The 288,358-nt window shown below is 42.8% G+C and overlaps 3 protein-coding genes across 16 annotated transcripts; all 3 read right to left on the bottom strand.

Annotated features, from left to right (window-relative positions):
• Positions 1-27,952: 27,952 nt before the first annotated feature.
• LOC308515353 (solute carrier family 12 member 8-like) lies at positions 27,953-65,227 on the bottom strand (the record flags this gene model as incomplete). The annotated part of the gene is made up of 4 exons (XM_081085978.1): positions 27,953-28,126; positions 36,581-36,772; positions 41,146-41,292; positions 65,177-65,227. 4 exons carry the CDS (start codon positions 65,225-65,227, stop codon positions 27,953-27,955), a joined length of 564 nt encoding a protein of 187 aa, XP_080942104.1.
• An 18,208-nt stretch (positions 65,228-83,435) lies between these two features.
• On the bottom strand, positions 83,436-236,341 carry ZNF148 (zinc finger protein 148). 13 transcript variants are annotated; one of them, XM_081085404.1, is made up of 11 exons: positions 236,085-236,295; positions 181,910-181,990; positions 175,966-176,101; positions 163,820-163,955; positions 157,892-158,065; positions 156,627-156,975; positions 119,460-119,585; positions 107,987-108,110; positions 106,783-106,866; positions 87,000-87,118; positions 83,436-86,369 (listed from the first exon to the last, which is right to left on the bottom strand). In XM_081085404.1, exons 6-11 carry the CDS (start codon positions 156,957-156,959, stop codon positions 84,777-84,779), a joined length of 2,379 nt encoding a protein of 792 aa, XP_080941530.1. In that variant the 5' UTR covers positions 156,960-156,975; positions 157,892-158,065; positions 163,820-163,955; positions 175,966-176,101; positions 181,910-181,990; positions 236,085-236,295; the 3' UTR covers positions 83,436-84,776. The 13 variants fall into 13 exon arrangements, with proteins under 13 accessions (XP_080941530.1, XP_080941524.1, XP_080941529.1 ...); XM_081085398.1 differs by lacking the exon at positions 175,966-176,101 and adding an exon at positions 235,055-235,269 and having other exon boundaries at positions 236,085-236,292; XM_081085403.1 differs by lacking the exon at positions 175,966-176,101 and adding an exon at positions 165,617-165,699 and having other exon boundaries at positions 181,910-181,985; positions 236,085-236,280.
• Positions 236,342-246,686: 10,345 nt separating this feature from the next.
• On the bottom strand, positions 246,687-247,964 carry LOC308516444 (polyribonucleotide 5'-hydroxyl-kinase Clp1-like; the record flags this gene model as incomplete). 2 transcript variants are annotated; one of them, XM_081087401.1, is made up of 2 exons in its annotated part: positions 246,687-247,358; positions 247,551-247,964. In XM_081087401.1, the coding sequence occupies 2 exons, from the start codon at positions 247,962-247,964 to the stop codon at positions 246,687-246,689; spliced, it is 1,086 nt and encodes a 361-aa protein (XP_080943527.1). The 2 variants fall into 2 exon arrangements, with proteins under 2 accessions (XP_080943527.1, XP_080943526.1); XM_081087400.1 differs by having other exon boundaries at positions 246,687-247,964.
• Between the last annotated feature and the right edge of the window lie 40,394 nt (positions 247,965-288,358).

Raw genomic sequence — 288,358 nt, 5'->3', positions numbered from 1 at the left:
CTGGTGGGTGGACATGGACAGAAGACGGAAAGGGAGGCTGGAAGACGGGGGGTGGGGGTGGGGTTGCAGTGTGGCCGGCCCCCAGCAGTGCTCTTTCCACCCACGGGTCAGCCCACTTCTTTGGAGACTGTGCCCCGACAATCTGTTTCATGGGCCTCGCTGTCCTGCAGCTCAGGTCACATTTCCAGGGCTGCTCTGACGTGTGTCTGCTCGGACTGGGTCCACCTGCCTACAGCAGCCTCATCTCTCGGACGCCTGCCTCGGCCAGCCACTCAGCACAGTGCACCTGCGGGCGGCCGTTTGCCAGGTTCTTGCCAGGATGCCGGATGGAAAGGCAGTAACATGCGATCCTGTCCTTCAGGCACCCACAGCCTAAAGCAGTGATGGCGAACCTATGACACGCGTGTCAGGGGTGACACGCGAACTCATTTTTTTGGGTTGATTTTTCTTTGTTAAATGGCATTTAAATATATAAAATAAATATCAAAAAATATAAGTCTTTGTGTTACTATGGTTGCAAAAATCAAAAAATTTCTATATGTGACACGGCACCAGAGTTAAGTTAGGGTTTTTCAAAATGCTGACACGCCGAGCTCAAAAGGTTCGCCATCCCTGGCCTAAACAATGACCTCCACTATTTCCTACTCAGCGCCATGCGCCTCTGACAACGCAGAGGGCTTTCTGACGCTCCTACCAAACTCTTTCTTAGCTCCCACCAGCCCTTCTGCTGCGTCTGCTGCTTTGCTTTGTTATTTTCAGACACGAAAGGATGGCGTGAACTGAGATGCTCCTCTCTACCAGCTGTTAGCGCGGCCCGTGCTTTTTCACGCGGGGCCTGATTTGAGCGCCGGCCGGCCGGACAGAAGCCCGACAGGAGCCTGAGCCGGGCAGGTGGCGTCTCACAGTGTCCTGTCCTGAGCCATCAGATGGCTGCGTCTCGGGGAAACAGCCGGGAGCTGGACGAAGCCTCTGGCCTTACGGGTGGGGAAACAGAAGGTCAGCGTGCCCCCACCCCGTCCGTCCCTGGCAGAGTCAGCTGCTCTTGGCCAGTGTCCCTCCACGACACCGGTGGATGAGGGGTGAGTGAAGAAGGGACCACAGCACATCGACTTCTAACAGATGATGAATCTAAGGTCACATTTTACTAGGGAGGCTTCAGAGACCCACAGATGTTAGCGTCCTGACCCCGAGTCCCACACACAGTGGCTGAGAGGACCCCGGCCTTGCGCCTCCCCATGCAAGACACTGACTACGGCTCCTTTCACTTTACTGTTTAGCAACTTCTCAAAAAGGCATTGAAAACATCACACCCTACGTGCCCTGCTTGCTTCCTAACTCAGCACCAGGAGCAGCCTGGCCTTGATGAGGGAGAGGGACACGGCCCCTGACGTAGACACCAGGGCTCCAATTCCGGCTCCATCACTTGCCAACTGTGTGGCCTTGGGCAAGATAAGCCCTCTGAACCTCGGTTTCTCATCATTACGGTGGGGACATAACACACATGGACCCCCCAGGTACTGTGGGGAAAAGTGACATGTACTCCCCATGCCGGGCACGTGGAGGAAATTAGCTATTTTTATCTCCCTCGGGCACTATGCCGCCTTCACATCTTTTTTTTTTTTTTTAATATTTTTATTGATTTCAGAGAGGAAGGGAGAGGGAGGGAGAGATAGAAACATCAGTGATGCTGGGCTGCCTTCATATCTTAAGTTCAAATAAATCTGTAGCATCTGAAATATAAATTGACCCACAAGGTTTTTTCCTCTTCTTTATAAATTATTTTCTTTTCTTCTCTGCTTACTAGCAGAAATATATTTAGTGTTTTAAAAGTCTTAACCATACCTGGGCCATCTGATAAAGCATGTCTGACAAGGGCACTTTGAGATTTCTAATGCACCCAGACCCATATACACCTGACATAAAAATCTGATGCGTTAGAAATAAGTTTGAAAGTATTGAGAGCCAGGTAACGGTTTATGAACCACTTTCTTAATACTAGGCTTCCTGGTGAGGGGAAAACCCTTCGTAAGCCAATATTTTTAATTTTTCAGAAAAGTGACACAAATTGTTAGAGAAGCCGGGGAGATTTTCCCCCTCATCTCTCTCTAGACCCTGCATCCTGGAATGAAAGAGACTGTTGTTGGGCCTCTGGCCTGGGAGGCAGACATTATTTTCACATGCAAATGATTGGCACCCAGTGATAATCCAGGCCAGGCTGGCAGAGACCGAAGTCCTGTGATTGGGGAGCCGCCACCCAATGGGAGTGGGTATGTGTGAAAAAGGCTGAAAACACAAAGCCTGCGAGAAACCATGCAAATGAGTTTCGGTCAGAGCAAGAAGGCCTCACTCACTGAATCATGACAGGGGCTGGCCCAGATTTATGGGAGGAAGCAATGTGTGTGGGTTCCCTGCCAGGCACTGGTGCCTGGGTACAGTACCTCAGGTGGCCGGGCCAGCCACGCGTGGGACCCTGTGTGGGTGCGTGTGGTGTGGAATAAGACAAATGTTTACTACAGGATCGTTGTGTAGTATTTTGGATCATAAACTAACAAAAGAAAAATCAATCAAGGGTTTCATTGGTTAAAATGAATCCCATTTGTTTGCATTTAAGAAGTGTGTATGTCCCGATGGTGGTGGAGTTCGGATGGGGTGGGAGTTGGCATGGGGAAGTGGGGGGTGGGGAAATAAAGCGCTATTGAGAAACAGGTTAAGAGAATGAGATCAGAAGATGGTTTCCCATATTGCATATGGTCTTCATCTCCACCCCACCGCTCCCCTGTCAGTCCAGCGAGGGGCGGGGTAGAGATGTCAGTCCAGGCTGTCTCACCCGGGCAACTGCAGCCACCGCTGCGTGGCTCCCCTGCGTCCCTCTGCATCTGCACCCACACGGACCGACCCCAGGCAGAGTTTCCAAAGACTGAATCTGATTCTGCCACTTCCCTACGTAAAAGGAAAGTCTATCGACTTGGCTCAGCTTTTTTTTTTTTTTTTCTGCGTCTTTAAAACTCATGTTGAGTTTTGAAATTATTTCTGGTTATTTTGTGTATCTGTTTGCTTTTCTAACTAGAAAGACTAAGAAAAGCCTCAAGGGAAGACTTGTTATCATACCTGTTTTTATTCCATCCCATCTGGGACTCCTGAATGTGGCTACATTCGTTTTACCTTTAAAAATACTATACATTGCCCTGAGAAAGTGCCTTGGTTGGTTGCAGTGTTGTCCTGTACATCAAAAGAAAAAAGAAAAAAAGGTCGCAGGTTCAATTCCCAGTCAGGCCACATACCTAGTTTGCAGGTTCGATTCCCAGTAGAGGCACATACAGGAGGCAACTGATCAATGTTTCTCTCTCTCTCTCTCTTTTCCTCTCTCTCTCAAATCAATAAACATATCCTCAGGTGAGGATTAATAAAAAAAGACTATACACTGTGTGAGCCTCCAGATCAGTGAGAAAATAAATTTCTGTTTAAGCGATAGTTTTCAAATTGGCTGGCTCCTCCTAGCATGGCCTGTACTGGCCTGGATGAAACCTGGCTTCTCTGGACTGGACAATCCAGGAAGCCATTCATGTCCTCCATGCTTACATCTTTTGAAAATATGGGCCATACAGTTTATTTCTGCCCTAAGATCTCCCTGTACCCCATGACCCTGATTTCCTGGATACAATCTCTGGATCGGAGATGGGTGCCTGAGCCTCAGATGACCACACAGAGGTTAGGCTGGCCAACCCAGCTGTCCAAGGGATTTCCCAAGAGACCTTGTCCAACCAAGTCTCTCTCTCGGTGAGAATGAAGGCAGCAGGGACACCAGGGGTGGGCTACAGCTATCATCTTAAGAGACAAGCTAATGATCCACTGCTCTCTATGTAGACTGTTTCTCATCAAGACCTGTGGTAGATGCTGATCCTGGAAGCGTCGGGATCCTCACAGCAGCTGAGAGTTTCCTGCACTCCTCTGTCTCCTCACGTTAGACTGGACTCTTCTCTGACCCGACAGAGCCTACCTCCTACTACCCTCCCTCCCAGCCCTGCCCAGCACGCTAAGCCCCAGCACACCTAACTCCTGCACGTCCTCAAATTACCCATGTGCTTTGTCACCGCTGCATCTTCCCACTTACTGTGCCATTTAGCACCAGGTGAACTCCTGTGTCCCCTCCAACATCCACTCAAATGTCACCTTCGTCTTGAAGACCTCTCTAACACCCCGAGGGCCTTCCACTCTCATTTACTAGCAACTTATATATTCCCCTTTCTAACATTTAACCAAATATGGTGATTATTTGGTAAGGGGACAGGCTGCATCTTATTCTTGTGTGCATTTAAACTTCCAGCATCGGGTCTGCACATAGTGGTACTTGGGGAAACGTTTTTGGTAATTGATTAGAGTGGGGGAGAGGGAAATAGAGGGGTGGGGACAATGAGAGCCAGAGATAGGGGCAAAGGGGCAAAGGAAGGACAGGTGGAAATGAAGCAGTCAGGGAAAGAATGTCAGCAAGACAAAACTTTCAAGTGCACAGTAGAGAAATAAAAGAGACAGGGGAGGAAACAAACAAACAAACAAAAAGAAATAAAGAGAAAAGAAACAAAATTTAAGACAAGTGAAATGCACAGTGAATAGTCTTTTCAGGGATACATGCATTTTCTCATTTCAACCTAAGGTTTCATTTCTATGTAGACTGTTTCTCTGCTTATACGTATTCGGCCATCATGATCCCTGGTGCCCATTATAGAATCCTCTTTAGATAACTTAAGCTTTTTCCTTAAATACTGTTCCTACATATTTCGAGCATGAGTCACTGTTTTCTCTCTTATTTGTTTCTCTATGGCCTGCGAGCTCCCAGAGTGGGGGAGGAAAGCTCTTAAGGTCACCCGAGAGGGCTTTCAGATGCTAATTCACAGTTTCTGACCTGGGTGATGAAGTCTGAACCCATAAGGTCACACCTACTGGAGATAAGTATTCTCAGTATTTACTGTGACGCTGGGTCACACATCATGTTCCGGCCTCCACCGAGAGAACATGCCTTCTCCATATCTCCTCTGCAACACCATCCCAAGCAACTGCAAAACCATACAGAAACCTCTATTTAAGAAAGCCTCATTCAGGTGCTCACAAGTGGTCCCCAAAATCAGAGGTAGAATCCCCGTAGTGATTACCGTCCTGAATACAGGACAGGGGAGGTTACCAGAGCAAGAGGGCCAATAATATCTCACACTAATATATGCTAATGTTCCCTTATAGATGAAAATGCTAACTTTTAGTGAGGGGTGGGGGGAATAAATAAAATTCTCTCATTAAAAAAAACAAAAAAAAACATGGTTAGTTTGTCATTTAAAAATATTACACCAAACCTCTGGGGTAAGATGACAGACTGAAAACATGTACCTAATTTTTTCTCTCCCCAAGGCCCACTAATATACATTAAAGAGGTTTTCTTTAAGGCTATAAATTCATAAAAATGGGGGAAACAGCCATAAAATTTAGAAGCTAAAAAGTAGAGGTCAGACCTGAGAAAATGAAATCTCAAGTCAAAAGAGGGAAAAGCCGAGAACCAACCCCACATAATTCTCCAAGGTCTCAGGACTGGCAGCCCCAGATATCTGGATATGCGTGTGAGGGATAGTGGGTTAAAGCAAGGCAGACCAAGATAGAAACTCTGAGAAGTTACTCAGGCTACCAGGCACCTGGTGCTCCCCAACCAGCAAAGTCTGGAGGTTTCACCTCTGGAGAGAATAAGCCAAGGGCTTTGACTGAGGCTGCCAGGCCCAGCTGAGGGAAATCAAGTCAATGTTTATTGAATACTAAAAGCTGATACACCTCCTCCCCCCATCCTTTTCTCCAACTCAGCTGCCACAGCAAGCGTGGCCAGGCTCATCCTTCAAGCAGATTGGAAGACTCCTTTTTGGAGAAAGTGACACAATTCAAGAAGCACACAAAGGTATGAACCTAGGAGAATATCCCCAACAAGTAGTCACCCCAATTATGTCACCCACCTCAAGCCTGACAAGACCCAAGTGTGTGCTCAGTGGTCCAATCATCTTTTTATTCCTTACTCTTAATCATGAGCTAAGAGCCAAGAATTACCAGATAGCTGATAAATTCCTGTAACATGAATGATAAAGACCCAAAGAGGAAAAGGCAGGTTCTAGAAAGCAGAAACTATGCAGAAATAAGAAAACTTTAAAAAATATATCAATAAATTCTCTGAGAGCTAAGAGAAGGTATTGCATTCATGGAAGAAAAAAGAAAATGCTATTAAAACAATAAAATGTAACATTCACAAAACTAAAAAAAAGGTCTTAATCAAAAGCAAGATAAGGAAGCTGATTGAAGGAATGGTAGGTTGAGCTGAGGGAATCTCTCAAAACGTGAAAATAAAAATAGGTTAAAAGAATAATTAGAAAATTAATTATCTAAATAAGAGAAGCACCAGAATGAGAAAACAGAAAGTAGAGGGGGAAAAAACATCAATTGAAATAATTCAAGATTTGCTAGAACTGAAAGATATGTTACTAGACCAGAACAAACAGACCAGACCAGAATATAAACAACCCTCATGATAACCTATCATTTTAAAATTTAAGAAAATTGGGGACAAAAGTAACTTCCTACTAGTTTACAATTACATATAAACATTTTGAATGAGAATGGCTTTAACTGCTCAATAATAATTCTAGAAGCAAGAAAACAAACAAGCAAAAGTCTAAGAGAAAATAGTTTCCAACCTAGAATTTGTTACCCAGCTAAACTATCAATCAAGTGTGAGCATTTTAAAAAAAGAATTTTCAGACATAAAAAGTCTCAAACAATTTATCTCCCATGTGCTCTTTCTCCACAAGTTAGTAGAAGATGACTTCCATTTTAAAAAAGAGCAGATCAGGATGACATCAGATTCAGAAAAACGAGATCCAACAGAGAAGAGAGATAAAGGAGGGTGAATGGACATCCTGGGATGACAGCTGTGCACAGGAGTAGAGGCTGACCACGCAAAGTGAAGCAGTGTAACAAAATGCACGATGAAGGCGATTATCAAAATCCCAGCAGTCACTGCATCTAGTTTTTAACCTGAGGTCAGAGGAGTTGGGTGGCCCTATCTCAGAGTGTTATCTGTACTTGGCTCATCTTGACCATGAACTTGAATATGAAGTTGCTGCTCTCCTCTCTAGCCTGATGCTTCACCCCATGCAAGAATTCTGTTTTGACCTACTTCTGAGGACTAGAGCTAGGCAATAATGAACTTAGAGGTAGAAATACAGAGCGGCTCACTCTTCCAGCGCATTCCTCCAGACATCTAGTACCTGATGCACATTACAACCCTGAGAAAGGCAGAGACCTTTCAGATGATTACTCCTGAGGAGGAAGGAGAGAGATGCACTTGGGGAGGAGCAACAAGGAGCTGCTATGGGACTAGCAACATCTATTTCTTGACTTGGGTACCTAGATGACATTTTGCTATTCTTGAACCAGTAGATATGTTCTATATACTCTTCTACATGTGAGATATGTTTTACAATAAAATAATATAAGAAATTAATTCTAATATAAATGTTGAAAGCACTATTTTTTCCTTCCTTATTTAGGGGTAAACACCCCACCCATGTTCCTTCTCTGCAAAGTGTTATATTTCATTTTGCAAAGAAAAACATAATTGTTTATCTTTTTGATGTAATATCTCCATTTTGTAAAGATTTGTGTATACTTTATATAAAGACTTTGAGAATCTTCTTTGTATTTCACAACTTCAGGCACAAATTATGTCATGTCTTAAAAATAGATATGGAAACCAAATTAGGTTAAGTCAAGTATCAGAAGTTCTCCATTTCAGGCTTAGGCCTAAGTCTAAGATCATAAGATTCTCCAAAGGCATATAATGTAATGGTTAAGAGATTGGAACCACACTATCTGGGTTTGATCCTCAAGTCTACTAACAGTGCAACCTTAGGCAAGGTACTTATCTCTCACTACCTCAGTTCCCTCATTTGTAACATGGGCATAATCATAGTACCTACCTCTTATTTTAAAGAGTAAGTAAATTAATACATGTAAAAAGCACATAAAACAATGCCTGACATATACTAAGTGCTCAAAAAAGGTTAGTTATTATTATCCTATATAATAAAAGACTAATATGCTAAGTGTCTGGTTGACTGGTCAGCCATTCAACCAATCAAAGCATAATATGCTAATGATATGCTAAAGCTGCTCAACCACTTGCTGTGACATGCATTGACCACTGGGGTGCAGACACTCCAACTGGTAGGTCAGCTTGCTGCTGGGGTCCGGCTGATTGGGACTGAGTGAGACAGGCCAGACATGCCCTGGAGCCCTCCCGTAGTCCCTCCCCAGCTGGCCAACCTTTTGCATCTCTTCCCAGCCCCGATCATGCACCGGTGGGGTCCTTCAGCCTGATCTGTGCCCTCTCACAATCTGGGACCTCTTGGAGGATGTTGGAGAGCTGATTTCTGTCCAATCCTGCAGGCCAGGCCGAGGGACCCCATTGGTGCATGAATTTGTGCACCGGGCCTCTAGTTACTATAAATAAGCAACTGTCTTACTATGCATGGCAACTATCCTATATAATAAAAGGGCAATATGCAAATTGACCCTAATGGTGGAACAACCAGAATGACTGCTCGATCAGTCACTATGAGGCACACTGATCACCTTTTGATCCCCGATGGCAAAAGGGGAACTGGGGTGGGTGGCGGCGGGGGATGGGGCCTGTGAGCAGGCGGAACAGTCAACCTCTCGGTTCCTCCCCCCAGCCAGCAGGCTCTGATCACCTGATGGTGAATGGGGAATTGGGGGGGGGGGCGGGGGGGGGGGGCGCTGGCTGCAGGCAGCTGGGGAAAATGGCCCTGATCGCAGGCCAGGCCTAGGGACCGTACCCACGCATGAATTTCATGCACCAGGCATCTAGTCTTTCTATAAAACAATTTATTCCCATCAAAAGGTCCATGAGTGTCAGGCCTTGCTGTGGTCGGCCCTTCTGCTGCTGGTGTTCCACAACTGTTATCATCCTTCAATCAAACACTGCATTCAGGTGTGAGTTTGGATGAAGCAAGTAGTGTTTGTAACAACTTGTCTAAGACTTTCACACCCAGTCTTGGAACATGGCTCCCTAAGTGTGGCTAACTGAGCTCGCAGGTGGGCTGTCAAACAGGAAAGCTACCTCCATTGCCAACCAGCTCCACAAGAGGCCCCCTCAAAGTAGAGCCAACACACTGGTGTGAGCAATGACTCACTGTAAACATATCACTCAGGACTCCACACCACACTGGGGTACAGGGCCAACAGCACTGGATTGGGAGTTGGGGGACTAGGTTCCAATCGTGGCTCTGTGTGACCCAGCAAAGGCCACTCAACCTCTCTGTGCCTAAGTTTCCTCACCTACAGGATCAGGCACATCAGCCAGATTCAACTCTCCTAAGCTCTGGGATTCTACTGCATGTTGGTTTGCCCTTAAATACCACATAATGAGTGCAGGGGGGAGGAGGGGAGGTCAGTCAGGGGGCAGTGAGTCCTCTGAAAACACAACCTACGATCCAACACTGACTTCAGTGCTAGCACTGACCTGCTCAGGCTCCCATCCCATGTCCAGGCAGGGCCTGTAACAATGTTATCACTTTTTAAAACATATGCCTAAACTAGTTCCTACTGCAGACAATTGGCAGGTGCCCAGTCAATAGATTATTCCACCAGACAGTTTAAGGCATTGGCCATTGGTCAAAAATGAGGTCACCGCAATCCTATGAGCTATAACTGGAAAGGCCGCGTGAGAAACAATCGTCTGTTTTAGCAAATAGGGATCCACATTCCCATACCCCTCGATTTGCCTTGCTTGGCGTAGGGTACAGAAGCAAAGGGAGGTTTTGTTCCAGGTCAAGTTGGTTTTGCTCTTTGACTCATCTGCTGTGTGTGTCTGTCCATGCATGTTTCACATCAGCAAACCCCTGACCAGCTTCCAGCTGACCTGCAGGGATTTCTGGCCGACATCACCAGATCCCTGCTCTTCCTTGCAAACCTGCTGTTGGAAAGAACGGGTCGGGGGACTCCTGTCCCAGCCATCTGGACACACATGCTCAGTGGAGAAGTGGAGCTGTGTAATACAAAGCACATGTGCTTTTCCAAAAAAAAAAAAAAAGAAGGAAAGAAAAAGGTTGTAAGGGACACAGCTGTTATTTCAAGAGACTGTGGCATCATTCCCAGACAAAACTACCCTTGCTGACCTGCTGCAGGTAAGGCCTGACTGATTTTACCAGTGATTCGTCCCCACTCTTTCGTCCACTGTCTAATGCCTCCCTACACATCTCCACGCCTTGCAGACAGAAAATCCAGGAGGAAACCTTTCAAAGCCACATTTTCTTCTCGGCTGCAACCCTTCCTTCCTTCCTTCTTCCCAAGACAGTCTGAACTTGCAACCTGCCCCCACCCTGGGCCCGGCCCTCCACACAGGCATTGTGGTTTCCCTGCCAGCTGCAGCCTGTGCAGACAGAATACCTGAGCCCCACGCCAAAACAGGAAGGTTGGCGCCTCTCTGAAGGGCAGCCTGGGTGGTATCCATCTCCCCGGCGACGGAGATAAGAAATGAAGGGGCTGGGGCTTTCCACCCCTCCGGTTACGTTCCAGAGCCTTTCCCTTGTACTTCCTGCAACCTGTTCGATTCATTCTTCACTCATTCACTCAACAAACATCTCCAGCACTTACAGATAGAAAGCCCTGGGCTGGAGCTGGAGACACACCGGGGACTGAGATATGTCCCTGTCTCTAGGACCCTTGTGTTGTGCTGACAGGCCCCTTGGAGGCCCACCCTGGCACCTTGGGCTCCCCCAGATCCCCCAGTGGAACCACCTCTCTGCAATGCCAGCCCCTGATCCACCAGCCAGGTCCCTGAGATCATGTCATGACAAAGCCAGTGGCGGGCCTGAGCCCCACGCCAAAACTGCTGCAGCTAAGACCCACGGGTTCTTCCCTTGATCCGCAGGAGCAGAGCAGTGAGGCTGCTCGGTGGAGGAGGACTCCACCGCCGTCCCCCAAGGGCCTGCTGGGACCAGATGTGCCTGAAGCACAAGGGAATAGCGCTCTGGACTCACATCTGGCTGGGCCACTTCCTGCGCAATCCCAGGAAAGTCGCATAAGCTTCCACTTCCACTTCCTTGTCTGTAAAATGGGAACAATCTCCCCACCTGCACCCCAGGGTAAGATAGACTAACACCCACCTGTACCCCAGGGTAAGATAGACTAGCACCCACCTGTACCCCAGGGTAAGATAGACTAACACCCACCTGTACCCCAGGGTAAGATAGACTAGCACCCACCTGTACCCCAGGGTAAGATAGACTAACACCCACCTGTACCCCAGGGTAAGATAGACTAACACCCACCTGTACCCCAGGGTAAGATAGACTAGCACCCACCTGTACCCCAGGGTAAGATAGACTAGCACCCACCTGTATCCCAGGGTAAGATAGACTAGCACCCACCTGTACCCCAGGGTAAGATAGACTAGCACCTGTCAAGTGCTGGACACGGAGTTGGGATCGTCACTGCTTCTCCGCTTGCGTCCATGCGCCGGAAGAAGCAGGTTTTGTGGCACGTGGCCTCAGCTGGGACTGGCTGAGTGGAAAAGCAGGGGAGGAGGAGCCAGTCCTGACCTTGGGGAGTCACTGGAGAGCCCCAGCCCCTGCCCTGAGCCGCCTGGCGCTGCCGGCCTGCACGGGAGGCGCTTGGCATCACCACGCCTGGTTCCGACTCTGCTGAGCCTGTCGGCGTGGAGCAGAGGCCTAAGTGAGCGGGGCCTGCAAAGGATCTCACCCGCTGCCTGAGGACAGACCAGCAGGCCCGCCCAGGGGCTGACTGCCGTGGGCGGGGAGGGACCCGGGATTCCGGTGCCTCTAGGGTGCAGGCAGGGTGAGAGCCCCGACGACAGGCTGGGAGGAGAGGCTGGGGCTCCCAGTAAAGTGCTCACCAGCTGCTCCGAGAAGACACTGCTCCCCTCTGCTGGACCAGGAGGGGCTGGGTACCGAGGCCTGGGCGCCCAGAAGTTACTCCACCTCTGGCCTCCATTCCTGCATCTGTGAGATGGAGAAAACGACCTGTCCCCTCCCTGACAGGGCCATGTAACAGGGTCACTTGAGAGGGGGTGTGTGGAAGCCCTGCTATCTGGTACCACCTGCTCCACACTCATACGTAAAAGGCAAATGCTGGGACGCCACAAACCTGTCCACACAGGAGCCGTGTTTCCTCCGAGCACCTCCTCGGGCAGAGAGGAGAGGCTGAGCAAACTGCCCTGGGCCAAGGCTGGGTTCTGAGCTGCCAGAAAACAAACAGCCAGAATCAGGACTCCACACAGAGGCCGTCCCGGGCACTGCAGGCCTCCGGGCAGACCTGGCCCACCTCGGCCTGGGAGTCCCTCCCTCCACCATAGGGGAGAGGGAGTGCGCAAGGAAGGTTCCGGAAGAGGCCTGGCTGGGAAGGTGGTGCTCCTTCGAGGCAGTGGCAGCTGGGTGCCATCTTCACCTCGGGAGGAGAATGGGGCCCCAGGGAAGGGGGACCAACAGACAGATGTTCCAGAGTCGGGGTGTCTGCAGTCGAGCCGTCTTCACCTGCTGTGCAGAGAGGCTGTGGTGGGACCCCATCTCTCACTCAGTGTGTCCCCCCACTGCACAGACATTCCCACAGCCCCTGCATTTCAGGTGCTGTGTGGGCCAGGAAGACCCCAGCCCTGCCCTCAGCATCCACAGGGGCAGCCACCTTCACGTCCCAGACGGAGCATTTGTCCGGATGGAACGGGGCACAGATCGCTGGGGAGGTCCGGGGGTGCCTTCTTGGGTTAGAATATTCCTCCTGAGCTCACCCACTTTGTATATTTGGGATTTTGTCAGAGTGGCTGTCTCGTTTTCGTTTTTCTAAAATACAGAACAGTGAAAAATGCCCCTCCCGGTGAATTAAATCCCATCTTAGTAAACGCGGCTCTGTCGGCCATTAAATCGGCACACTCTCCAGGAACACTTTCAGCCCCTCCCGGCCTCTTCCCCACCCCACACTGCGCACGGCCTCACCTCCAGCCCTGACCGCGCCTCGGAGCTCTGGGCCAGCACGTCCAGCTGCCTACTGGTCATCTCCACTTGGGCTCTGCTCACACTCTCCTATTCCTCCCGGGTCCCAGTGCATGACGCCACCGGCCAGCAGCCTCCTGTGGGCCCTGCCTCTTCCCTCCACCTCATCCCTGATCGCCCGTCCTGCCCATCCCCAGAGACACTGCATCAACACTGCTTTCCTGGATTTCCACAACAGCCTCTCAAATACGCCTCCTGCCCCCAGGCTTCACCCCTGTCTCAAGCCATTGATTTCCCATGCTGTGGGCAGAGCAAGTTTTCTAAAATATAAAACTGATGTCACACCTCCCACTGCCCCGAAGGCAGAGCCCAAGCCCCTCCGTGTGGCAGACAAGGCCTCCCGTGAGCTGGCTCTGCCTGCTCCCCCCACGCAGGCGCCCTCGGTGGCCCCAGCACAGCATGCACTGCCCTCGCTGCAGGACAGGCTTCCTTCTCCCCTGGCTAAGTCCCGTGTTCCCTTAACACCCGCTCGGAGGCAGCCTCCGGGGGAGGCTCAGGCTGGGTTCAGAGCCCCCCTGGGAGCCCTTAGGTGCCCTGTATAAACCCCTATCACCGTCCTAGTCACCACTTAGCAACTGTCTACTTGCCTGGGTCTCCCACGACACGGCGCCATTAAAATGAATGAAATGGCACGGCATGTCATAACATAGATAAACCTCAAAAACACGTTGGGTGAGAAAAGCAAATTGTAAATTAACTCATCCATCCACCATCCCAGTGTTTCTCAAAGGGCCCCGTTTAACCTGCTCTCGGACCATGCAGCATAATGCAATGTATGTAAAAATTTCAAACCCTATACAATAGTAGAGCCCAACGGTGGCCATCTATATCTGCTACAAAAATAAGAGTACAGCAGCCACAGGACAGTAGCCGCCTGGGGGAGAAGAGAAGGTGGGTGAAAGTGTAGCTTAAATTGCGTCAGTAATGCCATATTTGTTTTATTTTTTAAAGTGATCTGAGGCAAAACTGGCAAAATATTACCCATTAAAATTGGAGGGAGGGATAGATGAGTACCTGTTATATTATTTCCTGTGTATTTGAAATATTTCATCAGTACCTTTTTAAAACTTTTAATGAGGAGCCAGAGAATCACCTGCCCTCAGTAATGTCCCTGGGGCTGGAGCACCTCCACGGGCCTGGCTGCCGCACGGAGGTAGGCAGGGATGCAAACTGGAGATGTAGATATTTTTATCCTCATTTTCACTGATGAGAAAACTGAGACCCAGAACATCTAACCTGGCTCAAGGCCACAGAGGAGCCTGGGTTTCAGTCCATGTCTGCATGTGAAATTCCCACTCACCATTTCTTCTACGAGTGAGAACAGGGTAGATGGGGTGTGGGGACAAGAATTCCAGAAATAGAAGCCGAGCTGCATTTATAGGCATTTATAGACCAGCGAGTACAAACGAGAAGAAGAAGAGGGTTCAGAAAGGTGTGAAACTGGAAATATAACCAAATGAGTAATGTAGGGATCAACCATGAAGCTTACCGAATGAAAACCTATTGCATTTGGATTTTGTCTTACACACACTACTTTAAGAGAAGTAATCTGGCTTTGGTGTATAGGAGGGGTTGGTTGTCCATAGGAGAATGGTGGAGTCAACCGAAGGGAAGACCCTGGAAGGATACATTTAGTTTGGGACGCCATCTAGGCGGCCCACATAAGAAATGACATCTGGCCTAGCTGGCATGGCTCAGTGGTTGAGCGTCAACCTACGAACCAGGAGGTCACAGTTCAATCCCCAGTCAGAGCACATGCCTGGTTTGTGGCCTTGATCCCCTGTAGGGCATGCAGGAGGCAGTTGATCAATGATTCTCTCTCATCATTGATGTTCTATTTCTCTCTCCCTCTCCCTTCCTCTCTGAAATCAATCCTATATAATAAAAGCCTAATATGCTAAGTGCCCGACAGTTTGACCGTTCAACCAGTCGCTATGATGCACACTGACCACCAGGGGGCAGGTGCTCCAACCAGTAGGTTAGCTTGCTGCTAGGGTCCGGCCAATCAGGACTGAGTGAGAAGGGCCGGACAGGCCCTGGATCCCTCCCGTGGTCCCGCCCTGGCCAGCCAACTTCCTGCGGTCCCTTCCCAGCCAGCCCCAATCAGGACTAAGCAAGACAGGACTGAGCAAGATGGGCCAGACACGCCCTGGAGCCCTCTCACCATCCCTCCCCAGCCCCAATCATGCACTGGTGGGGTTCCTCGGCCTGGCCTGCGCCCTCTTGCAATGCAGGACCCCTCAAGGGATATCGGAGAGCCGGTTTTGGCCCAATCCCCACAGGCCAGGCCGAGGAACCCCACCAGAGAAGAGCACGAGGCCTCTAGTAAAAATATATTTTAAAAAAGGCAATGACATCTGCTGATCTAAGGTGAGAGCTGCGGGATTAAAAGAATAGGAGGATTTAACTAGACAAAGAAATAAAAGTTAACTCCAAGCTCTCCAGGCTTGCCAAAATGCTATGGACATTCAGAAGATAAGTTAATTATTTGCTTATCCGTGTGTGTTTTTTTAGGGGGAGGGCAGGGTGTTAGGAACAGTGAGGAGGAGAAGGTAAATAAAAGGAAGGAGGAAGAAATTGATTTCAGCTTTGCTTGGCTTTAATTCAAGGTGATGCTCAGACATCCAATAGGAGCTGGTAGCATGGGAGTTCAGTTCAAGAAAGCTGGTCAGCTCTAGCTGGTTTGCCTTAATGGATAGAGCATCAGCCTGGGGACTGAAGGATCCTGGGTTTGATTCCAGTCAAGGGCACATGCCCCGGTTGCAGGCTTGATACACAGTAGGGGGCATGCAGGAGGCAGCCAATCAATGATTCTCATCATTGATGTTTCTATCTCTCTCTCCCTCTCCCTTCCTCTCTGAAATCAATAAAAATAGATTTTAAAAAAAGAAAAGAAAAAAAAAAAGAAAGAAAGCTGGTGAGGCCCTAGCTGGTTTGGGTCAGTGGATAGAGTGTTGGACTGTGGACTGGAAGGTCCCAGGCTCGATTCTGGTCAAGGGCACATGGTCAGGTTGTGGACTTGATCCTCAGTAGGGGGCATGCAGGAGGCAACTGATCAATGATACTCTCTCATCATTGACATTTCTATCTCTCTCTCTCTCTCCCTTCCTCTCTGAAATCAGTAAATATGTTTCTTTGTGTTTTTTAAAAAAAGAAAGCTGGTGAGGCTGAGGAGAGCACCCAGCAGCCATGTGGGGGAGCAGCAATGTGGGGGAGCAGCCGTGTGGGGGAGCAGCCGTGTGGGGGAGCAGCCGTGTGGGGGAGCAGCCGTGTGGGGGAGCAGCCGTGTGCGGGAAGGCAGCTCTGAGGAAGGAGCCAGAGAAGAGCATGGGCAGCAGATGGCTGAGCCTGCGGTCCCCCTGCACACATGAGGGGACAGGAGGACTAAGAAGAGAGCCAAGACAGTGCTGGGTCCTAGAAGAAACAGGAAGAGACTGCTTCAAGTCCGCATAGGGGATTGCTATGGAATGAGTATTTGTGTCTCCCTAACATTCACACATTGAAACCTAATCCAATGCAATGGTATTAGGAGGTGGGCCTTTGGGAGGTGGATGAGGTCATGAGGGTGGAGTCTTCTTGAAGTGGGTGAGTGCCTTAAACATGAGGCCCCAAAGAGATGCCCCCCCTTCTGCCTCCCCCTTCTGCCCTAGGAGGACAGCTGCCTGGGAAGGAAGAAGGGGACCTCACGAGACACCAAACCCCCCAGTGCCTTGGTCTTGTACTTCCAGCCTTCAGAACGGTGAGAAATACATCTGTCATTTATCAGCCACGCAGCCTGTAGTACTTCGTTAGAGCAGCCTGAATGGACTGCAAAATGGGCAACTGTGCCAAAGGGGTCAGGAATATAAATGAGCAAAGGTTCTAGATTTGGAGAGCAAGGGGTCAGTGGGACCTTGGATAGAGCAACCTCAGCAGGGAGCGGTCAGGCATGCGTGACCCACTCCTTAGGGAGCTCTAAGCAATGGCCTTGGCCTTCTTACAGCCCATCACAAGACCCCTCTTAGAATATATTTTTTTTAAAAAGAAAATAAAGTGAACAAGCTAGTTTTCACTGAGCAGAACCAGCTGCTACCGGCTGAACTCAGCATGAGTGAAGCTGGGTCTGGCCCTGCCGCTCACGGTCCACTGAGCTCCGGGCTGCGGCCGAGCAGCCAGGCACAGCGGAGGGTGCAGTGCGGGCTCTGGAGTGGAGGGTGCGGCAGAGCCATGCTCGGCAACAGCCTTCCTACATAACCAGGAAGTTAAGCTCGGAGATACACAATTCCATTCTGAAACGCAGCACATAGGATTAAAATGTGCCACATGCCACCTTATGTTCTAAAATATATTTTCTCTATATTTGCCTGACTTCTATGGCAATAAAATCATTTTGGCATGACACTCGGCTTACATAAATGAAAATATAATCTCCCCAAAATGACATTTTAGAAGCTTGGAGCCGAACAAATGCTGGAGAGCGCCTTGTTTAAGTTAAGCTGTCATGCTATTTAGCTTTCCACGGTGATGGAGCGCCGTGTCTCCGCAGAGCCTCGCACAATGACGCTTATTTTGGAAGAGGCCAGACAGGAGGTGGGGAAAGGAGGAGGGCCGAGCTGCCTGCCTGCAGGCTAACGGGGAGTGAGGAAATGGAGGCGGGCAGTAAGACCCACTGTGATGGGAAGTTTGGAGGTGAAATGAGAGATATGACGTAGTGACTTGAGCAAGGGAAGGAGGTCGCAGGTGAAAAACATAAGACTACACGAAAGTCCGCACCCTGGCTGTGCAACCCTCAGCCCCTCTCCCCACCTCCACCTGCCCCCAGAACTGTGGCAGCCGGGCAAGTCCCTGGCAGGGGACTGGGGAATCCTCTGCAGAACACACACTGCATCAGAGGATGGACCCGCACAAAACAGCCCAGTTTGCCACAGGATCACCCCCAGCGACGCCCTCCCGCCACAGCGGCCACCCCTCTGCACAGAACATCCCATCAGCCATTCGGTGCCTCCTCACTGACAATGAATGAATGACCAGGGACTGTCAGACACATGGAGAAGGTTTGCAGGAATTAACACAGAAAACAAAACCAGATAACAGAAACAAAGGAACCTGGGGAAAAAACAGACCATATAAAGAGCAGAGGGAAATGATAAAAGAAAATAACCCCCTATAATGTATAGCCCGAAAGAGTCAAAAGAAGCTATTATACCCATGTAGCGAAATCAGGATGTGATTTTAAAATTAATACTCGGACAGCAATAAAGAGCTCTTGGAAATTATTGATCGCCAAAACAAAAACATTCACCAAAAAGGCTAGACGTTGAGGAACTCGCCCATAAAATAGGGAAGGGGGAAAAGAGATAAACTATAGGAGTGAGAAGATTAGAACAAATAATAACAGGAAGTTTAGATCAGGAGCTCCAACATCCAATTAGTCAGAATTCAAGAAAATAATACAAAATTTAAAACCCTAGAAAACAAAGGAGAAGCAATTGTCAAAGGAGTAATTGAAAATTCAAGATTAAAAGTGCCCAGGCCAGTGAATAAAAATTTCCATTATGAAATTTTAGAACCTCAAGGGTAAAGGAAAGATTGTAAGCACTTTGAGAAGAAAGAGCTACCCATCAAAAGCAGAAATCAGAATAGGGCCAAACCGCTGGGTGCCAGTGAACGCTGAAAGGTAGAGCAACAATGACTTCAAAATTCTAAGGGAAACCTATTTTCAGCCTAGACTTTTATCTCCGACCATTCACATGCGAAAATGGAAAAGTGACATTTTCCATGACAGACAGAAGAGGATGGTTTGGCATCCAGGCGATTGGGACCAACAGCTGGGAGCAGAGAAGGCACATCCCCACACGGGAGCTGTGATCCAGGCTGGAGAGGGTCCATCCAGGAGGAATGTGAACAGGAGTCTCCAAGAGAAGGCATAACATAAGGAGCACTGGAAAAAATGCCTATAAGTTGAAAGCTCAATAAAGAATTTCTTTAAAATAATGGCAAAAACCTAGAAAATAAAGCCCAGCCAGCATGGCTCAGTGGTTGAATGCCAACTGAATGAACCAGGAGGTCGGTTTGATTCCTGGTCAGAGCATATGCCCAGGTTGCAGGCTCGATCCCCAGTGTGGGATGTACAAGAGGCAGCCGATCGATGATTCTCTCTCATCATTGATGTTTCTATCTCTCTTTCCCTCTCCCTTCCTCTCCGAAATCAATAAAAATATTAAAAAAAAAAAAGAAAGCAAACACCAACAAAAAAATAGGCCGTAGTGAGTTGAATAGTGGCCCCAAGAGGTATGTCTGCATCCTAACCATGAGAAGCGGTGGATATGACCTCATTTGCAGATGTAATTAAGTTAAGGATTTTGAGATGAGGTCGCCCTGGATCATCCTAGTTGCACCTATTCCCAAATGTAAGTTGTCCTTAGAAGATACACAGGAGGAGAGACAAGAGGAGGAGAAGGCCATGTGAAGACAGGGGCAGGGATTGCAGGGATGCGGCCACAAGCCAAGGGATGTCTGGAGCCACCAGACGCCGGAAGAGGCTAGGAAGGGTCCTCCGCTCGAGCCCCTGGAGGGAATGAAGCCCTGCCTACACCTTGATCGCAGAATTCTGGGCTCTGAGACTGTGAGGGAATATATTTCTGTTGCTTGAAGCCACCAAGTTTGTGGTTATTTGTTAAGGCAGCCCTGGGAAACTAACATATGGAGTAAGCTTAATTTCAGGAAAAGCTAACATTAATACCTTTTGAAAGGTATACAAAAGAAAGCAATCAGAGTACACAATTTAGCTCAAAACTGAACATTTTTATGCATGTGTATTATTTTTTTTAAATATATTTTATTGATTTTTTACAGAGAGGAAGGGAGAGAGATAGCAAGTTAGACACATCGATGAGAGAGAAACATCGATCAGCTGCCTCCTGCACATCTCTTACTGGGGATGTGCCCGCAACCCAGGTACATGCCCTTGACAGGAATCGAACCCGGGACCTTTCAGTCCACAGGCCGACGCTCTATCCACTGAGCCAAACCGGTTTCGGCATGTGTATTATTTTAATTACATATAAAAATTAACTTTAAAAGAATAAATGACAGGAAAAATTTTTCAACATATATGACAAACATTTTCTAGTGTTAATAAAAACTGAATCAGTATTTGTTTTATGTTAAATCAAATCATTAAAAAGTAAGACAACACAAAAGAAAAATTATAGCCTGGCTGGCGTGGCTCAGTGGTTGAGCATCAGCCTATGAACCAGGAGGTTATGCTTTGATTCTGGGTCAGGGCACATACCCAGGTTTCAGGCTTGATCCCCAGTAAAGGGGGTGGGGGGAGTGCAGGAGGCAGCCCATCAGTGATTCTCATCATTGATGTTTCTATCTCTGTGGTACAGCTATATAATGGAATATGGCTATGGCTTGTCTCTACAGGGTGGTGCAAGGCCAGGAGTACTAATCAATTGAAGGAAAAATAGAAGTAAAATATATTAGCCACCCATAATCTCAGCAGAAAGACAATCGCTGTTAACACATAGGCATAGTTCCTTCCAGTCTTTCTTCCAGTCTTTTTTCAAATGTCTATGTATACTGGTATATCTTTTTTTTTTTTTTTAAGGAGTTGAAGTCATTCTGCTAAATCCATTCAGAAGGTTTATGATCTAGTTTTAGTTTGGATTTTTTTACCCGCAAAAAAATATCCCCATATAAAACATCGGTGATACCAAAAACAGATTATAGAGGGGCCAGTTGCTATGGAAATGATCGAAAATAAATTTCATTTCACACTGCACCCTGCTAATGTACTGACCAGAAGGAAGAAGAAATATTTGGAGTAACTTAGACGAGCAGCCAAGAAAAGTTCTAATCAAGAAGAAGGAAAATACATCAGTCTAGTGAGGTTTCAAAGAGGCCAGAGCATCTCCCTGCAATTTAACTAAAGACCTCCTTCCAGCAACCATACAGATGGAGGGGGAAGCACCCAGGAATCAGATAAGATTCTCGCTCTTTCATGGACAGTTTGATGGCCAAGCGGCAGCAGGTCTCCCTCAGGATGTGGCTTGTCTCTACAGGAGTGCAAGGCCAGGAAAAACAACCGCCCCTTCCCTCCCCTGGCGATGCTCTAAATACTGAGCAAGCTGCCAGGCCAGCCTCCGTTTGGACACTGCATTGGCCCTCGGCCTTGGAGTGGGTCTTGGGGCCCCTCTGTACGTGCTGGGTCATGGGGACTCTGGAGGCCCTGGGGGAGGGACTGGGATGCCAGGTAGGGGAACTCAGGGAGCTCAAGGCAGTGACTATTTTCCAAAAGAAGAATTGTAATGTATGAAGAAATGATACAGCCAGATCAGTGTGTCGCACCAACTAAATTCTGACCTTTATTCAACCAGCATTTTTATGAAAGACAAGTCTGTAAAGAATACATGTCAGGAGCAGCCTGAGGGGGGAAAGCAGAGCTGCTATCATAAAAAGACAGCCAGTAGTATGAAGACAGGCCCTGCTTCCCACTCAGGGAACGGCTCAGCTTTAGAACCCCATAGATCTGGTTCATTCCCAGCTCTGCCATGCAGTACCATCTTATCTAATAAAGATGGAATATGCAAATTGACCGTCATGCCATAAAGGTCAAGATGGTTGTGCCCCCAGCAGAGGCAGGGATTCTGTAACACAAGATGGCTGCGCCCATACTGGAGGCTGAGTTCCGTAATGAGCCTTAACAAGCAATCAGCAGGGACCTGAGTCTGCGTGGGGCTGGACCAGGGCAGGGGACCTGAGGCTGCATGCCCCTGCCTGGTGGGGCTTGACAGGGGACCTCAGGCCACGCCTCCTGCCCTGACGCTGGGCCAGAGGACCTGAGGCTATGCCCCTCACCCCGGCGCCAGGCCAGGGGACCTGAGGCCGCACCCCCCACCCGGCATGGTTTGACAGGAGTGGGGCTGGCCAGGTCTGGATCTAGCCTAGGCATGGCCGGCCGGGTCTAGGTCTCGCGTGATTTCGAGGCACACATGGGTGGGCGGGGACTTGCCTCTGGTTCCCATGGCGTGCCCCAGACTCTGACAGGAGGAAGATTTTCATATACATTTTACTAATTTTCTTTCATCTCTGACACTTCTATTATAGAGAAAGGGCAAATAGCAACATTAAAATATTTCCTCTAATTAATTCCCTTTTAATGTGCACAAATTTCGTGCACCAGGTCACTAGTGAATTTTATGATCTCTGAGCTCTGACTTCCTCATCTGTAAAATGGGTGTAACTGTTCCCTCATGAGGTTGTGGGAAGAATTACATTTGAGATGCTAACAAAAGGCCTGGCACATAACTGCTCAGTCAATTGCAGCTGCCATCACCACCACCATTGGAGGCAATTGCGCTGCGGACCAGTTTTCCTTTTTCTCTTTCTTTTCCTTTTCCTTTTTTAACACAGCTGGTGGCCCTATCTCCCTTTCCTGTTCATACTCCAATGCAGGTACCTAGTCACTACTACCATATACAGACAGAGTCCCCGGAGTGTGAACTATCAGACAGTTAACCCTCTCTGCTGCATCCTGGGAAGAGCTTTGCACTCTGGACAAAAAGACTTTTGCTGCCAAACCAACTCAAATCACAACATTACAAAGTTATGGACACTCGGGATAAGACCTTCTCACTCAAAGCATAAGGGTTGAGGATTAGAGTTGCCAACCTGAGGAAACCCAGGTTAGAGCAGTGATCCATTGATTTTCAGTACCTGACACCATTTCAGAGTATTCCCGCCTGTTTATTTTCTGTCTTTAAACTTAGTTAATAGATTTATATATTTACTTTGAAAAAAAATTTAATAAACAAAATTGTAGATAATCAAACCTATATCTGCCTCCATCTCCCAAAAATGACAATTAACATTTTTTATGTTTGCATCAAGTCCTTTTAAATAATTTTTTAAATATGACAGATAAAAAAAGTTAGTCCATTTTCTTCCTATGTCCAGCTCTATTTCTTGCCCACTCCCTTAATCACCATTATGAATTTGATGTTTACCTATCCAGCTCAATGTTATCGTCTTACCTAAATTTTCTGGGTTCTTCTAATAGAAAGAAAATAAAAAGAAACATGGAAAATGTTCTAAGTGAAAACATCTATGTGAGGAGGGCCTTTCTGAAGCTACACTAAGTGTAGCCTCTGCACCAAGACATACCTACTCACCTGCCCGGAACAGCACACACTGGTAGGTAGAGCATATGGGGGGTGAACTTCAAGAAAGCGGTGCAGACGCTGTAAGGCCAGCGTCTGACCTCCCAAGCTTACCTGGGTCCAGGTGTGTGAAAGAGCCCACCACGAAGTCCAGGGTGGACACGGCCAGCAGCAGCAGCAGCAGCAGCTGCAGGCGGATGATCCATTTGACACCTGCTAGGTTAATGCCCAGCAAGGCCAGAAGCACCAAAACTGAAATGCCTCGCACGGCCCAGATGTTCCTGAGGCTCAGCAAATCTGAGATGGATTCAGCAAAGCCGGTGATGTACATGGCACCTGCAACACACTGACAGGCAGTTCTAGGTAGGAAGAGTCAGCCAGAGAGAGAAGCACCCAGACACACGGGCCAGTGCTGCCAGGCCCTAAGGACCCCGCTCACCCCCGTCAGCATGGGACCTGGGATCCAGCACGGAGCTGAACGAGCCCTCCCACCCAGGAACCCTGCCTCAGCCCCATTTCTTCCCATCACCTCTCTACCATCATCCAGAGGGGAGGATGAATACCCACCCAAGCCTAGAGCTAGCGGATGGTCAGTGCTAACTCACATGAACAGATCAGGGGAAGAGGGGGGGATTCTGGGCCCAGAGTCTTTGGGTTTCTCTGTCTGAGTTATTCAGGAACTAATCAGAGACCAAAAACACACAGGGGGTGCCATCTCAGAGCCTGGGAGGGCACAGAAGCAAACCCCAGTTTTTCTCCATTTTTTTGTAGTCACTATTATTTTTAAAAAGTATCTAAAACTTGGAAATAAGAAAAAACGTAAGCCACACATCTTTTCAATGTCACATAGAACAAAGGCCACCCAAGGAGCACCTCAGTGAATGTATTTAGAGTTCTACTCACTGTTTGCTATTGACTAAATATATTAAATGTCCCAGAATTAGTGGTTACATGTTAACGTATAGATTTTTTCCCCCAGCAGAGATGCAAATAACTTCTTCCTAGTGGGACAAATAACCCAAAAGATTAGGGTTTGCTGTTCTGTAAGACACTAATTCAGCGGTTCTCAACCTGTGGGTTGCGACCCCTTTGGGGGTGGAATGACCCTTTCACAGGGGTCGCCTAAGACCATCAGAAAACACATACATAATTACATATTGTTTTTGTGATTAATCACTATGCTTTAATTATGTTCAATTTGTAACAATGAAAATACATCCTGCATATCAGATATTTACATTACAATTCATAACAGCAGCAAAATTACAGTTATGAAGTAGCAACAAAAATAATTTTATGGTTGGGGGTCACCACAACATGAGGAACTGTATTAAAGGGTCGCGACATTAGGAAGGTGGAGAACCACTGCACTAATCCGTCTTGTGTCTAGCCCAGCAATCTTACCCTTACATTTATTTATGAAGTTGCCCAACTGTTAATTTATGGACTTGGTCTGTATCCATCTAGGACCCATACCTAGCATCTCAACTGCTCCTTAGCAACTTACTGGCTCCTCCATTAACTGAGTTAGATAAAATCTTTCATACATGTTTACTTTATATTTTCCTAAGAGTCATGATTTTACCTTTTAAAAAAGATTTGAAAAACGATCTTAAGTAAATATTTGAAAATAACACCAGCCTCACTTTCCGTAATTCCTCAGCCTCCTTTTCTCGTCAGCTTCATCCCTCACCAGCCCCCAGGAGGCGGGTCACCACAGCTCGGCTCGGCTGTTCTCAGAGGGAACGCGTTCTACTCGGGCCTCCATCGGGTTCCTCCTCTTCCACGAAGCTTTACGGACCCCCTTTTTCTGGATAAATATGATGCTGACTACCGGTGCCATGCAGTTAATTCTCTGTTAATTCTCTCCCATATTCTGTTATTTAGTGCATATAAGTTTTCTCCTCTGCCACCACCAAGAATGCAAACATCTTAAAAAACAAATATGCTGATTGCACCTCTTAAAACCCCCTGCATCTGCTAAGTACGTTGCAAGCATTCAATAAACACTTTGTAATATGTTTACTTTATGAAAAGTACCTTGGAAAGCAGGAGCTGTTAAGTTCCAGCCTTTTATATAAAGGCCAGAAGGTCATACCATTTCTGCATTTGAGGGGAGCTCACAAAGAGGCCCTGCTGTTCACTGAGATTGGTTCACTAGACGTACCAACGTTGTCAATCTTCCCCAAATTTAAATTAGGCATTTCCTCTATATTTGGGTAAAGGGGGAGGGAGCCCAGTAAATGTGGGGGAAATGCAATCAGCTCTGAGAGGGAGACAGATGAAATGTGATGATAGAAAGATAGATAGATAGATAGAGATAGATCTTTGTTTCCTGCATTCACCTCAGAACTCAAACTTACTCTTGACTAAATACCAAGAGTGTGATGGGGATAATGGTGCTAGTTCATCAGTATTTGGGCAGGTCAAGAGGACTCTTCATGGTCAATTGTGTCAGAGATTAAAAAACAATTGATAACCATGTGGTCATGATGATCATCTGTGTGGGCATCTCCTTCCCGGGCATCCATTGTCTCTGACATACAGAGGGGGACGCCCCAACTTGAAGGTGACCATCTGCATCTGGAGCTTCCAAACCGAGTGCTTCCTGTTCCAGCTGGAGAACAACGTGTGCTCACAGGAAGCGGGCCACGCAGTAAACACTGCCCTCTCGCAGGTTCGCACCTGGAAGCACTGTGTAGCCCCCAGGAGGCCCGTAACAGGAAAAAGAAAAGGCCCTTGAGGATGCGTGAGAGAGCATGGTGGTTAGGAGCACAGACCACGGAGCCAGACTATCTAAAGCCAAATCCTGGGACTTCATAAAAGGAAATATGAAATTAATGAAACAGAGGGGAAATAACAAACAAAAAAAAAAGGACACAGTGAACAAACACTGATCTTTTAAAAGATCAATAAAATCAAGAATGAGAAAAGGAATAAACCTACTCTTACAGAAGAGAGTTAAAAAATGAAGGCAAGGTGCCCTGGCCAGGGTGGCTCAGTTGGTTGGAGCACCATCACCGTGCATGGAAAGGTTGCCGGTTCAGTTCCCAGTCAGAGCACATACCCAGGTTGTGGGTTGGGTCCCCAGTTCTTACAAGAGGCAACCAATCAATGTTTCTCACATCAGTGTTTCACTCTCTCTTTCCTTCTCCCTTTCTCTTTCTCTAAAATCAATTTAAAAGATTTTAAAATATATTTTGTTTTGTTTTTTTTTACAGAGAGGAAGGGAGAGGGAAAGTTAGAAACATCGATCAGCTGCCTCCTGCACACCCCCTACTGGGGATGTGCCCGCAACCAAGATACATGCCCTTGACCGAAATCGAACCTGGGACCCTTCAGTCTGCAGGCTGATGCTCTATCCACTGAGCCAAACTGGTCAGGGCTAAAATATTTTTTTAAAAAGAACAAAGACAATATGAACATGCTAGACATGATAGTACATTCACATTATGCAAATCTAAGTCACTAGTTTAAACGCACAGACTCAACATGGCCTGGTGGGATGTCCATGACTTAGTAAGTAAGAAATACAGGCAGGGAATAGGGCATGAAATCTGTCCACCTTTCCATAACAGCAAGCAGCACTTCAAAAGTCCATCCACATGTGTAGATGAGCGGGGAAAGCTGCCCTGAAAGGGCACGAGGCGGTCACATGGCTACCTTGGGAGTGTGAGGGGAAACTCGCGTGTTCTTTACTTTATCTCCACTGTGTTAACTGGTTACAAGGAATATAATTCTGTAATTTTTAAAATAATTTCACAAAGGAAAAATAAAAACAAACCTATTAAGAGCACTGTTCTGTTTATGCAACAACTGCATTTGGGTACATACAACACAGTGCATCCACGTGGAGAAAAGCAGCCCAGGACCCAGGTTCCCTGCACCCAGCTCCTGCCAGCAAACCCAGGCTGGCCGGAGCTCCGCCTCCCCCAGGAGGGGAGTGGACAGTGACCACTAGCCCGTCCCCAGAGCAATCCAGCCACCCCGAGGCAGTGCACCTTCAGAACCATGACGACTCCTCTTGGTTGGAAAACATCCTGTTTGTTTAATGGATAAACACCCCCCGAGTTTATCATATTTTTTTAATTTCTTTATTGGTTAAGGTATTACAAATGTGTCCTCATTTCCTATTAACCCCCAACTTCCCTGCCCACCCCCCCCCCCACTCATGCTCTCATCCCCCTGTTGTCCCTGTCCATTGGTTTGGCTTATATGCATGCATACAAGTCCTTTGCCAGAGGGCTAGAAGTTTCTCTGTGGAGAATGAACAGCGAAAAGGAATGCCTGTGATGATAAACTTTAAGAGGAGATAAAAATACTTTATTTTCCCTGTTCATTCTCCACAGAGAAACTTCTAGCCCTCTGGCACAGGAATCAGGGGGTGCCACCTCCCATTTTAAAGGGAGAGAGTGATCTATTTTCAGGGTGTAAAACTCCCTTCCAATGTATTTTGTTTAGAAAAACTGTACCTCCACAATCACAGACATTTTCTTGTCTTTGAGAACCGACCTAGAAGACCAGGGCTGCCCCTCCACAGGCCTCCCCTTCTGACACAAAATCCCTGGTTCAAGCTTCGAGTTGGCTGACCCTATGTCCCCACAGTGAAAACCTCAGGCTTTTGTCAGGCCTTCTCTTGTACTGCCCTGCTTTTGCACAGGGTCCAGCACAGAGCATGGGAGCCACTAACAGGAGCTTTTAGTCATAACGGTACAGGCTGAAGCTGGGCATTTTGGTGTGCGGGGTAAGCAGCCCCAAAGAAGCCCCCAGGTCCACAAAGGTGAGTGGGGTAGGGAGTGAGGAGGGGCTTCTGTTCACCATCTCTTCCATGGCCAAGGGGTCTGGTCCACACAGCAGGCCTGCCATCCACATCTCAGAGGGACGAGGGGGAAGGGCTTGGGAGGTGCAGCCCTTTTGCAACTTTTAAAAATAATTATTTGAAGTATTTATATCTCCTACATTTTGATGTTCTAGGGCAAGCATGTCAAACTCGTAGCCCGCAGGTCACATGCAGCCCACAACGAATATTTTTGTGGCCCAGCCAATATAACGGTTTGTAAGAAACGTTTTAATAAAAATTTTGTAACTTAATTTTTACAATATCCTGTTATACATAACTAGAGACCCAATGCATGAAATTCATGCAAGCGGCTCAGCCCCCGCCGCCACAGTGGCTGCCTCTGCCTCAGTCCCCAACCACCATGGTAGCCACCTCCTCACTCCCCACCACGGCAGCCGCCTCAGCCCTTGCAGCCCCGGCTTTGTCTGGGAAGTCGTCCGGAAGGATGCCCAAAAGGACATCCAGTCTAATTAGTATATTACTACTACTAGTAATAATAATTCACTTTTATTATTATAGACTAGTGGCCCGGTGCATGAAATTCATGCATGGGTGGGGAGGCGGGGGTTGTCCCTCAACCCAGCCTGCACCATCTCCAATCTGGGACCCCTCAGAGGATGTCCGACTGCCAGTTTGGGCCCGATCCCTTTGGACATCCTTCTCGCAATCCGGACCCACTGGCTCCTAACCACTCACCTGCCTGCCTGCTTGATCACACCTAACCACTCTGCCTGACAGCCTGCTTGCCCCCAACTGCCCCCCTGCTGGCCTGATTGCCCCCAAATACCCCCCTGCCAGCCTGATCACCCCCAACTGCCCCCCCCCCCAATCTCTGGCCTGATCACCCCCAACTGCCCTCCCCTCCTGGCCTAATCGCCCCTAATGGCCTCTGCCTTGGCCCTGCCACCATGGCTCTGTCCAGAAAGACATCCAAAAGGTCTCCCAGAAGGTCTCCCGGTCTAACTAACATATTACCCTTTTATTAGTATAGATTATTAATAACGAACTACAATGTTCACTAATGACTGATTACTATAATCGTGTTGCATTCATTTCCCTTCTGCGCCTTATGTGCAGGCACACCATTTCTCCCCACTAATACTAGCAGCAAATATTTTAGCAGCCGATTGCCACGTCATTAGTCTTGTGCTGACTTGTTTGGTGTGCGCAACAGGAAATATTTCACTTTCGGAGAACAAGAAAAATAGGTTTATTTGCGTTATGCTTATTAATCTGTGTAGGTAGTCAGTGTGTGGTAAGTTAATGTTCAAGAAAATATATTAATTTTAATTAAAATGTTCTATTATTTTATGTTAACAATTACTCATTTATTTCAGCCCTTTGTATTCAGCATGTCTCTATCGAAATAAACCTATGTTTATATGACAATTGAAGCTTTTGGTTTTTTGCGGCCCACATAAACTTAAACCTTGTTTATTTGCCCTGTGTTAGCCTTTGAGTCTGACATGCTTGTTCTAGGGCAAAGGTTTGCAAACTTCGTCCCACTGGCCAAATCCTGCTCCTCCTGCTTTAGGAATAAAGTTTTATTGGAACAGAGCTATGCCCATTTCTTCAGATTGTGGCTGCGTTTGTACTACCACAGCAGACTTGAGTAGCTGTGACAGAGACATATGAGTTACAAACACTGAAATTTGTACTGGCTGGCCCTTTACAGAAGAAGCTCGCTGACCCCTGTTCTAAGGCAAACAGGCCATCTGCTCTGGCGATCATTAAAAATCAATGATTCCTTGAGCAGACATGCCCCGAAATGAGGGCATGAGGGGTTCCCAAGAATTATTATTACTTCTTCTTTCAAACTCTGGAGGAAGAAAGATCTCAAATCAATGACCTAATCATCTGTCTTAAGGAACTAGAAAAGAAGAGCAAACTAAACTCAAAGCAAATAGAAGAAAACAATAAAGATTGAAGCAGAAATAAATGAAGAAGAGGCGAGAAAACCAATGGAGAAAATCATCAAGACCCAATCTTGCTTCTTTGCAGACAAACCTTTAATGGACTGACCAAGCAAAACAGAGAGAAGACTTAGATCATTAAAATCAGGCATGAAAGGGAAAACATTACTACCAATCTTACAAAAACAAAAGGATTATAAGGGAATCTGTGACATGCATGCCAATAAATAAAATAAACTAGATTAAATGGGTAAATTCCTAGAAAGACACAGACTACCAAAACTGACTCAAGGAGAAAAAGAAAATCGGGATATGCATATAGGAGAGAAAGAATTTGTAATAAAAAAACTTCCTGCAAAGAAAAGCCCCGGACCAGACAGTTTTACTGCTAAATTCTTCTAAACATCTAAAGGACTAACACCAATCCTTCACGAACACCTCCCAGTTTCATTCCATGCGGCCAGCATTGTCCTGATACCAAAACTAAACAGGTATCATGAGAAGATTACAGACCAATATCCTTCATGAATATATTTGCAAAAATCCTCAACAAAATACTAGCAAATGGACCCCAGCAGCATAGTCACAGGATTATGCAGCAGCCACGCCCTGCTCCAGAGCCCAGCCCCGGGCAGCAGCAGATGAAGCAGAGGCACAGGAGGCACCAACCAAGGGGGCAAAGGTATTTCTGACCGAGGTCTGAACGAAAAGCAAGCAAAGCAAGCAGGGAAGCGATGTGATAGCTGCTCACAGTAGCTGCCAGTGATCAGAAAACATCTTGTGAACATCTTTTCCTCCAAGTCAGCCCACGTACAGGAGAATCAACATCCTACTGCTCTCTCTCTCTCTCTCTCTCTCTCTCTCTCTCTCTCTCTCTCTGTGATGGGGCCTTCCCACCCGTTCGGCACTGGTCCCTCATCTGTAGTATCTGCTTCAAGAGGCAAAGTTGTTGTCTACTCAGGGAGCGAGAAAAGTGTCCATCTTGCAGCCTGCTTGGCTTTGAATAGCAGAAAAGTAAAAAATCAGTGTATAAATCCCCAGGGTAATAAAATAAACTGGCTAGTTGTTACTCACCTTCCAAGCCACTATGCTTAAAGATCTCTCTCCACACTTCCGGTCAAGATGGCAGCATAGGTAAATGCTGCACTTGCCTCCTCCCAGGACCACATCAAATTTGCAACTAAACTACAGAACAACCATCACTGAGAAGTGCCTGAAGTCTAGGTGAACATAGTCCTCTATCTAAGGATATAGAGAGGCCACATAGAGACTGGTAGGAGGAGCAGAGGCCTGGAACAGGCTCGTCCCACAACCAGGTGTGACGGTTAAAAATCAGGATTTCTCAGCTGGCGAGGAGCCAGGGGTCCCAGCCCCAGACCAGACTCCTCAGCCCAAGGTGCCAGTGCCAGGAAGAGAAGTCCCCATAACTTCTGGCTGTGAAAACCAGCAGGGATTGTGGCTGAGACCGAGGCTGCTAGAGTCCCAGGTGTTCCTCTTAAAGAGCCTGGCATGCACTTACTCGGACTCACCCACTCTGAGCCCCAGCTCTGGGGCAGCAGTTCAAAATGTGCCAGGAACATAGAGGGAAGAAAAAAATTACCTGGCATCACGGTGAGGGCTGGAGGGGCAGCTTTGTCCCAGACAGAAGTACTGGCAGAGGCCGTTGTTCCCTTGATGAGCCCTCACCCTGCAAGCACAGGGGGGCTCCATATCTGAGTCTCCATCAACCTGGCTAACACTGTTCACTCACCCTAGTGATTCCCTGAGACCCCGCCCCACCCAAGAGTTTACAGCGGCTTTTCCTGTCTTGGTTCAAACTGCCAACTTTCCTAAAATCTCTCAAAGGTTCACAAACCCCAAACAAGCAGCATTGGCCTGAGCATGCCCCATGTCTCTGGCACCAGTGGCAGCCAGCCTCGGTTTGTAGCTTAGCCTCTCTTAGACTCTTCTAAGTCCAGCACAAGTACCATCTGCGGATCACTTTGTGGCTCATACCAGGTGGCCCCAGGCAGAGCAAAGGCAGTAGCTGACCTTGGCCTGCACCAGATTCCCTCCCAAAAAGCCTGAGAACCAACACACCCGGTGGCCAGCTTCAGACCATAACCGAGCATCACTTGACGACCTCCACAAATGACACACCCAGAGGGTGGGCTCGGCAGGCACCAGAGCTCCGCTAAAGTGATTCCTGCCCCATGGGTCAGCCCCTGCAGAGGCTGCTTTGTCACAGTCACAGCCAGTTCTCACAGCCAATCAGCTGAAGGGTCAATCCCTCCCACTGGCATGCCAACAACAACCAAGACTCAACTACAACAGGAAGGCACATATCACCCACACAAGGGACTCACCTGGAGCACCCGGCTCGAGTGACTAGGGGCTGCACCACAGGACCCCACAGGACACCTACTACATAAGGCCACTCTACCAAGACTGGGAGGTGAAGAGGCTCTACTTAATACAAAGAAACAGACACAAGGAGGCAGCCAAAATGAGGAGACAAAGAAACATGTCCCAAATGAAAGAATAGGACAAAACTCCAGAAAAAGAACTGAACAAAATGGAGACAAGCAATCTACCAGACACAGAGTTCAAAACATTGGTTATAAAGAAAAACAAAACAAAACGCACATTAGTTATAAGGATGCTCAATGAACTCAGTGAGAACTTTAGCGAAGAGATAAGAAACAAAAAAAGGAGATAAAAAATGTAAAAAAGAACCAGTCAGAAATTAAGAATACAATAACTGAAATGAAGAATACATTAGAGGGAATCGGCAGTAGATTATATGAAGCAGAGGATCAAATCAGCTATTTGGAAAAGAAGGTAGCAGAAAACACCCAATCAGAACAGGAAAAAGAAAGAGGAATCCAAAAATTTGAGGATAGTTTAAGGGGCCTCTGGGATAACATCAGCATACCAATGTTCACACCATGGGAATACCAGAAGGCAATGAGAGAGAACAAGGAATTAAAAACCTATTTGAAGAAATAATGGCAGCCAATCAATGTTTCTCTCACTAACCTGCTATAAAATAGACACAAGTCCAGAAAGAGCAGAGAGTCCCCAAAAAGATGAACCCAAAGAGACCCACACCAAGACATATCATAATTAAAATGGCAATTGTTAAAGACAAAGAATAATAAAAGCAGCAAGAGAAAAGCAGTCAGTTACCTACAGGGAAGCTCCCATAAGATTGTCAGCTGATTTTTCAACAGAAATTTTGTAGGCCAGAAGGGAGTAACACAAAATATTCAAAGTGTTGGAAAACAAGGACCTACAGCTAAGATCACTCTATCCAGCAAGGCTATCACTCGGAATTAAATGACAGATAAAGAGCTTCCCAGGCAAGAAAAAGAAAAAGCTTAAGGAGTTCATCACCACCAAATCTGTATTATAAAAAATGTTAAAGGGACTTCTATAAGAAGACAAAAAAAAAAAAAAAGATAAAAGCCCTAGCTGGTTTGGCTCAGTGGATAGAGCATCAGCCTGCAGACTGAAGGATCCCAGGTTCAATTCTGATCAAGGACACATGCCTGGGTTTCGGGCATGATCCCCAGTAGGGGGTGTGCAAGAAGTAGCTGATCAATGATTCTCTCTCATCTGATGTTTCTATTTCTCTGTCCCTTCCTCTCTGAAATCAATAAAAATATATTTTTTAGAAAAGATAAAAAACATGGATAATAACATGGCAATAACTACATATCTATCAATAATTCTTTAAATGTAGATGGATTAAATGCTCCAATCAAAAGACATACAGTGGCTGAATGGATAAGAAAACAAGACACATACATGTGCTGTCTACAAGAGACTCACTTCAGATCAAAATATACACAGACTGAAAGTAAAAGGATGAAAAAAGATATCTCATGCACATGGAAACCAAAGGAAAGCTGGAGTAGCAATACTTACATAAGACGAAATGGACTTTAAAACAAAAGGTATAACAAAAGAGAAAGAAAGAACCCAGCAATTCCACTTCTGGGTATTTATCTGAAGAAACCCAAACACTAACTTAAAAAGTCGTATGCACTCTGGCCAATGTGGCTCAGTTGGTTGGAGTGTCGTCCTGTACACCAAAAGGTAGTGGGTTTGTTTCCTGGTCAGGGCACATACCCAGGTTAGGGGTTCAATCCCAAGTTAGGGCGTGTGAGGGGGGCAGCCAATTGATATTTTGCTCTCTCTTTCCCTCCCTCTCTTTAAGATCAATTTTTTCAGGAAAGACATATGCATTCCTATATTCATTGCAGCATTGTTTATAATAGCCAAGATATGAAAGTAACCTAAATGTCCATCAATAGACAAATGGATAAAGAAGTGGTACATGTATACAATGGAAAATTACTCAGCCAAAAAAGAGTGAAATCTTGACATTTGCAACAACATGAATGGACCTAGACCAGTGATGGCGAACCTATGACACACGTGTCAGAGGTGGCATGTGAACTCATTTTTTTGGTTGATTTTTCTTTGTTAAATGGCATTTAAATATATATATAAAAGGCTAATATGCAAAGTCTCTTCATGGGAGTTCAACCAGGAGACCGGGAGTTCAACCAGGAGGCCAGGAGTTCTATCGTTCACTATGACATGCACTGACCACCAGGGGGCGAAGCGGAACAAAGGAAGGCCCCAGCTGGCAGCCGGAAGGCCCTGATCAGCCCTGATAGCCAGTCAGGCCTAGTTACTCTACCCATGCACAAATTTCATGCACCAGGCCTCTAGTATAGTCAATAATCTATAATAATAAAAATGTAATATGCAAATTGACCAAACGCCTGAACAGGAGAATGACCATCTGGACAACCACACTATGACACACACTGGCGCCAGGCCAGCCAAGGCGGGTGCGATGTGATTGGTCAGGAGGCACTGCCATTGTCCCATGATCGCCCTGCAGAGGGAGTCCAGGCCACTGGCCAGCAGGGTGATCAACTGGGGGGAGGATGGGGGGCTCCACGATCACCCCAAAGAGGGAGGCCCAGGCCACCGACCAGTGGGCTGCGGCGGGTAGGCGGGGCCTCTCTCTACAGGGTGATGGATTGTGGGGCTCCCAGACTGCAAGAAAGCACAGGCCGGGCTAGGGACCCCACACACACAAGTGCACGAATTTTGTGCACCGGGCCTCTAGTATTGTAATAGCTACGTATGGTGTCAGATGGGTACTAGACTTATCCAGGTGATCACTTTGTAAGTTTTATAAATGTCCACTCACTATGTTGTATACCTAAAACTAATAATATTGTATGTACCAGTAAAATGTAATTTAAAAATAAAAAATTATTTAAAAATAAATAAAAATGACAATGGCAACAAAAAAAGATCTTTCTCTAGTAAAGGCAAGTGGTTTTTAGGAGTTCAGTGACATTCTGTGTGCCTCCCATGCATTGGTCCTACACACACACACACACACACACACACACACACACACACAGCTTTGTGCTGTTGGAGAATCAGATGTATTTATGCTAAAATACTCTGCCCCTGCTGCTTAAAAATAAAAGAAACAAACCGATGCTTTCTTTGAAGAGACTCTTGTAGTATTACTAAGTTCTAAGTAATACTACAAATTCTTCTCATTAAGCTATTTTTTCAACCACCCACCACCCTTTGCACAATCATAAAAGCCTTTTCCACGCTAAGAAGTGCTGACAAAGAGCTGCTTCTTAACGTCTGCATTTGTTTCCTCTGCATTAGGTCGCCATCCCTGCATTCCAGCTAAAGAAGCCTCGTGTTTCTCCCACCTCGCTGGTTTTCTGAGAGCCTCTGGCCACCCTGGCAATGAGGCCTCCTCATTAGTATTCTCCTTCTCAGACAGGCGTTCACACAGGGACTTCCAGCCTCCCGGGAAGGCCGTCAAGTTATCCATGCACGAGAGCTCCAGCTCATTTGAGAAGTGCCTGCTGCAGGGGAAGTCCTCTGGCATAGGCAAGATATCCCCTCTTCAGCACAAGAGTGCCCCAGGAACCAGGCCACTCGGCTGCCACCTGGGCTCCGGCCACTGTCGTGCACTCACCTCCCTAGAATGGGCAGCAGGAAAGCCCAGGCCCTGCCTTCCTGTTCCAATCAGGACTCCATGAGGCAGGCCTGGTGGAGAGCAAGGACCACTGACTAAGGGTCAGGGCCTGGATGGTGGGTTGGGCTCTGCCGCTGAGTTCCCTTTCAGAGCCCCAGTTTTACCATCTATAAAATGGGGGCAGTTGTCCCACCCTCGTCTCTCCCAAGGCCAAGTTAGAATGTGGATGAGCCGAAACCGGTTTGGCTCAGTGGATAGAGCGTTGGCCTGCGGACTGAAAGGTCCCAGGTTCGATTCCGGTCAAGGGCATGTACCTTGGTTGCGGGCACATCCCCAGTGGGGAGTGTGCAGGAGGCAGCTGGTCGATGTTTCTCTCTCATCGATGTTTCTAACTCTCTATCTCTCTCCTTTCCCCTCTGTAAAAACTCAATAAAATATATTAAAAAAAAAAAAAAGAATGTGGATGAGAAGATGGTGGCAAACAGTAGGCAAGGGAAGAAATGCCACTCATGCTGGAGGCCTCGGGACACAGTTCCCCTGCCCCAGCAGCCCAGGCTCACCTGTCCAAACACATAGAGTAGCCCGATGGTGCCTCCGGTCTGCCCGCCCAGGACTGAGGAGATCATGGAGTAGACGCCACCGCTGCCAAGGCCACAGTGCACCCCGACTCCGATGCCAGACAGCACAGTGACGAGGGCCACCAGGATGACGAAGGACACCAGAAACATGCCCATGAGCACTCCTGTGTTTCCCTGCAGAACAAGGAGCAAGGTCAGGGGTTAGGATAAGGAGGCCCCACCAGATGCAGCCCCTCGAAGGAGCATTGACCACCTCTGCCCCCGACCCCCAGAGGTGGGGCAAGTGCAGTACCACCAGAAGTAAGGCCAGATGAAGGGAAATGTCCTTGTTTCAAATTCTTCAATGACTTCCCATCATCCCCCATAGAGTAAAGTCAAAGCTACGTAATACACTGATGAGGCCCCTCCTACTCTGTCCCCTCTCGCCCTCCCCAGTCCCTCTCATCCCTTTGCCAACAACACCCCCCATTCACTCTGTGCCCCAGCCTGAAGTCACATGTTCTCTTCCCAGCACCCCTCACCATGCTGATCCCCTGCCTCGAATGCCTTTCCTGCTCAATTCCTTGCCAGGTTCCCTCCAGCACATCCTTTAAGACTCGGTGCTTCGGGGGTTCCTCCTTCAGGAAGCTGTCCTGTACCCCTTGCTCTGGGCCCCCACAGCACCCACGACTTAGTGCTATCACAGTACTTATCTCACCGAGTCTACCTCCAGATTGGTCTTCACCTCTGGGCTGTGAGCTCCGAGGGAGCAGGATTATGTTTTATGCAGTTTCTCATTTTGCTGATTTTATATTTTTAATGAAATTATATCATTACTTTTTCCTTGTGTGCTTTTAAATTGTCTTCACATGATAATAAAATATCCTACACCAATCTTTAAGTTTCCATGACAAAACTACCACTTTCACACTTTCCAAATTATAAATATGCTGCGAGATTATTTAGTTAATATTGTCTATTTAAAAAATCAGTTGGGCATGACCTCTACCTGCTTTAATTGTGTGCCAGCTCCTAGAAGCGCTACCTGATTTTTGGCATCCCACATTTGCCTTTTTTTCCACGATCAAATATAATTTTTCAGGTGAAACTAATGTCAGAACTGGAAAACAGATCACTTTAGGGCAAAAGGATGTATTTTTGTGGCAGAAGCCTCAAAGACGGCCCCAGCGATCCCCACCTACTGGCACTCCAGTCCTTGAGTAATCGCCTCACCTTGAGTGCCGGCTAGACCCAGTGACTCACTTTTAATGAACAGAGTATTTCAGAAGTAATGGGATGTCACTTCTGAGATGAGGATATAAAAAGACTGTGGCTTTGCGTGGCTAGTGTGGCTCAGTGATTAGGACATCGGCCCTCACACCAAAGGGTGGTGGGTTTGATTCCTGGTCAAGGGCAAGTACCTGGGTTGCAGGTTCAATCCCCCACCTCAGTAGGGGCGTGTGAAGGAGGCATCAATTGATGTGTCTCTCTCACATCTCTCTCTCTCTCTCTCTCTCTCTTTCTCTCTCTCCCTCTCTCTCCCACTTCCTCCCTTTCTCTCTCTCTAAAATTAATGGGAGAAATATCTTCGGGTGAGGATTAACAAAAAAAAACACACACACACACACAAAAAAAATATATTCGAAATTAAAAAATAAAAAAATTAAAAAAAAAGACTGTGGCTTTCTTCTCACACTCCCTTCTCAGATTTCAGCCCTGGGGGAAGTAGGCTGCATGGAATGAGCAACCCTGTGAAGAGGCCCACAGGACAAGGCCTGTCAACGATACAAGTGATCTTGAAAACGGTCCTGCCCCAGTAACGCCTTCAGATGAGACTGCAGCCCTGACTGACAGCTCAACTATGACTCCATGACAGACTGAGCAGGAGGCACCCAGCTCCTGAACACAGAAACTATAACATAATATGAATGACAGGATGACATATTCATTGCTCTAAGCGGCTAAGTGCTGGGGTAGTTAGTGATGCAGCAATAGACGATTAATACAACTTGTGCTTTCACTTTGGGGATAGAACTGACACCTCTTGATAGCCAGTTCTCAAACAAATAACCCACTGAGAGGGTTCAGAGGAGGCCCATGGACAACAGAACAGAGAGAGGTTACCCTTCCCTCCTTCCACCATTCCAGAACCACCCCCTGCAGGAGCAGAGCCCAGGCTGTCACTGGCCGGGCCTTACTCGGCCACAGTGGTCAGCTGATGGGCCTCCCTGGGACACAGGCTGCAGAGATGCTGGGCAGTGAGGTGGCCCACAGGAAGGGGCACAAACAGAGGTCAACCCCAGACACCTGAGACTGTCGCCAGGATGACAAGTCTGACCGGGAGACTGTGTTTTTGTAAGTGGGAGCCCCTGTAAGTTTGGAACAGGGGTGAAGGGCATGAATTCTTAGCATCCACACCAGGCAGGTTGCTGACTCTGCCCCAAGCTTTCCACCATTAATAAAGAAAAAATCCAACCCACACTAAATGTGGTTCAGGCTGAACCCTGGGCCAAGGACTTTTTTTTTTTTTAATATATTTTATTGATTTTTTACAGAGAGGAAGGGAGAGGGACAGAGAGTCAGAAACATCGATGAGAGAGAAACATCGATCAGCTGCCTCCTGCACATCTCCCACTGGGGATGTGCCCGCAACCCAGGTATATGCCCCTGACCGGAATCAAACCTGGGACCCTTCAGTCCACAGGCCGACGCTCTATCCACTGAGCCAAACTGGTTTCGGCTGGGCCAAGGACTTTTTAAAAGGACGCTTCTACTTTATTTTCAATTCTCACCATTACTAGTATTGGATTCTGCAAGACCATAGTTAAAACCCTTTAGTGTGGCATATCAATTTAAATACATATAAGGGCCAGATTTTAAAAAATCAATTTTGGGCTCTCTGATATTAAATTAAAATTTATCTGAACGTATGAAGTATGAAACTTAATAAACCTAAATGATAAGAAGTTCATAGTTAAATATTCATTGATACGTCTGTTGCCTTTATCATAAACAATAAATATATCATTAAGAATGCAACTATTTTTGAGTCTGCAAGTCAGATATTATCAAGCAAACTGCCATATATGAACCATAATCCTTTTTTTTTAATATATTTTATTGATTTTTTACAGAGAGGAAGGGTGAGGGATACAGAATTAGAAATGATGAGAGAGAAACATCGATCAGTTGCCTCTTGCACACCCTCTACTGGGGATGTGCCCGAAACCAAGGTACATGCCCTTGACCAGAATCGAACCTGGGACCCTTGAGTCCACAGGCCAACGCTCTATCCACTGAGCCAAACCAGTCAGGGCGACTCATAATCCTTTTAAATATTTAACTCAAAGACAAATTAGAAAATTCAATAAACTTTAATTTTCCAAATGTTCTCAGAAAGAATTATCAGAAGCATCCTCCTGTTATAAAACACAGTTGGATAATCCATTTACCTCAAATGAACCTCCTGTGTATGCTGTGAGCTGGCAATGAAAGACTCTGATCTTTTATGGACTCGAAGCTCAGGGAGTCAGACAAGGGCTTAGGAAGGTCTGGCCTCACCCAGGCCTTCTGAAGGGGCTAAGAACCCCACACACCCCACTACAGTGAAGCTTTAATCCCCTGGAATCTGCCTATGTGGTGGCTAGTTTTATATATCAACTTGGCCAAACCATGGTGGCTGGTTTGTCAAATGCTAGTCTAGAAGTTGCTATAAACTATTTTTAAGATGTAATTAACATTTGTAATCAGCTGACTTTAAGGAGATTTCCCTCCATAATATGGGTGGGCCTCATCCAATCAGTTGAAGGCCTTAAGCGCAAAGACTAGGGTTTCCCAAAGAAGGAATGCTGTCTCCAAACAGCAACGTACAAATTCTGCCTGAGTTTCCAGCCTTGGCACTCAAGCCTGCAACTTCCGTTCTCACTTGAATCTTGCTTGTCCTACAATCAAAGTCCAAGGGAGACGGCACTGTGTGAAGGGCTGATATCTGCTCAGGACACACATCTACCTGGAAAGTCCCAGGATGCTTTCACGTGAGACATAAAAAAGAGGCCCTTGTTCATTCTACAGAGGAAGACAAACTAACCCCCATGGTCTCATGCAAAAGGTGTGCCTCCGGTAATCTGGCCCTGAGTGTGGTCAGTATGCACCTCTGACCAAGGCTCCCTGTGCACTGGGTGCAGTGGGGGAGGCAACCACCTAGGTGAGGAGCTGGTACCACCAGGAGGGCACCAGACGAGTGGAAGAATACCAGGGAAGCTGGAGAGGGTCACACACTGCAGGCCAACTTACCTCTCTCTGACCCATCTCTAGTCCCACCTACGATGTGCCCCGAGTTCTGCGCTCATATTCAGTAGGTACGTCCATGGTGAGGCTGGCACTGAAGCCTCTGTGGGAGGCCTATTTTAAAAGCAAGGTAACTCTTCCGTGCACGTGCTTCTTGCTTCATGTTTCTGGAGCATCTGTGCTTCAGGAATCTGTTGCCGGCACCGGGGGTGCCCAAGAGTAACAGACTCCCCATGTCACCGGCCCACAAGAGACTCCTGGGCCACCAAGCCATCACTCACCACCAGCCAGCCGGTCCTCAAGAAAAGGACGACCCCAAAAATGTTGATCATGCAGGACGTGAACACGCCATCCCAGGTCCCAAACAGCACTGGCTCCCACACGAACAGCTGGACCTTCCACCAGGGCTGGGGCTGGGCCAGGACCCCCTGGAACAGAGCACAGAGTCAGCTCAGCACCAGGGAGGGGCAGGGAGGGGAAGGGCAGGACGGGAAGTAGATCAGGAGGAGGTAGGAGAACTCAGCTTTAACCCTTTGAGTGCCAACCAATATCCTAGGAACTATGCTAAAATTGCCAAGGCATTTTTGCTGATTTTACAGCAGTTTAGGAAAAAAATTATGAACTGCAAGTAAATGAAGTTACATATTCAAAAACTTAAGGAAACCTTTACTACATTTGTTTTCATCTTTGACATATATTGTTTGCTGATCCTATATAATAATAGACAAACATGGTAATTGACTGTACCTTTGCTACGCCTCCCATTGGCTAATCAGCACGATATGCAAATTAACTGCCAAGAAAGATGGCGGCTAATTTACATACTGCAGGCAGGGCAGGCCAGCGTGAGCCGCCATCCGGGCCCCTGTGTGCCGCCTAAGCCCTGCCCCCAGCCGGGACCCCCGTGTGCGGCCCTAGGCGGGCGGGACCCCCATCTGCGGCCTTGGGCGGCGGGGCTTGGCGGTGTGATTGGCCAGAGGAAGCCCTATTCTTGCAGGAATCCTCCTGCAATGGGCTTCTAGCTGTATTATAAAATACTAGTAGAAAAAAAAATTTGAACAAAACATATCATGTTAAAATAGAGGGACACCTTTCTCCAATATCTTCCACAAAATCATCTTCACAGCAAGAATTGACATATTTAGCAATATCATCACTAATAAAAGCGGACTTAGAACTGGATGCCATTTCGAAGCTTTAGGGCTACAAAATCTAAGTAAACTTCATAAAATCGTAGTACCTATAAAAAATTAGGCAGATAAATGCCAGTGGTCAATTTTAGAACTACAAACATTTGGCATCATAAGTAATCTGCACTTAGGTGCCATCTGTCAATAAAGAGTAAACTACTAGCATCTAATAGTGACACTGCAGGAGGAGTACGATGGCACTCCCCGGCATTCTAGGGGTTAAAATACTCCCATCTTATTCCCGCAGAGCAGGTTGCATGCACACAGGCCGAATCTTGAAGGTTTCGTCTGCAAGGGTCCCTGTTCTCTCCTCACGGCAGTGATTCCTGTACCATGCGTAGCAGAGACTAGTGGTTCAGCAAACACGGTCCCTTTCCTCCTGGCCACTCCGCAGCAGACATTTCCCAGTCTCCTTGCAGGTGGGTGTGGCCCTGTGACTGAGTTTGGCCCCGGGGATACAGGTCACAGAGCTGTTGCCACTTCTAGGTGAGAGTGGGACTCTGGTTCCCACGCAGGCAGTGGTCATGAGCTCTGGGTAATGCCATGGTCCCTCACAGCTCTCCATTTCCAGGGGACAGCAGCCTCCGGCACCTCCTAATCTTTAGGTAGCCTCCTTACTTTACATCTTTTGCTCCTCTGGTCCTTCTAGCACCTCCATAATGAATTCTGTGTGTTAAATTCCCTGTTTAAAATACCTAGAGTGCTTTCTGTTTTCCTGACTGAACAGGTTTCTGAGGCATCCTCTGGCGGTTGTCTAGAATCAGAGGCTGGTGAGTAGTTGAACAGACACCTTCCTCATTTCTCCAATTCAAAAATAATGAAGGCACTCACGGACCACTCAAATGGAAACTCTACTAAAAAGACTAAACCTTGTGGAAATACTAAAACGATCTTAAAACCAGTAGCAACTCATGCTGCGAACAGCTCTCACAGCGGCTTTGTAATTAAGTCAGACGTGAGCGGAGTCCTCCAACACCCTCGACGACAGTGACTGTCACCGGGAAAGCACCTAGAACCACTGTGAACCGCGTGCAGTGCATCTAACTGCTGTATGCATGTGACCTAGCAACACAGCAAAAGGGCAGGGACATCTAAGGTCGGAGTCACGGGCACGGGGTGGCTGAGCACAATGGATGTGTGTGATCCAGGCCAGAGGCGGGGGCAGCTGTACTCGGTCAAAACCAAAGGAGGGGCTCCCAGCTCCTCTTTCTTTGTTATATCCACACGCTCCCAGGCCAAGGAATCCTCAAGATGTCACTGAAGCCACAAGGGCCAGAGGGGCCAGAGGGCTCCTGGGCAGCCCCGTCCGCCCCTGACTCCACTAGAACTCCTTTCATCTGTGAGCATTTCTGCTCCTCATTCTGTTTTTCACAAACCACAGAAGAGGAATCTCCTGAAAGCCCATCAATGTGAGCACAGCGATCGTGACTCAAAGCTAGGACCCTGCCAACCCGGGCTTGTCCTTGGACGAACGGTACCAAGGGACCTGTGTGCTGAATGCAGGATTGTTTCCCAGGATCCTAATCTCAAAATTCAGGACACGGTCCAACTTCCTGTCTCTGCGTGTGCTCAGCTTCCCACCCGTGGCTTCTTACAGGCCTGCTCTTTATTAGACACAGTAAGAACAACGGCAACTCTCAGCCACAGAGCATCGTCATTTAGCCAGAGCTTTCAGCTTCCACATCAATCCCTCCTTTGATCCCAACCGCACCCCTGGGAGAAAGGCGGAGGGGGAACGGCCGTTCATGTAACCAAGGAAAGAGCGTCTGCGAGATGAGACACACTGCCCAGTCCACAGCAGGCTTTGGAACCTGCTGTCCACACTGTAAAATCTGGGTTTGGCCCACAGATCACTTGCCCCTTCGCTCCTAAATTTTGATCTTTCAGATTTCAATGTCTAATTATCCTAGAATTGGCTTGTGAATACATTTGCCTTATCCCTAAATCTCCCATTGTGATTTTTCAAAACGTTATTCTTCTTTTATGCCAGCCTTTGCATTTCCACTCTGAAGGCTGTTTTGCTTACATGTTTGTATACCTAAAGTCATATGAAAAGCCCTGGCCAGCATTGTTCAGTGGTTAGAGCTTCAGCTGTTCAATTCCTGGTCAAGGGCATGTACCTGGGTTGCAGATTCGATCCCCAACCCGGGTCAGGGTATATGTGGGAGGCAACCAATCGATGTGTCTCTCTCACTCTCTCCCCCTCCCTGCTCCCTTCCATTCTCTCTAGAAATCAATGGAAAAAAATATCCTCACTCCTTGGGTGAGGGTTTTAAAAAAAATGTTGTGCGAAAAGCCTTTCAGCTCCTGGATCTCACTGGACTAAATCAGCCTTAAAGGTGTTTCACGGATGAGTAAAGTAGAAGCTGTAGGAGACGCTTTACCCTGAGGAGGAAAGTGCAAATGGTGTGAATTGGGTTTGGCGGCTCAGCTAGGACAGCTTGCTGCGAGATGTGCCGGGAGTGTGCCTGCCCTTTCGAACCAGTGACAGAACAATATAATCAAGTATTCCCAGAGCCTGCTCATCAGACGCACAGGAGCCTGAGTTTGACACCAAGATTGCAATCCTGATATTCTTAGAGAGAGATACTGGTACAAGCCCATGGAGAGAGGGACGGTGTGTATTTGGGGGGGAGGGGGGAGAGAAGAAACAAAAGTACAGAAAAAGGGACAGGGGCTGAGACAGAAAACCCTAGATTAAAATGCCAAATAGGTGCCTGGCTGGTGTGGCCCAGTGGGTGAATGTCGACCTATGAACCAGGAGGTCACGGTTGGATTCCCAGTTAGGACACACGCCCAGGTTTCAGGCTCGATCCCCAGTGGGGGGTGTGCAGGAGGCAACAGGTCAATGATTCTCTCTCATCACTGATGTTTCTCTTTCTCCCTCTCCATTCCTCTCTGAAATCAAAGAAAAAAAAATATATATATATATATTTTTTTAAATATGCCAAATAGGTAACACAGAGATATTTCCCAGCCTCCCCCCATGGGCACAGTGCCTCCAGACGTCAACGTGGAAGCCCCAGCTTGGATGCCCATTTGTCTCACCTCTCCCTTCTCCACCATGTCCCCCAGCCTCACCCCCTGCGGGATGCCCCCAAGCTGACCTGTCAGGGGAGCACTATCTAACCAACTCACACCAGCTACCTTGCATAGCGCCCACTGGGCCATGTCAGGTATGACCCTGACACCAATTCCAATGTGTGGGGCTGCGACTGGTGTCAGAATCACACCACAGCAAGCAGTTCTCCAGCACCGGTCAGAGGTCCTACAATTCAACTCAATCCTGACTCTCTACTCAGCAATGGTGTCAGATCCCGCAGGTTAAGGGCTCAGTCCTCCAGGACGGCGTCCCCACCTCCTCCCAGCTGCCAGTTGCACGTCCAGTTGTCACCCGGGTGTCTGACCCACAGACTAATGATTAGCGGAACCCACGACCCCTTCTTTGGATTCAACTACTTTTCGAGAGGGATTCACAGAAACAATTTATTTACTAGATCGCCAGTTGATGATAAAAGGATGTAACTCAGAAACCACCAGATGGAAGAGAGGCCCAGGGCAGGGCATGGGAAAAGGGTGTGGGGCTCCCACGCCCTCTGAGCCGCCACTCTGCCCCATCTCCACGTTCACCAACCCCGAAGCTCCCGGAATCCTCTCCTTTTGAGTTTTCATGGAGGCTTCATTACATACACGAGATTGATTAAATCGTTGGCCATCGGTGATTGGTTCAACATCAGCCCTTCACCCTCCCCTAAAAGTTCCAACCGTCTCATGACTGGTTGGTTCCCTGGCAACCAGCCTCCACCCGCAGGTGTTTTCCGAAAGTCACCTCATTAACATCAACTGAGTTTGTTATAAATATCAAGGGGTTTGTTATAAATATCAAGACACCTTTGTCATTCTCAACTCTTAGAAAATTCCAAGGGTTTTAGGAGCTCTGTGCCAGGAATGGGGATGCAAATCCAGTATGTAGTTCTTGTTAAAAAATCACAATATCACAACTAGCTGCTTCACAGATCACTCCTGCTCTGCCGGGCCAGCTCTCTCCCGTTCCCGCTAGCTCCGGCTCAGACAGGCTGAGGGCAGACCCGAGGGCTGCAGCAGAAGCCAAGCCGACACCCTACAGCGGAGTATCAGCTCTCCCCCACAGGCAGGACTCCCAGCCCACTCCCTCCTCTGCCCCAGGGTGAGGAGCCCCTCTCACCTGAGCATGCCCTCCCACAGAGCCAAGGCTCAGGGACCCTCCCTCTGCATCTCTTCCCAGTAATTTCTATCCCCCGGGGCAGGAGGGCAGAAGGGCAGGGGGGCGGGGCAGAGGGATGGCGGTAGGTGACAGCCGGCCAGTTCTAGGCTGTCTTGGTAAGACCTAGGGGAGAGGTCCGGTCCCAGTGTGGCTAACAAGAGTCCCATTCGACATTCTCTGACATAGACATCGCAGGTTTCGGGGAAAGAGGCGGGAACAGGATGTGTGCTGTGCCTGGCATGGCCTCTGCTGGCGCGCAGGGGTGGGGACGAAGATGAAGGAGAGCGGGGAGCAAGGAGCCCCTCAGATTGCACACCACACATGTGCTCAAGCGTCAGGCTCCTCTCTTCCCTGCAGGGACAAGCTCGGCAGGTCCCAGGGCACAGGGACTCGGAGCCAGACCGGATCACATCTCCATGCTGCTCTGCTGGCACGTCCCTTCCCGAGCTCCCAGCCAAGAAGCCAGGCCTCCCCTCGGCGCCTGGGGCCTGCCCCCCACACTGGACACTGCACGGCTGTCCCGGGGTGTTCTAGCTCCGAGGTGGAAGTCTTTCCTGTGAACAGGGAGTCTCTGCACTGAGTAGGGCGTCTAGGAAGGGGGAACCTGCACCTGAGAGGCGCGGGGCGGAGGAAACCCTCCTGCAGCCGCGAGCTGGGCTGAGTGGGAGGAAGGCTCCGCCATGGGCAGTGGGGCGCACACCGCCTCCCGCCGCCACCTGCCCGGCGCAGTGAGCACATCTGCAATGTGAGATGACACCTTCCTCTATTGTGGCATCAATATGTGGGTCAAAGCAAGACCCGGCCTGCCCCTCCGCCCCAGGCACAGCTGCAGGACGGCTCTGCCAGAGCACAGGGAGCCGGAGCACAGTGAGCCGGGGCGCCCTCTGAAAGCCGCGGTTTCATTATTAATGACGCCCCGAGAACACCCAGGCCGTGCTGAGCGGGCCCAGCGGCAGGGCGGGCACCGCAGTCCCCCCCTCGGGCTCTGGCCGAATGTGGTGAGACAGCCACGCACCGCGCCAGGGAGGCTTGCACGGTGCAGGTGAGAAGACAACCGAGAAAGCTCTTGGAAGCATCCAGCACAAGAGACGATTTTCAGTGTGAGGGCGGGGTCTTCAGAGGAGTTGGGAGGAAGAGATAGAAAAGAGGTCTTGTTGGGGATGCATTTTCTATTTCCCCCGGCGACCTGTCCTCAAGGTCGAGGTGAGTCCCTGCTCTCCAGCCCAGCCCTGAGAGCTGCCTCTCCAGCTCCTGCCAGTCCCCGCCTCTCTGGGTTGTCCTAGGGGCTCAGCTGAAGTGACCTAGGGGTTCCAGAACAATGTCCAGGGAGTGCCCTGTACCTGTCCTCCCCCCCCCCCCCCGCCCCCCGCGGGTGGAGACCACACAGCTCTGCGGAGGAGTGGGGACCCACAGGGAGTGTCAAAGTCTGACTCCCCTGGATTCTGATCTGGGCGGCACCCTCGGTCAATATTGATTTAGTCCTTCCCAGAAGCGGGAGCTGTCCGTGCAGCGTGGGTGGCTCCCGCCACAGAACAGGTCCGAAAGCCAGAGCCTACAGACAGTGGTCCTGCAGGGCTGACCTGGGGTGTTCCAGGCCTGTTCATCCTAATCCCCGTCCAATGCCGGGGGTCTCCCACACAACCTGGTCCTACCCCACACAGCCCCAGGAGGGGTAAGACCCTCAGACGCCATGAAAACATTGCTGCTGATGGGAAACCCCTGCTTGAGTCCTGCCTCCCGGGACCACACCCCCCTCCTCCCTCACTCTGCCCTTCAGAACGCAGAGCTGTGATCTGGACATCTGATACCATCCCCAAAATGACAAAATCCAGCAGCAGCGATGCCACGGCCACCTGAACAAGAGCTTCCCCACCCCTCCCAGCCGCTTTGGCAAAAGGACAGAGCCTTTCCTGCGGACACGGGCTGCCACCAGGAAGTCCACCTGGGTTTAACATTGGAGGAGAGACATGGACCCTAACACCCTCTCCCAACAACAGGCAAACCAGCTAACACTCAACTGCAGGAGGTTTACTCTCCTGGGTGCTTCAGCGGATCAGCCTGTATTATATCTGTTCAAGAATTCTTATGGCCTGGGCGGGAGCGGCCAGGGAGAGGTCAGTGGGAGAAAAAGGAGACTCATGTAATATTTTAAACAATAAAGAATTTAAATTTAAAAAAAACAACAAAGAATTCTTATGGCCTTTCGGTCAGAACACCACCTTCCAGTAATTCGCCAAAATGACTAACACAAAGAGAAAGAGAGGCACCCACTATGTTTTCTAGGATTTTTAGAAAACATGGAGTTGTTCCTCTAGCCACATACGTGTGAATCTACAAGAAAGGTGATATTGTGGACATCAAAGGAATGGGCACTGTTAAAAAAGGAATGCCCCACGAATGTTACCATGACAAAACTGGAGGAGTCTACAATGTCACCCAGCATGCAGTGGGCACTGCTGTGAACAAACAAGTTAAGGCAAGATTCTTGCCAAGAGAAATAATGTGCGCATTGAGCGTATTAAGCACCCTAAGAGCTGTGATAGCTTCCTAAAACGTGTGAAAGAAAATGATCAGAAAAAGAAGGAAGCCAAAGAGAAAGGTACCTGGGTTCAGCTGAAGCGTCAGCCTGCTCCACCCAGAGCAGCTCACTGTGTGAGCCAGTGGGAGGAGCCTGAGCTGTGGCCCGTCCCCTGTGACTTCATGGCGTGACAAGTGTAAAAAAATACAAGACCTCTGAACTGAGGAAAAAAAGAGTCCTTATATACGGAGTAGTTTTGACTTTTGGAATCACATTAATGTTTTACGTACTCAAAATAAAACAGAATCAATCTGTATGTGTCTTTCTATCTGAAGTGGGTCTCTTGTAGGCAGCATATGTATGAGTCTTTTTGTCATTAAAAAATAAAACAAGCCGAAACCGGTTTGGCTCAGTGGATAGAGCGTCAGCCTGGGGACTGAAGGGTCCCAGGTTCGATTCCGGTCAAGGGCATGTACCTTGGTTGGGGCACGTCCCCAGTGGGAGATGTGCAGGAGGCAGCTGATCAATGTTTCTAACTCTCTATCTCCCTTCCTCTCTGTAAAATATCAATAAAATATATTTAAAAAAATAAAAAATAAATAAAAATAAAACAAAATAAAATCAAATTAACAGGATGAGGGGAAAAATTAAAATGGAATGAGAAGAGAAACAAGTGAGCCGAACAAGTTGAAATGAGTAACACAACCACACTGAAGGTGGGAAAAGAGGTGATCGATCAGAGGAACTTTCGAACATAGTACTTTGACCGTGTGCTCCCAGTCTAAAAGCAAAATTACCTACAAACTAATACAAATTCTAGATAGAAATTTTGGTTTTTTGCAGGGGTGGAAGTTACCAATTCAGAACCTATGATCTGTGAATTACAGGATTGAGCAAATAAGAAAATACAGGCTGAACAAAAGTAGGTTTACAATTGTTCCTATGGGAAGTAATCCTAATATATAAAAAAACCAGGGGCCATCATGACTGAAACAACTGGACGGACAACCAAACACAGGCTGCGTGGGGCGACCAGGCCAGCAGGGGGGTTAGTGAGGGACGACCAAACAACTGAACAGCAGGCTGCATGGGGTGACCAAGCCGGCAGGGGGGATAGTTGGGAGCGACCAGACCGGCGGGGGTGGGGGGGGGGGGCGTTGGGGGAGACCAGGCCAGCAGGGGGCGGGCAGTGAGGGGCAACCAGGCCGGTGGTGGGGGGCACTTAGGGGTGACCAGGCCAGCAGGGAGGGGGCAGTTGGGGGCGACCAGGTCAGCGGGGGTGGGGGTGGGGGAGTTGGGGGCGACCAGGCCAGCCAGGGGGCAGTTAGGGGCGATCGGGCAGGCAGGCAGATGAGCAGTTAGGAGCCAGCGGTCCTGGATTGTGAGAGGGATGTCCGACTGCCGGTTTAGGCCTGATCCTCAGGATCAGGCCTAAACCAGCAATTGGACATCCCCTGAAGAGTTCTCAGATTGGAGAAGGTGGAGGCTGGGCTGAGGGGACCCTCTCCATCACGAATTTCGTGCACCGGGCCTTTAGTACAATAATACGAATAAACCATTTTGCATACTCACACAACTGTAGACCTAGTTTTGCCCACTCCTTTATACTGAACAGGATTCGAGTTTCTCTCTGGCGGAGGAGAAGGGGGTTACAATTAAGGGAAGAGAAAAGAATACAAGGATAAACCCTGGGGTGATGAACTGGAATTAGAGATAGTTTGCATTTGCAGCTTTTAATACATATAGAAAGATATAGAGCTAAATATGTATGTGTGTATTTACATTCCTTCCATGTCCACTTAAAGCAAGCATATCAAACTCACAGCCGGCGGGCCGCATGCCTCGATCCGCCAGCTGCAAGTTTGACATGCTTGGCTTAAAGGGTCTGTCTATAAGACACTCCAGTAGTAATAAGCATACCTAGCACTTTCCTAGCTTCCAAATTACCATGAAAATGATAGAAAATATGTTTTTAAAGTGCGGAGCTATAATTATAACTAGAAAGGAGGAAAAACAGGTGCTACCAGCAGATCAGACATTTGGACAAATTCATGCAAATGGGTTAGAAGGCGGGCAGGCGGGGGGGGGGGGGCGGCGGGGGGGGAGCAAAGGAGAGAATACAACTGTACAAGAATAAACTGGGTTCTGGGGCAGCTAAGAGAAGAGCTGTCTCCCAGGGCACCAGAGAATCTCCCAGTTCAGAGCCAGCGGATCCCAGAGGCGGTCATGGGTCACGGTGCCACCACTGGGTGTGACATTATTTGGAAGGCTGATCATGCATATACGGTACCTACAGCATAACAGATGGGGAAGGGGGGTTGACAAAAGGGCCTGTGTGATTGCCAAGTTCCTACATTTTACACTGAAGTGGTAAAATATGAGCTCTCATAAACTGTTGAAAGTTTAAAATGTATATTTAATCCCTAGAGCAGCCATTCTCAAACTTTTTGACCTCAAGACCCCTTTACTGTCTTAAAAATTATTGAGGAACCCAAAGCTTTTGCTTATGTGTGTTATACTTATCAATATTTGCCATTCTAGAAGTTTAAAGGGAGATATTTAAAAATATATGTTAATCATTTAAGCATATCAAGAAGCCCATTATCAATTAAAATAAATGACATAGTTCCATGAAAAATAACTACTTTCCAAAACAAAAATGTTTAGTGAAAACAGAGACCTTATTATACATTTTGCAAATCTTTTTAATGTCTGGCCTGATAGAAGACAACTGGATTCTCATATCTACTTCTGTATTCAGTCTACTGTAAAATATTGTTTTTTAAGTACGGGGGTGGGGGGCGGGGGGGGGGGACGGGTGGGACTGGCCTCCCACACTTCTATAGTAAGAAAAGGAGAGAGTAATTTACTATCATGGAGCCATATATGAAAAAATTACTATCACCCAAAAGATAACAGAATCACCAAAAAGGCAACATGGGGTATAAGAAACAGTAGCAGCTGCATCAGGACTATAAGAAGTAAAGGAAACCTGGTCAGTGTGGCTCAGTGGCTGAGCATCAATCTATGAACCAGAAGGTCACGGTTCGATTCCTGGGCAGAGCACATGCCTGGGTTGCGGGCTTCCTCCTGAATGTGGGGCGTACAGGAGGCAGCCAATCCATGATTCTCTCTCGTCACTGATGTTTCTTTCTCTCTCTCCCTCTCCCTTCCTTTCTGAAATCAATAAAAATATATTTTTAATTAAAAAAAAGAATTAAAATAAAATTGAAAGACATGAAGACCCTGTTGCTCAGAAGCAGCAAAGCTTTAATGACGTAAGATTATGTTTTCTTCTCCACGCGTCCAGTGATGCCACCTGGTTATTCACTAACACACACACACACACACTATTTATAGATTTAAAATTTTATAACCAACTATAACCAATGTGGAAATGTTCGTTATAATTCAGAAAAATATATGAATTTTATAAACCTTGACAATGTAAAAATGATAATCCAACTCACAGAACATTAGAAGTGAAGTGAGGAAAATGGAAGAAAGAGTAAATGTGCCAAAAGTCCTCTTTCTTCATATCAGGAAACAGTAAATAAACTGATAATAAGTTGGTGATTTGGTCAAGAAATTGAGGTATAAATACATTATTTAAAGTTATAACGATAACCACAAAGGAAAACAAAAAACGAAACCATTAGCAGGGACTGTCTCTGGGGAATGGAGGTAAAGAGAGAGGAAGAAAGCTTTTCACTTTATGTCATTCTCTATGTTTGAGTTTTTTCCTTGACTGCATGCATGTGGCACTTTTTTTTTTAATCCTCACCCAGGGAGTGAGGATGTTTTTGTTGTTGTTAATTCTCACCCAAGGATTTTTTCCCATTGATTTTTAGAGAGAGTGAAGAGAGGGGAGAAAGAGAGAAACATCAATGTGAGAGAGACACACCCGGAATGGGGCAGGAATCAGACCTGCAACCAAGGTAAGAGCCCTTGACCAGAAATCAAATCCGTGACCCTCTGGTATGCAGGCCAATGCTCTAACCACTGAACATACTGACCAGGACACATGGTAGTTCTATAATTAAAATACTAACTTTTTTATTTTAAGAAAATTTTTAAATCATCACATTATTAGAAAAAAAAAATTTTTTAATATATTTTATTGATTTTTTACAGAGAGAAAGGGAGAGAGATAGAAAGCTAGAAACATCGATGAGAGAGAAACATCGATCAGCTGCCTCCTGCACATCTCCTACTGGGGATGTGCTCGCAACCCAAGTACATGCCCCTGACCGGAATCGAACCCGGGACCCTTCAGTCCGCAGGCCGATGCTCTATCCACTAAGCCAAACCGGTTTCGGCTAGAAACATTTTTAAAACAGAATGCTGACCTAGAGTTAACAATCTTGTTCATAACTTCATTTGAGCAGTGGCTGAATTCACCAAAAGATATCTGTGACTTAAATCACATTTAAATGCATTAGATAAACAAGAAACTTAAAGGTAGCAAAGACTTTTATAAAATTAATGTCTGTCCTTAACATTTGTGTCTTTTTTTTTTAAATTAGAATTTGTTTTGGCTTTGTGTGGTTCTTTACTGATAATTGCCTAAAATAAAAAGGAAAAGTTACTCAAAATGAGTCATGGCTTTGTGTTTTAAGTTAAATTCCTGTGAGAGCGAATTTACCATCCGGATCAGGCATGATATTTTTGGCGCAGTGAGGGCGGCGAGGCCGCCGCCTCGGTTCACCAGGGAGCACCTGAGTTCCGTAAGTGCTGGCAGGAAGTGTGAGTGTGACTTACAAGCTCTCTGCTCATCAGGGAAAAAACACTGCAGAATGTTTTACGCAGACCAGTGGATTTTACTCCACTTTTTCTCTTTTTTTCACACCTGTCCATGTGAAGAAGCAAACACTCAAACACCAAAACACAAACAATGGAAGTGTCAACAGGACCCTCCTCCTGAGACTGGTGACTGCCAAGCAGGACCCTATTAGAAACGCACCAAAGCCTGACTAGTGCTGCCTCTGAGGACGTTCCAGGCCACGTGACTCTAAAGCACACCAGTCTTTTGATTCAGGTTTTGAAACTCAGAAGGAAAAAGAACATTTTAAAGAATCAGATTATATTATACTTGGTAATGACTTAAGAGCAAAAAGAGCCACTGAATTGAATTATACTCAGGAATGTGTGCTTCTTTAAAACTGATTCCAATTATTTAACATTGTTCTATGAATACTGAACTACCTAGTATTTAAATTGTTACCCTTGCCCTGGCCAGGCAGCTCAATTGGTGAGAGCGTTATCCAATATGCCAAGGTTGAGGGTTTGATCCCCGGTCAGGGGACATATCAAAATCAATCAATGAATGCATAAAGAAGTGGAACAATAAACCAATGTTTCTCTCTTTCTCTCTCTCTTTCTCTCTCTCTCTCTCTCTCTCTCTCTCTCTCTCTCTCTCAAATTAATAAATAAGAAAAAGGTCGGGGGAGATGGAGGAGGGTATGGGGGGATAAATGATGATGGAAGGAGACTTGACTTGGGGTGGTGAACACATAGTACATTGTACAGATGATGTGCTGTGGAATTGTGCACCTGAAACCTGTATAATTTTGTTAAGCAGTATCACCCCAATAAATTCAATTATACATACATACATACATAAAAATTAGACTTTTACCCTGAAGATATATATTTGGGTCAGAGAAAATATAAAATGAATGAAAAAAATAAGCTAAAACTCAGTTGTCCACCCCTATTGAAAGTCAGGGTGTTCAATCAGGCCCAACCAAAGTCTAAGCACCCCCTAGTGGCACCACACTCAAATTACAAGAATAGTACTTCAGAGTCATTAAGATTCTCCTTACAAACAAACCCCAGCTATTAAATGATGGCAAGGACTGTATTTTTTCTATATCTGGTCATGGATGAAATGTACCCTATGGCTGTAAAAAGTTTTAAAGTCACCTAATCCATTCACTTACCGCTAGGTAAAATGTATTAATCATTTTTATTTTATTTTTTAAATCTTATGCTGGTGTAACATATTAAAAATCTTGCTAGCTAAGGAGATTGACCCTCTCAGAGTTAACCAATTCTTAGAGACAGTAAAGGACTAACCAAGAGCATGTCTGTTATATACAAACTAACCAATTCCAAATCTATACCCCAAACCACCCCCTTTTATGTAACTCTCACACACTAAGGCAATATTTACCCTGCCCAAAATCATCTCAGGGCCATACACTAGGCAACTAGAAACCACCCCTTTAGCCCAACGCCTGCCAGAACTATTCAGACTAGCCAATCCTAGTCTGCCCTGCCCTGCCCTGCCCTGCCTTTCCCGGTACAGGCTCCAGCCCAGGCTCTGCCCTCACTCCCACTTCTGCCCCAGACCAGACCTGATGCTTCCCCACTGGTCCTGTGTGGCAAGGCATTCCCCCTTCTCTTGGGAAACGTAAGCAGGAAATCCCTTCAATGGCATTGACCTCTCCACGCCATCACTCAGTCACCTCCATAAACGAAGATGCTGTGGGCACAAATGAGACGGGGTCCCACCTAACTCATTTCAGTGAAGAATCCCTTTCATCCCAGGCTCTGGGACACCTTCAACCAGAGAAAAGGTCTCCATTCCATTTTTTACAAATATGCAGCCTTTTCAGGGCTGCCCTCCCTGGCGAGGTCACAAGCAGGGCTGCAACGTGGAAAGGGGGAAAGAGAGAGGGTGACAGTGCCCACAGGAAAGCCTCGCACTCAACTGAATCCTGAGAACAATTTCTGTCCTCTCTTCTCCCCCAGGCTCCGGGGCCAGGGTCTTTCCTCCGGCCGCCTCCTAAGTCACCACTGGTGGTTTTTACAGTGAAGCGAACAGCTTGAGCTGTGAGGCCTTGCACTTGCATCGGGTCCCTTCTGAAGATTATACCTAATATTGTATTTGTCATTTGTAATGTTTTTACTAAAGACAGTCCCTAAAAATCGTATAAGCTTCATGTACAACCAAAAAAATGGGATGGGGAGAGGGGCCCTGGCTCCAGAAACCCCAGATGTGAGCCCCTCTCTTCCTCCCAACCACCCTGGGCCCCGGTTTCTTTATCTGTAAAAGGAGGGGCTAACAAGACAATCTTAAGCTCCCTTTTCTTTTCTCCTCAGGTGCACTCACTTCCCTACACACTCTAACAAAGCAATATGCTATTTCCTCGCCTGTGGCTGCTAAGGCTCACTTTGCATATTGGTTTTTTAAAGACGCTAAAACAGTCCTGAAAAATGCACAGCACGAACAAGTCAATTTTTAGCTGTACACTGGCCAATAAGGACGTAGAAAATAACAGCAAAGGTTTTACAATGAAGCCTGACACCAATGCTCAAATTTACATTATAACCTAAAGACTGGATGCATTAAGATCAACCCAGAGCTATATTATGGGGTCATGGGTCATGGGCTTGATTTCAGTCATGGGCTCTGTCACTGTTTACATATGTCTTTGGGCAACTCATTCAACATCTCTGGGCTTGTTTCTTGACACGCTGAGCAAGGGGGCTGGGCCAGAGGAGCTGTAAGGACCCCTCTGTCTCTAAACACGTTCACTCCTATCTACCTCTCTTGCCCATGCTACTTTCCTATTCACCAGTGCCCCACAACTCGACCAGACTCTCTTCCTTACTCTCACCACACCAAGGGAACCTAGGTAAGCCATTGAATTAAGGAGGAGACAACAGGGAAAGAGCAAAGGAGGAGAAGACAGAAGGGGAAGGGAAGGCAGGAAGTCAGGCAATGCTGGGGACAGGCTCAGAGATGTTCACACCTCGGAAGCCAATCTGGACACACCTTCTCCCACACGTGGCCCAGATGCCATGGGTCTGATGGAGAACCCACACCCTGGGTCTGCGTCCAGCTTTTTTCTAGGATTAGCTCATCCCAGCCAGACATTAGCCTACGGGCTTCCTAGAAAAGAGTCCTCATGGACCGACTGCTGCTGGAGCTCATCTCTGGAGGAAAGCTGGATGAAGAAGAAAGAATACAATGAGTCACTCATACTAACTAGTCTGCAGTTTTGGGTGACTTGTTCTCATGCCATATCATGACACAGTTTCTCTGAAGAGCATCCAAGATAAAAGCAGGAAGACAAAACCCTCAGATTAGTTGGTGGTGTTCCTTGTTCCATAGTAATTAAGAGATTTCAATTTTAATATCTCCAGCAGTAGCTAGAGATCCTGGCAAAAATAGGCACTCAGGAAATAAGCTGAGCTGAATTTTCTCACTATTACTAAAGCTCCAAGCATCTGATCCTGCTGGACTTCAGATCTCACACAGTATGTCTACCTGCCCTCTCCCTGTCTCAGGCGACCTGCTTTCTCCTGCCAGCTGACTCTTCCTGACATGCCATGCCCACCACAGTCCTCTCTGTCCAGTGACTGGCAGAGACAAGCACAGAATCTAAAGCCGTTAGCCTTCTAGTCACTCCCTCAGGTGCCAGCTGCTCCTTAGCTTCCCAGGCCCAAGTTCGCAAATAGCCTGCTCTATTGGGTTTCATTGTAATATCTGCTTCATCCAGTTACTGAACATGCATTGTATTTAGTGCTCACCATGTGACAGGCACGGGGCCAGGTCCTCCTGCTTACGGCATAAACACCCTGACAATCAGGTACACTCATCCCATCTCACAGTTGTGAAAACAGACTGGGAGCCCTTGAGTAGCTTGTCCAAGGCCCAATACATCTAGTGGCATAGTCAAAATCTTGAGCCCAGATTTCCAGGTTCAAGTTCACCACCAAACCACACCACACATCAGTGATATGCCTGAGGAGAGAGGCACCTGGAACAAGATTCATACCTACCACAAGTCCAGTAGGTCCTCACACACACACACACACACACACACACACACACACACACATTCCTAAACTACTCTAGACCCATCTAGGCCTAGAAAGTATTCCATCCTCTTCAGTGGACTACCCATCCAGCAGGCTGACCTAGACAATGTCCCACATTCGGGTTTTGACCACTAGAATCTTTCTGGATTTGGGGCTCCTGCCACAGGTCTTCTGCTTGACCTTGCTGCCCTGAGTCATGCATTTATTTACCAAATGAATCTTCTGATCATTTATATCACTATATCATGGACCAAATAATGCTCCCTACCTTCGTTTTATTATTGGCCAACATTTACTGAATGTTTACTGTTAAATAAGCTCTATACTAAATATTTACATAAATTATCTCTTTTAATCTTTGTAATTCTCTAGAGTAGGTTCTATTACGATAGCCCTTTTATAGGCAAGGAGGCTTAGGGAGTAACTAGCCCAAGGTCACAAAGGGTTCGAACTATACTTGAACTCAGGCAGCACATGTACTCTAGATCATCAGCCATGAACCATCAGACCTACAGCCTCTTCCCAGCTGGTCCATGTGTTACTGACCAACACACACACAGCTACCCCTGAGACTATCCATTCATTCACCGCTCCACCTAACTCATAAGTGTTCTCACTGTGGACAATTTTCCTGAGAGCTACTTTCCTGTGACCAAGAAAAGAGCAGATATGAACTGACGGGGTTGGCATGACACTCACTAGCTCTCTTCCCACTGGGCACCAACTTCTTAATTCCGTGTTCTTCAGGCCCCAAAGCTTTTAGCAGAATTACTGACTCCTAAGACTGGAGTAAAACTGGAAAAAGGTTCTTGGGAAACTCCTGGAGGGCCAACCACTCCCAAAGTTCAGCTTCAAACATGTCAGCCACCCAACCTGCTCTGTCTTCCACACCCGGGCCTTGGATTTTTCATCTGGGTGGCGTTGCTCAGGCCTTTGGGGCAGTAGGCATATAGAAGAAAGGATTAAAGCTTAGACCTGCCGAGAATTAAAAATGGTGGCAGAGTAAGTGGACGCTGCACGGACATGCTCCCAGGAACAAACTGGAATTACAACTAAAATACAGAAAAATGTCCTGAATAATCAATGGAAAACTCACAGGAGAGAACCCTGATACCCAAGGACTGAAAGTGGAGATGGCATAGAGACTGGTAGGGGGGCAGAGGCGTAAAAGGGCTGGCTGAGCACTCACAGACAGCAATTAAAGTCCTGGAGCAAGCATGTCAAACTCACGGCCTGCGGGCTGCATGCGACCCATAACAAATATTTTTGCGGCCCAGCCAATATAACAGTATGTAAGAAACATTTTAATAAAAATTTCATAACTTAATTTTTATAATATCCTGTTATACATAATTATTAATAATGAACTACAACATTCACTAAGGACTGATTACTATAGTCGTGTTGCATTCATTTCCCTTATGCGTCTTACACACAGGCGCACCATTTCTCTCCACTAATACTAGCAGCGAATATTTTAGCAGCCAACAGCCACTTCATTAGTCTTCGACTGACTTGTGTGGTGTGCGCAACAGGAAATATTTTGCTTTTGGAGAACAAGAAAAATAGCTTTACTTGCATTATGCTTATTAATCTGTGAAGTTATTTAGTGTCTGGTAAGTTAAAGTTCAAGAAAAAAATATTAATTTTTATTAAAATGTTCTATTATTTTATGTAATGATTATTCATTTATTTCAGCCCTTTGTATTCAGCATGTCTCTATCGAAATAAACCTATGTTTCTATGAAAATTGAGCTTTCGTGTGTTTTTTGCGGCCCACATAAACTTAAACTTTGTTTATTTGGCCTGTGTTAGCCTTTGAGTTTGACCTGCTTGTCCTGGAGAGATCTCTCAGCTGTGGGGAGTTGCCACTGAGAACTCTGGGATCTAATCCCCAGCTGGGCCCCCTAACAGAGAGCACCAAAACTGAGGAGGAAACCCACATAACATCTGGTTGTATAATAACATCAGACAGCAGGGTAGCTGTCTGCCAGAGAGTAACAGCTGAAAGTTCAGGTACCCTTTTAAAAGACCAATGCACAAAATTCCCTGTGGATCCATCCACCTTGTGCTGGGGAGAGGGAGGGTGAAGTGAACTAGAGCTGAGAGAGCAGAAGCCAGGACTGGGAACTTGGAGGACAGAGCTCAGAAGGCAGACATCCCAAGTTTCCTGGGCTGAGTCATTCCCTCCTGCAGTGGAGGACATCTTTCCCACACAGACATTTGCCTTGCCTGGGGGAAGACAGTTGACACACCCTATTGGAAAACACCTTGCCCTGAGGCCACTTAAGAGATTAAAAGTAACAATTAGCCTTCAGGCAGAAGCAACTGCCCCACCCTGTTAAAAAGACAAAAAACTCTCTCACCACACCTGAGAATGATTGCCTAGGGCCGTCGTCGGCAAACTCATGAGCCACATGCGGCTCTTTGGCCCTTTGAGTGTGGCTCTTATACAAAGTACCATGTGTGGGCCCGCACTTACAGTACGATTGAAACTTTGTGGCCCATGCGCAGAAGTCAGTATTTTGTGGAAGAGCCACACTGAAGGGGCCAAAGAGCCGCATGTGGCTCATGAGCAGTGGTTTGCTGAGCCACAGTTTGCCGACCACTGGCCTAGGGGGCTATTCAAGTCGGAATCCTATCAGTCTGTAGACAGAGGCAGTCTCTGGAGGCTTTGCGTCTTTACTGATCTAATTAGTCAGAAATAGCCTTTAACTCTGTCCTGCACTAGAGATTGAGAAGTATAGAGCAGTGGTTCTCAACCTTGGCTGCGCATTAGAATCACCTGGGAATCTTTTTAAAATCCTGATTTCTGGACCTCATCCTCCGGAAATGCTGTTTCTTTGTTACTAATGTTGTGGCCCCACCCCATAACAAAGAAACAGAATTTCCGGAGGATGAGGCCCAGAAATCAGGATTTTAAAAAGATTCCCAGGTGATTCTAATGTGCAGCCAAGGTTGAGAACCACTGGTATAGAGCAGTGGTCAGCAAACTCATTAGTCAACAGAGCCAAATATCAACAGTACAACGATTGAAATTTCTTTTGAGAGCCAAATTTTTTAAACTTACACTATATAGGTAGATACATTGTTATAAACTTAATTAGGGTACTCCTAAGGCTTAGGAAGAGCCACACTCAAGGGGCCAAAGAGCCACATGTGGCTTGCGAGCCCCCGTTTGTCGACCACGGCTATAGAGGATCTACCTAGTATATAGTCACAAACCCAAACAGAAAGCTATAATGAGGAGACAAAGAACCCCCAAATGAAAGAACTAGAGCATTCTCCAGAAGAAGAGATAAATGAAGCAGAGATAAGAAATTTATCTGAATCAGAGTTCAGAGTAATGATATTAAATTGCTCAACAGTATGAAAAAAGATGTAGTAATTATGAAACAAGAATAGTCTGAGATAAAGAATGACATAACACAAATAAAGAACACATTGGAAGAAATACACAGCAGATTAGGGGAAGCTGAGGATTGAATCAGTGAATTAGAAGACAGAGTTGAAAATATCACTCAATCAGAGAAGCAAAAAGAAAAAACAATTAGAAAAATCAGGCTGGAGGAGAAACCAAGATGGTGGCATAGGTAAATACCTGGAATTGCTGCCTCGCACAGCCACTTCATAACTACAACTAAAAGACAAAACAGACATCATCCAGAACCACAGGAATGCTGGCTGAGTGGAAATTCTACAACTAGAAGGAAAGAGAAGAGCACACTGAGACTCAGAGGAGATACGGAAGTAAAGTGCAGAGGTACGGAGGCGCACATGGCAAGGACTGGCAACTGAGGACACGGTTGTCTTTTTCAATCAGGAGGGAAACACAAACTCCCAACTGCTCTGAACTCCAGTTCCAGGCGAGTCTCTGGGGACTCAAACTCATACGGGGAGAAACTATACTGTCTGGCATCAGGCGGAACTCGAGGGCAGCTTTCTCTCAGAGGTGCTTGCAGCAATTACCATGGGACACTGAGACCCGGGGCCCCTTAGAGCAGGGCCGAGGATCAGCCATAGCTGTTTGCTCTGCTCTGTTGATTCCCTGAGACCCTGCCCCACCCAAGCTGTGTGCAGAGCCTTTTGTATATGAATGGCCTGGCCCTTTGCAATCTGAAAATTACCTAACAAACTGCAGTTGGGCCAGACAGACCCAGCACATCCTAAAGAAGGTCCAAGGCCCCACAGCAGCTGGCATTGCTTCACAGTTGGGCCTCATCTGGGCACCTCCAAACCCCAAACAAAGAAGAGGAATCTGCAGATCTCTCCATAGCTCCTGCTGGGTAGCCTCAGGCACAGGCTAGATTAGCACCTTCTTAGAGATCCAAGAGCTAGTGTACCCAGTGGTCAGAGTGGGACCATCCAGATTACAACTCCTCAGATCCATAAGGGACACACTCAGGGGGCAGACTCAGTGAGCACCAAAGCCCCACTGAAGCAAGTCTTGCCCCAGAAGGGTGTCTCCAGCACAGAAGTTCTCCCACTGCAGACACAGCTGATTCTCACAGCCAATTGGCCTGGAGGTCCATTCCTCCCAGTGATACCTACATCAAGGCTTAACTACAACAAGACTGTGTGCAAAGCCCACAAAGGGGTGCACCAAGAGTGTCCACCTCAGGTAATTGGGGAGGCTGGGCCACTGGGCCCTATAGGACACCTAGCACAGAAAGCCATTCTATCAACACAGGGAAGCAGCCAAAATGTGGAGACAAAGAAACAGGTCACAAATGACAGAAATGGAGGAAAGCAAACTACTGGATATAGAGTTCAAAAGCACGGTTATAAGGTTTTTCAAAAATTTTCTAGAAACTGCCGATAAATTTAGAGAGACCCTTGATAAATCTAGTGAGACCCTCGAGGATATGAAAAAGGACCAATTAGAAATTAAGCATACACTGACTGAAATAAAGAATATTATACAGGGATCCAACAACAGAAAGAGGATCGCAAGAATCAAGTCAAAGATTTGTAATATGAAGAAGCAAAAAACACCCAACTGGAAAAGCAAAAAGAAAAAATAATCCAAAAATATGAAGATAGTGTAAGGAGCCTCTGGGACAACTTCAGGCGTACCAACATCCGAATTATGGGGGTGCCAGAAGAAGAGAGAGAGAGAGCAAGATATTGAAAACCTATTTGAAGAAATAATGACAGAAAACTTCCCCTACCTGGTGAAAGAAATAGACTTACAAATCCAGGAAGTGCAGAGAACCCTAAACAAAAGGAATCCAAAGAGGAACATACCAAGACACATCATAATTAAAATGCCAAGAGCAAAAGACAAAGAGAGAATCTTAAAAGCAGCAAGAGAAAGAAACTCAGTTACCTACAAGGGAGTACCCATATGACTGTCAGCTGATTTCTCAACAGAAACTATGCAGGCCAGAAGGGAGTGGCAAGAAATATTCAAAGTGATGAATAGCAAGAATTTACAACCAAGATTACTTTACCCAGCAAAGCTATCATTCAGAATAGAAGGTCAGATAAAGAGCTTCACAGATAAGAAAAAGCTAAAGAAGTTCATCACCACCAAACCAGTATTATATGAAATGCTGAAAGTTATTCTTTAAGTAGAGGAAGAAGAAGAAAAAGGTAAAGATAAAAATTATGAACAACAAATACACATCTATCAACAAGTGAATCTAAAAATCAAGTGAATAAAAAATCTGATGAACAGAATAAACTGTTGAATATAATAAAATCAGGGGCATAGAAAGGGAATGGACTGACAAATCTCAGAGGGAAAGGGGTGTGGGGGGTGCAGGAAGAGACTGGACAAAAAATCATACACCTATGGATAAGGACAGTGTAGAGGGTGGTGGTAAGGGCAGAGGGTGGGGTGGGAACCGGGTGGAGGGGAACTATGGGGGGAAAAAGAGGAACAACTGTAATAATCTGAACAATGAAGATTTAATTAAAAAAAGAAAAGAAAAAACAATTAAAAAACAGGAGGACAGCTTAAGGGAGTTGTGGGACAATGTGTAACAATATTAGAATAGCAGGTGTGCCAGAAGAGGCAGAAAGGTAGACAGGAATAGAGAAGGTATTTGAAGAAATAATGGCAGAAAACTTCCCTAACCTGGTAAAGGAAGAAGTCACACAAGTTCAGGAGGCACAGAGAACCCCAGGCAAGAAGAAAGTGCTGGGGACTCAGGCTGGGTCAGACAGTGCAGGGCCCAGGCTAAGGAGTTTGAACGCTGGGTGGTGGACACAGGGAGTCATAAAGGCTTTAAACAGGGGAGAGAGCATTACAGCTGAGTCTTAACAGCCCTATCTCGGGGATGAACCAAGAATGTCTTATTTGTTTCCCTTTATGGAATCTCTGGGGATCAGGGCCTCACATTTTCCATCCAAGTATCTTTTTCATACTTAACACAGAACCCTGCACAGTCTTACACACCCAAAGAGAATGCATGGGAAGTACGGTGGGAGCCTGGGCAAGCTAAATAAAATATAAGACCTCTGACAAGTCAAGGTCTCTCTAAGGGGCCTCAACCCCGCTAAGAATGAGGCCACGGGCCTTTCACCCAGGAGTGAACAGCTCTGGACAAGAGTTCTGAAATATCTCTGAGGAGCCTTTCTGAGTCTCCAATCACCCATTTCTAAGCAGCGAGTACTTCCAGGGCGGGGTATGAGCAGCAGGTTACAGCCAGCCCTGGGGAAGGGGAGACTCACCACCTGCCCACCATCATGCTGCATTCCTCACACGTGCTCATGTGCATGAGGAGAGGGTACCCAGCAGTCTGGATTCTCCCAACAACCTTGAGCCCCATTTACCTCACCAGCCTCTGCCCCTGGTCTCAGGACCCCCCAATCTAGAACCTGCTCTTACTACTGTGTGAGGCCTTGAATTGATTCTCTCCCCTCTTGCGGGGGGAGAGAGGGGGCTCATTCCCCATTATAATCCCAGAAGCCCTCCTGCCCTGCTCTACAAAGCATGAGAGAAACCCAAGGGACAGTGAAAACATCTAGGCTGAGTGATCAGTCACCGGAAAAGACGCTGGAAACAAGCAGTTTCCCGATAAACACTTACGTAGGTTTTCTTTTTAAGGGATTAACTACTTCCGGGGAGAGCCACTTCAACCCCATAGCCACATCGAACATTTATTATCAACAGGAAGAGGATAAAGAAAAAGTACCCTACAGACATCATGGAATCCAGAAATCCATTTGGCTTTAGCATATATGTTTTTCAGAAGTAAATTTTCCTTCTTACATTGGTTTGATTCAATATGAAAAAAAGTTCATATTATCTGAGTCCTCACTCTGTTCACAGATCATCTCCATGGCAGGGAACATGAGAGTCCAGGATTCAAAATAATAGCAAAGAAGATTTTCTGCATATGGATGGTTAAGAGTTAGCTATAATATGTTCTCAGTTAAGCTGGAACACCAAAATAAACTTCTGAGATAATTACTTCTAAAATGGTGCACTGTAATGTTTCCATTCAGCTGCCCGTCTGGTGACCCTTTGCTTACAGGCCTCGGGGGTTCCCTGACAGGCCCCCCACACCACCCAGGCCTACCTGCTGGGCTGCCTCGTGGAAGAGTTCCTGCACCTGAGACATCTGGGCCATTCTCGTGGAAACGGGGGCCCTGGTGGTCTGGGTGGGGAGCCCCTCTGGAAGGTAAACACCATCTTTAGTCAGGCTGGCTCCTCCTTCCCTCTCTCCTGACCGCCCATCCTTCCTCTGCACCAGGTTGCGCTCCAGGCTGAAGCAGCAACCGTGTTCTACCTCATCTAGAAACTCACGCCCCTCCCTCTTTAGGACCCCCCTCGATCCCGCTCATCCTCCAGAGGCCCCTGTGCTCACATTGTGCTGCACTAAAGCCCCAGCTGCCCCAGCTCCCTCTTTCTTCCCTGAGCCACTTCCCTGGGGTGGGGAGGGGGGAGCCAGCCGCCCAGCCCTTGAGGACAGTTTCGCACTCCTCTCCCACCCTCTGAACCCCTTTGTCCAGGGCGAGGGCACCATCACTCACTAGACCTGGTTCCAGTGAATGTAAGACCAGACGGTGAGCAGAGAGGGAGAGGGGTGGTGAGGAGGCTGTCCTGGGGGTCCCTCTGGAGCAGGGCGGAAAGGGGTGCGGAGTGGAGCGGGCGGGCAAGAAAGGCTGACTGAGCATCATGGCCGGGCTGGGTTCTCGTCAGGGAAGCAGAGGCCTCCTTGCTCCCTGGACCAGCTGTCCCTGCGGCAGGGACCCTGTGCGGGCTCTGTGCCCCCCTCTCCCCAGCAGAGGGCCGGGCTGAGACAGGGCTCCTGACCCCTTGGAAGCAGGAGGAAACGGGAGACTGAGAGAAGGGATGTGGGGTAGAGGTCGTGGTCATGTGGGAAGAGCATGGCCCGTGACAGTGACCAGCGAAGGCAAGAAAGGGAGGACGCTCACTGGGGAGTATTCAAAGCAAGAGTTGGGGGTTGGGGGGCCACTGTGTGCCCAGAGAAGAAGCTGGGGAGACTGAAGGATTTGGTGGGCTGCGGGGGGACCCCAGAAAGTTCCCCTGCCCAGCTCCGCCCAGCTGCCCACGTGCAGATGGAGCGCTGGTCCTCGCACAGCCCCTCTGCTCAGGCCCTTGGCCCTCCTGAAAGGACCCCAAGATTTACTGAGACCTGCTCGGGAGCCAGAGCCCACCCGCCTCGCACCTCGGTCAGTGCACCCCCACTTACACTAACCTGGTACAGCGCAGAACGCAGCCCACGCTCGCCCGCCGCCTCCCCCCACCCCCCCACCCCACCCCCCCCGCCCGCCCTCGGCCCGCGCCAAGCTCCGGGTGCCCTTGTGCGGACGCAGGTGACTGGGAGGCGGGGGTGGGTCTACGGGGGGGGGGGGCAAACGTGACCCAGGCCTGGCCCCCTTCCGACGGGACAGAGCTCCTCCGGCCAGAGGAGCCGCCCCAGACCACCTGTGCGCCCCGCCGCCTCTTCCACCCTCACCTGCTCCGGGTCAGCGCGCTCCTGCACTGCGCCCGCCCCGTCCCCGCCCCGCGGCCACGTGGCTGGCCAGGTGTCGCTGTGCGGGTCCCAGCTGTCCCGCTGGCCAGGCGGGTCCCGCCCGGGCTTGGGCACCCCAGCCACGTCTGCACCCACAAGTCTGGGTCCAGGGGAGAAGGAGGGGGCCGGGCTGCAGAGCAGAGCCTTCCCCGCCTCCAGAGCCGTCAGTCCGCGCACCTGCCGCCCCGGAGGGCTCCGCGCGCCCAGACAGACCCCAGGCCCACCAGCAGGGGACGCAATCCTGGCCCGGGTGGGAGGGGCGGGGGGCAGTGGTAAGCACCGGAGGGTCTGCCAGCCTTCAGGCTGCTCGCAACCAGCCAGGGCCGCTACTGCCCTGACGGCTAGTTCCATGCCACCAGCTGAGGTGCCCGGCCTGCGGTGGGGGCAGGACACCAGCTGCTCACTGCAGCCGGGTCTGAGGAACGGCAGTCTGTCCGGCCCTCTGCAGTGAGAGGCTGGGAGGCAGAGACTGCGCTCCAGGGGTCCCAGAGTGCGGCGGGCTACCCAACTTTCCAGTTTCTCAGGAGGTGGGGTTCCTTTGCCAGGACAGTGCCCTCAGGCCTGCTGAGGGGTAGGGAGGAAATGATCCGACCGCCTTCAGTGCCACTTAGAACCGCCTGTGGGGACTGCCAGGGAAGCAGCGGTTCCAGGGCCCCAGCTTGCAAAAGAAGAAGAAAAAAAAAAAACCCACTAAATTAACACAGGGAGAGTTTAATATTTTCATTTCCAATCTGGCATGTTTCCTAAACTTAAATAACTTGCTAGGCTTCCATGAAATAGGAGGGCAGCTGGGAATACTTCCCACGCCCACATGAGCCTTTGTGTGAAAATCCCTAAAAATAGAGGGTTTTATTTTAAAAATAAAAGGGAAACCAAAGCCATGGGAACACTGACAGAACCCCAACCTCTCCTCCAGCAAAAAAGGGTGTGTGTGCGTGTGTGTGTGTGTGTGTGTGTGTGTGTGTAAAGACATAAAACACAAAATGTGCCATATTGGCCACTGCAAGTTTACGATTCAGTGGCATTAATTACATTCACCATGTTGGGCAATCATCACGGCCGTCTCTTTCCAAAACCTTCCATCACCCCAAACAGAAACTCTGTACCCACTAGGCAGTAACTCTCCAACCCCCCGACCCCCAGCCCAGGGTAACCTCCAATCTACATTCTCTCTATGAATTTGCTTCCTCGAGAAATTTAATGTAAGTGAAATCATGCAATATCTGTCCTGTCTGGCTTATTTCACTTCGCACAATGCCCTCACAGTTCATCCATGTGTGAGAACTTCCTTTCTAGCAAAGAGGTTTTTAATAACCCATCTCTGCGAGGGGAAAGAGCACTCAAATAAATTACAGGTTAGCCATCTGTGAACAAAGGATGACACTACTGTAATAGTGGAATCCACTACATACCCAGATAATATGTCTATATGGCCAATAATAATCCTTATTGTTCACTTTGGGGTCTCATAGGACACTTGGTGTTTTGTTTTGTTGCTTTGAGCTGGTTTCCTCTTTGCTCTCACCTTCTGATGAGCCTCCAAGTGAGAACCTTAAGGAATCCACACTCAATTCCATATCCGCCCGACTTACAAGCATTAGAAAAGGAAATTCGCCCCCCTGTTCATAGCCACCTACTTTCTGTTATTCATCATTTTCTAAATGAGAAGTTCCCCTCAAGCTTATAGGCATCTTCTAAACCTAAGAACAAATGTTTGTTTCTGTTCTTCATTTGGAGGCTAGAGAAACCTGTCCATCTTCAAAGAAAAAAGTGTACTTGCTTAATGCAGATTTATCTTACAATAATGATACTAATTCATACTGAAAAACAGTATCCTGCATATCCTTTGAACAGAACAATCTGTTTTTAAGATACAGCCCTACATGATCTAGTATAAGAATGTTCCTTGTATCATTAATTTTTAATAATTCTTAAATATTAGAACCTAAATGTCCATTAATAGAAACCATTAAGTAAATTATGGTGTAACCATACTATGACAGCCAGCCTTAGAAAGGTGTTTTTGTAGATACTTTCTTGGCACTCTGTTCATCACATAGTAAGTAAAAACAGCAAGTTGCAGAATAATGTGTGTAGCTTATTTATTAAAAAGCAGTGTATGTATGTATATAGTTTGTGTGGGCAAATGAACATCACTCTAATGGTGGTTATCTCTAGGTAGCAGGATTTACATAGTGAGTAAAGTCAGAGAGGAGATGTGCTTTGGTGTACAAATTCTGGATTTTTATTGAAATGTTTTTTTTTACAAGGAACACATGTGACTTTTGGCATCTGATTTTAAAAGTAAAAAAATTAAAAGACAATGTGAGGCAGATTGTACTTTCCAAAGATGGCTGCACTAACCCATCCCATCCCAATAGCTCTTCTTGCTTTATGACCTTGCCATTCCTCTAAAAAAAGATCGCATCTATGTCCCTCCCCTGGAGCCTGAGCGAACCTTGGTAAATGCCTCAACCAGGAGGCATTTGACTCCCAGGGTTAGGTCCTAAAGGCAGTGGGGAATTGTCTGGCATCCTTGCTCTCAGAGCAGTTACCCCTGGAACCAGCCACCATGCTGGAAGGACGCCCAGGCCACACGGACAGGTCACTTAGGGGTGTCCCCACCAACAGCCAGTGTCAACCACCTCACATGTGAGTGCAACAAGCCGTCAGATGATTCCAGTCCCTAGTGTTAGGTTCTTTCAGCTGAGGTCCCAGACACTGAGCAAAGACAAGCTCCTTACCCAGCCAGTTTAGCTCTGTGGATAGACTGTCGGCCTGCAGACTGAAGGATCCTGGGTTCGATTCCAGGCAGGTTACAGGCTCAGTCTCCACCCGGTCCGGGTGTGTGTGGGAGGCAACCAATTGATCTGTCTCTCTCACATCGATATCTCTCCCTCTCTGTCTCTCCCCCCTCCCTTTCACTCTCTCTAAGAATCAATGGAAAAAATATCCTCAGGTGAGGATTAACAAAACAAAAAGACAAACTTCTTGCTGGGCTCTGCCTGAATTTCTGACCACAGAAACCACGAGAGATAATAAATTATTGTTCTTTTAAGCCTGTGATCTTCAACCCACGTGCTGCAAGAATTTTTAAAACATGCAATACTGGAGAAAACAAGATGGCGGCATCGGTAAACACCTGAAATTGCTCCTTGCAAAACCACTTCAAAAATACAACTAAAAGACAAAACGGACATCATCCAGAACCACAGGAAGGCTGGCTGAGTGGAAATTCTACAGCTAGAAGGAAAGAGAAGAGCACACTGAGACTCAGAGGAGGTGCGGAAGTAAAGTGCAGAGGTACGGAGGCTAATGTGGAAAGGGCTGGCAACTGAGGACGCGGTTGTCTTTTTCAATCGAGAGGGAGTCTCAGGCTCCAGACTGCTCTGAACTCCAGTTCCGGGCGAGTCTCTGGGGACCCAGACTCACATGGGGAGAAACTGGACTGTCTGGCAGCAGGCGGAACTCGAGGGCGGCTTTCTCTCAGCAGTGCTTGCAGCGATTACCGGGACACTGAGACCCAGGACTTCTCCTGGCAGGGCTAAGGGTCAGCCATAGCTATTTGCTCCACCCTGCTGATTCCCTGAGACCCCGCCCCACCCAAGCTGTGTGCAGAGGCTTTTGCATAAGAAAGGGCCTGGCCCTTTGCAATCTGAAAATTACCTAACAAACTGCAGCTGGGTCAGACAGATCCAGAACTTCCAAGAGAAGGCCTAAAGCCCCACAGCAGCTGGCATTGCTTCACAGCTGGGCCTCATCTGGGCACCTCCAAACCCCAAACAAAGAAGAGGAATCTGCAGATCTCTCCATAGCTCCTGCTGGGTAGCCTCAGGCACAGGCTAGATTAGCACCTTCTTAGAGATCCAAGGGCCAGTGTATCCAGTGGTCAGAGTGGGACCATCCAGATTACAACTCCTCAGATCCATAAGGGACACACTCAGGGGGCAGACTCAGTGAGCACCAAAGCCCCACTGAAGCAAGTCTTGCCCCAGAAGGGTGTCTCCAGCACAGAAGTTCTCCCACTGCAGACACAGCTGATTCTCACAGCCAATTGGCCTGGAGGTCCATTCCTCCCAGTGATACCTACAACAATCAAGGCTTAACTACAACAAGACTGTGCGCAAAGCCCACAAAGGGGTGCACCAAGAGTGTCCACCTCAGGTAATTGGGGAGGCTGGGCCACTGGGCCCTATAGGATACCTAGCACAGAAAGCCATTCTATCAACACAGGGAAGCAGCCAAAATGTGGAGACAAAGAAACAGGTCACAAATGACAGAAATGGAGGAAAGCAAACTACTGGATATAGAGTTCAAAACCACGGTTATAAGGTTTTTCAAGAATTTTCTAGAAACCACTGATAAATTTAGTGAGATCCTCAATAAATCTAGTGAGACCCTCGAGGATATGAAAAAGGACCAATTAGAAATTAAGCATACACTGACTGAAATAAAGAATATTATACAGGATCCAACAACAGAAAAAGGATCGCAAGAATCAAGTCAAAGATTTGAAATACGAAGAAGCAAAAAACACCCAACCGGAAAAGCAAAAAGAAAAAATAATCCAAAAATATGAAGATAGTGTAAGGATCCTCTGGGACAACTTCAAGCGTACCAACATCCGAATTATGGGGGTGCCAGAAGAAGAGAGAGAGAGCAAGATATTGAAAACCTATTTGAAGAAATAATGACAGAAAACTTCCCCTACCTGGTGAAAGAAATAGACTTCCAAGTCCAGGAAGCGCAGAGAACCCCAAACAAAAGGAATCCAAAGAGAACCACACCAAGACACATCATAATTAAAATGCCAAGAGCAAAAGACAAAGAAAGAATCTTAAAAGCAGCAAGAGAAAGAAACTCAGTTACCTACAAGGGAGTACCCATACAAATGTCTGCTGATTTCTCAACAGAAACTATGCAGGCCAGAAGGGAGTGGCAAGAAATATTCAAAGTGATGAATAGCAAGAATTTACAACCAAGATTACTTTACCCAGCAAAGCTATCATTCAGAATAGAAGGTCAGATAAAGAGCTTCACAGATAAGAAAAAGCTAAATGAGTTCATCACCATCAAACCAGTATTATATGAACTGCTGAAAGTTATTCTTTAAGTAGAGGAAGAAGAAGAAAAAGGTAAAGATACAAATTATGAACAACAAATACACATCTATCAAGAAGTGAATCTAAAAATCAAGTGAATAAAAAATCTGATGAACAGAATAAACTGTTGAATATAATAGAATCAGGGGCACAGAAAGGGAGTGGACTGACAATTCTTGGGGGGGAAATGGGTGTGGGGAGTGCAGGAAGAGACTAGACAAAAATCATACACCTATGGATGAGGACAGTGGGGGGTTAAGGGCAGAGTGTGGGGTGGGAACTGGGTGGAGGGGAGCTATGGGAGGAAAACAGAAGAACAAATGTAATAATCTGAACAATAAAGATTTAATTTAAAAAAAACAAAAAAACATGCAATACCTGACTATTTAGTCAGGGGCACTGACCTCTTTCTCTTAGATTGTCAAAAGAGTGACAACAGCCAACTCAGTAATAGCCATCCAGTGTGAATGAATCAAAATCATACCTTTTTTTTGTCAGACTGGCAAAAAGTATTTTTTTGGTGTGCCACAGAATTTTAGCATTTAGTTTATGTGTGTCACGAGATGAAAAAGGTTGAAAATCATGGTTTTAAGCCAATGAGTTTTCAGCAATAGATAGCAAATACATGGTTCATCCAGCCAAGTGTTCTTGTTTATTTCATTGTTTGAATTCACTGTTCCTGCAGCCCCATTACATAAAAAAATCAAAATGTGGTTTTAAGCTCACCTTTTTTCTATTCATGCACAACTCCGGTTCCAGGTGAAGGCCACAATAGTGAGGTTGTTGCTCAGCTACAGACAGATCCTTCAGCCCTTTCCCTGCTAGTGGCTGGTGCTGGGACCTGCCTCCTGTGTGAAGGCTGGAGAAATCCTGTCTTTAAAAAAATGACCTCATTTGTCAAAAAGTCTGCACCCTGAGGAGGGATCAGAGCTTGCACAAAGTTAACCAAAACTGAAATGTGCAAACAGGTTGAAAACATTAATTCATGATGTAAATAATGTACATCTACAAAAACCTCTCTCCCAGCCTCCTCCCTAATGCCAGGCTCAGAAAGGCTGCGGAGGGGAGCCATTGAGCCTGGTCCTCTGCCCAGGCTGTGCTCTATGGTCACCTGGGGTGGTTTCAGAAAGCAAAGATACCTGGGCCTGGGCACCAGAATTTTCTTTAAATTCCTCAGGTCATTCTAAGGTCAACCTTGGTTGAAAAGCATGGACTTGCTAACTCAATAGTTTGCTTTTTTAAAAAAATATATTTTATTGATTTTTTACAGAGAGGAAGGGAGAGGGATAGAGAGTTAGAAACATTGATGAGAGAGAAACATCGATCAGCTGCTGCCTGCACACCTCCTACTGGGGATGTGCCCGAAACCAAGGTACATGCCCTTGACCGGAATTGAACCTGGGACCTTTCAGTCTGCAGGCCGACACTCCATCCGTTGAGCCAAACCGGTTAGGGCTCAATAGTTTGCTTTTTTTGTCTGCTGCTTGGTCCTTCTGTAAAATACCTGAGAGATAGAATATACCCTGCCCACCATGGTTACTCCAGTTATAATCTTCCATGATGAGGAGGTGAAATATGTCACTCAGAGAGCACAGGTAATTTAATACATAATGGGTGGGGCAAAAGTAGGTTTACAGTTGTTCATATGAAAAATAATACAATCATTAATAAATAATCCAAGAATAAACTGTTTTGTATACTCACAACTACAGAACTACTTTTGCCCCATCCTGTACACATTTTAAAATATATATTATTTTAAAAGTGTAATATATAAATAAATATATATTTAAAAAAATTTTTTTTAGTTGATCATTGTGCTGTGCCTCCCTGGGGCATGTCTGCCCATTTTTAAAAAATCACAGGAATTCTGCACACATTCAGAAAAGTTGGCTGGCCCTGAGTGTGGAGTCAGGACTTGAACCTGGGTCTAGTTACAATACTAAATTCTCTCCTCTACACAACGCTGCCTCTCTAATCCAGGGGAAGGAATAAGATAGAGACAGGCTTTCTGTCTTTCTGGACTGTGAAATGGTTGCAAGAGCCCCAGGTGCAAAAAGGAAGTGTCAGAGGGGCTGCCAGCCTGGAATTGATAGGTGGCAGCTCCCAGAGAGGTGGGGCAGACCCCCTGGAAGCCCTGCTCTGGCTTCCGGGGTGCGGCTGAGAGGGAGGGGCTGCGCTGTCCTGCCGCCAGGTGTTCCCAGCACCTGTTGAGCAGGTTTCTCCTCCAGGATCTAAGCTATTTGTTGACTCTGGGAGTTTGCTTCCTGACGAGAGAAAGGCCTTCTCCCTCCATCAGCCAGCTGGCAGTTGGCATGAGGACCTGGTGGGACTAGAAAACATGATGCAGCCGAAACCGGTTTGGCTCAGTGGATGGAGCGTCGGCCTGCGGACTGAAGGGTCCCAGGTTCGATTCCGGTCAAGGGCATGTGCCTGTGTTGCGGGCACATCCCCAGTGGGGGCTGATCGATGTTTCTGACTCTCTATCTCTCTCCCTTCCTCTCTGTAAAGAATCAATAAAATATATTAAAAAAAAAAAAAAAAAAAAGAAAACATGATGCAGAGAAGCTGATGAGCAAGGTCCAGTGCTTTAAGGATGACTGTGGCAGTCTTACTGGACTGTGACAACGGTGCAATTCGCACCCAGCGTGTGCTTAAATATCATAGCAAAGACCGGACGAGAGACCTTCAAGAGTCTCGATGAGAGAAGTTAGGTTTGGATTTGAGTCCTGTTCTTCCTCTCCACTCTGTGACCTTGTCCACGGTTCTTAGTGTGCCTGAGCCTGTCTCCTCATTCGTAGCATGGAGTTAGTGATAAGACCTGCCAAGCCCACCTGGCAGAGTTGCTAGGAACATTCTAAAATTTTGCTGGGGGTTGAAATCCCGCTCAGCTCTGTTGTTTTCATAATCCACCACCTTTCCCCGAATTTGAAACACACATGGCAGTTTTCTGGTCCCACTGCTGCTGTCGCAGAGCCTCAAACTCCCTGGCAGTGCTTCTCTACGGCACCGGCATGCTCTCTTTGCGGCCCTGGTTTAACTGAGAGGGCCTGGATGCTCCCTTTAAACCAGTGGCTCTCAACCGTGGCTGCACAGTAGAATCACCTGGGAATCTTTTTAAAATCCTGATTTCCGGGCCTCATCCTCCGGAAATTCTATTTCTTTGTTACTAATGTTGTGGCCCCACCCCATCACAAAGAAACAGAATTTCCGGAGGATGAGGCCCAGAAATCAGGATTTTAAAAAGATTCCCAGGTGATTCTAATGTGCAGCCAAGGTTGAGAACCACTGCACCATAGTCACCAATGATTTCATCTCTAAGCACTGTGCCCAACACTGACACACCATGGGCAGCAAGACAGCTCTGGATGGCGGGAAATCAAATTTTCACACAAATAAGCAGATTATTACGAACAGACGTCTGTGCTGGGAAGGAGCTGTAAGGGTGGTCCAAGACTTTGAAAGGGTGGTGTAGGGATGAGGGGAGTGCAGAGGGGAGGAAGTGATGCTGGGGCTGAAATCTGGGGTGGGGAGATTAATAGGTAAGGAGTAGAGAAGAAATAGTCTTTGTGGCCGAAGGGAGTGAAAGCAGTTCAGTAACGAGAGCAGAGAGGATGATAGGTTCACTGTGGGCAGCAGACAACTGTGCAGGGCCAAGTAAGGAGTGGAGTGTTTATCCAAATAGCGACTGAGAAACCTCGAAGGGTTTTTGCATAGCTATTACCTAGAAAAAGGACTGGAGGCATCCAGAGCTGATGTTCAGAAGAAACTTGCAGCAAGAAGCCCAGAGGAGACATGAGGGTGACTTGGTCTGTGGTAGTAACAGGAGGGAGAGTTTGAAAGAATTTGAGAGACAGTCACAAGCGCTGACCCTCCATGAGTTGCCAATCTGATTGGTGGGATCACAGAACACTTACTGGGCCACATCCGGCAGTGAGCAAGGTCATTTGCCATTAATAGGCCACACATGTGGACGTGGCTGTTTGCTTTTCCTTTTCTTTGTTCTGTGCACCTGGGGTGGGAAGGGGCTCACTGCCTTGACTCACTCCTCTCCAGATATTGAGATGCGCTCATTTCTCTGCAGCCCGGGACAGGGAAGGTGCCCGTGGCAGGAGCTGGCGCTAGAAGCCTGTAGTCCTGGCACATGCTCTGGCCCACTGCCACACTAAGGTTTGGGAAACAGGTCCAGCACATAGTAACACCGGTTTCCCACTAGCCATTGGTCATTGTGTTTCTTGGGAATTGTGTTTAGAAATCTGAGGTTGAAAGCAGAAACCCAGTATTTCCAGGTTGCCCGATTATAGCACCATTTTAATCCCAACAAACCTCCAGCCCCATTTCTAATACCTGCACTGTTGAGGCCTTTACCCCATCCCCCCGCCCCCCCCCCCCCATGACATTGCTCATTCATTCATACCTGCTTATGTGTGATTCTGTTAAAAAAAAAAAAATGCCCTCCAGCAACTTACACACAAATTCAGGAGTTTTCCAATCTTCTCCCCATGAACAGCCAGTTTAAAATTTTCCTGAACTACCGATACTAAAAAACCCCCGAACATTTAAGATAAACAAACCCAACCTGCATGAGACTGGGCATCACATACCATTAGTCATTTCCCTTTGGAGTCTACCTGCTACAGACCACACAATCATTCAGGGAAAATAAAACGGTGAGAGCAAGTAACAGAGAAATGGAAAAAGAAAAACACAGGAGAAAAAGGTGAGTAGGCCCACCACACCCCTTCCTCCTGCCTGGGGAGCTGGCTGCTGCCCCCCAACCTCCCGGCTCAGGCCTGTGCTTCCGCCTTGTGGGCAGCCAAGTTCCTGCTCACGACTAACCCATAGCTTGGGGTTAAGTTCAATATATTCTTATTTGTGTGGGATGGTTCTTCTGCCTCTTTGTTCTGACAAGTCTACAACATTTTTTCCTCATTCACTGTATCATTTTCCAGAATGTTCCAACCCTTCCATGGCCTCTGATAATGGAATCATAAATTTATAAAGTTCCTGTCACTGCCACTTCACTAACAGTTACTCCTTGCTGGTCATTTAAATCCAGACACACAAACCCCTCTCCTATCTTGCTCAGTCTTTTGAATGATGTCAGCAAGTTAGGTTTAAATCTTATCCTAAGTTTGGTATTTTAACTGGGAATGATTTTTAACAATGTTCTCTATTTCCACTGTTTTGGTCTACATATTTTTTCTCTTTTGTTATGTTTTCTAGAAAACTATCCTAAAATAAGTACTACTACTACTTACCCATTGGTTGACGAATGAGATATAAATTACTCAGCACAGCACCCAACCTCTTAGCACTCAATATTTGCTTTAATAATCCCAAGTACAATAATGCATCCTGCAATTGCCATAATTATAAACACCTTTCAGATCAAGATGCTCGTAGCCTCAACCATCTATTTGCATATATTACAATGCTCGTTACTAAGTGATCAATGCTGAACTAATACTATGCCCCAGCAAGTAAGGATTCAAATCAATAGAAAACACAACTACTGTCACAGGTAATCCATTTCATTGGTCCCCTTCGCCACCTTGACACAGTCATCACCTTCAAAAAATTTTTTTTTTTACTCGGCACCCGAGGATCTTTTTTTCCATTGATTTTTCACATCGATTGGTGGCCTCCCGAAGGCGTCATGACCAGGGTCAGGGACTGAGCCTGAAACCGAGGTTTGTTCCCTTGACCATAATCAAACCTGTGACCCAGTCTGTGGGCTGACACTCTAACCACCGAGCCAAACTCTCACAATCTTATTAAGAATGGGAGAAGCTAAGAAAAATTAGAAAAGTTTCAACTTTAAAAAGTTCACTCTTTTGTGTAAATGGATAAATAAGGGTGAAACGTTTTCTATTTATAATTCAAGTCCATTTTTAAACTCATTTTCCTAGTAGTTCGAGAACCACTTTGAAAATGTCCTTCGCATTTACAGTAGCACATTTTACATTCCGACTCTTACACAAATGCATACATATCTGCTTAAGCGTACGTGTAAAATGTTTTACTATAAATGTCCTTTTAAGGACATTTGAAAGTGACAAAGAACTGAAATTATGATCCAAATTTTACCTTTCGTTCACTTAAACTTTTCCACTTCATTGATTCACTATCCATCAAGTAGGTATGATTTACCCTAACACCTTATCAAGTTTGGGGGTGGGGGGACGACGAGGAGGAAGAACAGCCAGTACTCTAAAAAAAATTTAAAGTCCTATCCAAACATATAGACACACACACACACACACATAAACATATAGGCATAAAAATCTTTATACTTCTTTTGAGTAAGACTGACAACACACTAATTCAAGTGACTTCATTTTTTTCTTGTAACCTTCAGAAGGTGGGAGAAATACCAGGTAGAGTATCTCCTGACCTGCCTCCCTGTTCCTAACCATTCAAGAAAAACTGGCATGGAGGGAATGGATTAGTAGACTGTCAGTGGTGTTATTCTGCATAATTGGCCAAAGCACCATGTAGATAAAACCCGGGTCATAGGATTAATCTTTGCAAAGGCCAATTAGTTTATATTTGTCCCAAGAACTGTACTCCTAACTGCAGACAACTTTCTAACAATGCGTTCTGCTGGTCACATGATAGGGGACTCGATAAAAATAAAACTACCTTCACCAATGTGAATAATAATCCCATATATGATATGGTAATAGAATCATATCTGTGAAGAAAAAATCACATTGGTTCTTAGCTATATGTTAAACATTTCAAGTCTAAAATATTGAATAAAAATCTTATCTGTAAAGAAAAAAAGATCACATATATTATTGTGTCAAACACACTTCAGCTTAAAATATTGGACGACGGTACAGCTGACTCCTGCATTTGAACTACCCAATAGCATCTACACAAAGCTACTGTAAAGGCTCTGCTAATTGTTAGCCAATTTGTGTAACAAACTGTTAATTCTATAAACATCTTTTCTCTTCATATTAATCTATATACTAGAATTTTTAAATATTTACCATTAGTTATTTGGTTCAGAATGTTCAGAATGTTATGAAATTATTCATAAAACTGTATTCTGTATTTTTTTATTTTTCAAACAGCCAGTGTCCACATTTAAAATGCAGAATTTGAAAATATAAATTAGTCTAATAATTCAATTAAAAATAAAACAAAACAATTTCCTTTAGCATCACAATACATAAAAGGGTATTATAAACTCTAAATGGCAAGGTTAACTATATGACAATGCCAGAAGCTGTGAAACTCATTAAACCTCTTAATGAATAGGTCAGTTTAAAGAACATTTCTATGTTCCCAAGATTATGCATGAAAAAAGATTTCATGTAGTATAGAGGCTCAGCAATTCATTCATGGCATAATGTGAGGTCAAGCAAGATTTTATTTTTACAATAACAATAAAAAATACATTTAAACAAAAAAGCCCTCCCAATTGTTTAAAAACAATTCTATTTGGAGGGTAAAATATATTTTAAAATATATTGACTTACCGAATTTCAATTGTCAGGCTGCTGACTACTGATATGAAAGTTTGTATTTAAAAATATCACAAATATCTTTTTAACAGTGAAAATTTCAATGTGATAAGATTCATTGCAAAGCAATTTTCACCTGAGTAGATTTTGAAATTTAGTGCGCTCATGTATTTGGGGGAAGGAAAGATCCATTTGTATCAGATAATAAGTTTATAGTTGATTCTTTCACATTTATTTCACAGAGTGTCAAAAGAAACATTTGCTGTGACTTTCCCAGGACACGATACCTCCCTTTTCCCTGTAAATTTGTTCTGGCATTTTACGAATTCTCAGTATCCATATTTCCATTTAGTTACCCATTCGAGCATAGCAACTCAGTTCATTCAACTCAGTTCATTTTTATACAACAATGTCTATATTATGTACATGTTTAATTATCAACAGGAAATAGAAAATAAAAATTTACAGTGATTGAGAAAGGGTCAGAAAACGAGATAGGAATAGTAATACTGTATAATCAGAATATCCTATTATCCTACCAGTTTCAATGACAGGGTTTTTCCTTTATTAGTTGAAATACAAAGAAGGCATAGGGGATCCCAGGAAAATAACACTATATCAGAAAATTCAACGTGCTTCACCATCAGGATTTCCATCACACATTTAATTTCTTCTGTACAATTGTTATAAACTTGTTTTTCTCTTTAAAATCATTAGATTTCCAGGTTAAATTCAGCACTACACAGTATGCCCTTTAAGTAAAATGAGGTTACCTGCTTTATTTGGATACCAAGTTCCCTTCCAGACAGCATTAAAATGAAGACAAGACTACACAGATAAAATCCAGTATAATTCAAATCCAACAATGAAAAATTTCCCCCATATTGTTGCAAAATTCTTTCTACTGAAATGCTCTGCTACAATAAAAAGCATACATTACATATAAAAGATACCAGTGTACTAAAAAGTGACAGAAGTGAACTAGCAAATCCTTCAAAGCACATTTATATAAATGACTAGCATTTAAAAACATTTCTCCTATAAAATGTAGGTCATATACATTTAAAAATTGGCGGTTTTATTTCTAAAGCAGTGATGTGTGTGTTCAAATAGTTAGCTGTTCTGTACAGTATAATATCTACTGAATTCAAACTACAATAGGTTTGTCTTCCTTTGTTATTTAAGTTGAATAAGTTCATCTGATCAGCTGAGAAATCAAGCTTGAAAAATAAGTATCTAAAAATCAAAGTAGAAAGTTTAGAATTATTGAAATGTAGATATGAAATATGAAGAGAACTATTTCACAATGGAGCTGAAGTCACCTCAAAACTTATGGGCTTGAATCTAAAACAGAAAAACAAATATTAAAATTCAAAGCAAACCACGTTAGGTAGCAGTACAGAAGCAGGAAAAGAAAATACAACACACCCCCTTCCTTCAGTGTGATGGGCACTAAGTTTTGCGGTCTTCCTCCATCTTGCAGAAGAGTGGTAAGGCCATTCAATGCTTAGTGAAAGTGAGTACAGATGAAGTCAGATTTAGCCTGTCTCCCCTGCAACTTCAATTATGCTGTGTAAACAGTGTTACGTTCCAATAGGAGGAACAATGGAATTTGTTTATAAAAACTGATTAAAGATAATCATTATTAAATGAAATAAGGATAATCAATAACTCTGAAATGTTTTTTAGAACTTTCCTGATGCTACTTGTAAAGTTAGCACTGCTATGTATTATTGCTTACATACAGTACAACATCATATGCCTTCTAACATAAAGAGTACTGTGATTTGTTTGTACATATTTACAGATTCTTAAAAACAAGCTGTAAAAACATTACATACTTTCAGACGATACAAATTAGCACATTGGTACTCACTTCAAAACAAATGGAATGCATAACATTAATAAACATCATAAAGGAAGACACATAAAAGTCCTTGATTGTCAAGACACGTTTATATATAAACTCTAACTGTGCAGAATTAAAGATTCAATCATAGGTACATCCTTATTTGATGAACCATATTTACAGCATGGTATTGCATAAAAAAATAAAATAATGTTTACAGGGTTTTACTTTTTTATCCATTGGATTAAAGAAAGCAACAAACATAACAAGAAATGTTTGTCTGCTTTAGTTTGTTTCCTACCAAAGTTTAAGTGAACAAAGGAAACACACGGTTTTTATTTGCAGAAGATAGCAAAAACAACTGGAAAATTATTTCCCTGAAATAAAGTAATTTGAAACGGAAAAAGTTTAAATTAAATTGCAGAGTCAAAAAGTTTCTCACTGATTATAATAGTGCTTCAAGTAAATATACTGTGAAAAAACGAGTTCTAGTTTAAAACGTTCTAAGTCTAAGAAATGTAGTATTACAGTAATGCCTACTTTTAAAGTTTCCCGGCGTTTGTTTTTGTTTTTAAACAGCCCTTTAAAAGCCCAAATTAATAAAATGAAACAAGTGGCAAAAGATCTAACCTAGCTGGCACTTCACGTTTCTCTCACCTGTGGAAATGAAAACCTCCCCTGAGCACAGCCTTTAGCCTTTCTCTCCAAGAGAAAAGGACCCGACCACTGACAGTCCTCAGCCAGAGCTAAAAGGATGGATTTTATGGCATCAAGTAGAAAACTTGCAGGTAGGTCCAAAATAGCTACTCAAATAGTCCAAACCAAATGAAATGTGTGCAATAAGTTAAAAAAAAAACACAAAACACAAAATACTTTTAGAATATGTGCAAGAGATATTACCTCATCTAATGCAATCTGTTTTCAATCTTCAAATGCAGCTCATTCACACTGACCAAAGGTTGGAGGGTGTAAAAGCACGTTTCAAAAGAACAATTTGCTCACTGAAAGTAATGAGAAACACAAACTGCAAAAGGATATCTCATATCCTCGATATTCTGATCTAAAGCAGCACAAAAGGCTACTTGCTTTCTCTGCTAATTGCCCAGATAAAAATTAAGTAACTTTCTAAACCAAATTGGGAAACCCACAATGTTGAGATGTTTACCATGTGATAATAGGACAAGGTAACTGGTAGGCATTCAGAATTTCACAGTAAGAGAATAACTATATTAAAGTCAGTCAGTTATGCCAAGTATCACTTATTGCAAAAATGTTTATAATGTGGTAGAAACGTCTGCCATTATACAGATTTAAAGAAATGTGTTGAACACAGGAATGCAAAACCTGAAATTCTGCTTGCTTAACTCCCATTTTCAAAGGCCTTTCTTCGTTAGCTTACCCTAACTGCTCAGCAGTACAGTCACATTCTAAAAACTGTGCTGCTGTTAAAACAAACTAACAAAAATCTTTATACTGCACCAAGAAGTACATCAAGTTCTCAATAGATCAAAAATTTGATCAGGCTCAAAAAATAACTCAGGAAATAAATGCCTACTATCATAAAGCAGTCCTGTAAGAAAAAGACCAATCCTATCTAGGGAGAGCAGTTCCATTTGCACCATCTCACCTGAATGAAGCTTCCCTGCGACTGTGATGTGCAACACAACACACACCATTTTTAAGAGTCAATAATGGCAGAACATTTTAAATATCTACTTCAAAGAAGTCTTGAAAAATCTGCCAGCAAAGGAAGCTGTCAAGTGGAAAAATGAGTATTTCAAGCAAAGCTTAATAACCAAAGTGTAGAGGAAACCACATTAAAGATAATTTATAGTCCTTATTATAAAAACACCAATATGTTCAAAATAACTGAAAATATATTTATGGTGGATATTTCTTTGTTCCCTTTCTTTATGAGAACAGTCTTGGGATAATATTAAATAGAAGAAAAAATAATTTAAATGTATAACATTCTATACTGAAACAAAGACTACAGACCTATAGGGCCAATATAAAAGTTAAAATGGAAATTAACAACAATAAAGTTTCATTTTCCAAGGCTATTAATTTTAGATTATCATTGGTACTCTATCAGTATGTGCATTATGACAAAGATGGCTACTGGTACTATGTCAGTATGTGGGTTATGCAAAGATGGCGAAAACTTCTTTAAAGAAAATGAAAAGTTGGAACAAATAGGGTAATAGAATCTATAAAACTAATGTTATTTTCCAAAAATTAAAACTGTCCAAAGTGTAACTCAAACCATCATTCTTCAGAAAAGTATATATGTATATATAAAAGCACTATTTATTGTACCATGCTGTATTATTTTAAGACAAAGTATTAAAAATAAAACATTCGTAGTATAAGGATAAAGTCTGTAGTTTATTTAGATTTTGAAATGCAACAAAAAGTTTCCGATCACTCATCTAGCTGAAAAAGAAACTGTAGTTACTAGAATTAGTAAACACTTTTGGTTTGTAAAATAATAATGAACAGTGTTCATTAAAAATTAACTCAAGATAAAATAAGCAATTAAAATGCCCATTTCTTTAGTTCCTCTGGATACTGTTTAATTATCCAATCTATAAAGATTCTAGAGAGAAGAGGATTAAACCAAGTTTTACAGTTCCAAAGATACCCAATTTCCTTTTATTGCCAAAAATTAAAATTGTCAATTATGAGATGATTATGACACAACCATATCAAACCTAAAAATCTAAATCTTTTTTTATTTTGAGAAATCAAAAATACCAAATAGATTCTAAGTGCTCTATGTTAACTGAAGTGTATATGTAAAGTAAAATACAATTAAGTTTTAAAACGTGGAATATACATTTGTATAAGCATTATGTTCTTGGGAATGTAATCTACAGAATATCTTCTTACTAAAACTTCAAAATCTTGATACCTGCACATGAAAAATCATAAAAAATATCTAGGTACAACTATACAAAGAAACTGACACCAATATGCATACTTCCATAGAAGTGAATGCTTCAAACATTATGTATTTTGGTAAAACTTTTGAAAGTATGCATATTTTAAAAGTAACTAGGCTTTTAAATAGTGGAGTCTTAGACTATCAGATTTTTATTACTTTTTTCCTTAAAAAAAAAAAAACAACATGTCAATATAATGCAAAATAAAAATCAAGGGTATATGGCATGTCATTCTTTTTAAAAGGGTGGTTTCCTGGTTTCTTTTTCCCCCACAGGACACACTAATTTATTTACGCCATAATCTCTTGACATTTAAACGTTTGAGTTCACTCTGTAAAGTATAATCAAATTCCCTGCTGAAGTGCAATGACTATGCTGAAAAACTTAAACAGTATGAGTAAATTTCACACAATTACTAATCTCCTAAGAATGTACAATGTTATCAGTTAGGAAACAATTGTGCGAAAGTCTTTTTTTTTTTTTTCCTTTTAAATGTGGTGTAGGTGGAATAGCAAGTTTCTGATCTAAAACAAGTAATGCATTGCTTCTATAAAGGTGACAACATGTAAGGCAGTTCAAAGAATGCTGACTAACCAAACAAAACAGTTATTGGTTTATCTTGCTATTCATATCAGCTTAACTTGTTATACCGCATTGCTCTTAAATCTGTACAGCACTCCATTTTACACAGAGTAACCCCACTCTTGATTATTCTGTTCTAAAGTGCCAGTATTATTTACACACTTTTTTTTTTTTTTTTTTTTTTTAGCCAAAAGTCTGGCCAGTTGTGGCATCAGGTGAGGATGTCATCCCAGCTCTATCATTTACATTCACCAAGGGAAATTCTGGAAATTCAGCACTTGTCCCTGGTCCCCGAAGGTTCACCTGTCCATTGGCAGTGCTAAATTGAGTAGCTATTCCAGCTCTTGATCCGTGATACGGAGCACGGAAGGGCTGTTCAAAGGAGCTCATCTGGTAAGCTTGGTGGACAGGCTGAGCCTCAGCTTTCTTCTGAGAAGTCACTTGATCCAAAAAGTCCTGTGTTGATGTGGCAGAAGCATGGTTTGTCTCATCACCTGAAAAGGGAAACGAGTGCTGTGAATCACCAACTATTAGTCCAAAGTGGGACTTATCTGGAGTTGTTCTTAGTGGAGAATTCATTCCTGATCGAAAGCTATTGATGGGCATGGCTGCATAGACTTGCTTGTCTATGGAAGAGAATGCTGGCTGACTTGGAAGGGTCTGGTTATCAGTCACAAAGTTAAGGCTCGGGCTATTCAAATAGGCATCATTTTGGCTAGTTCTGTCCAAAGCCTGCTGCAGAAACTTTGAATATTCCTGCAACATGTTGGCTTTATCTGATGAGGATGCTTGGGAGCTTGATCCAACATTCTCCGACTGGGTGACCTCAGGTACTTCTGAAGAATTTATTGATATGCTAGAAGTCACTTCTGTGTCCGAAACACTGAATGATATCTCATGCTGTCCATTAGCTTTATGGGAATAATGATCCAAAAGGGTCTGTAGTACCTCATCCGGAATAACGTTTTTGTCATGATTACTCTTAATCTCCACATTCAGTGCCTGTGTATCTAATATGGATGCTGTGGTACTTTCATCGATGACACTTGCCACAGCTGCTTGTGTTACAGAAGGCTGAGAGGCAATGGTACCCACATTCAGCGCATACTCCCTACTACTGTTACTTGCTGCTTGAAGGTATCGCTTCTTCTTCAAAAACTGCATGGCATCATCATAATTAGTGCTGCTATGCACAGGTTTACTGGGACCCTCTTGTAAATTATCAACCTGATCAATGTCAGCATTGCCTTCTGAGTCCAGTAAAGCTTGTTTATCCACAAGTTCAAAGGCATACTTTGAAACTTTGCTCTCCTCATATGTGGATAACGGTGAAATTGTTTGGTTTTGCTCCAGTGGCTGTTTCAGGCTTCTCTTACTGTTAATTTTTTTGAGAACCAACTTCGGTGGATGTATTTCTCCTGATGCATCTTCTAAGTGCGACCCCCCAGCGGAAGAATGTGGCATTTCCACAGCATACTCTGCTACCATGTACTCGTCTTTCACTTTAGCACTTGAAGAATAAAGAGGCAAGTAATCGTTTTTGTCTTTCTTCAGATCAGATTTGTCCAAAGCACCCTCTTTGTCCAGCCCAGATTTTTTCTCAGTTTTCTGCCTTTTCTTTTTTGGCAGTGAGTTATCTTTCGGTGATGTCGAAAAGCCAGAATCTTCCTCAGATGTCAGAAGGCCACCTTTGATAGCACATCTGTTCAGTTTTTTGTCATGATTTTCATGGCACATACGTTTATGTTTCAATACACGATCTGTTCTGGAAAAATACTGTTGAATTCAGAGTTTGGTAGTGAGTTTTTTGTTTTAGTTTGTGTTTTTGGCCAACCAAGAAAAGAAAAGAAAAAAGCAATTAATATAAAGATAGACGTAAGTATATTAATACAAGCAATTCCAAACTAATTTTGCTGAGCCAATCATCTATAAAAATTTAATCAACAACAGTTAGGAAGTTCTTCAAGTAGATCTAGTAGTAACAGTTTTTAATTTATTAGAATTATTTTATAATTTAATTTAGGGTAGAAGAATTTTCAAGTGTCAATCATATCTCAATAAAGTGGATTTTTAAAAAAAGAATTTCAGCCCAGCCAGTGTGGCTGAGTTGGTCAGGTGACATCCGCGCACGGAAGGGTTGCCGGTTAGATTACCTGTCAGGGCACTGCCTGGGTAGCAGGCTTGATCCCCAGTAGGAGGAGCGCAGGAGGCAGCTAACTGATGTTTAGCTCTCACAATGATGTGTCTGTCTGTCTGTCTGTCTGTCTGTCTGTCTCTCTCTCTCTCTCTCTCTCTCTCTCTCTCTCTCTCTATATATATATATATATCCCTTTCTCCCTCTTTCCCTCCCCCTTCTTTGCTGTCTAAAAATCAATTTTAAAAAAAGAATTTTAAACCACCTCTTACCTGTAAACAGTATTCACACTGGTAAGGTTTTTCTCCACTATGAGTTCTCTTATGCCTTTCCATATGATATTTTTGTATGAATCTCATACCACATTCATCACAGCGAAATGGCTTTTCACCTAGTACATGATATAGAAAGTTTACAACAAAACAAATACTGTAAACTAACAAATTATTTTAACACAAGACTCTCTAAATAAATGGCTTTTGAGAGCTTTCATACTTGGCTCTTTTTAACTGATAAAAAGTCTCCCCTATAATAAAAATACTGTCCCATTAAGTTTTTCAAATAATATTTTGCTTTATAAAAATGAAAGAGATTGGCTATGCCATTGAAAAGAAAAACCTAAAGAAGACATACTCAATTTCCCTGCCTTTCAATTATGTGTATATATAACATACTCTTTTCCATGGAGACCAGGAGAACCAGGAACTTATAGCAATATGAACACTCTTTCAGTGAGTGGCTTATCTTTCTAATCCTTTTCTCAATCATATAAAACAGTATTTTAAAAGAATTTTTGAAAAAGGAAATGTTACCCATACACAGTCCAATACAATTCTTGGGTACAACCATTTTAATTCTACATTGTTTAAAAATATACTTGTGGTTAAATGGAATTGGAATCCTAGGAAAATACTCTTAAAAATCTAATTTACTAAAACATAAGAAGAGCTTAGCTTAGAGACTGTCTCAAATGTAAAGTCTGATTCTCTTTTTCTCAGCTCAAACCAGAATTTCTGATGTCCCTTTGGGAATGAATTAAATGAGCACTGTTAAACTGGGCACACATGCACACACACATTTTAAAAATCTCATGAAGAATCCTTAGCTATAAGGAACCATTACTACGGAGATCTAAAATTAAGTTTTACTTCTAAAACCACAGAGGTACCAAGACGCTTCAATGGGAAAACAAGAGTTTTTTCAACAATGATACTGGTACAATCTGATATCCACATACAAAGGAATGGAGTGGGACCTCTACCTCACCTCATACACACAGTTAACTCAAAATGGATCACAGACCTAGATGTGAGAACTAAAACTATTAAATAAAATGTGACCTTGGGCTAGGCAATGATTTCTTAGATATGGCACCAAAAGCACAAGCAACCAAGCAAAAATAAGTAGAATGTTATTTCATCAAAATTAAAAACATTTGTGCTTCAAAGGAAACTATCAAGAAAGTGAAAGACAAAATGGTGTAGCTGCTGTGGGATATGCGAGGGGATTAGCGCCCCATCTGCAAAGAGTGGTCTTTTTCAGAGTGGGGGTGGAGTTGTTTGGCTACCAGGGGTTTTACTTATTTATAGCTTCATTTTTTACATTAAATCTGATCTACCTGGAGTTTATCCTCAGAGAGAATGTGAGGTACAGATAATAGTTTGTTTTCCCATATGGCTATCCACAGTTTCCCTAACCCACTTATGAGGCGATCTTTTCTTAATCCTATTTTTTATCATAATCATACACTCATAAGTTCCATGGGTCAATTTCTAGACCTTCTATTCTGTTTCATTGGTCTGACTATTCATAACGCAGAACCAACTTTATATTTGTATACAGTGTATGAATACATAGCATATACATTAAAAATGGTAAAGCTTACTGTATGTAAATTACACCTTAATTTAAAATAATGGGAAAAAAGTCTAAAGTCAACAAAACATAGTTCCTTTAAGATGAAAAAGCTACTGAAAATATAAGCTATATGCATTATCTATACAAAGCATCATAAGGAAAATCTTCAGTTATTTTGCATAATAAAACAAATCACTATTAGCCCATCTTCCTCCAAAAGATCAAAACTTTAAAATTCATGGGTGAATAAATATGGTACTAGGAACTTATTGAAGTTCTCTTTTGATTATTTCAATTTCTCAGTGAAATAGGAAGCAGGCTGAAAGTGAGATGGTAAAAGAAAATTCTGGAGGTTTATGGAAAGGAGAGAATATAAATATGTTTTGAAGAAAGGTTGGCAGCTTTTCTGTAAAAGATCAGACAGTAAATATTTTAGACTTTGAGGGTCATACAACTTTGGTCACAATTACTCAACTCTGCTATTGTAGGGAAAAAATAGCCATAGATACTACATAAAGGAAAGGGTATAGCTATGTTCCAATAAAATTTCAGTTACAGTAACAGGCAGCAGGTGCAACTGGCCCATGGGCTAAAATATGGACCACATCTAGATGAGTGGGAGACTGAATGGACTAGAAACAAGTGATTTCCAGTAGGCATTTAGGGTCTACTTAAAGTGACCCTAATACAACATAGCTTTGTTTTATTCTAGAGACGGAAAGAGTTAAAGTTCCCAAAGCTGTAATTTAGCCAAGTGTGTACTATGTATGAGAGAGAGCAAGGGATATGTGTGTAAGCAAGAATGATTACGATAAACAAAGACTGCTGAATTTAAACTGGGTAAGGAAAGTGATGAAAATACAAGGAAAACAAAGATAGTGAAAAGGAGGCAGATCGCTGGATTGTAGGTTTTCATGGAGACAAAAGATTGTTGAAGCCTAAGTATTTGAGGGATGAGCAGGAATGACAAGGGGTAGTGCATGGAAAATGAGAAAATTTAAATCACGAAGATTTAAGGTAGTCTAAGGTGTGACCAAGAGGAGGGAGAATCAATAGCAAGATCACCAACAAACAGAGGTCTGAAAACTGAGAACATTCAAAAAATAAACTTTGACAGGGATTGGCAAACTTCTTTTTTTTTTATAAAGGGTCAGATAGTAAATATATTAAGGTTTGTGTGCAAGAGGTCAAATCAAGGATACTGTATACATACTCAAATAACGAGAAAAAAACACAAATTTTTCCTGATGAAATTCAAACTATAATAATTATAAGATTGACGGTAACAAAATAAAAATTTTTTTTAGAATACAAATGTCCTAATGAGAAGACTGGAATTATTTTTATGAGAGGAGGTAGCATTTTTTCAAATTGGGGTTTTAAGTTAATGTTCCTCTCATCTGTCAGTTGCAAATGTTTATCTGCTAATACTTATCTGCATGAGATTTTACATATTCTATCTTTGAAATTGTCTTGTCACAAAGACAGGTACTGATAACAATCCATAAAAACCTATCTTTAATTAAGAAATATTTATCACTTGGAAGGCATTTATAAAAGTCTATTAGATTCTTCTCTTGATATTTGCCTGTTAGCATGCTATTACATTGCAGATTAATTACTTCCAAATGAAGGTTAGGTGGAATTACAATTTAATGGATTTTGAAATAAGGACCTGCATCAAGGTCCAAAAACTGATCAAAGTTGTAGTTTGAGCTTAGAAAGTATATCTATCCCATATTTGTGTGGGGATGGAGGTTTTACTTCTTGTTGCAACTTGTAATGAGGGAAGTGTATAAAGCAGCATTTTGTGATTCAATAACCTTAGGAGCTGTCAAAATAACTTAACCACAGTAGAAGTTTCACTGTAAGCACTGTTTTCTCCTTCTTAATGAAGTCAATTAAGTTGACTTCATTAAGAAGTATTTTTAAGTCTTTAGGAAAAGCTAATTTCCAAAGCCCTTCTTCAGTGCTCAATAATTGTGGTTGAGAGTGGTTCTTCTAATTCAGAAAAATTTTATCACATTTTTTACACTCAAAACTCCAAATAAAATTTTACCAATTCAAAGCTATTAAACTGCTGTAGAGAATATCCAGTTTTCCATAAGAGACAAACATTAATGAAACCAATGATGGGTAAATCCCCTAGAGTAAATGAAGTTTATAGTTGTCACTATTGGGTCCAATGACACATAATATATTCAAATGTTTTCCACAAAAAACTACTCAGGTAATATAACAAATATTCATGTTTTAAATGATTTACATTTTCTCAAGCTTTGTAAATTAATCCAATTAAACTTTTTTCTGCTCCAAACATTTTTCCGTCAGTTGTGACACATTTTAGCAGAATCCATTTCAGATTATACTGAAATAATGTTTATATCATGTATTCTTTTTAAGAAAAATAATTATTGAGCTGTAATTCATATAGCATGCAATTCAATGAGTTAAAGTGTATAATTCCTTTTTGAAAAGATTTTCATCTATACTTGTTCCATAGAGGCTAATTTTTTAGTCATTCAAACTTAACCTTGTCTCCTTGGATGAATAAAACTGAGTAGTATTGATAATAGCTGTCAACTCACTAAGAGCCAAGGAAACCACTTGGAATTGTTTGTCTTGTTTTTTAGTTAACTAGTGAAGTTATTCCACGTAAGATTTCATCTGAAAATCTGGGCTCCACAATAAAAGCTTAAAAACCATTATCCTATACCAGTTTTACTCCTTTAGTTCCTTCTGATCACACTGTTATTAAATTTCATCTATATTTATTCTTCCTTTGAAATGTCTTTCTATCCATTTCATTCAGCTTCTAGTCTTAATGTATTGTTCATAAGTTCAGGCCCTCATTAGAGTATGATAGTGCTGCTCCTAAGAAATCTAATAAAAGCAATTGTTTCAATGAGGATGAAAAAACAATGATTGAGATTAGTTTCAGAAGTTACTTTCCTGTAATGGAAAAAAGTATTAATAGCTAATTAATTAATCTAAAACACAAACACTAACTAGCAAATAAATCCATACTGTTACCAAAGTAGTAGCTTCAAATCACAATTCAGCACAATGATTTAATGTAAAGTTTAAGTTTATACACAATATTCAGGAACACATTTACCACCTAAGAACTGTCATCCAAAATGTAAAAACAATGCATATGTAACAGCTTGGAAATACAAAACATTACATGAAACACAAGGGGCAAAATGACCAAAAATACTATTATTCTGCTAAAATGGTCATTGTCTATTTTTTGGTTGCAATCTTTCTCTTTTTAGAATCATAAAAAGCTAGGTAACACTGGCTAGCCACTGAGCAAATTCTCCTACTAAATAATAACCCAGAAGTCTCAGAAATAAAGCAGAGCACCAAGCAATGTTTTTGGTAGTTAGCTTCCATCCCTCCCTGTAACAATCATTCTCTTCTCCACCCTCGCTTAGCATCTCCTAAACAATAACCCCTCAAATTTGTCTCCTGCCTAGTCCCTAACATTTAGGTCCATGGCTTCTGCCTAACAAAAACCTCTGCATTTGTCACTGAATTCTACAATTTTAAAATAATCTTTCAGTTCCAAGTTCCTGAGTCCACTGTCCATTTCTCATACAATAAAATGTCTTAACTAGATAGTATATCTATACTAATAAAAGGGTAATATGCTAATTAGACTGGGAGATCGGACATCTTCTGACCGTCTGACTTCCTTCCGGACAAAGCCACAGTAGTGGGGGCCGAAGCAGAGGCGGTTAGGGGCGATCAGGCCAGCAGGGGAGGGCAGTTGGGGGCCATCAGGCCGGCAGGGGAGCGGTTAGGCGGTGATCAAGCCAGTAGGCAGGCAAGCGGTTAGGAGCCAGTGGTCCCAGATTGCAAGAGGGATGTCCCTGTGGGATGGGGCCTAAACTGGCAGTCGAACATTCCCTGAGGGGTCCCGGATTGGAGAGGGTGCAGGCCGGGCTGAGGGACCCCGCCCCTTGCACAAATTTCGTGCATTGGGCCTCTAGTTTTTCTATAAGGACAATGTTAGATCTTCTCAAGATTCAAGAATAACAGGTGATCTGACTCAGTGTCCCTCTCCTCTCCCCTATGATAAAAAAAACCTAAAAGGTAGGTGAAGTAGGCAATAACATATCTGATTGATTTTTAGGGATGAAGAGAATTACTCTATTAGATAAGCACAACAGGCCTATGCAGAATACTATTTTGTTTCAAAAAATAGTAATAAATGTGTTGTTCTCTTTGTGTTGGCATTCATTTTATTTTTCACAACGGCACTTTTTAAAATTTAAGTAATTAATCTACAATCTGGTCAATTCCCCAAGGTAATTAACTGAAAGTTGACATAATGTATTTTCTGGAATAACTAAAAATGCACACTGAAAGTTTTTGCTCAACAGCATTCTTTAAGCACCCTTAGAAAGTCAAAATCAGCCCTGCTGGAGTGGCTCAGTTGGATGAGCGTTGTCCTGTGTGCTGAAGGGTTGCCAGTTTGATCCCCAGTTGGAGCACGTACGGAAGGCAACCAATTGATGTTTCTCTCTCTCTCTCTCTCTCTCTCTCTCTCTCTCTCTCTCTCTCTTCCTCTCTGTATGTCTTCAGGTGAGGCTTAAAAAAAGAAAGTCAAAATCAAAACAGATAATAAAACATAGGTAAAGAAAAATTCATTAAAGACCTCTCAAAAAATTTACAGAGGGATAAAATTATATGGGGAAAGAAATGAATAAACTTTTGGTTTTTTTGTCTATCAGCTTTTTTCATACCGCTGTGAGGAGGAGACAACACAGAGCTCTACAGGAAATAAAGAGTAGGAAGTACTCGCATCAACGATCAATGATGCAAACAGCAAAAACGTGGAATGGGAGACAAGCTGGATAGAGAAATAACTACATTAGGATGTCAAACCCTATGGCCTACATTTGCTTCTTAACAGTATCATGAAGTAAGATTCTCTCCAAAAGATCTACAGAAGAGCAAAACAAGTTACAAGATATGTAGAAGCTATTATCATCATTGTGGCTGCTTTCAAAGAAAGTCTAGACCAGCCGTGGGCAAACTACGGCCCGCGGGCCGGATCTGGCCCGTTTGAAATGAATAAAACTATTAAAAAAAAAGACCATACCCTTTTATGTAATGATGTTTACTTTGAATTTATATTAGTTCACACAAACACTCCATCCATGCTTTTGTTCCGGCCCTCCAGTCCAGTTTAAGAACCCATTGTGGCCCTTGAGTCAAAAAGTTTGCCCACCCCTGGTCTAGACACTCATAAAATTCAGGTGGGGGTTGAAAACATTTAAGCATTTTTGAAAAATAGAAACTCTTCAAAGAGAACATCTAAACATCTTAAAAATATCCAGAATAAGAATGAATTACCTTGATAAATAAATTTAATTTCCCTAAATATTCTAAATTCTATTTCTTCATCATAACTGTGTCCAAATCAGATAGTACATTTTGTCAGCCACTCTTCCACCAAAGGCCCAAATAAAATGTATGAATTCTGCCCTAGCCAGTTTGGCTCAGAGGATAGAGCGTCGGCCTGCGGACTGAAGGGTCCCAAGTTTGATTCTGGCCAAGGGCACACGCCTGGGTTGTGGGCTTGATCCCCAGTGGGGGGCGTGGACTAGGCAGCCAATCAATGATTCTCTCTCATCATTGATGTTTCTATCTCTCTCTCCCTCTTCCTTCTTCTCTGAAATCAACCTATAATAAGAAAAGTGTAATATGCTAATTAGCCTGGACAGTTGAACAACCTTCCGGATGTCATTCCGGACATCCTTCCAGACGAAGCGATGGCGGTGGGGGCAAGGCAGAGGTGGCTGCCATGGCGGGTGGGGGCCATGGTAGAGGCAGTTAGGAATGATTAGGCAGGCAGAGTGGTTAGGGGCGATGAGGCAGTCATGCAGAGTGGTTAGGAGCCAGTGGTTCCAGATTGTGAGAGGGATGTCCGACTGCCGGTTTAGGGATTGGGCCTAAACTGGCAGTTGGACATCTCCTGAGGGGCCCCAGATTGTGAGCGGGTATAGGCCTGGCTGAGGGACCCCACCCCCATGCACAAATTTTGTGCACTGGGCCTCTAGTAAAGAAATTTTAAAAAAGTATGAATTCTGAGTTTGTGCCATTAAAAGTCAAATGAAAAACTTTATCAACAACAAGAAATTTTGACATTTGAATCCTTAACCTTAACGAATTCAAGATTTGAAAGACATAACATTCAATTGGGTTCTGAAATAATAAATAGAAATAGCTACCAAATGGCAGCTTCAAATATTGGAGAATCCTGAAGGTCTTCAGGCATTTGAGTTCAAGGAAGTAATTGGGTGTTTTCCTTAAAGAATATGGTGTGAAAGGAATTTTAAAACAAAGCATTAGATCTAGACTCAAATGTTTTATGCTTTATCTTTTGTAGAATGTAAAATAATTTGGGGAGCAGGGAAGGAAGGTCCCATATTAAAGGAAGGCAAACTAACAAATGAAAGGGTAAAGAAACTTACTTTTGTTCTAGACTAACCATGTTTTTTAAAGTGCAAAAGTACTTTTTTTAAAAATCCAAAACATCAAAAATAAAAAAAACTACTCTGAAAGTAATGTTTTGTAAATTAGGACATCCTGTTAAAGTTAAATTTGGGTTGTCCTTTTTCAGCTCCTTTTCTGAAAATCAGTGCATCCTATACTATTCAAAAACGAAGAGGATCCAAAGTCCAGAAAACATAACTTTCTTTGTTTCACTGTACTATTCAGTGCTTTCCAAGTTTTACCTGCTGACTATAAACTGATCAAAACTGAAGTAATACGACATTCCTTGAAGCTTAACAATGCTGTTTCATTTGTTTAAATTTTAAGTAACTTAATAAATTTGCAATTAGCTGTATAAATTATAATTTTTCATATTAATTATCTATATATATAAAAAGCCAGTGACCTGAACACTGGAAAAACCGGTATCTATGATGCCCACTGCGGCCAGAGAAACTGCCAACCAGGGGGTGGGCCCGGCCGGCCAACCTCCCGCAGCCCCTCCCCGCAGCTGGCTCTGCCCTGATCAGTCTCTCCCACCCCGATTGAGGGGGCAGGGCCTGACGGCCAATTGCCACGGCCCCTCCCCCAGCCGACCCAGCCCCAATCAGGCCAAGATTGGGATGGGCTTGCCGGCCAACTTCTCCCTGTCTCCTCCTCCCGACAGGCCTGGCCCCAATTGGGGCTGGGCTGGCTGGACCCCCCCCCCCCCCCCCACACACACACACACCTCCATGCAAGAATCCGTGCACTGGGCCTCTAGTAGTTAACAAAACAGTTAACAAATTTCCAGTTTTCTTCACAAAACAATAATATTCTTCCAACAAGGGAGTAAATGCCCTGGTATTTTATAATAGTTATAAAATCTAAGGGTAAGTTTGATATTCCTTAGATGGGCATCAAGGCTTGACAATATAACTCTAAAATCAAGCCTTCTAGTCTTAATCTCATTGCTACTCTACTCACTCCTTTCTGCTCTACTCAGAATGGCCATTTACATGTCGTCCCTCTTGCTCGTGCCCACCCCCTACCAGCTGGAATTTGTTCTTACTCCTACATCCTCAGTCTTTATTTCAGGCAGGCATACCCAATAACCCACAAGCCATTAAGGCCAGGTCCAGAAGTGACTGCTCTTACCTGAACAAAATGAAAACCTCTATGTTTGCTCTAGCTGGTTTGGCTCAGTGGATAGAGCATCAGCCTGTGGACTGAAGGGTCCCAGGTTCGATTCCGGTCAAGGGCACATGCCTGGGTTGCGGGCTCTATCCCCATTAGGGGACATGCAGGAGGGAGCCAATCAATGATTCTCTCTCATCATTGATGTTTCTCTCTCTCCTTCTCTCTCCCTTCCTCTCTGAACTAAATAAAGATATATTAAAAAACAAACCAAAAAAAACCTCTATGTTTAAAACCAAAAGTTTTTGTGAGCTTAAAATGTTCTTGGTGCTAAATCTACCCTTTCAATAGCATACTGGTTAAAAGCATGAACTTTGAAGACCTGGACTGTGACATTAACCAGTTGTGTACCCTGGAGTAAGTCACTTAATCATTTTGACCCATAAGTTTTCTTATCTGTAAAAAAAAAATAATTAATTCATTAATTCATTAATAATAATTGTACCCTTCTCACAAGACTGCTGTGAAGACAAAGATAGTTTATGTATTGCGGTTAATAGAGTGCTTGGCAGAGAATAGGTACTATTAGGTTTGTGATCTGATGACTTCTTGGGAATTTCTGGCACTTTTTTGTCCCACTCAAACACACTATTTATTTTGTTAAAGTCAAGCACAATGATCTATTGAGAGGTAAGTAGTAAGTGTCAAGCATGAAATCTGTGCACGTTTTCCACACTGAACTGCAGGATAAAAGCCACAGGCAACAGCCCTGACTGAAATCTTGCTAATACAGAGCATTCCGCAACTGAGCTATGACAAGGGTAAGGAATCAGGAATTTATAGTTTTTTAACTATCTTGTAGTACCTGCCTCCATCTGGTTCTTCATCCAGTATATCTGACACTCTGCTTGTCTTGTTATCCAGCATCTATAATTATCCTGATGTCTGCTTGTCTGATTTTTAAGTTGCTACTCTCTGTGTGTTTCTGAATTGATGTCCACCACCAATTTACCTATCCGTTCCCAGATTCCCAACATCAGTACACTCCCTATTTTTCTCCTGGTTCTGGCTTCCGTCATGCTTCTGCTCTACCACCTACAGTTCCTGTGATGACACCTGACTCCCACATAACACAGGGGAGTAATTACAAAATCTAAATCTACCTCATAGGGCCAGTTACGTTCTACCTCTTCCATGAAGCCACCAAGCTGAATCCTCAATGGTCTAATTCATCTCAACTGCTAAAGCACCAGTTCTGTACTACTTTATAGGATTTGTCAAGTTGTGTATTCACTCAATGATGATACATAAATAAGAATGAGGCCACTTCTGGAGATTTGTTAAACTAAAAGACTTGTCAAAACAAAATGGTAAGCAATTTTTTTTTTTTTAAATACAGGCACTATAAACTAATAAAGAACATTTTACATGAATCTGAGGGGAACGGTTACTCACATACACAAAATACACATAGATACTTAACTGAAAACTAGGCAACTTACATTATAAAGCCTCTTTGATTCTCCACATTTCAGTTCTAATGCATAATGTTAAAATAGAGTTAATTTTCTGGATGACTCCCACCCCCCTTTCTCTGCCCCCCCCACCCAAACACAGAAAACCTTTAAGTATGGTACAGTGTTTTATTTATAGGTGTATGTATGATTTCTTTTTTATCTTTACTGAGATGTGTGTTATATAGTGTGCAATTTTTATGTGTAATCAAATCCTTTCGTGTGAATTATTAACAGTTTTGCAGAGGAAAAAAAAATCTGGTTTCTGAAAGCTTTGTTAAAGCAGAGCATGTCAGTCACAGTAATCTGTACCTCCCTGCTTAATCTTTCTTGGCAAGCTCTGTCCATGCCAGTGCTGTCTGGCTTCAGCAGTCACAATGCCAGGAGCTCTCACACTATAGGCCACGCTCTCAGTAGCACAAACAGGATTCAGTTCCTTCATCTTCCAAAGAGTTAAACCCTAACTAGGACTGTAACATTTTCTCTTAATAGGACTACTTCATTAGAGCTAATAAACCATAAAGGAGGGTATCAAAATAACAAGAGGAAAACCATAATTTACAGTAATAACCGAACCATACTGAAGGAAATACAAAGTGTTGAGCTAACTAAGTCAAGGGTGAATCAACATTCTCTATGACTCTACCCACTAGGCCAACTAGTTTAAAAAAAAATAATGCAGCTGGGGATTGGGGGTGGGTTTAACAAAAAAGAAAAAATATAATAATGCTATTATTCAGCTATTTAACATAGTTGTGAGCAAAAATCATAGTCATGAGAAAAAAGGGATAACATATGTTTTTAGACATGAAACACGCTTACTCAGAAGATGTTTTCTAGTGTTTCTTACTACATTTTTAGCTATAAAATTGTACACATTTGAGAACTAAACCCTTGAAAAAAATTTTTGGGAAAAGAAACCTAAAGTATATTGCATAATTCTAAATTATTTGGCTTATTTTCAAAATCCTTTCATTTTTGGGAGGATTTATAAAATCAATTTATAAAAACTTCCCTATATACAGAAAAAATTTCATAACATTTTTACTAATGAAATAAGTACTCTTTAGAGGAATTCAGAAAATTAAAATACTGAAAATTATACTTAAGTTCTTTACTCCTCAAACCCACACTCCCTCCCCCATGGCAATACGACTGGCTTTTCCTTGCAGAAAGTAAAATGATGGCAAGATTTTCCTCTAGAAAAGAACATACCTGGGTATATGTCATTCTAACCTTCTATATATGCATTTGAAAATGCAGAAGAAAAGGCCCTTTAGATAAAAGTACCTGATCACAAAGCAAATATTCCAGTGATGATGAATGTTTAACCTTGGTGTGTACCTGAGCAGTAATTCTGACCCTAAACAAAATGATCGATTAGGATCATTATGTTCAACCTTCACTTCAAGTCCTCACCTCCTCTCCCATATCCCCAAACATATCATAAGCAAAAGATCTACAATATATTCACAAGACATAAATTTCCCATAACTGCCAAAAATAACAATCCCAAGGATATCCCATTTTGACAGTCTTCAATGCCTTAAGCCAAAGAAATAAAGCTTTAACCAGAATTTCAAAGATCAGCCTTGGGATGAAAAAGTACTCTCGCTTAAAGTGGTATTTTGTAGACTAGCCTAAATTTAGGAAAGAGAAGGAAGGAAGTGACAGTCTGTACAGACTGAGTTTAAAATTTCTATTTGAAAACCAAATCAAGCTAGGTTCTAGGTTTTTAAACACCACAGAGAATTTCTTTATTGGTGGCAAGAGCAGCCAACCAGGTAATGATTTTTAATCATGTTGCAAATGGAGGAGAGAATGGGCTTGGGGCTGGGAGAGTGCATGAGACAGGGTAATAAAAAGGATGAGGGAGGCCATAAGGAGAATAAAGCCTGTAAGAACTAGTAATTATTCTCAGCACACAACCTTTGAGAATCAGTTGATAGGTGACTCATTATCTTCTTTACAATTTAAAATAGATAAACATATGCAAATGAAAAACATATGCAATAACTAATTACTACAATGCATTCTTCTAAACTAAGAGCCTATAGAGAGAAAGACTTGACATGGGCCAACTTAAAGGCAGGATGCCCCTCCAAAAACAAAAGCTATTTAAAACATGAAAGAACAGTAAGAACAAAAAGATAAATGGAGGCTGTATTTGTGGTTCTAAATATCTATTCCCAGATAAGTATAGCTTACAGGTATCTTGATTATAAGACAAAAATATCTTACTGTCTTCAGAAAAGTCTTTATAATAAAAGGCTAATATGCAAATAGACCAAACGGTAGAACAACCGGTTGCTATGGTGTGCACTGACCACCAAGGGGTAGACGCTCAATGCAGGAGCTGCCCCTCTGGTGGTCAGTGTGCTCCCACAGAGGGAGCGCCACTCAGTCAGAAGCTGGGCTCACAACATCCCCCGAGGGCTCCCGCCAGGCTGAGGGAACCCTCCTGCCCCCCAACCCTTCCCCCCCCATCAAGTGCACAATTTCATGCACCGGGCCTCTAGTAGTCTATAAGAAGAATCAAGAAAAGAAGGAAAATCTAGTCCCCTTCTATCAGTAGTTCCACCTGGAAGGTGATGGGGGAATGACACAGGAGTAATGGGGTAAAATTGCAAGTCTCTTCAAAAGAAACTTCTCTCTGTTAAGGAACGATACTGACTGGTTTGCCCTGATTCCTCTTAACTCCTATCTTCTTCTAACATATTCTCTTTAACATGGGAACTCTATACTTTGTTTCAGCCCCTTTTAGAGGTTACCAAATTCACAGGAAGCATTAGTAGCAGAGCAAGAAAAACGAAAAAAGGCCAAAAACAATTGTTCTGCTTTGAGTCCCATTAAGCATTGGTAGTGATCTTAAATATGTACTCTGGAGTCACAGAGTCCTACACAGGAATCTTGGCTCCATCATATACTAGAGCCTATCTGCTCTCTCCTCTATTCTCCTTTTCCAAAAATAAATGTATAAATATTTAAAGTATTTTGTTTTTGTTGTTGTTTTCTTAACCTTTTTATTTATTATTTTGCTTTTCACTTTTCTTCTTATCCACTCATTCTCTTTCTACTTCCTCCATACTGAACCGTGGCCATTCCCCTATTCATTCAATTCCTTTACCCTACTTTCTAGATATAAGCTCTGTCTCTACAGATTCTGTCCCCGCCCCCTTTTTTTCTGGATGTTTGTTGTTGGCATTTTTTGGTTTGTTTGTTTTGTGGAGTTTTCTCCCTATACATGTATATTCTTTCCCCCTTATTTTTCTTTTCTCTCTTACTCTTTTGCCTTTTTGCAATATCATTTTTTTGCTCTCTTTTCTCTGTCCTAATTCTCTTTTCTCTGGTGGGCACTTTTATTGGGGTTATTGATGTCGTGAGTACATTCAGGTTTGGTCCCTTTGTGTTGTATCTTCACGAGTTGTATTTTGTGCTGTTCGGTCAATGTGGTAGAGAGTGAGCCACATAACCAGATACCTTGAGAGGAGATTCCATCCACGAACGGGACAATAACATTCAAGACCCAACTACACCAAAAGAAGCCAAATATACCAAGTAGGGGGCATCTCTGGAATCACATAATCATATCAATTGATGTAGAAAGAGCATTTGACAAAATCCAACACCCATTTTTGATAAAAACTCTCAGCAAAGTGGGAATAGAGGGATCAGACCTCAACATAATAAAAGCCTTATATGACAAACCTACAGCCAATATCATACTTAATGAACAAAAAGTAAAACCATTTCCCCTAAGAACAGGAACAAGACAGGATGCCCAGTTTTACCACTCCTGTTTGACATAATACTGGAAGTGCTAGCAATAGCTATCAGACAAGAAGAAGAAATAAAAGGCATCAAAATTGGAAAAGAAGAAGTAAAACTGTCCTTATTTGCAGATGACATGATATTGTACACAGAAAATCCCAAAGACTCCATCAAAAAAATTCCAGCCTTAATAAATGAATTCAGCAATGTAGCAGGATACAAAATTAACATCCAGAAATCTATGGCTTTTTTATACACCAACTAGTGGCCCAGTGCACAAAATTCATGCATATTAAAAGGGAATTAATTAGAGGAAATATTTTAATATTGCTATTTGCCCTTTCTCTATAATAGAAGTGTCAGAGATTAAAGAAAATTAGTAAAAATATATGAAAATATCCCTCCTGTCAGAGTCTGGGGTGTGCCATGGGACACAGAGTCAAGTCGCCGCCCACCCGCACACGCCTCGAAATCGCATGAGACCCAGACCTGGCTCCCCCACCCCTGTCAAGCCCTGCAGGTGGGGGGCACAGCCTCAGGTTCCCTGTCAAGCCCTGCCAGGCGGGAGGTGCAGTCTCAGGTCCCCTGGCCCCAGCACGAGGATGCGAGGCCATGACGACCATTTGCATATTAGCTCTTTATTATATAGGATAATGAACTCACAGAAAGAGAAACTAAAACAACAATCCCATTTACCATGGCCCCCCAAAATTAAGATACCTAGGAATAAACTTAACTAAGAAGGTAAAAGACCTGTACCTGGAAAACTACAGGACACTGAAAAAAAGAGAGAGAGGAAGACATAAACAAATGGAAGAACGTACCATGTTCATGGATTGGTAGAATCAACATCATTAAAATGTCCATATTACCCAAAGCAATCTACAGATTCAATGCACTCCCCATTAAAATACCAACGGCATATTTCACAGACCTAGAACAATTCTCCAAAAATTCATATGGAATAATAAAATAACCCCGAATAGTCACAGTAATCCTGTAAAAGAAGAACAAAGTTGGAGGGCTCACAATACCAGATATCAAACTATATTAAAAGCCACTGTTCTCAAAAATGCCTGCTACTGGCACAAGAACAGACATAGAGACCAATGGAACAGAACAGAGAACCCAGAAATCAACCCAAGCCATTATGCTCAATTACTATTTGACAAAGGAGGCAAGAGCATACAATGGAGTCAAGACAGTTTCTTTAATAAATGGTGTTGGGAAAATTAGTCAGATACAAGCAGAAAAATGCAACTAGAACACCAACTTACACCATACACAAAAATAAACTCAAAATGGATAAAGGACTGAAACATAAGACAGGAAGCCATAAAAAATTTAGAAGAATCCATAGGCAGCAAAATATCAGACATATGTCGTAGCAGTATTGTTACCAATATAGCTCCTAGGGCAGCGGTGGGCAAACTTTTTGACTCGAGGGCCACAATGGGTTCTTAAACTGGACCGGATGGCCAGAACAAAAGCATGGATGGAGTGTTTGTGTGAACTAATATAAATTCAAAGTAAACATCATTACATAAAAGGGTACGGTCTTTTTTTTTTTTTTTTTTAGTTTTATTCATTTCAAACGGGCTGGAGCAGGCCGTAGTTTGCCCACGGCTGTCCTAGGGCAATGGAAACAAAGGAGAAAATAAACAAATGGGACTACATCACAATAAAAAGCTTCTTCACAGCAAAAGTAACCATCAACAAAACAACAGGGAGTCCCACTGCATAGGAGAACATATTTGCCAATGCTGTTTCAGACAAGGATTTAATCTCCAAAATCTACAGGAAACTCATACAACATAACAAAAGGCAGATAAACAATCCAATCAAAAAGTGGGCAATGGACCTAAATAGACACTTCTTAAAAGAAGACATACAGAAGGCCAAGAGACATATGAAAACATGCTCAAAGTCACTAATTATCCGAGAGATGCAAATCAAAACAACAGTGAGGTACCATCTCACACCTGTCAGAATGGCTATCATCAACAAATCAACAAATGACAAGTGCTGGAGAGGATTCGGAGAAAAAGGAACCCTCGTGCACTGCTGGCAGGAATGCAGACTGGTGCAACCACTGTGGAAAACAGTACGGAGTTTCCTCAAAAAGTGAAAAATGGAACTCCCATTTGACCCAGTGATCCCACTTCTAGGAATATATCCCAAGAAACCAGAAACATCAATCAGAAAGGACATATGCACCCCTATGTTCATAACAGCATAGTTTACAATAGCTAAGATTTGGAAACAACCTAAGTATCCAACAGCAGATGAGTGGAATAAAAAACTGTGGTACATCTACACAATGGGACACTACGCTGCTATAAAAAAGAAGGAACTTTTACCATTTGCAACAACATGAATGGAACTGGAGAGCACTATGCTAAGTGAAATAAGCCAGTTGGAGAAAGATAAGTATCATATGATCTCACTCATTTGTGGAATATAATGAACAGCATAAACCAGTGGACGGCAAACTCATTAGTCAACAGAGCCAAATATCAACAGTACAACGATTGAAATTTCTTTTGAGAGCCAAATTTTTTAAACTTAAACTATATAGGTAGGTACATTGTTATTAACTTAATTAGGGTACTCCTAAGGCTTAGGAAGAGCCACATTCAAGGGGCCAAAGAGCCACATGTGGCTCGCGAGCCGCAGTCTGCTGACCACAGGCATAAACTGATGAACAAAATTAGATCCAGAGACAGGGAAACACCGAACAGACCGTCAAACCTCAGAGGGAAGGCAGGGGAGGGGGGGCAGGTGTAGGAGATCAACCAGAGACTTGTGTACATGCACATTAGCATAACCAATGGACACAGACACTGGGGCAGTGGGGGCTTGTCCTGGGGGTTGGAAGTGGCCGGAGAGGAGTTGATGGGGGTAAAAGGAGACATATGTAATACTTTAAACAAAAAACAAAAAAGATACCCCATGGCCTAGCACAGTTGTTTCCCTAAATAGTGAGATGACAGGATTGTGACCAGCACTTTAAAAACAAATTTACTAGAACAAAATAGGAAACAGCAGAGTGCATGCAATAAGGGTAAGCACTGTTTCAAAAATCTTTTTTTTAGCTTCTCTCTCTCTCTCTCTCTCTCTCTCTCTCTCTCTCTCTCTCTCTCTCAAATGGGCCTCCTATAGTTTTTGTGTGTTACCTTCCCCATGTAACCTTTAACAAAGAGCACATTTAGCTCTTCCTCAGGGTATAATAGCATCTATACTAATAAAAGGGTAATATGCTAATTAGACCAGGAGACCGGACATCTTCCAAACATCTTCTGACTTCTTTCCAGACAAAGCCACAGTGGTGGGGGCCGAGGCAGAGGCAGTTAGGGGTGATGAGGCCAGCCGGCATGGGAGGGCAGTTGGGGGCCATCAGGCCGGCAGGGGAGTGGTTAGGCGGCGATCAAGCCAGTAGGCAGGCAAGCAGTTAGGAGCCAGCAGTCCTGGTTTGTGAGGGGGATGTCCAACTGCCGGGTTACGCCCCATCCTCAGAGGAATGGGGCCTAAACCCGCAGTCGGACATCCCCTGAGGGGCCCTGGATTGCAGAGGGTGCATGCCGGGCTGAGGGACACCCCCCCACACACACACCCCGTGCACGAATTTTCTGCACCAGGCCTCTAGTTTTGTATAAAACTTTACACCATTTATTACAACACAGTGCCTGTTCATATATATCTCTCTACCATTAGAATGTAAACTCCAAGGAAACTTTCTTGTATGACCTCTGTATTTCTAATACCTAAAGAATACTGAAGGCTCAGTAACATTTTGTTGAATGAATGAGTCATCAAAATCTAATAGGTATAAGAACATACAAAAATAGTTAACCATTTTCACTTATCATTATCGGATCAGGTTTTATTATTATATAGAAATTTAGCTATAAGTCATAATAAAATAAAAAAAAGTTGTTCTTTTTCCAAAAGTGCCTAATATACTCCCTTCCATCTGGACGTGACAAATAAATGTTTACTTAAGAAACTGAAATGGGTGGTGTGCATAATAATCTTTGAAAAGTAGAACATCAAAGCATACAAATATGTTGCATAGTTGAAGTTTTATTTAAGGAGATCAGCCACATTCATGCTTCTTGTTAGGGGCAAAGAAAGGTAAGGAAAGTTATTGGGCAGAAAAGGTTGCTTTTCTACATGACAAACTATCTAAGGCTCCCCTTTCACAAGTACTGCAAGTACCATGAGAACACATTTAAATAACAACACCAAGCAGGTACTTGCTTGAGTACTCAATATAGAGAAATATGAAGAACTTCAATATTTTTCATATTCATATATTATCACCATCATTCTCAATTCTATTTAAATGTAAGAATTAAAGTTACACAAATTAACCAACTATACTTTTATATATCAGAAAGCAAAACAATGAAAATAAATTCTAAAGAAAAGCTTTTACCATGTTTAGAGACCTCAAAAGTCAAAAGTTAGCAGTCTACTAAATCAAGATTACATATAAAACTAGTAAAAATAAATAAATAAATGTTTGCTCTAATATGGATTCCTGCCCATCCACTGTGGCTCAGTGATTTAGCACCAACCTATGAACCAGGAGGCCAGGGTTCAATTCCTGGTCAGGGTACATGCCCAGATTGCAGCTCAGTCCACAGTTTGGGGCATGCAAGGAGGCAGCTGATCAATGATTCTCTCTCATCACTGATGCTTCTATCTTTCTCTCCTTCTCCCTTCCTCTCTAAAGTCAATAAAAATATATTTTAAAAGTAAATAAAGTGGGTTCCTTTACATTGATCTTACGAAATATTTGTTTCTAAATCATTAACAAGTTAACTGAAAAACTGACAGTTTCCAACTTATTAGGATTTCAACTTTCTTGATATAGCAAGGTAAATACATGAAACAGTAAGAAAAAAAATGGTATTGCTATCTTAGGGTTCAGACATTTTGCTCCTGTCCCCAATAAATGTAAATGATAATTTTACCTACTATAAACTTATTAAACATTTAAGGAAACAGCTATTTCACAAAAACTTCCTTTTGTCATTTTAAAATTATTTTAAGTTATTAGAAACCATATTTCAAGGTAATTATTGGGCTTGGACACTAAAGCCAAATCTTAATAGTTAACATTGATTTATTAAAAGAAGAAAAAAAGATGAGCTATGATATATACTCTTTAGAAACAAAACCAATCAATGAAAGTGGCAACAAGCTGTTGTTACTCATTAAAAATCCTTCCCTAATCTGAAATGGTAATTTTAATGACCCTAGTAAGGGTGGCAACACTCACCAGTATGAATCTTCTCATGTCTCTGTAGCAGGTACTTCTGTATGAAACGCATGTCACATTGACTACATTGAAATGGTTTTTCGCCTTAAAATAATTTCACATCCACAAATTAGTTACTGGATAAAACACAGTTTATAGTTACTATTTATGAGGAAAGATAAATCTTAGAAGCTCAAATTCTGGAAAATTCCAAATTATCCATACAAATGGTTTAAATTATTCATTAATGTAACAGAATTTTACAGGTTTTCTAGTGTCTTAAATATCTTTTCTTCCTTGTTATCTGCAGAAGACCCACCCACATTGTTCTCTGTGGCTAACCATCACTTTATGCCTTACTTATTTTCTCTAGAACCTTCAGCACTTTCTAAACATCCTTCAAATGTTTCCTCTCTGCTGGAGCTTGTCCTTTTAAGGAAAGTATTCTTGGTCTGCTTTGTGCAAAGAAACTTTCCAGAAATCCTGAAACCTGCCTTCTTTACTTTCTCCCCTTCATTTACCACACCTTCTTAAAAGAGATGTTTATCCTGTATCTCAAACTCTTCACTACCCACTTGTGCTTTAACCCTACATTCTACTTTCTTAAAAGCTACTCTTTATCTCCTTGCTATTTATTCTAATGTGTTTATTTCTCAGGTCTCTAACCTCTCTGATGGTTGTACCATTGTTGATCATATTCTGTTTAGTATTCTATTTTTGTCTTCTGGGACAACAGTATTTTCGTAGGTCATCAAAATGACCTTATTACTTTCTCCCCCACCACCCCCTTAATTCAATTTACATGTCTAATCTGTTCCCACAAAGATCTAGTCTTTTAGTTCTGCCCTCTACAACTTCATGTTAATTATCATTTTTAATCTTCGATTCCCAAATTCGTATTTCAAACTCTTTTTGGATGTCTTGCCTAGAAAAATAAATGCTGACAGGCTTTCAATAATGCATTCTTTAACTGTTTCTCTAGCTAAAATGAACACATTAAGCCATATTAAGTGTCCAATTAAGATTAATTAATATTGCACATCCATGCTAATTGTTTTCTCATTTAAAGTTTTCTCTGGTTTCCTTCCGACATTCTGGCCTTATGAAATCTCTAATTTGAAATGCCAGGTTAGCTATGGTCTTAGGAATGAATGACATTTACACGAAGATGAAAATAGCAAAGGTAATTTTAATGGCCATAAGCCCATTTTAATTCAAGAAATACCTGTATGAATGAAGACATGTCTCTGTAAGTGATAGTTCGTTCTAAAGGCAGCATTGCAGTGCTCACAAACATGAGATTTAGGGGTTTTCAAACCAAGTGATCCATCCTCATTTATTGTAAGAATCTAGTCCAAAAAAAAAGGGCAAAAACAAAAGAAAGAAGTTTTAAAAACGTAACACTAATTTATAAAAAGATAATGCCTTTTAATGCAAACAATGGTCACCAATGATTATGAAATATTTTTTCCTAATAATTTTGAAAAGGCTGTTAGAATAATGTTATCATTAACTGTAAAGATCAGTGTGACTCAGAATGGGTAAAGATCACTAGTAAAACCTTAGAAGCTAGTTCTCCAACGGTGATGTCTAAGAGTGCTTAAGTGTTCTGTTAGCGTGAGTATAGTTTTATTTTCAATTACAAATTCTCACGCAGAATAAAAGTCTTATGTTTTAGAAATAGTATAAATATCAATCAGTATAGAACTGGTTAAGTAAGTCACAAAAATGTATACAATTTAATATTACACGGCCATAAAGTAAAATGAGAAAGCTATTACTTATATGGAAAGAGGTCCAGGATTTACTAAGTAAAAAAAAAGCAAGGTTTAGCCCTAGTGAGTTTGGCTCAGTGGATAGAGCATCAGTTGACTAAAGGATCCTGGGTTTGATTCCAGTCAAGGGCACGTACCTTGGTTACAGGCTCCATCCTGGGGCACATGCGGGAGGCAAACCAATCAAATGTGTCTCTCTTACAGCAATGTTTCTCTCTCTGTGTTTCTCCCCCTCCCTTCCATTCTTTCTAAAAATCAATGAAAAAAACATCCTCGGGTGAGGATTGATTAACTAATTAACTAAACAAATAAAAAGCAAGGTTTAGAATCCAGTATATAATTCTTCTATTTTTGTATATGAAAGTAGCATAGGTACATGTATATTTTGTTTGTATATACATAAAAACTACTTGAGAAGGATGTACATAAAATGTATATAACCTCAGTTGTGATGCTGGGGAACAAGGCAGGTAGGAGATAAGGTGGGAGAGCGACTTTACACTGAATATATTTAATACACTTTTCTAAACCAACATAAATGCTTACCTATTACATTTTCCTCTTTTTTTTAAGATGAGAAAACAAAGTTTTCAAGTCATCCAAGGATAGAATTAAGAGTCTGGTTCAATCCAGCATCTTTAAGGTTATTCTAGGACTACGAAACTATTATTAAGCATATTCCTAAAAATATTTGTTAGATAAATAAATTTGAATGGGTATGGGAAAGGAAGATAGCTGACAAAGAAATCAACCTTATCTCCCTGGGCTTCTTAAGGTTGAGAACATTATGGTCTGGACAGTGCCAGAGAGAAGCCACATTTAGGTTTCATGTATTCCAATTTATCAACCATTTGTTCAACGAGCAACATTAAACTGCCTCCCTCATCAGACAAGTGGCAGAGTGAAAATAATCAATGATCCCTTTTTTTGTTACTGAGGAGAGAAGAGAGATGGCAGAACATGATTTGAAGATAAGCAAATAAAGCTAGGAGGTAAGATCAAGAGGAGCCTGGCAAGTGAGAGGCAAGCAATACTGGAAGTGGGGGCATAAAGAGTGGGAGCAAGGAGCTGAGTACACACAGGGTGGAGAAATCTAGGAAACGTCTTAACAATACAAAGGCCTTTGGAAACTGGTTGGGGCCTGTAAATGCACAGCTATGATCACTTCTCAACCCTAGAAAAAGGGAGTAGATAAGGAAAAGAGACTTTACATTTTTTAAAATATGTTTTTACTTTAAATTTAGGAAGACAATTCACCCACACTGTATGTAAATCAATGGTAATTATAACACCAATTATACAGGGCACTTGGGTTCTGGGCAAACTGCCAATGTGGTCAACAATGCTTCCAAGTTTATGCACAAAAGTCAGAGGGAAACATTTGGCAGCGGAACGGAAGTGGGTGTCACAGCTTCCTGAAGAGTCAGTGAGAATGAAGTTTCATCGCTAGTCAGTTAAAAGTTTTTTCAAGCCTTCTAAGTCACAAAATAAAATGCAAGTTAACATTGTGCAAAACAACAAAAACACAAAAAGTTTTAAAATATGACTCAAAATATTTCTAACTTAAAAGAATTAAGCATTTTATATAAAATAGAACTAAAAACAATATATTATGATATTTTATCACATATGTTAAGAAGACCCATGTTCCAAAAAAAAAAATTTAAAAAAAAACGGCTTTCTGTGGCATACATAGCTACTGCAAGGAAAGACTTTGTCAGGAACAAATCTGGCCCAAGTTTCTTAATGTGAAACGGATGTAATCCTAATCAGTACAAAGCCCTTTTATGAAGAGTTAAGGAGTTCTACATCATTGTTGTCTGTCAGTAGAAGTAATGCTGCCTTTCACTGTGGAGTCAAGCTTTAATTCCAGGTGGATTTTATGGATGAAACAGCTAACACTGGCTTGTGAATAGCAAACTAAAAAGTCTAGCATATTTATAAAGTTCAAAGACAGAAAAATCAAATTCTTAGGCTTTTTATATTTAATTACCTTTTTTTCCTTTTCTTTTTAGACTACAGTAACAAATATCTTTGCATAAAGGACAAAAAGTAAAATTCACCTTGCCTCAGATTACCACCAGTGCCTCTTCAAATTTGTAATCTGTTTTAAATATAATTACCTAGTTTTGTCTGTTTTACTCACCACTATAAACTCAATGTCCAAAATGGTGTCTGGAACATAGTGAGACCCTATACATGTCTATTGATGTGGCTACCTGCTATCCATACCAAACATCCTCACAAGCTTACCAGTTTATTCTTAAAATTTTGTGCAATAAGTAGTACTTTTCAATTTTTCTGAATCACTAAGTAGTGCCACAGAGAGGTGAGTAGGCAAAGAACAAAGTCCCTCAGTGGAACAGAAGTGGCAAATCGATACAGGCAAAATTTTCCTTTGATATAAATTTAGCTTCTTTTTTCTTGTTCACACCCCCTTTTTCCAGATCTTTTAGTAGAATGTGATTGCTTTTCTTTTTCCCTTCAACAAAAGAACATTATAACTGAAGAATTTGAAATTTAAATTCTAAGGTGTCTGTTATATCTCCACATGATTTATCTTGCCTCCTGTCACAGATACTTTTGAAGAAAATGGTATATAATAAAGAACAAGTAATCAGGCTTTATCAAGAGGGGAGAAATTAGTAATAGTATAAATAATACTCAACATGCTGGTATTTTTCTTAATTGTTTAATAAATTTAAAATAGAATTTTTCACTGTCAAATGGAACTCAACTAATCTGCTCTCTTTATCTCATGGTCCATTAGAAGGTATGTTTTTGTTCTCAGCCAAATGTATTCCCAGCTAGTTACCTACCTATACATATATAGTGACTAATCTTAAATAATATGCCAACTTTATTTAGTCAGGCAAAGCACTAAACTCTGCCTATTCAATTCAGAGATTTTTCTGTCAAGTGTCAGTGCCACTGAATAACTGAAACCTGACACCCCTTAGTGAGAAGTTTTGCTCTCTTAAAAGGTGGAGGAGATTTTCCCATTCTATGCTAAATATATTCCAACTATGAACTACTAAAATCATTAAAGCATATTTTAAAATAACAATTATATATTTTATCATACATTCTTAAATCAATCTAAATCTCTAAACCATCAAAAGACAATTTAGAGAAAACAGTTTAAATTTCTCACCCACTATCAGTTATTTTACTGAAATGGGGTGGGAAGAGAGATCTTCTAAAACTAAAATCCCATCCTCACATTGTAACTTTCTTTCATTCTTCAGGATTTTTATTGTCTCTCAGTAGATTTTACATATTACCAAATTTCATTTTTAAATAGCAAGCTTTTGACAGTGCCAGATCATAAAATACATGGTATCATAAGCATGGTACAATAACAGATGTTCAACATAACGACCCTGAATTTTAGAAAAGGCTCTGTCTCATGTTTTCTAAATATTAGTCAGAAATGTATGTGACATTTTTAAAGAAAGATTTGAATCAAATATTTTTAAATTGAAGTTCAGTTCTGTGAAAAAAAATTTTTTACTCAGTATATATAACTCCATGGGAAAATTATATAAATAAAATACTAATACCTTCTTTTACTAATTTTCTTCATTTTTCTCTTAAGTATTATTTCCTATTTCCACCCCCAGTCTTACAATCAGTACTCATCTTCAAAGCCACTTCTTCCACAATCACGTTAGCATATAAGGACAATACATAAAAAATGCCTAGTATATCTACTTCTCTGCTGCTTTTAATTAAATTTTCCTCATTTTGTATCATTCAATTTTAAATCTTTTTTTATATTAAATCACAAATCTTTCCTGGGAACCAATGATGTAGAATAAACTGCCAGGAAAGGATTCTCTATATAATTTATAATCAGTCTGATTTGTGGACTATGCTCTGCCTTCCTGAGTTCAGCCTAACTTTGAATAATCAATTTCTATTCAGACTACCTACAGTGTTATAACAAACAAACCCAGTTCCTTTATTTGGAAAGAGATCCTGGCATATCATAGACATGAAAATTATTTGTTGAGAGTAAAAAAGAAGATACATTTTAAAATAAGGGGAAGTAATTAAAAAGTGCCCTGCTCTATTTCTTTAAATTACTAGGGATTTTGAAAGCCCTATAAAATGTATACAATACTGGATTAAGAAAATATTGTCATATTTTACTGAAAAGTATTCTTAGAGTTCATCGTTAACTCAATAATCCTCATAAAATCTTCTGGGGTGGAAATCGTTATCTCCTAAGCACCTAACAAGTCAACAGCAAAGTCAGATGATAATACCTCATTCTCTCCAAAAACTTCTACTATCAAGACTTGAGATTCTCAAGCTTTAACATAAATCACAATCACCTTGGACTCAAAAGTATAAATGGAAATCACTGAATAAGAACCAATAGGAATGGGGCCTGACTACATAACTGGAAAATCTCTACGGGTGATTCTAATGCAGAGCCAAGATGGAGGGCCACTGACCGGTATGCACTGAGATGGAAATAAGTCCACTGAGACTTTTCACACATTTCTAATAAACTTAGTGCTCTGTAGTCCTAATCCACAACAAAACAAAATAGACTAAAAGGGGCAATGGACTATAATGTTAAGTGGCCACATAGGTATAACAATGTAAAAATAAACAGCATGTCATTAAGGAATGAGACAGCTAAGCTATTATAAGCAGTCAAGAAACAAAATCTAGCAATCGATAGTTTACAGGATAAGGGGGGAAAAAGCCCTAATGTCTCAGTCCTCCCAGAGGACTGATTACAATACGTAACATAAAAAATGTTTACAACATTAACTAAAAGCTGAGTCATGTTCAAATGCACTATATTTAAAAAGAAAACAACACATTAAAGGTTTCCATCAAAGTGGCTAAAATAAAATTAAGCTTGACATTTAAAAGTGACAAGCTTTTTGCCCTAGCCAGTTTGGGTCAATGGATACAGCACTGGCCTTTGGACTAAAGGGTCCTGGGTTCCATTCCGGTCAAGGGTACATGCCCAGGTTGTGGTTGCGGGATCAGTCCCCAGTAGGGGGCGTGCAGGAGGCAGCCGATCAATGATCCTCTCTCATCACTGATGTTTCTATCTCTCTCTACCTCTCCCTTCCGCTCTGAAATCAATAAAAATACATTTAAAAAAAATAAAAGTGACAAGCTTTTGTTAAAAAGCTTGTGAAAAATTTACTTTCAGAAAACACCTTATTCCATGATAGTATCTAATAACTTGATCTAGATAACATTCTCTAACTTGGTTACCCTCTTTTTTTACAGACATGATGCCAAATGGATTTTGGCAACTTTCCAAGTATCAAGATGACTAAACTTTTCCATATGACAAAAGCTGAGAAAGCAATTAAAATCCATGGCAGCTAAAGATGACCTAACAATACAATACTTCACACCACAAAGCTTACCTGGAAGGGAGCCCCATTTATATGGATATTAGAAGCTCTGATATTTTTACTGGAATTCTATCACATTACTTTAGTAGTATTTGCCGTACAGATCCCCAATCTAATGTGACACATATCAAAATATTCATAATGGCAAAGTTCAAGATTTGGGAAAGGTGCTGGGGTAGAGTGGAGTCTTCTAAGCATAATAAATTATAATTCTTTGATAAATTTCAAATTATTTTTAAGAAACATAAAACAAGCAGCACAATCATTTATAAACATGAGATAAGCTTTCCTTGCTTTTCATACAAAAGGGCAGAAAGAGTTTAATGAAAAATCAGAAGTACGAATTTTAAACACATGCCCGAGAAAATATAAAATAACTCATTGGCTATGCCTTCAAAGTCCCAAAACTCCAGATGCAAAAACCATTTATCTGGAGACTGCAGACCTGTGTTAAAAACAGTCCACAACCACCTTCTGTCCCACTATATGTAACATGTCAAAACAACTTTAAAATAATTGATTTTGTTATTCTCACACCCTTGTCTGTTATACATTATTTCTGGTCATTTCACCTTCCTAAGAATTCCCTGAAAAGACTGGCCCCAAATACTTTCTTATATAAAATATACTTATACTAGGCCAAATCTTTCATCTAGCAACTGCAGAGATTATAAGAATACTAAAATAATAACCTTTAGATATTAAAATAATACATTATAAACGAATTTATCTCAAATAAAAAGCAAAATAGCTTAAACTCTCTAAAAATCTGATCTATACTTAGAAACACCTAGAACAAACTACCAAATACACTCTACTATAATAGTCTGTGTTTCAGTCAGAATTTCAGAACACATAATACTCAAGAATAGTACCAGAAAAACATGGTAATAAAATACCAAAGAAAATGTAGCATTTACATATATTATGGTGTTTTTAGACTTGAAATAAATTCCTCATAGATCAGCAGTGAACCCAAAGTAGCATAATCACTATCACAATCATTTTAGAAATTTGTTTTTCCCTCCAAACCTGGTATTGTTCTATAATGGAGAACCTGATTTATTCGTTAACGTAAAAAACAAAAAGTATCATATAAATTGCTCAGAAAAACATTAACCCCAAGAAAAGAGGAGGGAGAGATTTCAGAAAACATGAAATATAAAATGCCAATGATTATGAAAAAAAAAAAAAAAAAAACCACACCACCCAACAAATTTAGTATGACCGGTAACTCAAGAAATTAAAATTTAAACTATACTGAGATGCCCATCTTAAACTTCAAAAAAAAGCAAAAGTCTCATACTCAAGGCTGGTGACAGACACACCTCAGGCCACTGCAGGTAGCAACTGGTACATTTCTGGAAGGAATAACATTATCAAGAAACCTTTTTATGCCTAGACAATGTGGCTCAGCCGTTGAGCATCAACCTACAAACCAGGAGGTCATGGTTAGATTCCCAGTCAGGGCACATGTCCAGGTTTCAGGCTCGATCCCCAAGTGTGGGGCATGCAGGAGGCAGCCAATCAATGATTCACTCTCATCATTGTTTCTCTTTCTCCCTCTCCCTTCCTCTCTGAAATCAATAAATATATTTAAAAAAATTTTTTTAAGTTCATGCCCTATGATTCAGGAGTGCACAAATATCTATATACAAACATTTGAAGTCCAGCATGATTTAAAATGAAGATAAAGAGAATACAACTTTCCAACAACAAAGCGATCATTGACTATCATGTGATACATCAAAAGAATATTATGTAGACAGTGTAGGCAGGCAGGCAGTTTAATGTGCAGAGGCTTCTCCGTGAAGTGCACTCTGTGTAAGAGGCCCTTGTGCAAAAAAGGCTGCTTTTTTTCTTTGAGCTCAATTAGCCACCAGGAGCCCTTCTTAGTAGGTGCCCTTTTTCTTCTTCTCAGGGTTCACATAATCCGATTACCTCCTGCCCAAGTCAGGGTAGTTTCCCACTGATATTTTCCAACCTCCAGATCTTTGCAATCACAGTTCCCTTTCCCTTGGATTTTCTTCCCATACACTCTCCTCAGCCAAATCCATTCATATGTTAGGACTTTTCTGATCCCCCATCAGGAGACAAGGCTCTTCCTGTCAAGCCACAACCTTCTTGGACGTATCTCAGACCCAGCAAGAGCACTCATGGTAAAGTGTGGGCTGCTCCAGGGTACCATGGGGATCCCAGTCTCCTGGCAGGCTGCCGTATAGGCTGTGAGGGCATCACAGAGGCACAAGTGCTGGCCATGGGTACGACATACATCCTGCAGGCATATCCCGAGGAAAGGTTTGGGGCTGCTATGACCCAGGCAACTGCCAAAGGGGCCATCTGTTGCCTGTAAGAGTCTACACAGTGTGGAAGTCTTCAAGATCTGGGCAAGACGCATGGGGCAGCTGATGCTAAAGCCAAGGTCTGGCCAGGACAGTAGCAGGGGGTTAGTGCCTGGGCCTTTAGGCTAGGGTGTGGTGTCCAAATGTAGGTCAAAGGAGCCAACATCACCACCAAAGGCCCCATAGAGCCTCACCAGCCAACTGTGGGGGTGGAAGGCACAATTAGGTGTACCGGCTGCCCCAATCATACATGGGATGCAAACCATAGGCTGTGAGCATTACCATATGACAAAATAAAATTATGTAGCTAATAATATCCTTATAAAACCATTAATAACTTTAAATGTAAAAATAGCTTACACACTTCAAGTGTTAAAAATCTGGAAATTCTACATATCTATAAATTTGAAAATAGAAAGGGAATATGGCAGAAAACTAAGGTAGTTAATCTCTAGGAAACATGACTATGGGCTATTTTAATCTCTGTATTTTTCAAACTTTTCTCTAACAGGCACATTTATGTATCCAAAAAGCAGTGGTATGTAGGTAAATGTTTAACAGCAGGTTAAGAAGTCATGGGGCTGGGAAGGGTTTAATGATTTCCATGGTGTAATTATTCTCACTGTGGCTAATTTTAATCTACCAATGGTTTTAGCCCTGGCTTGCAAAATTCCTGAAAAGTTAGCAATTAGCTCTGGCAAGCCAGTACCAACTGGTCCCAGCATACCACTGGGAGTCCAAAAGTATCTATATAATAAAGAGCCAGGGTTGTAATGACTGAAGGCTCCACTAGACTGGAAGTCAGTGCTGGGTTGCCATTGCGACCCAGCACTGACTGGGGCCACTGTGGGTGCCCCAACCCAGCACTGACTGCCTAGGGGGCTGCGGATCAGGCCTGGAGAGAGGCCTGCAGAGAGAGAGGCAGGGTCTGATCCATAGCCTCTGTGGCAGCCGTTGATCAGAACTTGCCTATTTTTCTCTCCTGGCCAGGCCAACAGCTGGGCCTCCATTTCTCAGGCCTCCACCAGGGCTGCTGATCAGACCCACCTTTCTGATCAGGCCCCGTTGATAGGCCCAGAGATGATGGCTGGCATAGAAACTGACCAATCAGAACCAAATCTGGGTGAATGTAAGGAGCCAATGGCTGCTTAGGAGGCGGAGCTTTTGACACTGACTGGCATAGAAATTGACTAATCAGAACCAAATTGGCCAGCAGAGGAGGGAAGCGGGGGCAAGATCAGGCCTGCAGGGGAGGGCAGTTGGGAGATCAGGTTGGCAGGAGAGGGCAGTTAGGGGTGATCAGGCCAGCAGGGAAGGGCAGTTAGGGGCGAGATGAGGCTTGCAGGGGAGGGCAGTTAGGGGCGATCAGGCAGGCAGAGGCAGTTAGGGGCGATCAGGCCGGCAGGGGAGAACAGTTAGGGGCAAGATCAGGCTGGCAGGGGAGGGTAGTTGGGGGCAACCAGGCTGGCAGGGGAGGGCAGTGGGGGCGAGATCAGGATGGCAGGGGAGGGCAGTTGGGGGCGAGATCAGGTCAGCAGGGGAGGGCAGTTAGGGGCTCAATCAGGCCAGCAGGGGAGGGCAGTTAGGGGTGATCAGGCAGGCAGGCAGAGGCAGTTAGGGGCAATCAGGCAGGCAGAGGCAGTTAGGGGCGATCAGGCAGGCAGGCAGGCAGAGGGGTTAGGGACAATCAGGCAGGCAAGCAGGTGAGTGGTTAGGGGCCAGCAGTCCCAGATTATGAAAGGGGTGTCCAATTGGAGTGGGTGCAAGCTGGGCTGAGGGAAAGCCCCCCCCCCCGCATAAATTTCATGCACCGGGCCTCTAGTACAAATATATAAATGATAATTATAATTTAAAGCACATATGCAAAAACAATTAGCCATCAAAAAATAAAGAGGTCACCCTGACCGGTTTGGCTCAGTGGATAGAGCGTTGGCCTGCGAACTCAAGGGTCCTGGGTTCGATTCCTGTCAGGGGCATGTGCCTTGGTTGTGGGCACATGCCCAGTGGGGAGTGTGCGGGAGGCAACTGATCAATGTTTCTCTCTCATCGATGTTTCTGACTCTCTATCCCTGTCCCTTTCTCTCTGTAAAAAATCAATAAAATTAAAATAAATAAATAAATAAATAAATAAAAATAAAATAAAATAAAATAAAATAAAATAAAGAGGTCATGTTATAATATGATCTTTTTTTTTTTTTTTTTTTTTTTTTTTTTTTTAAATATATTTTATTGATTTTTTACAGAGAAGAAGGTAGAGAGATAGAGAGTTAGAAACATCGATCAGCTGCCTCCTGCATATCTCCCACTGAGGATATGCCCACAACCCAGGTACATGCCCTTTACCGGAATCGAACCTGGGACCTTTCAGTCCACAGGCCGATGCTCTATCCACTGAGCCAAACCGGTTTTGGCAATATGATCTTTTTAAAAAAGCCTTCTTCACTATATGAGGAAAGTAAACCCAAAAAGTATTTATTGAGTATCTTATTGTGCCTACTATTCCAGGCTCTTGGGATATACCTGTGAAGAAAATGAAGTCGATGAATGAAGCTTACATTCTATTCATATACATACTTTTTATTGGTTTCAGAGAGGAAAGAAGAGGGGGAGGGAGAGAGAAACATCAATGATGAGAGAGAATCATTCATCGGCTGCCTCCTGCAGGCCCCTTACTCCAATTGAGCCCAAAACTCAGGCATGTGCCTGTGCCCTGACTGGGAATCGAACTGTGACCTCCTGGTTTATAGGTCAATGCTCAACCACTGAGCCACACTGGCTAGGCTTACATTCTATTCTAATACTGGTATTTTACAACCTTTTTCTGATGAAAAATCGATACTAAATTTTCCTTAAATCGTAATATTAAAATAAGTAAAAGTAATATAAATGAAAAGCAGGCCACTGCATACCACCTGCCAGATTTTAAAGAAAGAGACAAAGGGGAAGAAGTTTGCTTTTAGAAAAAAGACATAGTGAAAGCAAAGTGAAAAAATGTAAAGCAATGGCCCACCACCTCCATGCAGGCATGCACCCCTTCCTCCTAGTGAAGCTGATGCTACATTCCAACTTTACTAACCCACATGATACTTTATATAGCTGCCTTATGGACCAGTCATATTTCTGCCCATATGATTAACCAACAGTTTGGGATTAATAGGTTAGGGACCACCACCTTAATATATTCTTACTTTTGCAGGAGAACGTTGCTTCCGTTTCTTCTTTTTCTGTAAGTCTACTGGCTCTCTGATTTGTTTTTTGTCTCTCATCAGTTGCTCAGATACATCAGTAAAAGTAATTTCCTGCTTTACACTTATCTGTTAAATAAAAGAAAGCCAATTTCAGAAATAAAGTCCATTGTGACACACACACACAAAAAACACAACCAAAACAACACTGCATGTTTAATTCTTTGCTAATCCTACATAAATATGGCTCCCTGGATAATCTATGAGTGTATTCAAGTAAATAGCTCTTTGAAGAATTCATTTATAGGTAACTGAAAAATAAGAATCAAGAGTGAGTATATAAACTAAGATTTTACAAACAATTATCTGGAAAAAAATAATAAAGAAGTCTTGGGAAAAGATGATTATAAGACCTACCAGAATAAAGTGGAAGTCAACAGAAACATCAATTTCATTCCCACATTTAAGAAAAGTGATGTTAAAGTTAAAAGCACACTAAAAAGGTTAAATCCAAAAAAAAAAATCAACAAAATAGTCGGCGATAAAAGGAGTATTTTGACTTCACAATGGGCTGTCTCTCAATTTACAAAATACCAGGAAAACAACAAAATTCTAAAGGTAATCACATCAAAAGAAAGGTAAGTCAAATAATGAAAATCCAATTACCTTTAAGCACAATACTTTTAACCAGTATTTTCCTGGCTTCTCCAATAAACCATTACCAAATATGTTTATGGAACTGCATATGGTTTTAGGCTGCCTGCTATGTGCAAGGCATGATGTTAACTACACAATAAATATAGAACTACTACAAGAAAATTAAGATATCAACAATATTATCTATCTTCAGATCTCAGTTTTCACAGATATGAAGAGCTGTTTGCCCTAAAAAAGAATACAGTAAACCCTCAATTTTGTCAACCTAGATTTAATGGACTCTGGATTTAACAGACAAACTTTCCAGTCCATAAGTCATAGATGAAAATTAACATCCTATTAATTTTAAAATGCTTTTAACCAAGATTTGCTTATAATTAACAGGTTATTTTTTTGTTATTAAGTCACTGTTATTTTTAACAAACTTTAGCAGATAGGCATATGTTATAGTAAAAGCACTGTAGTAATTTCACCGCTGTAAATATTACATATCTACTATAGTCTATATATTAAATCCAAGAGTCACCGCTCATAAACAATGTGTAGTGAATGATCACACCCACCACTCTCAAGTAGTAACTGGTTCTGTTATCTCAAGTGGCAGTGGTGTGACTTCCTACTGCAATTTTAGCTTGTGCTAGATGATGTTCTGGCCTAGGCTAAGCCACACCCTAGCCATGTGCATGTGTTTACTCACAGTCACTGGTGAGTAGACTCACTTATCAGACCTATTCAGTATATATTTGAAATTACTGTAATACATGGAGGAAACTTTTCTATGAAATTAAACTTTTTCACACATACTTAATTTTAATGACACAAATGTGTCTACATAAGTAAAAACAGGTAAATTAACTAATTTGTCAAATTTTTAATATACCCATTTGGAAAACATACTTTATTATATAACTAGAGGCCTGGCGCACGAATTTGTGCAAGGGTGGGGTATGGCCAGCAAGCCCCAATCGGGGCTGATTGATCCGGGCCGGCTGGGGGGAGGGGCTGCAGGAGGTTGGCCAGCCCCAACCCCGATTGGGGGTGTGATCAGGGTGGGGCTGGCCAGGGGAGGGGTTGTAGGCTGTTGGCTGGCCGGCCCCACCCCCTGGTCGAACTCCCGGTTGAAGGTACAATTTGCATAATAGCCTTTTATTATACAGAATGGACTTTCAGTTTTAACAGACACCCCTCACCTGAATTAGTCCCTTATATGAGGTTTTAATGTACACAGGGTTCTAAGGTCACTAATGGTAGTGTCAATTCTCATAAGGAATTGATGGTGTTCAGTCATCCACTGCCACATTTTCAATCTATCTTTGAAATGAAAACAGAAGAATCTTAAAACTAAAAAACTTTCAACTCAAGAAGCTATGAGGTGAAATATTAAAAATGCTTGATCTTTGCCCAGTCAGCGTGGCTCAGTGGTTGCATGTCAACCTAGGAACCAGGAGATCAGTTTGATTCTCAGCACATGCCTGGGTTGCAGACTCAATCCCCAATATGGGGCATGCAGAAAGGAGCCAATCAGTGATTCTCTCTCATCACTGATGTTTCTGTTTCGCTCTCTCTTTCTCTCTCTCTCTCTCTCTCTCTCTCTCTCTCTCTCTCTCTCTCTCTCCCCACCCCGTCCCTTCTTTCCCTTCCTCTCTGAAATCAATAAAAATATTTAAAAATTTTAAAGATTACATATTTTAAAAAACACTGGACCCTTGCACCATGTGAGGACATCAGAAGATTCATCTGAAAGAGGCCCCTCGCCCTATCATGCAGGCATCCTGATCTAAAACTTCCAGCCTCCAGAACATGAGAAATAAATTTATGTTGTTCATAAGCTTTAAAAAAAATTCTTGATAATAATCCAGGAAGTAAAATGTGCTAATGACTACATTTTTAAAAATACACTTTAAAGCCTAAGTGCCCATCAGCAGATGCATGGATTTAAAAAACTGTGGTACATCTACACAATGGAATGCTACGCCGCTATAAAAAAGAAGGAACTCTTACCATTTCCAACAGCATGGATGGACCTGGAGAGCATTATGCTAAGCAAAATAAGCCAGTCAGAGAACGATAAATATCACATGATCTCACTCATTGTGGAATATATTGAACAACATAAACTGCTGAACAAAAACAGATCCAAAGACATAGAAGCATCGAACAGACTGTCCAACCTCAGAGGGAAGGGGGGGTAAGAGATCAATCAAAGGACTTATATGTATGCATGTAAGCATAACCAATGGACACAGACAGTAAGGGGGTGAGGGCATGTGCTGGGAGGTGGGAACGGCTGGTGAGAGGTCAATGGGGGAAAAAGGAGACATATGTAATAATACTTTAAACAACAAAGAATTTAAATAAAACATTAATATTAAATAAATAAAATACACTTTAAAAGATGCAAGATTATAAACATCTTACAGATTTATTGTGTAAAGTTGGAAGATACAGTGTGTGAGATTCATGAGGAAAATGCAACATAAACCAGGGATTTCAGACTAATAAAATAAGGAACTGAAAGCTTTCATAAATCCCTGGAATGTAGGCAGTATGAGAATCGCAAATCAAGGAGAACCCTGGCACAAAAACATGATGTAAATGATTATTCAGCCAATAATTCCATCAGGTTATAGAATACTAGTGATCATTTTTTTAAAGCTTCTTTTGGTATCATTATTTGGAACATTCAAACATGTTATTACCATCTGAAGTGATGGGAATTAAAAGTGACAAACTTGGGCTAAATATGAGACAAGGAGAAATGATGGCAGACCATCTATAAGCATCTGTTGAACTGCTCTGTCCTATTTTGCAGTAGCACTAAAGTAGTTCCAACACTTCTGTCAGCTTACAGATTGCAAAGAAACCATGAAAATATAGCACGAGGCAATAAGAAACAGGGGAAACAGGAACTCTTTTTAGAAAAAGTATCAAGTGGAGCATAAGGTAAATGCACAAATAAGTTCTGAAATTCCAATTATTCACAAACCAAGGATGAGCCTTTATATGCAGTGAACAAGATTAATACAATGTATCTGAGCCTATTAGTTATTTTGACATATATAGAAAGTAGTACTTGCATTTTCAAATACAAGGCACACTGTTAACATTGTGAAAGCAGACCCAAATCTAGATATATCAATGGATCAAAGCATTATGAATGTTAATAGGCATATAGCAAGTTACATTTTTAGAATGTTCCAACAGGCTATCGCTGATAAATAGAATAAAGTAATCTCCTCTATATATAACATAATCAACTACACATTAAAGTATATGGTCCAGTCTAAGGTGTAAAGAAAAGATGTCAGTAAATACAAAAACTTTAAGTGATGGGTATAATAATAAGACAGCTAGAAAAAGTGAGTTACAAAAAGTCTGAAGAAGCACAACGAAAAAGACACTGATTCATCCATAAGTTACCTACTCTTTTCTTGAGAACTACCTTTAAAAGAAAATAAAGTTCTCTTTAAAAGAAAAGTGTTACTTTTCACCTATGTAAAATGAAATGTAATTAATCAAAGCAAGCATCTACACCTGGGTGATATTTGAAAAGACTGGTTTGCTAGATTTTCAAAACATATTAAAGCAGCATGAAAACAATAAACTAGGAAGTATGGTAATTTCTTAAAAAACAAAAATAGCCCTGGTCAGTGTGGCTCAGTTGGTTGAAGCATCATCCCATGCACAAAAGGTCTCTGGTTCAATTCCCGGCTGGGGCGCATACAGGATGGGCAACCGATGGATGTTTCTCTCACATCAATGTTTTTCTCTCTCTCCTCTCTCTTCTTCTCTCTCTAAAATCAATAAAAACATATTCTCAGGTGAGGATTAAAAATATAATTAATTAACTTTAAAATAAAAACAAAAATAAAACCGCTGGTTTCTTCCCATTACTTGTTTTACTATTTTACCTAGACCCATGTGAAACCTCATGCCTACCTTTGAGGGGTAAATTTCAATGCTGCTCTTACTATTAAACCAGAGCTGCCATTAACACTGTCACAAACACCCTACCCATCCTTCATTCATAAGATTTGACTAAACCCAGACATTTCTCCACTTAAACTCTAAGACTCACCCACAGATTGAAGCTCTCTCGGGGTCTCCCACTATGAGAGTGGGGAAGCTGGTAGGCAAGACTCCCATGTCATATCTTCCCTCTACATTCATGTAACTTCTTCCTCGGCATCCTTAGAAAACTTTGAGTGCTACAGTATCGATACTTCCTCACCCCTTACCATGGTCAAAGCTGGTTCTTTCTTGCTAGTTCTAAAATATATCTCATAATTATTCTGATGTTTTCCCAACCTTAAACATAAATAGACTTCTCTGTATGAAAAATTCTTTTCCTTAATTCTAATACTAATAACTCAAGCCCAGAACACAGGAGTAATTCTTTCTTTTTCAAGACTTATTTCACTATTTCTGATTAAAAAAAAAAAAAAGAAAAAGAAGAGAAAGAACTGTCTTGGTTTCGGGGCTGGGTAAAAAGGTGAAGGGATTAAGCAAAACACACACACACAACACCCATAGACACAGACAACAATATCGTGATTATCAGAGGGAAAGGGGAGTCGGGGGGTGGGGGTGGAAAGAAGAGAGTGACAAATGGTGCTAAAAGGAGACTTGATTTGGGCTGGTGAATACACAATATACAGATGATGTATTACAGAAGTGTGTACTTGAAACCTTTATAATTTTATTTGCCAATGTCACCCCAATAAATTCAATTTAAAAATTAACCTATACATTATCTTGATATTTGAAAATAAGATATTCTTTTTGGTACTTTTCGTAACAGCTTTACTTATTTATTCAACAGTCAGTAAGTGCCTGCCATATACTAAAATTCAGTCTAAAATAACACAACAAAAGCTTTAAATTTACTGAGATTCTAATATGTGTAGAGCATAATGCCAGACACTGAGAACAGATTCTAAATATAAGGTCTCCTTCATCAACAAAACAAAAAGTCAACCTACTGAGTGAAAAAAGATATTCACCAATGATATATCCAATAAGCAGTTAATACCCTTATTTTAACTTTATTTTTTAAATATATTTTATTGATTTCATACAGAAAGGAAGAGGGAGAGAGAGAGAGAGATAAAAACATCACCAATTGGCTACCTCGCATACGTCCCCCACTGGAGACCAAGCCCACAACCTGGGTCAGAGGTCAATGCTCAACCACTGAGCCACACTGACCAGGCTAATACCCCTTATTTTTAAAGAACTTATTTATAAAAAACTCATATAACCCCCCAAAACAAACAAACGAATAATCCAATTAAAAAGGAGGCAGAGGACCTGAATATACACTTCTCCAAAGAGGACATACAGATGGCCAACAGACATATGAAAAGATGTTTAATGTCACTAATCATCAGAGAAATGCAAATTAAAACCGCAAGCAGGTATCATCTCATACCTGACAGAATACCTATCATCTAAAAATCAACAAACAAGTGTTGGTGAAGAGGTGAAAAAGAGAAATTGTTGGTGGGAATGCAGATTGGTGCAGCCACTATGTAAAACAGTGGAGGGTACTCAAAAATTAAAAATGGAACTGCCTTGTGACCCAGAGATTTCACTTCTAAGCATATATCCAAAGAAACCCAAAACACTAATTTGGAAGTATATATGCACCCCTACATTCACTGCAGCATTATTTACAGTAGCCAAGATATGGAAAAAAAATATGGAAAAGCAACCCTAGTACCCATCAGCAGATGAGTGGATATAAAAAGAGTGGGACATGTATACAATGGAATATTAGCCATAAAAAAAGAATGAAATCTTACAATTCGTGACAGCATGGATGGACCTAGAAAGTATTATACTAAGTGAAATAAGTCAGGCAGAGAAAGACAAATGCCATATGATTTCACTTATATGTGGACTCTAAAGAACAAAATAAAGGAACAAACAAAACAGGAAAAGACTTATAGATACAGAGACCGGACTAATGGCTGCAAGAGGGGAGAGGGATTCGGAGGCTGGGTAAAAAGGTGAAAGGATTAAGAAGATTGGTAGTTACAAAATAATCAATGGGGATGATGTCAAGTGCAGTATAGGGAATATAATCAATAATACTGTAATAACTAGGTATGGTGCCAGGTGGGTACTTGAAATACCAGGGGATCACTTGTAAAGTATATGATTGTCTAACCACTACACTGTAATCTGAAACTAACACAAAAAGATAATGTAAAGTATAACTGAAAAATAAAATTTTAAATAAATAAATAAATAGTCTCCTTTTCAAAGGTCTTCACATGTAAATGGGGAATTTTGATGCATTAGCATAAATAAATAAATAAATACATAAACAAACAAACAAGCAAACTAATTCAAGACAGCATATGTTGGGCTCAACCTAAATGAATGGAACAGGGTATAAGGGCAGGAATGAAAGTGACAAATTAATCAGATTTGATATAACTGCAAAAGGCTTCATGGATGAAGCACAGGACTTAAGCAGAATTACAAGTTTATCATGTATATCTCTCATTTATATTTTGCTTCCAAACCTGCTATTCTCCTCGACTTCTTTCTTCCAGACTCAATGTTAAAAAGTGATACAACAAATGTAATTGTACCTAAAATAATGTTAACAGACCCAGTAGGTAATGAATAAATATTTCATTTTGTTTACAAATTTTGGTCTACTCAACTCCCAAAAAAGGTGATTCCTTAAAATGAACTGGTCCTTATCTTCAATCTCAATGTCCTACATTCATATGCACCAGCATCCAGTTCATTTCAATTAACCTTATCAACCTTGCTGTTTTAGGGTATTATCATCTCCCCAATATGTTCTTCCATGAATAAATTAATATAAAACTGTTTTCTTGTTATTTCCCCAATGAGGGATCTACCATAACTCCTTGTTGCCCATGGTATAATTATATACTCCCCGCTCAGCTTTCAAGATTCTTTATGATGTACTTTACAGAAAAGACCTAGGACATTTGACAGAAGTATCTGTCCTTAACCAACTCTACTCTCCTTTCAATTTTCAATTTTAATTTTTGGTATTCTCATTCATCTTCCTGTCCCTATTTGAGTAAAAAGTCATGGTATCTTTGTGCTTTCCTCTTTACTCTGTGCTATGATTCCATTCCTACCCATCTCCAAAGCTCTGCTGCTTCACTCTCTCCAAAATAATCTCTTACTCCACCAGCTACTTCTCTGCCTAAAAGCACACTTAAACTTCCCCTATAAAAAAAATCTCCAAAATTCTTCTAACAACTTCCTTCTTCATATGGCCAAACTTTTTGAAAGAAGTATCTCTAGTAAGCACGCAGACAAAACAACTGCTCCCAAATTTATTCTAAGAGTAAAAGTACTATATAGCCAAATAAAAAAAAGGATGTGTTTAACTATCACTAGGAGGAATTTGTTTCAAAACACTGCCTAGGAAACAAGTTGAATCAAGGTGACCACAAATAGAGCAAGTGTTAAAACATAAAAAGAAAGATACTAGTATTACACAATTAATTTTACTACAAACATGCTCTCTAAAGAAAGAATGTTAGCAATATTTGGGAGTATTCATGGAGTCCAAAAAAGAAATTTAAGATCAAGCATATAACTGTGTGTGTGTGTGTGGGGGGTGTGTGTGTGTGTGTGTGTGTGTGTGTGTGTGTTTGCAGAACGGTTTTGGCAAGAAGAGTTAGGGGTAACCAGCCAACAGGAAGATTTCTGATTCAAAGCTCACCAAGCCACAGAACCGGGTGGGGACAGGCAGTAGCAGACTGATGGACAGTCCTCTGTGTGAATCATGAACCATAACCCTCCCTTCCAACTAACCCAGTGATGGCGAACCTATGACACGTGTGTCAGAGGTGACATGTGAACTCATTTTTTTGGTTGATTTTTCTTTGTTAAATGGCATTTAAATATATAAAATAATATCAAAAATATAAGTCTTTGTTTTACTATGGTTGCAAATATAAAAAAATTTCTATATGTGACACGGCACCAGAGTTAAGTTAGGGTTTTTCAAAATGCTGACACGCCGAGCTCAAAAGGTTCACCATCACTGGACTAACCTATGATTGCATGCACAATTTTGAAAGGAACTACATTTATCAGAGTTTGAGAAAGTCCACAACTATCTTTCAATAACAAAAAGGTTAAGGGGTCTACAATTCAAAAAAACATTCTAGTCTACTTCCTTATGATATTTCTCACTATAAATTTGCATTTGGCTTGTTATACCAGCATCTTATAATTTAGATAATCCTATATAATAAAAGCCTAATATGCTAAGTGTCCGGTCATCCAGTAGGCCATTCAACCAATCAAAGCGTAATATGCTAATGATATGCTAAGACCGCTCAACGGCTCACTATGACGTGCACTGACCACCGGGGGCAGACACTCCGCCTGGTAGGTTAGCTTGCTGCTGGGGTCTGGCCAATCAGGACTGAGCGAGACAGGTTAGACATGCCTTGGAGCCCTCCCGCAATCCTTCCCGGCTGGCCAACCTCCCACATCCCTCCCTGGCCCCGATCGTGTACCAGTGGGGTCCCTCAGCCTGGCCTGCGCCCTCTTGCAATCCAGGACCCCTCAGGATATCAGAGAGCCGGTTCCGGCCCAATCCCACAGACCAGGCTGAGGGACCCCACTGGTGCACAAATTCATGCACCAGGCCTCTAGTTATAAGATAAAGCAGACAGAGTGATCAATTTATCCTACCTGAAATAGTGCTGCCCATCCCAGTCCTACCTATCTCACTGGGAAATTCTATTCCCAACTTCCTAACATCATGATTTAAGTTCTCTCCTGTTCTCATGGCAGTTGTTCTGGATTCATCCCTCTAGAATATCTGTTATCCCACCTCTATTTTGTAAGAGTTTCAGTAAATCTATACCAGTGGTTCACAAATGTGGTCCAGGGACTCCTGAAGGTATCTGACACACTTTCAGGTGGTCCACAAGATCAAAAAAGATTTTCATAATACCTGTTTTTGTGTTGCTGTTTTTTCACTCTCCTCTCACAAGCATACAGAGGTATTTTGCAGAAGCTAACTATCATGTGCTGTCACCAGAGACGAAATGAATTAGCAAATTTGAGAATCCAGTTCTCTTAATAAGCCAGACAATAAGAAGATTTGTAAAACAAATGCTAAATTTTGTCTTAAAAAAATAGGGTTAGGTTTCATTTAAAATGTTATATGTTAACATATAAGAGGACCTGTTGTTTATAAATTAGTAAGTAAAATTTTAAATTTCTCAGTTTTAATTTCTAAAATAGCAAATATTGATATATAACCAACATAAGCAAGAGCTGTTAGGAATCCTTAGCATTTTTCAAGAGTAAAGGAGACCAGAAATTTTGAGGACCACTGACCTAGATACTTAACTAGATTCTGCATTCCCTGCTTCTTCTCCATTTAATCTTTTTTAATACAGATGCCAGGGCCCCAGCAACTAATGAAATTACTATAGATGTGGGGGGTTAGCAGACATGCATGTATTTCCTAACACTGTCTGCTGAGATCACCAAGGAGCAATGACATTCAACACACCTAGCACTCAAAACTTTAGTTTCTAAATACCATGATCCAGAACTGGGGTTCCTTGAAGTGACTGACTCCAAAGTTGGGCAGGGGAAAATATAAGACAACCTTGGGACATCTTGTGGTGCCAGAAATGAAAATGCCTGAAAAAAGACCAGCACATGTCAAAGGACACAAAGCAAAAAGGGCTCCTAATGGGCAAGGCTGGGACAATTTGAGCAACAAAATAAATAATGTCAGTATTGGGTTATAAATCACAGAAAACAATGGATAGCCATCCTATTCTATATAATAAAAGGCTAATATGCAAATCGACCAAACGGCAGAACGACCGATTGCTATGATGCACACTGACCACCAGGGGACAGATGCTCAATATAGGAGCTGCCCCCTGGTCAGTGCACTCCCACAGGGGGAGTGGCGCTCAGCCAGAAGCCAGGTTTATGGCTGCTGAGTACAGCGGCGGTGGCGGGAGCCTCTCTCGCAGTCCGGGAGCCCTCGGGGGATGTCCGACTGACGCTCCCAGTGGGAGCGGGCCTAAGCCATCAGTCAGACATCCCCCGAGGGCTCCTGAACTGTGAGAGGGCACAGGCTGGGCTGAGGGACGCCCCCCTATCCTGAATGCACAAATTTCGTGCACTGAGCCTCAAGTTCTGATATAAATTGGGGAAATAAATGGGAGAAAGGGGCCCTACAATTAACAAAATACAGAAGAAATGAGAAAAATACAAATCATAATTAAGCAAACACATTAATAATAGCCAGTAGGGTCCACCAATGGATGCTAAAATCAGTAGGTAAAAATTTGAAGAAAATCAGAATATTTAAACAGATTCAAAGTATCTCCTCCAAGATATCTGTCAATTACAAAGGGAAAACTAGTGACTTTAGTGGGGAAAACTGGCAGGTATCACCTTAATAAAGAATCACAGTTAATATCACTGGTAATAAGACATACCCACTTTTTGTACTACCTGATATGAGGCACTGGGAACACAACATCACTTCTGTGGGACTGACAAAAAATGTAGAGCCTCAAGCTAATCATGAGAAAGCATCAGACAAATTCAAACTGAGAAATTCTACAAAACAACTAATATTCATCAAGTGTCAAGATCATAAAAGATAAGGAAAGACTGAGCAATGCTATAAAATAAAGGAGACTTAAGAAGATACAACAACTAAATGAAATGTGGAATTCTGAATTGAATCCCGGTTTAGGAAAAGGCCACTAAGGGAAAAACAAATATAAATAAGATTTGTAAAACTACTAGTGAATAGCATTTTACCAGCATTAAGTTCCTGGTTTTGATAACTATACTATGGTTGAATAAGCTTTAATATTAGAGGAAGCTGGGTGATGGGTTTATGTGAACTCTGTACTACAATTTTTTTCTAGCTACAAAAATATTTAGCACCCCAAACTTACCAAATTGTATATATTAAATATGTGCAGACTTTTGTGTATAAATTATACCTCAATAAAGCTGTTTTTAAAATATTCAATATTTATATGGTATTCTACAAATTTGTGATTCCTTAGCATAATAAACTCAGACGTATCTAACATTTACTATGTGCCAAACACTGCTCCAGTTACTACAAGACAATGGTCGGGAAAGCTGGGGGCGAGGTCCATGGTTTCTAGGCTGCACTCTATTGCACGTAACCCTACAATAACACTATGAGGTTAGTTCTTTTCATCTCATCCTAAAAATAAGAACACTAAGGCTCACAAAGGGTAGGTTACTTGTCTAAAATCCCTTTAAGAGGGGAAGCCAAAATTTAAACAAATCTTCCAAATCCAGCAACTCAGATTCAGACGATTGTGATCTGTGAATTCCTTTTTGTCCTTATGTGGTCAACAAGAAAACTAAAACTTCAGGGAGTTAAGTGTCTTACCCAAACTATTAAGTTTCAAAACTAGGACTTTAAACCAAGACTGTATATCATTTAACCTGGTGTTATTTCCATTAATAAATCTAAATTATTCAAACTTATTTAAAAATGACTTTTGCATGAACATATTTTATTTTTCCACATATGAACTATAGTTTGCCAGAATGTGCAAAAAATTTCTAGTGGTTCTATAACATCTACTACTAAAGGAAAAGAAAATAATTTTTAAAAGAGTAAAGTAGACAAAACACCAATAATATTTACATGAAGCATAAGACTTGAGTTTTAATCCCACCTCTTCCAATTATTATCTGGGTAAACTTGGCTTCCAGAAGTAGTATGGCAAAGAAAGAAAAGCACAGGGTGGAGTTACAGGAAATGCAATCTAATTCCAAATAGTAATATTAGCAGGAAAGCTGATCAACTAAATTTTAACCATTTGAAACTTTTTTCACCTGTAATATGGAGGAAATAATCCTCATGGAATTTCTATAGAGTTAAGAGATTACATACATAAAGCATCAACTTTAGTACACAGCAGTACATAGTAGATTCTTGATGCCACTTATTATCATTATCATTTCCTCATCTATTAAATAGTGGCAGTAGTGATATCCAACTCATACACATCAAAATATCAAATGAGATTACATCAAGAGCATCTTAAAAACTTCCAAATTCTACTCAAATATTTATGGTTATTAATTACTAGAAGCCCGATGCATAAATATTCATGCAAGAATAGGCCTTCTTTCCCCTGGCTGCCTGCACACAGCGGGCTCGCTCTGGCAGCCTGTACAGTGGCGGCAGAGGCGGGAGGACTGGAGAGGTTGGGTGTGCTAATGCACTTCACTTTCCCATTGTGAAAGTGGGATGCAACTGGCCCCCTTCCTCATCCTCTTCCTCTTCCACCCTCCTCCTCCTGCCCGCCCATCCTCCCCTCTTGATTTGGCGAGATAGGGAGGAGGGAGATCTGATAATTTGGGTTACTGTGTAGGTGGCCTCTTTCATCTATTCAAAACAAAGCTGAGCCGCCTGCCGCTGCCGCCATGGCTGCCACCATCGCCCCTTGGCTGGCCCGGGGCACGCTAACTGTGCACCAAGCGAGCTCCTGTGCGCATCTGTGCCCACGGGGTTGCTCCAACGCTAGGGTTTTGTTTACCAGAGCAGCAGGGAAGAGGTGGGGTAGAGGGAGACACCAGACACCGGGAGCTACGACCTCAGACACCAGAAGATTGCCTCTGAGGCCGGGGGCTGGACCATAGGAAGGCGGCAAGGACAGTTGACAGGTGTGGAGCGCGGCAGGGAGGCCCTGAGGAGGTGGGCTGCCCAGAGGCCCAGAGCAGCTGGGGGTTGGGGCTGCCACCATTTTTGTCAGGTTAATTTGCATACTTGCTCCTGATTGGCTGTGTGCATCACGAAATGACGGTCAGTTTACATTTTTCTTTTTTATTAGATAAGATTATGCAATTACAGATAAGTAATTCCTTAGATACAAAAAGGGATACCAATTTCTATAAAACATCACTTAAACATTCTATTTTCTAAAACTCAATACTGCCAAAAATAATCTTTCCTTTCACATTAGAACATCCATTCAAATTCCTCGTCTTTCAATAAGCTATATTATCCCAGTCTCCTATCTAAAGACAACTTTTATTTTTCTTCTACATTTCCCCCAAAACCAACTCCAGTTGTTTTCCTCAACATCATACAAATTATAGAAATTATATTTCACATTTCCTACTCTAGATCATTTATAAAGACATTAAGTTTGGAGTTTCATATTCTACCAAAGGGAGAAATGGTCAACTTCTCTCACCTACAAACTGGCCAATATAAACCTACAGCCTTAAAAAATCTTAGCTCAGTGCATGGAGTGTCGGCCTGCGGACTGAGGGGTCCCAGGTTCACTTCTGGTCGAGGGCACATGCCCAGGTTGCGGGCTCGATCCTTGGATTGGGGGTGTGCAGGGGGCGGCCTATCGGTGACTCGCTCTTATCACTGATGTTTCTACCTCTCTCTCCCCCTCTCCCTTCCTCTCTGAAATCAATAAAAATATGTATTTTTTAAAAATGTATATTGAAGAAATAATCACATGACAACAATGTTTACATATAACATCACATTATTTATATAACTTTTAAAGTGCAAATAGTCTACTAAGTCTAGTTTTCAATAATAATCAGTGAAATAAATTACACTATAGCTATATGACATTATGCAGTTAGAAAACTTACTTCTGAATAACATTGATGACAGTGAAATATTCATGCTTTAAGGTTAAGTTATGAACATATAGACTTTTACAATTTCATACAAACACAAATACATATGCATGTAGCAAATTTTATACAAATACACAAATACATCACAAAAAATAAAAAGGAAACACTAAAATGCTAACAATGAAAAGTTATAGTAAAATCACAGCAATTTTTATCTTCTCTAGAGTTTTCAAATTTTTTAGCATTTTCTCAAACAAGTATGTGTTACTTCATAATCTTAAAAAAGTATTAAGTTCAGTCTTAATATAAATCCCTACCATTAATTTAAAAACATACTTATCATTATTTTAATATACTGAGTTGTTTTAAAAACTGCAACATTAGGCAGAAAAATAAAACAAAAAATTTCTATGAATGAATGGGGGAGGGGGGCAATCAAGTAAATCTTGATTCCTATCTCACATTAGCAAAAATCAATTCCAAATAGACTATTCACCTAAATGAAAGGGAAAAAAATCATAAAAGCTTCTAGAAGTTAACAAAGGAAAATATCTTAATGACGTTGGGATAGGCAGAGAATTCTTAAACACCAACCAATAGAAAAATACTTATACCTGGTAAACTGAACTTTATTAACATTAACTTCTGTTTATTGAAAGAGTAAAAAGGCAAATCAGAGTAGAAAAGATAGCTGATACACACACACACACACACACATACATATATATTTAAACATATATAATTAAAAAATGGATAAAGAACTCTTATCACAAATCTGTAAGAGAAAGAAACCTAACAGAAAAATAAGCAAAAGGTAAGTTTGTACCTTACAAAAAAAAAACAATATCCAAATTGCCAGTAAACACGAAAAGGTACTTGATTACATTAGTTATCAGTAAAATGCAACCTAAAATCACATTGCAATACTACTACCAAACCACCAAAATGGCTAAAATTAAAAGCACTGACAATAACAATTTTCAAGAACATGGAGCAATTAGTATGAATTGGCAAAACCACTTAGAAAAACTTCTGATAATATCTACTACAGATGACCATATACACACCCAGCATATTCAATCCTAAGTATATAACCAACAGAAATGACTCGGTACATGCACCAAGACACATCCAAGAATACCCACAGCAGCACTTTTCATAACAGTCAACATCTTGAAACAATCTAAATATCTACACTAGAATGAACACATCTTGATATATTTTTATCAACTGATGATTATACAGAAATGCGAATAAACTACTGCTACATGCAATAATGTGAATGTATTTCATAAACAATGCAAAACAACAACAGCAGATACTAAAGTAGAGAGTTAATGAATCTATTTACACTGAATTTAAAATCAGGTAAAACTGCCCTGGCTGGTGAACTCACTGGTTAGAGCGTTGGTCTGCGAACCAGAGGGTCTTGGGTTCAATTCCCAGTCAAGGGCATATACCTGGGTTGCAGATTTGTTCCCCAGCTCTGGTTGGGGAGGGAGACAACTAATCTCTCTTCTCTCTCTTGCTCTCACTCTCTCTCTCTCTCCCCACTCCTCTCCACCCCTGCTTCTACTCTGTAAAAATCAATGGGAAAAATATGTTCACTCCTCAGGTGAGGATTAAAAAAATAAATCAGGTAAAACTAATGGACCATGATAAAAGTATTAGGACAATGGTTATCTTTAAGAATTACAGGAGGGTTGTAAGAGGAATAGAAGGGGGTGGGGAAGGCCTCTGGGATACTGATAATATTCTATATCTTAACCTGGGTAGTGGTTACAAAAGGATGTTCACTTTTGAGAAAATTCATCACAATTTGTGTCCTTTTCTGTTTGAATGTTATATTTCACTTAAAGACATACACCTAGAGCAGAGATTTTTCAAACCTTTCCATCACATAGCATACAAAAACTAATTACTAAAATTCTGCAGCACACCAGTTGAAAATCACTGGCCTAGAGAAATAGTGCAGCTATATACAGATATATATACAAGGAACATGCTTGTATATAAAGAAATCTATGTCTTTTATCTATACATACAAGCATGATCCTTTCACCATTATTTCATTCAAAGAAATCTAGTAATAATGTAAATATCCATCAATAGGGGAGTAGTTAAATTAAATAAGGTATACCATTAAATCAGATGTTAAAATAAGTAAGCCAGTTTATATAAATAACATGGAAATTTCTATGTTATTAAATAATGCAAATTTCAAAACCATACAAATAGCCTGGTCAGCATGGCTCAGTGGTTGAGTGTCAACCTATGAACCAGGAGGTCATGGTTGGATTCCCAGTCAGGGCATATGTCCATGTTGCATGCTTGATCCCGTGTGGGGCATGCAGGAGGCAGCTGATCAATTCTCTCTCATCATTGATGTTTCTCTCTCTCTCTCTCTCTCTCTCTCTCTCTCTCTCTCTCTCTCTTCCTCTCCCTTCCTCTATGAAATCAATAAAAAATGTATTTTTTAAAAAACTAACAAAAAATACAAATAGCATTATCTAATTTATGTAAAACAAAATATATATGTTGTTTTCATAATATATATCATAATTATAAATTATACAGAAACACACACACACATTCTACTCTGTATGTTTGTTTATAAATTAAAATTTCCAGAAGGCTATCAATATTAATAGTTATCACTTTGAATTAGAGTAGGCAAGTGTTGAAAACAAGAAACTTTGACTTTGTTCTCTTCTGTACTAATTTTCACAATGACTATGTAGTACTTTTATAATAAATTACATCACACAATTATGAAAAAGCAAAGTAGACATCTCTAAGACTAAGCTAGCCAGGCTGACCCTTTCAGAGCCTTGTCCATAATGGTTTCCATTTGTGCACTACTCACCTAAATCAGAGAGTATAACTCTAATTCAGTACTACTGTCTCACTATTCCAGATCAATTAATTAGACAGAGATCAGAAAGAACAATATTAAGTGTTAGGAAACTGGCTATGTTATTGTTTACCAAGAAAGAAATCTTCCATTAACAATTTATGTCCATCTAAAGGGAAAAGATAAAATAAATTGAGTCAAACAATTTAAGAGCATGGGAGGATACTGAAAAACAGACTGTTCTGGTCTATTTTAGCTCCCAAAAATAATCCACTAGAAGAGATGCCTTGATTCATCTTACCAGGTCAGTTGAAATCAGTAACAAGCAATATAACATGACTCTCAGCAGGAAAAACTAAAAGCAAGATTACCCACTCCATGTTTTCTGTTCAAATACTAGTTCCTATCAAATAGGGCCAAGTTCTAAGAATCATATAGCATGTGAATAAAATCTTGTTTAAAAACAACACAAAAATGGAATTGATATAAATTACCACCTATTCACCTAAAAATGAGTTCAACCAATAAGTCTATTCTTGAAATGATATCCAAAGAGTATTCTGTAGTATAAAATATTTGAATGGGTGGGGTTGAGGAGAAAGCACTTCTTATACATACAACCCCAAAAAAACCCAGTGCAATCACATAAAAAGACAAGAACCCAGACAACCAAGATGGCAGCATAGGTAAACACCTGAACTTGCTGCCGCACACAACCACATTAAAACTACAACTAAAAGACAAAACAAGTATCAGCCAGAACCATGGAAAGGCTGGCTGAGTGGAAATTCGACAACTAGAAGGAAAGAGAAAAGCGCATTGAGTCCGGTAAGAGGTGCAGAGGGGTGAAGTGTGGAGGTACGAAGGCGTGCATGAAAGGGGCTGGCATCTGGGTACGCTGTTGGCTTTTTCAATCGGGAGGGGAGATACAAGCTCCCGGCTGCTCTGAACTCCAGTTACGGGCAAGAATCTGGGGACCCAGACTCATATGGCATCAGGCCAGAACGTGAGGGTGGCTTTCTTGCAGAGGTGCATGCAGCGGTCATTGTTCCATCACAGGGCTGGGGGACACAGAGACCCCGGGACCTCTCCGAGGCAGAGCAGACTGGCAGCTATTGTGGTTTGCTCCACCCTGATGATTCCCTGAGACCCCGCCCTACCCAATTTACAACCCCACCCAAGCTGTGCACAGAGGCTTTTGCATATGAATGGCCTGGCCTTCCTCCACCTAAAAACCTGTCAAACTGCAGCTGGGACGGAGAACCCCCCCCCCCCCCCAGCTTCCAAAAGAAGGCCTAAGGCTAGTCAGCAGCTTGCACTGCTTCACAGCTGCGCCTCATCTGGGCACCTCCAAACCCCAAACAAAGAGGAGGAATCTGCAGATCTCTCTGTAGCTCCTGCTGGGTGGCCTCAGGCAGTGGCTGACTTTGCACCTCCTTGGAGATCCATGAGCCAGTCTACCCAGTGGTCAGAGTGAGACCATCCAGATTACAACTCTTCACATCCATAAGAGACACACTCAGGGCGCAGACTCAGTGAGTGCCAAAGCCCCACTGAAGCAAATGTTGCCCCGTAAGGGTGTCTCCAGCACAGAAGTTCTCCCATTGTAGACACAACTGGTCCTCACAGCCAATTGGTCTGGAGGTCAATTCCTTCCAGTGATACCAACAGCAATCAAGGCTTAACTACAACAAGACTGTACACACAGGCCACAAAGGGGTGCACCAAGAGTGTCCAACTCAGGTAACTAGGGAGGCTGAGCCACTGGGACACCTAGCACACAAAGCCACTCTATCAACACAGGGAAGCATAAAAATGTGGAGACAAAGAAACAGGTCACAAATGACAGAAATGGAGGAAAGCAAACTACTGGATATAGAGTTCAAAACCACAGTTATAAGATTACTCAAGAATCTTCTAGAAACCTCCAAGAAATATAGAGAGACCCTCAAGGATATGAAAAAGGACCAATTAGAAATTAAGCATACACTGACTGAAATAAAGAATAATATACAGAGATCCAATAGCAGACTAGAGGATCCAAAAATCAAGTCAAAGATTTGAAAAACTAAGAAGCAAAAAACACCCAACCGGAAAAACAAAAAGAAAAAAGAATCCAAAAACATGAAGATAGTGTAAGGAGCCTCGGGGACAACTTCAAGCGTACCAACATCCGAATTATGGGGATGCCAGAAGAAGAGAGAGAGCAAGATATTGAAAGCGTATTTGAAGAAATAATGACAGAAAACTTCCCCTACCTGGTGAAAGAAATAGACTTACAAGTCCAGGAAGCGCAGAGAACCCCAAACAAAAGGAATCCAAGACACATCATAATTAAAATGCCAAGGGCAAAAGACAGAGAGAGAATATTAAAAGCAGCAAAAGAAAAACAGTTACCTACAAGGGAGTACCTATACAACTGTCTCAGCTGATTTCTCAACAGAAACTATGCAGGCCAGAAGGGAGTGGCAAGAAATATTAAAAGTGATGAATGTCAAAAACCTACAACCAAGATTACTCTACCCAGCAAAGCTATCATTTAGAATTGAAGGTCAGATAAAGAGCTTCACAGATAAGAACAAGGTAAAGGAGTTCATCACCGCCAAACCAATATTATATGAAATGCTGAAGGGTATTCTTTAAGAAGAGGAAGAAGAAGAAAAAGGTAAAGATAAAAATTATGAACAACAAAGTGACAATAAATGCATATCTATCAAGTGAATCTAAAAATCAAGTGAATAAAAAAATCTGACGAACAGAATAAACTGGTGAATAGAATAGAATCAGGGGCATAGAAAGGGAGTGGACTGACAATTCTCAGGGAAAAGGGGGTGTGGGGGTGCGGGAAGAGACTGGACAAAAATCGTACACCTTTGGACGAGGACAGTGTGTGTGTGTGGAGGGGGGGGTTAGGGCAGGGGATGGGGTGGGAACCATGTGGAGGGGAGCTATGGGGGGGAAAAAGGAACAACTGTAATAATCTGAACCATAAAGATTTATTAAAAAATGAAATAAAATAAAAAGACAAGAACCCAGTAGATAATGAACATAACAAAACTACTTTTGAATCCCTCACATGAACTTTAACAGAAATGCAATAATAAGAACTGGATACAACTAATAAAAAACACTGTTGAAAAAGTATACAGTATAATGTAATGGGAATAACAAGTAAGGAATTTGCCAAAAAAACAAAAAGAGGAAGAAATATATCCTACCAATGACTACTTAAGCAGAAAAATACAAAAGCAAACAGATTTGTCACCTTCCAGGATGACTGTGAAAGATTATATGTAACCAAAAAGATGCAGTCTAACTCTGCAATAAACCAGAGTACAAAATATGTGGCAAACATAAATATCTTAAAATCACTGAAATAGGTAAAATTATTTTTTTAAATAGGAGGAAAATAGCTATCCATTATAAATATATACTCATATTCCTAGCATCACCATATTAGGTTTTTATAAACTGGAGAGAGGTATTTGGGAAAATATTTATACCATCCTCCTTAAACTAATGGCAAAATTTAAGGAAATTTAAACCTTAAAAACAAAATAGTGGTCTCATACAAATGGCCAAATATATACTGAGTTTCTTAGACCATCAAACAAAATAATCATACATATAAAATGCATGCAAGTATGCCTACAATTTTATCCTTCCTATTTAAAGCGTAGAAATCTGTGACTAAAATAAAATGCTACATGAACACTGAAGTACATTCTTCAGGACTTATAAGTACCTGAAATACTTTATATTTTATTATATCAATATAACTAAAACATGATTTTTTATAGCTCCTAATTTATAAAATATCTATGCTAAAGTGATACAATAGTTTACTAACAAACATGGCATAAATCATTATGAATTCAATCTGTTCACTTTATCAATACAAACATGCCTTTACTCTTCAACATGCCTGCCATCAAACTGGAAAAGCAAAGACCATAAAGAGTTATGATTTTCCAATTCCCTTTGAATGGATATGATAAGAATAAAAAGAATAAATCAAATACTTTTTTTCAAATTTCTGAAATAAATTTAATTTCTGAGTTGAGAAGCTTTTCAACACAATGCTATCCAAGAAAGCTTTTAATGATGACAAAAATGTCTTTTATCTTTGCTATCCACTACAGAAGCCACTAATTACATGTGGCTATTAAGCAATTGGTATGTGGCTAATAAGACTAAGAAACTGAAATATTAATTTTATTAAATTTTATTTCAAATTTCTAATCTATTACAAAACAAAATTCTAATGAGTACACTATAGACATTTAAAAGTTGACCTTTAAAGTACTGTTGAAAATATAGAGCCATTGAATTTGGGTGACTGATTTAGACAGTAAAGTGAAGAGAAATCCTGAAAATGAGCATTTATAACAAATGAAATATGTACTTTGATTGCTACAAAACACTAGGGAGTTTACACAGGCTACAGAATCTAAACTGTTACTAACAATTGGAGAAAACTCAAAACTCAATTTTTTTGTTTTGAGTTAACAAAAAAAGTTACTATAAAATAAAGTTATTTGTTACTTCCAAGTGAATGAGTAAATAAAAGAAGAAAATCATTAATATGTTGAATATCTATTTTTAAAGGCTTTATTTAACACACAATCTAGAAATGATGAAAGGACTTGGATTATATTCTTCTAGATCAAAATCCTTTCTTTAATTCAAAATTGTATATTAATAATCCCAAGACATGTCCTTTACCACTCTGTCCTTCCAGCAGGAATGCATAAGTAAGAAGGAATATATTTTTTCATGCCTGCTATGTTCTAGTATAAAGCAATATTACACAAATCCTAAATCCTGCCGATTTGGCATATTTCAACTTTTTGTAATTCAATCTCAGAATCAACTGAAATGTATCATTATCTGTTAGGAGGAACAGGATTCAATTATGGATTATCAAACAGACATTTTTAAAGTATGTATTAGAAGAACAAAGAGTTGGTAAAAAGTTCAAAATATGCTGATAAGTAAAAAGAGTGGATAAAAAACAACATGATCCTATGCATGGTGTACATATCAAAAATGCACAGTAGTACATATACCAAAATATTAGGAGTGACTAGACTGTATCTGGTGGTAGGAGTACGACAGGGCATTTATCCTGGAGATATGTACACCTATGATTTACATATGAATGCTCATAGTAGCTCCAAAAATATGAAGACAGTGTAAGGAGCCTCTGGGACAACTTCAAGGGTAACAACATTTGCATCATGGCAGTTCCAGAAGAAGAAGAGAGAGAGAGCAAGATATTAAAAACCTATTTGAAGAAATAATGACAGAAAATTTCCCCTACCTGATGAAAGAAATAGACTTACAAGTCTAAGAAATGCAGAGAATCCCAAACAAGAGGAACTCAAAGAGACCCACTCTAAAACACATTATAAATAAATTACCAAGGGTTAAAGACAAAGAGAGAATTTTAAAAACAGCAAGAGAAAAGCAGTTAGTTACCTACAAGTGAGTACCCATACAACTGCCACCTGATTTCTCAACAGAAACTTTGCAGGCCAGAAGGGAGTGGCAAGAAATACTCAACTTGATGAATAGCAAGGACCTACAACCAAGATTACTCAGCAAAGTTATCATTTAGAATTGAAGATCGGATAAAGAGCTTCACAGACAAGGAAAAGCTAAAGGAGTTCATCACTACCAAACCAATGTTACATGAAACGTTGAAGAGTATACTTTAAGAAGAGGAAGAGGAAGAAGAAGAAGGATAAAAAATATTGTCAATAAAATGGTAATAAATACATATCTATCAACAATTGAATCTAAAAATCAAAATAAATAAACAAGAAATCTAATGAACAAAATAAACTGATTAATAAAATAGAATCAGAGGTATGGAAACATGAAACAGACTAATCTCAGAGGAAAGGAAGGTGGGGGGCAGGAAGAGATTAATCGAAGATCTATATGCATATATGCATTACCAATGGGCACAGACACTAGGATGGTAAAGGCCTGGGTTAGGGCGGGAACTAGGTAGAGCAATGAGAGAGAGAGGGGGAAGGGGACATCTGTAATACTCTGAACAATAAAGATTTTTAATCCTATATAATAAAAGCCTAATATGCGAAGTGTCCAGTCATCCGTTCAACCAATCAAAGCATAATATGCTAATGATATGCTAAGGTTGCTCAACCGCTCACTATGACATGCACTGACCACTATGGGACAGATGCTCTGACCGGTAGGTTAGCTTGCTCCTGGGGTCCAGCTGATCAGGACTGAGCAAGATGGGCCAGACACGCCCTGGAGCCCTCCTGCGGTCCCTCCCCGGCTGGCCAACCTCCAGCCCTGATCGTGCACAAGTGGAGTCCCTTGGCCTGGCCTGCACCCTCTCGCAACCCGGTATCCCTCGGTAAATGTCGGAGAGCTGGTTTCAGCCCGATCCCGCAGGTCAGGCCGAAGGACCCCACTGGTGCACAAATTCATGCACAAGGCCTCTAGCAAATAAATAAAAATTAAGTACCACATGTTAGAATGCAGTGGGCATCACTTTTTACAATATCCTGCCTTAGGTAATAACTTAAATCTCATTAAAAGGAAAAATCAGATAAACTCAAACTGAGAAACATTCTACCAAATAAATAGTTGGTAATTTTAAAGTATTATAATCATAACAAAGTAACCCAGACTAAAGAAAGACACATGATAATGAACGATACAACATTCAAATTTAAACTGGGTCTTTTTGCGAACGAACTTTTATTTTGGGAAAACAAGGATATAAAAGAGTTGAAGCACATGCCCTGGAGCCCTCCTGCGGTCCCTCCCCGGCTGGCCAACCTCCAGCCCTGATCATGCACAAGTGGGGTCCCTTGGCCTGGCCTGCACCCTCTTGCAACCTGGGACCCCTCGGTAAATGTCGGTAATAAATACATATCTATCAACAATTGAATCTAAAAATCAAAATAAATAAACAAGAAATCTAATGAACAAAAAGGAAGGAAAAAGTAAGACATACAGATTGGAAAGGAAGATATAAAATATATGAATAATATAATCAAACAATGTAACCATAAATAAACCTAAATAACTACTATAACTATTAAGTACATGTAACAAGTTCACAGAATATATAGTCAATATAAAAAGTACCAACTGCATTTCTACGTACTAGTCATGAACAATTAGACGTTAAATTTTTTTAAGATGTCTCTTACAATTGTATCCAAAATGTAAAATAATACTTAGGGGTAAATTTAAAAATATATGTCCAACAATTCTACACTTAAAACAACAAAACAATGCTAAGATAAATTTAAAAGCATCTAAATATGTGTAACAATATACCATGCTCATGGATTGGAAGCCACTATTGTTTAATGTTGGTTTTCAAGTCAATATATAGAATTACTACAATCCCAATCAGAACCCAGTTGGCTCTAAGGAAACTGAAAGGCTGATTCTATATTTTTATATGAAAACTAGAGGCCCGGTGCACAAAAATTTGTGCGCTCGGGGGAGAGAGGGGGGGGTCCCTCAGCCCGGCCTGTGCCCTCTCGCTGTCTGGGACCCCTCAGGGGATGACCACCTGATGGCTTAGGCCCGCTCCCTGGGGGATTGGGCCTAAGATGGCAATCAGACATCCCTCTGGCAGCCCAGCAGCCCTCGGGGGATGTCCACTTGCCAGCGGGGAGCAGGCCTAAACTGCAGTCGGACATCCTTAGCGCTGCTGAGGAAGCAGGAGAGGCTCCCACCACCACCACCGCTGTACTGGCAGCCATCAGCCTGGCTTGTGGCTGAGCAGAGCTCCCATGTGAGAGCGCACTGACCACCAGAGGGCAGCTCCTGCATTGAGCATCTGCCCCCTGGTGGTCAGTGTGTGTCATAGTGACCAGTTATTCCCAGTCCTTCTGCTGTTAGGGTCAGTTTGCATATTGCCCTTTTACTATATAGGACAGAGGCCTGGTGCACGGGTGGGGGCCTGCTGGTTTGCCCTGAAGGGTGTCCCGGATCAGGGTGGGAGTCCCGCTTGGGTGCCTGGCCAGTCGGGATGAGGGGATGATGGCTGTTTGCAGCTGGTCACATCCCCTTCAGGGTGGGGGTCCCCACTGGGGTGTCTGGCCAGTCTGGGTGAGGGGTTGATGGCTGTTTTCAGGCTGGTGGACAACTGAAGCTCCCAACCTCTCCTTTTTTTCTTTTTTTTTATATTCTGGGATTTATTTACCTTCTATGGCTGTCACTGGAACTGAGAGCAGGCTTTAGCTCTGAGGCTCATCTCCAGCCCTGAGATCTCAGCTGCTGAAAACAGGTATCTGGGTTTGTTTGGCTTCTATAATTGAAACATTGTTGCAGCTCCAGCTCTGAGGCCTGGCTGGCTGAAAGCAGGTTTCTGGGGTTTGTTTAGTTTCTATAATTGCAACATTGTTTCTTAGAGTGCAGCTCAGAGGCTGGCAGCAGCAGGCGGGGAACCTTGGCTTCCTCCATCACTGGAGCAAGCAAGCCTCCTGTTCGCTTCAGCTGCCTGGTTGCCAGCCACCATCTTGGTTGGCAGTTAATTTGCATATCACCCTGATTAGCCAATGGGAAGCGTGCAGGAGGTACGGTTAATTACCATGTTTGTCTATTATTAGATAGGATGCCTAGACAATCACAACTGTCTTGCAAAGAATAACAAAATTGAAGAACTACACTACTTAATTTTGATATTTACTATAAAAAATACAGCAATCAAGACAATGCAAAATGATGCAAAGATAGACATTAAGTCAATCAAATAAATGAAAATGCAAGAGAAATGGTTAACTTCCATTAAAATGTACAAAAATGACTTGTACAAGAATGTTCATAGCAGCTTTAATCATAAAGTTTGAAAACTAATAAATCATAGAACGGAAAATAAACAAAATTTAGGATAAATTAATAGAATATTAATCAACAATGAAAAGAAATGAAGTACTTGCTGATACACTCAACCAACATGGATAAACTGCGAAAACATTATTATGCTGAGCAAAAGCCAGACACAAGAGGTGCTTTTGATTCCATTGTCACGAAGTTCTCAAGTGACAACTTTAATCTATGGAGGGGAAGTAGGGGAGAGGCGGATCAAAATACTTGTCATGGAGGGGGTTAACCAGGAAAAAATACAAGGAAATCTTCTAAGATGATGGAAATATTCTATATCTTTATGAGCTATTGGTTATACAAGTTTAAGCAGTTGTCAAAACTATAACTTTGATCTGAGAGCATTCCACTTGAAACTTTCCCTCAGTTAAAAAAAAAATGTATTTTCACTCAAAAAATGTTTAATTGGGCTCTCAAGTGCTGACAATACAAAGTTAAAAGACAGGCTCCAGAAAAGAGACCTTATAGTGTTGGAAGCAAAGAAAAGCAAAATAAGTTAGTTACAATAATGACACAGACTAAAGAAAGCTTTTAAACTGAAAAGTGAAAAATGGTATATTGCCAAACAAACAATAGCATAGGTACATAAAATATGCATAGAAGCAATAGAAAACAATAATAGTGGACCTGGACAAATAAAGTAATTTGATGTGCTTAAAGGACAAAGCGAGGAGAGGGGCTTGAATTACTAGTATAAGGAGCTGGATAGCATGAGAAGATACCTGATTTGAAGGCTCTTTCAGCCCATGCAAAAGGGTATATTTTAGAGGTGTGGCAACAAGAAATCTCTAAAGAAGTTTTAGTAGGGGAATGAAAAATAAAAATCTCATTTTGGAAGGTCACTATAAAAACTGTATGAAATATAGACTGGATAAGGCTCAGGCTACAGTCAGTCTAATAAAAAGGGTATTGTAATGTATAGACTACTTCATCCAACAACAGCAGGGCCACATTCAGGGCCATAAAACACCTTAAAAAGAAATTTAAAAGAAGAGAAAACATACTATGTATGCTCCCAACCCATAATGGAATTAAATTAGTAATCAATAACAGAAAAACAGCTGGAAGATCCCAACATATTTGGAGATTAAACAACACACTTCTAAATAACATATGGCTCAAAATATCTCAGGAGAGGATTTTATGAATTTGACCTTAAAGGCAAGGGAAGCAAAAGAAAAAGTAAATAGGACTATATCAAACTAAAAAGCTTCTGCACAGCAAAAGAAACTGTCAAAAACAAAAAGGCAATCACTGAATGAGAGAAGATATTTGCAAATGACACATCCTGATAAAGAGGTTAATATTCAAAATATACAAAGAACTTATAGAAATCAACAACAAAAAATCAGCCAACAAAACAAAAAGGCAACCAACCAACTGAATAGGAGAAGATATTTACAAACAAGAGCTCTGACATCAGGTTAATAGACAAAATATAGAAAGAACTCCATACAACTCAACACCAAACAGACAATCCTATATAATAAAAGCCTGATATGCTAATTATCCAGTCGGCTGTTCAACCAATCAAAGCGTAATATGCTAATGATATGCTAAGACCGCTCAACTGCTCACTATGACGTACACTGACCACCAGGGGACAGTCGACCAGTTGACCAGTCGCTATCACATGCACTGACCACGAGGGGGGCAGATGCTCTGACAAGTAGGTTAGCTTGCTGCTGGGGTCAGTCGATCAGGACTGAGCGAGACAGGCCAGACACACCCTGGAGCCCTCCTGTGGTCTCTCCCCGGCTGGCCACCTTCCGTGTCCCTCCCCAGCACCAATCATGCACCGGTGGGGTCCCTCCACCTGGCCTGCACCCTCTCACATTCCGGGATCCCTTGGGGGATGGTGGAGAGCCGGTTCCGGCCCAAACCCCGTAGACCAGGCAGAGGGACCCCACTGGTGCACGAATTCATGCACTGGGCCTCTAGTCCAATTATAAAATAGGCAGCGGACCTGAACAGACACTTCTCCCAAGAACACATACAAATGGCCAACAGGTATATGAAAAGATGCTCAACTTCACTAGCTATTAGGGAAATGCAAATCAAAGCTACAATGAGATACCACCTCACACCTGTTCGAATGGCTATTATCAATAGGAAAAGTATAATAACAAGTGTTGGAGAGGCTGTAGAGGGAGAAAAGGAACCATCATTCACTGCAGGCGGGAATGTAAACTGGTTACAACCACTACGGAAAACAGCCTGGTGGTTCCTCAAAAAATTAAGAATAGAGTTACCATATGGCACAGCATCGCAAAGATACATTCACCTCTATAATCAGTGCAACATTATTCACAGTGGCCAAGACATAGAAACAACCAGTGTCCTTCGACAGAGTATTGGATAAAGAAGATGTGGTACATATACACAATGGAATACTACTCAGCCATAAGGAAAGATAAAATACTGCCATTTGCAATAATATGGATCTTGAGAATATCATGCTGAACAGAATAAGTCAGACAGAAAAAGTCAAGAACCATATGATTTCACTCATATGTGAGATATAACACCAAAAACAACAAATGAACAAACAAGACAAACATACAAAAACTCATAGACACAGACAACAGTATGGTGCTTATCAGAGGAGGAGGTGGTGAAGAGGTAACAAAGGGTAATTCATCAAATATATGATGACAGAAGGAGATCTGACTTTGGGTGGTGAACACACAATGCAATATGGAGATATATCAGAATTGTACACTTGAAACCTACATAATTTTATTAGCCAATGTCACCACAATAACTTTAATTTAAAAAGAAATTGCAGGAGAAATTAAAAGATATGCAGAACCAAATGAAAATAAAAATACAACTTATCAAAATTTGTGGAACACAATGAAAGCAATGATTAAAAGAAAATTTATAGCACTGAATACATCCTATCTAATAAAGAGGGAATATGCTAATTGACCCTCACACCATCGCAAAGATGGCAGCAATAAGGAGGGACTGTGCTAATTACTGCCCTGCCCTCAAAGATGGCGGCATCCACAGCCAATAAGGAGGGAATATGCTAATTGACTGTCATGCCCTCAAAGATGGTGGCGCCCAGTCCCCTCATCCCCACCAGGGCCGCACGTGAGCAGCAAGGCCACTCCACACTCCTGTCTCCAGAGTCCCCCAGTCCCTTCAACCCCCCAGCCACCCAGGGCCGGCCCAAGGAGCAGGAAACCAGGGCTGGCCAAGGCTTGCGCTGCCGGCAGTGGCGGCAGCAGAGGTGTGATGGGGCGTCGCCTCCCACCCAAGGGCTCCCAGACTGTGAGAGGGGGCAGACCGGGCTGAGGGACCACCACCCCTCCAATGCATGACTTTTCATGCACCAGGACTCTAGTATATTAGAAAAGAAGATCTAGGAGAATCTGGTCAAGATGGCAGCACAGGTAAACATGGTACTTGCTGCCTCCCACAATCACATCAAAATGTACAACTAAAATACAGAACAACCATCAATCCAAACCACCAGAAATCTAGCTGAATGGAAGTCCTACAACTAGGGAATTATAAAAGAAACATATCAAGAATGTTAGCAAAGGCAGAGACACAGAGTGGAAGCGCAGAACCAGCTGATCCCACACCCAAGTGCAGGAGTTTAAAACTGAGAAAGATATCTTGGATGTGGAGATTTCCCTGAGGAGCAAAGGTTCCCTGCCTCACACCAGGCCCCCCAGCCCAGGTTTCCAGTACCAGGAAGAGAAGCACCCACAACTTCTGGCTGAAAAAAAAACCAGCAGGAATTGTGGATGAGTGACACAGAGGCTGTGGGAATCCCAGGCACTTCCTCTTAAAAGGACTCATGCTCTCATGGGACTTATTGCACTCACTTCCTCTGAGTTCCAGTGCTGGGGCAGCAGCTTGGAGATACCTGGGACATTCAGGGAGAAACTAACTTGTTTGGGCTCAGGGTGAGAGCTGGAGGAGCAGCTTTCTCGCAGACAGAAGTTTTGGCACAGGCCATTATTCTTTTGCTGAGCCACAGAGCCAATAGGTTGCACCATTATCTAAATCTCCATCGAACTGGCTCACACTTTTTGCTCCACCTTAGAGATTCCCCTGAGCCCCTGCCCCTCCCTACCTGCAGGCTCATCCAAGCCATTTCCAGTGGTTTTTCCATACAAGTGGTCTCTTTTGCCTCATGCTTTGGACTTTCCTAAAATTGCCAGTAAGTAGCAACTGGCATCAGAGTGCTTCACACCTCTCAATAAGTGGCCCCAGGCCTGAAACTAGTGACAGCTACCCTGGTTCAGAACTTTGCCTTTTCTGGGCACCTCCAAGCTCAATCTAAGTAGCAGCCATCTGCAGATGGCTTTGTAGCTCATGCTGGCTGGCACAGGGCAGGGCATAGGCCAAGGCTGACTTTGCACCTCCAGGGAGGCCCCAGAGCCAGTGCATCCGGTGGTCAGCTTCAACCATGCCAGATTACAGTCCTACCACCTCTACACACTCAAAGAGCGGACTCAGTGAGCACCAAATCCCCACTGAAGCAAGTCCTGCTCCATAAGGTCAACTCCTGCACAGCAAGTCTTCTGCTATAGTTACAGCTAATCTTCACAACCGATTGGCCTGGGGGGGGGGGGGGGGCGGGGTGTCAATCCCTCCCACTGACGCTGAATTACAATAGGACAGTGAACACAGTTCACACAAGGGCACACCAAGAATGCCCAACTCAGATGACTGGAGAGGCTGAGCCACTGGGCCTTACAGGACACCTAATACACAAGGTGACTCTACCAATTCCAGGAGACATAGCAGATCTACATAATACATAGAAACAAACACGGGGAAGCAGCCAAAATGTGGAGACTCAAAAACATGTCACAAATGAAAGAACAAGGGGAATCTCCAGAAAAGGAACTAAATGAAATGGAAGCAAGAAAACTACTAGATACAGAATGCAAATAATGGTTACCAGTATAAGGATGCTCAAGGAACTCAATGAGAATTTCAAGAAACTTAGTGAGAACATCAACAACATAAAAAAAGGAGCAATCAGAAATGAAGCATACACTAACCAAATAAAGAATAATTTACAGGGGATCAACAACAGAGTAGAGGGTGTTGAGAACGAAATCAGGAATATGAATATAAGGAAGCAAAAAAACACCCAATCAGAACAGCAAAAAGAAAAAAAGAATCCAAAAATATGAAGATAGTGTAAAGAGCCTCTAGGACAACTTCAAGGGTACCAACATTTGCATCATGGCAGTGCCAGAAGAAGACAGGGAGCAAGAAATTAAAAACCTATTTGAAAAAATAATGAAGAAAACTTCCCCTCCCAGGTGAAAGAAATAGACATACAAGTCCAGGAAGCATAGAGAGTCCCAAACAAGTTGAACCTAAAGAGGGCTACACCAAGACACATCATAATTAAAATGCCAAAGGTTAAAGACAAAGAGAGAATCTTAAAGCAGCAAGAGAAAAGCAGTTAATTACCTACAAGGAAGCACCCATATGACTTTTGGCTGATTTCTCAACACAAACTTTGCAGGCCAGAGGGAATGGTGAAAAATATTCAAAGTGATGAATAGCAAGGGCCTACAACCAAGATTACTCTACCCAACAAAGCTATTATTTAGAACTGAAGGTCAGATAAAGAGCTTCACAGACAAGAGAAAGCTAAAGAAGTTCATCACCACCAAAACAGTATTATATGAACTGTTAAATGGTCTTCTTTCAAAAGAAAAAAAAATTCTTTTAAAGATCAAAAATATGAACAAAATGGCAATACATACATATCTACCAATAATTGAATCTAAAAATAAACGAACAAGCAGAACAGAAACAGACTCACAGATACAGAGAACATCTTAATAGTTGCCAAATGGGAGGGTAATGGGTAAAAAGGGTGAAGGGATTTAGAAATACAAATTAGTGGTTATAATATACTCATGGGGGTACAAAGTACAACATAATTAATATAGTTAATAATATCCTAATAACTATGTATGATGTCAGATGGATGAGATTTAGCGAATGATCACTTAATAAATTTTATGTCTAATCACCAAACACCTGAAATAATATAGTATTGTATGTAAACTATAATTGAAAAAATAAAAAAATAACGATTAAGAAAAAGAAAAAAAATCTGAAAGAAGATCTAAAATCAATCATCTAACCCACCACCTTAAAAACCAGGGGGAAAAAGAGCAAATCAAATCCAAAATAACACAAAAGAAATAATAAAATTTAGAACAGAAATCAATGAAATTGAAAACTGGAAAGAGTGAAAATCAAAAGCTGGTTCTTTCTAAATATATATAAAATGACTAAGCTCTACTGGGGAGAGAGGAAATGGGAAATTTCTTCAGTGGATAAAGAGTTCAGTTTTACAAGATAAAATGGTCTAGAGATGTTTTACAATAATATGAATATAGTTAACACTACTTTATACTTAAAATCTGTATTTTAAAAAGGGCAACAAGACCCTAACTAGCCAGGCTTAAAAAAAAAAGGAGGGGGGGGGGGGCGCGCAGCAAGCCTCTACCCAGGCTAAGAAAAAAAAGAGAGAACACATAAGCAATTAATATGAAAAATGAAAGTGGAAAAATGAAACTAGATCACCAACTTACACCATACACAAAAACAAACTCAGAATGGCTAAAGGACTTAAATGTAAGACAGAAAACCATAAAAATCCTACAAGACTCCCTAGGCAGCAAAATAGCAGACATATGTCGTAGCAATATCTTTACAGACACAGATCCAAGGGCAAGAAAGATAAAGGAGAAAATAAACAAATGGGACTACATCAAAATAAAAAGCTTCTGCACAGCAAAAGAAACCATCAACAAAACAACAAGAAAGCCCACTGCATAGGAGAACATATTTGCCAATGCCATTTCAGAAAAGGGAAATTTATAGAGAACTCATATAACTTAACAAAAGGAAGATAAATAAACAATCCAATCAAAAAATGGGCAAAGGACCTAAATAGACACTTTTCGAAAGAGGACATACAGTAGGCCGAGAGACATATGAAAACATGTTCAAAGTCACTAATCATCCGAGAGATGCAAATCAAAACAACAATGAGGTACCATCTCACACCTGTCAGAATGGCTATCATCAACAAATCAACAAACGACAAGTGCTGCTGAGGATGCAGAGAAAGGGGAACCCTCCTGCACTGCTGGTGAGAATGCAGACTGGTGCAGCCACTGTGGAAAACAGTACGGAGTTTCCTCAAAAAGTGAAAAATGGAACTCCCATTTGACCCAGTGATCCCACTTCTAGGAATATATCCCAAGAAAACAGAAACACCAATCAGAAAGGATATATGAACCCCTATGTTCATAGCAGCACAATTTACAATAGCTAAGATTTGGAAACAACCTAAGTGCCCATCAGATGAATGGATTAAAAAACTGTGGTATATCTACACAATGGAATACTACGCCGCTATAAAAAAAAGAAGTAACTTTTAGCACTTGCAACAGTATGGATGGAACTGGAGAGCATTATGCTAAGTGAAATAAGCCAGTCGGAGAAAGATAAATATCACATGATCTCACTCATATGTGGATATAATGATCAACATAATTTGATGAACAAGAATAGATCCAGAGATAAATGGCAGGGGAAAGGGGTGCGGTTAGAGAGCAACCAAAGGACTTGTATGCATGCGTATTAGCATAACCAATGGACACAGACACTGGGGCGGTGGGGGCTTGCCCGGGGTAGGAATGGCTGGGGGAGTCGAAGGTGGGGGTCAAGCAGGGAAAATGTAAAATTTTATGTAACATGTAAAATTTTAGACAACAAATAAAATAATAAAAGAAAAAGAAAAAGAAAGTGGGAACACCACAACAAGCCTTCATGGAGATTGAGAGAATAACAAGGGACTACAATGAACAATTCTATACTCACAAATTTGATAACCGAGATAAAATCAATCAATTCTTTGGAAGATACAATTAGCCAAAATTCACACAAGAAAAAACAGATAATCTGTGTAGGCCTATATCTGTAAAAGAAATTGAATCAGTAATTAAAACCTTCCAAAAAAGAAAATATCAGGCCATATGGATTAAGTGGTAAATTCTACCAAACATTTAAGGAAGACATTATACCAATTCTCTACAATCTCTTCCAGAAGACGGCAGCAGAGGGAATACTCCTAACTCATTCTAAGAATTCAGGATTACTCTAATATCAAAATCAAACAAAGATATTACAAAAAAAGAAAACTAGACCAATATAGCTTATGAACATAGATGCAAAATCCTCAAAAAAAAATATTAGCAAATTGAATCCAATCCTATCTAATACAAGAGAAACATGGTAATTAGCGTACAACCGCTACCCTTCCCATTGGCTAATCAGGCCAATATGCAAATTAACTGCCAGCCAAGATGGAGGCTGGCAGCCAGGCAGCTTGAAACTAACATGAGGCTTGTTTGCTTCAGTGACGGAGGAAACCAACGTTCCCCGCCTGCCTTGCTGGCCTCTGAGCCTGCAGTTTGAAACATTGTAACAAATATAGAAGCTAAACAAAACCCCAGAAACCTGCTTTCAGCGAGACGGGATCTCAGAGCTGGAGTTATACATTGTTTTGATTATAGAACCCAAACAAACCAGATACCTGCTTTCAGCAGCAGAGGCCTCAGAGCTGGAGTCAGAGCTAAAGCTGGCCCAGAATAAAAAAGAAAAAAAAGAAAAAAAGGAGCGGCTGGGAGCTTCAGTCACTCGCCAGCCTGAAAACAGCCCTCATCCCCTCACCCAGACTGGCCAGGCATCCCAGTGGGGACCCCCACCCTGAAGGGTATGTGGCCAATTGCAAACAGCCACCACCCCTCACCCAGGCTGGACAGGCACCCCAGTGGGGACCCCCACCCTGATCCAGGACACCCTTCAGGGCAAACCAGCCAGCTCCACCCATGCACCAGGCCTCTATCCTATATAGAAAAGGGTAATATGCCTCCCAGCACCGGGATCAGCGGAGCCGTGAGGCCTCCCAGCACCGGGAACAGCGAAGCCGAGAGGCCTCCCGTCACCGGGATCAGCGTGACAGGGGGCAGTGCCCAAACCCCCAGATTGCCCTGCGGCTCTGTGTGTGACAGGGGGCAGGGCCACAACATCCCTATCCGTCCTGCTCTGTTCGTGACAGGGGAAGGCGCCCCAACCTCCTGATCAGCACTGCTCTGTGCCTGATACGGCGGAGCTCCCCAACCCCCTGATAGCCCTGTGGCTCTGTGTGTGACAGGGTGTGGTGCCCAACCCCCCCCCCCCCATGGGCCCTGCTCTGTGTGTGACAGGGTAGAGCCATAACCTCCCCATCGGCCCTGCCCTAAGTGTGAGAGTGGCAGCGCCCCAACCCCCCAATTGGCCCTGCTCTGTGGGTGATAGAGGGCAGCGCGCCAACCCTCACCCCGCCCCCCCCCCACGGGCCCTGCTCTGTGTGTGATGGGGTAGAGCCATAACCTCCCCATTGGCCCTGCCCTGAGTGTGACAGTGGCGGCACCCCAACTCCCTGATCTGTCCTGCTCCTTGTGTGACAGGGGGCGGTGCCCCAACTCCCCTATCGGCCCTACTCTGTGAGTGACGGGGGGAGCTCCCCAACCCCCCTGATGGGCCCTGCTCTGTGCGTGACGGGGGAGCTCCCCAACCTCCTGATTGACACTGCTCTGTGCGTGACAGGGTACGGAGCCCCAACCCCCCTGATGGGCCCTCCTCTGTGCGTGACAGGGGGTGGCACCGCAACCTCCCCATCGACCCTGCCTTGAGTGTGACAGGGGGTGGTGCCCCACCCCCCAATCGGCCCTACCCTGAGCGTGACTGACGTTGGCATCACAACCTCCCAATCCGCCCTGCTCTGTGCATGACAGGGGGCGGCGCCCCAACTCCCCAATCGGCCCTGCTCTGAGCCTGACCAGGGGCTGCACCTAGGGATTGGGCCTGCCCTCTGCCACCCGGGAGCAGGCCTAAGTCAACAGATCGTTATCTCCCGAGGGGTCCCATACTGCGAGAGGGTACAGGCCGGGCTGATGGCCCCCCCACCCCCCTGAGTGCACAAATTTTTGTGCACCGTGCCTCTAGTAATGTATAAAAAGAATTATACACCACAACCAAGTGGAATTTATTCCATGTATGCGAGGCCAGTTCAACATTCAAAAATCACATCAACCTACTAAAAAAAGAAAAGGCTATTTCAACGGGCTATGTAAAAATTGGTAAGCATATATACTAGAACACAACTATAAGCAGTTATCCATTTATTCACACTATGTGCCAACTATTGGGATATAAGGGGAAATAAGACAAACTTCATGCTCTTGTAGAATTTACAGTCTATTAGAGTCAGAACACTGAACAAGCAATCACAAGCCCCTAAATCAGGGACTCAACCTAGACTGGCAGGGTGATGGTGATGAAGCACTAACTAGGCTAGAAAACAGGGAGGGGTATGGCTTAGGAGGATATTATAAGCAGGATATATGAAGGTCATGAATCAAAAGAAAATGTACAATATATTAAATGTACTGAAAGGAATCCAGGTTTAATATCACAGAAAGAAAAGAATTACATATGGTTATGGTTTTGCTGGTTATCAGGTAAAATTAAAAATACAAGACGGAAAAATCTTTATGGGTGCCTACAAAAGAATACCTTAGGTGATGAGCCATGATATCTACAGTAAATAGAGAAGACTAAAGATCTTAATATACTTTCAAAAGATGAAAAAATAAAGAAGGCAGGAACTGCTAAGTTATAGAATTTGAAGGAAAGCCCTTCAAGTGCATGCTCTTTTTCTAATTATGCTCAAGATTCAATCTTTCCACCCATTAAGGAAAAACTCAGAAGTTAAAACAAAATACTTTAAAAATTAAGCACTTAAAATTTAACACACAGTAATCCTGATGAAGAAATAAATGTTATCCTGGAAAAGATAAGTTTCTAAAATGTATGTAATACAAAAAGTTAATTTTGCATTTTCCAATATAATTTACGTCAATGTTAGTGTATCTATTTAAGAACACCAATGTGAACTATTTAGCCATTAAACGTTTTCTGAAATTTCTTCAGTGACTTGTAGTATTACCCAATACTAAATTATGTCTCTAATTATATGCTTAATATTTTATAAAGGAGCTACTTACAGGGACATTCAGTGCATACTGCAGTCCTTGGGGAAGTCTTTCATGTGTTTCCATCTGCTCTTCATCGTTTTTCACTGTTTCCTCATGGACCATGAGTTCATCATGTGATATCATATCCTGTTGTCTCATTTCACTTTCCTGTAACACTTCATCTGAAGCAAGGATCTCCTGGTGGGGCAGACTCCGATCTTGAAGTACCGACTCCTGCAGGTCCCCAGACACAGTGGACTGGCCAGACACTCCACCCATTACCACCATCGCCCTGGAAGACTGCATTTCGTCTATGCCGCCACATTTAAGAAATAATCCTTCCAGTTTGTCGTCAATGTTCATGCTTAAGTATAACTGCCTAGAAAGACCAAGTTTGGTAACAAAGCATAGTAAATTAGTTTTATATGTCTACTTGATAATTCTTTAATTCAAATTATGAAAGTATACACTTTAATAGAAAAACTTCACTCGTGTATTTCAGTATTGCCTCCAATTTTTAAATTACTAAGACTAGTAGAGCAAAATACAAATTTTCATTTTTGTCTTAAAAACATTCTCTAATCTATTTTTATGAAAAATGAGCCTGACATTAAGGAAATATGTATTTGTAATAGTCACAGGATTCATATCCTTTAGGATATTAAAATGCTTTATAAGAAGAAGAAATACATTCATTAAGAAATAAACTGACAAAACATTATCAGGCAAGTCATAAAATAAACTTAGAAACAGTCACTAAATATATAACATAATAGTGGATTACAATAATCAAAGAGACAAACATTAAAACAGAAGTACATACTTCATTTACCAAACTGGTAATAACTTTTAAAAAATTAAGTACAATGTTGAGGTGGCTGACGAAAAGACACATCTACTGACAATGGGATTAAAAATTAGTTCAACAATTTTCAAAGGCAATTTGGTCTATATATCAAAAGCCATAAAACTGCACATATTCTTTGAACAAGTGATTATACTTTTAGGAACCTATTCTGATGAAATCAGTAATGCATACAAAGATATACACGAAAAATCACTGTAGTGTATGTAACAGTGAAAAACTGAAAATGTACTATATATTCAACAAAAGAAAACTAATTAAATATATTCATACATATGCTTTAAAACTAAACTATAGTGATGGCTGCACAACTCAATAAATTTACTAAAAATCACTGAATTGTACATTTAAAACAGGTGAATTTTAATTTTATTGCATGTAAATTATATCTCAATAGGTTTTTCTTAAAAAATAAAATCAGAATGGCTACCCTTGGGAGGGGCTGCTGATAGGAGGCAGGAAGAGAAGGATGTCTGAGAGCTGGCAATGTTTTTTCTTGAGTTGAATGATGGTTGCACAGGTGTGCTCACTTTGTAAAATTGCAAGATGTACATCTGTGATATGTGCACATTCTGTCAGTTGTTACAGTACTTCAATAAAAAGTCTGTTGAAACAAAAAATCCATATAGTCATAAAAATATTCTTTAAAAATATTTTTAAATGTGGAGAAATATCCCAATATAAAGGGAATTGTGTGTTTGCGTGTGTGAATGTGCACAGGTTTATCTAAAATATTAATATTAACATCACCAAAGGATGGTAAAATTACCAGGTTTTCTCTCAATTATAGTTATCTCTAATTTGAAAATTTTCCACAATAAAAATTTTTATAAATGTTTTTAAATTTCTTTAAATGTAATAAAAGTATTGTCATTACTAATATAGTCAAGTAGTTGTACATGATTAAATAGGTCATGATAAAAACTAGACACTATTACATTATCTTATTTTCTCTATTATTATACAAAAGCCAAGCAATATTAAATCTGCCCTTCTAACTCTGGTTGCTATAAATTCATATTCCATTGTGCTATTCTAGGAACTAACAACAACAACCATGAAATTCAAAGAAACATTTCAAAGAAGGTCAAAGCATTGGTACAAAGCTTGTTTTTTTAAACTGACTTCTATCATCAGATTGTGTGAAATAAACAGACATACCCTACCCAAGGAGAAGGGACCATAATTAGTAAACACATTAACTATGTTTCAGTTTAGTCACCTCTTTCCCAAATCAATAATGCTTACTGCCTTGGATCATAGCTTTCAGAGGTAAAATAAATAATCAGTTAAGTTCAAATACACTACTGAAATTTAAATACTATTTCTTTTACTAAGGTTTTTATATAGGGAGAAAATTTTACTTAAATAAATAGCTAAAAACATATAATAGCAAAGTAAACAAAATAAAAATATAATTCATACTTGCTAATCTTGTTTTCCCTGGTACCAGGTACTATCAGTCTGGATTACATAGGACAAAGAACCGAGAATCTCATTTCACTTTTTAAAACTCTAAGTAGCAAACTTAAAATCTAAAGAAAATATATTTTAAATATACTACCAAATAACTGTTCTCTTCAAATATTCTGTTATCACATTTCTTACAAAATAAACTATCCTATGACTATGTGAAACTTAAGTTTTTGAGGGTTAGAATTTGCTTATTTTGGACATTTCTTTGGAAATCCTTACCAAATAAATTATATTCTTCTAATCTATTTACTGTTTTCTTAAAGAATTAGGAAAGCCCCTAACTTAAAAAGAACTTATATATACAGTTGCTGCTACAGTTGCTAGTGCTACACAGTTTTGTTTTGTTTTTAAGGAGATTTTTGGCTCAGTGGTTGAGTGTCAACCTATGAACCAGGAGGTCATGGTTCGATTGCCAGTCAGGGCACATGTTCAGATTGCTTTGTCAATCCCCAGTAGGGGGTATGCAGGAGGCAGCCGAGCAATTCGCTCTCATCATTGATGTTTCTCTCTCTCTCCCCTTCTCCCTTCCTCTGTGAAATCAATAAAAATATATTTTTTAAATTAATTAATTAATTAAAATTAAAAAGGAGCTTTTTAAAATATAGTAGCTGTATAAGAAGAGATTATTAAATTATCAATTTAGAGAAACTGACCTAGGACAGAACTTAGTTTTTAAATAAAAGTGGCCGAAGTTGAAGCTGACTTGTTAAGCCAACACAAGGTCCACATTTCCCTAAAGCAGAAGTACCCAACTCCAATGTTCCTGATCACATACCTTATCAATTTTTAAAAATTTAGCATATCCTAATACATCTGACCTTTGCACAATACAGGGATAGGAGTACTGACCCCCTGCATATAACTTTTAATTCCCCAAAAACTTAACTAGTCCCTTGATATCCTTAAGGGATTGGTTCCAGGACCCCTGTTCAATACCAAAATTCGAGGATGCGCAAAACCTTATAATAAAACGGTGTGGAACAACGCATACAGTCGACTCTCGGCATCCACAAATTCCCAACCGAGGATCAAAAATAAGTTTTTTAGGGCTAAAACTTATTCAATGTATGGTTCGCTGAATCCACAGGTGTGAAACCTGGAAATACAGAGAGTCACTATATATTTATTGGGGAAAATCTGCATATAAGTGGACCCACACAGTTCAAACCCATGTTGTCCAAGAGTCAACTGTATATGCATACTATTTTAAACTAAACACTTATAACATTGTGTTAATATATAATGTCCACATCAACAAACACAAATATGTAACACATATATACATATATATACACATATATACTAGTGTATATATATATATATATATATATATATATATATATTTCTTTTTTTTACTCACCTTATCCCTAACATCAGACTGAAACAATTAGAATTGAGGAAGTCAAAGTACTTTGGAGATACAGAATACTTTGAGGGAAAAGGCAGGTTTGCATAAAGTGCCAAAGTAAGGGACTTAGAACAGGAAGACAGCAAACCTCAACAGAAGTGGTAAATGGAAAGGGAAATAGAAATACTGTAAATGGAAGACAAACTTGACCTCTTTGAAAATTTTCTTAAAAACAGGCCATATACACAGAAAAAATAATCCTCTCTTCCTTTTTTACATACGGGTTCTTATTCCTATGACCATATTGGCTTAACCTATAAACTATTTTTAAGACAATTTCCCTGAAATACCAGAAAATACTAAGATAACACAGATTTCAATATCAATGAACAATGCTCTGATGAGGTTTTAAACTAGCCTTGGAAAGATCTATCCAAAATGAAAACTACATGTAACCCTGACCCAGCAACCTCAGTGCTAAAAATACATACAATCCTGCGGGCTTATTCATGAAAATTAACCAAAGATATATGTACAACCCTTTAATAGGAAAAGATTGGAGACAACCTAAGCATCCACTGCCAAGACTTATTCAACCATACAATGGTATGCACACAGCCATTAAAAGGAATAATGCAGCGGGGACAGGGGCAGGCTAGAAGGGGCCAATGGGGGGGAAGGGAGACATATGTAATACTTTCAACAATAGGTGGTTGCTATATGTGCTGAAAAAAAGTTCTCCAAGATTTATTAAGTGAAAAAAATCCAAGAGAAGAAACAGAGACAAATAGCATGACCCATACTTGTATCACATACCTCAGCTAGTGTCTGGACAGAGTAAACTGAACAGGAAATAAAACAAGGCTCTCAAACAAAAAAAGTTAATTTCACCATCCCTATAGTAAAAGGGAAAAGTACAAAGCTACACCAAGAGAAATGACAAAGGTCAAAGTTATTGTCCTTAACTTTCCCCCTCTAACTTCTAATGATCTCAAAGATCTCATGTGCTTCACAGCACATTCAAAAATCCAAACACAACAAAAGGTCCCATGCTCAAAATTTAACACAAGATACTTCCCTTTTAAAATCTCAGTGTTTTTAGGGAGGACCAGATAAATTTAAAGAAAATTCATGTAATCAATACACATTTCGAAGTGAATAGTTAAATGTATTTTCCTGATAAATCTTCAAAAAAAAGCCAACTGTTTTTTGACCCAAATGTCTGTGCAATTAATGGAAATTCAGGATTTAGGGATATTATATAGGTGAGAGGAAGAAAGAAATAATGCTTCTTTTCAATCATGTCACCCACATAAAAGAGTGCACTAAAAGATACAAAGAAATAATTTGCATTCCCAGGAGCCGCTGGCCAACTGGGAAAAAAGGACTAGAGGGAGTAGTAAGTCACCCTGAGCTCCTTGAGATGACCCACTATCTTCTAAGTGAAAGGACCTTGGGCAGCTGACAATGGTGTACAACAGCAGAACTGTTAACAACCAAAACAGGATAAAAAATTAAATCCAAAGGCTAATTCAACTAAAGGCGGGTTGGTACTCCTGGAGTTTCAAGTTAATCATAACAGGGATTACTAACAAGAACAGGAGAGGAGAGAGAAAGGATGGGGCCCACCTTGGGCCAATTTCTGCTAAATGTACCTTCTAACTCAGCATTACTTCCCCTTTCCAAGTTTTATTCTTCCTCATCTCCAGCCCCTCTGCCAGAAAAGCCAAAAGGTACAGCAACAGAGATATTTAGGGGGCCACAATACAGCTTCCTGCTCAATTCAATCCCCACTCTCCCTCACACACCCTTTTCCAATAAAAAATGTTTGGTGCAGCTATGTAAAAGTAATCCAAATTGTGGTGGGTTAGGAAACCCCTAGTCATTGTTGTGAATTACCAACCATCTCTCTCCTGTCTTCCAGAAGAGACAGCTTACTCTTCTTGTTGTTACTGTCCAGTTTAATGCTTCTAATCAACTATCTATGTGCAATTAGAAACTAAGCTTTATAGAAATAGAGTAAATAAACTTTGAGTAGGGGCTTTTCATAAGGAATTAAACACATGGGCTTTTAATACAAGCATTTGCAAACAATTACTTCCTAACTGAGGGGACTGTTAGGCTTGTTTTCAGAGGACAAAGTAAACAGAAGCATACCAGATGGACAAGTTGGGCATTAATACTCATTTTTAATCAAGTACAAAAGGCAATTAAAGTGCTTACTGAGTTCTTTTTTTTAACGGTTCTATGCAATTAATAAGAAAAATATCTTTCCACAGTTGTTAATAGGCTTGAGTCTATTCTATAAAATTCAGAGATTATCATCATCTGGAAAGCACTGTGCAGAGTACATTTATGTATCTTAGTTCACTTAATATTTACAACACTCCACACAGTAAAAGTACATCCCCATGTAACAAATAAAGAAAGAAAAGCAAAAACTAAGCATATCCCGCACTTCAAATATTCATCACCAAAGTCTTCTAAAACAATGTAACAAGAAAATAGTGGTATTTAGAAATATTAAAATATCAAATTTATGGCAACTCAAAATGTTTAAAGGCACAATTACAATTTACCTTAAAAAGGAGCTGGGGGGTAGGGCGGTGAAGAAAGGTCCAAGTAAAAGAGAACCCTATATTCTGCTGGATCTAGTTGTGTCATCCATCACATTTTATGTTAACAATTCAAACATTAATATTAAAAATACTTCCTCTATTAGAAAACTATGAATTTTCTACAGTTTTCTATAATAAAAGGAATATCAAAAATACTTAAAACAAATTTCTTGCTCAAGCAAGTGTGGCTCAGTTGTTAGAGTGTCATCCCATGCACCAGAAGGTCAAGGGTTCGATTCTGGGTCAGAGCACATACCTAGGTTGTGCTCAATCCCCAGTCAGGGTGTGTACAGGCACATACAAGCATATACAAGAAGCAACCAATCGATGTATCTTGCACACTGATGTTGGTTGGAGTGTCATCCTGTGCACCAAGGTGGCAGGACTGATTCCTGTTCAGGGCACATACCCAAGTTTCAGGTTTGATCCCAAGTCAGAGCACATGCAGGAGGCAACAGATGGGCGAGGGGGGGAGGGGGGGTTGCGGGGTGTGTGTGTGTCTTCCTCTCTCTAAAATCAATTTTTTTTAAAAGAAAATAGTTTCCCTGGAGAATTTAATGTAAGTATATATGTGTTGATGACAGGTAGATGAAAAATACAATGCCCTATATAGCAAAAGGGTTAAAGAAGAAAACACTTTCCCACCTAAATTTCTCAAAGTTACATAATAAACATTTTTCTGTGCTGAACAAAACTTAAAATCTAAAATAACAACAACATAATACAACAATTTTCTCTTAACACTGTTTTTTTCAGGGGGGAAAATAAATCCCAAGTTTCTACCAGATATGAATGAATACCAAAACATAAAAAAACCATTGCACAAACTCAACATAAAATCCTAGCATCCAAAAACTGGTTTCATATTTGAAAATTTTACTTATTCATGATAATGAAAAACAAGTACTGAAGTTACCTGATACTAAGGTAAAAATGAAGACTTCAAGGAAGGGAATTCTGTACAGTCGAAAAAGAAATCATGGTTGAATTTCTACCTTTCATAAGCTTCAGTGGCCCTCAATACCACCTTAACCACTTATGCCATCCGATTCCTAAAAAATAAACACAATGAACAAAACACATTACTTACGGAGGAAAAAAATACTGTACAAATACAAAATGGAGAAACTGGTACCAATAATGAAGTAATCATTCTTTGTAAATAATAAGCTATGCCTGAATGACCAGTGCAATGACTTCTTTTAAGTCTGAAACTGGGAAAATATAATAGTAATAAGTAGTAACTTGTGATATAACCCTGACCTTACAAAAAATAATTTGCCTAGATCTGGAGTTTACAGATTCAGAGATACGAAACATTGAAGGAAATTCAGAGGATTACAGAACTAAATGGTTAAAAAAGAGAAAACAAAGATTAAGAAACCACTTAACACTATTCATATCTGCTTTGTAATGTCTATGAAGTGAAGAAGCACACGTAATACCAAACCTTACAAATAATAAAACTAGTTATGTACAGAATGCAATTGTAATCACAATAGAAAAGATCTAGCTTCAGAAACATAATCAGCAAGGTTATCTTTGATAGAAAAAGATGAGAGTAATCATAGGGAGACTGTGCACCATATCAAAACAAATATAAACCCCAGGCATAAGCTATAAACAAGAAGAAAACTGACAGTGAGTATTTTTACAAAGAGACTTGAGATAGCAATAAGTTTTGATAAATGTGCTTAGTAAAAGACTAAAGAGTTTATGGAACTTACTACCACAGAGATATTTAAAAATACTGGATTCCTATTTTATCAAGAATAATTCATACATACTCCTTCACAGGAAGCTTGGAGACCAAATAATATATGAAAAACTCTGATTTTGTATCAATTTTTACAATGGTGCAAAGGCAAGAACAGTCTTTCTCACCTAGAACCGGTAATAATTCCATCTGGGAACTTCAGAAAGTATAATACTAACTCACTTTTCAAAAACATTTCAACATTGTGTCCTATTTCAAAACTTTAAATTGACATAGAGCTATTCACCCTCAGTACCCTTCTATTTCAGAATTTTCCAGAATATTTTTGCATGTCTATTTTTCCAGATAAACCTTTATCCCAAAGTAAAATTTCTTTTCTTTCAGTAGGATTGTATCATATTTAAATGGTAGTGAAATGACAACAGTAACAATAACCTGGGCAGGAGAAAGAGGGAGTCACAATCCAGATCTGCTCCAATAAATTATCTAAAACGCCCAGTTTTGCCCAGCTGGTGTGGCTCAGCAGTTGAGCGTTAATCTAGGAACCAGGAGTTTGCTGGTTCGATTCCCAGTCAGGGCACATGCCCAATTTGCAAGCTTGATCCCCAGTGGGGGGCTTGCAGGAGGCAGCCAATCAATGATATTCCTTTCTCATTGATGTTTCTCTCTCTCCATCCTTCACCCTTCCTCTCTCTAAAAATCAATAAAAACTTATTAAAAATAAATGCCCAGTTTTAACAATATAAGATGTATTTTTTTTAAATGAAATGTGACCCATATTAAAACAGCAGTCATTACAAGCTGTTTCTGAGTATCCCCATATATTGGTTTAAGCAGAGACTTCAAAATATTTATTATAGGTATGTTAAAAGTAAAATATTTTCCTAATTTTAATTATGAAAACAACCAATCAATAAAGAGATTATCAATAAGGGTACAGAAATTATGTAAAAGAACCACATGGAAACTAAATTTGAAGAATAAAAAAATATTTACTAGAAGGTTCAGAAGTGGATTCAAGATGGCAGAAAAAAAATCAATGACCTTGAAAATAGACCAATCAGTAGAAGTTATCCAATCTAAAGAACAGAGAAAAAAAGTTGAAGAAAAGTGAATAGAGTCTCAGAGACCAATATACTAACACTTCTAGAGTCCCCAGAAGGAAAGGTGAGAAAGGGCAGAAAAAATATTTTTCAAATAACATACCAGACTAAAACATTCCAAATTTAATTTTTTAAAAGAAATCAAATCTACAGGTCTTAAAAGTTCAATGAATTTAAAGTAGAATAAATACAAAGAGACCACACTGAGACATATCAGGAAACTATTTAAAGCAAACTCAGAAAAATCTAGCAGGCATAAAGAGAAAAATTTCTCAGCATGTGCAGGGAACCATCAACACGATTAAGAGCTGACTTGCAATCAAAACCAATAAGGGACATGAGACAGTGGCATCACATATTCAAAGTGCTGGGGGGAAGAGCTGTCAACCAAGAAGGCAACAAAATTATCCTTCAAAAATGAAGGCATAATGTGGTCTCAGATAAACTAAGGCTGAGAGAATTTTTTGCTAGCAGACCTGCCTAATAAATCCTAAAGGAAGTACATGAACTGAAATAACACCAGACTCAAAATACAGAGGAAGAAAAGAACACCAGAAATGGTTAAAATGGTAAATGTGTGTGTTAAAAGACCATAAATATAGTCACATGCCACATACAACATTTAGGTCAATGACAGACAGACGACATATATCACAGTGGTCCCTTAAGATTATAATGGAGCTGAAATATTGCATATAGTGAGGTGGTAGCCGTTGTAATGTTAACACAATGCATTACCAGTATCTATAGTATTCAATACAGTAACATACTGAATGGGTCTGTAGCCTAGAAGCAGTAGGCTCTACCATCTACATTTGTTTAAGTGCTCACTGTATGATGTTAGTACAACAATGAAATCACATAACAACACATTTCTATGCATGTAGCCCTTTCAAGTGATGCATGACTATATTTTTCTCATTTCTTCTCTTAATATCTTTCAAAGATATAAGACTGTAGAAAGCAATGATTATAACACTGTATTGCTGGGTTCTTACAGCATAGATAGATGCAATATATATAACAACTAGAGGCCTGGTGCACAAATTCATGCACTGGGGGCGGGGGGGGGGGGGGTCCCCTCAGCCCAGCCTGTGCCCTCTCGCAGTCAGGGAGCCCAGCTTCTGGCTGAGCAGTGCCCCTCTGTGGGAGCGCACTGACAACCAGGGACAGCTCCTGCGTTGAGCGTCTGCCCCCTGGTGGTCAGTGCACATCATAGCGACTGGTCCTTCTGCCATCAGTTCGAAACCAGCTCTCCGACATACTCCGAGGGGTCCCAGACTGTGAGAGGGCGCAGGCCAGGCTGGGGGACCCTACCAGTGCATGATCGGGACGTGCGAGGTTGGCCAGCCCGGAAGGGACCGCGGGAGGGCTCCAGGGTGTGTCCAGCCCTTCTCGCTCAGTCCCAATCAGCCGGATCCCAGCAGCAAACTAACCTACCAGTCGGAGCGTCTGCCCCCTGGTGGTCAGTGCATGTCATAGCGACTGGTCAACCAGTTGACTGTCTGCCCACTGGTGGTCAGTGCACGTCATAGCAAGCAGCTAAGCGGCCTTAGCATATCATTAGCATATTACGCTTTGATTGGTTGAATGGCCGACCGGACTGGACACTTAGCATATTAGACTTTTATTATATAGGAACTAGAGGCCCGGTGCACAAAAATTTGTGCACTTGGGGGGGGTCCCTCAGCCTGGCCTGTGCCCTCTCGCAGTCTAGGACCCCTCGGGGGATGTCCAACTGCTGGCTTAGGCCCGCTCCCAGGAGGATCGGGCCTAAGCTGGCAGTCAGACATCCCTCTGGCAGCCCGGGAGCCCTCGGGGGATGTCCACTTCCCAGCAGGGAACAGGCCTAAACTGCAGTCGGACATCCTTAGCGCTGCTGAGGAGGCAGGAGAGGCTCCTGCCACCACCGCTGTGCTGGCAGCTGGCAGCCTGGTTTGTGGCTGAGAAGAGCTCCCCCTGTGGAAGCGCACTGACCACCACGGGGCAGCTCCTGCATTGAGCGTCTGCCCCTGGTGGTCAGTGTGTGTCATAGTGACCAGTCATTCCCAGTCGTTCTGCTGTTAGGGTCAATTTGCTTATTACCCTTTTATTAAATAGGATAGTGGCCCAATGCACAAATTGCATGCACGGGGGAGGGGAGGGAAGGACTGGGAGTGTCCCTTAGCCCGGCCTGCACCCTCTCCAATCTGGGACCCCTCGGGAAATGTCCGACTGCCGGTAATTGGACATCCCTCTCACAATCCAGGACCACTGACTCCTAACCACTCACTTGCCTGCCTGCCTGATCACCCCTAACCACTCTGCCTGCTGGTGTTCTTACCCCCAACTGCCCTCCCCTCCTGGCCTAATCGCCCCTAACCACCTCTGCCTCAGCCCTCACCATGGCTTTGTCCAGAAGGATGACCAGAAGGCCTCCCGGTCTAATTAGCATATTACACATTTATTAGTATAGATTAGGAGTCCTCAAACTTTTAAACAGGGGGCCAGTTCACTGTCCCTCAGACCGTTGGAGGGCCGGACTATAGTTTAAAAAGCTATGAACAAATTGCTATGCACACTGAACATATCTTATTTTGAAGTAAAAAAACAAAACGGGAACAAATACAATATTTGTATTTGCATGTGGCCTGCGGGCCGTAGTTTGAGGACCCCTGGTATAGATAGTGGCACGGTAGTGGAGGGAGAAAATGGAGGTATACTGGAGCAAAGTTTCTGGGGGGTTTTAAAATACATTTTTATTGATTTCAGAGAAGGGAGAGGGAGAGATAGAAACATCAATGATGAGAGAGAATCATTGATCAGCTGCCTCCTGCACTCCCCTACTGGGGATCGAGCCTGCAACCCAGACAATGCCCTGACTGGAAATCGAACCATGACCTCCTGGTTCATAGGTCAACAACTAAACAACACCAGCCAGGCAAAAGTTTCAATATTTTACAGATACTGAGTTATTGTTAATATTAAACAGTTTGATAAAATGTACGTTATAAACCCGACAGTGACCACAAAGAAAATATCTTTAATTATGTATAGGGGGTCAAGTGGGGGGAAAGGAGACATATGTAAAACTTTAGACAATTACAAATAAATAAATAAGAAAATAATAAATAAATTAGAAAAATTAATATGGCTCATTAAAAAATATCTAACACAAAAGGAGGCCATAAAGGAAGCACAGAGGAACAAAAACCATAAGAAACAAAAAACAAATGGCAAAATGGCAGATGTAAATCCAAACATGTCTATAATTAAATGTGAAACAGCCCAATGGAAAGACAGTCTGTCAGAATGGACAAAAAAGAAATTAATTATATGCTCTCAACAAGAGACATACTTTACACAAGATTAAAATTAAAAGATGGGAGAAAAAGGATCTATCCTATCTAATAAAAGAGAAACATGGTAATTAGCCGTAGTTCCGCTACCCTTCCCATTGGCTAATAAGGGCGATATGCAAATAAACTGCCAGCCAAGATGGCGGCCGGCAGCCAGGCAGCTTGAAGCGAACATGAGGCTTGCATGCCCCAGTGATGGAGGACTGCAACGTTCCCCGCCTGCCGCTGCCGGCCTCTGAGCTTGCAGTTTGAAACATTGTTACAAATATAGAAGCTAAACAAAACCCCAGAAACCTGCTTTCAGCCAGCCAGGATCTCAGAGCTGGAGTTGAAACGGTGTTTCGATTATAGAACCCAAACAAACCAGATACCTGCTTTCAGCAGCTGAGGCCTAAGAGCTGAAGCCAAGCCTCAGAGTTAAAGCTGACCCAGAATTAAAAAAAGAAAAAACGAAGAGGTTGGGAGCTTCAGTCAACCACCAGCCTGAAAACAGGCCTCAGCCCCTCACCCAGACTGGCCAGGCACCCCAGTGGGGACCCCTACCCTGATCCAGGACACCCTTCAGGGCAAACCAGCCAGCTCCACCCATGCACCAGGCCTCTATCCTATATAGTAAAAGGGTAATATGACTCCCAGCACCGGGATCAGCGGAGCCACGAGGCCTCCCGGCACCACGATCAGCGTGACAGGGGGCAGTGCCCAAACCCCCTGATCGCCCTGCGGCTCTGTGTGTGACAGCGGGCGGGGCCACAACCTCCCTATCCGCTCTGCTATGTTCATGACAGGGGAAGGCGCCCCAACCCCCTGATCAGCCCTGCTCTGTGCCTGATAGGGGGAGCTCCCCAAACCCCTGATCGCCCTGCTGCTCTGTGTGTGACAGGGTGCGGCGCCCCAACCCCCTGATCGGCCCTGCTCTGTGTGTGACAGGGTGCGGCGCCCCAACCCCCTGATCCACCCTGCTCTGTGCGTGACAGGGGGTGGCGCCGCAACCTCCCTTTCGGCCCTGCCTTGAGTGTGACAGGGGGCGGTGCCCCAACCCCCCAATCGGCCCTACTCTGCGCATGACTGAGGGTGGCATCGCAACCTCCCGATCCGCCCTGCTCTGTGCATGACAGGGGAAGGCGCCCCAACTCCCCATTCGGCCCTGCTCTGAGCCCAACCAGGGGCTGCACCTAGGGATTGGGCCTGCCCTCTGCCACCCGGGAGCAGGCCTAAGCCAGCAGGTCATTATCTCCCGAGGGGGCCCAGACTGTGAGAGGACACAGGCCGGGTTTGAGGGACCCCCTCTCCCCGCTGAGTGCACAAATTTTTGTGCACTGGGCCTCTAGTATATATATAAAAAGCCAGTGACCAGAACACCGTAACAACCAGAACAACCAGTCACTATGACAACCACTGTGGCCAGCAAATCAACCCAATCGGGTGTGGGGCTGGCCGGCCAACCTCCCACAGCCTCTTGCCCTGGCCGGCCCCGCCCCTGATCAGCCTCTCCCACCCCGATCAAGGGCGGGACAGCTGACCAATTCCCCTGAGGCCCTTCCCCCCCCCATCGGTCTGCCTCTCCCCAATTGGCCCACAATCCCTTCTCCAGGCTGGCCCTGCCCCTGATCGCCCCACCACCCCAACAGGGGAAGGGGCCTGCCGGCCAACATCCTGCAGCCCCTCCCCCTGGCCGACAGCCCCTTCCCGCGGCCAGCCCCGCCCCTGATCGCTCCCCTACCCCAATAAGGGGTGGGGCCAGCGGCCAACCTCCTGCAGCCCCTCCCCCAAGTTGGCCCTGCCCCCAATGGGCCCCCACCACCTCGATCAGCCCACAGACCCTCCACCAAGGCAGCTCCACCCCTGATCAGCCACTCCATTCTGATCAAGGGCAGGGCCGGCCAGCCAACCTCCCATGACCCCTCCCCTGGCCGCTGAACCCTGATCGGCACACCCACCCCATTTGGGAATGTGGCAGGCCGACACACTGCCCACAGCCCCTCACCATGGCCGGCCCCACTCCCGATCTCCCCCCCAGCCCAACTGGCGGTGGAGCCTGCCAGCCAATTGCCCTCAGCCCCTCCCCAAGCCAGCTCGGCCCTGACTGGGCCCTGCTTTCTCCTCCTCCCGACAGGCTCAGCCCCAATCCGCTCCAATTGGGGCCGGGCCGGTTGAACTCGACCCATGCACAAATTCGTGCACTGTGCCTCTAGTATACTATGAAAAGAGTAACCATAAGAGGGCTAGGATAGTTATATTAACATCAGACAATTTGGACTGTAAGACAAATATTATTGGACACAAAGATATTTCATAATAGTGAAGATTCAATAAATCAGGAAGATCCTATCTAATAAAAGAGAAACATGGTAATTGGCGTACGACCACTACCCTTCCCATTGGCTAATCAGGGCAATATGCAAATTAACTGTCAGCCAAGATGGCGGCTGGCAGCCAGGCAGCTTGAAACTAACATGAGGCTTGCTTGCTTCAGTGACGGAGGACTCCAACGTTCCCCGCCTGCCGCTGCAGGCCTCTGAGCTGCAAGCAACTATGTAACAAACATAGAAGCTAAACAAAACCCGAGAAACCTGCCGGGCTTCAGCCAGCAGGATCGCAACATTGTAAGCAAAGGCCAGAAACCTACTTTCAGCAGCAGAGGCCTAAGAGCTGGAGCCAAGCCTCAAAGCTAAAGCTGGCCCAGAATAAAAAAAAAAAAAAGAAAAAAGGAGCGCTTGGGAGCTTCAGTCACCCCCAGCCTGAAAACAGCCCTCAGCTCCTCACCCAGACTGGCCAGGCACCCCAGTGGGGACCCTCACTTTGAAGGGTGTGTGACCAGCTGCAAACAGCCATCATCCCCTCATCCAGGCTGGCCAGGCACCCCAGTGGGGATCCCCACCCTGAAGGGTGTGTGACCAGCTACAAACAGCCATCATCTCCTCATCCAGGCTGGCCAGGCACCCCAGTGGGGACCCCTACCCTGATCCAGGACACCCTTCAGGGCAAACCAGCCAGCTCCACCCATGCACCAGGCCTCTATCCTATATAGTAAAAGGGTAATATGACTCCCAGCACCGGGATCAGCGGAGCCGAGAGGCCTCCCGGCACCAGGTTCAGCGTGACAGGGGGCAGCGCCCAAACCCCCTGATCGCCCTGCGGCTCTGTGTATGACAGGGAGCGGGGCCACAACCGCCCTATCCACTCTGCTCTGTTCGTGACCGCGGAAGGCGCCCCAACCCCCTGATCAGCCCTGCTCTGTGCCTGATAGGGGGGAGCTCCCCACCCCCTGATCGCCCTGCGGCTCTGTGTGTGACAGGGTGCGGCGCCCCAACCCCCTGATCGGCCCTGCTCTGTGGGTGATAGAGGGCGGTGCCCCAAGCCCCTGATTGGCCCTGCTCTGTGCATGACAGGGTACAGAACCCCAACACCCCTGATGGGCCCTGCTCTGTGAGTGACAGGTTACGGAGCCCCAACCCCCCTGATTGGCCCTGCTCTGTGCATGACAGGGGGTGGCGCCGCAACCTCCCCATCGACCCTGCCTTGAGTGTGACAGGGGATGGTGCCCCAACCCCCCAATCGGCCTTACCCTGAGCGTGACTGAGGGTGGAATCACAACCTCCCGACCGCCCTGCTCTTTGTATGACAGGGGGCGGCGCCCCGACTCCCCAATCGGCCCTGCTCTGAGCCCGACCAGGGGCTGCACCTAGGGATTGGGCCTGCCCTCTGCCACCCGGGAGCAGGCCTAAGCCAGCAGGTCGTTATCTCCCGAGGGGTCCCAGACTGTGAGAGGGCTCCGGCTGGACTGAGGGACCCCCTCCCCCCGGAGTGCACAAATCCCCCGAGTGCACAAATTTTTGTGCACCGGGCCTCTAGTATTATAATAATTATAAATGTTAATGTACCTAAAAACAGAGCAGAGCCCCAAAATAATGAAGCAATAACTAACATCATTGATGGGGGGAAAAAATCAGGAGATTTTAATACCCCACTCTAAATAATTGACAGACTAACTAGACAGAAAATTAGCAATACTAAAAATTAGAAAACCTGAACCACACTCCCAACCAACTAGACTTAACTGGATATAAAAAACTCCAGCAAACAAAAGAATACATATTGTTTTTACGTACATATGAAACATTCTCCAAAACAGACAAAATGCTAGACCAGCCGTGGGCAAACTACGACCCGCGGGCCGGATCCAACCTGTTTGAAATGAATAAAACTATTGAAAAAAAAGACCGTACCCTTTTATGTAATGATGTTTACTTTAAATTTATATTAGTTCACACAAACACTCCATCCATGCTTTTGTTCCAGCCCTCCAGTCCAGTTTAAGAACCCATTGTGGCCCTCGAGTCAAAAAGTTTGCCCACCCCTGTGCTAGACCATAAAATAAGTCCCATAACTGTAAATGAATTGAAGTCATATAAAGTATGTTCTCTAACCATAACAGAATTAAATTAGATATCGATTAAATTAGAAACTGGAAAATCCTCAAGGGTTTGGAAATTAAACTTTACAGTTCTAAATAAGATAAAGGTAAAAGAAGAAATTAAAGATAAATTAGAGGATATTTTTAACTGAATGAAAACAAACATATCAAAATCTATAGGGCCAGCCAGTGTGGCTCTGTGGTTGAGCGTCAACCCATGAACCAGGAGGTTAGTGTTTAATTCCCGGTCAGGGTACATGCCTGGTTTGCAGGTTCGATCCCCAGTAGGGGATGTGCAGGAGGCAGCTGACTGGCAATTCTCTATCATCATTTATGTTTCTATCTCTCTTTCCCTCTCCCTTCCTATCTCTGAAATAAGAAAAAAAATTTTAAATTTTATAATTCTATGGGATGCAGTTAAACCAGTACTCAGAAGGAAATTTACAAATTTAAGAATATATTTGAAACAAAGTCTCAAATCAATAACATGAGCCTCCAACCTTAACAGAACAGTAAAAGAGCAAACTAAACCCTAAAACATGCAGATGTAATGGAATAATAAAGGTCAAAGAAGTAACCTATATATATAAAAGGTTAATATGCTACGTGTCCCTCTGCCCGTCCGACCAGTCACTATGACGCACACTGACCACCAGGGGAAGAGGCTCAACAAAGGAGCTGCCAAGCTGCAGTGACTTGGCTGCAGCAGTTCTCAGGTGACGCACCCCAAAACCAGAGAGGAGGGAGCCTGATTCCTCGCAGGGCCACGCAATTCCACCTTCGGCAGTGGATTATGTTGTTGCTGCAGCACTGTTGGCCCCAAATCTGGTTTACTGCATACTTGCATTTGTATTCCACACCCTGTACAACAGCAACTTTGTGGCGTGCCCTCTCACACTCTGGGACCCCTGCGGGGATGTCGGAGAGCCGGTTTCGGCCCAATCCCCGCAGTCCAGGCCGAGGGACCCCACATGCTGGAGGGACCCCGCTCACTCCGCAGACACGGGGGAAGGACCACGGGAGGTTGGCTCCAGGACGTGTCCAGCCCATCTCGCCTAGTCCTGCCCCACCAGCCACCTTCTAATTAATCTCCTTGCAATGTGCACGAATCCATGCACCAGGTCACTAGTAAAATATAAAAGAGTAAATTAGAGAAAAACTTGGTTCTTTAAAAATAAAAGTCAACAAAATTGAAAAACTTTTAAGTAGACTGACCAAAATCAAAGAGAAAAATAAACACAAATTACCAAAATCAGGAATAAAAGAAGGAACATTACCACTGACACCCTTCCGAATAAAAAAAAATTTTTTTTAAGAATTATGAGGGAAGGAATATTATAAACAATTTTATGGAACACATTAGACTTTTATCAAATGGAAAAATTCCTAAAAAGACACATATTATAAAAAATGACTACAGATAGTAAAGTCTATGACAAAAAACAAGCTGAATTAGTACTTTAAAATCTTCCCCCCGCCCCCCCCACACACACACACAAAGGCCCAAATGACTTCACTGATTAATTCCATCAAATATTTAAAGAAGAAATTCCAATCCTTCATAAACTCCTCCACTAAACAGAAGAGGGCACATTTTACAGCTCAATCTATGAAGCCAGAGTTACCCAGATACCAAAGTCAGACAAAGACATCACATGAAAACTACATACCACCATCTCTCCTGTTTAAACAAAGATACAAAAATGCTTACTAAATATTGGCTAAAGGAATCCAGCAACATATAAAAAGGCCTACACACCATTACCAAGTAGAACTGCCCCATAAATGCAGTTGATTTAAAATTTGAAAGTCAATTAATGTAACATACCATATTAAGACAATAAAAGACAAAAACTACCTAGTTATTTCAACAAACACAGAAAAAAAACATTTACAAAACTCAATACACATTCATGAGCATTTCCTCAACTTGATAAAAGGTATCCACAAAATTCCCACAACTAACATCATATTACATGGTTAAACACTAAATATTTCCCTTGTAAAAATCATGATAAACATTTTAACCACTTCTATTCAAAAATGAAGGTCCTAGCTAGTAAAATAAAAGAGGCATAAGCAAATAAATAACTAAAGGCATCCACATTAGGAAGGAAAAAACTTGTCTTTATTCTCTAGTGATTCTGTATGTAGAAATTTCCCAATGAAGCCACAAAAAAAGCTACAAAAACTAATAAACAAGTTCAGCACACTCTCAAAAAGAAGTTCAGCAAGGTCACAAGATTTAGATCAATTAACAGAAGTCAATGGTATTTCTATAGTGAAATGACAGCTTTGTATCTTTATCTTCCTATCAAAAATTTGAATTGATTCAAATTTTCTTTCTTATCCCTCAGTAGAGCTTCAAATTTTTCAAGTAGATCGCTTCCAGGCATTTTATCTTTTTAGTTGTTATTGTGAATATATGCCTTTTCTTCCATTATTAGTCCTGATGTCATCTATTATTCATATAAAAAATTAATTATGTACCCTGGCCGATGTGGCTCAGTTGGTTGGAGCATCATCCCATACACTGAAGGGTCATAGGTTCGACTCCTGGTCAGGCGCATACGGGAGCCAGATGATCAATGTTTGTCTGTCTCTCTGCCTCTCCCTTCCTCTCTCTCTAAAATCAATTTAAAAATAAATTTTAAATTAATTATGCATATTAATTTTATAAGCACTTCCTTTAGTGAATTCTCTTAACATTATCAATACAAAAACAGGCAGGCCAATGAACTAACAGAGCTGATTTCAGAAACAGCCTTCCCTACCTCCTCAGTAACAGGGAAATTTAGTATATGATAAATGTGGCATTCCAAATATACAGAAAAGAAATACATCATTCAATATGAAGACAATTCGTTAGCCATCTGGGAAAAAGTAAAGCTGGATATCTACAACCATTGCTTATACCAAATAGTGTTTATATAACAAGATTTTAAACAATTTAAACCATAAAAAAAACCTACACTAACTTTTATTAATGTACCACACTTCACTGAATCTAAAACTACTAATCTCAAGATACACAACTATTTTATGTGCCACTAAGAAAATAATAATGTCAAACTATCACAAACAAGCGATTCATGTTACTCAGAGATGGTATAATGTTGAGGGAACAGTGAGTCCTATAATTAATGATGAAGACCTTTTAAACTTTATACAGAAACCTTCCCACCCCCAACGATGAAGGAAAAGATTTCAAGCATAAATATTAAAACTTCTACATGGCAAAAAGAAAATCCAAAGATAGGCAAAAACTCAGTGAAAATAACTTGCCTAACAAATGACAACAGGCTCAGCACATGACCAAATAGGTCACTGAAAATATACATATGGCCAATAATAATGGAATAAATGCTCACACTCACTCAATGAAAATCTGAAAAGCGATACTAAAACTCAAAACATTGACAAATATTAAAGTACTAGAGGCCTGATGCACAAAATTTGTGCACAAAGGTGGGGGGCAGGTCCCTCAGCCCGGCCTGTACCCTCTCACAATCCGGGACTCGGCAGTTGGACATCCCTCTCACAATCCGGGATGCTGCATCCACCAGTGACCATACTTTTCATACAGGTCAAAGGCATCTTGCTGTTGTATGGGCAGCTACATTTATTTGCCCTGATTATAAAAAGTAGTACATAACATGATCCTTCTGAGACAGAAGTACCATTTTCCCCATCTTATGGGTGGAAAAACTGAAGCAGACAGAAGTTAAATAATTGGCTTTGTCACACAGTTATGTGTTAGAATCAGAGCTGACCACAAAATGTGCAAGCCAGAGTTCATGCATGTCATTGCTGCATCATCCTGTTTTTTCAGTGTTAGGGTAGCCTTGCCAGGTTTTAATTTTTAAATCTAAGAGACTGTTCTGAATATATAGGAATGCATGTTCATCTCCATGTAGAATAAACAGGATGTGGACAGTTTGGAGATTCTTCTGATGAATTAGGATTAAGCAGCCACAGATCTCTTTTTCAAATACTGCAGAAGCCACTGTTCTTGTTTAACTGTGTGTGGGATGTAGCAGTTTGTAAGCTATGACATTGTCACTCACAATCTGGGACCCCTCGGAGGATCGGGCGTAAACCAGGAGCCAGACATGCTCTTGCAATCCAGGGGGATGTAGCAGTGCACCAAGCAGCAGGCAGCCAGGGAGGAGCCCGAATCAGGGCCAGGCGCCGCACTGCTCACGCTCATCCCAGCTGCTGCGCCTCCTGCCACCAATTGGTAGTGCTGCGGCGGAGTCAGGAGAGGCTCCTGCCACCACAGCTGCAATCCCCAGCCATGAGCCTGGCTCCTGGCTGAGCGGTGCACACCCTGTGGGAGCGCAGTGACCACCAAGCGGTAGCTCCTGCATTGAGCGTCTGCTCCCTGGTAGTCAGTGCACATCATAGCAACTGGTCATCCTGCGATAATGGTCACTAGACTTTTATATATATGGACTAGAGGTCCGGTGCACAAAAATTTGTGCACTCGGGCCGAAACCGGTTTGGCTCAGTGGATAGAGCGTCGGCCTGCGGACTGAAAGGTCCCAGGTTCGATTCCGGTCAAGGGCATGTACCCGGGTTGCGGGCACATCCCCGGTGGGGGATGTGCAGGAGGCGGCTGGTCGATGTTTCTCTCTCATCGATGTTTCTGACTCTCTATCTCTCTCTCTTCCTCTCTGTAAAAAATCAATAAAATATATTTAAAAAAAAAAAAAATTTGTGCACTCGGGAGGGGAGTGGGGTCCCTCAGCCCGGCCTGTGCCCTCTCGCAGTCTGGGACCCGTCGGGAGATAACGACCTGCTGGCTTAGGCCTGCTCCCGGGTGGCAGAGGGCAGGCCCAATCCCTAGGTGCAGCCCCTGATCGGGCTCAGAGCAGGGACAATGGGGGAGTTGGGGCGCCACCCCCTGTCATGCACAGAGCAGGGTGGATCAGGGGGATGGGGCACCGCCCCCTGTCACACTCAAGGCAGGGTCAATGGGGAGGTTGCGGCGCCACCCCGTCACACACAGAGCAGGGCCAATAAGGGGGTTGGGGCGCTGCCTCCTGTCACACACAGAACAGGGCCCATCAGGGGGGTTGGGGCTCCGTACCCTGTCACGCACAGAGCAGGGTCAATCAGGAGGTTGGGGAGCTCCCCCCATTCACTCACAGAGTAGGGCCGATTGGGATTTGGGGCACCCCCCCCCCCCGTCACACACACAGCAGGGCGGATCAGGGGGTTGGGGCACCGCCCCCTGTCACACTCAAGGAAGGGTCAATGGGGAGGTTGCGGTGCCACCCCGTCACACAGAGAGCAGGGCCCATCAGGGGGGTTGGGGGTCTGTACCCTATCACGCACAGAGCAGGGTCAATCAGGGGGTTGGGGAGCTCCCCCAATTCACTCACAGAGTAGGGCCGATAGAGGAGTTGGGGCACCGCCCCTGTCACACACAGAGCAGGGCGGATCAGGGGGTTGGGGCGCCGCCCTCTATCACCCACAGAGCAGGGCCGATCAGGAGGTTGGGGTGTCGCCACTGTCACACTCAGGGCAGTGCCGATGGGGAGGTTATGGCTCTACCCCGTCACACACAGAGCAGGGCCAATCAGGGGGTTGGGGCGCCGCACCCTGTCACACACAGAGCCGCAGGACGATCAGGGAGTTGGGAGCTCCCCCCTATCAGGCATAGAGCAGGGCTGATCATGGGGTTAGGGCACCTTCCCCTGTCACAAACAGAGCAGGGCCGATAGGGAGGTTGTGGCCCCGCCCCCTGTCACACACAGAGCCGCAGGGTGATCAAGGGGTTTGGGCTCTTCCCCCTGTCACGCTGATCCCGGTGCCGGGAGGCCTCATGGCTCCACTGATCCTGGTGCTGGGAGGCATATTACCCTTTTACTATATAGGGTAGAGGCCTGGTGCATGGGTGGGGCTGGCTGGTTTGCCCTGAAGGGTGTCCTGGATCAGGGTGGGGGTCCCCACTGGGGTGCCTGGCCAGCCTGGATGAGGAGATGATAGCTGTTTGCAGCTGGTCACACACCCTTCAGGGTGGGGGTCCCCACTGGGGTGCCTGGCCAGTCTGGGTGAGGGCCTGAGGGCTGTTTCAGGCTGGCGGGTGACTGAAGCTCCCAACCGCTTCTTTTTTTCTTTCTTTTTTTTATTCTGGGCCAGCTTTAGCTCTGACTCCAGCTCTGAGGCCTCTGCTGCTGAAAGCTGGTATCTGGTTTGCTTGTGTTCTATAATCGAAACACTGTATCAACTCCAGCTCTGAGATCCCGGCTCGCTGAAAGCAGGTTTCTGGGGTTATGTTTAGCTTCTATATTTGTAACTACGTTTCAAACTGCAAGCTCAGAGGCTGGCAAGGCAGGCGGGGAACGTTGGAGTCCTCCGTCACTGAAGCAAGCAAGCCTCATGTTAGTTTCAAGCTGCCTGGCTGCCAGCCGCCATCTTGGCTGGCAGTTAATTTGCATAGCACCCTGATTAGCCAATGGCAAGGGTAGCGGATGTACGCTAATTACCATGTTTCTCTTTTATTAGATAGGATGACACTAGCAAGTGTTGTCAAAGAGGATTCCCATTTTCCTAGACCACTGATATTGGGGCAATCTTTTTAGTTAGTCAATTCATCCACCAAATTATTAAACGTATATACTCTTTGGCCCAATAATATTTCTCTTAGGAATTTATATTTCAAACATATTTTTAAATATGTGCAAAGACATACCCAAGAATATTCACATTAGCATTTATTACAGCAAAAAACTAAAAACCTATAAATATCCAGGGGTGGAGGAATTGAGAAAAAAAAAAAAAGAACTCATGGAAATGGACAACAGTGTAGTGGTTATGTAGGGTGGGGGGTAGGGAGGGTGAGTAAAGGTAGAGGAGGGTATGGGGGGAATAAATGGTGTTAGGAAATAAATACATAAAATAAAGAGGGAAAAAATAAAATAGGGAAAGCTGGGCTGAGGTGAGGGTATATGGCAGGGGTCCTCAAACTACGGCCTGAGGGCCACATGCAAATACAAATATTGTATTTGTTCCCGTTTTGTTTTTTTACTTCAAAATAAGATATGTGCAGTGTGCATAGGAATTTGTTCATAGTTGTTTTTTTAAACTATAGTCCGGCCCTCCAACGGTCTGAGGGACAGTGAACTGGCCCCATTTAAAAAGTCTGAGGACCCCTTGTATATGGCATTGTCTGTACTATCCGTTCAATTTTTCTACAGCCAAAAACTGCTCAAAAGAGTCTATTCATTAAAGTGTTTCAGTTTAAAAAAATAAATAAATATCCATAAAAGGAAGACCAGTTTAAATAATTATGGTACATCCAAATATTAGAATACTACACAGAATGAAATAAGGAATGATATGCAAAGATATATAGACGTTAACCACAACAAAAAAGACATGTTGGCCCTAGCCGGTATGGTTCAGTGGATAGAGTGTTGGCCTGCAGACTGAAGAGCCCCAGGTTTGATTCCGGCCAAGCGTACATGCCTGAGCTGTGGGCTCGATCCCTGATGGGGGCATGCAGGAAGCGGCCAATCAATGAGTCTCTCTCATCATTGATGTTTCTGTATCTCTATCCCTCTCCCTTCCTCTCTCAAATCAATAAAAAAAGTTTAAGAAAAGACATGTTGCTGAACAATATGTATGACCTCATTTGTGTAAAAAAATTGTTAACACGGTAGAGACAGAAATGCTTGCACTTGTATAGAAAATGTCTGGAAACATGCATACATACACACACACACACACACACACACACACAAATGTTAACAGTGAATGAGAATAGGGAAAGCCCCCCGCCCCCTTTGTTACCTTATAACATTCTCTACTACATAAGTGTGTATTCCTCTTATAAGCCCTTTGGTAAGGAATGATAAATGCTGAACATGACAATTACCAAAAAATGTGAAAAAAGAAAAAAAAATCTGAAAATATGGCCACTAAAATTGCTAATATTTCCACATCCTTGTTTTAAGAGAATTCTCAGATAAAATTTATGAGCAACATGAGAATGTGTGCCACTGACAGATACGTAAATACCCTGACAACTGTCAAATGTTTCATTTTCTTTCATTTTGAAAGATAAAAGCATAGGTCCAATATATACTCCAACACAGGCCAATGAGAAAGGAAAGGATCATCTGTCTTCCTAAAATAAGGGAATTAGGGCCTAAAAAAGAAACATGCAAGTAATCTACTTAAGTGATAAAAGACATTGGTCTTCATCCTAACAAAACTAATAGCATGAATTTATTTCAATGTGCAAATGTTATATCTATATATAATGGTATGCTATGTATGCATACTATTCAAGCTATGTAAGTGGGTATAAGAAGAAAAGGGATTGTCTAATAAATGCAGTTATAGATGTGTTTACATGCAAGCATATGAGCATCTAACACAGGTGGAAAAAAAAAAAAGATTGAGTAAAACAGTATTGGATTACCTCTATAAAATATGTCAGGCAAATGCCCATCCCGCCAGATCACTTAGCTGAATTTCCAAGCTGTTGATTCCTCCCTCTATCCTACAAAAATACAAAAATACAAATTACCCCCAAAAGTATCAATATTAGACATATTCTTTAAGTCAGGTAGTTATATCTAAATATGCTAAATCTAACAAAAATTTTTCCATGAAAATACTGTTTATTAAATCAAATTAGTAGCAACTAACAATTAATGACCCATCAGTACTAAATGATATCACAAAGATAAGAAATGACCCTGACACTAATTAGACTTTTTTCAAATTTAACTTCTGAGGATAAAGATTTCTTTAAAATCAGGGCCATAATCTAGAATAATCTTAAACAACTTATAAAAGGAAACAGCACAAAACGTGTTTTATTAAAATCTTATGTTGACACTCTCCATTACTCAAACAGTACTATTTCTTGATGAAATCCCACAGTAACATTTCCCTCAGTTCAAAAGTCTAAATATATTAAGAATATATTTCTAAAAACACAAAAATATTAGTACTGAAAACTTTCAAGGCAAAGGTATTTAATAATGCTAAAATGGTCATTTTTTAAAATGTCATGCTATAATCAACCTTTTAGTAGACTAATACAGAAAAGTAACACCCTATGTTAATACTGCATTGATTTCGGATACATAATTTCTTCATGTAACTGGGATATTTTTTCCTGGGATATGAAATGTAGATAATTAAGATTAAAAGCTAAAATTTTATTAGAAATAAACAATAGGCCAAATATAATTTTTTATTCAGGAATAATGAAGTATTTTATATAGGAGCCCTAACAGACTTTTAGGGCTCAATAAGTATAACAGCAGAAAAATTAAGGAAGCTTTAAATCTGTAAAAAATAACCAAATATATTATTTCAAAGTTGTGTTTATATCATTTTATTAAAGGATTAAAAACATTACAACCTTCTGATAATTCAGCATTTTCTAGTCCTAAACTGGTCAGTAACTTTGTTGCTACACTAGTTACAAACAAAAAAATCTGTTTTAAAACAATTTATTCCTGTTAAGTTCTTAATTGCCAGCCTCAAAGTTTTGTTCCCCGACATTCAAAAGACCACATGAGCCATTCTTCTCAATTATGTAAAACTTTTTAAATACAATGATAGTGATATTGTTATCATTAGCTAGTTATTAATATTAGGATAGGAGCAAAGGAAAGGCCAGACATTACAGGCATGTCATTTGGACAGCTTCACCAGGAAGCTGCAACTATGCACTCCCCAGGGAATCACCAGCCCATCCCCTGAAAAACACTGGGAGAAAGGGTTTCAACAAAGGGGAGATAAAGGCATGTGCAGTCAAGTCAGGGTGACTCTGGAAGATTCCTGTCAGTCACACCTAGAAACAATGATTACTGGATAGAATGGGCGTGGCCACTGCAAACCCATGAAAATTTGGGAATACATAATCCTCTAACGGAATTCTCTCTCTTGCTGTGCTTAGCACTTGCTGCTCTTGTGACTCCTCGCTCGTGGGGCTTTCTGGTTCCTGCTTCTTTGCATTTGCCTGTTTCCTTCATAGCCATGTGGCTTTGCGGACCCCACATGCAATGGACTGATGGACTGAACAAGGAACACAAGCTAAACCAGCCTGATGCTGGACTGGACACTGCTCCAATAAGAAACAGAAACTCTGGACACGACTCCGATTCTAGCCCTACTGACACCACAGCTACACTCATTTTATGGTGGAGTGAGGGAGAGGGGCCCTGGACACTCAGCAGCGTAATTCCACAGAAGTAAAAATCACTTGTCTTCTCATTCAAGTCTTGGAAAATTCCTTTTCTTGGGATATCGCAAGAATTCCACTCCCACAAGTAAGAGATGGCGACAAAGACCCCCCACTTCCACCAGTAACAATAGTATAAAAAAGATAAAGTCCTTAAATATATTAACATTATGTGCCACTTAACAACAGGGATACATTCTAAGAAATGCGTCATTAGGCTATTTCTTCAATGGGCAAACATCACAGAGTGCACTTACACAAACCTAGATGGTATAATCTACTACACACCTAGGGTAGTAGTAGTCTATTGCTTTGTAGGGGAGGAAAAATAATGTCCCCTATACCCTTCTGGGTTCTTGGCTAAGAAATCCCTGTAATAAAAGACAGATTAACAAAAGAAAAACAAAGTTTAATCTATAATAATAGAAGCATAATATGCTAATTAGACCGGACAGCCGAACGACGCTCCAGATGAAGCCGGGGCTGCGAGGGCCGAGCCCCTTGCACGATTTTCGTGCATAGGGCCTCTAGTAATATATAAACCTCCTGAATACACGGGAGAGACCTAGCAAAACTGGGTAACTCACCAAAATGGCTGAAACCACCACTTTAAATACCATCTTCAGTGAAGACAAAAGAAGATGTGGCTGGAGGGAGTCAGTTATGGAAGGTTACCAGGAAAAGCACAGTAAACAAGGGTAAGGTTATTACAGAGACGTGTCGTCTGAAGTGATAGGTTTCTAGAGACAAATCATCCCAGCCCCTCCCCAGGAACATGAGGGAGATACCCTTACAAATGGAAATTCCCCATATAAATGAAAATGTCTTTTACAAAGGGTAACTTCTATTTGGTTTTCAGAACTTCTCCCAGGTCTTCAATTTCTTAAAATTAATCAGCCTAGCCCAGGCTGGTGTGGCTCAGTTGGTTGAGTATTGTCCTGAAAGATTGCCAGTTAGATTCCCAGTCAGAGCACATGCCCGGGTTGCAGGCTGTTTCTCTCACATCAACGTGTTCTCTCTCTCTCTCCCTCCCTCCCTTCTTCTCTCTAACAACCAATAAAAAATGTTATTAAAAATTTTTTAAAAAAACAGCAGATTTGCCTTAGGGCATCGGCCTTGAGGCTGAAAGGTCCCAGGTTTGATTCCAGTCAAGGGTACATACCGAGGTTGCAGACTTGATCCCTGTCTCTGGTTGGGGCATGTTCAGGAGGCAACCAATCAATGTGTCTCTCTCACATAGATGTCTCTCTCTCTGTCTCTCCCCCTCCCTTTTACTCTCTAAAAATCAACAGAAAAATATCCTCGGGTGAGGATCTTTTTTTTTTTTTTTTTTAAACCAATTAACCAGCCTAAAATAACCCTTATGCCAAATAGCCATATTTGGGGGCAACAAATTCTGTTCCCCTACAGCTGTTACGCTACAAAACTGTACATCACAGTACTGTACTGAATACTGTGGACAACTGTGATGCAATGGTAAGTATTTGTGTAACGTGTTATGCTAGGAAGTTAGGACTACTAGGTCCTTAGGAAAGCTAGGGCAGCACTAGGCCATAGGAATTTTTCAGTTCCATTATACTCTTATAGGACAAAGGTTGTAAATGCAATCCATCATTGCAAGAAACATTATGCAGCACAATACTATACTGTGGTAGACATTAAAAACAGGTCAAGAAAAAGCAAAACTGTATTTGCACTACACTCTATTCCTTATTCTAATGTTCTTTACTATATTCAACTTTCAGAATTTTTAACATAGCTACAGAAATAAAGTTGACAGAAAAAGTGTGTCAAAGTCTGTATGCAGGAAATTCAAATGTCTACTAATTATACATTTTAGTATTACCTTATGAGTCCTTTTAAAGGTTGATTGGATATACTATCAAGTCCACAATCATTACATATATCATCACAGAATATGGTAACATCTCTAGACTGGACAAACGTTTGTTGCAATGTTCACTTTTTGTTTAAAACATTATCACAGCCCTAGCCAATTTGGCTCAGTGGGTACTGTCAGCCCCACGGACTGAAGGATCCCAGGTTCAGTTCCAGTCAAAGGCACATACCACAGGTTGCAGGCTCCATCCCCAGTCCCGGTTGGGGGCGTAGGGGAGGCAACCAATCGATGTTTCTCACTCACATTGATGTTTCTGTTCCTACACCTCCCTTCCACTCTCTAAAAAATAAACAACAAAAACATTTTCGAAAAAAGCCTGCTCACCTTCTTGCATCACTTTTTATTGAAGGGCCTAAATTAAGGCTGTCACATATCAAAGAACATATGTAGATATGTTAAAAGGGAAAGAAACAAAAACAGTGAAGCAAGAAGGAAAAACAAGCATGCCTCTCTCCCACATGAACACATAATAATATAACCTCAAGGTCTAAAACAGAAATTTTGGTTAATTAAGATTATCTTTTTCTAAAGCCTCATTTTTATTTGTTTACTAGAGGCCTAGTGCACGAATTCATGCACCAGTGGGTCCCTTGGCCTGGCCTGTGGGATCAGGCTGAAACTGGCTCTCTGACATCCTCCGAGGGGTCTCGGATTGAGAGAGGGCGCAGGCCAGGCCGAGGGACCCCAGCAGTGCATGATCGGGGCCGGAGAGGGACGAGTGAGGTTGGCCAGCCGGGGAGGGGCCGCAGGAGGGCTCCAGGGCACGTCCGGCCTATCTCACTCCGTCACAATCGGCCGGACCCCAGCAGCAAGCTAATCTACTGGTCAGAGTGTCTGCCCCTTAGTGGTCAGTGCCCATCATAGTAACTGGTCAACCACTCAACTATCTGCCCCCGGTGGTCAGTGCACATCACAGCTAGTGGTTGAGCAGCCTTAGAATATCATTAGCATATTATGCTTTGATTGGTTGAACGGATGACCGGACACTTAGCATATTAGGCTTTTATTATATAGGATTCTAATTTTCACTCAAGGACATGCTTAGAGAGGGGAAGGGGAGAGGGATGAGGGAGGGAGAGAGAAGAGGAGTGAGAGGGGGAGAGGGAGGGAGAGGGACAGGGAGAAACAGACATATATGCCTTCCGTACATGCCCTGACCAGGAATCCGAACGCACAATCCAGGTATGGGCCATGACCAGAAATCAAACCAACAACTTTTCGGTGCACAGGGCCATGTTCAACCAACTGAGCCAGAACTCTGCTGGATTCTAAAGCCTCATTTTTTAAAGTTTCATTGAAATATGTGTGCTTACAAATTTTTTCCTTTGTATGCTTCCATAAGCACCATCAAATAAAAAGGCAACCTCTGCCCTTTCAATGTAATCAAGAAAAACCTTGAAGCAAAGAAAATAAATATTAGCACACATGGCATAAGAAACAAAAAAATACTTTAAAAGTCCTTTAGCCTCTTTTAACTAGATCATCATCTATACTAATAAAAAGGTAATATGCAAATTGGTTGGAACACCCTTGCGTAATGACCGAACAGCAGGCTACGTGGGGCAACCAGGCCAGCAGGGGAGGGCAATTAGGGGCAAACAGGCCGGCAGAGGGGAGCAGTGAGGGGCGACCAGGCTGGCAGGGAGGGGCACTTAGGGGCGACCAGGCTGGCGGGTGGGGGGGCAGTTAGGGGCGACCAAGCCAGCAGTGGGGTGCAATGAGGGCAACCAGGCTGTTGGGTCGGGGGGGGGGGCAATTTGGCGATCAGGCCAGCAGGCAGAGGTGGTTACGGATGATCAGGCTGGCGGGGGGGGGGCAGTTAGGGGTGATCAGGCAGGCAGGCAGAGGCTGTTACGTGCGACTAGGCAGGCAGGCAGGTGAGTGGTTGGGAGCCAGCAGTCCCAGATTGTGAGAGGGTGCAGGCTGGGCTGAGGGGACCCCTACCCCATACACGAATTTCGCACACCAGGCCTCTAGTTTTAACATAATTAGTCAAGTTCTATTCTTACATTAGCTTTTACTTTTATGATTTAATGACACTTTCTGAATGAAGTTAAAAAAAAAAAGGTAAAGAAAGAAAACCTTGTTCCAGGAAGCAAGAGATTTCTATGACTATGGTTAGAATTACTACACAGTAACAAAGCACAAACGTGTGTGTTCTTTTAAGAACTCTATCTGAATGATGGTCTAATCCATATGTATAAAAGGCTAATATGCAAATTGTCCCCTCGGGAGTTCGACCAGGAGTTCGATCGCTCATTATGACGTGCACTGACCACCAGGGGACAGCGCATAATGAAGGAAGGCCCCAGCCAGCCGCTGGCAGCCGGGGAAGGAAGGCTCCAGCCAGCAGCCAAAAGGCCCCAATGGCTGGCCAGGCCTAGGGACCCTAGTGGTATACATATTTTTCATGAGCAGATCTACTCCAAGGACAATGACAGCCCAACAAATTCAAACCAACCATCCCAGAAATTACCCTACTCAGGTCTTTCTAAACCCATTTTTCATTTCTACTCTCACCAAAAATCAAGCCAAAATCTTATAAACTTTGCAATTACTGTAATGAATCCATTAACTGAGAAAGAAAATTCAACAAAAGGGTAATCAAATTCTTAAAAGATAATTGACCAAAGTGAGTAAAATAAAGCCAACTACTGAAAATGTTCACCTTCCCTTGACCTTTTCAAATCACTTAACCATAAAACATTCATTTTTCCAAGACACCAACTGTCCACCCATGTTAGAAAACACAACAGTAAGCATTTTTATAAACTCCTTAAGACTATAAACCACTGAAGAGATAGACCTTTAAGTCTAAATCTAAATTGTTACATTCCCATTGTGATAAGTTTCATTTGGGGCCCAAAATCAAACTATCACAACGGGAATGTAACAATGTTATCCTTCCCCAAATTTACTAATAGAAATTAGTTTTTAAAATTAATAAGCCACTAATCTCAAGAAAAAGCTGCTTTATTTGTCCATGAATTTTCACTAAATACACATTAATTTTGTAAATAATCATAAAACATCTTGTACTGTGAAGATCAACACCATTCAGGCAAGTTTTCAATGATCTTCTCAAAGAAGATATAAACATAGTTTGATAAAGTACTTCAGTTTACAAAGTGCTTTCACATATCACCTTTCATTTGACCCTTACAACCACCTGGACATTTTTATTGTTTGTTCTATAGGTGATGAAACTGGGGTTCAATGGGTTAAGTACCCAAGGTTAAACAACAACTAAGTGTCAAATCAAAGACTTTAAATGGATTCCTCTACCTCTAGTGTCTATTCTAACACAAAACCACAGAAAGGTCATTCCCGAGTTTAAAAAAAATTAAATGCCACTCTTAACAATGTTCTGAGTTAAAAAATAATGAAACTAAAATGCTATATACAATAAGTTACAATGCAAATAAACAAGAAAATGAAATTCATCTGATTTTTATAAAATAAAAATTATTCTACTGTAATAAGGAAACCCTACAAAAAAGAATAGGAATACACATTTTAAAATTAAAGTTTACTTAATTTGATTTTTTAAGGTTTCAATTCTTTGTGAACAAAAACGTTAAAATTATTAAAACTCAAAGAGGAAACTAATTATTACTTACAATATAAAATATAATACTCTCATTTAAAAACTTGCATATGGTTCATAAAAAGCCAGTTCATCCCTTGACAGCTCATCTCCTGTCTCAAACACATGTCCTGAATTACACTAGGCAATAGACACAATGTAGAAGTGTTCCCATTCATAAAGGAAATGGTTTTTAATCTGATCAGGAAGCTAAGATTTGCCATCACAGACAATCAGAGAATATCTAAAGAAGTGGCTGCAAAGGAGCGCAGTGATTTCTCTGTAATTGCAGTAACGTATTAAATTTGAACAATTCATGAAACATGTTAGTGAGATAGTCTGTTGTTTTAATATAAGTCGATTTAGTAGGTTAACTCACTATTTAGAAACACTAGCTTCTATTAATGTAGAATGGACATTTTCTTATTTGGGGTCAATTTATTCTCAAGTAGAAAACTAGGAAATGTAAATTTAGGACATTTTATCTTATCTTTCCTTTTCCATCTATGAATTAGAAACATAAAAGATTTGCAGTATAGTTTTGAAAAATGTTTATTAAGATACTATTATGTATTACTGGAATTATTAGACATCTTACATACAAATAATCTATTAGACAAATATGTCCGATATAATAAAAGGCTAATATGCAAATAGACAGAATGGCAGAACAACCAAACAACTGGTTGCTATGACATGTGCTGACCACCAGGGGGCGTGTGTGGAACATGGCGGGCGTCAGCCGTGGCAGAATGGTGAAACAGGTGAATGGGGGTGCCAGACCAAGGCAGGGCACCGGTCACTGTCATCAGGGTGAGCCTCTCGTGGTTCTTGAAAATTCTTTGCTCCCGCGCACCACAGTCCGGCCCAGCACTCACACCTATTGCTGGTGCTGGTCCTGCTCGCACCCGCTGCCAGTGCCTAGCGCTGGCCCCGATCGCTCGGCACCGATCGGCACCGTCAGCAGGTGTGAGCAGCGGCTGCCAGCCTTGATTGCCCCGAAGGCTTCTCCACCTCCCCCTGTTCCTGAGGGGCAATCGCTCCATCTACTGATGGTGTGGAGCAATTGGGGCTGGCACCAGCAGTGGGTGCGAGCTGAGCCTGCACCATCAGTGCATGGGAGCAGCGGCAGCAGGAGCAGGGCTGCTGGCAGACAGGGGACCGGGGCCGCAGCAGGAGGGGCCAAGTGGGAGCGTGGAGAATGGGCTGAGATCAGCTCCTGTGCCCACCCTGCAGCCTTGCGGCCCACAGTTCCTTTCAAGGTGCAAGAATTTGTGCACTTGGGCCCCTAGTTCGTTTAAGATAAAAACCCAGACTTTATAACCTCATTTTAATTAACTACATAACAAAATTCTATTTATGTGATAAAGGCATAGTAAAATAGCATACATTGCCCTGGCCCAGTGGGTCAGTTGATGCATCATCCCAAACAGGTTCGATTCCCAGTCAGGCCACATACCTAGCTTGCGGGTTCGATTCCAGATTGGGCTGCCTGCTAGAGGCAACTGTTTCTCTTTCTCTCCCCTTGGGCTACCCCCCCTCCCGCCCCCACCCTGATTCCTCTCTCTCTAAAATCAATGAACATATCCTTAGGTGAGGATTAAAAAATAAGAAAAGAAAACAGCATGCAGCCTGGCACCCTCTTGAATTGGTTATAAATGACCTCCCAAAAACTTCTTAGGTTCCCAATATTGCGAATTATAATTGAAGCAAACATTTATATAATGCTTAAAACATTACAAAGCACATATGCATATACCATTATTTTCAAAGTTGAAATAATCCACTGGATGGAGTTCATGCATGTTCACAAAAATTAAGGATAGGATAGGATGACATAGATTTGTTTTTCCATGTCCCTCCTCACCAAACACAGCTATGAACCATGAAAATAACACAAGAGACAACCAAAGGAAAACTCTGGAAAGTGGTAAGAAGGCAGCAAACCAGTTTGGGACCTCAGGACTGGAGAAAAAAGAATAGCAAAAGGTTTTAACTCCCTACACACAAAAGAAGGAAATCTAGACTGACACTTCCCAACCACCAATTTAGCAACTGAAGGCAGACCGATAGTCACATTCTTCCCCCAAAATACAGGGGAGTCCTTCTGCAATATCAGGGGAGATCAACTGGAAGCCCAGCCAACAGCAAACACCAGGAAAAGCAATTCTTCCTTCCTCACCTGGTCTGAGACTCCTGTTTTCTTGTAGAGTTACAGAGGCAACTGGGCAAAACTGAAGGATCCAGCCAGACTAAGCAACTCAGTTTGGGCCAAAACTATCCTCCCCCCCACCAGAGATGCAGGGATAGGAAAGAATGTTCAAAAACAGTAGGAGGAGTCCACCACAATCCTCTCCTACCTAGAGATACCCAAAAGCCCAGCATGGGGAAATCCCTTTTGCTCTCTCCAGCAGCGGCAGCAAGGACCAGTGGGGGCCCAGCATCATCCAATAAATCAAGCTGACCATAAAGGCCCTGAAATTAAACTGACACTGGAACCACACAGCCCACAAAATTGGGCCAAGACCTGGACGCTAAACCTAAATTGGGAGACTGACTGACTGAAAAATTTAAAAATATAAATAGGGCCTCCTGACTGGCATGGCTGAGTGGTTGAGTATCAACCTATGAACCAAGAGATCACAGTTCAATCCCAGGTCAGGGCACATGCCCAGGTTGCAGACTTGATCCCCAGTGGGGGGCAGGCAGGAGGCAGCCGATCGGTAATTCTCGTCATTGATGTTTCCATCTCTCTCTCCCTCACACTTCCTAAAATCAATAAAAATATTTTTAAGTAATAAAATAAATAAGTAAAATGTACATAGAGCCCAGAACCTTCTAACATAATCGATAAAACAGAAATGACTCTCAACATGAGTGAGGAAAGATAATCAACTAAGGTCAACACAGAGATGAATCAGATGTTGGAATTAGCTAACAAAAACTTTAAGGCAAACATAATAAAAATGTTTCAGCAATCAATCATAAATTTTCCTGAAGCAAGTGAAAAATGAAAAATCTCAGCAAAGAAACAGAACATGCATATATCTACGCTAATAAAAGAGAAACATGCAAATTGGTGTCACTCCACTACACCTACCAGCCAATCAGAGTGACTATGCAAATTAACCCAACAAAGATGGCAGTTAATTTGCATACGCAGGCACTGAGCGAAGACTGAAGGCTCCCGCCGGAGTGAAGACTGAGAGGTTTGGCTTCTCTGCTGCAGCCAGAGGGGAGAAGCCAAGCCTCGCTGAAGCCACAGCAGAGAAGCCAAGCCTCAAGGCTTGGCTTCATCAGCTGCAGCCAGACCAAAGGCCTGGGTCCCAGGTGCCAAAAAACTGGTGCCAGCAGCCAGGGGAAGGAAGGCCTATTGCGTGAATCTTCATGCAACGGGCTTCTAATATATATATATACATGTATATATATATATATATGCATGACTAAGCAACCATTACAACTGGACAACCGGATGACTGGCTGGCTGGTACCTATGATGCACACTGATCACCAGGGGGCAGACGCTCAATGCAGGAGCTGCCCTCGGTGGTCAGTGTGCTCCCACAGCCAACCTCCTGGGGTCCCTCCCCCAGGTCAACTGGCCCCAATCAGCCCCAACTGCTGGCCAGGCCAAGGAACCCCACCCGTGCATGAATTATTCGTGCACCAGGCCTCCAATGAAAAAGAAGCAAAAGGAAACTACATAACTAAAAAAATACAATACAGTAGTCACCCCATTATTTGTGAGAAATATTTCCCAAAACAATGCCTGAAATCATAGTAAGTAAAAAACCCTACATGTACTATACTTTTTTTTATACATACATATCTACGATAAAGTTTAATTTATAAACTCGGCACATTAAGAAATTAACAATAACTGAAAAATAAAAAAGAACAATTTTCAACTGGTGTGCCACAAGAATTTTTAAAACACGCAATACCTGACTGTTTAGTCAGGGGCACTGACCTCTTTTCCCTTAGACTGCCAAATAAAAAAAATGACAACAACCAATACAATAGCCATCCAGTGTGACTGAATCAAGATTTTACCTATTTTTTTTTTTGTCAGATCAGCAAAACTTGTATTTTTGGTATGCCATAGAATTTAAGTAATTAGTTTATGTTTGCCATGAGATGAAAAAGATTGAAAATCGCTAAAATAGAAAAATTATAACATTATACTGCAATAAAAGGTATATGAATGTGGTCTTTCTTTCTCTCAAAATATCTTATTGTAATGTACTCACCGTCCTTCTTGTAATGATGCAAGATGATAAAATGCCTATTTGATGAGATGAAGTGAAGTGAATGACACAGGCATTTTGTGATATAGCATCAGTCTATATTGGTGACTTCTAATGATATGTCAGAAAGAGGATCATCTGCTTCAGGTGACCATGGATCATCAAGCCATAATGATGTCTATGGCTGAATGTCAGCAGCAGCCAATGTCAATAGTTGGGAAATTGTAATATTTTCAGACTGTGGTTGACTACAGATAACTGAAACCATGGAAAGCAAAACCACAGATGAGAGGAACTACTGTAACAGAAATTTTTAAAACTCACTGTAATGGTTTAGTACAAACAAGTTGATAGGGAAGAGAATCAATGAACTTAAGGACAGAAAAACAGAACTCACCCAATCTGAAAAACAGAGAGAAAATAGACTGAAGAAAAAAAAATTAAGTTTTGGGGAACTGAGGGGTAATAACTAAAGATCCAATATTCTTATTGCTGGAGCCCCAGAAAGAAAGGAAAATGAAAGAGGGGCTGAAACAGTAATTGAAGAAATAATGGCTGAAAACTTCTCAAATGTGGCAGATATAAACTTACAGATAAAGAAAAAAAAATGAGCAAACCCAAAATAGGATAAACCCAAACAAATTTACACCAAAACATAATAATTAAATGTTCAAAAGCTAAAGATCAATAAATAAATAAAGCTCAAACTTAAGAACATCTATAATAATAAAAGGGTAATATGCTAATTAGACCAGACATCTTCTGGACGTCATTCCAGACATCCTTCCTGACAAAGCCAGGGCCAGAGGGAAGCCAGCCCGGGTCCCACGTGCCTGCAGGCGGCCAGAGGAGGGAAGTCAGCCCAGGTCCCAGGTGCCTGCCAGTCAAACTTCAGTCTTAGAACTTAAGTCTGCTATTTCATGATTTTTTTTCTCTGTGTTTTTTTGTTTTGTTTGTTTGTGGCCGAAGGAGGGAAGTCCAGGTCCCAGGTGCCGGAGGGAAGCCAATGCGAGCAGCTGTGGGAAGGAAGGCCTACTCTTGCACGAATTTTCGTGCATTGGGCCTCTACTATTGCCTATAATAAACCAATTCAAATGACACCAGATTTCTCATCTGAAACCAGGGGCCAAAATAGTAGCATAGTATTTTTTTTTTTAATTAAAAAATAAACAGCCAACCAAGAATTCTAGTCCATTTGGGGTGCTATAGCAAAATATCAATGACTGGGTGGCTTACAACAGAAATTTACTTCTCACAGTTCTGGAGGCTGTAAGTCCAAAATTAATATACCAGCATAATCAGGTGAGGGGCCTCTTTCATAACAGCAATAACCCCATTCATAAGGGTTCCCTTCTCATGACCTAATAACCTCCCAAAGGCTCCAACTCCTAACACCATCATACTGGGCATTAGAATTTCAACATATGAACTTTAGGGGAATAGATTCAGGCAACAGCAAGAAACAAAGTGACATTTTTTAAAAGTATTCTCAAAAGAAGAAAAACTAAAAGAATGTGTCAATAGCAGCCAAATCCATAAAGATTGGCTGACAAAAAAATTCCAAACAAAAGAAAATATAGGTATACACACTTTATCTTTCCATCATACATTTTATAAATCCTACTTGATGACTGAAACAAAAAGTATAACACCACCTCTTACACAAAACAATTATATATTTCAAAGTTAAGAAGAAACAGGTAAAACAGAAATGAAGTTTCAACACTTCAGTCGAAGTAATAAAATGTTGATACCAATATACTGTTAGAAGTCACATATGCATTCTATAATAACTACAACCTACAAAAACTATTCCAAGACAAACTCAAAAAATTATATATACAACTTTTATAAAAGATAGAATCCTAAAAAATGTTCTAGTCATCTTCAGGAAAGTAAGGAAAGAGAAAACAAACAAACAAAAAAACACAGAGGAAAAAAACCAAGAAATAGCAGACTTAAGTGCTAATCCTATCTAATAAAAGAGAAACATGGTAATTGGCATATGACCGCTACCCTTCCCGTTGGCTAATCAGCGAGATATGCAAATTAACTGCCAGCCAAGATGGCAGCCGGCAGCCAGGCAGCTTGAAACTAACATGAGGCTTGCTTGCTTCAGTGACGGAGGAAACCAACGCTCCCCGCCTGCTTTGCCGGCCTCTGAGCCTGCAGTTTAAGAAACATTGTAATGAATATAGAAGCTAAACAAAACCCCAGAAACCTGCTTTCAGCGAGGCCGGGATCTTAGAGCTGGAGTTATACAGTGTTTCGATTATAGAACCAAAACAAACCCGATACCTTCTTTCAGCAGCAGAAGCCTCAGAGCTGGAGCCAGAGCTAAAGCTGGCCCAGAATTAAAAAAAGAAAAGAAAAAAAGGAGCAGTTGGGAGCTTCAGTCGGCCTGAAAACAGCCCTCAGCCCCTCACCCACACTGGCCAGGCACCCCAGTGGGGACCCTCACCCTGAAGGGTGTGTGACCAGCTGCAAACAGCCATCATCCCCTCACCCAGGCTGGAAAGGCACCCCAGTGGGGACACCCACCCTGAAGGGTGTGTGACCAGCTGCAAACAGCCATCATCCCCTCATCCAGGCTGGCCAGGCACCCCAGTGGGGATCCCCACCCTGAAGGGTGTGTGACCAGCTACAAACAGCCATCATCTCCTCATCCAGGATGGCCAGGCACCCCAGTGGGGACCCCTACCCTGATCCAGGACACCCTTCAGGGCAAACCAGCCAGCCCCACCCATGCACCAGGCCTCTATCCTATATAGTAAAAGGGTAATATGACTCCCAGCACCGGGATCAGCGGAGCCGAGAGGCCTCCCGGCACCAGGTTCAGCGTGACAGGGGGCAGCGCCCAAACCCCCTGATCACCCTGCGGCTCTGTGTATGACAGGGAGCGGGGCCACAACTGCCCTATCCACTCTGCTCTGTTCGTGACCGCGGAAGGCGCCCCAACCCCCTGATCGGCCCTGCTCTGTGTATGACAGGGTGCGGCGCCCCCACCCCCCCGCCCCCCACAGCCCTGCTCTGTGTGTGATGGGGTAGAGCCATAACCTCCCCATCGGCCCTGCCCTGAGTGTGAGAGTGGCAGCGCCCCAACTCCCTGATCGGCCCTGCTCTGTGCCTGATAGGGGGGAGCTCCCCAACCCCCTGATGGCCCTGCGGCTCTGTGTGTGACAGGGTGCGGCGCCCCAACCCCCTGACCAACCCTGCTCTGTGTGTGACAGGGTGCGGCGCCCCAACCCCCCCGCCCCCCACGGCCCTGCTCTGTGTGTGACGGGGTAGAGCCATAACCTCCCCATCGGCCCTGCCCTGAGTGTGAGAGTGGCGGCGCCCCAATCCCCTGATCCGCCCTGCCCTGAGTGTGACAGGTGGCGGTGCCCCAACTCCCCTATCGGCCCTACTCTGTGAGTGACAGGGGGGAGCTCCTCAACCCCTTGATGGACCCTGCTCTGTGCACGACAGGGGGGAGCTCCCCAACCCCTTGATTGACCCTGCTCTGTGCGTGACAGGGTATGGAGCCCCAACCCCCCTGATGGGCCCTGCTCTGTGGGGGCAGCGCCCCAACCCCCTGATTGGCCCTGTTCTGTGCATGACAGGGTACAGAGCCCCAACCCCCCTGATGGGCCCTACTCTGTGCGTGACAGGGGGTGGCGCCGCAACCTCCCCAATGACCCTGCCTTGAGTGTGACGGGGCAGTGCCCCAACCCCCCAATCGGCCCTACCCTGAGCGTGACTGAGGGTGGCATCGCAACCTCCCAGACTGCCCTGCTCTGTGCATGACAGGGGAAGGCGCCCCAACTCCCCAGTCGGCCCTGCTCTGAGCCTGACCAGGGGCTGCACCTAGGGATTGGGCCTGCCCTCTGCCACCCGGGAGCAGGCCTAAGCCAGCAGGTCGTTATCTCCCAAGGGGTCCCAGACTGCAAGAGGGCACAGGCCGGGCTGAAGGAACCCCCTCCCCCCCGACTGCACAAATTTTTGTGCACCGGGCCTCTAGTCCTATATAATAAAGAGCTAATATGCTAATTAGACTGAACAGCAGAATGACCATCCAGACGACCTTCTGGACAAAGCCAGGGCTGCGAGGGCCAAGGCAGCTGGAGCTGCGAGGGCCGAGCCTCTTGCATGAATTTCAATAATTACCTTAAGTGCAGAGGGTCTACATAAACCATCCAGAGAACAGGCAGAGCAGACTTTTATAATCACCTAACTATATGTTGTTCATCAGACATTCTAACATATACTGAAAGTAAAAGAATGTAATAGTCATAACCTGCACAGCTTTGTCAACAGGAACAACTATAAACCTATTTTTACCCACCCCACACGAAATACTGCACTCAACAACAGCAGCAAACACATTTCTTTTGAAGCACCTATGGAACCTTCACCATGATAGACCAAATCCTTTACCATAAAACAAACCTCAACAAATTTAAAAGAACTAAAATAGCACAGAGTATATTCTCTCACCATAAAGAACTCAAACTAGAGACTAGTAACAGACAACAGAAATCTCTCTATTCACACAGAAAAAACAACATACTTCTAAAAAGTCCATGACTTAAAGAGGAAATATCAAAGAAAAATTTAAAATATGTACATAAAAATAAATGATTATAGAAATATATGTCAAAATATGTGGAATACAGCTAAAGCAGTAATTAGAAGAAAATTTATAGCACTAAATTCTAACACTAGAAATGATTGATGACCTCAAATAAATAAGTTAATTACCTGCCCTAAGAAACTTTTTAAAGAAAGCAAAATATAAACCCAAAGCAAACAATAGGAAGGAAACAATAAAGAGTAGAAATCAAAAATAGAGAAAATCAATGAAGCAAAATTTTATAAGCCTTTAACATGCCCAGGACAGGTGGCTCAGTTAGTTGGAGCATCATCCAGTACACCAAAAGATTATGGGTTCAATTCCCAGTTAGGGCACATATCTAGGTTGCAGGTTCGATCCCCAGCTGGGCATGTGCAACCCAAATTTCTCTCTCACATTGATGTTTCTTCCCTCCCCCTCGCTCATTCTCTCATTCTCTCTCTCTCTCTCTCTCTCTCTCTCTCTCTCTCTCTCCCCCCCCCCCCTTTCCTCTCTCTCTAAGATCAATAAAAACATCCTCTGGTGAGGCTAAAAAACAAATAAATACACAAGCCTCTAACATGACTAACAAAAATAAAAAGAGAGAAGACACAAATCGCCAATATCAGGATTGAAATAGGGATACCACTATAGGTTTGCAGCAATTAAAAAGGCACTAAGGTAATACTATAAAACAACTTTACACTCTTAAATTCAACACTTAGGAAATATGAACCAATTTCTCAAAAATCACACTACCAAAACTGAATGAACTTAAATGAATTCCATAATCTAAACAGTTCTATAATTAAGAAAAATGAATTCTTAAATTTAAAAGCTCCACCTAGAAAAAGACCTCCAGATTCAGAAAGCTTCACTGGGAAGTTCTACCAAAAATTTAATGAAGAATTAACCCCAACTGTTCACAAACTCTTCCCAAAAATATACAAGGGAACATTTCTGAATTCATTTTAAGAGGTCAGTATTACTGATACCAAAACAAGATAAAAACATCACAAGAAAAGAGAATGGCAAGCTATTACCTCTTATGAATATAGACACAAAAATCCTTAACAAAATATTAGCAAATCGAATTCACTAACACATAAAAGCAATTATGTTTCAAGACTACATGGTATTTATCTTGGGAACGCAAAATTGGTTTAACATCCGAAAATCAACTAATATGTTATTACCACATCAAAAGAACAAAGAACATAAACCTTTACTTATTTCTTTTAAAAGATTTTTTTTATTGTTTAGAGAGGAAGGGAGAGGGAGAGAAACATAAATGTGAGAGAGCAAAACATCAACCAGTTGCTTCCTGCATACCCTCTACCAGGGATGTGCTCTGACCAGAATCAAACTGGTAACCTTTAGGTGCATGGGACAACGCCCAACCAATTAAGCCACGTCGGCCAGAGCATAAACCTTTATTTTTTGTAAATCATCTCTGCAAAAAAAATTTGATAAATCCAACTTAAACAATAAAAATACCCAACAATAAAACAAAACAAAATACTCAACAATAAAACAATGAAAATTCTTCAACCTGATAAAAGCATCTAAAAAAAATCCAGGGCTAAAATTATACTTAACTAGGGGCCCAGTGCACAAATTCATACGCCTTGAAAGGAACTGTGGGCCACAAGGCTGTGGTAGACACAGGGGCGGGTCTCAGCCCACCCTCCATGCCCCTGCCTGGCCCCCGCTGCTGCGGCCCATGGCCCCCGGTCTGCTGGCAGCCCCACTCCCACTGCCACCGCTCCCATGCACTGACAGCGCCAGCCCCATTCGAACCTGCTGAGCTGACGGTGTGGAGCGATTGGGGCCGGGGCCAGGAGTGGCTGCTGCCCTGATTGCCCCTCAGGAGCAAGGGGAGGTGGAGAAGTCCTCAGGGAGCAAAGAATTTTCAGTAACCACCAGAGGCTTGCCCTGATGACAGCAACCAGCGCCCACCTTGGTCTGGCACCCCCGCTCACCTGCACCATCCTGCCTCAGCCAACGCCTGCCATGTTCCACACACGCCCCCGGTGGTCAGCGCAAGTCATAGCGACCAACTGTTTGGTTGTTTCGCTGTTTGGTCTATTTGCATATTAGCCTTTTATTATATAGGATGGTAAAATACTGAATGCTTTCCCCCTAAGACCAGAAACAAGACAAATATATCCACTTTTGCTGCTTCTATTCAACACTGTACTAGATATTCTAGCAAAACAAATTAGGCAAGAAAATAAACAGTGTTTGCATGGAAAGAAAGAAGTAAAATTATCTCTATTTGCAGATGACATAATCTGATATATAGAAAACCTTAGAGAATCCACTAAAAAACTATAAGAACTAATAAACAAACTCAGCAAAAAAATCAAAAATATATTCCCATATAGTAGCAATAAACAATGCAACAATAAAATTAAGAAAGTAATGTCACTAATAGCATCAAAAAGGATAAAGTACTTAGCAATAAATTTAACAGGAGAGGTACAAGACTTGTACACTGAAAAACTTTAAAACATCCTTAAAAGAAATTAACAAAGAACTAAACAAATGGACATCTGGTGTTCATGGATTGGGAAACTTAATATTGTTAAGAGGAATGTATTTTAACAAATTGACGTGCAGATTGAACAGAAACCATGTAAAAACCTCATCAGCGGTTTTTGCAGAAATTTACAAACTGATCCTAAAATTCATATGGAAGTGCAAGGGACCCAGAATACCCTAAACAATCTTAAAAGAGAAGAACAAAATTGGAGGATGCATACTTCCTGATTTCAAAACTTACTACAAAGCTACAGTAATCAAGATACTGTGGTAGTAGCATAAAGATAGATATATATAGATCAAGGAATAGAACTGAGGGTTCAGAAATAAATACCTACATTTATGGTCAAATGATTTCTGACAGCGTGCCAAGACAATGCAGTAGAGAAAAAAAATAATAATCTTTTCAACAAATGGTGCTGGGACCAACAGATATACACATGCAAAAGAATGAAGTTAAGCCTGTTCCTCACATCAAACACAAAAATTAACTCTAAGTGGATTAAAGACATATATGTATGTATGTGTGTATATATATATATATATACTAGAGGCCCGGTGCACAAAAATTTGTGCACTTGGGGGGAAGGGGGGGTCCCTCAGCCTGGCCTGTGCCCTCTCGCAGTCTGGGACCCCTCGGGAGATAACGACCTGCTGGCTTAGGCGTGCTCCCAGGTGGCAGAGGGCAGGCCCAATACCTAGGTGCAGCCCCTGGTCGGGCTCAGAGCAGGGCTGATTGGGGAGTTGGGGCGCTGCCCCTGTCATGTACAGAGCAGGGTGGATCGGGAGGTTGCGATGCCACCCTCAGTCCGGCTCAGGGTAGGGCCGATTGGGGGATTTGGGCACCTCCCCGTCACACTCAAGGCAGGGTCGATAGGCAGGTTGCGGCGCCACCCCATCACGCACAGAGCAGGGCCAATCAGGGGGTTGGGGAGCTCCCCCCTGTCACTCACAGAGTAGGGCCAATCAGGGAGTTGGGGCACCACCCCCTGTCACACACAGAGCAGGGTGGATCAGGGGGTTGGGGCGCCGCACCCTGTCACACTCAGGGCAGGGCCGATGGGGAGGTTATGGCTCTACCCAGTCACACACAGAGCAGGGCCCGTGGGGGGCAGTTGGGGCATCGCCCTCTATCACCCACAGAGCAGGGCCGAGCAGGGGGTTGGGGTGCCACCACTGTCACACTCAGGGCAGGGCCGATGGGGAGGTTATGGCTCTAACCCGTCACACACAGAGCAGGGCCAATCAGGGGGTTGGGACACCGCAGCCTGTCACACTCAAAGCCGCAGGGCAATCAGGGGGTTGGGGAGCTCCCCCCTATCAGGCACAGAGCAGGGCTGATCAGGGGGTTGGGGCACCTTCCCCTCTCACGAACAGAGCAGGGCCGATAGGGAGGTTGTGGCCCCGCCCCCTGTCACACACAGAGCCGCAGGGCGATCAGGGGGTTTAGGCACTGCCCCTGTCACGCTGATCCCAGTGCTGGGAGGCATATTACCCTTTTACTATATAGGCTAGAGGCCTGGTGCATGGGTGGGGCTGGCTGGTTTGCCCTGAAGGGTGTCCTGGATTAGGGTGGGGGTCCCCACTGGGGTGCCTGGCCAGTCTGGGTGAGGGGCTGAGGGCTGTTTTCAGGCTGGCGGGTGACTGAAGCTCCCAACCGCTCCTTTTTTTCTTTTTTTTTTTTATTCTGGGCCAGCTTTAGCTCGGAGGCTTGGCTCCAGCTCTTAGGCCTCCGCTGCTGAAAGCAGGTTTCTGGCCTTTGTTTACCTTCTGTATTTGAAACAATGTTGTGATCCTGCTGGCTGAAGCCAGGCCAACTAAAGCAGGTTTCTGGGGTTTTGTTTAGCTTCTATATTTGTAACATAGTTGCTTAGAGTTGCAGCTCAGAGGCCTGCAGCAGCAGGCAGGGAACGTTGGAGTCCTCCATCACTGAAGCAAGCAAGCCTCATGTTCACTTTAAGCTGCCTGGCTGCCGGCCGCCATCTTGGCTGGCAGTTAATTTGCATATTGCCCTGATTAGCCAATGGGAAGGGTAGCGGTCGTACACTAATTACCATGTTTCTCTTTTATTAGATAGGATATCCTATATAATAAAAAGGTAATATGCAAATTAACCCTCACACCCTCACAAGATAGCTGCCTACGACCAGGCCAGCAGGGGGGTTAGTGAGGGACGACCAAACAACTGAACAGCAGGCTGCTTGGGGCGACCAGGCCGGCCGGGGCGTGGGGGGGGGGCGGGCCCATGAGGAGTGACCAGGCCTGGGGTGGGGGGGAGTTGGGAGTGACCAGGCCAGCAGGGGGTGGTGCAGTTAGGGGCAATCAGGCAGAGGGGGGCAGTTGGGGACGACCAGGCTGGCAGGGGGGGGACAGTAAGGAGTAACCAGGTCGATGGGGGGCGGGCAGTTAGGGGCAACCAGGCAGGCGAGATGAGTGATTAGGAGCCAGTGGTCCAGGATTGTGAGAGGGATGTCCCGGACTGGAGAGGGTGCAGGCTGGGCTGAGGGGGACCCCCCGGGGACCCCCCCCCCACCGCCGCTCCATGCACAAATTTCACGCACTGGGCCTCTAGTGTGTGTGTGTATATGCTAAAATTATAAAATTCTTAGAAGAAAATATAGGAGTAAATCTTTGTAACCCTGGATAAGACAAAGCCTTCTTAGATATGACTCCAAAAGTACCATCAAGAAAAAAAAAAGATAAATTTGATTTCAAATTTCTTAAAATTTAAAACTGTTACAATAGCATCAAAACAATAAAGTACTTAGAAATAAGCTTAACCAAGGGGACAAAAGACTTGTACATTAAAAACAAAACAAATGAAACAAATTAAAATACAAATAAATGGTAAGATATTTCATGGATTGTTAAAAGCTCTATACTACCCAAAGCAATTTACAGAGTCAATGCAATCCCTATCAAAATCAAGGGATTTGCTAGTTATACTTAACTAGGGGCCCAGTGCATGAATTCGTGCACCTTGAAAGGAACTGTGGGCCACAAGGCTGCGGTAGACACAGGGGCGGGTTTTGGCCCACCCTCCATGCCCCTGCCTGTCCCCTCCTGCCGCGGCCCCTGACCCCTGTCTGCTGGCAGCCCCGCTTCCACTGCCACAGCTCCCATACGCTGACAGCGCCAGCCCCGCTCGAACCTGCTGACGGCGTGGAGAGATTGGGTCAGTGCCAGTAGCGGGTGCGTAAAATTTCTATTTTACAGAAATAGAAATGTAATCCTAAAATTCAAATGAAACCACACAAAAAACAAATAGCCAAAACAATATAAAAGATCAAAGCTGGAGGGCTCACATTTCCTAATTTCTAAACATATTACAAAGCTACAATAATTAATACAGTATAGTGCCAGCCTAAGAACAGACGTACACACAAATACAAGAAACACAGCCCAGAAATAGACCCATACATACAGGGACAAACCGATCTTCAGTAAGAGTACCAATATTTGGCCATAAAAATAGAATAAAATCTTAGGATTTGTGGCAGCATGAATGGGCCTACAGGGTATTATACTAAGTGAAGTAAGTCAGTCAGAGAAAGACAAATACCATACATTTTCACTTATATTTGGAATCTAAAGGACAATATAAATGAACAAAACAGAAAGAGAAAACTGAGTGTTGCTATAGGGAGGGCGATTTGGGGATTAAATGAAAAAGGTAAAGGGATTAAGTACCGATTGGTAGTTATAAAATAACCATGGGGATGTAAAATACAGCATAGGAAATATAGTCAATAATATTTTTTAATATATTTATATTGACTTCAGAGGAAGAGAGAGGGAGAGGGAGAGAGAAACAGGACATCAATGATAAGATGGGCTGCCTCCCACACACACCCCCACCAAGGACCGCGCCTGCAACCCTGGTATGTGCCCTGATCAGAAATTGTACACAACCTCCTGGCTCAAAAACTGAGCCACTATATACCTATTAGAACACCTAAAATAATAACTATATATGGTGCCAGGTGGGTACTGAAAATATTGGGGGAGGGGACACTTTGTATAGTATGATTGTCTCTAACCACTAAGATATACACCTGAAATTAATACAAAATAATATTGAATGTAAACTGCAATTTTTTAAAAAAAGGAAAAACTTTTAAAGAGTACCAATAATGCCCTTACCGGTCTGGCTCAGTGGATAGAGCGTCGGCCTGTGGACTGAAAGGTCTCAGGTTCAATTCCGGTCAAAGGCATGTACCTTGGTTGTGAGCACATCCCCAGTAGGGGGTGTGCAGGAGGCAGCTGATCGATGTTTCTAACTCTCTATCCCTCTCCCTTCCTCTCTGTAAAAAAAATAAATAAATAAATAAATAAATAGTACCAAGAATACACGATAGGGAAAGGATAGGCTTTTCAACAAATGATGCTGAGAAAACTGGATATCCACATGCAAAAGAATGAAAATGGACCCTTATCTTATACCAGCGGTTCTCAACCTGTGGGTCGCGACCCCTTTGGGGTCGAATGACCCTTTCACAGGGGTCACCTAAGATCATCAGAAAACACATATATAATTACATATTGTTTTTGTGATTAATCACTATGCTTTAATTATGTTCAATTTATAACAATGAAATTGGGGGTCACCACAACATGAGGAACTATATTAAAAGGTCGTGGCATTAGGAAGGTTGAGAACCACTGCCTTTTATCATATACAAAAATAAACTCAAAATAGATTAAAGACTGGAACATGAGGCTTAAAACAATAAAATTCCTAAAAGAAAACCTAAGGGGAAAAGACTAATGACAATGGTCTTGGCAATGATTTATTAAATATGACTCAACAATTCCACTTATAGATATATATCCAACAGAATTAAAAACAAATGTTCACATAAAAACTTGCACATGAATGTTCATACCAGCATTATTCATAATAGCCAAAAAGTGGAAACAACCCACATCAGTCAACTGATGGATAAACAAAATGTAGAAGTATATCCATACAAGAGAATACTATTCAGTAATAAAAAGGAGTGAACCTCTTGACATGTACTACATCTACATCACACAACATTATGCTAAATGAAAGAAGCCAGATATTGTTATGATTCCATTAATATGAAATATCCAGAGCAGGCAAATTCATAGAGACAGAAAGTAAATTAATCGTTGCCAATGGTTAGGACAAAGAGAGAATGGAGAGTGACTGTTAACGGATACAGAGTTTCTTTTTAGGGTGATGAAAATGTTCTGAAATTGATTATGGTGAGGGCTGCATAACTCTGTAAATACCCTAAAATTTTTTGAAATGGGTATGTTGTATAGCACCTAATATGTAGCTCAATAAAGCTATTTAAGAAAAACTACATGATGCCTAGAATTTGCTTCAAAATAATATGGAAGATCTCAATAAATAGAGAGACAGTCTGTGGTCATAAATTAAAAATCTCTATACAGTGCCCATCAACAAATGAGTGGATTAAAATCTGTGGTACATCTACACAATGGAATACTACGCTACTGTAATAAAGAAAGAACTCTTACCATTTGCAACAGCATGGATGGACCTGGAGAGCATTATGCTAAGCGAAATAAGCCAGTCAGAGAAAGATAAATATCACATGATCGCACTCATTTGTGGAATATAATGAACAATATAAACTGATGAACAAAAACAGATACAGAGACAGAGAAGCATCAATCAAACCATCAAACCTCAAAGGGAAGGCAGGGGGGTGGGAGGGGGAGAGGTAAAAGATCAACCAAAGGACTTATATGCATGCATATAAGCATAACCAATGGACACAGTAGGGGGGTGAGGTATGTGTGGGGGGGGGGGGGGGGCGGGGAGAGGCTGGGGAGAGGTCAATGCGGGGAAAAAGAGACATATGTAATACTTTAAACAATAAAGAATTTAAATTAAAAATAAATAAATAAATAAAAGTTAAAAAAATTCTATACAATAAAAGACTCCCCAAATTAAAATTTAGGTTTATTCTAGAGAAGACGGAAGATGGCGGCGATATAGGCAGACGCGTCCCAGGTCGTGTCCCGGAGCAAATGGAGTCAGCAGCTGAAACTAGTAACACCCACACCGAATTGGCGAAATTGCTCAGCTGGTGAGACGGTTTGCAGCCGAGAAGAGCAGAACTCCCCAGGAAAGGTAAAAAAAAAAACCAGGGATTTGGGCAGGAAAGTTTGCCAGACCTCTGAACCCAGAGAGTCGGAGGGAGACCGCGCGGCAGCCGCGTCCCTTGGGACAGGCACAGCCCCTGACGGGGGAAAGGAGAACCGCGGGATTCCTGGCGCCGCCGGGGGAATTGAGAGCTCAGTGCTGTGATCACAGAGGACTGAGCCTAAAGGGGGCAGCCTGAAGAGCTGACCAGACCATGCAGTCCCGGTAAGAGAAGAAGCTTACAGAAACCAAGCCTTCCCCGTTTCCGCGGCCGGCGTTTGTTTGATTGTTTTCACTGAATCCTGTTCATGGGACATTTCGGATACAGACACTCACCTGTGCTGAAGAGAGGGAGAGTGTGCGGAGGAGTGGAATCTGGGGAGAGACTGAGGAGAGAAGGGGAGCCGGGAGAGGTGGCAGCGAATTGAGTGCTGAGACACCCCCGAGCACAGGACTGGGGCAGCCATTCTCTCCGGAGAGTGAGACTCCTCCCCCCAGCCCCCAGGCAAGGAGCACAGCCACACCCAGATTCCACCCTGTACAAGATCAAGGATTAAAATAACCTGATCAGTCCCTGGGAGTTAACAGGGTCTGGCCTATAGAGGGATTTTCAATCCCAGCAACAACACAGCGCTGGTAACTAACTATTACGCAGCCAGCTCTGGGCAGTGAACTTCCACTGGACAGAAAGGCCCTACAGCCTCAGAGGCCAACCCCAAAACACTGCCACCCAGAGGCTGACCCACAAACTGACTCTTTGCTAAACACAAAATAAGGCAGTCTGGGAAACAAAAGCGGTCTGCTTTAAAATAAGGACTGTGGTTTACAACACAGAGGAACAGTGTATCGCAGGGAAATTCAACACTCTCCTGGATACCTGGCAGGTCTAAGGCGAGCCACACTGAAGAATAGAAGAACCAAGGGACCTTCACTACTGCAATTTTTTTTTTCCACCTTTTAACTAAGAAACCAATTTTTTTTCTTTTTTTTTTTTCTTCTTTTTTTTTTCTTTTCTTTTTTTTTTTTCTTCTTTTTCCATCACCTGATTTTACCCTTTTAATTACTACCTTCTTATTTTTAACCAGTATTACTACTGCTACCATTTTACCATTTTTTAAAGTGCCATTTTATTTTCTCTTTATTTTATTTTGGGATTAGTGTTCTCCATTCTATTTTCATCGTTATATTATTGGTTGTTTCTAGTTTGCATTCATCTCCAGGGAGCTGTTGCTGGAATTTGTTGGGATTAATGGCTGTTCTATAGGAGTATTCTCCTCATATAAAAAGTCTCTTCCCCTCTTCCACTTCATTCTCTCTTTTCGCTCTTTTTTTTTTTTTCTTTTCTTTTCTCGCTTTTATTTTCCCCCCTTCTTTTTCCAAATTTCATTTTTGCACTCCTTTTTTTTTGGTCCCTACTTTTCTTTTCTTTTTCTCTTTTATCTTTTTCTCTTTCTTCTTCCTTGTTCCCTAATTCTCTTAATTCGGGTGATCACCTTTATTTGGGGTTATTAATATCGTGAATATATTTGTGTATAGTGCCTGGTACGTGGTGCCTTGTTGTGTTGTATTTTGTGCCTTTAAATCAACGCAGCAGGTCCAAGCAACAGCAACCTCCTGAGCAACACACCCTCTGCCGAGGAACAGCAGCTGTACGTGAAACCTCGCCCACCAGCCAGAAGAGCCACCACAGCTGTGAACAGAACCCACCAGAGGAGCTGCTGCCAACTGAAGAGCAGCTGCTACCACAACCGCCCGAAGAGCAACCACAGATCAAGGAGTCACTGCTACCAAGGGAGCAACCACTGAACGACTCAACGTCTAGATATGTCAGTGAGATCAAACATGGGTAGACAAAGAAACCCCCAAAGGAAAGAGAAGGAGGACTCTCCAGAAAAGCAGCTAAGTAATACAGAGGCATGCAACATGACAGAAAAAGAATTCAGAATAAGGGTCCTAGAGTGCATAAACCGGATGGAGGAAAAAATCGACAACCTCTGCAAGAAGCAAGACGAAACAGATGAAAAAATCGATAACATATGGAAGAAGCTAGAAGAAACAGATGAAAAAATCAACAACTTAAGTAAGACCCAAGAAGAAATGAAGAGTGATATAGCTGCAATGAAAAACTCCATTGAAAGTATCAACAGTAGACTAGGAGAAGCGGAGGACCGAATTAGTGAATTAGAAGACAAGGAAGCAAAACACACCCAAAATGTACTGCAATTGGAGAAAAAAATTAAAAGACAGGAGGAGAGCCTAAGGGAGCTTTGGGACAACATGAAACGAAACAACATACGAATAATAGGAGTACCAGAACAACAAAAGGATGAACAAGGATTAGAAAACCTATTAGAAGAAATAATATCAGAAAACTTCCCTGAGGTGGGGAAGAAAAAAGTCACACATGCCCAGAGAGTCCCAAACAAGGTGAACCCGAAAAGACCCACACCAAGACACATCATAATTACCATGGCAAATGTTCAGGACAAAGAGAGAATCTTACAGGCTGCAAGAGAGAGACAGAAAGTTACATACAAGGGCTCTCCCATTAGATTGTCAAATGATTTCTCAACAGAAACACATCAGGCCAGAAAAGAATGGACTGAAATTTACAAAGTGATGCAAAGCAAAGGACTGAATCCAAGAATACTCTATCCAGCAAGGCTATCATTCAAACTTGAAGGGGAAATAAGAAGCTTCACAGACAAAAAAAGGCTAAGGGAGTTTATCACCACCAAGCCAGCAATGCAAGGAATGCTAAAGGGACTGGTATAAAAATAAGAAATAAAAAGCTCAGAAAGAAAACAGCCACACAAAAACAGAAATGGCTACAAACAAGTACCTTTCAATAATAACTTTAAACGTAAACGGACTAAATGCTCCAAACAAAAGACATCGAGTGGCTGAATGGATAAAAAAACATGACCCATACATCTGCTGTCTACAAGAAACCCACCTCATTAGAAGGGACTCACACAGACTGAAAGTGAAAGGATGGAAAAATATCTTTCAGGCAAATGGAAAGGAAAAGAAAGCTGGGGTAGCAATACTTATATCGGACAAAATAGACCTCAAAGTGAAGGCCATAACAAGAGATAAGGAAGGCCACTTCATAATACTAAAGGGATCAATACAACAAGAAGATATAACTCTGGTAAACATATATGCACCCAATGCAGGAGCACCCAAATTCATAAAAAAACTCCTGGAAGATATCAAAGGAGAGATCGACAACAATACAATCATAGTAGGGGACTTTAATACACCACTGACAGCACTGGATAAGCCCTCTAGACAAACAATCAGCAAAGATACAGCAATCCTAAATGACTCACTAGATCAGATGGACTTAATAGACATCTTCAGAACACTCCACCCCAAAGCCAGGGAATATACATTCTACTCAAATGCTCATAAGACATATTCAAAAATAGACCATATATTGGGTCACAAGCAAAGTATCCCCAAATTCAAGAAGATTGAAATCATAAAAAGCATCTTCACAGACCACGATGGCATAATATTAGAAATAAACTACAATAAAAACAACCAAAAATACTCAAACACCTGGAAGCTGAATAGCATGCTATTAAATATTGATTGGGTTACCAATGAGATCAAAGAAGAAATTAAAAACATTCTGGAAACTAATGACAATGAAAACACAACAATCCAAAACCTATGGGACACAATGAAAGCAGTCTTGAGAGGGAAGTTTATAGCTCTACAGGCCTATCTCAAAAAACAAGAAAACATGGTAGTAAATCATCTAACTCTACAACTCAAAGAATTAGAAAGAGAGCAACAAGAAAACCCCAGAGTGAGCAGAAGGAAGGAAATAATAAAGATTAGAGCAGAAATAAATGACATAGAGACCAAAAAAACAATACAGAAAATCAATGAAACCAAGAGCTGGTTCTTTGAAAGGATAAACAAGATTGACAAACCTCTAGCCAGACTCACCAAGAAGCAAAGAGAGAGGACCCAAATAAACAAAATCAGAAACGATAGAGGCGAAATAACAACAGACCCCACAGAAATACAAATGATCATTAAAAAATACTATGGACTGCTCTACTCCAACAAACTAGACAACCTGGAGGAAATGGACAAATTCCTAGAAAAATACAACATTCCAAAACTCAATCAGGAAGAATCTAAAAATCTCAACAGGCCAATAACTATGGAAGAAATTGAAGCAGTCATCAAAAAGCTTCCATCAAACAAAAGCCCAGGACCAGACGGCTTCACAGGGGAGTTTTACCAAACATTCAAGGAAGAACTAAAACCTATCCTCCTCAGACTACTACAAAAAATTCAAGAGGAAGGAACACTTCCAAGCTCATTCTATGAAGCCAGCATCACCCTAATACCAAAACCAGGTAAAGACAACACAATGAAAGAGAACTACAGGCCAATATCCCTCATGAACATAGATGCCAAAATCCTCAACAAAATCTTAGCAAATCGGATCCAGCAGTACATCAGAAAGATCATACACCATGACCAAGTAGGATTTATCCCAGGGATGCAAGGATGGTACAATATCCGCAAATCAATAAACGTGATACATCACATAAACAAACTGAAAGAAAAAAACCACATGGTCATATCAATTGATGCAGAAAAAGCATTTGACAAAATTCAACACCCATTTTTGATAAAAACTCTCAGCAAGGTGGGAGTAGAAGGATCATACCTCAACATAATAAAAGCCATATATGACAGGCCCACAGCCAACATCATACTCAATGGACAAAAACTAACACCATTTCCCCTAAGAACAGGAACAAGACAGGGATGCCCCCTCTCACCACTCCTGTTCAACATAGTACTGGAAGTGTTAGCCATTGCAATTCGGCAAGAAGAAGAAATAAAAGGCATCCAAATTGGAAAAGAGGAAGTAAAACTGTCCTTATTTGCAGACGACATGATATTATACATACAAAACCCCAGAGACTCCATCCAAAAGCTACTAGACTTAATACATGAATTTGGCAATGTAGCAGGATACAAAATTAACCCCAAGAAATCTGAGGCATTTCTATACACCAATAGTGAACTTTCAGAAAGAGAGATTATAAAAGCAATCCCGTTTACCATTGCACCAAAAAAATTAAGCTACCTAGGAATCAACTTAACTAAAGAGGTAAAAGACCTCTACTCAGAAAACTACAGGACGTTGAAAAAAGATATAGAGGAAGACATAAACAGATGGAAGAACATACCGTGTTCCTGGATTGGTAGAATCAACATCATTAAAATGTCCATACTACCCAAAGCAATCTATAAATTCAACGCACTTCCCATTAAAATACCAACGGCATACTTCAGAGATCTAGAACAAACTCTCCAAAAATTCATCTGGAATAAAAAAAGACCCCGAATAGCTGCAGCAATCCTGAAAAAGAACAAAGTAGGTGGGATCTCAATACCAGATATCAAGTTGTATTACAAAGCCACTGTTCTCAAAACTGCCTGGTACTGGCACAAGAATAGGCATATAGATCAATGGAATAGAATAGAGAGCCCAGAAATCGGCCCGAACCAATATGCTCAATTAATATTTGACAAAGGAGGCAAGAACATACAATGGAGCCAAGATAGTCTCTTCAATAAATGGTGTTGGGAAAATTGGACAGATATATGCAAGAAAATGAAACTAGACCACCAACTTACACCATACACAAAAATAAACTCAAAATGGATAAAGGACTTAAATGTACGACAGGAAACCATAAAAATTCTAGAAGAATCCAAAGGCAACAAAATCTCAGACATATGCCGAAGCAATTTCTTCACTGACACAGCTCCTAGGGCACTTGAAACTAAAGAGAAAATAAACAAATGGGACTTCATCAAAATAAAAAGCTTCTGCACAGCAAAAGAAACCATCAACAAAACAACAAGAAAACCCACTGTGTGGGAAAACATATTTGCCAATGTCATACCTGATAAGGGCCTAATCTCCAAAATTTATAGGGAACTCATACAACTCAACAAAAGGAAGATAAACAATCCAATCAAAAAGTGGGCAAAGGACCTAAATAGACACCTTTCAAAAGAGGACATTCAGAAAGCCAAGAGACATATGAAAACATGCTCAAAGTCACTAATCATCCGAGAGATGCAAATCAAAACAACAATGAGGTATCATCTCACACCTGTCAGACTGGCTATCATCAACAAATCAACAAACGACAAGTGCTGGAGAGGATGTGGAGAAAAAGGATCACTTGTGCACTGCTGGTGGGAATGCAGACTGGTGCAGCCACTATGGAAGACAGTATGGAGTTTCCTTAAAAAACTGAAAATGGAACTCCCATTTGACCCTGTGATCCCACTTCTAGGAATATATCCCAAGAAACCAGAAACACCAATCAGAAAGGATATATGCACCCCTATGTTCATAGCAGCACAATTCACCATAGCTAAGATCTGGAAACAGCCTAAGTGCCCATCAGTAGATGAATGGATTAGAAAACTGTGGTACATCTACACGATGGAATACTATGCTGCTGTAAAAAGGAAGGAACTCTTACCATTTGCAACATCATGGATGGAACTGGAGAGCATTATGCTAAGTGAAATAAGCCAGTCAATGAAGGAAAAATACCACATGATCTCACTCATTCATGGATAATAGAGACCATTATAAACTTTTGAACAATAATAGATACAGAGGCAGAGCAGCCTCAAACAGATTGTCAAACTGCAGCAGGAAGGCAGGGGAGGGTTGGGGGGCAGGAGGTAGGGGGGTAAGAGATCAACTAAAGGACTTGTATGCATGCATATAAGCATAACCAATGGACATAAGACACTGGGGGATAGGGGAGGCTAGGGGACTGTCTAGGGCGGGGTGATAAAATGGACACATATGTAATACCCTTTGTAATACTTTAAGCAATAAAAAAAAAAAAAGATAAAAAAAAAAAAAAAAAAAATTTAGGTTTATTCTATTCCTATCAAAATCCTAGCAAGATATTTTTTTGTGGACACAGACGAAATTATTCTAAAAGTTACATGAAGAAAGAAACTATAATTGGAAAAACTATCTTAACAAAGTTAGAGGAATACTTTACCTGATGGTAAAACTTACTACACACTTATAATAATCAAGACAGTATGGTACTGACAGATAAACACATAGATCAATGAACAAAATACAGAACCCCAAAATAGACCACCACAAATATGCCCAACTGATTTTTTACAATGGGCATAAACAATTCAGTGGAGGAACAATAGTCCTTTCAACAAATAGTGCTGACACAATTAAACATCCATAAGCAAAAAAAAAAAAAAAAACACACACCAAACACAACTTTTTCCGAAGATGGCGCCAAAAGTGAAAAAGGAAACCCCTACCCTTCCCAAAGCCTAAGCCAAAGCAAAGGCTTTGAAGGCAAAGAAAGTATCCAGAGCCACACAAAGATCTGCACTACCACTGAACCACACCAGCTGGGCTGACAAAGGTCTTTAAAGAACTCTCAAAACTTAACAGTAAAAAAAAATTTTTTATCTGATTATCTGATTTGAAAATGAGCAAAAGACATAAACAGCAAATAAGTACATATAAAGGTGCTCAATATCATTAGTCATTAGGGAGATGCAAATTAAAACTGTAAGATATCACTATATACCAATTAGAACAGTTAAAGCAATAAATAGCAATAATAACAAATGCTAACAAGGATGAAGAAAGAGTAGACCTTTCATCCACTGCTGATGAGAATGTAAAATGGTACAGCTATTCTGGAAGACAGTTTGGAAGTTTCTTTTTTTTTTTTTTTAATATATTTTTTATTGATTTTTTACAGAGAGGAAGGGAGAGAGGTAGAGAGTTAGAAACATCAATGAGAGAGAAACATCGATCAGCTGCCTCCTGCACATCTCCTACTGGGGATGTGCCGGCAACCCAGGTACATGCCCTTGACCGGAATCGAACCTGGGACCTTTCAGTCTGCAGGCCGATGCTCTATCCACTGAGCCAAACCGGTTTCGGCTGGAAGTTTCTTACAAAACTGAACATGTCCTTGCCGTACAACCCAGGCAGTTCACTCTTTATCTCAGAGAATTATACACAAAATCCTGTATATAAATGTTCATAACCACTTTATTCTTAATAGCAAAATACTGAATAATACCAAAAGTCCTTCGACAGGTGAATGGTTAAACAAAGTATATAATAACATACCATTAAATGCTATTCTTGAAATAATAAACCTATAGAGATAGAGAATAAGTTATCAGGGGACGGGGAGAGGGTCTGGGTTGGGATGCGACTATGAAGGGGTAGCAACAGGGGTTTTATGGTAATGGAACAGTTCTGTTATCTTTGCTGTGATAGTAGTTACATCATTTTATATATGGGAGAAAACTGCATAAAACTACACACACAAATAAATTCAGGTTTTTAAAAATGGTAAAACTGAGTAAGTTTAGCGAAGTTTAGTTAACAGTAATATGCCAGTATCAATTTCCTGGTTTTGATGTCTTACTACAGCATTAAGATGTAACCACTGGGGGAAAGCTGGATAAAAGATATATAGGACTATACTAATTCTGCAACTTCTTGTGAGTCCATATTGTTTCAAAATAAAGTTGAAAAGAAAATAAGAGGGGAGAAAAGAGGTGTGGGTATTGGCATACCTCAGAGATATTGCAGATTTGGCTCCAGACCACCACAATAAAGTGAGTTGTAATCTTTTTGCTGGTAGAGGGTCTGGCCTTCAATTTGTTAAAAATGCAACACTGCCCAGCCGGTGTGACTCAGTGGTTAAACATCGACCTATGAACTAGGAAATCACAGTTTGATTCCAGGTTAGGGCACTTCCCACGGTTTGGGGTTCAATCCTGGGGGGTTGGGGGCGAGCAGGGGGCAGCCCATCAATGATTCTTTCTCATCATTGATGTTTCTCTCTCTCTTCCTTTCCCTTCCTCTCTGAAATCAATAAAAATGTATTTATAAAAACTGCAACATCTATGAAGCACAATAAAGTAAAGCACAATAAAACGAGGTATGCCTGTACTAATGAAATGAGCCTGGCCATTAATTGCTAACTCTTGAAGTTAGGTCATAGATATATGGAGATTAATACTACTACTCTATTTTTCATCTATTAAATTTTTCCATAATAAAAGGTTTAATAAAAATATAAGAAAGCCATATATCAAAATATTAGTAGTACCTTCTCCAGTTGATTTTTACTTTTGATAATATCATTTTAAATTTTTTCTATAAAATAAATGTATTATATAAAACAATTTTTAAAGAAATCTTTGCTCATGTGGTCTTTGGTCCTCATTGTTTTACTCATATTTTTAAAAAGCAGCACTGCAGGAAAAAAAAAATTAAACATAGAAAAAACCCCATTTATATTTCTTTCTGACAATACACAGCTTTATTTGAAAATATTTCATCTAAATACCCAATTTATATTTCATCCAGTTACATTTCACCTGAAAGTTCCATTATTTTTTTTCTAAAATTAGCCAAAACATTTGCTAGAATAGATTTACAATCAGCACAATAACTCACTATTATTGTGATCTTCATATTACAGATTGCATATCTAAATTCAAGAAACCATAAGACATTTAACAATTCCAGTTGGTTTTGCAATTGTAATGCTGCCTACGGTATCATTCATTACTAACTTTAAATTTTGTTTTAAAATTGTATGTGCTATTTTCAATTTTTAACATTTTTTTAAAGCAGATGCTGAAAAGTTCAACACATGTGAATCTGAAAAAGTAACAATAATTCATTGAATACTGAGATTCTCACAATGTAATTATATTTTTATTTGATTACTTTAATTTCTTTGTATATCAAACAAAATGATACAATATTGTTTTCCTCAGTAATAACTTAAGTTAATTTTAATTAAATAAGTTAAAATTATTTATTATAGAAATAACAAGAGACCTGAGCTCTGCATTATCGGTGGAACCTTGGGTAAGTCAGAATCTCTCTGAAACTCCATTTCCTTATCTACATACTGAAAGGGTGATACTTGTTAATCTTCCAACTCCAAAATCCTATGTAATGAGGCTCTAAAATATACTTAATAAGCTTTGACCCATGATCATTCTAATGACATCTTTGGAAAAACATTTATAACAGATGTATCACAGGAATGTAATTATAATTATATATTTATTTATATTATAACTTTATAAATAATTTTTATATATTTAAATTATTTAGTAGAATATTATTCTCAACATATTAGATCAGGGTTTCTCAACATCTACACTACTGACATTCTGCACTGGAAAACTCTTTGTTGTGGGGGGTATCATGTCCATTGTAGGATGTTTAGCATCTACCTACTATTTACCAAATAGAATCCTCCAGTGCAACCAAAAATGTCTTCAGACATTGGTGGAGACCTCTGGTATTGGATTTTAAAATTTGAGGGTTCTTTGGAGATGGAAAGAAGGAAGAAGAAAGATTGTCTTTGTTTTTGCGATATAGGCAAAAAGGTATTAGAAAGGCTAGGAATGAAGAAAACAAAAAGGTTCAATTACAACTCATACCACGACACAAAGAAAAGGTACTTTTTTGTATAAGGCTTACTGAAAACATGTGAATAAAATATTGTTGTATAGATCTAATACAGTAAGTAACAAGAACAAGACTAATAGTATATGTATAAAGCTGAGATTATCCACAGGTATACCATCCTCAATAAAGAGCATCCTCAATAAAGCCAAAAGGGATTTTTTTACCAGAGATTTTTTTTTTTAAATATATTTTATTGATTTTTCACAGAGAGGAAGGGAGAGAGATAGAGAGTTAGAAACATCGATGAGAGAGAAACATCGATCAGCTGCCTCCTGCACACCTCCCACTAGGGATGTGCCCGCAACCCAGGTACATGCCCTTGACCGGAATCGAACCTGGGACCCCTCAGTCCGCAGGCCGACGCTCTATCCACTGAGCCAAACCGGTTTCAGCACCAGAGATTATTGAAGTTAACATAATTATTCTTCTCCCTACCATTTGTGAGGAGGCTAAACATTCTCAAGTTACTTGCTGTTTACTAACCAGTGAGAATACCCACATTGAAATACACATTCACCAGTTAAATACAAAAAGCATCTATCTGTTTTAATCAAGTGTAAATGGGCTACAAATGCCATGAAAAGTAACAATGGGGAATATCCTCAAGTCCTTTATGTATTTAAAGAAAAGCCAAAGACATTCAGTGTGGAGAAACTACATTTAATTGTTACAACAGAAAATTGAATGTTCACACACCCATTTTTTGGCTCTTTAATACTCACTATAAAATCAACTCAGTCATTATTTTCCACCAAACAGACAAATACCCAGTTTCCTTAGTCTATTCTTAGATAGGTCACCAGACTGGGAATAAGAGACCCAGAGTCTATTCCCAGCTGCAAAACAGACTGGTAATCTCAAACAAATTATTCACTCAGGTTAAGGTTCTATACCGGTATCATGCTGACAATACTGAAAATCTGCCCAGAAACACGCACTGAGAAACCCAGGACTTCCTACTACACCCAAAGGACAACTGCAAACGTATTTTTAGATTTAATAAATCTAAAAATCTGAATAGCATTTTATTTATAGCAACATTTAACATACTTAAAATTTCAAAACTGTGTGGTGCCTTTACCATTGCTCTCTATTAAATTAGTAAGAAATGCTTTTTTTTAAATACCATGCCCGATTTTGCAAAACTCTATATGTAAACTACACAAATCATGATTATTATGTAAAACCAAAAATAAAAGCTGTTTTTAACCCAAGCTCTCGGGAGGGGTTCTAACTCTATCTAGTTTTCAGTGTCCTACACAAGTAGCTCTTTCCTGACTGTAAGAAGTGCCTCGCAAAGTCTGGAGAGGAAAAGCCTGCCCACAGTCTAAATCTGGAAAGGCCTTAGGGCTGCTCTGACCACTGAACACGCAGATTTGACGAGCGCAACCAGATGCGGATAATGCGTACATTTTTTTGCTCTTCATATCAAGCAAAAACTGTCTACTAGACCAAGTTCCGCATCTAACCTTATGCACACCATAAAACTGTAAACACAATGCAGTCCCACAGAAGACTGGGGGGCTAGGAGGGAAAAGAGGGTGTCAATAACGGTTCGGGGCCCCGCTGTCAGGCAGACACCGTCAGCGCCAAGAAGCACTCGCAAAGTTTGCCCTCGCGCTGCAGACAGGGGGCCTGCGGGGGCCCGAAGACCCGTGTCAGGGAGGCCCCACCGCCGCCGAGGCCGCGGGCCGGGCTGCCCCCCGCGCAGGAAAAGCCGACTTCTCCGCGCTCCCCACCGCCTCCCAGCACACGGGCGCACTAACGCACGCGCGCATACACACACACACACACACACACACACACACACACACACGAAAAAAAAAAAACACGCGCGCGCGCTCACACACACACATGCACACACACAAAAGGAAGCCGCGCGAGCCGCGAGCGGAGGTCTGGTCCCGGCGCTCAGGAAAGCCCCTCCCCCGTTCCCACCTCGCGGCCCCGGCCCCCCTCACTTACCAGAGCGCCCCCGGAGGAGCCGCGGGTGCCTGAATCCCCGCAGCCCGCCCCCACCCGCGGCTCCGCTCGGCCGGGCTCGCAGGCGGTGCCGGCGGCGGCGCGGCGGCTGCGGGCCCACCACCCGCGCGGCTCCGGAGCGCCGCTGCTCCGCCAGCCGACAAGCCGAGCGCCAGGCAAAATCCCGCCCGTGCGGCTGCGGATCGGCGTGGGCTCTGAGAGCCCAGGGAACAGAAGGGCTCCCTATCTGCTGGTTTCTTAAGAAATAAACTCATAATGCACAATTACCTCCTTTCCTTACTGAACTACTAATCAAAAGTAGAATCCAACACAACACTCCTTACAAGAAGAAATCTCTTTCAGTAACCTCTTACCCTAAGCTTTCCTCTTAATCTTACTTCTCCACACCTTCATCTACTCATTTTAGTTTGCCCTTGCCTTCCAGTTTTTAACCTAAGAACTGCATTTTCCCAAAAGAATGACCTTTTCTAAACCATCTTTCCAATTTTACTCTTTTGAAACTTCTCTACTGTAACAAGCTTCCCCATAAATTCCTTCCATCTCCCATTTACCTACTCAAAACCTCTCCACAACTTTTATAATTGTTATCAGCTCCTACCAAATAATTCATAAATAACTTTCTCAAACACTGCATTTTTTGTCCGTTCCCTCATTCCCTGACACTCTCCATTTAACACCCTAATTGCCCTCAAATTTTGTGAACCTACTTCAGAGAGGCCACCACAGTCACTGAAAAATCCATTTCCTAAGCATACCCCCAATTAATTTGATAATGATCTTTCCAAATATTCTCTACCAATTCATTTGAACCACTCATAACTCAAGACCACCATCCCAATTCCCTGAAGACTAATTATAGAACCTAATCAAATTAACACATTACCTCAACATTATATGTAACCATACATGCAAGTGTGTATGTGTTGACAAGCACAAATCTACAGGACCCATACCAGCACACCTTTATCTCATCTTTTTTATTTCTTTCATTGTCTCATTTCCAGGTACCCAACCCCTATTCTGTTAAGTCACTTATCTATGTTAAATTAATATAATTATCACTTAAATACTCTCCATTTCTACCATAATCATTCCCAACACCTTCCTTAAGATATCATCATTAGTCTAACCCAAAGTTCACTCAAATATTCTGAATATACCCCCCTCCTCTCCAAGGCCCAGCTATGTTTGAAACTAGTCCTAAAAACAATTCTAGATGAAATCAGGTTACAGCTAAGTGACATCCCGTGGCCCTCTTAGGCTGTCAAAGCTCTGGATTCCCACAGGCCTTTCATTATTAAATTTGGAGGGTCAGAAAGTGCACTTTGCTCAGAGGTCGAAAGAGTGAGTCAATCATGTGAGGTATATAATGCAAATACAACGGGTATGAAGCATACAGCGTTGGTATCTTCATGGTAAAGTGTCAGTTGCCAGGACCACAGCAAGGCACTGACAGAGAATCTCAAAAACCAGAGTTTGGTAAGTAAGCACTTGCAAGTCAAATCTTTGCTAGTACAAGGGGAAAGTTGACAGAAGATGAAGGCTGACATAAACGAATGCTACTACAAAGCTGGACAAACAAAAGTTTGAGAGCAGAAACAAAAGCCAAAGAATATGAGATCTGGTCTAGGTCTTAAATATCATCAATGGAAGATGATGAAGGTTTCAAGCCCTTAAATATTCAAGATTTAAAAGCAAAACAAAACAAAAAAAAGCAGTGTTTCCGTTTTAGCCACATTTTGTTTTTAGAATTGCAAGACAGCTCCTTTTGAGATATTCAATAAATGACAAATAACTAGAAATAAGACAAGAAAGCATTTCTATAAAAGTGTGTAACTGGGAGTCCCCCATAACCAAGCAATAAATGAAATGAGAACACAGAGCAAACCAGCCTTACAACAAAAGGAATATGAGATAAAGTCATTTAGACAAAAAAGAAAAAAACTACAGAAGCTATTTTAGACTCGTTTGGGCACCTACTTCCTACCATCCACCCCATTCTTTCCACTTTTTACCTGAAACGCTTTACATATACAAATTACCACCACACAATTTTTTGCAAACAAATTTGATGTCGTTTTGAGGCACTCAAGTAGAGATCAAAGATCTCAATGTCTCTATCATTTATGCTATTTCTTTTAAAGCGTTGCATGCTATACTATCATTTATACAACATCGTGGGTGGCAAGGTCTGTCCTTATTTTGCATGGAGAAGAAACAGGCTCCTGGCATTAGTTATTTCCTAAGTAGCACTGTTTTCTCCATCTTTTCTCTGCTTCAAGCCACTCACGCTTCTCTTCATCTTACTCTTATTCCTGTTCAGGTCAACTCCAACCTCCTCATTCATTTCTGTATTATCCATTTACTAGCTTTAGCAGCTTGTCCACGGTCTTTGTCAACAAATTACTCCACGTTTTTTGCCTTCCAAACTAGTACACCTTTACCTGCCTTCCAAACTAGTACACCTTTACCTGCCTTCCATACTAGTACACCTTTACCTGCCTTCCATACTAGTACACCTTTACCTGCCTTCCATACTAGTACACCTTTACCTGCCTTCCATACTAGTACACCTTTACCTGCCTTCCATACTAGTACACCTCTACCTGCCTTCCATACTAGTACACCTCTACCTGCCTTCCATACTAGTACACCTTTACCTGCCTTCCATACTAGTACACCTTTACCTGCCTTCCATACTAGTACACCTCTACCTGCCTTCCATACTAGTACACCTCTACCTGCCTTCCATACTAGTACACCTCTACCTGCCTTTCATACTAGTACACCTCTACCTGCCTTTCATACTAGTACACCTCTACCTGCCTTCCATACTAGTACACCTCTACCTGCCTTCCATACTAGTACACCTTTACCTGCCTTCCATACTAGTACACCTTTACCTGCCTTCCATACTAGTACACCTTTACCTGCCTTCCATACTAGTACACCTTTACCTGCCTTTCATACTAGTACACCTTTACCTACCTTCCATACTAGTACACCTTTACCTGCCTTTCATACTAGTACACCTTTCCCTCATCTTTTCTTTTCCACTGTCTCATTTCTAATCTACAAATCTCTCAGTTGAGTTTATATCAGTATATTACATATGAATGGTTATGATTTTGAAGTATAATTTATTAATAAAGAAATTTAAAGAACTAGTAAATGTAGTAAATCCATCTATCTCCATCCCAATGCCACTGCAATTCGGATCACTATCATCTCTTGCCTGGACTGTTGTGACTACCTCCTCATTTTATCTCAAACTTGGCGTTTCCTGGAAAACCTGCTTTTCTCACGGCTTAGATATACATTCTCCTACTCCTTCAATTTGTTAAAGGAACAACTGCTTCCCCAGGGACACTCCCACTGTTCTCTATCACTAAAAAATCTCCTTGCAATTCACATTACTCACTTAAACCATTCCATCTACAACATCACCAAGCTCCACAATACCCTCCCACCTTCCTTCCCCAAAGATTTCAATTCTACTTTGTCCCAGATTCAGCCATTATTCTCAGTGACTTCAAAAACAATGCTGAAGAACTTTCTACACCAAGCATGTCAAAGGCTAACATGGGCATCCAAATAAACAAGGTTTAAGTTTATGTGGGCCGCAAAAAGCTTCAATAGAAACGTGGGTTTATTTTGATAGAGACATGCTGAATACAAAGGGCTGAAATAAATGAGTAATTGTTAACATAAAATAATAGAACATTTTAATAAAAATTAATATTTTTCTTAAACATTAACTTACCAGACACTGAATAAACTGCACAAATTAATAAGCATAACGCAAATAAACCTATTTTTCTTGTTCTCCAAAAGCGAAATATTTCCTGTTGCGCACACCAAACGAGTCAGTCCAAGACTAATGACGTGGCAATCGGCTGCTAAAATATTCGCTACTAGGATTAGTGGGGAGAAACGCTGCACCTGTGCGAAAGGCGCATAAGGAAAATGAATGCAACACGATTACAGTCATCAGTCATTAGTGAACGTTGTAGTTCATTACTAATAATTATGTATAGCAGGATACTGTAAAAATTAAGTTACGAAATTTTTATTACAACGTTCCTTACATACCGTTACATTGGCTGGGTCACAAAAATATTCGTTGTGGGTGCGGGTCGCAAGTTTCACATGCTTGTTCTATGCCCTTACCTTCCTCAAATCCTAAAACCTTCATCTGTACCTCACCCACGCATATGTATACTGAAAAGAGGTCATCAATTGGAAGTACTGTGCCACTAGGATTGTAACTTCAGAAGACCTTTCTTTTTTTAACCACAACTACTTTTTTCTAGTTCTATGCCTGCTCTTCACCTCCTTTTAGCTGCACTTGTCTTTCTACACAATTTAAACCTGTCCAATCAGCCATTTAATACTGCCCTCTCCAGAATATCATGACCTTCCATTATATTTGCCATGTATCTCCCCAATAATAGACAATCTTCACCGTCTATTCTCTCCATACCCACCCACACACTGGTATTAAGCACCCCCAGAGAGCTATGAAATCTTTTACAACTCTCATTTCATTGATTAATCCAAATTATTTTTATGTGTTTTTGTTAATCCTCACCTGAGGGTATATTTTTTCCATTGCTTTTTCATAGAGAGTGGAAGGGAAGGATGGGAGAGAGAGAGGCAGAGAAAAACATCCATGTGAGAGAGACACGTCGATTGGTTTGTCCCCCCCTCCCCCCCCACCCCCACCCTCCCCCCCCCCCCCCCAGGTATGTACTCTGGACCAAGAATCAAAACCATGAACCTTTGGTGCTCAGGCCGACATTCTAACTGAGCCACACCAGCCAGGACTTCAAATCATTTTTTTTAATGTAAATACTTAATCCCATTAAAGACTCAATCTATTTCATGGAATTCCCTCAAACCACACCTTCTCCACCTGTAATCAAATCCTCTTCACAGCTTCTAAAATTCTGTATCTTCATCTACTTGTTACTTCTTGCCTCCAGTTTTGAAAAAAGAATTGTTCCTACTTCTTAAAATGAACTTAATACAATTCCTACAGTCAGTTCTTCCATATTAACCCAATCTGTTCAGTCTTTTACCCCATGCACTCTGGCCTCTGAACTGTTCTCTTGAAGACACGCCCCCTCTCCCTCCAAAAAAAAATTCCATGGACCAAATCCTATGATGCACCACACCAGTGCTTCGCCTCTCTTTGGTAATGACACCTGAACTACCTTTGATTTTTGTCCCTGTTCCATATGTTCTTCTCTGGTCTCTCTAGTTCAGTGATGGCGAACCTTTTGAGCTCGGCGTGTCAGCATTTTGAAAAACCCTAACTTAACTCTGGTGCCGTGTCACATATAGAAATTTTTTGATATTTGCAACCACAGTAAAACAGACTTATATTTTTTATGTTTATTTTATATATTTAAATGCCATTTAACAAAGAAAAATCAACCAAAAAAATGAGTTCGTGTGTCACCTCTGACATGCGTGTCACCTCTGACACGTGTGTCATGGGTTCGCCATCACTGCTCTAGTTGCTTCTTCTGTCTAGAATGAGCCCAAACTGTGGATGTGGATATTTTCCCAAGTTCAGTCCTGGAGCTTTCTCTAATTCTCTCCCCGTCACAGTCTCATCTCTAACCAATTGCTGCTATATTTCCATTCTTCATATAATTCTCTTCCCAGAGCTCCCAAAATAATCGTTAAACCATCACCCTCTACTAATCTAATTTATTCCTGAGCAATTAGAATATAATGGTTTCTTTTTAACTAGATTCTTCAATTACTGCTTCAAGTAACATTTCAATTATCAGTCCAAATAATTTCATAGCCATCAGCCCCCTACCAAATCCAGAATTAGTAGCTTCAACTATCAACTCTATATACGTATTCCCAAATCTCTATCGGATCTCTTTCCTCAAAAATACTGAGTACAGTATTTTTAATTCTAGCTAGATTCCCATTGGACACTTCCACTGGTGTCTCACACACTGGTCAATGTGTCTTAAAACTAAAGTAGCCTTTCTTTCGCACCAAAATAGTTCTGCTAACTGATCCAATAATTTCTGTTAATGGCACCACCATTCTCACAGTCATCCATGTTAAAAGCCCTAGAATTTAACATAACTTTTCTTGTCCACTTTTTCTCCAGTTTCCCAAAAACCCATTCGTTGTTCAATTCTTTCTTTGAAGTACTTCTTATATCTATCCCTTTCCTTTTATTCCCACCATCACCATTCCAATTTAGACTCTCAATACTTCACACTTTTGTCATAGCCTTCTAACTCTGTCTCCTAGTCACTAGTTTTTCTCCATTGCAAAACAAAAACAGGTCACCCCACATTACTATCTTGAACCCACCTTATTTCCCCACTCAAAAATCAGCAAAGAGGGACATCTTTAATACCCTCAACAATAAAGATTTTAAAAAATAAACAAAAAACCAGCAATAGTCCCACCCACCCCCATTACATACTGAGTCGTTAAAACTCCTTAGACTTCCAAAAAATAGAAATTACTCAGCTGTCCAACAATTATGGAACGGGTAAATGCACTATGGTATCTATATATATAAAAGGCTAATATGCAAAGTGTCCCCTCAGGAGTTCGACCAGGAGACCATGAGGTTCCATCACTCACTATGACGTGCGCTGACCACCAGGGGGCGGTGCAGAAAGAAGGCAGGCCCTGGCCGGCAAGAAGGCCCCAATCAACCCTGATTGCTGGCCAGGCCTAGGGACCCTACCCGTGCACGAATTTCGTGCAGTGGGCCTCTAGTATTCACATAATGGAATCCAATAGAGCAATGAAAAAGAATGAACTTGTGGAGAAAAAGGAACACTTGTGCACTGCTGGTGGGAATGCAGACTGGTGCAGCCACTATGGAAGACAGTATGGAGTTTCCTTAAAAAACTGAAAATGGAACTCCCATTTGACCCTGTGATCCCACTTCTAGGAATATATCCCAAGAAACCAGAAACACCAATCAGAAAAGATATATGCACCCCTATGTTCATAGCAGCACAATTCACCATAGCTAAGATCTGGAAACAGCCTAAGTGTCCATCAGTAGATGAATGGATTAGAAAACTGTGGTACATCTACACGATGGAATACTATGCTGCTCTAAAAAGGAAGGAACTCTTACCATTTGCAACGTCATGGATGGAACTGGAGAGCATTATGCTAAGTGAAATAAGCCAGTCAATGAAGGAAACATACCACATGATCTCACTCATTCATGGATAATAGAGACCATTATAAACTTTTGAACAATAATAGATACAGAGGCAGAGCTGCCTCAAACAGATTGTCAAACTGCAGCGGGAAGGCCGGGGAGGGTTGGGGGGCAGGAGGTAGGGGGGTAAGAGATCAACTAAAGGACTTGTATGCATGCATATAAGCATAACCAATGGACATAAGACACTGGGGGATAGGGGAGGCTGGGGGACTGTCTAGGGCGGGGGGATAAAATGGACACATATGTAATACCCTTTGTAATACTTTAAGCAATAAAAATAAATAAATAAAAAGAAAAAGAATGAACTACTGCTATATACACCCTAGATCAGCTGTGGGCAAACTACAGCCCGCTTGAAATGAATAAAACTAAAAAAAAAAAAAAAGACCGTACCCCCTTTTATGTAATGATGTTTACTTTGAATTTATATTAGTTCACACAAACACTCCATCCATGCTTTTGTTCCGGCCCTCCGGTCCAGTTTAAGAACCCATTGTGGCCCTCAAGTCAAAAAGTTTGCCCACCCCTGGGCTAGATGAATCTCACAGACATGTTGAGCACAAGAAACCTCTACAGAGACGTATAATTCCACTTATATGAAATGCAAAAAATCACAAGGCTCCTCTGTTATCATAGAGGTAATAATAGTTACTTTTGGTTGGAGAAGATATCAACTTAAGGCTTCTAACATGTGGAAATGCTATATATATTGAACTCAGCAGTGGTTACACATCATTGTATACCTAAAAAAATTCATTAACCTATACCGTTGAGATCTGAGTACTTTAAGTTATATCTCAAAAATATTTTTATAGCCAGTTTAGTCTGAATTTTTAGATGTTTCAACTACTTTACAGTTTATTTCCCTCCATTCATCAACATGAGCCCTAAATTCCAGCTAATTTAGGCCACCAATCTCTAAACATATCCAGAACTTTGTTGTCACTCATATCACTCCCTCTTCTTAGAATGCCAACTCTCACCATCTTGCCTACTACAACCCTATTTATCCTTCAAGGTGTAAGCTACATACTAATTCCTCCACATAATTGAACCTGCCTCAGTACCTCTGTCATAGACAAGACGTGTACACATTTTTGTCCCTGGATAAACTCCTAAAGAACATGAACTGCATCATATATAAATACTAGAGCTGGTGCACAAATTCATTCACCAGTAGGGTCCCTTGGTCTGACCTGCAGGTTCGAGTTGAAATTGGCTCTCGAACATCCCTCAAGGGGTCCTGAATTGCGAGAGGGCGCAGGCCAGGTCGAGGGACCCCACCGGTGCACAATCAGGGCTGGGGAGAGACACGGGAGGTTGGCCAGCTGGGGAGGGACCGCAGGAGGGCTCCAGGGTGTGTCCAGCCCATCTCGCTAGGTCACGATCAGCCTAACCCCAGCAGCAAGCTAACCTACTGGTCAGAGCATCTGCCCCCTGGTGGTCAGTGCACATCATAGCGACTCGTCACCAGTCGACTGACCCCTGGTGGTCAGTGCATGGCATAGCAAGCGGTTGAGTGGCCTTAGCATATCATTAGCATATTACGCTTTGATTGGTTGAACGGACAACCAGTCAACCGGACACTTAGCATATTAGGCTTTTATTATATAGGATGTATCCTTCACACTGCCTGCCATAGAATCTTGCCCACAGTAAGCATATAAAAATATTCCCTGAGCGGATAAATTCTGCAGTCCATCCAAAGCACCCTTCAACCTATCCCTACCTTCTCAAACCCATCCATCACTGTCTCCACTCACAATTTATTCCTCAGTTTACATATTTAATTATTCAGCAAATAACTGAAACTGTAACTACTTACTCTAATGCACCCCACTAAACTACCCAAAAGTGCAATCCAATTTTAGCTGCTGCCTTTTGAATCTTTCCACAACTCTAAATTTCCAGTCATCTTCCCCTTTTCTCTCCAATCACATCCCACCTCATTTCTAATCCTGCTGCTGTCAAACTAATTCGAGTGCCTCTTAGTTTCTCCAGTAGCCTCCTAACTAAGCTTCTCGCCTCCAATCTTACTATACCACCACACTGCCCCCCATCTATCCTGTATTGTCAGATATTGTCAGATTAAGTCATCTAATAAACAGTCCTTGATTCAATTCCCAAAAAAGTTCAATATCTATACTTTATATGTTAACGTACTTTAATCCTCAAACCCTGCCAGAAGGTATAATGATTATCAATTTCCTGATGAGAAAACTGAGTCTCAGAAAAGCAATCTTTCCATAATCACAGCATGGGTAAACAGAAGGGCCAATACTAAAACCCAGCTTCTGTTTGCTTACTAAGAACAACACTGCATCATATCAAATACAAACTAGCTTAGCTTTCAAGGCCATCCACTTTCTACCCAACCCCCAAATAACTCTCTTTCTACCTTATATATTATGCCCTGTTCATGAACTCTATGTTCCAAACTACAGGTGATCAATTATTTAGTTAGTACTGAAATCAGTTTAATGAGTGACAGCCATCTTTTATCTTCTTAGTCAAACAGAATAGAAAACATCTGAGTACATCCAACATGGTAAGTATTGTTATTCTTATTGAACCATTTTGTTTTATACATACACACAAACATTCATACATGCATATATTTGGTGAAGATGTAACATGTATTTCTATTGTAGGCCATAGTAAAAAAAAAAAAAAATTAACTCTCACTATTCTCCATACATCCTTGGCTCCTCACCTCCAAACCTTTGATTTTGCTAATCCCTCATGTTGGAATGCTCTCTTTCCAGTAATTTCTGCCAGTCAGGATCCTATTATCCCTTCCAAGACTAGCTAAAATACTACTTCCATGCCACTAAATGCAGTCCCAGCTTTTCCCTTACTCAAATGTTTTTTACTCCCTTTTACTTCAGTAATATTCAGTATTTTTCTTATAACACATTTGTGATCATAGTGTAGTTATTTGTGCAGAAGTCCAGCTCCCTATTAGAATATAAATCCCAAAGGATTTATTCCTGACTGCATCCAACAATGTTTTTGCATATAAGAAATATGCATAGTCTACGGACTACAGAAAACTCATTCAGCCCTAGCCGGTTTTGCTCAGTGGATAAAGGTCCCAGGTTCGATTCCCATCAAGGGCGCGTACCTTGGTTGCAGGTTCCCCCGCCCAGGATGCGGTGCATGCAGGAGGCAACCAACTGATGTCTCTCTCACATCAATGTTTCTCTCTGTCTCTCCCTCTCCCTTCCACTCTCTCTAAAAATCAATGCAAAAATATCCTGGAGTGAGGATTAACACACACGAACAAAAAAAAAAACTCATCCAATCATTTTCTGAAACCTCAGTTATAAATCTACATAATTTCTACTACATACTGACTTCTATTATCCTTCAAATAGTCTTACTATCTTCCTCCCCAAAACAGGCATTTCAAACAATCCTCTTTCCTTTCAATCTTCTCTTGCTTTCCTCTAAACATAACCTGTTATATGTTAATCATTTTCTTCTTTCAGAATCATACTTTCTATCAGATAACACCTCTATTTCTCCATCTACTTATCTTTCAATTTATTAGTAGTTTTCTAACATCCATAATAATAGGCCTTATAGTCTTCTAACAGATTTTTCTTTCATTTTCTCTTCAGTAGACTTTTCCATCCATGTACACAGGGGTAGGCAAAAGTAGGTTAACAGTTGTGAGAATGCAAAACAGTTTATTCTTGTGTTATTTATCTTATTGTTATTGTTTCATATCCTTACTTATGATTTATCTTTTAGGTAGTGATGGCTGGTAATTTACTTTTGCCCACCCCTGTATATTTGTCAGCCCCAATAAATAAACTGAAATAAACAGAAAACATATAGATAATTTAGAGCTCCTAATTTATCTCAGATTCTTTCTCATTCATTCATTTATTCATGGAGCATGTGTCTACTGGACATATGCCCTCAATTCTATCTATTCTCTGTAATTCAGAAAGCAGGCTTGAAAAAAACATTCAGGAAAATGCTAGAATAACAGAGCCAAGCTGACTCGGGCTCTTCACTCACAGAAACCAAGCAATTTGTTGGGTACAGGCTCAAAAAAAGGAAAAACTAACAGTTACACTAGACATAGATGGAAATAGGCGCGCGCGCGCGCGCACACACACACACACACACACACACACACACACACACACCAGTTGTCCCAGAGTGCTCAAAATCTATCCAGCAAAGGTGATTTTGAAAAGGAACAAATCCGTAGGAGTAGCTAAAATGAAACAGGCAGAAAGCATTCAGACAAAAATAGATCAGGACTCTAGGTTCATTCTAGGCTGCAATAGAAATTTGGAGCAATTTAGTTCCTTTCCTGAGATCCCTAAGGAATTCTTTCAAATATCTAGCTGAAATATGGTATATTGAAATCATTTCCCCAACCTTAGACAGTATTTATTTCTCCATTCTCTGAACTCCTAAAGCACTTACTGTCTGTAAAACTCATCTGGGAACTTAATCATAAACTACCTTGTTCACAGTAATGAAACTATTAACAAACATACCCAAAATTTATTTACATATTAAAAGCAGTGTAGTCCTCTTTAAACTATTTAACTTAGGAGGTTACTTACACATTTATTCACTGCATCCAATCATCTGATGCATTTAAGCAATATCATCTAGTGCCTAACTACATGTGTACTGTCACCATTGTTTAAAATATTTCCGACTTCCCCTTTAGGAGTGTTTTCCAAAGTCAGTTAAATAAGTCAACCAAAAAAATCACTGCCATTTCTGTGACTCAATGAATTTAAACCAAAACTACTCTTTATTCACTCCACTTAATATCAACAGATCTTCAGCATTTCTAAAAATCTTAAAAACTGAAAAGATTTGTCACCACTAAAACTATTCAGAATAACATTATGCCTGTATTATTTGTAATTGTGACATCCTGAAGGGATTATGAACTCCTAGAAGATAGGTACCATGTTTTACTCACCTTTATAGGCTCCCTCCCCCAACAGCACACAATAAGTAGTCAATAAATAGGTAAATTGTATAGAATGTGCTAAGAGGCTCAGAAGGTAATTCAGAAAAAGTGTTCCAAAAAAACTCTGAACACTACTCTGAAAATGACTACCAATATAAAAAATTCTCATCAAAGGTATACTTCCAGTATTTGTTTTTTAAAAATCAATTTTCTGAACTCTTGGACTGTTCCTGAATTAATTCCAACTGTCTTTCTCTCCCTAAAAGAATTAAGTATTATAAATTCCTTGAGGGAAGAAATTTCATCTAACATATTTATATTATCTTAAAAAATACTTAAATAAAATCAGACAGATTCTTAAAACAGCTAAAAATCTCTAAGCAGTAATTTAGGCCCGAGGTAAGAAAATTCAAATTAAACCAGCCCCAAACTACAGACCAGATTTACTCAGATTAAACTAGTCTGAAATTAGACTAGAACCTTTGGTCCCATACCTTCAATGTTTTGGCAGAACTGTTACAGTTCCATTCTAATCCATTCTGTCTTCTCCCCTTAAATCTAAAGGCTTTCCCTAGTAAGATATTCCTTCTCTTTCTCTCTTTCTCTCTCTCTCTCTCTCTCTCTCTCTCTCTCTCTCTCTCACACACACACACACATCACCACCACACATAGATTTTGTCTGCAATACCACCATACTGCTCAGCAATTTTACACATTTCCACTATATCACTAAAGCAGTGAACACTATCAGTCATTCAACAGGTATTTTATTAAGCACTAAGAAGCAAACAGTTGTGAGGGTCCCCAGAAAATAAAGTAAATCTCAGCTCTAGAGAGGTTACAATCAAGCCACCATTTCCCAAACAAAGAGAATAATTCCATAAACAAAGACAAAATTTAGCACTATATAATCTACATGTGAATACTGTTTTTATTCAGAACAAGAGAGACCTCAAGAGGTGGGTTAAACAAGACTTCCTAAAACGGGAGTTAGATCTTTCTATTCTCCCAATCTCAGTCACGCTGACTTGGTAATGTTGCACCTCATACACAAATTCCAAAAACCAGTACTTTAAGAATCTATCCTAATATACAAGCAACATACCATTTTCCACCATATTAACAACATGTTCGTGGCTTAAGTATGCTAATTTCCTTATAACTTCCACAAATCTCAGTCTAACTATTGTAATTTAAATCTCCCTCACATCAACTACATCCAAATGTCCTCAGAATTCTTTACCTTTTCTATACCCTCCCACAAAATTAGCACCCGCCCCCCCCCCCCCCTTCATACCCGGTCCCTCATACTCCTCCCTGTTTTCACATTTCCCAATCCCTCCATCCATAAAAATGAAACACATATCCACGCCAGTCCTTCCTTCCTGAAAAAGTAAGTATTGCTGTAAAAGCCTGGAAAGAACAATTAAGAGTCATCTTAACCCATTCCCAGATTTCTCCACACTCAAAATCCCCATAAGACTCAAAGAATACTACTTCGTAGTTGACCTGGTAACTAATTCCAAAATGAACTATCATTGCCAAACAACTGCTCATCTCTAACCAGGAACCCTTATGCTACAAAGATGCTGTTTCTGCTACCTACTCTTTCTCACAGGTCCATCCATCAACCCTCCCTGTATCATCTCACCCAGTATGTCCAGTCTAATTTTAAATGCTTTATCTTTAAGCATATTAAAGGTATAAAAACATAGAATAAAAAAGTTTAAATAGTAACTATCAAAGGTTGGAAAGGAGAAACAGGAAGGGGATTAATGCCAGTGACACAAATCCTTTCCATTCATAGTAATAAGTCTTTTCACTACTTCATAATGTCATTTTAATCAATCAAGAAATAATAGTACATGGGAATTATTTTTGGACCTTGTGAAAAGCATGATATAAGCTACCAAAATTAATGCTTACAAGTAGTAGACTGGAAAGTGGAACTGCAACTGAACAAGTGAGACAGAGCTATTGCTTTTCATTATAAGCAGTATAATTTCATTATACATGTATAATTCCATATACTTCAAAAAGGGGAGAAAAACAATAATGACATATTACTATATTTAAATCTGTAAACTTACAAAAATTTTTTAAATTGATAACACAGGAGGGGAAAAAAACAGACCCTCTTATACTATGATGATTGTAAAATATCAAAGCATCCTATAGGAATATATAATGTACTGACAGTTTTCCAAATTTTAAAAAATAATCTGGATTTATTTCTGTAAGAAAATTTAATAAAAGCCCCTCTCCACTAAAATGCTAAATTATCATCCTTTAGAGATACAGTAGTTGTTAAATTAATGATTGAATTTTTCCATCCCTCTCCCAAATTTCTTTCTATCTTCCCCATTAATCCCTCCACCCTCTACTTCCATAAAAGGATTTTTCATACTATCCTCTGCTCAGCTGAATTAATATTATAATGTAGCCGAAACCGGTTTGGCTCAGTGGATAGAGCATCGGCCTGCGGACTGAAGGGTCCCAGGTTTGATTCCGGTCAAGGGCATGTACCTGGGTTGCGGGCACATCCCCAGTAGGAGATGTGCAGGAGGCAGCTGATCGATGTTTCTCTCTCATCGATGTTTCTAACTCTCTATCTCTCTCCCTTCCTCTCTGTAAGAAATCAATAAAATATATTTTTAAAAAAAAATATTATAATGTAGTGTGTATACAAATCTTTCTTAACAACCAATTTTCAGGTGAATAAAGCTTTAAGAGTATGGTTTTAGACCCAGCCGGCATATGTCAGTGGTTGAGTGTCAACCTTTGAACCAGGAGGTTAGGGTTCAATTCCTGGTCAGGGCACATGCCTGGGTTGTGGGTTCGATCCCATGTGGGGTGTGCAGGAGGCACCCAATCGATCAATGATTCTCTCTCACCACTGATGTTTCTCTCGCGCTCGCTCTCTCTCTCTCTCTCTCTCTCTCTCCCTCCCTCCCTCCTTTTCCCTTCCTCTCTGAAATCAATAAAAATGTATTTTTTTAAAAAAAAGAGTATGGTTCTAGCCAAGAGGTCCCCTCTTAAAATCTGGTGTGGTGTGAATTCAGCAAATTCATTAGGTCTTGGTTCATTTCCTGATATAAAAATGCTAATACTCCCTCCAACCTGGATTTAGAATCATCCAGTCTCTTCAGGTTCCCCTACTAGACCTCAAGGCAACCAGCCCTGACCTTGCAACTTAAGACCAAAACAGATATTCTAGATCCTCCATTCTGCGGGCCCACACTCTGTAGGCTGATGCATTTTCTTCAATAACACCATGCCTCAGTAAGAGTATACATTCAGGAACTGTGAATGGTAAAAGTTCTCCCATCTGCCTCCGAGTTATGGAACCAATCCAGTCAATTATACTAATTGGAGCTACAAATGGAGCCTCCCAAAGGCCACCACGCATGGAATCCCCCCACCATTACTTATAACCTTGTGGACTGCGATCCAGGCTGAATAATATGGCCCCAGTTCTCCTGGAACAGTTAAGCTGGGCCGAAAACCGCCAAGTCAAGTAATTTCCATTCCAGCATTTGCCGGAGTAGTGTTCGCCCGGCCTCTGGTAAGTGATCACACTTCAAATTTGCTCAAATATAAACTCCATGACCTAGAGCGTACCTGTGGGCCAGGTGTTCGCTGAAGATCTGTTTCAGAGATTCTCACATTCACGGGTGCGTGTCTGAAATGTCTCAGGCCCAACTACAGACTAAGGTTTAATTCTCAGCGACCCCAAACGCTGCCGGGAGCCACACTTACCAGATGTCATCTAAAGAAGAGCCCGAACAGGTTCGGAACTGGGCCACCCGGGCCCATCTGGAATCACGCCTCAGTCCCTGGACCAACATTTATTAATTCTACTATAGCTGTCGATTCTGTCACGCGTCCTCTTCATATTCTCTAATTTTAGCACTCCCTCTTGCTTCAAACGCTATTCTTTCTATTCACGGAAACTCCTTCGACTCCCTCTTTCCTTTCCTTAGAAATGCTTCGGTTTTTTTCCATCACGAAATACCGACTCTATCTGCACAATGAACACCACCACCCCACCAACCCCCCCACCCCACCCTCAAGACTTCTCCACAGCCATCGCCTGCATTCCTCCACCTATTCTTCGCCCCCGCCTCTCGCCCTGCACACACTGCCACTCGGTTTCCTGTAAGGATTCCCTTTTCTCCAACCCCTGCCCTTCCCTGCCCGCGAAGAGCCCTCGGGCAGCCGCCGTGACTGAGGCCTGCGGTGCATAAAGCACTGCACCAGGCACGGTGCACACAGACCCGGTGTCTCCCTCGCCTTCCCACTCCCCCGCCGAGCACCCTCCGGCCTCCCCGTGCACACACTCCACCTTCTTCCCGACCTCCGACACCCGCCTCGGGCCCCGGAGGCCGCCTCCTCGCCGCTGCCACCCCCGTCATTATCCTTCCTCAACCCCCCGACCCACCACCCGCGCCCGGCTTCCTCCCGTCCCCCAGCCTGCTCCAGCGATCCCCCCCGGCCTCCGCCGGCCCCCGGGCCACCCCCGGCCTCGCCGCGGCTCGCTCCCCCCGGGGTCAGGCCATTACCGCCGCGCGCTCCCCCCGCGCGCCGCCCCCTCCCCCTCCCCCGCCCTCCCCCGGGCCCGGGCCCGGGCCTGCCAGGCCGAGCGCTTTACCGCGGGCGGGCGCCGAGTCGCGCGGTCACCGACTGCAGACGGCAGCAGCTCCAACCTTTCTAGGGACCTTGAGAAGAGGGGAAGGGGGGAGGGGGGGAGAACTTTTGCTGTAGCAGCTCCGGCAACTGCTCCCACCCCTGCGCCTTTCTCCTCTTCCTCCCCCTCCTCCTCCTCCTCCTCTTCCTCCTTCTCTTCCTCCTCCCAGAGCAGTAGAGACGCAGACATGCCGCGGCTAGAGCGCCGCCGCGGTCGCCGCCGCCGCCGGCGCGGTGCATTGTGGGAAGCCCCGCACACGGGAAGCGCCGCGCGGCGCCTGCTCGCCCTGGTCCCGGGACCCAGCCGGGAAGACCCAGCGTGGCTTCGATTCCGGTGCCCGCGTGTCACCCGCCCGGCGTGGCCGGGGAGGCTGGTCCCCGCTCCGGGTCCCCCGGGCTGCGTCTGGGAGGACGGCCGTTGGGAACAGATCGGAACTGGGGGGATCTCTTTGAGTGGATGCCCGCCTTCAGCCTTCCTCGTGCCTCGCGTGCTGAGAAGCGGAGGGCGCGGGGGTCGGGTGTTTCGGGCGCGGGGAAGAAAAAGGGAAAGGGGCGTAGATGAAAGGTTATCTGCCAGGATGTCTTAGCTTTCTCCTTTCTCCTCTTCCCTAGCCCCTTCCTCTCCACCTTCCTGCGTTATCCTCCCACCACCCCAAATGCCCCCTTTTCCGGAAGCGGCAGCTCTGCGCCCTTGGAGGGAGCCAACCCCGTTGGTGTCTGCAAACAGATGCAGGGTGTGAGCGTACAGATGTAGAGATACGGCCCCGGACCTCTTTGCGCAAGGTCTGGCATGGTATTTTCCGCTCACTTTACCTGGGGCCCAAAACTTCTCCGTCTATCTCGCAGGCGCTCGGTAATGCCGGAGTTGCGCAAGTGTGTCTCAATCCTGGGAGGCCCTGCAGGTGACCTCAGCCAAAGGGTGAGCTCCGGAGCGGCGCCTTCATCCAGCATTTGTTAGGCACCCTGAGGTGCCCGTGCCTACTGGGTGGTTTACAATCACTCATCGTGATGTCCCCACCCTAGCACAAGGTCATCCAGGTGACAAAAAAGATGCGCGGTGAATGTCGAGTGATTACCTGAGTATCGGCCACTTAACCATGGGAAGAAACTCCTTACTGTTTCTTCATAATCGAGTGAAGATTGATTTAGTATCTGCAATACTTAACCTCTGAGGGGAGAGGGAGAGGATAGGCATTAAAATATCTGTAGAACCATTTCTGGAGTTCTTCCCTTGTCCACACCCACCTTCCCACCCCTTGGCAACTGAATGTTCATTTGAATGGTGCTTTCTGGCAAAATTCCAAACTCCGGCGTTGTGCACTTGTGATGGCACTGAATCAGATTAGTGTCTGCAAGGTTAATGTACCCCCAGGCGCTAACCTTAGTAAATGGTGAGGCCTATTTAGAAATAGCTGAGGCCCAGGGGTTCAACTTAATTTAGACACAGGTAACTAAGAAGAACAAGGATGAGCCACAGTTCCACAGTCAACTCTCCAGTGTGCTTTCTCCATTGAAATACATATATTCCAGTGAAATGACAGTGCATATTCTGAATGCTAATTGCAACAAAACAGTGATTCAAGCTAGAGCAAGAGAGTTATCTGGAGGACAGCCTTCTGGCAACTTCCAGCATCTGCAGTGGCATCAGATTCAGAGGTTAAAATGAAAAGCACCTCTGGCAGCAAAGAAGCAGGCTCTGAATATTAGGTAACAGGAAAACTAATAACTGAAAAGGATTGAAGGCCTGGAGATTATACCCAGTGGGCTAAGGTTGGTTGGTTTGCCATTAGGAATAGATCTAGTTCTCTGCTCAACACCATAACTAAGAAACAATAAACAACTGTCTCACATGCTGAATAAAGAACACTATATATTTTTTTTAAATATATTTTATTGATTTTTTTTTTACGGAGAAGGGGGAGAGAGAGAGTTAGAAACATCAATCAGCTGCCTCATGCACACCCCCACCTGGGGATGTGCCCGCAACCAAGGCACATGCCCTTGACCAAAATCGAACCAGGCACCCTTCAGTCTGCAGGCCAATGCTCTATCCACTGAGTCAAAACAGTCAGGGCAAGAACACTATATTTAAAAAACTATAGTGCCCAGGGTCCTGGGTTCAGTTCTGGTCAAGAACATGTACCTGGTTGCAGGCTTCATCCATCCCCAGGCTCCATCCCTGGCCCTCAGGGGAGGGGTGATGTGTTGGGAGACAGCCAATTCGTGGATGTTTCTCTCTGTCCCTCCCCATCCCTTCCACTCACTAAAAATGAATGGAAAAATATCCTTGGGTGAGGATTAATAACAACAACAACAAAACTTGTTTATGGGTCAGATTCAGCCACCAGTCTATCTTACCTGATGTGGCCTAACCCAGACAGGGCTGGAACCGCTGCTTTGATTGGTGGGATGTGTAGGGAGCGGCTCTAGGGACAAGCCTCAGCTGACCTGTGGCAGGGCCACAAACAAGTCCCAGCCTGGAGGGCAGAGCTCTCCTAGCATAATTAAGCCAGACCTTATAGCCCTCCCTAATTCCTTCCTAAGTAGCTAATGGGCTGTGGGAGGTGCAGCAAGTGTTGCCAAAACAAGGACATTTGTATACATGTTAATCTACCCTTGTTTTAATCAGACTATAAAATAAAGCATCAGCTTGCAGGCTGGGTCTTCTGTGTCCTCATCCAGGCACAGGAGATCCACCAAGCCCCAGCTGTATTCTCTTACCTGTCTTTTCTTCAGTCCTTCACCACCCCTCCTCAGGTTCACCCTTGGCCGAGCTGGTGGGTCTCCCAGAGCCTCTTCTCCTCTGGCTCTGGAATGGGTTCTCTTTGGTTTTGGCCCTCTGGCGTCTTTATAAGAGGAATGTACGTCCATCTCTTGTCCCCAAAGATTTCACCAGGTCTTCAGAACTCTCTGTACTAACTATCTTTCAAGCATCCTGGACCTCTCAAGCTCAGGAATTTGTGGAAGTGTTGGCTTCTGTACTGTACCCATGTGTTGCCTGCAGCATGAGCCATTTGTGAAGTCTGGTTCTACCTTAAGGAGAAACTTGGTTTCCTTTTGCAAAGCTCTAAATTCATAGCCTGTCAGAGATTGGCCCACAGGAGCCTGCCTCCACATCTTGTCATTTCTACTGGACCCAGGAGAAAAATGGCTTTTCCTGTTCCAATGGGCCATCTTTCCCTGGGACACCTGCCCCTGAGTTCCTGCTTCAGATCTGAAGGGCACTTGCAGATCATTGATATATTCTCAAATTCATGACCAAGCTATGGAAACAATTTAAGTGTCCATCAACAGATGAATAGATTAAGAAAATGTGTATACATACAATGGAATATTATTCAACCTTTAAAAGGAAGGAAATCTGCCCTAGCCAGTTATGCTCAGTGGATAGAGCATCGGCCTGCAGACCAAAGGGTCCGGGTTCAATCCTGATCAAGGGCACGTACTTTGCAGGCTCCTTCCTAGCCCAGACCCTGGTCGGAGCGTATGCAGGAGGCAACCAATCAATTTGTTTCTTTCACATCAATGTTTCTCTCTGTCTTTCCCCTCTCTCTTCCACTCTCTCGAAAAAAAGATCAATGGAAAAATATCCTAGGGTGAGGATTAACAAAAAATAAATGAATAAACAAATAAATAAAAGGAAGGAAGGAAATCCTTCTATTTTTGACAATATTAATGAGCCTGGAGGACATAGAAAGAAAAATACTTCATGATTCCACATATAGGAGGTTACCTAAAATAGCCAAACTCATAGAAGCAGAGAATACGATGGTGGTTGCCAGGTGCTGGGGGGGCGGGGGAGGGGGGGGCGGGGCAAGGAAATGGGAAGTTGTTATTCAATGAGTATAAAGTTTCAGTTATGCAAGATGAATAAGTTCTAGAGCTGTGCTGTACAACATGTGCCTACAGTTAACAATATGGTATTGTGTACTTCAAAATTTTTCTTAACAAATCTCATGTTAAGCGTTCTTTCAGAGAGAGAGAGAGAGAGAGAGAGAGAGAGAGAGAGAGAGAAGAAGAAGAAGAAGAAGAAGAAGAAGGAGGAGGAGGAGGAGGAGGAGGAGGAGGAGGAGGAGGGAGAAGGGAAGAAGGAAGAAGAGGAAGGGATGGAGAGAGGGAAGGAGGGAGACAGGGAGAGACAGAGCTCGGGAGGTACTGGATATATCTATTGCCTTGAATGTAGCGATAGTGTAGTATCACTGGGGCTTGCATATGTCCAAACTCATCAAATGGTACACATTAAATATGTGCAGCTATTTGTATATGTTATACTTCAATAAAACTGTTTTAAAAAAATACACAAAACTAAAGAATGAGCCTCGGCCAGGTGACTCAGTTGGTTAGTGACATTCAGATACACCAGCAAGCAACAATGAATGTATAAATAAGTGGAACAACAAATTGATGTTTCTCTCTCCCTCCCTCTCTCTCTAAAAGTCAATCAATAAATAAAATTTTTAAACTAATGGAAGGCCTACTCTCTCCTACTTAGTATGTAGAATTTATGTAATGAATTCCTGAGTTTACAAAGATAAGTAGCCTTCCATCTCTCAGGAGCATCTAAGGGAGGTACTCGATTGCACTGAAGTTCATCTTCTTGGTTTGGAGGGATACAGGAAAGACGTGAGGGAAAAGTCAAGATGGCCAAGAACGTGAGAATAAATGAAAACAAGGTCTTGGACCAGGATGATACCAGTGGGAAAGGAAAATAAAATAAAACGAAGCAATAATTATGAGGATACAATTCTATTAGTACCTCGAGGTTAGCTTGGTGGTTAAGTCTACAGATTGCAATTAAAGCCTCCTCAGTTTAGCCCAGCCAGTGTGTCTTGGTGGTTGAGCATTGACCTATGAACCAGGAGGTCACGGTTCAATTCCCGGTCAGGGTACATACCCAGGTCGTTGGCAAGAGATCCAGTAGGGAGCATGCAGGAGGCAAATGATCAATGATTCTCTCATTATTGATGTTTCTATCTCTCTCTCTCTCTTAAATAAATAAAAATACATACATTTATACCCTCCTCGGCTTAAATCCTGCTTCTGCCACTTACTAGCTTAACTTCCCTGTGCTGCCGAGTGCCCAGCCTAGAAAATGGGGCTAAATAATAGCAACTTCCTCATTAGGGTAGTTCAGAATGTTAAATCTGAATACATGTAAAATATTTAGAACAGTATCTGACACATAGTTAAATGTTCTATGTGTTTTAGATAATAGCAGTAGTATAGTTATTGTTATTCTTACTATTAAGAAGAACTTAAGGATGGTGCTGAACCACATTTCCTAAAAATAAAACCCAATGGGGGGAAAATATTAGTTCCTGAAAGTGGATTGAAGCAGGAGAAAAGACAGAAACTATGCAAATATAAAAAACTATATAAGTGGAAAAACATATTACAGTGTGCTTGGCATGGGGAATAAGAAGGGCATATGATAAGTAGATGGAGCTAGGAAAGACCTAAGCAGTTAAGCTGCATTAAAAAATATATCACATTAGTCAGAGAATTTATTTCTGAGCACAGTCTTTGCCTGAATAAGTTTATGTGTAAAGCTGATGAAGTTGGGCTATTGTAAAGATGCTTCTACTCAACAAATAACAGTGAATCAAGTTCCCACCTATCCTTTCCCAAACTTGAGCAGAATGAAGACAAGTTAACTACTAATATATTAAATCTGTGAGTTTTCATAAAATAGAATGGCAGTTGGAAACTTTTTATTACTCTAGAGCTTTTAAAGATTTTATACATTTGCTTATTGCCAGATAACGTGATACAATGTAGCGATGAATGTTTTCTTTCTTGTTTGTACTATCTTTTTAAAATTTAAATTTAAAAGCATGTTAGAATTCTGGGCTTACCAGGGAATATTAAAACTACCCTGTTGCTTTTAAACAATTATGAAGACCAACACAAAGGAGTCAGTTTCCTACCTTCCAATGTTCAGAGTAAACATTTACTAAAGCCCACGTGCAAAACAACAGAAGAGGTAAAAGGTACTGGCTTGCACTGGGTTCATCAGCTCTGAGATCACTATGGTTTAGAAGGATTCAGGGGGAATACAGGAGTGAAAGGTCAAGATGTGCAAGAACACAAGAATGATGTGCTGGCCCTCACTGGTTTGGCTCAGTGGATAGAGCATCATCAACCTGCAGACTGAAGGGTCCTGGGTTCAATTCTGGTCAAGGGCACATGCCTGGGTTACAGGCTCGATCCCCGTGGGGGGCGTGCAGGAAGCAGCTGATCAATGATTCTCTCTCATCATTGATGTTTCTATCTCTCTCTCCCTCTCCCTTCCTCTCTGAAATCAATAAAAATATTTTTTGAAAGAAAAGAATGAAGTGCTGGGGTGGAGACTGTGTTACCTTTTCGTTTGCTAATTAATTTTTCATAAAGGCAACTGTTTTACACTTTCCTGAAGACCATGCAGATACATAAGAACACAAGGGCTGGGTGCGAAGAAGGCTAGGACATGGTGTAAGCCCATGTGAAGCTCTCAGACTAATGGAGGAGGCAGGTTAAAAAAAGCAATAATGTCAGCATAATACTCTGTAAAAACATAGAGGTATAGAGAGGGTGCTTTGGGTTCCCTCACTAATGGATCCTATAAACTAGCATATCATTCTGATACCAAAACAATACTTTCCACCTTGTTTATACATCTAAAAACGTTCCTGTCAAGATCTGTACAAATATCAAACATTATGCAGGACTTTTATGCTTAGAGAAGCACTTATCTCCTGATAATTAAAAAACGTGTAAGCTTTGCAGCTAGTCCTTTCACACACACACACACACACACACACACACACACACACACACACCTTGAAATGATTGTAAAATAATCCTCATGCCCCATGAAAAAATGTGAACAAGTAAGGCTGAAGAGCAAATGCAAACTGAAAAGTAGGTAGAAGTGATCTATAGCAGTGATATCGAATGAAATGAAGAGTAGATGGTTGTCTGATGGGAAAAGGCTGTTTTACCTTTTCTTTCGCTAACTGACGTTTCATAAAGACAATTATTTTATACTTTTCCGAAAACAACTGTACGGCTACATAAGCTTTATTCTTCCCTCATGAAAAGGGTGGGGGTGGGGGGAGGAATCTGTTTTATAATTGTGAATACGTCTTCCATGCTGATTATAAAAATGGAGAACCAATACACATCATCTACTCCACCCAAGAAAAAAAGGGGAGGGGGGACTTAGAAATCAGCTGTTTTGGGGTTTGGTTTGGTTTGGTTTGCAAAAAAAAAAAAAAAATGAATTTCAATGTCACAGCTGAAGTCATCACCCACTTAGCCTGAGGCTCCGTGGCATCTGAGTCTGCATGAGCACTCCGCAGACCTCTGGCATGAACAGATACGACATCCAAGTAACTGATTCCATAGGGAGAGCCCGAGTCAGCACGCAGCAGTTAATATTTGGGGCATTTGCTTGAAAAGCCTGGGAAGTATAGGGCATATTGGGAAAGTGTCCATATCTTTTGTTTTATAATGGTTTGGTGCTGACGACATTAAACATCAGTTATTTGGAGACTCCATGTATACCAAATGCCCCATTCCCCAAGGTGCCAGATAGTAGAGCTAACAGAGAAAAGAAAAATAAAAGTCTTAGAGTACAATTTAGTTACTGTAAAAACCTTTATCATATATCCCTATGGCACACATTCTAAGAAAAATTATTACCATCAGCCTTAAAAATCACATAGGCTATATTCTAGAATCTCAGCAAAGAGGAATAATGGCATCAAATTCTGAATGTATAGTAAAATAACATTAAATGTGCTGAACCCGTGTGTGAAGCATGGATTTTAAGATCAAGTCAAACATTTGCTATTTACTTTATAGCTACTTCTCCCCGTGGTGCTGTGGCTTTCCTGACAGGCCAGTCCTCTGATACGCAGGCTTGTTTACCAAGGGACCAAAAGTCTCTTAGGCCTCAGACACACATTCTGACCTCATTTCTGACCTTCCTGGGCAAGAAGGAGAGAATAATGGCACATTGAGCAAAGACATTAGAATTTGAGACCATCTCTCAAATAATTTTTTTGAAAGTAATGTTCCCAGGGTGAGGATCAGCCCTCACTTCTTTCAATCACTTAACAACATTTTTGAGTGCCTAGTATGTTTCAGACAACATGCTGAGTGTCAGCAATATTCATTTCCTTGAGAAATCCATACAGGTGTCCTTTTGTTCCTCAACCAGATCATTATTAAATTTATGGTGCTGTTCCAAACAGTAGACATAGTATGGAAAATAAAATACTCTTCCTCCCCAAGAGGAGCGCAGTCTTCAGCTGACGTGAAACATGGTGAAGAAACTGCTTCACTTCAGGGGGACACGCTCCCAGACGGGGCTAAACATAGGGTCAGCCCCGCGGCCAGGACTGCTTTCTCAAGGCGACATGTTAGCTGAGACCTGAAAGGGAGTGAGTGGGGGTTCTGGTGGAGCTCGAGGCAGAGGAAGGAGGTGGCAGTACAGAGTCCTAGAGCCAAAGAGAGCTTAGAGCTTGTGCATTCAGGGACCTGCCAGTCACTCAGAATGAATGAATGCAGGAAGTGGTAAAAGAAAATGAGACTGCGGCGGAAAGCACCCGGCAAGCTTCAGAGTGCCTCCTGGGCTAAGCTGAGGCATCTGACCTTTACCCTGAGAGCAGGTTTCCCCAAAGTGTGGCTGGGTGATAAACAAGAGGATTTTAGGTGGCACACAGTCCGATGGTTTTTATTTGGGTAGTGAATGGATTTACTATGCACTAGAAAAATATATAATTCATGCGTCTAACGTATTACTTCTCTTACATTATTGCTTAAGATGAGGCTGAGTGACAAAAGTATTTCAATTTACAAACAAAAATTGAATATATTATATTATAGCTGGTACATGAACAGCCATAAATGACTGATGTTTGGGAAAAACTGCCTGAGACTAACAGATTGCCACTGAAGGACTTTTGCAGGGAAGTAACATGACAAGACTTCTGAGTTAGTAAGAACACTCTGGCTGTGGAGGATGCATTAGGGCAGTGTTTGTCAAACTTCTGGTTAAGTCCCATTAGTGGATGCTCAAATCAAATTTAAAGTTTACTTAAATGGCAGAGGTGTTGTTGTTTTTTTAATGAAACATAATAGGATATAATAAATAATATTCGGCAACTTCACACATAATCAGACAGCACCACACATAATAATAATTTTTTAAAATATATTTTTTTATTGATTTCAGAGAGGAGGGAGAAGGAGAGAGAGAGAAACATCAATGATGAGAGAGAATCATTAATAGGCTGCCTCCTGCATGGCCCCCACTAGGGACTGAGCTCGAAACCGGGAATTGAACCTTGACCTCCTAGTTCATAGGTTGACTCTCAACCACTGAGCCATGCCAGCTGGGAAATATTTTTAATTATATATGTATTCATTCATGAGGGTGAGTCTTTTTTTAAAAAAATATATTTTTATTGTTTTTTTTTTTACAGAGAGGAAGAGAGAGGTATAGAGAGTTAGAAACATCGATGAGAGAGAAACACCGATCAGCTGCCTCCTGCACACCCCTTACTGGGGATGTGCTCGCAACCAAGGTACAGGCCCTTGACCGGAATCGAACCTGGGACCCTTGAGTTCGCAGGCCGACGCTCTATCCACTGAGCCAAACCAGTTAGGGCAAGGGCATGAAGGTGAGTCCTTACTGGATCACAGTGTTAAATGTTTTTCTTCCTGTAGGTCAAGGTTAAAAAAAAGTTTAGAAGTCACTGGAGGCTGTTGCAGGACTTTGTTCCTTCATTCAACTACTATTTGTTGAGTACATATTATGTGAAAGTTGTTGTTCTAGATCCTGAGGATAGATGTTGGTGAAGTGAAGAAACAATGAATAAGTAATCAAATAAATAATAACACTATTTAAGAGAGGGTAAGTTTTTATTTTATTTTAAATTTTTTATTGATTATTACATATGTGTCCTTATCCCCACATTACTCCCCACCCCCCCCACCCCCACTCATGCCCTCACCCCCCTCTTGTCTGTATCCATTGGTTAGGCCTATATCAGTGATGGCGAACCTTTTGAGCTTGGCGTGTAAGCATTTTGAAAAATCCTAACTTAATTCTGGTACCGTGTCACATATAGAAATTTTTTGATATTTGCAACTATAGTAAAACAAAGATTTATATATTTTTTTTTCCAAGTTTGAATTTTATTGTAAAGAGTCCTTCTAATACACTCTTACATCCTGGAAAAATAAGGTAACAAATACTATATATAGCATATAAAGCAGTGATTTTAAAAAATGAGTCCACACAGTAACTGGTTAAAGAAACGGGATTCTCCAGGGCCTTAGAGAATTTCAAGTGGCACCTTAGGTGATCTAAGAAACCAATCATAGTCTCATGGTTTTCCTTTTGACTCAAGATTAGTAGTTAAGTCACCACCACCTGTTTTAAGAGGTAGAATATACGCTTTTTACTAGTCCACCATTTACTGGTCAGCCTGGCCTCAAAAGACTCTCCCTCTTCAGCCCCTCTGTCTCTGTGATGGCCACAGATCTCCATGCCCCAGGCAGCAAGACTCCCTGAGCTCTACTTAAGATCCATGAACCGGATATCCATGATGAGAAGGAAGCTCTTGGGCAGTGGACAGGGGGCTGGAGAGAGAACAGTAAACACTTGATGCTCCAGGTCCACACTGGTCACCACGATGAAACCGGCCACACTGGTCTCAGAAAGGTTCTCCTCCGTGCCCTCAGCAGTGCTGACACTCAGGAGGTGGTGCGCCATATCTCGGCCAGGGGTGACAGGTACTAGCTTCAGCTGATTGTCCTCCTGAGACATGCCCAGAGGCAAACAGGAGTCTGGAACGGCGGGTGCCCCAACTTTGTAGATTTTCACATCTGAAAATTTGACATGGAAGGCATGGGGATAAAAGCAGCCCCGGAATCCATAGAAATACTCACGGATACGCTTCTCCCTACATTCCCGCCGGAAATCCTTGGAGCGCTCCACCACACCCCCTGATTTAGGGAGCAGCACAGTACGCACAAAGTGGGGCAAGTCCCGCTTCAGTTCATTGTAAAGTCGTTCTTGATCCAGAACCACAACCACATCGACCTCAAAGGCTGAAGCTGCATGCACCAGGGCCTGGTAGCCGGAGCCCTTGACCCAGCCACAGGTGTCAATGACACAGCCACTCACAGAAGCCCTTCGGTTCACTTCACACCTTTGGTTGAACACATCTGCTAGACGAGATGTAATCTTCTTATAAAGCTTGATGTTGGTGCCAGGAGTGGTGGAGCCAAAATGATACACCAGAGGGGCCTGGATGGAGAATCCTTGTTCAACATCTGCCGGCCGCTCAATGTAGAGAGCCCCCATGGTACCAGGGATAGACACAGAGCCCTGGCCCACATCCAGCTCCACATAAGTGGGCCGGCGGCCCGAACGCACTGCGTAGTTGAGCAACAGGCGGCACACTGTGGATTTGCCCACATCGGTGGGGCCCACTACCATCACCCGGGGGCCTCGCTCGTCTCCCTTCTCCGCCTGCCTCCGCATCTGCTCCAACGCTGTATGAGTGTTGAGGTAAAGCAACATAGGGGTGTCCTTGGAGACATAAGCCACCTCGGTACGGCCACTCAGCTGTACCGAACAGCCGTGCCAAGTGAAAACAGCTACCTTGGCACCAGCATCAAAGGTGAATTTCTTGTTACGGGTCAGCTCGGTGCCAAAGACTTCTGCCATGCCAGACAGCAGCTCCAACTGAACCGACTGAGACGCTTCCACCTCAAAGCGAAGTTCTGTTTCTCGCTCTAGTTCAAATTTAGTTGTTGCCTTCTTGTCATCATTGGTCTCCTCGCCCATCTTTTCTGTGTAGTTGCTGTGCCTGGTTCCTGGAGCCTCTGCCTTGGGGCCTCTGCTGTCGGTGATGGTTGCTCAGCAGCCCTCCCTCCCCAACCCTCAATAGATTTAATTTTTTAAAAAGTTTGTAGTTTATAAAATTGTTGGGGTCCAACCCCAGCAGGTCCAGGGGTTCCCAAAGGTGTGGACGGAGTCGGCGAAGAAGGAATGACACAGAGACAGCATTCAGTTGATCAGCAGCCTAGCCAGGTTCTCTAGCCAGGATCTCCAGCCAAGTTCTGTCTTGATTGTCTTGTTACATCTGTATTTATACCAGTTGATTTTAATCCTATCCATTCTATTCCAAAGGTTAGGGTGTTTCTTATCTCCATTCCAAGGTTACTCTATTGTTCTATTAAGCTACAAGGAAGTAACTGAAGGAGATTATCCTAAGTAAAGATTATGTAGCTTAAGAGTGATTGTTCGTAGTTAAAGTGATTAATTACCCGCCTGGCACTTAGTTAAGGGGTTTTATTCCCTCTCTAACTCCAGGGAAAAATCCTCACCTGGGGAAACAATCTTTCTCAGGGAGGTGATCCTGTTTAAAACACATAGCGTTAAGAGGGGAAGCAAACATATGCCACACACGCCAGGTCCCCCAAAACACAAGCCATGCAGATGTCGCCTCCCCGCAGCGACTGTGCCAAGCAGCAAGGGTGGACAGGCTTCCGGAAAATTCCCCCATCTTCACTTTCTAAATGACAGCGCGTGCAAATCAGCGGCCACTCCCCAGACTGGGCCATTCAAGACTCAGAAGAAGACCCACTTGTGATCCTGCCAACAGGTCAGTCCGAGGCCCAACCCCACATCGGCACCCAAACAAGGACCCCTAGGTAAGCCCCCCATTCCCCTAGGTAAGCCCCACTCTTGGGACGGATAGGACTCCACTGTAGGAAGAGGGTGGTTAGTCTTCGCCGACTCTGTCCACACCTTTGGGAACCCCTGGAACAGGATTCCCCTAGGTAAGCCCCTGCCATTGAGAACCCCAACACTCGGGACGGATAGGACTCCACCAGAGTGCTGCAGACCCCCCTATAGAGAATAAGTAGGGTAAGAAGGTGAATAGTACAGAACTTAGATTGAGAAGATGTGCCATAGTGAGTCTAAAGAAAAAAAGAATCTGTATTGATCTTTTAACAGATGTGGGGAGCCGATATAGGGTTAAGCCTCAGACTGACCTGCTGGCAAAGTCATAAACAAGTCTTCTTCCGAGTCCCAAACAACCCAATCCGAGAGGCGGCCGCCAATCCACACGCGCTGTCATTCCAGATTTCTATTTTTTATATTTATTTTATATATTTAAATGCCATTTAACAAAGAAAAATCAACCAAAAAAAAATGAGTTCACGTGTCACCTCTGACACGCATGTCATAGGTTCGCCATCACTGGCCTATATGCTTGCATGTAAGTCCTTTGGTTGATCTCTCCCTCTTACTCCCACCCTCCCCTACCTTCCCTCTAAGGCAGTGGTTTTCAACCTTCTGGCCCTTTACATACAGTTCCTCATGTTGTGACCCAACCATAAAATTATTTTCGTTGCTACTTTGTAACTGTAATGTTGCTACTGTTATGAATCGTAATGTAAATATCTGATATGCAGGATGGTCTTAGGCAACCCCTGTAAAAGGGTCATTCAACCGCCAAAGGGGTTGCGACCCACAGGTTGAGAACCACCGCTCTAAGGTTTGATGGTCTGATCGATGCTTCTCTGTCTCTGGATCTGTTTTTGTTCATCAGTTTATGTTGTTCATTATATTCCATAAATGAGTGAGATCATGTGATATTTATCTTTCTCTGATTGGCTTATTTCACTTAGCATAATGTTCTCCAGTTCCATCCATGCTGTTGCAAATGGTAAGAACTCCTTTTTTACTGCAGCGTAGTATTCCATCGTGTAGATTTAACACAGTTTTTTAATCCACTTATCTACTGATGGGCACTTAGGCTGTTTCCAAATCTTAGCTATGGTGAATTGTGCTGCTATGAACATAGGGGTGCATATATCCTTTCTAACTGGTGTTTCTAGTTTCTCGGGATATATTCCTAGAAGTGGGATCACTGGGTCAAATGGGAGTTCCATTTTTAGTTTTTTGAGGAAACTCCATACTGTCTTCCACAGTGGCTGCACCAGTCTGCATTCCCACCAGCAGTGCACGAGTGTTCTTTTTTCTCCACATCCTCTCCAGCACTTGTTGTTTGTTGATTTGTTGATGATAGCCAGTCTGACAGGTGTGAGATGGTACGTCATTGTTGTTTTGATTTGCATCTCTCGGATGATTAGTGACTTTGAACATGTTTTCATATGTCTTTTGGCCTTTCTTCTGTCTTCTTTCGAAAAGTATCTATTTAGGTCCGTTGCCCATTTTTTGATTGGGTTGTTTATCTTCCTTTTGTTTAGTTGTATGAATTCCCTGTAAATGTTGGAGATTAAACCCTTATTGGTGATAACATTTGCAAATATGTTCTCCCATGTAGTGGGCTTTCTTGTTGTTTTGTTGATGGTTTCCTTTGCTGTGCAAAAGCTTTTTATTTTGATGTAGTCCCATTTGTTTATTTTCCCTTTAGTTTTCATTGCCCTATTTTATTTTTTTAAATATATTTTTATTGATTTCAGAGAGGAAGGGAGAGGGAGAGAGAGACAGAAACATTAATGATGAGAGAGAATCATTGATTGGCTGGAGATGGCAAGTTTTTAAAAGCAATAAAACCAAGGGAGAAATGTAAGCTCCACACAGGCTATCTTTTTACTGCTGTGTCCCAAGCACTGAGAAGAGATATAGTGCCTAGAACACAGTAGCTGTTCAATAAGTACTAGTTGAATGAATGAATGAGGGTTCTCATTGACTTGACTTAGGTAATGACAAAAGAAATTAAGAGAAGTAGATGGGTTCCAGACATATTTAAGACATAAAAATAAACAGGGGCTGAGTGAGAAAAGAAAAGATTTGGAGGCTGAGAGATAAAAAGAAGAGGAATAATTTTTCCATAGCCTATTTTAAATATAGCAACCAGAGTGATCATATGATTTCTCCACTCCGCAGCCTTTCTTGGGTTCCCTGTTGAGCTCAGAGTAAAAGCCAAAATCCTTACAATGGCCAATAAGGCTATACATGATCTGGGCTTGAGTACCTCCCTGACCTCGTCTCTAGTAATCTCCCCCGGGCTCTCTGTTCCAGATACACTGGCCAGCTTGCTGTTCCTCACACTCCCAATTACGTTTCTGATCAAGGCATTTGAACCAGCTGTCCCCACTTCCTGAAATGCTCTTTCCCCAAATATTCATATAGCAGAGTCCTTGCTTCCTTCAAGTGCCTTCTTCTCCACGGAGCCTATGCTGACATCGTCTAATATTGCAGTTCACCTCCCATGGCATTCATTTGTCTGCCTGTTCAATTTTTCCCAATGCCATTTCATGTTATCGATATAGATGATATAGATATAGAAATATATACAGAAAGAGAGATATAGATAGATCTCATGCGATATAATTCATTTATTATCTTCATTGTCTGTCTATTCACAAGAATATAAACTCTCCCCAAGCCTAGAGCACTCTTGGTACACTTTAGGTGCTCCATAAATATCTGTTGAATAAAGAAATGACAGGTGATTGTTAGGTTTCTGCTCTGAGCAACTGAGTGGCTGGTGGCTCCCGGAGGCAGAAAACGCAGGAGGAGGCAGAATAGGGTAGGAAAGAACAAGTTCAGTTTGGGACATGCTGAGTCTGTGTCTGTACGACCAACGTTCAGGTGAGAACGACTGTTAGGTAGTTGAATATATGGGCCTGGCACTCAAAAGAGCTGGAGATATACTAAATCTGCCTGTCACTGGATTATAGATGGCATTTGAAGGGGTGACACTTTCAAGAAAATGTCTGTAGAAAGACAAGAAGAATCTAAAGATACAGTGGAAGGTGAGAGACAGCAACATCAGAAGAACCCGAGAGGGAGAGAGAGAGAGAGAGAGAGAGAGAGAGAGAGAGAGAGAGAGAGAGAGGAGACAGAGAATTAGGGAAAACCAGGAGCTGTGGAAGTCCATGGAAAAGTCGTTTTAAGAAGGAAGATCTTAAAAAAAGGCGGGGGAGGGAGAAGAAGATCTATTAGTTATCTATGCTGTGTAACAATTACCCCAAATCTTAGTGTCTTAAAGCAAAGAACACTTGTCTCCTCACTCTCTGCGGGGGGTCTGGAATCCAGCACTGCTCAGCTGGGCCCTCCATGTCTAAGTATCTTGCAAGGCTGCAGTCAAGGTGTCAGCCAAGGCTGCCATCTCATCTGAAGGGTTGACTAGGGAGTGATCCTCTTCCAAACTGTTGGCAAACTGTTCTAATTGTTGGCACGATTCAATCTCAGAGCACTGTCAGGAAGCGGGCCTCAGGTCCTTCTCCTATGAATCTCTCCACAGGGCACCTCACAGCAGGGGAGCTCACTTCACAGAGCAAACAGGCAGGAAGAATCAGAGAAAGAGTGCAAGCAAGCTTGTTATGACTTTATCTTGGAAGTACCATGTCTTCTCATCTCACTTTTGCCCTATTCTGTTCCTTAGAAGAAAGTCACCAGGCTCAGCCCACACAGAAGGGGAGGGGTTTTACAAAAGGGAGTGAATACCAGGAGGTGGAAATCACTGGGATTTTTGAAACTGCCTCCTACAGAAGATGTGTCAGCAGCATTAAATGTCATATTGCGATCCACTGTCCAGGAGATTTGGCAATGAGGGGAAGCCATTTGTTATTCTAGAGAGAGCTGGCTTCGGGGACTGAGGAAGCACAGGCCAGGCGATGATGGACTGAAGAGTGAGTTATAACAGGAGAAGTAGAGACAGCAATCTTAGACAGTTCTTTCAAGATGCTCAGAGATGACGAAGAGGATTGAGATAGGGTGGCTAGAGAAAGGAATAGAGTCAAAGCCAAACTAGGGTTTGTTTTTTTGAATTGGAAGAGATATAATGTGTTCAAATGTTACTGGGTAGGCATGAATAGGAAAGAAGAGATTGTGGTCAGAGATAGAGGGCAATCACTCGGATGGTTTTATAGATCCAGAAGAAACATGATGAGTCACCAAGTAGCTACCATTTATCAAACCCTTACTTGTCCAGGCTTTTTATATTAAGTGCTTTACCTGGATTAGCTCACTGAACTCAACTCTCAAAGGTGGGTCACTATTAGATAGATGGGAAACAAGCTGAGGAACTAAGAAACTTGCCTACGGTCCCAGAGTGAATAAGAGGAGTGACATTGGACGTCAGCCTCGTGGCCTGTAGATCCCCACGTGCAGTCCTGGACCAGCAGCAGCAGCAGCACCGAGGAACTCGTTAGAAATGCAGACTATCAGGTGCAAGTCCAGACCCACCGAAGCAGAAGCCCTGGGGGAGGAGCCCCGTGTTTTAACATGCCCTGCGGGCCAGGTAACGCCAAAGCACCTGAAGTTTGAGGAGCACTGCTCCGGTGATACTGCCTCTCATGGCCCAAACTCTGGCAGGTGTGGTAAACATGAGGGAGGAGGACTGACGGGAGAATCGTGTAGAAAGTTAAGGGAGAGTAACTAGGTGAGGAAACCGAGGATGCTTTCCAGAGAAGTCACCACAAGAGGAAAGAGGTTTGAAGACACTGGGGGAGGAGTGGGGGGGGGGGGGTTTGAGGGCATGTGCCGGGGGGTAGGGGAGGCCGGGGGAAGGTCAATGGAGAAAAAAAGAAGACATTATGTACTACTATTTGTAATACTTTAAACAATAAAATAATTTTTTAAAATATTTTATTGATTTTTTACAGAGAGGAAGGGAGAGGGATAGAGAGTTAGAAACATCGATCAGCTGCCTCCTGCACACTCTCCACTGGGGCTGTGCCCGCAACCAAGGTACATGCCCTTGACCGGAATCGAACCTGGGACCCTTGAGTCCGCAGGCTGACACTCTATCCACTGAGCCAAACCGGTTAGGGCTAAAATAAAATTTTTTAAAAAAGAGGAAAGAGGCCGAAGCCGGTTTGGCTCAGTGGATAGAGCGTCGGCCTGCAGACTGAAAGGTCCCGGGTTCGATTCCGGTCAGGGGCATGTACCTGGGTTGTGGGCACTTCCCCAGTGGGGGATGTGCAGGAGGCAGCTGATCGATGTTTCTCTCTCATTGATGTTTCTGACTATCTCTCTCTCTTCCTCTCTGTGAAAAATCAATAAAATATATTTAAAAAATAAATAAATAAATAAATAAAAGACTAATTTACAGAAGATTTAAAAAAAAAAAGAGGAAAGAGGTTTAGTAGAGGAAGATGATGAATTTAGTTGTGGACAAGCTGATTCTGAAATTCTTGTAGGCAAATAGGTGGAGCTGACTAATAGGTAAATAAATATATGCGTCAAATGGTTGAAGGAAAGATCATAACATTTGCAGGGCTTGGGCAGGAGTATAGATAAGCACATACCAAGGAACTAAATATTTAAAAGTTAAAAATCAAACTAACTTATTGTTAAATAAAATACACTATCTCCTTTTACCTTGACAAATACATGTTTGTAATGATAAGACATTTTAAATATGTGTAACACAATGGTTTCGTATGACTAAAAGTTGGCAAAATGGCAAAGACAACTTGGGGGTTCCATTGACAGGCTGGTGATTGGGATGGGTCATACAATATATACATAATTCATGAATTGTTGTTTATTTCCTCCATAAAATTTATTTTTGTTTCAGCAAAATTTTCAATAATGTTGTTCTAATGAAGATTTTCACATAATTTGTATTCAATTGACAATAGTGATTACTCAAAGAGTTAAAAATAAATGTCAGCAGATGAGTGGATTAAAAAACTGTGGTACATCTACACAATGGAATACTACACTGCGGTAGAAAAGGAGTCCTTACCATTTGCAGCAGCATGGATGGAACTGGAGAGCATTATGCTAAATGAAATAAGCCAGTCAGAGAAGGATAAATACCACATGATCTCACTCATTTGTGGAATATAGTGAACAACATAGGCTCATGAAAAGGGATAGATCCAGAGACAGAGAAGCAGTGATAAGACCATCAAACCTCAGAGGGAAAGTAGGGGAGGGTGGGGGTAAGCGGGAGAGATCAACCAAAGGACTTGTATGCATGCATATAAGCCCAACCAATGGACACAGACAACAGGGGGGCGAGGGCATGAGTTGGGGGGAGTTTATGGGGGGAATGAGGTCACATATGTAATACCTTAATCAATAAATTAAAGATTGAAAAAAATTTTTTTAAAGAAACCGCAAAAAATAATAATAAATGTAACTATTCAATGTATACAAACTTTTTAAATAAATTTTTATGAAAACATAAATCAAACTAATGTTAAAGTTATTTTTCTTCTAAACTATTCAAAACCATCACTTCTCAGCCTTCTGGTTAAGATCAAATATAAACTATTCAAAACCATTAAAATTAAAAGGAAAATACAAATACTAATTAATCAATATCAATAATTTGGATCAAAATTTCATAAAATTGAATGTTTAAATTTTTTGACAATTTAAATTCTATTCACTTTTTTTAAATTTTTTTAAATTGATTTCAGAGAGGAAGGGAGAGGGAGAGAGAGATAGAAACATCAATAATGAGAGAGAATCATTGATCGGCTGCCTCCTGCACACTCCCCACTGGGGATCGAGCCTGCAACCTAGGCATGTGCCCTTGACCAGAACCAAACCTGGGACCCTTCAGTCCATAGGATGATGCTCTATCCACGGAGCCAAACCATCCAGGGCTCTATTCACTATTTTTATAAAGGTAGAACTATTAGCAACTCCAGCAACATTTACGTTTTAGTGATCTTTTGCTGCATAACAAATCACCTTAAAACTTAGTGGCTTAACATAATATTCTTTTATTTCTCACCATTTTTTTTCTGTGGATTGAATAGCTGCTTCTTCTACTAGTCTGGTCCAGCTCATTCATGAGACTGCAGTCATGATGGAGGGTCTAAGATGACCTCATTCACATGTTTGGGCCTTTGAGGAATGGCTAGGAGGCTGAGCCCTCTCTCTCCATATGGTTTCTCATCACTCTGTAGCCTGGACCCCAGCAGGAAAGCAGAAGTTGCCAGGCCTAATGCCCAGGCCCCGAACCCCCAGTCACCTCTGCCACACTCTCTTAATCAAAGCAAGTCATAAGGTCACTCCAGATTCAAGTGGAGAGAAACAGACTCCACTTCTTTTTAAAAAATATTATGTTAATTTATTATGTGTTGGGCACTGAGCTAAGTACTCTACAAATATCAACTCATTTATTTTTTTTAATAACACTCTAAAATAGGCAATTCAATTATTCTTATTTTACCGATGAGGCAGAGATAAACGAAGCAACCTGCTCAAGGTGACATCATAGCTAGTATGTGGAGGAGCCAGGACTCAGCCCTAGGCAATCGGCTGCAGAATCCACACTCTTCCCTCTTAAACTATGTTTCCTCGCTTGTTTAGTTGTTTAATGAAACACAGAGAATCTTCTAGCTCTAGGATTCCTTTGAAATTCAGCTTGTAAATACCAAAAGCCCTTGAGACAGATGTCAAACTCCTATTTCCATAATATATATATATATATATATATATATATATATATATATATATATTTAATGAATCTTCTGTGTGCTAGACTCCAAAGGAAAAATCGATAAGTATGACATACCTGTCCTTAAGAAGATTTCTGTTGAGTAGGGAGATAATACATGACAGAGCTAACTGGGTGTCATAGGAGAGGCCCAGTGTGGTGGGGATCAAGGAAAAGCAGGAATCACATTTAGTTGAGGCAGATTCCACCTCTTGATGGGAGAAATGGCATAAGTGGACAGGAATGGGAAGAATGATTGGCAGCTCTCTTTGCAGACAATTTACCAGAGCCCATCAGGTTGCCAATGTAAAGGACTGGTTATTTATGCAGCTTCACATGTTATGCCTAGACCTACATATTCACAAATAATCTATACTAATAAAAGAGAAAGATGCAAATTGACCATACCTCCATGATGCCCACAAGCCACACCCACCAGCCAATCAGGCATGAGTATGCAAATTAACCTGCCCAAAATGCCTAGCCACGCCCGCAGGCTCCCGGGACCTTCACCAGCCGGAGAGCAGAGCAGGAGAGCAGGCGGAGAGCAGGAGGTTTGGAAAACTTGGCAGAGCAGGAGGCTGCTGGACATAGAGCAGAGCGAGAGAGAGGGCGGCTTGGAGGGCATGGCTCCCTCTGTCACCCCAGCTTCCTCACCACAGCTGTGGAAACTGACAACAGGGAGGAGGAAGTCCCACCCCCACAGAATCAGCTAGAATCAACCGTTGGTCAGACAGCTCTCAGCAGCCTGACAGCCAGGACTCTCATTCACCTGCATCTCAGACGGTGACAGTAGAGAGGTGGGACTATGTCTGAAGAACAACTGTTGATACAAGGTAGCTCTGCAGCCGAAAGATGCCGGCGTTATCGACAAAAAATGTCTGAAGAGCAACGTGCCTTTGAAGTTGAAAGAAGGTGGTGGCGACGACAGAATATGTCGAGAAAGGTCATCAACAAGTACTACCAATACCGGTAGGAACTGCCTTCTGAGCAAAAATGGAGTACATGAGGATGCAATTCTTGAACATAGTTGTGGTGGAATGACTGTTAGATGTGAATTTTGCCTATCACTAAATTTCTCTGATGAAAAACCATCTGATGGGAAATTTACTCAATGTTGTAACAAAGGGAAAGTCTGTCCAAATGATATACATTTTCCAGATTACCCGGCATATTTAAAAAGATTAATGACAAACAAAGATTCTGATAGTAAAAATTTCATGGAAAATATTCATTCCATAAATAGTTCTTTTGCTTTTGCTACTATGGGTGCAAATATTGCATCGCCATCAGGATATGGGCCATACTGTTTTAGAATACACGGACAAGTTTATCACCGTACTGGAACTTTACATCCTTCAGATGGTGTTTCTCGGAAGTTTGCTCAACTCTATATTTTGGATACAGCCGAAGCTACAAGTACAAGATTAGCAATGCCAGAAAACCAGGGCTGCTCAGAAAGACTCCTAATCAACATCAACAACTTCATGCATGAAATAAATGAATTAATAAAATTGTACAAGATGCTACATGAGGTAGAAAAGGAAGTTTAATCTGAAGCAGCAGCAAAATGTATTGCTCCCACAGAAATAACAATGGCAATTAAATACGATCATAACAGTGACCCAGGTAGATATCATTCTCCCCGTGTAACCGAGGTTGCTGTCATATTCAGAAACGAAGATGGAGATGCTTTTGAAAGGGTCTTGCTCATTCATTGTAAACCAGATCCCAATAATCCAAATGCCACTAAAATGGAACAAATCAATATCCTGTTTCCTAGATTAGATGCAATGACATATCCTATTCTTTTTCTACATGGTGAAAAAGGCTGGGGAACAGATATTGCATTAAGACTCAGAGACAACAGTGTAATCAACAATAATACTAGACAAAATGTAAGGACACGAGTCATACAAATGCAGTGTTATGGATTTCATCTCTCTGTGCGGGACACGTTCAATCCTATTTTAAATGCAGGAAAATTAACTCAACAGTTTATCATGGATTCATATTCAAAAATGGAGGCCAATCAGATAAATTTCATCAAAGCAAACCAATCTAAGTTGAGAGTTGAAAAATATAGTGGCTTGATGGTTATCTCAAATCTAGATCTGAAAATGACAATGTGCTGATTGGTAAAATGATAATACTCCCATCATCTTTTGAGGGTAGTCCCAGAAATATGCAGCAGCGATATCAAGATGCTATGGCAATTGTAACGAAGTATGGCAAGCCCGATTTATTCATAAGCATGACGTGCAACCCCAAATGGGCAGATATTGCAAACAATTTACAACGCTGGCAAAAAGTTGAAAACAGAACTGAATTGGTAGCCAGAGTTTTTAATATTAAGCTGAATGCTCTTTTAAATGATATCTGTAAATTCCATTTATTTGGCTAAGTAATAGCTAAAATTCATGTCATTGAATTTCAGAAACTCAGACTGCTTCACGCTCACATTCTCCAATTAATTCCCTTTCAATGTGCATGAATTTCATGCACCAGGTCACTAGTATGATATATTTAACAAGAGAATACATAACAATAACATTGTTTTCTATTGCAAAATGTTTCTTTGACATTCGGTGCAACTAGTGTGACAACCAGGAAAATCACGATTTAGAACCTAAGAGAAACGTGAAATGGATGATCAGCCCAGCTGGCATGACTCAGTGGTTGAGCATCAACCTATGAACCAGGAGGTCATGTTTTGATTCTCAGTCAAGGCACATGCCTGGGTTGTGGGCTCAATCCCTGGTGTGGGGCATGCAGGAGGCAGCCAACCAATAATTCTCTCTCATCATTGGTATTTCTCTCTCCTTCTCCCTTCCTTTCTGAAATCAATTTAAAAAAAAATTTAAAAACATAAAATTAAAACAGCCAGGAAGGTATAGCACAATAGGCATAATATGATTTACATTATATCTATCACACACACACACACACACACACACACACACTCACACACACAACTGCATTTTTAAAAGGACAAGAAGAAAATACACAAAACTGCTAAGAGCTTGGAGGTACAAAGGGGAATTTTCACACACTATTCAGCTACTTAGAATAACTTGTCCCTGAACTTGAGTTTTCTTTTATGTAAATTAGAGATAATAATAGTAAGTACCTCACAAAGTTCCTTTTTTTAAATTGAGATATAATTCGCTCACCACAAAATTCACCCTTTTAAACTGTACAATTCAGTGTTTTTCAGTATATTCACAAAGTTGCAAAACCATCATCACTATTTAATCCAGAACATTTCACTACCCCATAAAGAAACCCCATACCCATAGCAGTCACTCCTCATTCTACCTTTTTCCCAGACCCTGGTGACCACTAATCTACTTTCTGCCTCTACAGATTTGACAATTCTGAACATTTCATATAAGTCAAATCATACAATATTTTCAAGGTTCATCCATGTTACACCAGTATTTTATTCCTTTTTATGGCTGAATAATAGTTCATTGGATGAGTGTACACAATTTATCCATCCATCAGCTGATAGACATTTGGGTTGTTTCCATTTTTTTGCTATTATGAATATTACTAGAGGCCTGTGCATGAAATTTGTGCACAGGTAGGGTCCCTAGGCCTGGCCAGCGATCAGGGCCAATTGGTGCCTTTAGGCTTCCAGCCAGGGCCTTCGTTCCCTGACTGTTGGCTGAAGCCTTCCTTCTAACATGGGTGGACAGTTGGTTTCTTGGAAAATGAATGTTTCATGGTTAAGTGATTTGAAAAGGTCAAGGGAAGGTGAACATTTTCAGTAGTTGGCTTTATTTTACTCACTTTGGTCAATTATCTTTTAAGAATTTGATTACCCTTTTGTTGAATTTTCTTTCTCAGTTAAGTGGATTAATTACAGTAATTGCAAAGTTTATAAGATTTTGGCTTGATTTTGGTGAGAATAGAAATGAAAAATGGGTTTAGAAAGACCTGAGTAGGGTAATTTCTGGGATGGTTGGTTTGAATTTGTTGGGCTGTCATTGTCCTTGGAGTAGATCTGCTCATGAAAAATATGTATACCACTAGGGTCTCTAGGCCTGGCCCGTGATCAGGGCCAATCAGGGCCTTTTGGCTTCCAGCCGGGGCCTTTCTTCATTCCATCCCACCCCCTGGTGGTCAGCACACATCATAACAAGCAATCAAACTCCCGGTCTTCAGGTCGAACTCCTGAGGGGACAGTTTGCATATTAGCCTTATATATATATAGAGAGAGAGAGATTTCTATGAACATTTTGGTACAAGATTTTGTTGTGGGAATATTTTTATTTTTCTTGGGTATATATCTAGGAGTAGAATTGCTGAGTCATAGAGTAACTCTATGTTTAACTTTTTGCCAAACTCTTTTCTACAGCAGCTGCACCATCTTACATTCCCGTCAGCAATGCATGAGGGTTCCAGTTTCTCCACATCATTTTCAACACTTGGTATTGTCTGTCTTTTTATCACACTCATCCTAGTGGATATAAAGTAGTATCTCACTGTGGTTTTGATTGGTATGTCCCTGATGACTATAATGTTAAGTATTCTATCTAATAAAAGAGAAACATGGTAATTAGCCATACCTCCGCCACCCTTCCCATTGGCTAATCAGGGTAATATGCAAATTAACTGCCAGCCAAGATGGCGGACGGCAGCCAGGCAGCTTGAAGCGAACATGAAGCTTGCTTGCTTCAGTGACAGAGGAAGCCAACGTTCCCCACCTGCCGCTGCCGGCCTCTGAGCTTGCAGTTTGAAACATTGTTGCAAATATAGAAGCTAAACAAAACCCCAGAAACCTGCTTTCAGCCAGCCGGGATCTCAGAGCTGGAATTGAAACAGTGTTTCGATTATAGAACCCAAACAAACCAGATACCTGCTTTCATCAGCCGAGGCCTCAGAGCTGGAGCCAGCCTCAGAGCTAAAGCTGGCCCAGAATAAAAAAAAAAAGGAAAAAAGGATTGGTTGGGAGCTTCAATCAGCCGCCAGCCTGAAAACAGCCCTCAGCCCCTCACCCAGACTGGCCAGGCACCCCAGTGGGGACCCCCACCCTAAAGGGGGTGTGACCAGCTGCAAACAGCCATTATCCCCTCATCCAGGCGGCCAGGCACCCAAGCGGGACCCCCACCCTGATCCAGGACACCCTTCAGGGCAAACCAGCCAGTCCCCACCCATGCACCAGGCCTCTATCCTATATAATAAAAGGGTAATATGCCTCCCAGCACCGGGATAAGCGTGACAGGAGGCAGTGCCCAAACTCCCTGATCGCCCTGCGGCTCTGTGTGTGACAGCGGGCGAGGCCACAACCTACCTATCGGCCCTGCTCTGTTCGTGACAGGGGAAGGCGCCCCAACCCCCTGATCAGCCTTGCTCTGTGCCTGATAGGGGGGAGCTCCCAAACCCCCTGATCACCCTGTGGCTCTGTGTGTGACAGGGTGCGGAGCCCAAACCCCCCCCCCCCATGGGCCCTGCTCTGTGTGTGACAGGGTAGAGCCATAACCTCCCCATCGGCCCTGCCCTGAGTGTGACAGGGTGCGGCGCCCCAACCCCCTTATCCGCCCTGCTGTGTGTGTGACAGGGGGCGGTGCCCCAACTCCCCTATCGGCCCTACTCTGTGAGTGACAGGGGGGAGCTCCCCAACCCCCTGATCGACCCTGCTCTGTGCGTGACAGGACATGGAGCCCCACCCCCCCGATGGGCCCTACTCTGTGCGTGACGGGGGTGGCGCCGCAACCTTCCCATCGACCCTGCCTTGAGTGTGACAGGGGGCAGTGCCCCAACCCCCCAATCGGCCCTACCCTGAGCGTGACTGAGGGTGGCATCACAACCTCCCGATCCGCCCTGCTCTGTGCATGACAGGGGGCGGCGCCCCAACTCCCCAATCAGCCCTGCTCTGAGCCCGACCAGGGGCTGCACCTAGGGATTGGGCCTGCCCTCTGTCACCCGGGAGCAGGCCTAAGCCAGCAGATTTTTATCTCCCGAGGGGTCCCAGACTGCGAGAGAGCACATGCTGGGCTGAGGGACCCCCCTCCCCACTGAGTGCACAAATTTTTGTTTACCGGGCCTCTAGTCTATATATATAAAAGCCTAAGCGACAGAATGACTGGTTGCTATGATGTGCACTGACCACCAGGGGGCAGACGCTCAATGCAGGAGCTGCCCCCTGGTGGTCAGTGCACTCCCACAGCGGGCACTGCTCAGCTGACCGACCGGTGCCAGATGCAGGGCTCATAGCTGGTGAGTGCTGCTGCAGCGGCACGAGCCTCTCCCAATCAGGACTGACTGAGCATGAGCCCGCAGCAAATGCAGTGGGGCCAGGATGAGAGGGAGCAGCAGGCAGGAGCAGCAGACAGCACCGGACTACCAATTTTGGCCCAATCCCTGCAAGGCCATGCCGAGGGACCCGACCGGCGCACAAATTCATGCACTGAGCTTCTAGTCTTTTCATAAGCTTAATGGCCTTGGTATATCTCCTTTGGAGAAGCGTGTATTTCCTTTGGCCATTTTAAAATCAGATTATTTGTCTTTTTTTGTTGCATTGTAAGAGATCTTTATATATTCTGGATATTAATATCTTATCGGGTATGTAATTTATAAATATCTTCTCCTATTCTGTGGATTGTCTTTCACTTTCTTAGTATACCATGATGCACAAAAGCTTTTAATTTTGATGAAGTCCAATTTACCTATTTTTGTATTGCTTGTGCTTTTGGTGTTATATTTAAAAAAAACAGGACACTGCCTAATCCAAGGTCACAAGGATTTATACCTATGTTTTCTAAGTGTTTTAGCTATAAAACTAATAGTCTTAGCCCTTATACTGAGGTCATTGATTCATTTTAAGTTCATTTGTATACATGGTGATAGATCTCAGAGTTCTTATGGTGCCTCAACAAGATGAATATCTCATTCTACAAGGCACACAATAAGCTCTCAGGGACTGACTGATAGCCAGTATTATTGTTGTATGATTTGTTTAAAGAGACCACCAAACACACAGTCGTCATTCAATACAATGCAGAGAAAGAGCCATCCTATTACATCACGGTTACATCTTCTTTTTGAGAAAGAAAAAAAACCCCATAACATAATCAGCTAGTTTGTTTGCCCACCTGCTCACCATCCTTGGTAACTGCTAACTATCTCCAGAAGGCGGAGACTTGCCCCAGGTGAAGGTTTCAGAGCAGAGGCAGCTCCCAGGGCAGCCCCAGCGTTGTCCTGGGGATGAGGCACCTCTGGCCAAGCAGAAAGCTTCTCAGGGTGACTGCATAGGAGGGAAAACACACATTTTGACATACGTAATTATCATGAAACTTTATAATTTTATTCTTGTGTTTCAATGTCCATGTGCACATGTATTTCTTCATATGAGCTTCATGTAGAATTCACTTCTGAGGATTCACCCAACACCCAAATGCTCCAAGTAAGTCAGTGCTCCAACTACCCACATCTGCCACACAGCCTCTCTGGATCTTTAGGATTTTCGAGGAGTCCGTGTGGGTTTTTCTCTGGGACAGTCTCACTGAAATCTCAGGGGGTTTAAGTGGGGGGAGGAGAGGAGTGTACAGTTCAATGAGTGTTGACAAATATACACAATTGTGTAATCACCACCACAATCAGGGTATGGAACCGTTTCATCTCCTTCATATCCCTTTGTGGAAAATCCCCACTCCACTGATCTACTTTCTGTATCTTTTTCCCCCCCCCTTTTCCAACTTTTCATGTAAACGGAATCATAGAGCATGTAGCCTTTGAGTCTGGCTTCTTTCGTCTACACAGTGCTTTTGTGATCTGTCTGTTCTTGCGTGCCTCGGTATCCTTGTTCCTTTTCCGTGCTGAGCAGTACTCCATTGTTCGGAGGCACCACAGTTGGTTTATCCACGCACCACTTGACGAACTGTTGGTTGCCTCAGTGTTTTGGCTAGTACAGCTGTTACAAACATTAGCATGCAAGTCTTTGTGTGCTTTTACTTCTCTTGGAGTAAACAAAGGTAACACTGGAATGAGGTCTCTGGGTATCAGAGTAAGTGTATGTTTAACTGTGTAAGAAACTGCCAAACCATTTTCCAAAGTAACTGTATCCTTTTGCCTTGTTGATCTACAACCTGGCTGGCATGTGGTGTTGTCAGTTTTTGTTTTGTAACTTAATTTTAGTCCTTCTAGAAGGCAGGTAGCGGTATCTTCTTGTGTTTTTAATTTGCATTTTCCCTAATAACCAGTGAGCTTTTTTGTTTTGATTTGGTTTGACAACATACAGACTATTTTGGATGGCTTACATCTCACGCAAAAAGAAATGTATTAGGTAGGCTAGAGTAGACAACGTGTTCCTACTGTCAAGAATTAAACTCACGCCTTCTCTCCACCCTACCATCTCCAAAGTGACTGCCTCCCATTTCCCATAAGAAGAACGTCTGGTTTGGTACACTCTCTAGCAACCCCGAGCTGCAGCCAATCTGCGTCATCCTCGCAGTGTAATTAGAGGCTGGCGGTGCCCTCGTGTCTCATTTTTAGGATGCTGTGGGCTACATTTGGCTCGGCTTAGGTTATACTTTAGGCGTTTCACCGCATATCTCTTCTTTTCCCCCTCCATGTTCTGTTTCTCGGAAGGCTCTCAAAAGAACAAACAGATCTGGGTTGGAGCGAAGAGCCTCGCTCTCTGAGGACAGTGGGGAGATAGAGACCTCCATCAGGCACGCTCTCCGAAGCAGAAAAGGAAGGAAAAACAAAACCACCAGCCCCTGATGGCACAGCTTCCACTCAAACCCAGCAAGAGCGTCCCGCTTCACGTGCTAGAATCATCCGTCCACAAGAGTCCTGTGTGTTTCACCCAGTGGGCATTGCCCTGCCTGCACGGTTCGTATTTTCTTCCCCCTTCTTCTCACATAGAAGCCGACCGCTTCTTCTTGCTCTCCCAGTATGTTTGCCAGAGAAAGTATAGGATCCCCAGTTAAATTTCAGGTAAACCATAAATAGATGCGTAGTTTGAGTATTTCCCGCGCACTATTTGGAGCCTTCCTCCACTGCCAAGTTGGAAGAGCTGGCTTGTTGTCATGAAGGGAGTCGAGCTCTTAAAGAGAGAGACAACAATCTATTTGATTTCTTTTAGCCTTAAGCTTGGTTTTTGTTTCCTGTGCTTGTTTGTTTGTCCAGAAGCGGGGCATATAGACTTATTTCCCCAAAACTGCATCAGTCATGAGACCTGAAGAGCAGAAAGGACCAGCGCTGGATGGCAGGGACCTGCCTTTCAGTAATAATTGCGGTGCAACGCTCCCCTGGGCTGATGTGTGTGGAGCCAGATGAAAATTGACCACCCTTGCCCTAGCTGGTTTGGCTCACTGGATACAGCGTCAGACTGCGGACTAAAGGGTCCCAGGTTCGACTCCAGACAAGGGCATGTCTGTTGGTTGCGGGCACATCCCCAGTAGGGGGTGTGCAGGAGGCAGCTGATCGATGCTTCTCTCTCATCGATGTTTCTAACTCTCTATCCCTCTCCCTTCCTCTCTGTAAAAAATCAATAAAATATATTTTTTAAAAAAAGAAAACTGACCACCCTGCCCGGGAAAGGGTCGGGAGTGGAGATTGGTGTCCGAACGTCACTGACTCAAAGGGGAATAAAGCTGTTTTGTAATTGCCAGAGACCAGAGCAGGGAGGAGAGCAGGGGTCCAGGCAGGCAGGGAAATCCGATCACATTTCCAGCCACCAAAGCACGACGAAGAGACTGTGACCCTGATGTAACGTCTGGCCCAGCTACGACTCGGGCAGGGCCTGGGACCTGTGTCCTCGGGTGCGGACGCCAACAACACCGAGCGCCAACACTTCCGCAGCTCTGTCTGTGCGCAGGCTCTGCTCTCACTGCTCCGTGTCCATCACCCCGTTTAATGCTCACAACAACCCTTTGAGATGGTCTTCTCTGTCTTTCGTCCATGAGGAAACTGAGGCAGAGAGCGGTTAAATAACTTTCCCAAGATCCCACAGTGAGTCGTTGGCCGAGCTGGGATTCGAACAGGACAGTTTGGCTCCAGAGTCCATGCTCTTAACTCTCACGCCATACTGCTCTGTAGGCATCTGGCCCAGGCAGTGCTTGTAAGGTCTAAAGAAAGGACTGAAGTTGTGAATTGTGATCAGCTCACCAATGGGGAGGAGCAAGTCAGTGAGAATAGCCAAGAATAAAGGAGGGTTAGAGGAGGAAAAGGCACTGAGGTAGACAAGAAGGGCCAATCAACGAGATAGGAAGGGATCAGGCCTGTGCAGTAGCAGGGGAGCTGAAGGAGGAGAAAGCTTCAAGAAGAAGGGCTATGCACATGCCCAGTGATGCAGAGGGGCCCAGAAGGGGGGGGGGGGGGGCGCCTGAGAAATGGGCCCTGGAATTGACATTCTGAAACTTGTGTGGATGAAGATGTGGGTTATTCTTTTTTTAATCCTCACCCGAGGATATTTTTCCATTGATTTTGAGAGAGTGTGGACGAGAGAGGAGAAGACAAAGAGAAATATCAATGTGAGATAAACACATCGATTGGTTGCCTCCTGCAAGTGCCCTGACCAGGACCCAGGCTTGGGAGGAGCCTGAACCAAGGTACATGCCCTTGACTGGAATCGAATCCAGGACACTTGGGTCCACAGGCCGATGCTCTATCCACTGAGCCACACTGGCTAGGGTGATGTGGGTTATTCTATAAGGACACAGATTTGAATGCTGCAAGAAAGCCCAAAATAACAGTGAGAAGTATATTCCCCCTCACATAACAGTCCAGCATAAGCAGTTCAGGGCTAATGTGGGCATGACATCTTGCTGAGGACTCGTCCTCCTCTCTTATTGCTCTACCACCGTGAGCACGAGGTTTCTACCTCAGGTCTAAAATTACTGCTCCTGTGGTCCCTGCACAGTCTAGCCAGCATGGAGTTAAAATGAAAAAGTGGAGAGCATGCCCCTACCTGTTAAGAGGATCTCCCAGAAGTTCTATATATAACAGCACATAGCTGCAAGGGAACCGGGAGATGCCCCCTTTAGCTGGGCAATCTGGGAATCAGCTAAAACTGATGGGTTTTATTTCTAACGGAAGAAAAAAATGACAGATATTGGAATACACTTCTTTACACAGAGGTCATTGGTCACCATCGACGTTAATGTCATCTAGTGAGATGTATGGAGCTTGCAGAGAGAGGATGGAGTGAATAGAGAGGAGGAAGTACCAGCTGAGACAGTTGGTCACTGGAAATAGAGAAAAATTATGGTAGTTTGAGGAATAGCAGAATAGAGAGATGGTCTGCACAAGACAGGGAGAACTAGGTATGTTTGTGGAAACAGGGGAAAAAATGAAGAGGGAAAAGAAAGACCAGATGCTGGAGAAGGTGAGGACATCTGGAGAGGTCAGACTTGAACACTTCTTTCTCCGAAACAAGAGGGAAGGAGCGCCCGGCCAGCGTGGCTCAGTGGCTGAGCATCAACCTATGAGCCAGGAGGTCACGGTTTGATTCCCAGTCAGGGCACATGCCCAGGCTGCAGACTCAATCCCCACTGTGGGGCGTGCAGGAGGCAGCCAATCAATGATTCTCTCTCATCATCGATGTTTCTCTCTCTCTCTCTCTCTCCCTCTTCTGTCCTCTCTGAAATCAGTAAACATATATTTTTTTAAAAAAGAGGGAAGGAGAAAATTAGTGAAGATATAGAGACATTTTAGTATGGAGATAGGGAAGTTGAGCAAGCCTGGGTTCAGGTGGCCCCAGTCCCAGCCATGTAGGTGAGATCATCTGTAATTTCATTTCCAAAGGTGAAGGTTGCTGGGAGCTCACAAAAGAAAACATGAGGGTGATGCCCCCTGGCCCACCCTGCCTCTCGGGAGGAGATGCGTGAAAATGTGCGATTTCCCTCCAACAGAGTGAGACCCCTGGGCCAGCTGCTTCCCACCTTCCATACAGCTGCTGCGGACACAGAGCTGGCTCTCAGTAAATACCTGTTAAATCAATGACTAGATTCATGAGCGACCGAACACGCACATTTCACACTCTGTGGCTTTGGGTAGTGGCACATGTTGAGAACATTTAAACTTCTCTCCTAGTAGAGCAATTCCTTGCAGACTGACATCCATTTCAACAGACTCCACTCCCATACCTGCTTCCTGCTTCTCTGAAATATAGAATATGTTCCCTGGAATTTCTGAGACATTGTGTATCTTACTAGACATGATCTAGGTGTTTCATTTGAGTTGTTAGAGGAGCTTGTGAGGATCCACTCAGGCTAAATGTTGACTCCCTCCAGTGTAAAGAAACAGCATCAATAATAGGTTACTTTTTCTTTAAAAGGAAAATATCCAGCCCTAACCGGTTTGGCTCAGTGGATAGAGCATCGGCCTGTGGACTAAAGGATCCCAGGTTCAATTCCAGTCAAGGGCATGTACCTTGGTTGTGGGCACATCCCCAGTTGGGGGTGTGCAGAAGGCAGCTGATCAATGTATCTAATTCTCTATCCCTCTCCCTTCCTCTCTGTAAAAAAATCAATAAAATATATTTTTAAAAAAAAAAGAATCCAGATAGTTTAGACAAAGAAAACAACCTCCCCTTTGGCTTCTGCCCCTCTGACTTATGTAGTTAATTGTTTCTTGTTTCTCGTTTGTATTTCAGGAGGTTGTATCCAGGAAGATGGTCAAATTAGAGGGAGAAAATCAGATCAGTTGTTGCCTTATCAGCCATCAACCACCCACAAAAACAGAAAGCCTTTTATTAGGGAGTTATTGAACGTGGTGATGTGTTGAGGACTAAACAAACAAATCAACGGAGAGCTGGTGCCTGGGCTGGTGTCAACACAGGCTTGGAGCCCCTCCTGCAGGAGGGAGGGTCCTGAGCCCTGGGCCCTGCCCTGAAACAAGCCCATTCTGCTGGTGAGACACAGAACGTCCTCACCGCAGCGGAAGAATCTCCAGGTTCTTTCCAACCATGACAACTGCAGAAATTACAAGCCAGCAGGATGATTACATCACTTCTAATTACCATTCCTCTTTCTGGCCCCAGCACGAGGAAACAATGTGCTTGCTTGTGTCCGCACCGCCAGTCTGCCAGCTCTCCAAACAGCCCTCACCTTCCCAAGGGCAAAGTTGTCTCTGCTCTTCTGTCCTTGGAAATCTCTCTGAACTTGTCTCTTTCCAAGACAAGACAGTCTTTAAAGCGCTCTCGAAAGCCCTGACTCTGGCACAAGGCATAAACAGGTGTGCAGGCCGCTTCCTTCTCCAAGAGCAGTGGCTTTCGGTGAATATGTGTCAGGCCCTACCCCTGCCTCCTCCACGCTCTGCTAGAATACTGAGCGCCCCATGTCCTCGGCGGGCGGTAGAGCACTAACACCAGCAGCACCGCTGGCCTCGGTCCCTCCCTCCCTCTGGATGACTGCATAGTCCTCCCATATCACCTTTGTTTGCCATCAGAGGCTCTGACTTCTCAGCCAGCATGCCCACGTGACCAGTGGGGCTCCCCTGCCCAGTGCACAGGAAGCACATTCTTACTTCACTTTTCATTATTTTCTATCGATGACCTCGCTCTTCCCCAAACTCCAAAGACAACACACAGAGCAGACCGCACATCTTCAAGATGTTTACTAACAAAGGAGTAATGGTACTGAAATTCCAAAGCAGTACTCGCATCTAACCCTTGGCTACAAATTGGCGCTAAGTCGGGTCTGTCCTCTGAGCACGTGGTTGCGGTTCCCCGAGGTCTGTGCTTCTCCCAGGTCTGTCTCAGGCCTTGCCAGAGTCCCCTCGCGGACCCAGCCTGGGCTCGGCCTCCCCTTCTAACTGCAGAGAAACTGGACTGTGGTGTCCTGGGTGTGAATCTTGCCACAGTGCTTGATGCATCTGATATTTCATACCCCATGTTTGATTCTGCGTGTCATAATTTCAGAAGCAGAGTGACAAGTTTCAGAGAACAACCAGGTGGTGAGGGATCTGGAAACCATCTTACACCAAGAAGGGTCAGGGAGAGGGAAGACATGGGCCAGAGAAAAGAGGACTTGGGGAGTGGATACGGCCATCATAGATGCTCCAACATGAGAGGAAGACAGAACCAAGACTAATGAGAGACAGTTGCCATTCTCAGTTCAACACAAAGATACACAACCCAGCTAACTAAACTGGTGCAGACTGTTCTAGAAAATAGTAGGTGCCTCTTTACCTAAACTGTTCTGGCAGAGATAGGCGGGCCTTCTAGCAGAGATGCTGCAGATAGGATTTTTTTCTTTCTTTTTTGCAAAGAGAAGAGAGAGAGAGAGAGAGAGAGAGAGAGAGAGAGAGAGAGAGAGAGAAACGTCAATGATGAGAGAGAATCATGCTTTATGCACGCCCCACACTGGGGATTGAGCCGGCAACTCAGGCATGTGCCCTGACTGGGAATTGAACCATAACCTCCTGGTTCATAGGTCGACACTCAACCGCTGAGCCATTCCTGCAGATAGGATTCTTTTTGTTGTTGTTGTTAATCCTCACTAGAGGATATCTTTCCCATTGATTTTTAGAGAGAGTGGGAGGGGGGACGAAGGGATAGGGGCAGGGAGAGGGGAGAGACACATTAATTGGTTGCCTCCCACACATGCCCCAACCGGGGCTGGAGATTGGGGGATTGAACTTGAAACCCAGGCACGTGCCCTTGACCTGGAATGGAACCCGTGACCCTTTGGTGTGCAGGCTGACGCTCTACCACTGAGCAACACCAGCCAGGGCGGATAGGATTATTTTGTTGGGTAAGAGCTGGCCTTCCAACTCTACAAATCGACTATTTCTATGAAGAAGATGGAGAGACGGTCCAGAGAGGGTCCCATGAAACCTTGCTCTCTGCTTGGCTGTAGACATCAGTCAGCTTTACCTATTATTATCAGCCTTTGAAATTCTGACATGCTCTCCGGGAATTTAAAACATTCCCTTCTGCGGGCGGACGCAGCTTGGCAGCTTTAAATCTCAAACTTCAAAGCTGCTTCAGAAATGAAAGTTTGCTTTTACGATCTTAAAGGTTTCTAGCCGCAGGAGAAGTGGCTTGAACTTCGGAAATTTGTTTTGGAAACTCAGTTACTGACCAGCTTACTGGGGAGCTTGAAAGCCCTTCCGGCAGGTGCGAGCGGCCTGCTCAACCGCCCTCGGCTCTCTGAGCGCTCCGGCCGCCTGAGAGCAGTGGGTCCCTACTCTGGAGCACTGCAGTGCCACCAGGAACTTTAAAAAAATGAAAAAGAAAAGAAAAGAGCATTGAAATCTTGCTCCCTGGCATATGTCCTCAGTTTGACTCAAATAAACTCATAAAGATTTTCTTTAAAAGAGAGAGAGAGAGAGAGAGAGAGAGAGAGAGAGAGAGAGAGAGAGAGAAGGGGAAGGGAGGGAGGGAGGAAGGGAAGGAAGAAAGGAGGAAGGAAGGAAGGAAGGAAGGAAGGAAGGAAGGAAGGAAGGAAGGGAGGGAGGGAGGGAAAAAAAGAGAAAGAGTGCATGCAGGCCCCCTTACTCAGAGCTACTGATTAATGGGGCTAGGATTGGGCTCGGACATGGGTGGTTTTTTAATTCTCTGGGTCGTTCTAATGTGCAACCGGAGCTGAAAAGCTGCTCTCGAAGGCTTGAGAGCTGCCAGTTGATCCCTGTTCCTCTCAGACCCCATTTTGGATCAAGCTGGGTGGCCTGGGCCCTAGCCGCTCAGCAGGGCCATCATATTCCAAAACACCACGAACTCATTCTCCACGTCTGCTGTTTTCATCCGCCGTGGCCCTCATGCCTCAAGCCCACCAGGGCCCAGCTGTGATGGTGGACTCAGAACGGGGTGGAGGTTGAGGCTGCTTTTACGTTTCTAATGACAAAACGGGTGGCGTATGCTCAAGCTAAACTCACCGGTGAGAGTTTTGAGAGTGTCCAGGGTGCCTCTTGCCAACACACAGCGCCCCCTTTGCCTGGACAGAAACATTTTTCTCTGAAGCCTCCCAAGTGTCAGGCAAGAGAGAGCACTCCTTGAAGGGGCTTTTGACATGCGGACTGACAGCCGTTTATCTTCAGAAAGCTGCCCACTGGGAAAATCCCATCTGCGCTGACGACTGTAGTACGACCGCCCACAGGCGCTGCTGAGCCAGCACACAGAGCCTCCGGGGTGGGACCAGCCCCGTATCATCCCCACATGAAAGGAAACCCGCAGAGGCACCGACCTTGGGCCTTCCCCACCCATGTAACCTCAACGCCTAGAATAATATCTGACACAAAGGGGGTGCCCAAGAAATGATTCAATGGGTGAATGCATGAATGAATGAATCAAATGATAATCAAGGCCCAGATGGAATGCCAGAGACTGTCAAGATTACTAAACAAGGAATAAGTAAAATATTTATTTCCAGATTCTGGTTTCCCTAGACCAGTGGTTCTCAACCTTCCTAATGCCATGACCCTTTAATACAGCTCCTCATGTTGTGGTGACCCCCAATGTCACTGTTACAAATTGAACATAATTAAAGCATAGTGATTAATCGCAAAAACAATATGTAATTATATATGTGTTTTCCGATGGTCTTAGGCGACCCCTGTGAAAGGGTCGTTCGACCCCCAAAGGGGTCATGACCCACAGGTTGAGAAGCGCTGCCCTAGAGCTTCATAGAAATGCTCAGATATCAGCCAGCATGGCTCAGTGGCTGAGCATCAACTTATGAACCAGGAGGTCACGGTTCGATTCCTGGTCAGGGCACATGCCCGGGTTGTAGGCTCCTGCAGGAGGCAGCCGATCAATAATTCTCTCTCATCATCAATGTTTCTATCTCTCTCTCCCTCTCCCCTCCTCGCTGAAATCAATAAAAATATATGAGAAAAAAAAAGAAGTGCTCAGATATCAGCAAAGGTGGCCATGGACAACGTCATATGTTAACTTAGGGAGGAACTGAGTGGTCAGGACCAAGACAGGTCGATTTACATAAAGCCTTGGATCAGCTTCTAAATGACCAACCTCCGTGCCCTTCAGCCTGAGCAGCATGGAAGTCCTCTCTGCAGAGCTGCCCTCCCCCAACCCCCCCAACCCCCCCAGCCCAGGGCTTCCCTGTGCTACCCACTCCCCTCCAGGGACAGCCCTCTCTCTTCTCGTGCTGACCCCCACGCCCATGCAAAATTCTAGTTTTTCCAACACAGAACACCGTGCCCTGCCCAGCTGGGTGATGCATCACCAAGCCCTTTTCTCCTAGAGCATGCAGCTTGGAAAATCTTTTTTTTCTTTTTCTTTCAGCTGAAAAAATTAGAACTAGTTTTGCCCAACCTTGGCCGTGTTAGCAATCATCTGCTGGAAAAGCACATAATGTTTTAGTTTTACAAAAGCTAAGCACCTGCATTTTTCCGGTCCCTGGGGCCCTGGAACACACCCCACAGAGAGCAGAAATCCTCTCTTAGAATATGGAAGGGAAGGATCCTGACTTACCACCTTCTTCCTGGGCATTCGCATCATCCGCCAAGAGACCTGCATAGAAAGGGAAGTGTTCACAGCCTGATTACTGGCCACGTGACTTAGCCGAGCCTCTGACCTGCACAGGAGGAATTCTTACTTTGAGGCTCAGTCAGCTTTTTGATAGAAGGAATTCACGGTGTCTCAGCATCAGCATTGCCTGTGTCAATGTGCGTGTGGAAAATCAGATGCTTGGACCCAACAGGTAACATGTTCAATCTCTTGTATTTATCACATTCTCTGGCTGCGAGTCAGGAGTCGGGATTAAATCCTGGTGACTGGGCACTGGGAGCACCAGTGGCTCTAGAAAAGCCCCCACTATGGTGGGCAGACGGTTCCCTACGCACTACACAGGATGGGATGTGCCTCTTAATTGAAGATGCGCATCTTCAATGATCTGTCACAATAGCCGTGATTGTTAACCACAGGTGATGCTATAAGAAGACCAGCCTTCACATTCCTAATCAAGGCCCATTGTTACTGATAATCATTTTCCTCGTTCTGCTTCTCTCTATATTTGAAACATGCGACCTACACAGGATGGAAAGTGATCACCTGTTGAGGAAAACTCAGTCCACAGGATCACAGCCACGGAGAGATCCACGTACACGGGATGGTGGGCTTCGGGACCGAGGGGCGAGGCTGGGAGACAGACATGACATGTAAAGTAGCATCTAGCTAGCATCTGCCTAATGTTGCTTCACCACCACCACCACCACCCCCCCCCCCCACCACCGACTAAAATACATGCAGACACAGAAAAAGACTAAAAACTCTAAGTCATCCAGTCATTTAAAAAATACTCATCGGGCCCTGGCCAGTTTGGCTCAGTGGATAGAGCGTCGGCCTGCGGACTGAAAGGTCCCGGGTTCGATTCCGGTCAAGGGCATGTACCTGGGTTGCGGGCACATCCCCAGTACGGGGTGTGCAGGAGGCGGCTGATCAATGTTTCTCTCTCATTGATGTTTCTAACTCTCTATCCCTCTCCCTTCCTCTCTGTAAAAAAAATCAATAAAATATATCTTAAAAAAATATTCATCGGGGGAGGGGGTAAGGGAAAGATGGGGAGACTAGAAAAAATTAAAAATTAAATATTCAACTGACAAGCACTGAGTCAGCAGTCACTGCTTTCAAGGGATTTCTGGTCCAGTCATTAAACCAAACTCTGCCTTAGTTAACTACTTCTGTGTGGCAAACTACCCCAAAACTGAGGGTTTAGAAAATGACATTTATTTTCTCACCGTTCCTGTGGGTCAGTGGCCAGGCGCGGCCTGGCTGGGCCCCTGGCTCAGGGCCTCTCACAAAGCCCAAGTCATTTTAGGCTCATTCAGGAAGGACCCACTTCCTTCCTCACTCGTCTGGGTGCTGGTGGGACTCAGCGCCTCGCGGCTGTGGGACTGAGGGTGCTTGAGACTCAGGCCTCTCCCCGAGCATCTCACAGTACAGCCGCTTCTGAGGCATTTTTTTTCACTTGAGTTTTTTGTGATTCAGCATTCTTTTACATACTCGTTTCAGAAGGTTTCTATTTTTTTAAAATATATTTTATTGATTTTTTTACAGAGAGGAAGTGAAAGGGATAGAGAGTTAGAAACATCGATCAGCTGCCTCCCGCACACCCCCTACCGGGAATATGCCCGCAACCAAGGTACATGCCCATGACCAGAATCGAACCTGGGACCCTTCAGTCCGCAGGCCGACGCTCTATCCACTGAGCCAAACCGGTTAGGTCCAAAGCACATTTTCAATTCTTAGGAAGTCTATGTCCCAATAGAGCAGACAGATAGTAAATAAATTAGAAGCATATAGTATATCAGAAGATACGTGTTATGGAAAAAATAAGGAGGAATAAGTGGGAGAGGGGGCGCTAAGAAGTGGGGTGTGTGTGTGTGTGTGTGTGTGCGCGCTGTGGGAGGCTACAATGTGAGAACTGAGCAGAGAGCTGGAGGAAGGCGGAGGTCCTGGGATGGCCATGTGCCTGGCAGGTTCAGGAAACAGCAGTGATGTCAGTGAGGCTGGGGCTCTGTCCGTGAAGCAGAGAGCAGACAGACAGGAGGTCGCAGGGGTGCCTGCGCAGTAGAAAGTAGCGGAGGTCACGGCACAATCATTTGAAGGGCCTCAGAAGCCCTTTTAAGACTTTGGGTTTTCCTCTGAGCTGGGACTCGATGAGCAGATCTGGAGAGGAGGAGTAACATGATCTGATGTAAGACCTTGGCTGTTATGATTGAGAAGAAACTGTCAGTGGGGCAAGGGTGGAAGGCAGGAGACGGGTTACAAAACGATGGGAATAACCCAGGCAAAAGTGGTGAGAAGTGATTGGATTGTGGATCTGTTTTAAAGAAGAAGGAGTAGGATTTAGTGAAAGATTGGATATGAGATGTGAGAGAACATGGGCGTCAGGGACAAGTCTGACGTGTTAGGCCTGAGCAGCTGGGGCCATTTCTAGGGAAAAGGGACACTGGAGGGGAAGGGCGATGGGGATATGTTAGTGTGAGAGACCTTTAGCACACCCAGATGGAAATGTCACATGGGCGATGGGATAAATGAATTTGGAATTCAGGGGATTGATTCTAGGCTAGAGATGGAAATCTGAGCGTCATCGGTTAATAGACATTATGTAAATATGATGGATTCACTAGGCCAGTGATGGTGAACCTTTTGAGCTTGGCGTGTCAGCATGTTGAAAAACCCTAACTTAACTCTGGTGCTGTGTCACATATAGAAATTTTTTGATATTTGCAACCATAGTAAAACAAAGGCTTATATGTTTGATATTTATTTTATATATTTAAATGCCATTTAACAAAGAAAAATCAACCAAAAAAATGAGTTCATGTGTCACCTCTGACACGCGTGTCATAGGTTCGCCACCACTGCACTAGGAAGTCAGGGTAGATAGAAAAGGCTGGAGGACTGAACCCTGGACACTCTACCATTAAGCAGGGGTGATGGGAAACCAGCAAAGAAGTGACTAAAAAGATTAGAAGGAGAATCAAGAAAAAGTGAAGTCCAGGAAAACAAATGGAGAAAAGAACTCCAGGTTATTGGAGCTTTCTTTAGTTTGTCTCAGTGTTTCTCAAAAGCTAACATACCTAAGAATCACTCTACAAGGTTTACATACAATACTTTATTTACCCATTTTGCGGGAAATTTAAAGGATTTTCAAAGAATTTTGACATGGCTTGATTTTAGTCATAGGTGCTGGCTGAACATAATTGACCCATCTGACTCTGATACGTAGGTGCTGGTGTGCTGGAAGGATTTCAAAGTGCTGGGAGGACAGAGGAATGTCTACTGGGGAGTCAAGTGTTAGGGGTCATTTTATGCAATTTTTAAGACATAATTGCAATTTTTGAAACTTTTAATTACAGAGAATATCAGATGTGCAAAATTAGCAGAATAGTATGATGTAATAGCCACTGTGTTCCCATCACCCAGTTCAACAATTATCAACTCACGGACAATATCTTGTTTCTTTTATATTCCATTCACTAGCCTCATTTATTTTGAAACAGACTCCAAACACCATATCATTTCACCTGTAACTCTTTAAGTATGTATCTTTTAAAATAAAAACGTTTGTTCTACGCTAACACAATATCATAACCCCAACAGTTAACATAATTTCTTAATATTCTAAGAAACCCAGTCAGTGCTCAAATTTTCAATTGTTTGATAAATATTATAATTTTTGAAAATGATTTGTTTGTTTGAATCTGAATCAAATATGCACTCTATTTACTTTTATAAACCCTCACCCTAGGATATTTTTCCATTGATTTTTTAGGGAGAGTGGAAGAGAGAGGGAAAGACAGAGAGAAACATCGATGTAAGAGAGACACTTCGATTGGTTGCTTCCTGCATGAGCCCTGACCAGGGCCTGGGCCAGGGAGGACCCTGCAACCGAGGTACGTGCCCTTGACTAGAATCAAACCCGGAACTCTTCGGTCCACAGACTGAGGCTCTACCCACTGAGCCCAAATGGCTAGGGCCAAATATACATTCTATATTTGGATTCCTATACATTCTCCCTTTACCATTTCTTTCATATATATACACTTTTTCCTGGCAAATTATTTGTTGAAGGGAGCAGGTAGAGGCCCCTACAATCTAGCTTCTGATCATTGGGTCCTCATCTTGGTGGTGGTGATGTGTGGCACATGTTCCTATACCTCTGAATCGCCTGTAAAATGGGAATTGAATCTAGAGGCTCGATCGTGTTTGTCAGATTTTTCTTCATAAGATGACTTTATAGGTGCTGCAGTTTTCTTCCACCAGGCGTTTCTTAGTGTCTGGCTGCAACTCTTTTTTGTGATATTGGGAGTTGTTGATGATTAAGACCTATGCCCTTGGGGGTTGCAAAAATGATTTTCTCTAACCTGCCGTCTTCATTTATTAATTGCAACACTTCTATAAAGACAAACCTCCTGCCCTAACCGGTTTGGCTCAGTGGATGGAGCATCAGCCTGCGGACTAAAGGGTCCCGGGTTCGATTCCGGTCAAGTGCATGTACCTTGGTTGCGGGCACATCCCCAGTGGGGAGTGTGCAGGAGGCAGCTGATGGATGTGTCTCTCTCATTGATGTTTCTAACTCTCTATCCCTCTCCCTTCCTCTCTGTAAAAAAAAAAAAATCAATAAAATATATTTTTTTAAAAAGAGAGAGAGAGAAACCTCCTGCCCTGGCTGGTGTGGCTCAGTTGGTCAGAGCCCTGTCCTGTGCACTGAAGGGTCTCAAGTTTGATTCTGGTCGGGGCCCGTACCAGGTTGCAGGTGTACGGGAGGCAACCAATTTATGTCTCTCTCTCTCTCATCAATAAAATCATATCCTTGGGTGAAACAGAGAGGAGGAGGGAGAGAGAGAGAGAGAGAGAGAGAGAGAGAGAGAGAGAGAGAGAGACCTCGAGACCTCCCCACAATCTGTATTTGGTTTCTCTGTGATACAATTCATACAGCCAAGACAACATAAACGCTTGATTTCTTACCTTCATCACTTTTCAAAACAAGGAGTTGTTCTCTAGCATCTTCCCACAGAAACCCATTGGGGCTTGGGATCGGGTGTCCTGTGGATGCATGGATTTGATTATTTGATGTGTTTCAATCCACTGCAGTCATCCTCACTGGTGCTCAGATTATCCATAACTGCTCAGTGGGACCCTTCAAGTTGGTTCCTGAATCCTTGTGATGCATAATGCTCACTACCTGGTATGACAAGACAGATACAAGGATATATACCTTGTATATTCCCTGCCCAGACCTAGAATCAGCCATTTCCCCTAGAAGCCCTGGTTCCTTTTCATGGAACAAGGAATTAAAGTTGTTATGTACCATATGAGGCCACGGAATCAAAGAGCCAGGCGGTGGGTGTTGTGTCCCCTCAGTGAACACGGCTGTAGCCCTCCAGAACTCAGAATCCGCCTGGGAGCCATTCACAGCAACCTCCGCCCGAGCTGCTGCTCTAAGAAAAGGATGCTATTGCCTCCCAAGCAGACAGTGTGGGGACCAGCTGAAGGCTTTGTTTCATTCAATCCAAATAAGAGAAAAAAAATGGAGCCCATGAAAAAATGACACTGACTAAGAAAAAGGACAAATCCCTTCCTCGCTAAGGAACAAGAGAAAGGGACGAACTCCTGAAGATGCGGGTTACTGCAGGGCATGGAGAAGATGTCAGGGGATCATTCAGCATCCTTTACAGGACGAAAGAAGAAATGTTTTTCACAAAACATGAGCAACAGCCACCAGATGGACACAAACTGAGAAGAAAAAAAAACACACAAAATAAATAGAAAGGTAGACGGGAGAGATGAAGAATTCTAAAAGAAAATTAAAAACCCGAGAGCAAAAATGCAACCAGACTATACATCCACAGATATAATACTGTTGTTTTACCTAACTGTATACGAGAAACACCTTCCCACATGTCATTAAATATTTTTATCATGATGTTCCTAATGACTATCATGGATAATTCAACATGTCAAAGGTCACGCTTCATTGAACGGATCCCCCCATGTTGGAAAATTAGGTGTTTTCCAGGTTTTTCTGCCACTATTGAGCAATGCGATGGGAAGTCTTCCTTGTTCATCTGCCCATTTATTCAATAACTATTTATTGAGCAGCTAATGGCTATTGGGCACAGTGCTGGATGCCGGGGTGCATGGTGGTGAGAGAGATGAACACAGTTCCCATTTTCACGGACTAAAAGAGAAGCAGGATGATTAAGTAAAAATTGTCAACACTTTTGTGATAAGTGGTAGAGAAATTGTATGGTGATAAGGAAGCACATGGCAGGAAGCCTAACCTCCTTTAGATTTCCCTGAGACCTGAAGAATGGGAAGAGTTAAGCTAGAAAGAAAGAAAGAAAGAAAGAAAGAAAGAAAGAAAGAAAGAAAGAAAGAATTGGAAAGTAACATTTTAGGGAGCACAGCATGTGCCAAGGCCTAAATGTGAGAGGAGCAAGGCGCACTCCGCACCCCAAAAAGATCAGTGGCAGGTCACAAAGAGCCTTGTCACTGAAAGACGTTAAGCATGGGAGGGGCTGGTCAATTTTTTTGCTATAGAAGAAGCATTCTAAGCACAATGGACATCTGATTATAGTGCTGCATGACTAGCAGGATGGAGATCATTTAGGAATCTGCTCAATAGCCCAGGCAAGACAGGGTGGTGGGCCAGGGAAGGTGTTGGCAGTGAGGATGCAAAGAAGCAGATGGACTTGGAAAATATTTAGGAGAGGCGGATTCATTTGAAGTGTGTGGTAAGGCAGCGGTTCTCAACCTGTGGGTCGCAACCCCTTTGGGGGTCGAACAACCCTTTCACAGGGGTCGCCTAAGACCATCGGAAAACACATATATAATTACATATTGTTTTTGTGATTGATCACTATGCTTTAATTATGTTCAATTTGTAACAATGAAAATACATCCTGCATATCAGGTATTTACATCACAATTCATAACAGTAGCAAAATTACAGTTATGGAGTAGCAACGAAAATAATTTTATGGTTGGGGGTCACCACAACATGAGGAACTGTATTAAAGGGTCACGGCCTTAGAAAGGTTGAGAAACAGTGGTGGTAAGGGATCAAGGATCCAAAGCTGGATCCAGGTTTTTGACTTCAGCAACCAGTGGTGGTGCCACTCACTAGTAACAGATTAAAGAGATGGGGAGCGTTATGAGCTCAGTTGGTTAATAATTGAGTTTGAGTTTCCTACCAAATTCCTTAATGGGAATATCCAACAGGCAGTCAGAGATACAGATCTGGAGGGCAGGGCTTCTCCTGAGACCTGGACTCCAGCTCTAGATTTGGGGTCCATCAGCACACGGGTGGACATCAAAGCTGTGGGAGTGGTTGCGATCTCACAGAATGCATGAAGGGAGAACAGACGCGCACCAAGGCACACTCCCGGGGAACAGCGTGGGCACTGAAGGGATGGGCAAGGAGAAAAGACTTAGAAGGAAGAGCCAGGGGGGTGAGGAAGAAACCCAGAAACATGCGGCTTTAGAGAAGCTGGGAAAAGAGCTGGTGTCAGTCAAGAGGAAAAGTGTGGCCAACAGCATCAATATTTCCAAGAGGTTAAGAAAGGCAAGGGCTGAGAAGGCTCCACTGGGTTAGTGACCAGCTACAGGACTGGACAAGAGCAGAGCAGAGGTGAGCTGGGTGTGGTGACCAGGCCTCACAGTAAACAGTTGTCTGAAGGAATCAATCTCTCCTTTGACTTCTGACCCAATTTGAGAATCGCTGTCTTTCACGCAAGGCGTGTTCAGCTCGTCTACATTTATGTTCAGAATGCTTTTATTTGGGTCTGCTTCTTCCATTTGGTTCTACGCTTTCTGGGTTTTATGTTCCCTTACACATTCTTTTCTGTACTATTTTTGCCGAGTAGACCATTGTGTTTACTATTATCTCCTGAAGTGAACTGGAGGGCACACAGTCTGCTTTTAATTCTGTGGTAGGCAGTTAGACAGACATGAGCAGAGCAAGGGCAAAAGGTCACCAGGGTGGGAAGCCCTGGGTGCCAAGCAATGGGAAAAACTGAGAAAACAAGGACCTTGACCCCAGGTAACCTTTCCTCCCCGGGCATATCGCTAATCATGTGGTTTAGAGCAGTGGTCGGCAAACTGTGGCTCGAGAGCCCCATGCGGCTCTTTAGCCCCTTGAGTGTGGCTCTTCCTAAGCCTTAGGAGTACCCTAATTAAGTTAATAGCAATGTACCTACCTATATAGTTTAAGTTTAAAAAATTTGGCTCTCGAAAGAAATTTCAGTTGTTGTACTGTTGATGTTTGGCTCTGTTGACTAATGAGTTTGCCGACCACTGGGTTAGACCCATGACCTTTCACATCACTGGTCATACGGTTTGGACCATGCCCTGACCTTTCCTCCCCTGGCATGTTGCTAGTCATTTGGATTAGACCCCTTTGGAGGAGGAACAAGGGGCCGAAGAGTGGCCTCACACAATTCCCATTCATGCCCTTGCAGGACCACTCCCTTAAGCATCAACCCCTAGGGATAGCATCTAGGCCTCATTTTCATTTCAGCTCCAGGCTCAGAAAAGCAGCAAAACCAGACAAGTGGTAGCTGACATCGAGGGACCAGCTGCCGTGACTAACGACCCCTGCCCTGGCACCGCCCAATTGGTAGAGACCACGCTCCTGAAAGGACAACCCCTGGAAGGCTGATGAATAGTCTATTGAGACCCTCCCCCAGACCTTCGCTAAAATCCCGACCTTTAAAATCCTCAAGACAAAGAACCCAGCACACACTCTCATTCTCTAGCGCATGCCCGCTTGAATCTTCTTCTCTCGTGTACTTTGTTTTCTTTCTCCTAAGCTTCAAGGGCCTTCTTTTGTCTCTGCACCATGTTTCCTGAGCACATTTCTTCTACAGTTCACTCCTTCTAGCTCTGTGACCTTCTAAATAAACTTTTCCTTCTAGTTTGAGTCTTGGCTCTGAATTCTTTCTTAGCCAGAACGCAAGTACCAAGGCTGCTGAACCGATATTCAATCACTGGTAACATTCTGGTGCTGTTTTTGCTGCCAACAACTCTACTCAATAGTGAAACCAGAATTCAAACGCAGGCAGTCCAGAGCCCACATTCCTAGCCACTTTGCTATATGGCCTCTCTTGTGACCCAAAGCAACCTAAGAGACACAGCAAATTAATTTGCCCTTGAAAATAGTTACACCATGTGGGCAATAATTTTAATTCTGGAAATATGCCTTAAAGAACTAATTAGAGAATTATGCACATAGGTATTTACTGCAGCATCCTATATAACAAAAGGCTAATATGCAAATCGACTTAATAGCAGAACGTCCGGTCGCTGTGACATGCACTGACCACCAGGGGCAGATGCTCAATGCAAGAGCTGCCCCCTGGTGGTCAGTACACTCCCACAGGGGAAACGCCGCTCAGCCCGAAGCCGGGCTCACGGCTGGAGAGAGCAGCGGAGGTGGTGGGAGCCTGTCTCACCTCCTCAGCAGCACTAAGGATCCCTCGGGGGATGTCTGACTGTCCACTCCCGTAAGCCAGCAGTCAGACATCCCCTGAGGGGTCCCAGACTGCGAGAGGGTGCAGGCTGGGCTGAGGGAACACCGCCCCCCCCACCCGCCCAGTGCACGAATGTTGTGCACCAGGCCTCTAGTTATTTATAATAGCAAAACAATGTGAATTTGCATAGTTTTCCCTTTTTTTAAAAAAATAATATCCATCATCTGTTCTACTCTAGTGCTTGATTTGCCTTTTAGTCTGTGTTAATAGTTTTTGGTCTTGTATCTGAATTTTGGTTGTAAATTGATTCGAGCTTTCAAAAGCTGATTGAAAAAAATATTCACATTAAAATGTGTGCTCTGTTTGCTTCCTGAGTTTGCTGACTGTTTATAAACCAGAACAGGACTTGACATTCAGGGATGGAACAGCTCGGACTCCATCTGAAGGAGGCAGAAGGGGCAGGCGTTTTCTGGCATCAGAGCTGAACGTGTAACAAGACCTAGGATATTTGGTTCTAAAATGTCTGGCAATGAAACAAAAGGAAACACAGTAAGTTACATAATTTTCATTGTCCAATAAGACAAAGAATTCTAATTCTTCTGTGGAAGCAGTTTTGGCGTCTAAAACCAAGCAGAAATGTATTATGTGAATCGTCCTATAAACAGCATTGAGAGACACGGAAGACTATCTGTGCTATTGGGATTCATAATAAGAAGTTTATAATAGGTTTCTGAAGAGCCCCCCAAACCGGTGGAATTTACTGAGCTATATAAGATCAATAGGAGCATCTTTGGTTATAGCATTTAGTCTCTCATCCTCAGTTTCAAAAATTACTTACGAGTCATAAAGGTGAAATAAATGTCTTGTTATTCATAGAAAGCTCCTTTCCATCACAACTAAGTTTATGTTAATGAGGTGATGTTTGGAAATCCCCTAAATATTGGGAAGGAAGGGTGCTAATTACCAGGGAACCAATCATGTGATTAGCAGTTTGGAGATGAGAGGGGCTGGAAGTTGAATGAATCACCAACGGCCCATGATTTAATCAATTGTGCCTATGTAATGAAATCTCCATAAAACCCAAAAGGAGGAGGTTCAAAGAGCTTCCAGGTTGATGACCACGTGATCTCGGGAGAGTGTTATGTCTGTAGAGAACATGGAAGCTCCACACCCTTTCCCACACCTTGCCCTGTGCATTTCTTCCATCTGTGGTTCCTGAGTTATATCCTTTCACAACAAACCAGTTTTTTAGTCCTAACTAAAATTTTTCTCTGAGTTCTGTGAGCTACTCTAGTAAATTCATGGAACCCAAGGATGGAGCCGTTAAAACCTCCCATCTATAGCCGGTTGGCCAGAAGCACAGGTGGTAACCTGGACTTGCAGTTGACCTCTGAAAGGGAATGGCGACAGTCTTGTAGGACTGAGCCCTTAACCTATGAGATCTGATACTATCTCCAGGTAGAAAGTGTCAAAATCAAGTTGAATTATAGGACACTCAGTTGGTGTTGGAGAATTACTTGTTGGTATGGGGGAAAAAGTCTCCACACATTTGAAATTGGATACTCAGACCCCTTACTCTTTAAACAGTGTATAAAGAAATCCTGCCCTGACCAGTTTGGCTCAGTGGATGGAGCGTCGGCCTGAGGACTGAAGGGTCCCGGGTTCAATTTCAGTCAAGGGCATGTACCTTGGTTGCGGGCACATCCCCAGTGAGGAGTGTGCAGGAGGCAGCTGATCGATGTTTCTCTCTCATCGATGTTTCTAACTCTCTATCCCTCTCCCTTCCTCTCTGTAAAAAAATCAATAAAGTATATTAAAAAAAAAAAAATCCTGTTGCCCTAGCCAGTTTTCTCAGTGGTTAGAGCATGGGCCTACAGACTGAAGGGTCTCAGGTTCCATTCTGGTCAAGGGCACGTACATCAGTTGCAGGCTCCATCCCTGGCCCTGGTCGGGGTACGCGCGGGAGGCAACCAATCAATGTCTGTTTCTCACATCAATGTTTCTCTCTGTGTGTGTCTCTCCCCCTCCCTTCTAACCTCTCTAAAAATCAATGGAAAAATATCCTCGGGTGAGGATTAATGAAAGAAAGAGAAAGAAAGAAAGGAAGAAAGAGAGAGGGGGGGGGAGGAAGGAAGGAAGGAAGGAAGGAAGGAAGGAAGGAAGGAAGGAAGGAAGGAAGGAAGGAAGGAATCATATTAAACCCATTTGCCTGGATGGCTCTCTATGAACTTGCCATACAAGCACACGGAGGTCCCTGCTCCTGAGCGGGGGGAGGTATTCATGCAAACAGCTGGAAGGTGGGGCCCTGGTATTTGGTCTTCCCATCATATTTTTGTCTTCCTCTCCTCCGTGGAGCTGTACCGCCAGCAAAGCACTTTCCAATCCCGTGCTTCTTCAGCTTTGCCATGAAAACACTCTCATGTGATTACGAGCTGGGGGTGGGTGAGAAGAGGTTGTAGCCCAAAAAGGCCAGCTGTAAGCTAAAATTTCTTCAGAGATTTGCAATTTATATTTAAGTTCCATGTGAATTTCATAGTCTGTTTCATAATGTGTTATAAATAAAAATGTTTTCCCCCTGAAAATGGTTAACAAAATTGGTGCTCCAGGAAGATGGGCTGCATTTATCCTATTCGAGTGCCCTGTGACCAGCTGCCTTGGACCTCCCACCCCCCACGGACACACCATTATTTTAATTTGATGTTGGGCCAGTACTTCCAGAGCCTAGATTAGTCAATTGCTTCTTTCCAATATTAGATGCCTTGGAACAGAACATCATATATTCTTCTAACATATAGAGAAGACAGTCTACATAAGTTCTGGTTGACAGGTGTTTTAAAATTACTTTGTGAATATTTATGAGCTGGACTTTTTGTACAGCCAGCAGAGAAAGGTGCTATTCTACATAGGTGCGAACATCAAGAGTAACCGGATTAGGCAACAGCCAATGCTTATTTCTCAAGAAGAAGCTTTTAAGCTCTAGCATTCATGATTGATCATGACCTGCCTGATGTGCCAGGGGGAGGATGCCTGGGTGGCAGACACTGGGCAGGGCTGAGCTCGCTAGAACAACAAGGCTCTAATGAGATGTTTGAAATCTCCAACTTGGCACGGGGTCTCTGGGAGAGCAAGCACACGCTTAACAGCTTCGCAGGCTGAGTCATTTATCCTATAAGCTCAGTCCTATTCAGGTGGCCCTTTCTCTGGCGAGGACTCCTGGGTCTTAAAAGCCTCAAGTGAGCCAAAGCAGCTCTGGAGGGAAGGGTGTTGTTCAAATTCTCTGGCTGAATTTAGGGCTGGGCTGGGCCATCGTGTTTATAGGACAGAAAGCCCAAGATCATTCAGGAAAGTGTATTCTCCTGAAATAGGGAGCCACAACCTCCTTGAGCAAGGCTGTTAGAATGCAGGCTGTGGGTAGACCAGTAGGCATCTGGAAAGCTCCATGTAACAAAAAAGAGAATACTTCATTGTGAAAAAGGATCTAAAGCAGGTGCTGGCCCTCTCTCCCATAAAAGAACCTCACAACAGCCTCAGCAGGACAGCTATTTTAAGAAAAATTTTCTCTCAATGAACCATCAAGATGAGTAAGCTACAAATAATATCCCTAAAGAGCTGAAAGGCTGAACTGTTTGGTACCATTTTAAAAATCATTTAAATGCTGGCAAAACCAATACTTAAGTCTACATGGGTTGGAGGGTGGGAAGTAGGAGCAGGTGGTAAGATGGGGCATTTATTCTTCCAGAGCCCTCCTTGCAGGAATATTGGTTGTCAGTGGTTGCATTTTTTTTAATGAAATGCTGATAACACCTGCTTTACTTATTTATTTTTAAAAAATTTTAATTGATTTTTAGAGAGAGAGGAAGGGGGTGGGGAGAGAGAGAGAGAAACATTGATGTGAGAAAGAAACATGGATCAGTTGCCTCCCATTCATGCCCCAACTGGGGATCAAACCCACAGCCTAGGTGTGTGCCCTGCCTGGGAATCAAACCACTATGCTTTGGTGCGCAGACGATGCTCCAACCAACTGAGCCACACCGGCCAGGCCCGTGGTTGCATTTTTCTTACAGAAGGCTACCGTCCTGTTGGGTAGCTTCTCCTACAGTTTCAGCTCTCACCAAATTCTGGAAACTACTCCCTTTCCTGCCCCCTCAGACTTGGCGATAGTAATGCTGGCCCCAGAGGTTTCACCATGGCTTCCTGGTTTCTGCTATGAGCCTGACCGCACCTGTGTGGAGGTTCCCTTCATTACACTCTCCTCAGCTCCCCTTTTGCCCGTGCTGTCCTTCCCCTGCAGGGGCCCTGACCCAGGTATGGTCCTCACTTAGGGCCAGGCGGCTGAGGACGCAGCCACCATCTGGAGAAAGACAGTGGTGGATTGCACCTTGTTCCTAAGGCTTCTTCCTGGAAATGGACATAATACTTCTGTCCTTGCCTCAGAGGCCAAAGCAAGTCACAGACTGTATTAGTTATCTACGACTGTGTAACAAACAACCCTCAGCATGGTTGTCAAAAACAATAAACATTTGTGTTCTCACACAGTTTCTGAGGGTCAGGAATCTGGGAGCAGCTCAGCTGGGTGGTGTTGGCCCAGGGTCTCCCGCGGGACTGCGGTCACGCGGTTAGGGCTGTACGCGTTTGGAGGCTTGACGCGGGCTGGGGGATCTGCTTCCCAAGCGGCTCCCTAACCAGCCTGGCCACGGAGGACTGGTTGCTGGCAGGAGGCCCTGGTTCCTTGCCACCTGGGCCTCTCTACAGTGCTGCCGGAGTGCTCACATGACATGGCAATGAGAGGGTCAAGAGAGAGCCCAAGAGGGAATCCATGAAACCTTTGATGACCCAGCCTCAGAAGTCAGACACCATCGTTTCCAGAATATTCTATTTATTGTGAGTCAACAACTCT

Source organism: Myotis nattereri (assembly GCF_964212035.1).
Source record: "Myotis nattereri genome assembly, chromosome: 3".
Lineage (NCBI taxonomy): Eukaryota > Metazoa > Chordata > Mammalia > Chiroptera > Vespertilionidae > Myotis > Myotis nattereri.
The sequence above is the reverse complement of the archived record's forward strand: the minus strand, read 5'-3'. Positions and strand labels throughout refer to the sequence as shown.

Excerpts from the sequence above, each read along its gene's own strand:
- ZNF148 (XM_081085397.1), bottom strand. The coding sequence starts at position 156,959 with ATGAACATTGACGACAAACTGGAAGGATTATTTCTTAAATGTGGCGGC. Across the intron at positions 119,586-156,626 it reads AGTATGCACTGAATGTCCCT|ATAAGTGTAAAGCAGGAAAT; the intron begins GTAAGTAGCTCC and ends TTTATTTAACAG. Across the intron at positions 108,111-119,459 it reads AGCAACGTTCTCCTGCAAAA|ATTCTTACAATAAATGAGGA; the intron begins GTAAGAATATAT and ends TTTTTGGACTAG.